Consider the following 288,358-nt stretch of genomic DNA (forward strand, 5'->3'; position numbering starts at 1 on the left):
ATGTTAGCCAGTGTTATCACTTTTTCTATTCCTGGGAATATTTTGTCAATGATTAAAATTATTTGTTCCATATATGACTGGATTAGTTCCATATAAAACCATCTGTATGGAAAATTATATTTGCAGGATGATTTTTAACTACTGAGGTAATTCTATCCTTGATTTGCAACTATTTTTTTCACCTTGGCACACTTTTGATAAATTATATTTTTATGGATTTGTCATTTCATCTAAGTTTTCAAATGTGTTGATTTAAATTTCTCAGTACAACTCTGATTATTCTTTTTATAATTTTTATTATTTCTAGTTATATCTTTTTGACTTTTTTCTTTTTAAATCAATCTTGGTATTTATAAGTCAGTTAAACTCAATCTTAGGTTTGGTTGATCATCTCTAGTGTATGTTTATTTCATTTGTTCCATATTACTTTCATTTAGTTCATTTATGCTTTACTTTTTTTTCATTTCAATACTTACGTTGTTATTTTCAGCCTTGCTTTTTTCTATAAGCATTTAATGCTATGTGGCAGACAGAATAATGGCTCCTCAAAGATGTCCACATTCTACTTCTTAGGACCTATGAACATGTTATGCTACATGGCAAGAAAGAGTTAAGATTGCATCTGGAATTAAAGCTGTTAATCATCTCATCTTCAGAGAGTTTATCCTAGATTATCTGATAGCATCCAGTCTAATCACATGAGCTCTTACAAATGGAGGAGAAGCAGAAGAGTGGGTCAGAGAGATGTGGCGTGAGAAGTCTCACTGGCATCTTAATTTTAGCTTAGTGAGACCACACGATATTTCTAACCTACAGAACTGTAAGATCATAAATTTCTGTTGGTTTAAACCACTAAGATTGTGCTAATTCATAATAGTAGCAATAGAAAATTAATACAGCCTATAAATTCCTCTCTAATGTATAATATAGCTAAGTCATTACTGACATTTATTTTGTAAAATTTAGTGTTTTTTTGTTACTGTCTAGTTACATAATTTAAAATTTTTATTTATGGTTTCTTGTTTATATATACATTATTTAGAAGTTTTTGCATTCTAAATGTATCAGGTTTATTCTACATAGCTTTTAGATTGAGTTCCTACATTTTGATCAGATTTTTATTGTAAATGATATAATCTTTCATGGCTTAGTATATGAGCATTTTTTAAATGCCCTGTGTGCGTTTCTTTGAAAATACTATATACTTAACTTTTTGAGTGCAGTACTCTATTGCTACCTATTTGATGAATTTTATTAACTGGGCTTTAAGTCTTCTGTATCCTAATTTTTTAGGAGGGCATCTAGATATATAAGTTAATGAGAGGTTGTTAAAGACTCCACTATAACATATATTTATTTCTATTTAAAGTTCTATTGGTCAGATAGATAGATAGATAGATAGATAGATAGATAGATAGATAGATAGATAGATAGATAAAGGTTATAGTCTTTCTTGGATTCAAATTTTAGTTATTATACTTTCTTGGTGAACTGAAATTAAATGAAATCATATTATCTCCAGAATGTTTTTCACCTACAGTCTATCTTTATATATCAACAAAGCTTTCTTTTTTTGTTGGAGTCTCACTGTGTTGCCTAGGCTGGAGTGCAGTGGCACTATCTCAGCTCACTGTAGCCTCTGCCTCCCCAGTTCAAGTGATTCTCCTGCCTTACCCTCCCAAGTAGCTGGGACCACAGATGTGTACCACGGCACCTGGCTAATTTTTGTATTTTTAGTAGGACAGGGTTTTACCATTTCGGCCAGGTTGGTCTCAAACTCCTGGCCTCAAGTGATCCACCCACCTCAGCCTCCCAAAGTGTTGAATTACAGGTGTGAGCCACTGCACCCAGACTTCAAAGCTTTCTTTTAAGTATGATTTGCCCAGTGTACATTTCCTATTCTCTCATGTTCAAACTTTCTTTATCCTAATGTTTTAGGTGGGTTTCTTATGAACGTTGAACACCTGAATTTTGTATTTTTATTCAATTTGGCCATTTTTTCTTTAACTGCTAGATTCAGTCTATTTATATTTATTTCAATTCCTGATATATTTTCACTTTTGTACTCTTATTTTTGTGTTCTCAAGGTTCCTCCCAGCTTAGTAAAGTAGGATTTTCTATTAGACTCCCTACCCCTGTCTCCTACATCACTCAATGCCCACAAACTGACTCAAGTCCACTAGATTTTGCAAATGTTTTCTATGAAAACAGGCCTTGTTGCGCAGATCACCTCTCTTTGTTCCCTCTTTTACTCAGTTATTCAGCCTTTGGCTATTTTTACTTGCTTGCCAGCACCGACCTATTTAAAAATGTGTCTACCCTACATTTTGTTGTGTCCATGGGGAGGGCGGGTCTGGGTTTCTGTCCTGCCTTACTGCCAGAAAAAGAGATTTTTTTAGCAATGTAAACTTACAGATTGTCAACGAAGATAATAAAATCCTATCATTATTATAGTTAAGTAATCCTTCTACCTGACCCTTAAAAAATTGGGTACGACACCCTCAACAGGTCCAGCATTGTAAACATCATCACTCTAGTATAAATGAAGCTATGTTGTCTCTCTGAAGGGATTTATTCTAAGAACTATAGAAGGCTAAAATCTGTGAACGTCTCAAAATTGCAATCTTTCTCACTTAACACAAAACAATATTTTCCATAAAAACACATGGCATGTCATCAGTGATCAATAAATTGTTATTGAATAAATAGTTAATGAATAAGTACATTATGCCTTTACTGATATTGTAAGATGACTACTTTCTTTCAAGTCATTTTCCTATGTATTTCTCTAATTCCTTTTTAAATGTGGCCTTAGTCTTTTTTGTGGATATTATTTAACAAAAAATTATTTTTCTCCCTAAAGATTACTCTCCCTGAAAATTTATTGTAGTGGTGTATATAAGTGTGGTTTCTTTTAATAGAAAATAAATAATGAGTTCAATGTTAGTGGCCTTATTGTATAGTATTTCAAAAATGATAGGTAAGCATGCTAAATAATACAGGATGTTAGTTACACTGCATCTTAGAGCAGTGTAAAAAAATTTCACTGAGCAAGAGCTTAATTCTCAAATATTAACATTTTCCAACATTGTAACAGCATTTGTTTGTTTTATCCCCGACAGTTCCTTTTGTCAAAGAACTGTTACCCAGTTTTGTCACCCAGCATTCCCTTTAAATGTATGGCACATTTCCTCCATAATGATTAGTCTGGAAATTTATAAGACTACAGAAACAAGGTAACTTTAACTACTTCAAGTAGTATTATCACAGATGACGTCTTGCGATGTCATTACCATATGTTGCACTATTTCACAAGTTCTAAACTAAGCCATTTAGGATAATATTGACAGTATATTCTATACTTAGTATAATCTGCCCTCAAACATTCTCCAGCTATGAGACTTCTGGAGCAACATATTCTTGCTAAAAAAAGCAATGCCCTTGTATCAGGTTGGTAAAGGCATTCTGACAGTCTGTAACAGGCAGAATTCCTTTCTTGCACACTATTCCCAATAGTCTCATTTTACTTTGTACAAAATGTAATAAGGAAAGATATCCTTTGCACAGAACACTTGGTGATATTTCCCGTGTTTAAAAATTACCTTCAGTACTTGAATTACATAAAAACTAAGAAGACTCACGACTTGCTATATCTGTTCATTGCTGCATTTTTGGTATATATTATATTGATTTTCCTACTTTAAGATTAGGAAATTGTTAAGAATACTTCACTTTTCAAAGATAATTGTGACATCGTATGCACTATCAAATGCAGAAGTGCCCTCATGGAAGGTTTTATTTGTATGCAAACATTTTCGTTGTCCCCAATTGGTCATATGCCTTTGCTGTCACTATTGCATATGCGTGTTTATTAATATAAACGTGGTTACATGATGGAATGTGTACATTCATTTAAATCTTGATTTCCAGGAGTTAGCTCCTAGAATGTACCCCCAGATTCCCATAAAGTAGATACTGCCATTGTTCTTTTTGTTTTTTAAATGAGAAAAAATAAAAAGAGAAGTAAAAAAAAAAATCCCAATTTATGCAGATAAAATGAAAGAAACTTGATTCAAAACCAGCTTTCTTGGATTCCAGAGCCAGGGCTGGTTTTATCATACAACCATATCAGTACAACCATATTATAACTATAATACGACCATTTACTGTCTATCTAGCATTAATTTAAGGTTTTAAAAAGAGCTTTATGCAAATGATCAAATTCATTAATAGTACCGACCCTTTAATCCTTTCATCATCCCTAAATGGAAGAGAGTTGTTATCCCAATTTTACAATTTAAGATATTGGCCATAAAAGAAGGTCTAAATCTCATAGGTGGGAAACTGGAAAGTGAACACAGTTCTGGCCAGACCTTTAGCCACTATACTCCCTCTGCAGTAACCTCTCTCACTACCAACCCCTTTTAATATACGGTGGCAGAACAGAAATGAGAGAGGTCAGCCCCTTAGCTTCTTAACCCTCAGTTTCTTGTCTTCTTTGTCTGTGAACTGAGGGCAGACTAGAAATCTCTAAACACCAGTCTAACACAATACTTTATGCTTCCAGGTTTAGATCACTCCAATAAAAATTAAATATTTTATGAGTCTGTTCTCAATTGCTATTGCATTATAGAAAATAGTTTTACTTTTCATTTTTCCTTGTTTCAGCTATGATGATTATTTCAGATCACATCCACCATCAAATTTGAAGTTTTTCATCATATTAAAACATTCTATCTAAATTAAATAATATGTTTGGATTACAAAAGGCTAGACAGAAATTGAAGCAAGCACACACTTTACTATTATAAGTATTGCACATGCCCTTTAAAATAGATAAAACTGTTCATTTATGGTTTGTTTCAATTTCCAGATTGAATTCATGTCTATAATAACGTTTCATTTATATTGTTTAATTGTTTAAAAGATGAATTGAGTCTTTAGTGGCTTTCTAATCCCGACAAAAGGAATTTGGGATTAACACCTATGAGAACCTATACTGTACCTCTCAATGTTGTATGTTAGAAATAACCAGATAAAAATTTATCTTGCTTTAAGCCGTCAAATCTGTGGCAATTTGTTATGGGATCTCCTGGGAAACTAGTATAGCCTAAGTTATATTTTCTTTCCTACACATCTGTAGTTGTATTTCCCCAAAATACAAACAAATAAAAAAAGAAATCTAAGAAAGTAAAATATCTCTGCCCCAAATGCAGCGTGGCACATTGATTCTGCAGCAAAAAGAGGAACATTACTGGGGGAGAAAAAAACTAGAAAAATCTAAAAGCAGCCTGTACTTAACAGTAGCGTACCAGTGTTAATTTTTTTTGTTTAACAAATGCAGCATAGTTGTGTAAGATGCTTAGCATTAGGCAAATCTGAGCGAAGAACGTACAGGAAACGTCTGTTCTATCTTTGAAACTTCTAAACTATCTAAAATTATTCCAAAATTTCAAAAAATAGATTCAAAAATAACTTTGCCACACTTAGAACTAGGATGGAAACTTACCTATTTCTTTTCTTTTTTTTTTTTTTTTTTCTTTTTTTGAGACTGAGTCTCGCTCAGTTGCCCAGGCTGGAGTGCAGTGGCGCAATCTTGACTCACTGCAATTTCCTCCTCCCGGGTTCAAGTGATTCTCCCGTCTCAGCCTCCCAAGTAGCTGGGACTACAGGCATGCAACACCATGCCCAGCTAATTTTTGTATTTTTAGCAGAGACAGGGTTTCACCATATTGGCCATGCTGGTCGTGAACTCCTGATCTCGTGATCTGCCCACCTCGTCCTCCCAAAGTGTTGGGATTACAGGCGTGAGCCACCATTCCCACCCAGAAACTTACCTATTTCAAAGTCAATCAGACAAAAGTTGTTTTTATTATTCCTACCAATCAGTCCTTCTAAGTCTGAAAAAATATTAAGGTGGTTTATGACTTAGAAGACGCAGGCATTTCAAAATATACAATCGTGAACCATGAAATCAGCATAACCACAGTGTGGAAATACCACCAGCCTCCCCACATTGGCCCATAAAGCGGTAGCTGGCATGAACTCCACACCCAGCTACACTATTTTTATTAGGGAAGCCAAATGACCTATTTTGATATAGCAACCAGTTTATTTTTAAAAAACATACTCTCAGGATTAAAGTTAGGAAAATAATGACATCATTAATAACCTCACATCTTTAAGAATACCTAATAATTATTGATAAATTTATATATACCTTAATTTACATAGAGTGCCACATCTAATTCTTTCAAACAACTTATCACCATTTTATCCCTTAGAAACCAATACTCAGAGAGATCTAGTAAGTGCCCAAGTTTATACAGTACTTAGTATGTGACAGAGCCTGGCCATGACCTCAAAACTTTCTCATCTCTCATCCATCAAAACCTACTAACTTTACATCATAGAATAAAAGTGGAAAAGAGATGATCCAATACTCTGGCCACATCTACCGGCAGAACTTACTTCTATGGTTTGCATGGCATTTTCATTCTTCATTTTAGCGATGGTGATTTGAACTTTGCTAATATGCAAATATTGGTTAACTCCCATATAAAAAAGTCAAATGTACATTAATTTTAGCAAAAGCAAGTGATCCAAGTGTGCTCTCCTCCTTTGCCCCTGTCCATCCATTGTATGCCCTTGTCTACTCTATATCTTAGGAGCTTGATCTCAGGCAACTGCGTTGCCTGGCTTCTGATTAGTTTTAGCCATCAAAAGGCACAAACAGAAGATGAAGTTTGGGTTCTACTTCCTCTCTGTTCCTTCTCTGACAGGCTGCTGTACCTGGTCTGAATAATTTGGATAGTATGTTTGATCACTGATTCCATACAGCAAGCTCTCTTATGATCACAGCGTTTACTAGGTTTTGGTAATAGCTTCTTCCTCCCCCAATATCTTATGCGAATAGTTACTTTATTAAATTCTTTTGAGTACCTTTTATTTATTGTGATATATGCTTCTTGATAAGACTCTGATATATTTATTTAATATCAGGTTTATGCATAATAATTCTTGATGTTTTTCCTGGGTGTTAAAGCTCTCTACATTTTACAATTGTATTCATCTTTAAAAAGAAAGATAAGCCTTTCTTCAAGTTTTTCTCATCCAATCCTTCTCCTTTACCCTCTGCCAGAACACACACACACACACAAACCCACATGCTCACACCCACACTCACAGTCAAGGAATTTATTTAAATCAAATTATCTTCAAAAAGACAGAATAAATATTGTGAATGCAGTTAAGTCCCAAATTTAGATAAGTTCTTCTTTTAATAATTCAATCTGCTACTACTGTACAATAACATAGGAAATGACCATGAAATTTTTTTGTATTGCATAGATGTACACTAGTTATATCATAGGAGAGTACAGAAAGGTGATGTTAAACCCAAAGAGATATTTGGTGTATTATATATATTTTTTTTTTGAGATGGAGTCTCGCTCTATTGCCAGGCTGGAGTGCAGTGGTGTGATCTCGGCTCACTGCAACCTCCAACTCCTGGGTTCAAGTGATTCTCCTGTCTCAGCCTCCCGAGTAGCTGGGACTACAGACACGCGCCACCACGCTCAGCTAATTTTTGTATTTTTAGTAGACACAGGGTTTCACCATGTTGGCCAGGATGGTCTCGATCTCCTGACTTCATGATCCGCCTGCTTTGGCCTCCCAAAGTGCTGGGATTACAGGTGTGAGCCACTGCACCCAGCCAATGTATGATTTTTATGAAAGAGAAAAAATTACAAATTTGCTGATTTTTCTGTGACCTCAGGTGGGAAAGTTGTGATACCCAGCAGATAAACTGGTTATAATAAACACATTCATTCTGTTCCTTCAACATAATATAAGCATTTTGACAATTAATTTTTTAAAGACTATTGGTTTCCACTTCTCCTAAGAATAGACCAAATCTACCATAATAATTCACCATTATAAAACAACTATAAAATATTCCCATAATGCCAAAACCAGCAATCTAAAGGCATTCTTTTGAGGAGCAGCATTGTACAAAGTGAATTCCATTTTTGTAGCTTTTAACCTATGGTCAGTTGCTGTGGGTGAAACATGTCAGTTGGTAAGTGTACCAAAGGAAAAACTGAACTTAGAGAAATCATGATCGTAGAAGAAAGTGGAGTGATCAAAGAAAAGAAAGAGACAGAAATTCCCAAATTCTGTACATCCACATCCCTGACTAGGGACAGAACCACTCATGTAAGAAACAGATTCAAATAAGCTCAACCAATGACCAAAAAACTGAACTTAGACTGGAGCTGCTTGCCCCCAAAAATAGAGTTTTCAGTTCAAATATAAATAAGAGAATTGCTAGGCAAATAAAAGAATAACAATAATTTTCAATACATAATGATCTATATTCTCCACAACTTAATTTTCTCACTATCTAGGATATCATACAAAATTACCAAACTTGAAATAATCAAAGAAATAAACCACATTCTAGAATAAAGAAAATTGTCTGCACCTCAAAATGAATGATATTGGAACTAGGAGACAAGGATCTTAAACTGGTTAAGATAACTCTTCCCTATTAAAAAAAGTAAATGTGTATTTGGCAAATATACAAAATCTTGGCAGACAAATAATGATATGAAAGTAAAGAAATAGAGGTGGAGCCAAGATGGCTGAATAGGAACAGCTCCAGTCTACAGCTCCCAGCATGACCGACGCAGAAGACAGGTGATTTCTGCATTTCCAACTGAGGTACCAGGTTCATCTCACTGGGCAGTGTTGGACAGTGTGTGCAGGACAGTGGGTGCAGCACATCGAGCATGAGCTGAAGCAGGGCAAGGCATCGCCTCACCCAGGAAGTACAAGGGGTCAGGGAATTCCCTTTCCTAGTCAAAGAAAGGAGTGACAAATGGCAACTGGAAAATTGGGTCACTCTCACCCTAATACTGTGCTTTTCCAATGGTCTTAGCAAACGGCACACCAAGGGATTATATCCCGCTCCTGGCTCAGAGGGTCCTACGCCCACAGAGCCTCACTCATTGCTAGCACAGCAGTCTGAGATCAAACTGCAAGGTGGCAGTGAGGCTGGGGGAGGGTTGCCCGCCATTGCCGAGGCTTGAGTAGGTAAACAAAGCAGCCGGGAAGTTCAAACAGGGTTCCTTGAGCCCACCGCAGCTCAAGGAGGCCTGCCTGCCTCTGTAGACTCCAACTCTGGGGACAGGGCATAGCCAAATAAAAGGCAGCAGAAACCTCTGCAGACTTAAATGTCCCTGTCTGACAGCTTTGAAGAGAGGAGTGATTCTCCCAGCACACAGCTTGAGATCTGAGAACGCACAGACTGCCTCCTCAAGTGGGTCCCTGACCCCTGAGTAGCCAAACTGGGAGGCACCCCCCAGTAGGGGCAGATGGACACCTCACATGGCCGGGTACTCCTCTGAGACAAAACATCCAGAGGAACAATTAGGCAGCAACATTTGCTGTTCACCAATATCTGCTGTTCTGCAGCCTCTGCTGCTTTTACCCAGGCAAACAGGGTCTGGAGTGGACCTCCAGCAAACTCCAACAGACCTGCAGCTGAGGGTCCTGACTGTTAGAAGGAAAACTAACAAACAGAAAGGACATCCACACCAAAACCCCATGTGTACATCACCATCATCAAAGACCAAAGGTAGATAAAACCACAAAGATGGGGAAAAAACAGAGCAGAAAAACTGGAAACTCTAAAAATCAGAGTGCCTCTCCTCCTCCAAAGGAATGCAGCTCCTCACCAGCATTGGAACAAAGCTGGATGGAGAATGACTTTGACAAGTTGAGAGAAGAAGTCTTCAGACGATCAAACTGCTCTGAGCTAAAGAAGGAAGTTTGAACCCATGGCAAAGAAGTTAAAAACCTTGAAAAAAAAATTAGACAAATAGATAACTAGAATAAGCAATGCAGAGAAGTCCTTAAAGGACCTGATGGAGCTGAAAACCACGACACGAGAACTACGTGACAAATGCATAAGCCTCAGTAGCCGATTCCATCGGCTGGAAGAAAGGGTATCAGTGATGGAAGATCAAATGAATGAAATGAAGCGAGAAGAGAAGTTTAGAGAAAAAAGAATAAAAAGAAATGAACAAAGCCTCCAAGAAATATGGGATTATGTGAAAAGACCAAATCTACATCTGATTGGTGCACCTGAAAGTGACAGGGAGAATGGAAGCAAGTTAGAAAACACTCTGCAGGACAGCTTCCCCAATCTAGCAAGGCAGGCCAACATCCAAATTCAGGAAATACAGAGAATGCCACAAAGATACTCCTTGAGAAGAGCAACTCCAAGACACATAATTGTCAGATTCACCAAAGTTGAAATGAAGGAAAAAATGTTAAGGTCAGCCAGAGAGAAAGGTCGGGTTACCCACAAATGGAAGCCCATCAGACTAACAGCTGATCTCTTGGCAGAAACTCTACAAGCCAGAAGAGAGTGGGGGCCAATATTCAACATTCTTAAGAAAAGAATTTTCAACCCAGAATTTCATATCCAGCCAAACTAAGTTTCATAAGTGAAGGAGAAATAAAATCCTTTACAGACAAGCAAATGCTGAGTGATTTTGTCACCACCAGGCCTGCCCTAAAAGAGCTCCTGAAGGAAGCACTAAACATGGAAAGGAACAACTGGTACCAGCCACTGCAAAAACATGCCAAATTGTAAAGACCATCAAGGCTAGGAAGAAACTGCATCAACTAACGAGGAAAATAACCAGCTAACATCATAATGACAGGATCAAATTCACACATAAAATATTAACCTTAAATGTAAATGGGCTAAATGCTCCAATTAAAAGGCACAGACTGGCAAACTGGATAAAGAGTCAAGACCCATCAGTGTGCTGTATTCAGGAAACCCATCTCACGTGCAGAGACACACATAGGCTCAAAGTAAAGGGATGGAGGAAGAGCTACCAAGCAAATGGAAAACAAAAAAAGGCAGGGGTTGTAATCCTAGTCTTGGATAAAACAGACTTTAAACTGACAAAGATCAAAAGAGACAAAGAAGTCCATTACATAATGGTAAAGGGATCAATTCAACAAGAAGAGCTAACTATCCTAAATGTATATGCACCCAATACAGGAGCACCCACATTCATAAAGCAAGTCCTTAGAGACCTACAAAGAGACTTACACTCCCACACAATAATAATGGGAGACTTTAACTTCCCATTGTCAACATTAGACAGATCAACGACACAGAAAGTTAACAAGGATATCCAGGAATTAAACTCAGCTCTGCACCAAGCAGACCTAATAGACATCTACAGAACTCTCCACCCCAAATCAACAGAATAAACATTCTTCTCGGCACCACACTACACCTATTCCAAAATTGACCACATAGTTGGAAGTAAAGCTCTCCTCAGCAAATGTAAAAGAACAGAAATTATAACAAACTGTCTCTCAGACCACAGTGCAATCAAACTAGAATTCAGGATTAAGAAACTCACTCAAAACTGCTCAACTACATGGAAATTGAACAACCTGCTCCTGAATGACTACTGGGTACATAACGAAATGAATGCAGAAATAAACATGTTCTTTGAAACCAACGAGAACAAAGACACAATATACCAGAATCTCTGGGACACATTCAAAGCAGTGTGTAGAGGGAAATTTATAGCACTAAATGCCCACAAAAGAAAGCAGGAAAGATCTAAAATGGACACCCTAACATCACAATTAAAAGAACTAGAGAAGCAAGAGCAAACACATTCAAAAGCTAGCAGAAGGCAAGAAATAACTAAGATCAGAGCAGAACTGAAGGAAATAGAGACACAAAAAACCCTTCAAAAAATTAATGAATCCAGGAGCTGGTTTTTGGAAAAGATCAACAAAATTGATAGACTGCTAGCAAGACTAATAAAGAAGAACAAAGAGAAGAATCAAATAGATGCAATAAAAAATGATAAAAGGGATATCACCACCGATCCCACAGAAATACAAACTACCATCAGAGAATACTATAAACACCTCTATGCAAATAAACTAGAAAATCTAGAAGAAATGGATACATTCCTCGACACATACACTCTCCCAAGACTAAATCAGGAAGAACTTGAATCTCTGAATAAACCAATAACAGGCTCTGAAATTGAGGCAATAATTAATAGCTTACCAACCAAAAAAAGTCCAGGACCAGATGGATTCACAGCCGAATTCTACCAGAGGCACAAGGAGGAGCTGGTACCATTCCTTCTGAAACTATTCCAATCAATAGAAAAAGAGGGAATCTGCCCTAACTCATTTTATGAGGCCAGCATCATCCTGATACCAAAGCCTGGCAGAGACACAACAGAAAAAGAGAATTTTAGACCAATATCCCTGATGAACATCGATGCAAAAATCCTCAATAAAATACTGGCAAACCACATCCAGCAACACATCAAAAAGCTTATCCACCATGATCAAGTGGGCTTCATCCCTGGGTATATACCCAAACAATTATAAATCATGCTGCTATAAACACACATGCACACGTATGTTTATTGCGGCACTATTCACAATAGCAAAGACTTGGAACCAACCCAAATGTCCAACAATGATAGACTGGATTAAGAAAATGTGGCACATATACATCATGGAATACTATGCAGCCATAAAAAAGGATGAGTTCATGTCCTTTGTAGGAACATGGATGAAGCTGGAAACCATCATTCTCAGCAAACTATCGCAAGGACAAATAACCAAACACTGCATGTTCTCACTCATAGGTGGGAATTGAACAATGAGAACACATGGACACAGGAAGGGGAACATCACACACCGGGGCCTGTTGTGGGATGGGGGGAGGGGTGAGGGATAGCATTAGGAGATATACCTAATGTTAAATGATGAGTTAATGGGTGCAGCACACCAACGTGGCACATGTATACATATGTAACAAGCCTGCACGTTGTGCACATGTAACCTAAAACTTAAAGTATAATAATAAAAAAAGAAGAAATAAATGAAAATCTAGAAAGGAAAATACAACATCTGAAATTTAAAATTTCTTGTAAGAACTGCACATCTTAATATAGGCGACAGAGGAAAGAGTAAGTTAATTTGAATATAGGTGGAAAAAATTATTTAATATGAAAACAAAGAGAAAAAAGATAGTGAAACATGAACAGAATCTCAGAGCCTATTAGATAATATCAAATAGTTCAACAAATGTGTAATTGGTACCCTAGAAAATGAAGAAAAAGAGAATGGCTGGGGGAGAATATTTAATAAAATAATACCCCCCAATCCTAAATTTGCTAAAATACAAATTTTGAATACCCATTCTCATAAAACAGCAAATGAACAAACATATAAATAAATCATACTGAGCCATATCATAGTAAAACTGTTGAACGTAAAAGATCAAGATCAGAGCTTAAAACAGCAAGAAACACATACATGCACACACACACACACACACACATTTACATGCACAAATTACATACTGTCAAGAAAAGTTTCAATTAAAGGCTAAATTATCATCAGCAAAGGCCAAAACTGAGTGGAATCTCTTTAATGTTTTGGAAAAACTTTATTTAAAAAAAAAATCAGTGTTTTATGTTGCTGTTTGACTTTGCAACATCTTGAAAGTCCTAAAAGTAGTTTTTAAAACCATCAGTGCTGCATGCTGCTGCTGCTTGACTTTTAAAATAAAAACACACTGCCTGCATTTCACCTCTATTCAGGTACACAGTACAGTGGGACACTTGAGGAGAAGACCGAAATACTGTTGCATAAGAAATCTGGTCAATATTCTTTATGCATACCTTGTTAGATGACAAGGCTTAATATTTGTAGACAAGGTTAGCTAATTGTAGAGCTTTTCCATTACCTTCTGCTCACTCTTGCTTTCTCTCAGCCTCAGGAAAGTCTAATGGCAGATATTCACATTTTGATGTGAATGAATATAAGATATTATATAGCTGGTGTCAAAGTTATTGCCTTTAAACCTGTATTTCTGTGTGGAATACCTTATTTTATCCATTATAATGGAAATTTTAGGCATCACTGTCAAAGAGAGGAAGTTTGAGAATAGAAAATGGTCTTTCCTTGAGCCACTGAAATCACTGACAGCAATTACATTTTACACATATATGAAAACTACTGTATTCAATAACATTAAAAGAATGAAGCATTATAGAAACAGTAGAATGTGTTTTAAAGAGCACCTATAACTACTGGTATTGTCTATCATTAGTCCAGTGAATTAAAAGTTTGGTGCCTCATACACAGTTACATATGCATATATACACAAACTTGTGTCTTGGAAGTGTGAGCAGTTGAATATATCTTGCAAATCAAATCAAACCAATGCATATTCTAGAGGAAATGAATCTCAGGTATGTGCTGCCAGTATTTATTAAGTAGTTGCATAATGGCCTTTAACCTCTGGCAAACACAACAGGGAACCTGCTCAGAGCTGCCATGCACTGGGACTCATTCCTGACCCCCAACGATTCCCAGGGGAATGGATGTTTTGAACTGGCAGGGAGAGCAACCCATTCTCACAATGGACCTCTGGAATCCTGGCAGGAGGAGATCCCTCAACCACCACAGGTACTAAGTTGCAAGGGAGAGCTGCTTAAGGGAATGGTAGGGGCATCCTACCCCTCCTCTATCAGGAGCTAGCTGATATGAAGCCCAGAGGGTTTGGTGCAGAAGTGTCTGTAACAGGACATGGCCAGGGATGACTATCCTCTATGTTTTACTTGCTTCCAAAGAAGACTTTAACCCTAGGGGAACTGTCAGACCTGAACTCTGCAGGACAGTCTTGGCCATCCTATGGGGCCAATCTGATCTGAGATCCCCTTGGTCTGCTGGTCTCTCCCAGGACCCCAGCCAAACAGCAATTACTTGCAGGCAGCCTCAAGTGCCCTGGGGCCAGCATCATAGCTCCTGTGCCGGCAGACCGTGCCTGATCAGTGAAGAGCTCCAGGAAGGTGGCCCTCACGGCTATGCACCAGTTCACCATTCTCTCCCTACACTGCAGCAACCCCTGGGCCCACAGAAATTCCCCACATTATTTTCTCAGTGTGTGTGTTTGAAGGCGGGTTTTGACTTCCTTGCCCCGCAAGTGAATATGTGTGCAGGCATCCTGCCCTGCCACTGCTGCAGCAGGAGTGCAGTCTGCCCTCCCTCCCCTACCAACCACATTGCAGTCTGAGCCTTGACAGGCACAGAGCCAGCCAGCCCTTCCCCCACCAGTGCCCCATCCTTGCACCAACACTGCTGCAGGAGTGTTGATCCTCAGCAGAGAGGCACAGAGAACAGCAGACCCTCCCCTCCTCTGAGCAACCACCCCTGCCTAGGCACACAGAGAGGGCACACAGACCTGTGCCCACCAGCACCCCATCCCCATGCAAATACCACCACTAGCACCACCACATGCAATGACCATCATTCTCCCACTCCCAGCCAAGATGCTGAATGTCGTGAATGCCCACATGGAGGCAAGCACCCTGGCACCCAGTAGCAACCTGCCACAGCCAATGAGCATGTCCCCACTAGGCGGTCACTGACACGGCTGCTGGCACATGTAAACAAGGATGTATCCCATTGTCACCGTACTACAAAACGTTTTGGCTGACACCACCCAACAGAGTGTGGTGAGAAGCTGTCTGGGAGCACCTAAGGCTGCTTACAGAGCAGGTTATTCCTAACTTTGAGGAGACAGAGAACAAATTCGGGGCCCAATACAGGTACCCAAGAGTTAGAGCACACAGTCCAGGAGTTGGGAGCTGAGCACTGGCCCTGTAAAATCTTCAGAAATGAAGCCAGTTTGGATGAATCAACCTCATGCCACAATCAAACCCTCAAGGTCATTAGGTAGGATAAAAGAAAAAAATTATCCAAAGACCAGCAACTTCAAAGACTGAAGGAACATCACCCAAAAACATAAGGAAGAATGAGGGCAAGAACCCTAACAACCCAAAAGCCAGACTGCCTTCTTTCCTCCAAATGACCACAACACTTCTCCGCCAAGAATTCTGAACCAAGCTGAGACAGGTGAAATGACAGAAATAGATTTCAGAATATGGATAGGAACAAAGATCATTGTGATGAGGAGTATGTTGAAACCAAATTTCAGGAAGCTAAGAATCATAATAAAGCAATGCAGGAGCTTACAGACAAAATAGCATAGAAAAGAATGTAACTGACCTGACAGAGCTGAAAAACACACTACAAGAATTTCATAATGCAATCACAAGAATTAATAGCAGAATAGACCCAGTGGAGGAAAGACTCTCAGAGCTTGAAGACTGGTTTTCTGAAATAAGACATTCAGACAAGAATAGAGAAAAAAGAATAACAAGGAATAAGCAAAACCTTCAAGAAATATGGAATTAAGCTGGGCGTGGTAGCTCACAGCTGAAATCCCAACATTTTGGGAGGCCAAGGCAGGCAGATTATGAGGCCAAGAGATCGAGACCATCCTGGCCAACATGGTGAAACCCTGTCTCTACTAAAAATACAAAAAAAAATTAGCTGGGCACAGTGGCACATGCCTGTAGTCCCAGCTACTTGGGAGGCTAAGGCAGGAGAATCACTTGAACCTGGGAGGCAGAGGTTGCAGTGAGCCGAGATCATGCCACTGCACTCCAGCCTAGTGACACAGCAAGACTCAGTCTCAAAAAACAAAAAAAAAAAAGAGAAAAGAAATATGGGATTATGTAAAGAAACCAAATCTACAGTTCATTGTTGTTCCTGAAAGACATGGGGAGAATGTAAGCAAATTGGAAAATATATTTCAGGATGGCACCCACGAGAACTTTCCCAACCTAGCTAGAGAGACTAACTTTCAAATTCAGGAAATTCAGAGAAGCCCAGTAGAATACTTCATGAAAAGATTATCCCCAAGATAAATAAGCATCAGATTTTCCAAGGTTGAAATGAAAGAAAAAAATGTTAAAGGCAGCTAGAGAGAAAGGTGAGTTCACCTACAAATGGAAGTCCATCAGACTAATAGCAGACCTCTCAGCAGAAACCCTACAAGCCAGAAGAGATTGGAGGCCAATATTCAACATTCTTAAAGAAAACAGATTCTATATCCAGTGAAATCAAGCTTCATAAGCAAAGGAAAACAAGATCATTTTCAGACAAGCAAATACTGAGGAAATTTGCTACCACCAAACCTGTCTTACAAGAGCTCCTGAAGGAAGCACTAAATATGGAAAACAAAAACCACTACCAGCCACTACAAACACAGTACACAGGCCACTGACACTATAAAGCAACCACATAAACAAACCTGTATAATAACCAGCTAACTCATGATGAAAGTACTAGATCCACACATATCAATACTAACCTTGAATGTAAATAGGCTAAATGTCCCAATTGAAAGACACAGAGTGACAAGACCCACGGGTATGCTGTCTTCAAGAAATCCATCTCACCTGCAATGACACACAGAAGTTCAAAATAAAGACATGGAGAAAAATATATCAAGCAAATGGAAAACAGAAGAAAGCAGGGGTTGCAATCCTAATTTCAGACAAAACAGACTGTAAATCAACAAAGATAACAAAAGACACAAAAGGACATTACATAATGGTAAAGAGTTCAATTCAACAAGAAGATCTAACAATCCTAAATATACACACACCCAATACAGAAGGAACTAGATTCATGAAGCAAGTTCCTAGAGACCTTCAAAGAGATTTAGACTTCCACACAATAATAGTGGGAAACTTAACACTTCACTGCCAGTATTAGACAGATTATCAAGGGAGAAAGATAACAAAGATAGTTAAGATTTGAACTCAGCACTGGATCAAATAGACTTTGTATTAGTTTGTTCTCATGCTGCTATAAAGAACTGCTCAAGACTGGGTAATTAATAAAGGAAAGAGGTTTAATTAACTTACAGTTCTGCATGGCTGGAGAGGACTCAAAAAACTTACAATGAGGCTAGGTGTGGTGGCTCATGCCTGTAATCCCAGCACTTTGGGAGCCCAAAGTGGGTGGATCACCTGGAGATCAGGAGTTTAAAACCAGCCTGGCCAACTTGGTGAAACCCCGTCTCTACTAAAAATACCAAAATTAGCCAGGCCTGGTGGCACACGCTTGCAATCCCAGCTACTTGGGAGGCTAAGACAGGAGGATCACTTGAACCTGGGAGGCAGAGATTGCAGTGAGCAGAGATTATGCCACTGCACTCCAGCATGGGTGACAGAGTGAGACTCCATCTCGAAAAAAAAAAAAGAAAAAGAAAAAAGAAACTGACAATCATTGCAGAAGGGGAAGCAAACATATCCTTCCTCACATGACAGCAGATGGACAAGTGCTGAGTAAAGAGGAAAAAGACCCTTAAAAGACCATCAGATCTCATGAGAGCTCACTCACTATCACAAGAACAGCAGCTTTAGGGTTACCACCCCCATGATTTATTTACCTCCCACTGGGTCCCTGCCACAATACATGGAGATTATGGGAACTATAATTCAATAAAAGATTTGGGTGGGGATAGAGCCAAACCATATTGTTTCACCCCTGGCCCCTCCCAAATCTCATAGCCTCACATTTCAAAACACAGTCATGCCCTTCCAACAGTCCCCCAAAGTCTTAACTCATTCCAGCATTAACCCAAAAGTCCAAGTCCAAAGTCTCATCTGAGACCTGGCAAGTCTCTTCTACCTATGAACCTGTAAAATCTGAGACATGGGAAGTCTCTTCTACCTATGAACCCGTAAAATCAGAAACAAGTTAATTACTTCTGAGATACAATAGGGGTACAGGCGTTGGGTAAATACGCTTACTCTAAATGGGAAAAAATGGCCAAAACTAAGGGACTAGAGGACCTAAAAAGTCCAAAATCCAGCAGGGCAGTCAAACCATAAAGCTCCAAAATGATCTCTGTTGACTTCATGTCTCACATCCAGGTAATGCTGATGCAAAAGGTGGGCTCCCATAGCCTTGGGAAGCTCTGCTCCTCTGACTTTGCAAGGTACAGCTCCTCTCCTGGCTCCCTCACAGGATGCCATTGAGTGTCTTATGGCTTTTCCAGGTGCACGATGCAAGCTGTCAGTGGATCTGCCATTCTGAGGTCTGGAGAATGGTTTGTCCTCTTCTCACAGCTCCATTAGGCAGTGCCCCAGTGAAAACTCTGTGTGGGAGATTGCACCCCACATTTCCCTTCTGCACTGCCCTAGCAGTGGTTCTCCATGAGGGCTTTGCCCCTGCAGCAAACTTCTGCCTTGACATCCAGGTGTTTCCATACATCCTCTGAAATGTAGGCCAACGTTCCCAAACCTCAATTCTTGATTTCTGTGCACCCAGAGGCCCCACACCATGTGAAAGCTGCCAAGGCTTGGAGCTTGCACCCTCTGAAGCTACAGCTCAAGATGGACCTTGGCCCCTTTGAGTCACAGCTGGGACACAGGATATCAAGTTCAGAGACTGCACAAAGCAGCAAAGCCCTGGGCCAGGCCCACGAAACCATTTTTTCCTCCTAGGCCTCTGGACCTGTGATTGGAGGGGCTGCTGGAAGACCTCTGACATGCTCTGGAGACATTTTCCCCATTGACTTGGTGCTTAACATTTGACTCCTAGTTTCTTATGCAAATTTCTGCAGCTGGTTTGAAAATGGGTTTTTCTTTTCTGTCACATCACTAGGCTGCAAATTTTCTGAACGTTTATGCTCTGCTTTCCTTTTAAACATAAGTTCCAATTCCATACCCTATCTTTGTAAATACATAAAACTGAATGCTTTTAAAAGCACCCAAGTCATCTCTTGAACACTTGGTTGTTTAGAAATTTCTTCTGCTGGATACCCTAAATCATCTTTCTCAAATTCAAAGTTCCACAGATCTCTGGGCCAGTTGCAAAATGCCTGCAGTCTCTTTGCTAAACCATAGTAAGAATCGCTGGGTGTGGTGGCTCATGCCTGTAATCCCAGCACTTTGGGAGGCCAAGGTGGGCAGATCACAAGGTCAGGAGATCGAGACCATCCTAGCTAACATGGTGAAACTCTGTCTCTGCTAAAAATACAAAAATTAGCCGGGCATAGTGGCAGGTGCCTGTAGTCCCAGCTACTTGGGAGGCTGAGGCAGGAGAATGGCGTGAACCTGGGAAGCAGAGCTTGCAGTGAGCCGAGATCATGCCACTGCACTCCAGCCTGGGTGACAGAGCGAGACTCCGTCTCAAAAAAGAAAAAAGTAAGAATCACCTTTACTCCAGTTCCCAACAAGTTTCTCATCTCCAGAGCTGAATTTAAGGAGTTTAAGACACAAAAAATCATTCAAAAGATTAACAAATCCAGGAGTTGTTATTTTGAAAAAAACTAAACTAAAAATAGATACACTACTAGCTAGACTAAGAAAGAAAAAAAAGAGAGAAGAGAAGTGACAAAGGAGATATTACCATTGACCCCACAGAAATACAAATAACCTTCAGAGAATATTATGAACAACTCTATGTACGTAAACTAGAAAATCTAGAAGAAATGGATAAATTACTGGATGCATACACTCTCCCAAGGCTGAGTCAGGAAGAAATTGATTCCCTGAACAGACCAGTAATGAGCTCTGAAATTGAATCAATAATAAATAATCTACAAACCAAAAAGAAGCTTAGGACTAGATAGATTCACAGCTGAATTTTGCAGATATATAAAGAAAAGCTGGTACCATTCCTACTAAAACTATTCCTAAAAATTGAGGAGGAGGGACTCCTTCCTAACTCATCCTATGAGGTCAGCATCCCCCTGATATCAAAACCTGGCAAACACACGACAAAGAAAGAAAACTTTGAGCCAATATCCTTGATGAACATCAATGCAAATTCCTCAACAAAATACTGGCAGACTGAAACCAGCAGCACATCACAAGCTTATCCACCACAATCAAGTAGGCTTTATCCCTGGGATACAAGGTTGGTTCCAAATACGCAAACCAATAAATGTGATTTGTCACATAAACAGAAGTAAAGACAAAAAAATTACACGATTAAATCAATAGATACAGAAAAGGCTTTCAGTAAAATTTAACATTCCTTCATGTTAAAAACTCTCAATAAACTAGGTATTGAAAAAATCGTACTTATAAATGATAAGCGCCATCTATGAAAAACCCACAGCCAATATCATACTGAATGAGCAAAACCTGGAAGCATTCTTCTTTGAAACTTGCACAAGACAAGGATGCCCTCTCTCATCACTCCTATTCAACATAGTATTAGAAGTCCTAGCCAGAGCAATTAGGCAAGGGAAAGAAATAAAGGGCACCCAAATAGGAAGAGAGAAAGTAAAACACTCCCTTTTTGCAGATGACATGATCCTACATCAACAAAACCCCATATTCTCAGCTCCAAAGCTCCTTAAACTGATAAACAGCTTCACCAAAGTCTCAGGATACAAAAATAATATACAACAGTTACTAGCATGCCTATACACCAATAATAGTCAAACCATGAGCCAAATTACAAATACAATCACATTCACAGTTGTCACAAAAAGTATAAAACACCTAGGAGTACAGCTAACTAGGGAGGTGAAAGATCTCTAAAAGGAGATCTACAAACTCCTGCTCAAAGAAATCAGAAATGACACAAACAAATGAAAAACCATTCCATGCTCGTGGATAGAAAGAATCTATATCATTAAAATGGCCATACTGCCCAAAGAAACTTATAGATTCAATGCTATTCCTCTTAAACTACCAATGATATTCTTCACAGAACTAGAAAAATTTAAAATTCATATGGAACCAAAAAAGAGCCCAACTAGCCAAGGCAATCCTAAGTAAAAGGAACAAAGCTGGAGGCATCATACTACCCAACTTCGAACTATAATACAAGGCTACAGTAACCAAAACAGCATGGTACTAGTACAAAAATAGACACATAGACCAATGGAACAGAATAGAAAACCCAGAAATAAGTCCACACAACTACAACTATGTGATCTTCAAAAAAGTTGACAAACTCAAGCAATGGGGAAAGATGCCCTATTCAATAAATGGTGCTGGGATAACTGGCTAGCCACATGTATAAGATGGAAACTGGACCCTTTCATTACACCATATGCAAAAATCAACTCAAGATGGATTAAAAGACTTAATTGTAAAACCCAAAACTGTAAAAACTTTGGAAGATAACCTAGGTATCACCATTATGGGCATAGGACCAGGCAAAGATTTCATGACAAAGATGCCAAAAGCAACTACAACAAAAGCAAAAATTCACAAGTGGGATCTAATTAAACTAAAGAGCTTGTGCACAGCAAAAGAACCTATCACGAGACTAAACAGATGACCTACAGAATGGGAGAAAATTTTTGCAAACCATGCATCTGACAAAGGTCTATTACACAGTTTCTATAAGGAACTTAAACAAATTTACAAGAAAAAACAACCCCATTAATAAATGGGGAAACAACAAGAATAGTCACTTTTTGAAAGAAGACATAAATGTAGCCAACAAGCATATGAAAAAAAAGCTCAACATCACTGATCATTAGTGAAATGCAAATCAAAATCACAATGAGATACCACCTCACGCCAGTCAGAGTAGGTATTATTAAAAAGTCAAAAAATAACAGATGCTGGTGAGGTTGTGGACAAAAGGGAACACTTATATACACTATTTGTGGGAGTATAAATTAGTTCAACCATTGTGGAAAACAAGGTGGCAATTCTTCAAAGACCTACAAACAGAACTACCATTCAACCCAGCAGTCCAATTACTGGGTATATACCCGACGGAATATAAATTATTCTATCATAAATACACATGCACATGTATGTTCATTGCAGCACTATTCATAATAGCAAACATGGAATCAACTTAAGTGCCCATCAGTGGTAGACTGGATAAAGAAAATGTGATACATACACACCATGAAATACTATGCAGCCATTAAAAAGAATAAGATCATGTCCTTTACAGGAACATGGATAGAGCTGGAGGACATTATCCTTAGCAAACTAACACAGGAACAGAAAACCAAATACTGCATGTTCTCACTTATAAGTGAGAGTCAAATGATGATAACACATGGACACATAGAGGGGAACAACACACGCTGGGGCCATCAGAGGACAGAGGGTGAGAGGAGGGAGAGGATCAGGAAAAATATCTATTGCATACTAGGCTTAATACCTGGGTGATAAAATAATCTGTACAACAACCCCCATGATATGGGTTTACAAATCTGCACATGTATCCCTTGAACTTAAAGTAAAAGTTATAAAAAGGAATAAATCTAAAAATATATTATTTTATAAAGTAGTGAGCATATTCTCTGTATTTTTCTCTCTCTAAAGTATTTAATGTTAAACCATAATTAAATTTTTGTGGTTGTTAAGAAGTTTCCATTTAACCTAATTCCCTTTCTTGGAATTTTTCACTGGATTAAATTGACAGAACCTTTCGAATATCCCCTTCAATATCCTTGAAGTTCAAATGATCTGATGTTATAACTAACTTCCATGAAATTAATATTTAAGGAGAAATCTCTAGGCATGTTGCTGAGTTTAAGACAATGAAGATGTGTCATCTTAATTGGAATTCATTTTCATTTAATATTTCATCACAAATACAAGTTCTCAAAGCTACTTAAATGTAAATCGCCATTGTTATTCTCAATTTCCACAGAAGTCCTTCATATTGGCCTTTTCTGTTCCTGTCTACTAAATGCTGTACAATTCAACCTTGACAAGTTTTAAACACATCAAAACATTTGTATTTCCCCAATAGCATAAGTTATTTTTTTTCTTTTCTTTTCCTTTTTTTTTTTTTTTTTTTTAGAAGAAGTCTTGCTCCATTGCCCAGGCTGGAGTGCAGTGGCACGATCTTAGCTCACTGCAACCTCTGCGTCCCAGATTCAAGCAATTTTCCTGTCTCAGCCTCCCAAGTAGCTGGGACTACAGGCGCCTGCCACCACGCCCAGCTAATTTTTTTGTATTTTTAGTAGAGACAGGGTTTCACCTTGTTGGTCAGGCTGGTCTCGAACTCCTGACCTCAGGTGATCCACCTGCCTCGGCCTCCCAAAGTGCTGGGATTACAGGCGTGAACCACCATGCCTGGCCAAGTTATTTTTTAAATAGATATTTCTCCTCAAAATTCAACACATTTCAGAATTATTTCTGATCACCTATAATGTTCCAAACATGTGCTAGATACTAGGTATACTGAAATAAATAAAAACTAATGCTGGCCATCAAGAAGCTGATTGTAATGTGAAGTAAGGAATTTAATATATAATCACAACCAAATCCACACATGTGGAGTAAATCATACAAAGAAGGAGGGGGAAAAATGTCAGGCAAGGGAATTAGCGATGTGTAGGCCCAAAAGCAAGGCAAACCTGATGCCCTCCAAGCAGTAAGTAGCTCAAAGTAACTGGACAAGAGTTTAAGGAAGGGAGTGGTCAGTCTGACATGACTAACAGAATGTGAACTTTATCTTGAACTTTATCTTGAAAATAATGTAGAGATATTGAAGGAGATTAAACAAAGGAAAGCTATGAGCACCTTCACATAAAAGATGACTCTGAAAATAGTATTGAGACTACATTAGAGAAGAACATTGCATAAAAGGACAGTATAGGAAGAAAGCTAGTCTAGTTAGCACACTCAATCAGAATGAGATTGGTTATAGAATACTGTTCAAGTTTTGGGTGTATATATATCTTGGGTATATTTTATAGCTCTTTCATCACTATCATATAAAAAAATCTAGTCCAGTCTCTTTCAACCCTTCTCACTACTTTAAATTCCTCAGACTTTGGCATGCATAGTGATAAGGAATATTCATGGACATACACACATACACACATAATTGAATTTGTGTGTATGTGTATGTATGTATATATGTCGAAGAATATTTTAGTAAATGTTTAGCAACTAGATATCCAGAAAAGAAAGAAAAGGCCTGATTTTCATTTGCCACCATGGACAGTTTCAAACTACCAATATGTCATTAAAAATATGACAATATGAAAAATATGACCAATAGCATGTGCACACACATTCACCCACAATTTTCACCTTCTGAGGGTATCATTTGCAGCACTAAGTTCTTAATTTTGAGAAGTCCAATTATTCATTCTTTTGTTACTTGTGCTTTTGGTGTCCTATTTTAAAAAGTATTGCCTAATCCAAGGTTATAGAGATTTACACTTAGGTTTTTGTCTAAGATTTTTAATTTCAGTTCCTACATTCGGGTCTTTGATTCATTTTGAGTTAATTTTTGTAGATGATGTGAGGTAGACGGGGGTCTCAATTTCCAAAACAATTGAGGATAAAATAACACATTCAGGGAAAAGTAAGAGAAGTAAAAGGTAGACCAATCTTTCTCACTACTTTAAATTCCTCAGGCCAAAGAGCTATGAAATACACCTAAGATGCATTACAGTATACCTTTCAAAAAAGGTAAAATCATTAGTTTATTCAAATATAAAATGTGACAGTTTTTATACAGCATATTAATTAATGAAGGAATCAGTAAAATGTTGTAACCAGTTTAAAGAACGGTTTAGAAGCTAGGGTAGTTACAGAATAATAAGAAGTTAAGTTCGATACAAAAGTGATCAATATACAACAGGACCATATATCTTCAAGATTATGTGTTTCATTAGAGATTAATTATTTATATTGCTTCTGTACAAAGCAAGAAGTTTCACTATGTTTGGGAACTTTAATCAATTGTAAATACTGAAATGAATGAAGTTACATCTCTAGATAATCCCTGAGTGGCCTTTGCCTCTGTACAACATTGAAGGGATATGTATAAGTGTTTTGACTAAAGTTACAACACATTGACTAACAAAGTAGAGGCTAGACAATGGGGCTTTTGCCTTCTACTGCCATACATATTACTCTCATTCAGTTATCTGTCTTAAAAGGGAACAGTAAACTTTAGAAGCAAATACATCTATTGTGAGTTTGTTTCATCTCCACAGTAGTTCCTTTCTTATTGTTAATTATTGGTGTTTCAATAAACAAACATAAAACATTCTATGCCGTTACATTTTCATACCAACTGTGACAAGTGGAAGTATTTATTCCTCAAGGTTTCATAACCAAACAATTGCATGTGCTCTCATCTCTCTTTGGATCTGATGTTTTATTTCTGGGTTAATGGGGAGCATACTAAATTGTCCTCCACTTAGAACACTTAGTAATATGTGGCAAATCTCAGATTTTTGTTTCTGCCATGAAGGGTATTCTACATGTCAATAGTCACCAGTGAATTCACTGTTAAAAGAACTTAAAGGATTTGCTTTGATCTTGGAAGCCTGTCATTAAAACTCCTGCCAATTGGCAAAAACTTGAAAGGTTTGCTTTTCAGCAAGGAGTCATAGGAAAGTTTAATCAATTAGACTTGGCTTGATTTTTTCCCTCAGAGTGTTTTCTTCTTTGAAAGACTCCCCAGAAGGATAAATTAATATGTCAAAGAAAAATCCAGATCTGAAGTTAAAATGGACAAAGGTATCATTATACATTATCATGTATAAAAGAGACATAAGCTTCTATGTCACAGCTTTGCATCTCAATGCTCAGGCACCATGCCTGACTTCCCCAAGAAGAGGAATGTTTTTGGCATATAAACAAGCTTAACTGCTAAAACCATCTTAATCCACTTCCTTTCTCTTTGCCTATTCTCCTTGCATGTGGTGTGCAAACCAAACACGAGTCTTTTTTCCATTAACTTTAATATCCATTGGGAAGAATATCACCCCATTATGGAACACCTATTTTATTGCCAATAGTTCTCATGACTCTTAACCCTGGCAGGATTGAAGACTTGTGGGAAATTTCCAGCCTTGGTTTAGGGTCCTTTATGTTTTCACAGCCTTTCTTCCTTGGAAAGGTAGGCTAACCTTTTCATATTATTTTCTGTTTTGGAAACTAGAAACCTTTCTCAATTGTATAAAATAAACAGAAAAATCAGTGAGTATGAATACGGAATCATTTATTCATTTTTATTTTAATTTCTCCTTGATTATTAAAGATATATTTTAATATACTCTTTTTTATTTAATTTTTTAATTGGCTGACAAAATTATATGTGTTTTTCACATACAATTTAATGTTTTGAAGTATATATACATTGTAAAATAGTTCAATCTAGCTAATTAACAATTGCATTACTTAACACAGTTATCATTTTTGAGGTAAGAACACTTAACATCCATTCTCTGGGTTTTTCAAGAATACAATATACTGTCATTAACTATAGTCACCATGCTCTACAATAGATCTCTTGAACTTATTTCTCCTATCTAGTTGTATTTATGTTTCCTTTTACCATCATCTCCCAACCCCTCTTCCACCTAACCATGTAGCCCCTGGAAACCATCAGTCTGCTATCTACTTCTACAAGATTAACTTTTTTAAATTCCACATATGAGTGAAATCATGTGATATTTGTCTTACTGTGCCTGGATTATTTCACCTGATATAATGTTATCCAGGTTCATCCATGTTATCACAAATGATAGTATTTCCTTCTTTTTCTCACTAAATAGCATTTCATTGTGTGTGTGTGTGTGTGTGTGTGTGTGTGTACACACATTATATATGTCACATCTCTGTATTCATCCATCTGTTAAATATACTAATAAAGAAGAAAAATAAAGATTACGCTGAAATATAATATTATGATTTAGTATATATATGGTTATATTTCTTTGGGTTTACTCTAGCATGGTTATTAAACTCTCAAAGTTAAAGAGCATATTCAAAATGTAATGCCTTCCCTGAACATGCTTTATGTTCACATTATCTTATTTACTTTTACTTATCCACTACATTTAATCAGACGTGAAATCCTCTGGTTTCATCCTTTTAAGGTGTTCCAAATTTTTCTCTTAGGTTTTATTACACAGCCATACACTAAAAATTGTACTTGGATTGCCGCAGCTACATCCTAGTTTATCTCCCTTATTTTCATCTGTGACTTCATCTCCACCAGATGAATATAGTTAACATACTGGAAGAAAGTGATTCTTTTCTGTTAATGCCACTCCAGAATGTTTTAAGATTTGACGTTATCTTGTCAGGCCTCTGAGCCCAAGCCTGCACATATACATCCAGATGGCCAGAGGCAACCGAAAACTACAAAAGAAGTAAAACAGCCAGCTCCTGTCTTAAATGATTGACCAACCTTACGACATTCCATTATGACTTGTTCCTGCCCTGCCCCAACTGATAGATTGATCGACCTCGTGACATTCTTCTTCTGGACAATGAGTCTTATGATCTCCCCACCATGCACCTTGTGACCTCCTCTTCTGCTGACAATAGATAACCACCTTTCACTGTAACTTTCCACTGCTTACCCCAGTCCTGTAAAACTGCCCCACCCCTATCTCCCTTTGCTGACTCTCTTTTCAGACTAAGCCCACTTTTACCCAAGTGAAATAAACAGCCTTGCTGCTCACACAAAGTCTATTGGTGGACTCTCTTCACATGGACACGCTTGACATTTGGTGCCTTGACTCAGATCAGGGGACCTCCCTTGGGAGATCAATCCCCTGTCCTGCTGCTGTTTGCTCTGTCAGAATATCCACCTATGACCTTGGGTCCTCAGACCAGCCCAAGAAACACCTCACCAATTTTAAATCGGGTAAGAGGCCTCTTTTTACTCTCTTCTCCAACCTCTTTCACTATCCCTCAACCTCTTTGCCCTTTCAATTTCAGCACCACCCTTCAATCTCTCCCTTCCCTTAATTTCATTTCCTTTGCTTTTTCTGGTAGAGACAGAGGAGACGCGTTTTATCCGTAAACCCAAAACTCCAGCGCCGGTCACGGACTTGGGAAGACATTCTTCCCTTGGTGTTTGATCACCGCGGGGATGCCTGCCTGATTATTCACCCACATTTCAGAGGTGTTCCGTCACCGCAGGGATGCCTGCCTTGATCCTCCACCTTGGTGGCAAGTACCACCTCCTCTGGGTAGCAAGTACCACACCCCCACCCCCACCCCCGCCACCATGTCTCTACCCCTCTTTTCTCTAAACTTACCTTTTTACTATGGGCAGCTTCTGCCCTCCATTACTCCTTCTTCCCCCTTAGCCTGTGTTCTTAAAAACTTGAAACCTCCTCAACTCTCACCTGATCTAAAACCTAAGTGTCTTATTTTCTTCTGCAACACCACTCGGCCCCAGTACAAACTTGATAATGGCTCTAAATGGCCAGAGAATGGCACTTTTGATTTCTCCATCCTACAAGACCTAAATAATTTTTGTCATAAGATGGGCAAATAGTCTGTGGTGCCTTACGTCTAGGCATTTTTTACACTTCGCTCCCTCCCTAGGCTCTGCTCCCAAAGTGACTCATCCCAAATCTTCCTTCTTTCCCTCCTGTCTGTCCCTTCAGTCCCAACCCCTTAGAGTGCTGCTAACTCTTCTGAATCCCACTTTTCTGCAGACCCCTCTGACCTCTCTCTCCCACCCCAGGCCACGCCTCGGCAGGCTGAATCAAGTCCCAATTCTTCCTCAGCCTCTGCTCTCCCACCCTATAACCCTTCTGTCACCTTCCCTCCCCACACCTGGTCCAGCTTACAATTTCGTTCTGCAGCAAATACTCCCCCACCTGCCCAAAAATTTCCTCTCCGAGAGGTGGCTGGAGCTGAGCGCATCGTCAGAGTGCATGTACCATTTTCTCTATCAGACCTTTCCCAAATTAATCAGTGCTTAGGCCCCTTCTCATCAGACCCCACTAAATATATACAGGAATTCCAGTATTTAACCCAGTCCTACAATTTAACCTCGAGTGATCTAAATGTCATCCTAACTTCTACCCTTTCCCCAGATAAGCGGAATAGAGTTTATACCCTAGCCCAATCTCACACTGACACATGCTGGCATCATGAGCCAGACTTTCAAGAAGGTATCAGGGCAGTTCCTCGAAAAGATCCCAGATGGGAACACCAGACAGGTTCGCCAGGTATAGCTAAGCGAGATTATATGATTTCCTGCCTAGTTGAAGGGCTTAAAAAGGCAGCTTACAAAACTGTTAATTATGACAGACTTAAAGAAACTACCCAAGGTAAAGATGAAAACCCAGCCCAGTTCATGGCTCATTTGGCAGCAACCCTGAGACGCTTTACAGCCCCAGACCTGAAAGGGCAGAAGGCCGTCTCATTCTCAATATGCATTTTATCATCCAGTCAGCTCTTGACATTAGAAAAAAGCTTCGGACATTGGAATCTGGCCCTCAAACCCCACAACAGGAATTAATCAACCTCGCCTTCAAGGCGTACAATAATAGAGAGAAGGCAGCCAAGCGGCAATGCATTTCTGAGTTACAATTACTTGCCTCTGCTGTGAGACAAAACCCAGCTGCACCTCCAGCACACAAGAACTTCAAAACGCCTAAACCGCAGTGGTCAGGCATTCCTACAGGACCTCCTCCCTCAGGATCTTGCTTCAAGTGTCAGAAATATGGCCACTGGACCAAGGAATGCCCACAGCCTGGGATTCCTCCCAAGCCATGTCCCATCTGTGCAGGGACCCACTGGAAATCAGACTGCCCAGCTCGCCTGGCAGCCACTCCTATAGCCCCTAAAACTCTGGCCCAAGGCTCTCTGAATGACTCCTTCCCAGATCTGCTCGGCTTAGCGGCTCAAGGCTGATGCTGCCCAATCGCTTTAGAAGCCCCCTGGACCATCATGGATGCCGAGCTTCCAGTAACTCTCACAGTGGAGGGTAAGTCCATCACCTGTTTAATCCATATGGGAGCTACCCACTCCACATTACCTTCTTTTCAAGGGCCTGTTTCCCTTGCCCCCATAACTGTTATGGGTATTGATAGCCAGGCTGCTAGACCCCTTAAAACTCCCCAACTTTGGTGCCAATTTGAACAACATTCTTTTATGCACTCCTTTTTAGTTATCCCCACCTGCCCAGTTACCTTACTAGGCTGAGACATTTTAACCAAATTATCTGCTTCCCTGACTATTCCTGGACTACAGCCACATCTCATTGCCGCCATTCTTCCTAACCCAAAGCCTCCTTCACGTCTTCCTCTTGTATCCCCCCACCTTAACCACAGGTATGGGACACCTCTACTCCCTCCCTGGCAACTAATCACATGCCCATTACTATTTCATTAAACCTAATCACCCTTACCCCGCTCAATGCCCGTATCCCATCCCACAAAAGGATTTAAGGGGATTAAAGCCTGTTATCACTCGCCTGCTACAGCATGGGCTTCTAAAGCCTACAAACTCTCCTTACAATTCCCCCATGTTTACTTGTCCAAAAACTGGACAAGTCTTACAGGTTGGTCCAGGATCTGCACCTTATCAATCTAATTGTTTTGCCTATCCACCCTGTGGTGCCCAAGCCCGTACACTCTTTTGTCCTCAATATCTCCCTCCACAACTCACTATTCCATTCTTGATCTTAAAGATGCTTTTTTCACTATTCCCCTGCACCCCTTGTCCATGCCTCTCTTTGCTTTTACCTGGACTGACCCTGACACTCATCAGTCCCAGCAACTTACCTGGGCTGTACTGCCGCAAGGCTTCCAGGACAGCCCTCATTACTTCAGCCAAGCTCTTTCTCATGATTTGCTTTCTTTCCACCCTCTGCTTCCCACCTTATTCAATATATTGATGACCTTCTAAGACTCCTTTGAGTCTTCTCAACAAGATACCCTCCTGCTCCTTCGACATTTATTCTCCAAAGTATATCGGGTATCCCCCTCCAAAGCTCAAATTTCTTCCCCATTTGTTACCTACCTCGGCATAATTCTTCATGAAAACACACGTGCTCTCCCTGCCGATCGTGTCCAGCTGATCTCTCAAACCCCAACCCCTTCTACAAAACAACAACTCCTTTCCTTCCTGGGCATGGTTGGATACTTTTGCCTTTGGATACCTGGTTTTGCTGTCCTAACAAAACCATTATATAAACTCACAAAGGGAAACCTAGCTGACTTCATAGATCCTAAATCCTTTCCCCACTCCTCTTTCTGTTCCTCGAAGACAGCTCTAGAGACTGCACCCACACTAGCTCTCCCTAACTCATCCCAACCCTTTTTCATTACACATAGCTGAAGTGCAGGGCTGTGCAGTCGAAATTCTTACAGGAGAGCTGGGGCCACACCCAGTAGCCTTTCTGTCCAAACAACTTGACCTTACTGTTCTGGGCTAGCCCTTATGTCTCTGTGCAGCAGCTGTCACCACTTTAATACTTTTAGAGGCCCTCAAAATCACAAGCTATGCTCCACTTACTCTCTACAGTTCCCGTAACTTTCAAAATCTACTTTCCTCCTCACACTTGACACATATACTTTCTGCCTCCTGGCTCCTTCAGCTGTACTCACTCTTTGTCGAGTCTCCCACAGTTACCACTGTTCCTGGCCCAGACTTCAATCTGGCCTCCCACATTATTCCTGATACCACACCTGACCCCCATGACTGTATCTCTCTGATCCCCCTGACATTCACTCCATTTCCCCATATTTCCTTCTTTGCTGTTCCCCACCCTGATCACACTTGTTTTATTGATGGCAGTTCCACCAGGCCCAATCGCCAATCACTAGCAAAGGCAGGCTACGCTATAGTGTCTTCCACATCTATCATTGAAGCTATGGCACTGCCTCCCACTTCCGCTACCTCTCAACAAGCTGAACTCATTGCCTTAACTCGAGCCCTCACTCTTGCAAATGGACTACACGTCAATATTTATACTGACTCTAAATATGCCTTCCATATCCTGCATCACCATACTGTTGTATTGGCAGAAAGAGGTTTCCTCACTGCACAGGGGTCCTCCATCATTAATGCCTCTTTAATAAAAATGCTTCTTAAAGCTGCTTTACTTCCTAAAAGAGCTGGAGCCATTCACTGTAAAGGACATCAAAGGGCCTCAGACCCCATTGCTCAAGGCAACAATTATGCTGATAAGACAGCTAAAGAAGCAGCCAGTATTCCTACTTCTGTCCCTCATGGATAGTTTTTCCCCTTCTCATCGGTCACTCCCACCTACTCTCCCACTGAAACTTCCACCTATCAGTCTCTTCCCACGCAAGGCAAATGGTTCTTAGACCAAGGAAGATATCTCCTTCCAGCCTCACAGGCCCATTCTATTCTGTCGTCATTTCATAACCTCTTCCATAAAGGTTACAAGCCTCTAGCCCACCTCTTAGAACCTCAAATTTCCTTTCCATCATGGAAATCTATCCTCAAGGAAATCACTTCTCAGTGTTCCATCTGCTATTCTACTACTACTCATGGATTTCTCAGGCCCCTTCCCTTCCCTACACATCAAGCTCAAGGATTTGCTCCTGCCCAGGACTGGCAAATTGACTTTACCCACATGCCCCAAGTCAAAAAACTAAAATACCTCTTGTTCTGGGTAGACACTTTCACTGGATGGGTAGAGGCCTTTCCCCCAGGGTCTGAGAAGGCCACCGCAGTCATCTCCTCCCTTCTGTCAGATATAATTCCTCAGTTTGGCCTTCCTACCTCTATATGGTCCAATAACGGACCGGCCTTGATTAGTCAAGTCACTCAGGCAGTCTCCCGTGTCCTGGGCATTCAATGAAAGCTTCATGCTCATTATCGCCCTCAATCCTCAGGAAAGGTAGAAAGAAGTAATGGTCTTTTAAAGACACAACTCACCAAACTCAGCCTCCAATTTAAAAAGGACTGAACAGTACTTTTACCACTGGCCCTTCTCAGAATTCGGACCTGTCCTCAGGATGCTACAGGGTACAGCCCATTTAAGCTCCTGTGTGGATGCTCCTTTTTATTAGGCCCCAGTCTTATTCCAGACACCACCTCTCTAGGTTATTATCTTCCAGTCCTCCAGCAAGCTAGAAAGGAAATTTGCCAAGCTGCTAATCTTTTGCCTACCCCGTGTTCCCAGCCATATGAAGACCTCTAGCAGTTCTTGTTAAGAATCTGACCCATCAGACTCTACAACCTCGGTGGACTGGACCCCACTCAGTCATCTATAGTACCCCAACGGCTGTTCCTCTGCAGGACCAACCCCCAATTGGGTTCACCATTCCAGAGCATAGCTGTGCCCGTCAGCCAGCCAGCCTGATTTCTCTTCCTTCTGGAAGTCACAAGTACTCTCTCCTACTTCCCTTAAACTCACTCACATTTCTGAAGAACAGTAATAACCCTTATGAGCCTAATACATCCCTTCATCCTATTAGGTCTATTCATCCTTACCCTACTTTTTGCAACAGGACTTTATGCTGTCACCCCCACTACTTGGACTGCGCCCTGAAAACTTGTCTTCCCTACTATCTTCTGTATAATCATACTCCTATTCACCATTCTCAACTACTCATAAATGCCCTGCTCTTGTTTACACTGACGGTTTACGCTGTTTCTCCAAACCATCGTAGCGGATATCTCCTGGTGCTATCCCCAAACTGCCTTGCTTGCCTCTCTCTTGGAGTAGATACATGATCTTTGCTGGCAGGGCACCCTCTAATACTTTCACCCGGATGAAGTCCTATTCTTTACTTTTATACTCACTCTTATTCTCAATCCCATTCCTAGGCCACCCTCTACCTCTCCCCAGCTATCTCCACCACACTATCAATCTCACTTACTCTCTCCTAGCCATTTCTAATTCCTCCTTAGCAAACAATTGCTGGCTTTGCATTTCCCTTTCTTCCTGTGCTTACACAGCTGTCCCCACCTTAGATACAAACTGGGCAACATCTCCTGTTTCCCTACATCTCTGAACAACTTCCTGCCCCCTTCATGACATCAATCAGACAAAAAAGAGTTATTCCTCTAATCCCTCTACTTATAGGGTTAGGACTTTCTGCTTCCACTATTGCCCTTGGAGCAGGAATAGGGGTTTCAACTTCAGTCACAACCTTCCGTAGCCTTTCTAATGACTTTTCCACTAGCATTACAGATATATCACAAACTTTATCAGTCCTTCAGGCCCAGGTCGACTCCTTAGCCATAGTTGTCCTCCAAAATCGCTGAGGCGTCGACTTACTAACTGCTGAAAAAGGAGCACTCCGTATATTTTTAAATGAAGAGTGTTGTTTTTACATAAATCAATCTGGCCTGGTACATGACAACATAAAAAAACTCAAGGATAGAGCCCAAAAACTCACCAACCAAGCAAATAATTATGCTGAACCCCCTTGGGCACTCTCTAATTGGATGTCCTTGGTCCCCCCAATTCTTAGTCCTTTAATACCTGTTTTTCTCCTTCTCTTATTCAGACCTTGTGTCTTCTATTTAGTTGCTCAGTTAATGCAAAACAGCTTCCAGGCCATCACCAATCGTTCTATATGAAAAATGCTCCTTCTAACAACCCCACAATATCACCCTTTACCCCAAAATCTTTCTTCAGTTTAGTCTCTCCCAGTCTAGGTTCCCATGCCGCCCCTAATCCTGCGCAAAGCAGCTATGAGAAACATCACCCATTATCTCTCCATACCACCCCCCAAAATTTTTGCCACCCCAAGACTTCGCCACTATTTTGTTTTATTTTTCTTATTGGTATAAGAAGACAGGAATGTCAGGCCTCTGAGCCCAAGCCTGCATATATACATCCAGATGGTCTGAGGCAACCAAAAAGTACAAAAGAAGTGAAACAGCCAGCTCCTGTCTTAACTGATTGACCAACCTTACGACATTCTATTATGACTTCTTCCTGCCCTACCCCAACTGATCGATCGATTGACCTCGTGATATTCTTCCTCTGGACAATGAGTCTTATGATCTCCCCACCATGCACTTTGTGACCTCCTCTTCTGCTGACAATAGTAACCATCTTTAACTGTAAGTTTCCACTGCTTACCCCAGTCCTATAAAACTGCCCCACCCCTACCTCCCTTTGCTGACTCTCTTTTCAGACTCAGCCCACTTGCACCCAAGTGACATTAACTTGTTGCTCACACAAAGCCTGTTGGTGGACTCTTTTCACACAGACACACTTGACATATCTGACCCTATGTAGTTCAATGTTTTCTGCTATCTAATTCTGCTCTACTTAGATTCCTCATGAACGGGTATCCTTGCCCTCCCTATTTTGTCTTGGTCAAGCTCTTTGCTGAAGATGTTAAGTGTTCCTGTCTACTATGTAAGTTATTATTAGCCCTGAAATTCCAGGGACTTCATGAACCTCTCTTTAAACACATCTTCGAACATTTCACTGAACTCTAATTTTAGTTACAGTAAATAAGTTGCCATCATTTCCATCATATTTTAAAATATTTGTTGTTTCATTTATAGTTGTTGAGCCCTAACTACTAAGATTTTTGAAGGTTTAAATGCAAGAACCTTTTTTGGAAACTTCACTCTTAGTGATCAGATTTATCCTTCCATCTTAAACAACTGAAAACACTGAAAAATATTAAAAACAACAAGTATCCCCCATTGGACAATAAACAACACAGGATTGCGATCTCTAAGAAAAGAAAAACAAATAAGGTTTGTCCTAAGATTGCCCCACCTTACAGCCTAGAGAAAATTTGTAAGCTGCAACAGCAACATGGAGTGGAGAAAGTCATATAGAGCCTGGTAGTCTTTCTGAGTAAAGGGAACAGAGTGAAGAATCTGGGGAGGCAAGGCAGCTAGAATCAATAAGCTGGAGTATCAGACAGAAATGAGCTGCATAGGAAAGTTTGGAGATCTTCAGAGAGTTAACTTTGAGTCTTCAGCTGAACACTGCCCATATTTGTTAAAAAACTACTCAAGGCCAGAGAAAAAACCACCACATAGGAACAGACAGAACAAAACCAGGAAAAGTAATTCAAACTGTGTTATAGGTCCAAATGTAAGGGTTAAAACAATAAAATTATAAAACTACTAAAAGAAAAATTTAGTAGAGGATCTAAGTGATATTGGGTTAAGTAAAAATTTCTTCAATAAAATAGAAATTACAAACTATAAGAAAAAAGATCAAGTTGTACTTCAAATTTATAAACTTTACACTTCAAAACACACTACTACAAAATAAAAAGGCAAGACACAATCTGAAAGTAGAGTTGGAAAACATATATTTGATGAAACAATTCTATCCAAAATACATAAAGAATTCTTCAACTCAAGAATAAGAAGAAAAACAAGCAACTTTATTTAAAATGGCAAAAAGATTTGAAGACACTCTACTAAAGGAGATATGAATGGGAAATTAGCACATGAAGAAGTTCTCACAAATTTGTGATTAAGGAGATGCTAATTAAAACCACAACGAAATACTATTACACACGAACTAAAATGACTAAAATTGAGAAGACCGACCATACCAACTCCAACTCTAATACAATGCAGTAGGAATATAACATGCAAAAACAACTTTGGAAAATCATCTGGCAGTTTCTTAAAGCTAGAAATATAACTAAATATGCCCCAGCCATTTCACTTCTAGGTATTTGCCAAACAGAAAAAAACCAAAAACCTATTTCTTCCCCTATGAAAAAATCCTGAATGTTCACAGCAGCTAAATTTATAAATTTCAAAAAATTAAAACAACTCAAAAGTTCAACTAGTGAATAAACAAATACATCCATATAATGGAATACTACTAACAATAAAAAATAAATGACTGATACATGTTACAGTGCATGCAATATATGCTATGTAACATACGTTACAATGCATACAATATATTAAACTGACACCAAAGTCTATCTACTGTATGAGAGTATTTATATGTCATACTAGAAAAGCCAAAACTGCAAGAAATGAAATCAAATCAGTAGTTTTCAGGGACTGGGGTTGGGAAAAGGGTTAACAGCGAAGGGGAATGAAGAAATTTCCTGAAGTAACAGAAATACTATTTTTCTCGATTGTGATAGAAATTACATGACTACAACTTTGTCAAGACTCATCAAATTGTATACTTTAAAAGGGTGAGTTTTACTGAATTTAAGGTGTTTTTCAATAAAACTAATTTCTAAAAGACTGTTTTAGCTTACATATCTCCTACAGCAGGTTCTAAACAAAAATGCTTACGTCATATACTTTTGGGAACAAAATCCTAAGGAGTATATGTGAGTTACAGAAAGAGTAAAACAGGGAAGAAAAAGAAAATCTACTGACAAGATGAATTATTATTTTACTTTAAAATATAACTCTATACTCCTTTCTGTTTTTAAAAAAAAATCTTTGACTTATGATATCATAAGATGTACCTTTTATAAGTATACAAATAAATAACTCTTAGTAATTTTACAATTGTAAAACTATTAACACAATCCAGTTTTAGGACATTTCCATCTTCCCTAAAATACCTTCATGCATGTGTTCTGACGCCAATTTGTGATTGCAGTCCTAGCCCCAGGCAACCCCGACCTGTTTTATACATCTATGGAATTGCCTTTTTAGGAAATTTCATATAAATGGAATCAAAATGTCCTGTATAACTACAATACAGTATCAAAACCAGGAAATGTACAGTACAACCCACAGATACATTTAAATTTCACCGGTTTTGCATGCACTCATTCGTGTGTATCTGTGTGTGTATGTAGTTACTTTATCTTCATTTTTGAAGGAGAAATTTATAGACTATAACATTCTTGCCTGACAGTTTTATTTCTTTCTTTCAGCATATTTAACACATCATTTGACTACCTCTGGATTCCATTTTTTTATGAAAAGCAACCTATTAATAACGCTGTTGTTACCCTAAACATAATGATTCCTTTTTCTCTTGCTGACTTCAAGATTTTTCTTTTTCTTTGAATTTCAACCATTTGTTCAAAAACTTCTGAAGAATCTTGTGAACTGTGTCTCAAGATTACCTACTGGGGAATGGAAGACAGAAGTATTTGTCCTTTAACCTTTGGCTGTCATTGATCCAAGGTGATTCCATTGGACATTTCTTTCCCAATACTTTTGGGTGCACATGCATAAGGGCTGGCATGTTCAAAAGAGCAGGAAGTGAGAAGTATGTTTTAAAATCCCAAAGAAGGTATTGATGCACCTGTATCAAGCCAATCAAAACTTTATAACTTGTCACCACAACAATGGCTGGAGTAAGAGGTAAAATCTGAAAGACTTGAAAAGCTGCACAAGAGTCTTCTGATATAAAGACATAATGAAAACTTAAACAGAATAATATACCATATTCATGGATAGGAATATCACAAATATGTTATTTTTTTCCAAATGAATTCATAGATTTGAATAAAATACCATAACACTTCTATAGTATGCTTTGCTGAATTGACAAGCTGACTTTTTTTATTTATAAGAAGGAAAAAATATCACCACAAAGAAAAGGAATTCTCCTAAAGAAAAACAACAAACTGGAGAGACTATAGGCATAAAGAATAAGTAAAAGTCTTTGGGGAATTCATATATGGATAAATTCAATACTTGAACAAAATTAATGGCCCAAAAAGTAGACTCATACATGTAGAGGTTATAATATAATTTGTTTACAACATAATTGGCATTTCAGGCCCATTAATATAACATAACGTCTACGTTAGTGTATAATAAACACAGTACAGTCACCTGTACATAAATGGTGTGGGGACAATAGATTTTCCATATGAAAGCAATGAAATGAGATCTTATACCCTAAATAATTAAATTATAATTGGATTAGAGACTCAAATATTAAAGGAAAAATTAAAAATCATGTCATTATAAGAAAATATATGGTTGACAGTGACAAAAGAAAGAATTATGTAAACTGAATTTAAAAACAACAGCAACGACATAGACCATCAAGAAAAATATACGTATGTATGCAATTACATTAAAATTAAGGAGTTCTGTTTATTAAAAGGCTTCATAAAAAAGTGGAAAGTCAAGCCACAGACCTGAAGGGAAACCTTAGAAAACAGATGAATTACCAAAAGACTACTATACAGAATTCGTAACTCCCATGGATCAATAAGAAAAAGGCAAACAAACCAATAGAAACATTGTCAAAAAACATGAAGGAAACAAAAATGGTCCATTATATTGACTTAAAAATCTACTAACAAATTTTGATTCAGAGTTTGAAAAACACTAGTCTAGACCAGATAACTCACAGATTTGAAGAATTAGTGTCAACAGAAACATGCTGTTTCTTTATACTGTATATTGTTTATTTGCAATGCCAGAATATAGATAGCATTTCCAAAATATTTTTTTAGTTTCAAAAATCACAAAATTGATAGATGTATTTAAGAAATTCAAACAATAAAAATATATGTAATAAAATGTTCACCCCTTGCTTTATTCTTTTTTGCCTTCACCCCCTCCCCAGAAGTAACTTTGGTATATTTATTGAGGTGTGTTTCTTAAATACTTTTCTACTCACTTACAAACACATATGTAGTGTGTTTTAAAAAATAATTATAATATCATGATTGCTATTCTGCAACCTTCTTTACTCACTTACTGACACATTACCAACCTCTTTTAACAGTAGTATATTTACTGATGTCATCAAACCTGAGGTGTTTTGATGGTATTGCATTCATATTTTACTGGAAAGGGTCAGCACAAGATTTACCCAATTGCATCATTTTTTAAAGTGAGTCTTTATCTTATTTGTATTTGCATATTCAAATCTTTATGCAAATCTATTAGATATCTGTCTCAGCAATAATTTGAGGCATATGTTCCAGCGAATTCTGCAATACCCTAGAAAGCAGGTTTTCCAAAGCTGGAAAATTTTCAGACGGTATTGTTAGAGAAAGACAGCATTTTCTAGAGGTGTATTTGATTATTTGATTTTCTTTTTCTTAAACAACAACTATTCAAATTAAATTCACAGATACATAATTTGTCATGCAGATGATAAAAACTATATTGCCTAGAGCTTGGATATGTGAATCAGGAGCTAAACCAATATGTGAAAACACATTAGAGAGGCTATTTGATGGACTTCTGAACTGCGAAATTCAACAACTGTGCTGAACTATTAGCTTGAAACATGCACTTATTCAATTTTGCCTTGAAATGAATAAAGAGCCATCTCCTTATATATGTACAATAAGAGACTGAAGCTACTTGTACTTATTTCTAAAACTTAATTTCACTTGAGAAGGAAAATAAAGAATGAATCAACTCTTTCAACAAGAACACATCTGCTTTTGTGGTACTTACTAAATGTATAACCTACCTTTTCTATAAATTTGAATATTTCACTTTTTGCAACTTCCTGAAAAATAGCAATCTGATCTATCTATGCTGACTTTAATGTTGCCTCTTGACACTTGATACTTTGTCAAAATTCAGCTAATATGTATAATAAAAATACTTTTAGACCTGGATAGCGATAAAGGGTTACAAAACTGCCTAGCATAAGAGTTGAAACCACCTCTCCCATCCTTTCATTTGGCAGATGTGGATGATGACAGCTGAGTGCAGATATGCCTCAAATTCTTCTCAAGGCAGCACTTCAGGAGGCCCCAACTGATCCATCAGAGTTAGCCTGTGAGATAAGATTTACTGGCCATCCCCGAAGCTGCTAAAACTCTGCTATCAAGTGACCTGTGACCTTGGGAAAATATATTTTTTGTACTTTTATTTTTCTTCAAAGAGCAATGTAGCTAATTATAGCTACCTCCCATGATTGATGTGAAGAACACATGAAATAAATTGCAAGAAACAGCCCAATTTGTTATACCATAGTTGGAAAAGGCTTGTGGAATGAATCCATTGAAACATGCCTAAATGGTACTTGAATTTAAAAACAAAAAACTTTTAAATTTTAACTTAAAACTTGATAATATTATAATTTTAGGATTTCTCTTTTTCTTTTAATTGTGGCAAAATATGCATATAAAATTTACTGTCTTAACCATCTTTAAGTACACAGTTCAGTGACATTAACTATATTTACATTGCTAAGTAACCAATCTCTAGGAATTTTTCATCTTGAAAAACTAAAACTCTATATTCATTAAACAAACCTGTATTAACCCCTCTTTTCAGCCCCTGGAAACTAGCATTCTACTTTCTATTTCTGTGAATTAGATTACTTTAGACACTTATGTAACTGGAGTCATACAGTATGTGTCTTTTCATGACTGACTTATTTCACTTAGCATAATGTCTTCGGGTTTTATCCATGTTGTAGTAGGTGACGGGATTTCCTTCCCTTTTAAGGCTGAATAACATTCCACTGAATGTACATACCATATTTTCTTTATCTTTATTCCACTGAATATACATCCCACATTTTCTTTATCTTTATTCCACTGATTAATATTCTACTGAATGTACATACCACATTTTCTTCATCTTTATTCATTAGTCAGTGAATATTTGTGCTGCTTCTACCTCTTCACTATTGTGAATAATGCTGCTATTAACATGGCTGTACAAATATCTCTTTGAGACCCTGCTTTCAAGTATTTTGGATGTATACCTGGAAGTGGAATTGCTAAATCATTTGGTAATTCTACTTTTAATTTTTTAAGGAAACACCACACTTTTTTTATCTCTAGTAGCTGCACTATTTTACATTCCTACCAGTAGTACATAAAGATACCAATGTTTCCACATCCTCACCAACACGTGTTATATTCTGAGATTTTTCTCATTTTTTTTGTTTTGTTTTGTTTGATAATAACCATCCTGTTAAGTACAAAGTCATATCTAATTATGGGCTTGATTTGCATTTCCACAAAGATTAGTGATGTTGAGCATCTTTCATACGTATTCAGGCCACTCATATATCCTCTTTGAAGAAACGTCTATATTAAGTTCTTGTCCCATTTTTTATTTGGGTTGTTTTATTGTTGTTGAGTTGTTGAAGTTCTTTATACATGATATTTTGGTTTTTAACCCTTTATCAGATATATAATTGCAAATATTGTCTCCCACCCCATAGGTTGCCTTTTCACAGTGTTAATTGTGATCTTGGATGAACAGAAAGTTTTAATTTTGATGTGGTTAAATTTACCTAGTTTTACTTCTGCTGCCTGTGCTTCCAAAAAATCATTGCCCAGACCAATGTCATGGAGATTTTCCCATATGTTTTCTTCTAGTAGTTTTAAAGTTTCATGTCTCATAGTTAACTCTCAAATGGATTTTGAGTTGATTTGCATATATAGTATGAGATAAGGTTCTAATCTCATTCTTCTGCATGTGGATATCCAGTTTTCCCAACACCATTTGTTGGACAAACTACACTTTCCCCCTTGAATGATCTTGGCACCCTTGTCAAAAATAAGTTGACTGTATACGCAAGGGCTTATTCCTGATATCTATTATATTCTACTGGTCTAGATGTCTATCTTTATGCCAGTATCACACTGTTTTGATTATTGTAGCTTTGTTATAAGTTTTGAAATAAGGAAATATGAGACCTGCAAATGTGTTCCTTTTCTTTAAGACTGCTTTGGCTATTCAGGGTCTCTTGCAAACTTACATAAATTTTTGAGTGAATATTTTCTGGAATTTTTATTTGAATTATAAATTTCCAAAACAAAAATCAAAACAAAAGCAAAAGGTTTTTTTGGTTTTTTGGTCTCAATTAAGGAATTAGTTGGGGTGGCTTGTAATTCTCAAAGTAAAAAGATATACATTTTAATTACTGTATAAACATTTTTTAAAATCCAAATGTTAAATACAATTAAACTATTAGGAAGATTTGTTCTCTTTCCCAGGTTTCTGATTTTTTTCCTTTTCCTGTACCTCAAGCTCTATATTATGACACAAAAATATGTAATGCTAACTGCATCCTTTCTGCTTCATTAAAAAAGAAAAGAGAGAAATGTAAATGTTCTAAAGTACTGTCAATTCAGATGTATCAATTAGGTTTGGAAATGTGAAAGGAGTTAAATCTTAAAATAGAGGAAAAAATAAAAATAAGGAAACCCCTTTAATAATAAAAATCTAAAAGCTAAATTTTCTCAGTGAAAGATTTACTTAAAGTAAAATATGTATGTGTTACTAAGATGAACTCTGATTTATTACTGAATGCTGTATATGATTTCCCTTTGCATTTTACCATTGTATATATATTAGCATTGTTTTCTATGCATTATTTATGTATCACCTGTGTGATTACTTAAAATATTAAAGAGGAAGGACATGAGAGATCCTGGCAATGTAACATTATGCTTCAGTATCATCTTAACAGAGCGGAAAGGATTATGCAAATATTCATTTCCCAAGAAGGGCTCTTATTTCATTTGTAAAATAAGTTTCTCAGTCAAAAGAAATGTGGGGAGGGGCAAAGAAATGGCTAAGACTTAACTGTATGTATTTCACCTGCCAGTCAAATCTAATTCTTTTATTCTTACACAGACACATAAATGAAGAGCCTTTGCTTAGTGCTGCCACTGTTAAGAGTGCTTGCGCCTTAACAGAAACCAAAGGCAAGAATTACAGGAAGGATCATATTTCAGCACTAGAATTTAGAAGAGACAAAATAAAATAATCTTATCTTTGGAAATATAAGGTTCCTTACAGCCTGAACCATACATAAAACATGAATCCCCTCTACCTCACTTTATCTAAGGAATAAGAAGGAATACATGATAAAACAAGCTCTGTTTCCTTTTAGCATGGAAACTTTAGAAAACATAATAAAGTACAAATTGGTGCTAAGATTTTTGACACTTTTATAAACATTCAATCTGCCAAGGATACCAACTACTGTGATTTACATGACCCCAAGACATTAGCCCAAAAATGCACAGTACATAGGAGTTGGGGAAGGAGACTGAATGACCTCAAAGAAATAGTCACTGGCTGACATCCCAAGAATCAAAAAGCCAAGCAGTGAGGATCAGAGGGTGTCCCAAATTAGTCTGGTTTTTAAGAGGAATCATCAATCAGAGCTATTAATAAGATACAGCCCTATTAAGCCATCCCATGAATAGGACCAGGAACAATGATACCATCGTCATTTTTCAGATAATCTGAGTTGATCATGTTAAACTATTCTAGTCCCTGACCCTCAACAGTAAAGGCCTGCTCCACCTGATTCTTCCTCCACATTCAAACTCTATTCCAAGAATAGGTGAAAATAGCTCTTTCTAGGCCAAGCATTACATCAGGCTCAATGGAATGTGGGGGGCTAGGGTAGAAGGTAAAGTCTTTGTGTGTGAGTGGAGGGAAAGAAATGTAGAGGTAGAAGAAGTTCTGCTTATTAAAAGACATCATTAAAAAAGTGAAAATTTGAGGAGGGGGGAGGGAGAAAGAAAAGAGGAAGAAGAAGGGAGAAAGTGTGGGGAAAGAAAGAAAAAAAGAGAGAGAGAGGAATGGGGTCCATGGAGGAGACAGAGAATGATAGAGAGATACTTGAGAAAGGTTAGAAAGTTAGAGAAATCTTTTATTTTATTTTTTAAATTGACATGTAATAATTGTACATATTTTTGAGGGTATATCATGATGTTTCAACACCTACAATGGGTAGTGATTAGATCAGGATAGTTAGCATATCTATCATCTCAAACATTTATTTGCATTAGAAACATTCCACAACCTCTTTATAGTCATTCAAAATTATACGATATATTAACTACCATCATTTTACAGTTTTATAGAAAACTAGCACTTATTCCTCCTGTAGGTAATTTTGTATATTTTAATAAATCTCTTTCTACTATCCCCTTTCCTCTACCCTCTTCACCCTCTACTATCCCCTCACCTACTTTTTACTTTTATGAGATAAGCTTTTTTTTAGCTTCCACATATGAGTAAAAACATGGTCTTTAACTTTCTTTTTCTAGCTTATTTCACTTAATGTAATGTCCTCCAGTTTCATTCATGTTGCTGTGAATAACAGGATTACATTTTTTATGGCTAAATAGTACTCCATTGTGTATGTATGCCACATTTCCTTTATATATTTGAGATTGGGTAATTTATAAATAAAAGAGGTTTAATTGACTCACAGTTTCACATGCCTGGAGAGGCCTCTGGAAACCTATAATTATAGTGGAAGGTGAAAGAAAGCAAGCACCTTCTTCACAAGGTGGCAGGAGAGAAAGAAAGAGCAAGGAAATGCCACACTTAAAACCATCAGCTCTCATGAGGACTCCCTCACTATCACAAGAACAGCATGGAGGAAACCACCCCCATGATCAAATCACCTCCCACCAGGTCCCTCCCTTAACACGTGAGGATTAAAATTTGAGATGAGATTTGGGTGGGGACACAGAGCCAAACCATACCAAACCCCTAGGTTAATTCCATATGTTGGCTATTGTGAATAATGATGCAATAATTACAAGGCGGTGCTGATATTTCTTCAATGTACGGATTTCCTTTCCTTTGGATAAATACTCAGTGTTGGATCATATGGTTGTTCTATTTGTAGTTTTTTGGAGGATCCTCCATGCTGTCTTCATCCTTTTAGTGTTGCTGAAAAGGAATAACTCAGGCTGGGTAATTGATGAATAAAAGAGGTTTATTTGGCTCATGGTTCTGCAGGCCATACAAGAAGCATGGCACCAACATCCACACCTGATGAAGACCTCAGGAGTCTTCCAATCATGGCAGAAGGGAAGGGGAGCCAGGCATGTGCAGATATCACATGACGAGACAGAAATCGAGAGAGAGAGAAGGGAAGTGCCAAACATTTTAACAACCAGTTCTCGTGTGAAATAATAGAATGTTAACTCTATAATAATAGAATGTTAACTCATTTAACCTCCAACCCCCATAAATCCCTATTTATGAGGGATCCACCCCATGATCCAAACACCTTCCACTAGACCCCCACCTCCAACATTGAGATCAAATTTCAACATGAGGTTTGAGGAAACAAACATCCAAACTACAGCACATAAAATCCCCCAAGTGGCTGTACTAGTTTATATTCTGATCAACAGTGTATAAGATTTTTTTCTTCTACATTTTCACTAACATCTGTTTTTATTTGTTTGTTTCTTTGTTTTGTTTTTGTTTTTGTTTTTGTCTTTTTGGTAATAGCCATCCTAACTGGGGTGAGATAATATCTCATTGTGGTTTTGGTCTTCATTTCCCTGATGATTAGTTATGTTGAACTTTTTTTTATATTTCATGACCATTTTTATGTTTTCTTTTCAGAAATGCTGTTCAGGTCATTTGCTCATTTTTTAATCTTTTTTTTTTTTTTTTTTGCTGTTGAGATGTTTGAGTTCCTTGCATATTCTGGATATTAATCTCCTGTCAGATAAATAGTTTGCAAGAGAGAGCAAGAAGATATTTTCCCCAATTCTGTCAGTTACCTTTCCATCCTGTTGTTTCCTTTGTTGTGCAGAAACTTTTTAGTTTAATATAATTTCATTTGTTTATTTTGACTTTTTTGCTGTGATTTTGAGGTCTTGTTTATAAAATCTTTTCCCAATGTCCTAAAGTGTTTCCTCTATGTTTTCTTCTAGTAGTTTTATAGTTTTAGGTCTTACATTTAGGTCTTTATTTTGAGTTGATTTTTGTATAGGTTGAAAGACGAGGGTCTAGTTTTATTCTTCTGCTATGGATATCCAGTTTTCCCAGCACCATGTATTTAAGGTGGCGTCCTTTCCCCCAATGAATCTTCTTGATGTCTTTGTCAAAAGTAAGTTGGCAGTAGATAGATGGATTAATTTCTGCATTCTCTATTCTGTTCTATTTGGTCTATGTGTCTGTTTTTATGCCAGAACCATGCTGTTTTGTATACTATGGCCTTGCAGTGTATTTTGAAGTCTGGTAGTGATGCCTCCAGCTTTGTTCTTTTTGCTCAGGAAGTCAAAAATTGTCTCTGTTGCAGATGACATAAGCTTATATACAGAAAACATGAAGACTCTATCACAAAACTCTTAGATAAAGAAATTCCATAATGTTAAGGATACTAAATCAACATACAAAAATCAGTAGCATGTATATACACTGACAGTGAACTAGCTGAAAAAGGAATCAAGAAAGCAATCCCATTTACAATAGCTACAACAAATAAATGAATAAAATATACATCAAGGAGATGAAAGACCTATACAAGGAAAGCTACAAAACACTTACGAAAGAAATTGAAGTGGATATAAACAAATCTAATGACATCACATGCTCGTGAATTGTAAGAATTAAAATTGTTAAAATGATCATACTACCTAAAGAAATGTATAAAGTCAATGCAATCACTATCAAAATATCAATGACATTCTTCTTAGACATAGAAAAAAATCCTAAATTTCAAATGGAGCCATAGAAGACCTTAAATAGTCATAGCAATCAGGATGTGGGAGAAATCTTTAAAAGTCGGCTTTCAAGAAGTCTTTTACCCTTAGCTGAGCGCTGGCCAGAAAAAAAAAAAAAAGTTTTATTTTCTTTCATATTTGTTTACAGCTTTGTACTTTTTACAACACTTTAAGAAAAAGATTGGGGGTGGGTAGATTCAGGGTGCAAAAAATTGACAGTATGTGTTTGGCTCTCTCCAACTGAATAATGGAATCTTAGACCCCATCTGTTTTTCTCCTGCATTTTTCAGCAGATATTTCAGAACTGTCAGCCATTCTTTTGTATCTTGGAGTATAGTACAGTGGTATCAACAAACCATCCCACCCAGTCACTCAGGCTGCCCAGAGTCTCTGTTGATGGTGCCACATGGCAGGTGCTTAGCTGAATATTGAAACTGGGCAGGCCTGTCCTTGTAGTCCAAGTCTGAAAATGATATCTTTCTTTTTCCTCACCTGATTTCCTATTAAGATCTAATAGCTAGCAAGACTCCTAGTCTCTCTGGGAGATAGACTCAGTCACATTACTGAAGTCCGCTGGAAATGTGACACTAATGACAAGCAGGAACTTTATAGCTCCCATTTTCCTTTGCTGACATTACAAATGTAAATACAGAAAATGCTTCCCAGGGTCTCAAGCCTGGCTGTTAAACACAGTTTGGTTGATGCCTCTCTCCAATTTCTAGCATTCTACCACACTTACGGGGGGTGTTCAAGCATTCTCCACCCTTGCACTGTCACACAGAGCCCTAGAGGCTTATGTAGGCCACTCTTGGGAGTCTTACTCTCTCTTGGAAACTGGTCTTCTCCCTTTATCTTCCAATCTTTCAGTGTTCTCTGAATCCCACTTGCAGCCTCAACTTCATTTCTCTTAAACTGGTGTTGCTATTGTTGTTTGGGTTTAAGGACATCCTTTTGCTAGGTCCATGCCATTTGATTCCCTTAAGAAATTTGTGGAAGAGCTGAATTACTAGTATTATTGCCCTCTTATAGAGTTGAAAACTGAAACATCAAAAGACCAAGTAATCTATGTAAGGCACATTAAATGGCTTACAAAATGAGATAGCAAATGAATGGATGAATAAATAATAGAATAACTGTCTAAAGTGGTAGGGAGACACAACCAGATCTCCGATTTCCTAGCACCTAGCCCACTCACTTCCCACTGATGTACAGAATTAAAATATCCTCTTACAGCACCTGTGGATTCCAATAACATCTCAAAGGACTGTGCAAGTGAAGGAAAAAAAGAATCTGTACAGCACTGTCAAGATAATAAAATGTTTTGCTATTATATATCCTATACCCTTTTACTATTACGGCACTTCCTGGGCACATTAGATCCATTTTAAAACAAGAAACTGAGGCCTAGAGAGGTTAAGTAGTCTGCCTAAGTGAACACAGATGACTGTGATAGAGCTGAGATTTGAACACAGATCTTCTGATTCTAGGTCCAGTATTTTTTCAGTAATTAAAATAAAAATGTGGGTGTTCTCAACTCACTCATCTTCAAGACAAAACACATATTTTGTGGCTAATAAATAATTTAAATGCTTCAAATGACTTTGAATCTCTTGGAAAATCAGACATACACACTTTTACCACAGTAGTCATATTGATTCCCCTGTAGGTCTTCTCTGTGCCCATCCTACAGACATTGTTGCTGGATCAGCCAGCATGAAGAATTTAGCATGAAAATGTAAAATCTAATAGCTAGCAAGACTCCTAGTCTCCCTGGGAGATAAACTCAGTCACATTACTGAAGTCTGCTGGAAATGTGACACTAATGACAAGCAGGAACTTTATAGCTCCCATTTTCCTTTGCTGACATTACAAATGTAAAACCTCTCATTTCCCCAGAAGTTCATCTACTTGATCTATGCTGCTGAGCCTACATATTTTGTATCTCTTTGACAGCAGGAAAGATTCTGGCGAGACCAGTGGGCCTGTTCACCTTGCACAGGAATAACTTATTCCAGGACATAGAAGCCACCCTAATCTCCCCACCCCTTTTCCATCCAACACCCCATTCAGCATGCACTCACTTGCAAAGTCCAAAGACACTGTCAGCTGTAAGTGAGTCACTTATTATATCATCAAGAATGTAAGAGGATAAACAAGCATCCTCTGAAACAAAAAAAGAAATTGGGCTGGAATATATTTAATGCATATGCTTAAAATTGGGAAAAACATGAGGTATTAGAAATAAAAAATACCATGGAAAGAAACTGCCACAACTCATAAAACTTAACTAACTGAGAACTTAATTGTCCATGAGAACTAACTCAGCCTGTATGCCCACCACTATTATAAATATTACTGGGGAAATAGCTACACTGAGTGAGAGGTGGGACAAAGGAGGGTGCTCTCTCGTTTGTCTCTTCTTTCCTGCCCCCTGCTGGCCCAGACGGAGTCTATTTAAGTTTGGGGAAAAAAAAAAAAAAAAAGCTACTTGTTTGCTGTAGTCTTCCCCAAATAGGGATGGGACAATATATATCCCGCTTTATCCTGTACACTTAATAAAGTACCAGGCACATGGTAGGAGCTCAATAATTACAACTGAATTAATGATATTTTCAGTTAGTCTCCCCTCTATGTTTTCATAACAGTTTGTATCAGAGCAGGCCATTCATATATCTCTGCTCTGGGTTTTGTTCTTTCTAATTCAATGGATTGATAACTCTTAGAGCCATGTGAGGAATTCGTGTCTACTCATCTTGGTAACCCAGCATTTATCACGGCATTCTTAAAAAAAAAAATCTACACCTATTTCTTAAATGGAACGGAAATAAATGACCTCTAAAGTAATTCAATTCTAACATTCTATTATATAAAGAAAACAAGTTCTTACAAAACACAATGCTTGAAAAGTACATAATCTAGTTGAGAAGCAAGAGGAATACTGATTAGACGATTAGAGATGTTATGCAATTGCAACAACTGAATTGTAATTAGGCACTTGGTAATTTCAAAATTTTGTACCCTGCCATATTTAAACAAAGTCAATGGGAAACGAGATTCAGGAAGCTAACTATTTTAAATAAATTGAACACAGTATGTGTCCTAGAAAGGGATATTTGATACGCAGTCTTTATGTCCCATTCACCTCACTCCCCAATCTTTCGTCTGATTAAAAATCCAAGTACACTTTTATTTTAAATTAGCTCTGAAGTTAACAGGAATTTTTCTATTACTGCAGGGGTCAGCTGGCAAGCAGCCATCAAAATTAAGAAGAGAGAACTGCAACTTATAGCTAATAGCAGCTAGTTGCATTGCCCTTGAAAATGGACCCTGAGGATCAGCAAAATTAAAGGGAGTGGAAGGTTTCAAGCCGTCAGCAATTTATACACTTCTCTATCCAGCTTGTTGGGTTACTGTATTTCTACCTGTCATTAAAAATACGCTATTAAGCCACATCCCTCAAAGTGACAAACCTTCCCAAACAACCTGGGGTATCAGAACAATGGAAGAGAAGCGATGCACTTAATTGAAAGAGGTTTACTGTAGCCAATAATCCCAAGGATTGATGTGATGCCTGTTCTCAGCAGACAGTTCCCAGAAGGTACTGGCGTTGGCATTTAACCCCAAATTTACAGGCAGGCTCTTCATCTGGATCTCAACATTTCCTCATGTACAATTGAGACTCATGTGACATCTGTGGAATATGTAACTTGCCAAGAACAGGGAGAGGGACAGCTTCATGAGCATGCGACAGGTGCAGTTGCACAGTGTACCACGTTTGGTTTAAAGTTCTACTGTCACCGTCTTAAAGATCTGAATACATTTTGAACAAGAGGCACCACATTTTTATTTTGTACTGGGCCCCCAAAATTATGTAGCTGATCCTGGACAGGGAAAAGAGCCAACCATCTTGACTTTTTTTTGGAAGACTATTCAAGCTCCTTAGTATCTGGTCAGTAAGGGTTAAAGGTCCTAACAGCAAATAATTCAAACCTGAGACATTGTGCTGGTCTCAGAAAGGAAACTAACCTCAGCAAACTTCTGGATGAGCTGCAGGGGACTTTCACAAACTCTCCTCTTGTACTCTGCTCCTGTACTCTCCCCCTGGGAAAACTGCATTTATTAGGATGGCTAATACTGTAACCTTGGGATGGTTGCTTTTGGTCACTAGGGTTTGTTAGTTCACTATTGCATTCAGAACACTTAAAGGCAAAGTTGTGATATTGATAGGGTGTGTTTGGATCCCCACTTCTCTTCCTATGCCCTGCCATCCCACTACTCCACCAAATCCCTATTCTTCCTTCTATTCCTTTTACTCTAATTGTCCACTGTTCTCAACTTCTTTAGCCATCCAAGTCAAAGTGTGCTTTCAGTAAAGGGTCTGATTATTTCAAACAGAATCAGTTAATTAGTTAATACATGCAAAGTACATATAATAGTGCCTGAAATACAGTCACCATTTCGTAAGTGTTAGCTGTTGTTTTTATTGTCATTACTATATTATGTTAGTCTTATAAGGAATACACATTGTTTCTAGAAGTGTAGTGAGTATAAGGTAGCAGAAAAAGTGATGGAAATCAGGCAGTACTTGTTTAGATCATGTATCAGTAAATTCACACCTAAGCCTCGGTTTTTTCAACTGTACAAAAGAGGATAGTAACCACCTTGTGGAATTTCCATGAAGTTTAAATGAAGACTATGAACAAGGTGGGTAGCACACTTTGACTCATGGGAGGTGCTCAACTAAAGTACATTTCTATGAAGAATTGCTACCATCTACAAGCATTAGCACTTTTACAAGGGTCAGAATTATAAACTTCAAGGTTATGAGTAGAAATATATCCCAATGATGAAGAAACCATTAAAACATTTTTCCGTCACTGAAGTGGCCACATTTTCTGGGGTATGTACCCTGGGGTTCGTTGTCACGTGCCAGGAAAATTTAGGACACAGACACACACGAGGAGTTTAGAAGCGGAGGTTTAATAGGTAGAAGAGAAGAGAAAGAGAAACAATTCTCTCCGTAAACAAAGGGGTCTCCGATGGGAAAAGACCAGCTCCTGGTGAATGCTCCAAATTTTATAGTCCAGTTTGAGGCGGAGGCGTCTGATTTACATAGGGCTCATAGATTGGTTCCATCAGGTATGACGTTTAGATAGCCTTCAGGGAAGGCTGGTCACCCCACCCTAATCTTATTATGCAAATGGACTTTCCAGTTGATTGGACCATCTTCTCCATCCCTTATAGTAAACGTGGCTAGCGGAGAAGGAAAGATGGAGCTGCCATCTTGAAAATATCCAGTCCTTAGTTCCTGCCACATTTACTTGTGCAAGCTCCCAGCTTGCTTGTCTGTCTGCAGCTCCACTTTACAGGCTGTTCTTTGTTAGAAAATGATTTGGGGCTACTTTTCGTTAAAAAGAAAAGTCTTACCAAGGACTCCCATACCCTTACTATCTGCCTAAGTAATTTCTTCTTAACTCTTGTATCATCGACACTCAAACCTGGACTTCTCCTGACTTGTACTCATCCTTTAGATCCCAGTTTGGCAGGCACTTCCCCCAGGAAGTCTTCAGTGCTAGGAGTCCATGGAACCCTGTTGTACTCCTGCCATAGAAGAGCACAGCATTGTGGGTGATTTTTCACTTGCCTAACACCCTTTTTGATAATTAGCTCTTGGAGTTAGAAAATGTTCCTGCCTCTGTAGTACATATAGTCACAGCAATGTTTCCTATCCCACATGTTCTTCAAGAATGTTTCCATCTCCTCATCCAGAAGTCAAGTCTTTGTCTTCCTTTCTTAATGGGTGAGCTTTTTTGACTGCTCCAACTAATAGAATACAATGGAACTTACTTCTATGTGGATGAGAGGAAGGGGAAAGAGGATGGAGGGAGAAAAGGAAAGGGGAAGGAAGAGAGGAAGGAAGGGAGGAAGGAAGGGAGGAAGGGAGGGAGGGTAAATGTTTTTGGAGACCTAGAAACTTCACCATTTACTGACCATAATGTCAGCACTGTTGGTTTCAAATGGATTGAGGCAATACATACGGCCTTCAGGTAGTTTCTATATTTTGACTATTGTGAATAATGCTGCAATGAACATGGGAGTACAAATATCTCTTCAATATAGTGGTTTCATGTCTTTTCAATGTAAACCCAGAAGGAGCATTGCTGGATTATATGGTAGTTCTATTTTTTGTGTCTGGGAACTCTATATTGTTTTCCATAATGGTTGCCCAAATTTACATTCCTACCAACAGTGTGCAAGGGTACCCTTTTCTCCACACCTTCGCCAACTCTTGCTATCTCTTGTCTTTTTTGATAACAGCTATCCTAACACGGGTGGTTTTAATTTGCATTTCTCTGATGATTAGTGATCCTGAGCACCTTTTCATATACCTGTTAGCCATTTGTACATCTTCTTTGTTTTTTCTTAGCCTACACATCATGTGTGTTCAAGATACCACCCCTATAGTAGGAATGAGGATCTGCAGCAAAATGAGCAGAGAGTTTAGGGAAAGAGCAAAGGCAGTTTATAGAGTGAGGTGACCTTTAGATCTCAGTCTCAGACAACCTAGAGGTGTTACAAAGCAAACAGAAGCAAATATGAGCCTCCAAATACTTTTCATTCCCTCTTACTCTCTCAATCTTTTTGGTGCTACTATCAGAGACAACAGGCCTGTTGAGGAAATGTTAACTGTTAAGCAGGCATGAATTTCTGTGAAGGGCTGATTCATTTTGTCATGGGATCTTTTATCCATGAATATGTTTATGGTTCCTGCCTGCTTCCATTAAAATACTTACATGCTGTCCTCTTTATAGGCAAAGAGGAGGAACCTGCTATAATTTTAATTGTTGTTTTTGTTTTTCTCAGAGTTCTGATTTTTTTGTTTGTTTGTTTTGGAAAATGTGTTGTGGTATTTAATACTCACGTAGCTAATATTTTTAGGTATCTGAGAAATTTAAGGAGAAAATTAATGGATTGAGTAAACTGTCTCCTGGGCTGTGAGTTTCTGGAAGTCCCAGGAAGGCCTGGAACATTCATTCAGCTTTATATTTCTGTGAGCTTTCTACTTTCTAGATACTTCATAAATGCTTATTGAATTATTGGGAAAAAAGACATTTAGAATGATATCAACAGCTAGTATCTTGGACAAAAGATATTTTGGAAACTTTATTCATATGGAGTAAGGAGATACCTATTTCTCTAAAACTGTACAACATAATGAAAGACTATGTTTTCCATAGTCTGAGATTTCCAGAGCAATTCCAAGACTGAGATTTCCAGAGCAATCTCAGCTTCTTGACTGTGTAGGCTTATGCTCTATAGGTGATCAATCAAGGGTGTCAGTGGAATTAACACAAATTTAAATATATAAATCCATCTTTTTTTTTTTTGCATACCCGAACCTTATCATTGCAATAGCAACAGCAGTAAATCAGAACTTATTAATTACTATTATTTGCAGTTCTTTAGTCTGTTTTTAACAATGTATTTTATTTTGTATTTTCATACTAAAAATTAAAATATGAGAAAAGTATTCAGAGGATAATTTCACTTGCTTTTTTCTAGTTTTAAGAAAACTATATATGTGACTATAAACATACAAATTTTAAGTATAAATAAATATGTATGATTATATATGTAATATATGTATATAATCTTTGGGTAGAAGAGGATAGAAAATATCATTTATCATGTCAGTGTTTATCATGTTAAACACTGACAAACATATGCTTCTAAACCTACCAGTTCTAGAACATACTGTTTCTTCCCTTGAAGTCACTCCAGGCTCTTGGCTAGACGTATATTCACAAGATATTTTTAGACTTACCCTTGCTTCAAAATGAGGTGTAATTTCAGACTGGCTTTCAGGGTAAGCATGCTGAATATCAAAACATGCCTTTTTGCTTATCTACTAAACAAGTGAGCATTTTTTCTACCCTGGTTGAAGTTCACTTTCATAGCCTGCTTAACACGGCTATTTACATGAACATTTTGGTGGCCTTTATTTTTTCTTAAGAAATTTTATTTCATAAGGGTCTAATACAGCATATTTAGAAAACATGAAATTAACAATCACTAAAACACTGTGCACTGAGATATAGACAGTTCCACCAGAATACAGGCTGTTAAGCCAGAGAAAAATAAGTTTGCCCAAGACAGCAATTAAGTAGAAATGAATTTAAACAACTCTAGTTTTTGTTGTTGCTGTTTTTTGAGTTTTTTAGCAGGGGGAGGGAACATTATGAATCAATTAACTGTGGAAAGACTACTTGGAGACCTGACACAGGAGACATATTTCTGAGGTACTCCTGGAAGATTATTCCATCACACAGCCCTGAAATTTCCTAGAACATTCTTCAGATGCCTCACAGAGTGGCCTTAAAGTTGATGCTTACGGCAGCTTAACTGTCCCCTCATGACCGAATCTCAGATACTTCTTGGGTAAAGCAAAAATTTTAATGATAATTTATAGATTTTGGTTAAAGAAACTGGATGAGTGGTTCTTTCCCGGATTTATTAGCATTATCACATGCTTGAGCTAATAAAATAATTCTGGGAAACAGCTTCTACCCTGACCCTTTCCCCACCCTGACCCTTTCCCAGTACTATAGAACAACAACTCTGGATTCTTTCCAGTAGTGAAACATCACAGTGTGGTGGATCAGGAACAAGGACCTATCTCCAAGAGAACTGCATGGCCCCTGGTTTGCATCTTCGATGGCAGTAATTGCTTTACTACTTTATGAAAATCTTCCTCTCCTCACATCCTTAGGTGATATAGAGTATTGGAAAAAACAAAACAAAGGTCAAGTTGTGTAATGTTTTAACACAAATGTAATTTTGTTTTATTAAATGTAAGTTAGCTGATAATTGAACTAAGAATATTGTTCTCACAGATAAAACAAGATAAATAACAGGGATATTCATAATTGAAAAACTCACATAATATAGTCAAGAAATGTATAAAATACTGACCCCAAACAATATTTCCAACTTTAACTCAATAACTAACGATAAATTATCTGATATTTTGTCAGCAAAATTAATATTGCTGAGATTACACTTTAAAATTCTATGTTCTCTGTTATACTTTTCTTAATAAAAGAAACAATGAACACACAGATATACATCTATTACTATATTCATGTGGCCAGTTTCTTGAGCTGTCTAAACTATGCAGTGTAAACATGAAATCCTTTTTTAATTTTTAATTTTTGTGGGTACATAGTAGGTGTATGTATTTATGGGGTATATGAAATGTTTTGATACAGGCATGTAATGCATAATAATCATGTCATGGAAAAGGTCCTAGGTCTCTATGATCAGTGGTTAGCAAATCAATCCAGGTTTTGTGCCCTTCCCTTTAGGGTAGCAAGTTCGCCCAAGTCCCAGGTGGGTCTGAAGATCCTATCTGAAAGCCAGGGACTGGAGTCAAAAGCCTTATAAATTTACCGGTATTCTATTCTGCTGCAACTAAGCTGGCACTCAAACCAAAATACAAAGTCCTTTCAGCCCTCTATAGTTGTTTTCATCAACTATAATCTCTTTTGGTCAAGTACCCAAATCTTTAGTCAATTTTTCAAATTGGTTTGTTTCGTTTTTATTATTGAATTTTGAAAGTTCTGTATTGTTCTGAATGTAAGTTCTCTATCAGATATGTAATTTTTAAACATTTTTTTCCAAATCTGTGGCTTGCCTTTTCGTTCTGTTAAAAGTATATTTCAAGGAGCAGATGTTCTTAACTCTGATGAAACCCAGTTTATCAAATTTTTCTTTTTTGGTTTATGCATTTGGTGGTGTATCTAAGGAATTTTTTTTCTAACTGAACATATTTCCTGTGCTTTTCTGTTTGCCATTTTATGTTTGTAATTTAGGTTTATGGTTCATTTTGAGTTAATTTTTATATATAGTATGACATGTAGATTGAAATGCTTTTGGAGGGATTTTGTTACTGTTTTTGTTGTGTTATTTGGTTAGGTTTGGATTTTTCTGCAGACAGTACACAATTATTTCACAATTTCTTGAAAATGTCATCCTTTTTCCATTGAATTACGTTGGAATCTCTGTAGAAAGATTAGACCATGTATGGCCGAGTCTATTTCTGAATTCTCAGTTCTTTGCTGTTGACCTATTTTTCTGTCTTGACACTAATATCACGCCATCTTGATTGGTGTAGTTTATAATAAGTCTCCGAGTCAGGTAGTGCAAGTCCTCCAATTTTGCTCTTTTTTCAAAGTTATTTGGGTGATTCTAAGTATTTGCATTTCCATTTGCATTTTAGAATGAGATTGCTAAGTTTTGCTGGAATTTTTATTGGGATTACATTCAATCTACTGATGAATTTGAGGGAAATCAACACATTAACAATATTAATTCTTTCAACCCATGGACAAGTCATATGTCTCCCTTATTTAGTCTTTAATTTTTCTCATTTGAAATAAGCATTTCATCATTTTCATGCAGTTGTAGCTTTTAATTTTATTTCTGATCATTTTTTGCTATTGGATAGAAATACAATTGAATTTTGTATATTAATCTCATATCTTGCAACTTTGCTAAATTCACTAGTTCTAGTAGCTTTTGAATATATTCTATAGTATTTTCTATGTAGACTATTATGTCATCTGCAAATAAAGACACTTTTATTTCTTATTAATATGAAAAAGAGATAGGATATACTATTATACATGTTAGATTAGACATAGGGATTTTCCCTCCGAAATCCCATTAAAATGAGAATTAAGAAGTAAAATATGCATGACCCACAAGAACAAGGAAGCCACTAGAAGTGACAGTCAATAAAAAAATCAGCCAACTAAGAGAAGATGGGAATGTGATGTGATGTAAGGCCTTACATTAATATTATATGCTGTCTTGGCATCTGGTAAAATCAAGAGGACCTCAAATGGCCTAACTGCAAGTCCCTGTTTCCACGCTGCTTCCTCAGGTAAGGTCCTGTAGTCAAACTATTCTCTTTATCATGGCAACCAGGCAGAATGCCTGCTTATCTCTGAGTAGTGGGGCTTCAGTTTGCTACCAGCCCTCAGAGAATTATTCAAATAAGACAAAAGTGAACCATTGGTCACTGCACTCTCTTGTTATGAGAAAGTCTAACTCCCAATCCATTGCCTGTTCACTCTATTCCCAAGTGCAACCCCTGTGTGGTCCAGTGTGACTCAGTGTCAACAACCCTGGGCTACGCATATACAACAAGTAAACTGCTATAGAGCTCATCTGTCTGGTATTGGATGGCATGTATTCAGCCATCTCCACAATCTTAGGATAGGAAACTCTTTCTCACCAATGGGGTGAAGAGAAGGTGTCTCAAACAAGGAAGCAGATGGAGGCATTATCAAGACCTATGTCCAAGTATGAGCTACAACAGGCTCATACTGGAGGTGCTGATCACTGCAGACACTGAGGAAAGGTGTGGAACTGAAAAGAGAGGGATTTATTGAATGTTTACATAAAGAGAATTTAGAATACTAAGTCTCCTCCACATCCAAATGATTATCCATCCTCTACCCTTGCAGTAAATTGGAGGATCATTCTCAGGATATGGAGAACCTGAGTTCCAGACATAGGCACATCAGGCACAATAAAGAGGAAGGAAGACATAGACCTGCCTTAGGGAGAAAGGGAAACTGCCGAAAACTGTACCTCCCACCACTGACTCCAAGAATTTTCACAGTCAAGCGTATGCTGCCCCTAGGAGGAGACTGGAGGATTTTCCTTGAAAAAACTGAAAGGCTGGTTAATTTTATGTGACCATTTTGTCTAGGCCACAATACCAGATATTTGATTAAATATTATTCCAGATATTTTCGTAAAAGTTTTCTTTAGATTAGATTAACACTTAAGTCAGTAGACCTCGAGTAAAGCAGACTTCTCTCCATAATATGCATGGGCATCATCTAATCAGCTAATGGCCTAAATAAAAAATTACTGACCTCTTTTAATGAAAAGAGAATTCTACCAGCAGACAGCCTTTAGATTCAAACTGCAGTATCACCTCTTCCCTGGGTCTCTAGCCTACTGGTTTACCCTGCAGATTTTGAACTTGCCAGATGTCACAATTACGTGAACCCATTTCCTAAATCTCAATCTCAATCTCTCTCTCTCTCTCTCTCTGCCTCAAACACACAGACACACATGCACACACACAGCCTAGTGGTTCGATTTCTATGGAGAATCCTGAATAATACAATTACAAAAGCTACCATTTGGACATCACCCCAAAAAATGGCCAGGTGGGCAAAATGACAAGGTCCCTACTTCATCACTGCATAGCAATAATTCTCAGTTGCAGCGATGCGGTCCTATAGAAAACATTTGGCAATATCTGGAGACATTCTTGGTTGTCATAACTGGGAGGGGTGCTACTGGCATCTAGTGGATAGAGGCCAGGAATGCTGTGAAACTTCCAATAATGCAGAGTATAGACAACAAACTATTATTCAGCCCAAGATGTTAATATTGCTGAAAATATTGACTGTCAATATTAATACAATTTCTCAATCTTGAGAAACTAAGATTGAGATACCCTGATCTATAGTGAAACCCACTATTTAGCAAATTAGTGCTTCTCTCTTGATTATGAATAAACCACCAAGGGCATTAGACACTTAAGAAGTTTTCAACATTGAAGATATTTAAACCAACAAAAATAGCACAAAAACCAAAATAAAATTTCAACACAGATGCTGTTAATATGCTAAGGGAGAATAACGTTAAGACATTGTGTTTAATAAGAATATGTTCTATTGAAAAGAGGATATTAGAACATTTCAGAAAATGACAAAGAATTTTTAAAACTGCACATAAAAGATTGGAAAGATGGAGGACTGAGGTAAGGAGTTAAGGCAGATTATTTATAAAGCTGTAAAGACATCTCAACAGAAAACCTAAACAATAGAAGTCTGTAAAAATGATTTCAAATTCAGAAAAAAACATTCTGTTCAATTGAGAATTAAATCCAGGCAACCATCAACTGGTTTAAGATTAGGATAAAAGTATTTTCAGATCAGTAAAGTTCTATGTGTCCTTTCTCAGAAAGCTACTGAAGGATGTGCTTCATCAGCTCAGGAGACAGAGGCAAAAAAAAAACAAAAAAAACATGTAGGATCAATGTGCAGAGGCTAGCAGGCAAGCAGACCAGATTGACGTGGGAAGATGGGGTGCTCCAGAAGGAATGTTTTCACAAAAAATTGAACTAATTGATTATTTACATGGCCATTTAAAAAATAATATTCTGTTGGAGAGACTGGGAAGAATTACTGATAAGCAAATAAAGGAAGATGAAATCAAGTATAAAAAGACAGTATTAAATCCAGGAAAAACAGAAAATTATTTAAGATACAAAGATTAGGCCGGGCGCGGTGGCTCACGCCTGTAATCCCAGCACTTTGGGAGGCCGAGGCAGGTGAATCGCAAGGTCAGCAGATAGAGACCATCCTGACTAACATGGTGAAACCCCGTCTCTACTAAAAATACAAAAAATTAGCCTGGCGTGATGGCTGGCGCTTGTAGTCCCAGCTACTCGGGAGGCTGAGGCAGGAGAATGGCATGAACCCTGGAGGCGGAGCTTGCAGTGAGCCGAGATCGTGCCACTGCACTCCAGCCTGGGCAACAGAGCGAGATTCCATCTCAAAAAAAAAAAAAAACAACCACAATAAAAAGATATAAATATTAGCATAGTACATTACTTGGCTCAGGACTGAATAAAACTGCTATTATCCTTTGTTATGTAATAAATCACTAAAACCTAATATGAACAAATACTATAAGTAAAAATATTGAAAACAATGGAATAAATGAGTGTATTGTGGTGGGATAAAATAATAGAACCAAATGCTCCAAATTAGGAACTAAATAATAGATCTCTATCTTTTCTCTCTCTCTCCCTCTCTCTTTCCCTTTCACCTGCCATGTGTTGATGCAGCAAGAATGCCCTCCTAAGATGCCAGAACCTTGATATTGAACTTTCCAGCCTCCAGAACTGGGTGACAATACATTCCTATTCATTATAAATTACCCAGTCTTGGATACTCTGCTATAGCAGCACGAAACAGACTAAAGGAGTATACACAATAAAAGTCTCACAAAACTTCAAATAACACAAAGAGGCAAGACAACTGAGTCAACCCAAAACATGTAAGTACCCTGAATATAAAAGAACAGAACCGTTAGAAGTCAATATCATATTCTCATTGCAGAGAGCAACTTTATTTTCACAAAATAAATCTAGCACATTATCTAGTATGTTTTTGTTTTTGTTTTGAGACGGAGTCTCGCTGTTTTGACAGGCTGGAGTGCAGTGGCGCGATCTCAGCTCACTGCGACCTCCGCCTCCAGGGTCCAAGTGATTCTCCTGCCTCAGCCTCCCAAGTAGCTGGGACTACAGATGTGCGCCACCATGCCCAGTTGCTTTTTTTGTATTTTTAGTAGACAGGGGGTTTCACCATGTTGGCCAGGATGGTCTCGATCTCCTGACCTCATGATGCGCTGCCTCCCGCAGTACTGGGATTACAGGCGTGAGCCACTGCGCCAGGCCTAGCTAGTGTTTCTAAACTAGATGTTATTGGTTTGTAATGCTGTTAATACTTAATTTATAAGTATTAATTAATTTGGTTTTAAGTGGCATAAAAACCATAAACATAAGAAACATACCTAGTTTTATCTTTGTGCTTTTATAATGTTATAAAAAATTTAAATTAACATTGGAATTTCATAAGTTTTTTCTTAAAATCTGTATATTATTTCAGTTAGAGAATTACTGTCCTATAATTATTGCCTTAACAAAGGGCAATTCCTTCCCACTGAATACAACATATTATTTCTACTCCTGTTATTTTACAATTGTAATCACTGCTTTTTATATTTAAAGATAGCAGGGTAAAAGAAGCATGGTTAAAGACAGATCTGGATGTGATTTTTGTAATTATGCCACTGTACACAAAGTGCTAGCCTGCACCTAGCACTTTGCTATAATTATGGACATAATTATATCTTCCTCAAATATTTGTGAAGATTAAAACATCAAGCTCAAAGCAGGAGCTGGACAAATAGGTTGTGGTTCACAAAAGATAGAGCCATTAACCTTATATATAGTTACACATGAAAAGTATACTATGAAATCTATTTTGAAGATGAAAAGTTGATAATCCTTTGGTTGACATGAAAATGGGGTGTTCACAAATACGTGTACATCTCTTTTCTTCATTTCAGTGTCAATCGATGGCAGTTGGAACTAGCTACTAGTAATTTTCCTCATCAATAGTTCTTGGATCTATTAAATTATACCTTTTCTCATTTGCTTTGTCATTTTAAAATCAATATAAACATATTCCAACTGTTTTATTAAATTGGAAAATTACTGAAATTGAGTCTCCAAAGTTGACCCAGAAACCAGCTGTTCTAAAATAGTATTTTCTGTTTTAGGTAGATCCCACAAAAATGCCATGAATGACATAGCACAGAAAAGCCAAGGGGAGAAGAGCTAAGAGAAAGTCTGAGATATTCTTCCTAGGAAGCAGAAAGTATAAGTTTAACATGGACATTCTCTAGAAAATGTTGAACAAGAGGGGGCTTCCCCACTGTATCCGTAAATATCCTAGCCCTCAGAATCATCACTACCACCCTCAAAATAATTATGCAGTATTCCTGTATATTTTTACAATTTAATTGTTACAATTGTGCAAAGTATTTTCACATACATAAACTGTCCCTCAGTTTACAGAAAATAGCACTATTAGCCTAGTGTAGCTCCAGGATTCAAGCCCATTCTTTCACTTCACAGCAACCTAGTGTCTCCTCCACAGTGAGAGAGTAGGAAGTCTTGCACCTACAAGGCTAACGAAATCAAATTTGCACATGAACTCAAAGGCACGTTAAAATGAGTTCAGTAAAAAACAAAAAGGTATTCATATCTCCTATTAAATAAGTTCCTAAGGAATAAGCATTTCTTACACTTTTAAAAAGAAAAGACTAAAAATCACATTTTATACTGATTGGGATGACCTGTTTTAATGAGCAGTGGACATGTTCAAATTTATAAAACATCTTGATCAGATATACAAAGTAAAAAAATCAGAATAGATCTGAGAAGAAAGGACCGGATGTTCTCGCTAAAGCTTAAAAAGAAATAAGACCATGTGCCTCAAAGGAATAGAAATATGAGGTCATGGGAAAGTCCTGAAATGTTTCAGCCTGCCATGGGAGCATGCTTGCTTATTGACAAGGGAAGAACAATAGATTTGTTAGGAGAGATTAAGAAAGAGACAAAACATCAATAAACAAGAGTTTTAAAATTTTTACCACCCACAAAAAGACTATCTAAATGATTCAAATGCATTTTTGATGTCAAATCCTGCAAATACAATTTCTTTCTGCTCTGGAATAAACCAATACATAAAATGATGCTAAATACATTTAAAGTATGCTCCCATGAATAAGACTTGGGTCTATATTCAAATGCTGACTCAGCGATTGTCACATGACTCAATTATTACAAAGTGAAGCAAAAATTGCTTATTCCTGGTTAATCAGCTGGGAACCCCATTCCTTATAAAAGAAGGTTATAACTTCTTCACACGAAATACAACAGGAGAAAATTTTATCTTAATCAGACAAGCTAATTGGTATTATAGACTGTGTGCCACTTATCAATTTATTGCTTCTTATTTCTGAATTCACCCTTCACTATATGCTCTGTACCAAATCAAGGATTCCTTTAAAACTTTTCACTTTAATGAGCACAATGTTAAGATTTCTCAGTAGAGGGCGCTGGAGAGACATTGCAGGAGGAAGAGATTAGCTGTATGGGTGTGCAGACATCCAGTGGAATGTGCCCCAGCCACCAGCTTAGAACATGATTCCATTGAGACCTCGTTGCATCCTAGACGTATCAATAACCTTTCTTCAGTCCTCTAGACATGGAAACCAGAACCCTCCACACATGTAGGTGTTGCTCTGATGGCCTCCTGCCACACCAACACCTGGACTCTCTGAGTGGATTTCCAACATCTGCTTCTGACCTGGAGCATCAAACACCAAGCACTGTTTCAAAACCCCACTCTCATGCCAGGCTGCATGTGCTACAGGCCTTCTACCATGGCTGGCACCAGACTCTCACTGCAAAACCATGCCACCACGTGCTAACCTACCTAACCTACCCTGCTTGCCCAGGAACTCTAGACCTGCTCAGGCCTGGCCTAACCAGTAAACACCTCTGCTATCCATTGGGCTAAACTATACCTTCCCCAACAAGGTCTGAAACACGCCCCTTCTGAGTTTGTCCTCCCTTAGGCACTCTTCCTCAGCCCTAGGCTACTATATAGTTTCCTTATATAGTTTCTCTTTTATCACAGTTAATAATTCTTTACATTAACTTCCCTTATATAACCTGCTGTCTGGTTTCTGTCTCCCAATTGGACCCAGACTACTACAGCTTGGAAATAGAGAAAATAAATCAAATCTAAAATCAAGAAATATGCTTTAATTTATTAAGTACTATATGCCAGACCATAGACAATTTAAGTATTTTATATCATTTAATCTTCAAAATAATTCAGCAGGATTAAATATTTGAGGCTCAGAAAGATTAAATAATGTGTCCATGTTTGTTCAGCTTAGTTGGAGGCATAAACAGATTTCAAACCATTGTCCATCTGAATACAAATAATTTTAACTTATGAAATTAAATATGCATATTGATAAAGTTATATATTTTTATTTATACATTTATCTTTCTATGAATATATCTATCTAAATAATGTCTTTTCTGCATGGAGTAAATTGTATTGAGAGAAGATATATTTGGGGAGTATAATTAGTGAAGCTTGGTGGTTGACTAGGTGGAGTCATGAGATATTGACAGGTATGGAAAGTAGAATTGATTATAAACATTCCTTGAAAGTTGAATGACGTTGAGCTCTCATTAGAATCACGGCAGGATTTATCACCAAAGGTGTGACAGAAAATAAAAGCAAGACTTAGAGGAAATTCATTGGAATAATGAGTGTGAAGCATGGATGTGTAGTGGGAAAATCAGAACTAGAGGATGTTCTGAGCATTTGCTGCAGAATCCTGGTAGAATGTGCTGAGAGTCCTGCATATAAAGGCAGCAGTGGGGATGCAGGGAATCCATAGGATGGATTCATTTCCAAAGGTACATCATTTCTATGATGGATTTGGCATCAGAATTGGTAAGATGGTTGAACAAGAGACAAATCTGAAGACTGGGAACATGTTATAGGAGAATCTCTGGAAATCCTTCACAAAGGAATGAGCCCTCTTAAAGCATCATAAAACAATCTTTTTCTTCTCATGGGAAACAAGTAACCAACAGTAAGATAAAGCCTTATCAACTATTCATAAGCCAAATATACCAAGATAAGATAAAATTGCTATTTGGTACCAATATGTGTTCACTATTTTTATATATATATATATAAAACAATAAAAAGGGCTGGAAAGGTTTTCTTCTCCTTAGCAGAGATGCAAATGAGTAGTCTCTACAAAGACCTGCCTGGAAGGCTGCAGCAACCCTATGGTTATAAACCGCATTGCCTAGACGTGGAAGTCAGCTCTAGAACCCAGAACTGTTCAGATAACTGAAGAATTCTGGGTCTGTAGCAGTTCTGTGTTACTTGGTATTGTACTTCATAGAGAAATGAGAGAGTGCAAAACCCTGTGATATGCTTCTTTCTTTAGTCTTATGCAGTATTTGTTTGATTGCCATCACAAATAATCAGAGTACTACCTTTCTCAGAGAGAAGAGACAATCTCAAATTTGGTCATTCCTAAAAAACGAAAACCTGGTGCCTTAGAAAATAACAGAAGAGAGGAAATGGCTTTCTTAACAGGCATGGTCAATTTGGGACATACTGAGCATACTGTAACTTTAGGAAAAATAAAAAATAAGCAGAGTGAAAAATAGAACCTAAGCTCAGGAGAGAAACTGAGAGACCATCTATAGGGAAATAACTGTATGACACAGAAGGCTACAGTTAAAAGGAAACATGTAGTTGTTCCAGTTTAATTCCCTTATTTTTTAGAGAGTAAGCTGAACCACTGAGAGGTAGGTGTTACCTCTGTTACTTTGGTACTTTTCCAAAGTGTATTAGGGTTCTCCAGCAAAACAGAGCCAACAGAAGATGTGGGGTGTGTGTGTGTGTGTGTGTGTGTGTGTGTGTGTGTGTATCCTATTGTTATATATACATACCAACATATAGACCAATAGGATATATATATTAGAAACAGATTTATTATAAGGAATTCGTTTGCTTCATTATGACAAATCCCAAGATATGCAATCAGAAAGCTGGAGACCAAAGAGAGTCAATAATGTAACATAATAAGGAAATAAAAGAAAGGAGTACATCTCTATAAATAAATATGTGCATATATATGCATATATATACTGATATATTCCTAGCAAAATAAAGAGTAAATACTCATGGGAATTAAAATCCTCATTTCTGTAAATGATCATGTGGTTGTAACTGGTATTTATAACTCCCTTCTTCCATCACCCATTCTGTATTCCTTTTGTCTTCAGCAAGCACCTCAGTTGGTCATGCTTCTTTATATCGTGGAGTGATCCAAACTTTCATTTCTGAAGGATTTTGGTCATTCATAGTCATTACTGGATTGCATTGTTGTAGTTTCCCATTGACCTTAATCACAGGACATGGTAAAACTAAGAGACATCTTAAGGTGTCTTCTGTATTCCAGACCTACTCTTTCTTACCAGTGTTGTGGAGCAGTAGTCAAATTTCCCCTTGGTATTCAGATCAATCAACCTACCCAGCACAGTAACTCTTCTTTTCCTGTTGATTCAGAGGCATGAGGAGCCCAGATTGGCCAGATGGTAGTCTTAACTTCCAATTCGAACAGTAAACTATCTTACATGCCATTCTATCCTTTTTGGTTTTGTTTTCATTTTTAACTTTAAGAAATATCCTGGAGATGTTTTCTTACTGGTACACATAAAGCTGCTTAGCTTTTCATTTTGTGCTGTTGCAACAATTTATTTAACTGATCTCTTGCTACAAAAATTATTCTTATACATAAATTACTTTATGCATATGCTGGCATATCTATACTGTTTATTATATACATTAAGGTTCTAATGTAGAAGTGGACTTGAAGGATTCAAAAAGTGCATTTCTATTTATGAGAGACAACGTACAATTGCTCTCAGTACTGAGTTTACCGATTTACCTTCCCAGAAACAATGAGAAGTGTTTGTTTTCCCAGACCATTGCCAACATAGTTTGTAATCAAGCATTCTGGTCTTTGCTACCCCAATAATTTTTAAATGTGATCACATGATAATTTTGATTATATTTATCTTATTAAGAGAAAACTGGCATCATTTTAAATATTTGACATTATTTATATTTTCTTTGCTATAAATTATCTGAACATACCATTTGCCCATTTTTTCTTAAATATTTATAGTAGTTCTCTATTAAGGAAATTAACACTTTGGTGTACAAATTTTTTTATATAATCAAATTCTACTATCTCTTTAACTCAGTATTTTTAGACATCCAAGTGATATTGTGAGAATTAGATTTTGATTGCATTCTTTTCTTCAGAGAATGAACCAAAATGGATTATTGGGCACAGGAGGAATTGATAGGAGTCAGGAATGAATCAAGTGACCATGTTTCCAGTAAACCAAGGTAGCACAGAGAGTAAGCCCATCCCTCTCCTGTCATCAGAACGATTTGTCTAGGAAGAAAATTCTATATTACTCACTTTCTACTAAATGACTAAATGGAGAATTCCTAAGGTAAGAAATTAGAAGATTCAAGTCTCAGATAAACAGCTAAGAAGATAGGCTTTGTTGTCAGGGTGTTTGAGAAACCTGGAAAACATTGCCTTAACCAAGTAATTATGGTTAAGATCACCAGCAATGAATCTTGTTGCTATCATGTACCTCCTGATACAATAAGATGAGAATGGCACTAAACCTCTGTAGTGTTGTTCTGTGAAACGCATCACACCTGCCTAATGATGAGAAAAACATCAGACAAATCACAGTTGAGACAACTGAGAGAAAATCTGAAAAACATCTCACCACTTCTCTTCAAAGGCATCAAGGTCATGAAAAGCAGGAAAGACTGAGAAACCGTCACAAATCAGAGGCGTTTAAGAAGATATGTCAATTAAGTGTAGTATCCTGGCTTGTAGCCTGAAAAATAAAGAGGACATAAGTGAAAACACTGGTGAAATCAGAACAAAATCTGCAGTTCACTTTTTACAACTTGTATATCCTTCTAGATATTTTCAACTGATTCATAATAGTTTATAGCATGCTTTTTGTTAATATTATATGAACATATTTCTATGTCATTATCATCTCCATAATTTTAATACTTGAGTAGATTTGCATTTTCTGTATATGCATTATATATATAAGAATTAATTTAGACAATCATTACTATGAGAAATGTTGTATTTTTCAGTAATATAAATAATACTGTAATGAAGTATTATCACACGTTTTAGTCCAAGAATGAAATATGATAGCAAAATATTATTGCATATTGTAAACATTTCTTTGGGATACATTTCTTTAAGGAGGATTTTTGAGCCTAAGATTAGGCACATTTCTAAAGCTTTGGTCAAATTGCCATTCAGAACATTTTGAAGGTGTCCATTTTCCTTCCCCCACAAAAAATAGGTAGCATTTTGATTTATGTCTTTATGAAAGCAGTATTTCCAAAATATTTTTCTGTGATTATTGAGATAATAAATACTTTTTCGTGATGCCCATGACTTCTCTAAAACTTCGTTTTTATTGTCTATATTTAAGGTGTACCGTATGGTGTTTTGATATACATATACATGGTAAAACTACTACTACAGTCAAACAAATTAACATCTCTATCATCTCACATTGTGTGTGTGTGTATGTGTTGTGTGTCTGTGTGTGGTTACAGCACCAAAAATCTACTCTCTTAGCAACGTTCTAGCATACAATATTATTAATTATAGTCCTCGTGATGTAAATTACATGTGTAGACTTTTTCTTATTCAGCATTTATTCTGTCTTCTGAATATTTTCCATCCACCTACTTTCAAAGTTATTGTAACTTTAGTGTCAATATATATAAAAGGTACCTCAAGGAAATCCCTGCTGTCTCTAAAAATAACAGGAGGCACCTTCTTAAGTTTCCTTAAATAGTGATGTAAGATATTCCACAGAAAACCGACAAAATGCATCTAACTTAGCAAAGAATACAGATCTGCAATCCAACCTCATTTATCATTGAGCACTTGGAAGCACAGGGCAATTATTTTTAAAGCTATATCAAAACTCTTCGTGAGAAAAGCAACCATTGTTTTAGAGGTGGAATTGTAAACGTTCTGTGCAAAAGATATATTTAGGCAGAGAGGTGACTTCTGGCCGGCATATTTCCTTTATCAAATAGCTTCTCATGGTGAAGTAGGTATGAGTTGCTTATTAAGCAAATATAGCAATACTTCAAGCCATGAATTTTAGCTAAAACCTTTTTGTTGAAGTCTAGCAGACTGGCTCTGAACTTAATACCGTGTATCTTGCCAAGTCCAAGAATACTGCAGAGCAAACCAAGCTCCCTTTAGTTTCTGCCTTGGAGTCACTTCTGCTTTTATTAGTTGTAAAAGGTCAAGTGTTACATGGTTAGACATGTAGATAACCTGGCCCAAATTATGTACAAATACTTTATTTGAGGCTTTAATTCCGTACTTTTTAAATGCTGATCAACTGTAAACCATATCTCATTTTTTCGTACTGTTCTGCTTTAAACTTTCTGTTAGTAATAATTTTTATCGAGCAATATTTGACAAAGATTGTATAAATTTAAGGGGTACAGTTTGATGAGTTGTCAGAGACATACCCTGCAAAATAATCATTTCATACTAATTAACATATCTGTAACCTCAGACAGTACTTTCCTTCTTTTTCTGTGTGTGTGTGGCGTAGACACTTAAGATCTACTCTATTAGTAAATTTCAAGTATACGATAAAGTCTTGTTAATTATAGTCACATGGTTGTACATTACATCTCCAGAACTTATTCATCATGCATAACTGAAACTCTGAGCCCCTTGACCAACATCTCCCTATTTTCCCTTCCCCATTCCCTGGCAAGCACCATTCTATTCTCTGCTTCCATGACTTTGACATTTTTAGATTCCACATATAAATGATAACAGCAGTATTTGTCTTTCTGCATCTGGCTTATTTCACTTAGCATATTGTCCTGGAAGCATAATATCTTCCAGGTTTAATTATACAGTCACAAATGGAAGGTTTCAGATTTGGTTTGGCTGTGCCCCACACAAATCTCATCTTGAATTGTAGTTTCCGAAATCCCCAAGTGTCAAGGGAGGGACCAAGTGAAAGGTAATTTAATCATGGGGATGGTTACCCTCATGCTGTTTTCATGGTAGTGAGTTTTCACAGAATCTGATAGTCTTGTAATGGATGCTCCCCCTTTTGCTGGGTACTTCTCCTTCCTGCTGCCATGTGAAGAAGATGTTTGCTTCCCCTTCCACCTGACTGTAAGTTTCCGGAGGCCTCCCCAGTCATGCTGAACTGTGAGTCAATTAAACCTCTTTATTTTATAATTTACCCAGTCTCAGGTATGTCTTTATTAGCAGCTTGAGAACGGACTAGTACAATTTTCTTCCTTTTTAATGACTGCATTGTGTGTGTGTGTGTGTGTGTGTGTGTATATATATATATATATAAAATATATCATATATATGATATTCTGTTGTATATATTATATATGATATTCCATTGTATATACATCATATATATTATTCCATTATATATATATTATATATATATATATAACATTTCCTTTATCTATTCATCATCAATAAATGTTTAGGTTGTTTCTATATCTTGGCTATTAGAAATCATTTTGTATGAACATGGAAGTGCAGATATCTCTTCAACATACTGATTTCATTTCCTTTGGATATATGATCATAAGTGGAATTCCTAGATCACAGGATAGTTATATTCATAATCATTTGAGGAAGCTTCATACTATTTTCCAAAATGGCAATACCAAGTTACATTCCCACCAAGATTGCACAAGAGTTTCCTCTTCTCCACATCCTCAACAACATTTGTATCTTCAGTCTTTCTAATAATAGCTATTTTAATAGGTATTAGGTGATAGCCCATTGTGGTTTTGATTTACATTTCTCTGATGATTAGGGATTATGAGCACCTTTTCATATACTTGTTGACTATTTGTATATCAACTTTTGAGAAACGTTTAATCAGGTCCTTTGCCAATTTTTTAAACAGGTTTTTTGCTATTGACTTGTATGAGCTTCTTATGTATTTTGCGGATTAACCCCCTATCAGGTATGGTCTGCAAATATTTCGTTGCCTTTTCACTGTGTGGATTGTCCCTGTTGAAATGCATAAGCTTTTCAGCTTGATGTAATCCCATTTCTCTATTTTTGCTTCCGTTTTCTGTGCTTTTGGTGTTATATCCAAAAATCCACTGCCCAGACAAATGTCAAGAAGCTCTTCCCATGTGTTTTCTTCTAGTATTTTTATAGTTTCAGGTATTACTTTTAAGTTTTTAAATCCATTTTTAGTTGATTTTTATATATGGTATAATCCAAGGGTCAAATTTCATTCTTCTGCATGTGGACATCCAGTTTTCCCAACACCATTAAAAAGATTATCCTTCTCCCATTTTGTGTTCATGGCACCTTTACAGATCAGTTGACTATAGATGAGTGGGTTTATTTCTGGGTTCTCTATTCTGTTCCATTGGTCTGTGTCTCTTTTTTTTATGCCAGTACCACACTGCTTTGATTGCTATCATTTTGTAGTATATTTTGAAGACAGATAATTTGATTCTTGCACTTCATTGTTCTTTCTGAAGATTGCTTTGGCTACTGGGATTCTTCTGTGGTTCTACATGAATTTCCAGATTTTTTTTTCTACTGCCATAGCAAATGCCACTGGGGTTTTCATAAGGATTGCAATCAATATGTAGATCACTTTGGCCATTCTTGCAGGAGTAAGGTGGTATCACATTGTGGTTTTGATTTGCATTTCTCTGATCATTGGTGATGTTGAGCATTTTTTTCTTGTTTGTTGGCCATTTGTATATCTTCCTTTGAGAATTTTCTCTTCATGTCTTTAGCCCACTTTTTGATGGGATTTTTTTCTTGCTAATTAGAGTTCTTTGTAGATTCTGGATATCAGTCCTTTGTCAGATGTATAGATTGTGAAGATTTTTCTCCCACTCTGTGGGTTGTTTACTCTGCAGACTGTTCCTTTTGCTGTGCAGAAGCTCTTTAGTTTAATTAAGTCCCACCTATTTATCTTTGCTTTTGTTGCATTTGCCTTGGAGTTCTTGGTCATGAAATCTTTGTGTAAGCCAATTTCTAGAAGGGTTTTTCTGATATTATCTTCTAGAATTTTTATAGTTTCAGGTTTTAGATTTAAGTCCTTTATCCATCATGAGTTGATTTTTGTATAAGATAAGAGATGAGGATCCAGTTTCATTCTCCTACATGTGGCTTGCCAGTTATCCCAGCACCATTTGTTGAATATGGTGTCCTTTCCCCACTTTATGTTTTTGTTTGCTTTGTCTAAGATCAGTTGGAATTACATATTTGGGTTTATATCTGGGTTCTCTATTCTGTTCCATTGGTCTAGGTACCTGTTTTTATACCAGTACCATGCTGTTTTGGCCATAATCAAAAAATAATAAATGTTGGTGTAGATGTGGTGAAAAGGGAACATTTCTAGACTGCTAGTGGGAATGTAAACTAGTACAACAACTATGGAAAACAGTGTGGAGATTCCTTAAAGATTAAAAGCAGATCTACTATTTGATCCAGCAATCCCATTACCGGGTATCTACTCAGAGGAAAAGAAGTAACTATATGAAAAAGATACTTTCACACACATGATTACAGCGGCACAATTTGCAAATTCAAAAGTATGGAACAAGCCCAAATGCCCATCAATCAATGAGTGGATAAAAAAAATGTGGTACATATATATGGTGGAATACTACTCAGCCATAAAAAGGAATGAATGAATGGCATTTGCAGCAACCTGGATGGAATTGGAGACTATTATTCTAAGTGAACTAACTCAGGAATGGAAAACCAAACACTGTATGTTCTCACTTATAAGTGGGAGCTAAGCTAGGAGAATGAAAAGGCATAAGAATGATACAATGCATTTTGGGAACTTGTGGAAAGGGTGGGAGGGGGCTGAAGGATAAAAAGCTACAAACTGGGTTTAGTGTATACTGCTCAGATGATGGGTGCACCAAAATCTCACAAATCACTAATAAAGAACTTACTCATGTAACCAAATACCACTTGTTCCCTCAAAACCTATGGGAATTTAAAAATAAAAGCTTATTTCCTGGACACAATCAGGACCATAATACCCAACTTGCTGAATCATGATAAGGATTAACAATTTTATTAACAATAAAAATATGCAAAGAAAGGTATAAAATCCTAAATCCATATGAGGGATAGGCTGTGGTTACGTGCTCTGAGAGACAAACAAGGCCCACAAGCGCTGCTTTTTTTTGTTTGTTTTTTTTAAGACATAATCTCATTCTGTTGCCCAGGCTGGAGCTGGAATCAGTGGCCTGATGTCGGCTCACTGCAACCTCCGTCTCCCATGTTCAAGCGATCCTCCTCCCTTAGCCTCCTGAATAGCTGGGACTACAGGCACGTACCACCATGCTCAGCTATTTTTTTGTCTTTTCAGTAGAGACAGGGTTTCGCTATGTTGGCCAGGCTGGTCTCAAACTCCTGAATTCAAGTGATCCACCCACCTTGGCCTCCCAAAGTGCTAGAATTATAGGCCTGAGCCACCGCGTCCAGACTGGCTTCCTTATTTTCATCCTGGGCCCACAGTGGATTTTTTTTCTAGTCCAGCCTTTCACCAAGGATGTAGGCCTTCGGTGATCTCAGGAATGTAGGGCAGTCTCATTCCAGAATCCTACCCTGTAAGGGCCAGGTTTTTGTCCACAAGTGACTGTCAAAACCAAAGCTCCTTGCTAAAGGGTCTAGCAACCTCTCTCCATTCCTCAAGGGAAGCCCAAACCATACACTTTAGAGGATGGCTGTAATAGCTATTCATCATTTCTAAATGTTTTGCAGTGAAAAGATCAGTTTTTCTAGTCCACTGTATGGCTAGAAACAGAAACCATAGAGACACACATTGCTTTTGTCAATAAGTTGGATTCTCCTCTCTCCACTTTTTTGGTACAACTTTATTGATGTAAATTTGAATGCACATATTTGAAGTTTGAATTTGAATTTGATCAGTTTTGACACATATACACACCTATGTAATTATCACAATCAATACAGCAAACATTTCCATGATTCTTAATAGTTTCCTTGAGACCCTTTGTAATCTATGTCTTTTTTTACTCCACCCTCTAGGTAAACACTGGTCTGCTTTCTGTCACTATAGATTATTTTTGTCTTTTCTAGAATTCTATATAAATTGGAATAAACAGTGTGTACTCTTTTTTGCCTGAATTCTCATTCAGCATAATATTTAGATCCATTCATGTTGTTTCCCGTATCAGTGGTTCATTCCTTTTAATTGCCGAGTTATGTTCTTTTCCATGGATATACAACAATTTATTTATCCTTTACTTGTTGTTGGATGTCTGGGTTATTTCCAGTTTGGGACTATTACAAATAAAGGTGTGATAAACATTCATGCCAAAAAAAAAAAACACGTAGACCACTTTTGGGTAGTATGAACATTTTAATGCTATTAATTCTTCAACTATATAAACATACAATGTTTCCATTTACCTGTGTCTTCTTTAATTTCATCAATATTTTATAATTTTCATCATCAACTATTATAATATTTTGATAAATTTCATCATCAAAATTTTATAATTTTTGTAAGTGTACAAGTGTTTCACTTCTTTGGTTAAGTTTATTCCTGAAAATTTTATTCTTTTTGTTGCTATTGTGAATGGCATTGTTTTCTTAACTTCCTTTTTGGATAGTTTGTTTTGTATGAATGGAAGCATGATTGATTTTTATAAGTTGGCTTCTAAAAAAGATAAATAAAATCAACAAACCCTTACTTAGACTAACTAAGAAAAGATAGAGAAGACTCAAAAATCAGAAATAAAACAGGAGGCTTTAAAATAAATGCTTCAGAAATAAAAAGGATCACAAAGGAAAATTCTGAACAATTATATGGCCACAAGCTGAATAATCTACAAGGAATGAATAAGTTATTAGAAACATATACACTACAAATACCAAATCAAGAAGAAATAGAAAGCCTGAACAGACTAATAAGAAATATGAAGACTGGATCAGTAATCAAAAATGTCCCAGCAAAGAAAAGCCCAGGACCTGACAGCTGTATGAGTGAATTCTAACAATTATTCAAAGAAGAGTTTATACCAATCCTTCTTAACTTCTTCCAAAAACTGAAGAGAGAACACTTCCAAACTCATTTTATGAGGCCAGCATCATCCTGACACCAAAACCAGGCAGACACTTCAAAAAAGAAAGCTACAGGCCAATTTCCCTAATATATACACATGCAAACATTTTTACTAAAATACTAGCAAACTGAGTTCAACAGGACTTTAAAAGGATCAAACACCATGACCAAGTGGGATTTATCCCAGGGATGGAAGCAGGTCTCGACATACACAAATCAATCAATACGATACACCATGTTAACAAAACGAAAGAAAAAACTACCTGATCATCTTAACAGATGCAGAAAATGTTATTAGGAATAATCTTCATCCACAACTATCCTGTAAAAAGCAATCTTATACTGACATAATGCCATTTAAAAATTTGGCTTATTATTTTCCTGGATTTGAATGACAGTGAAACGCTTTATAAAAACACAATAAAAATGATATTGAAATAGGCTTGTTCTGCTCGTCCCACAGAAAGTCAATCACTAAGACAGTGAGTTTTACAGTAGAGAAAATATTTGTTCACAGGGCAACCCAATAAGGAGACAGGAGAAAAGTTATCAAATCTGTCTTTCCGAAGATAAGTCTTAGGGAATTTATGGGGTAAAGAACTGGAGTGGTCTAAGGCATGGGGAAAGGTGACTGGCAGTGAGGAAGAATGAAGTAGTCGGTGATCTGAGCAAGCATAGTCATGGTTCACGGGTCCACATAGGGCTCATGTACAGAAAACAGCAGCATTAGCACAACCTGAGGAGGAGTTTTTGATTCTCTGACATCAAAAAAATCACCTCTTGGGCATTTTCCCAAGCCCAGTTGAAGGGTCACTGGTCTGAAATGGTTCAAGCTGGACAAGAGCTGCCCCAACGTTCCTGAAAAACAACTTGAGCCATTGTAACTGACTTGATGTATACACCAGAGGTGACATCTGTAAGGAAGCTAGAGAAGGCTAAGTCAACAAGAAACAAGCAACTAAAAGCATTAGCCCTCAGTTTCAAAAACAGACCATTTTATACATGTAATAATAAAGGCTGATTTAATCATAGTTTGTATTTATTTTGAGATGATGTATGACCATCTTATTGCATATAGGTAGAATGTTAATGAACTTAATTCCTAAGAAAATGCTGCAGCTGCTGCTTAGAATAGAATCTAGGAGGACTGTTGGGTTCAGTATCCAGTGACACTTATATTAAAGCCAGCATGTGTTGCTACCAGAGCCAGTAAGAAGTGGTACCTAGGGGAGAGAATGAGGTCTTCCATAATTTCTATCAGTTCTTTCAATGCCAAGCAATTCTAAATCTGTATAAAATCTAAGTTATTGATACACCTGAAGGGTAGCTCTCTAAACACTCTTAACCAGATTGTCACTCTGAAGCTCCTCCTGTTTAAAAATTGTAAGGTTTCCCCTACTCTCAACCAGAGGCAATCCAGTGGGTATCCCTAAAGGACTCTCCAAGAAGCCAAGCAATCTGACAGCTGCTCTATATACAGTATCTTTAAACACAGAGTAAATTCACATATTCTCACCACTCACTAGATCAGGATTCTAATAAACAGAACCACAGTTCTCCAGGAAGTCCCTAAAATTAATGAAGATCCATCAGTTTATCAAGCTCCAAGGAATCAAGCCTAGTGACAACTAGAATTATTAAAAGGCATCAACTGATAAACATGTCCTTAACTGAACTAGAGATTTCTCAGAAGATCTTCAAAATTTTCTCGGCTTCCTTAGTATACAAAGTAAGGTCAGAAGACTTCATCTGGTGTCATGACTCCAACACTAGCTGAGTCATCTGAAGACAATGACCATCTTTTCTACACTTCAATTTCTCATCTGGAAAAAAAAAATTAAGAGCTGGGCTTGATCATTTCTAAGTTCTTTTTTGCTCTAAAATTCTATGAATCTACAAATATATAAATCACTTTCATTTTATATCAGTTTTTCCTTCTGAAGAGAAAAACAGAAGGAACCAAGCCTTCCTAACTTCAGGGGATTGAGCTGTTATTAGTTTAGAATGTAGCTGTTCTTTGCTAGGACAATTGCAGTCTAAACAGTGGTTTCTTCATCAAAGAGAACAGAGCTTACGCACAGGAGGACTAATAAATGAAGGAGGTTAGCTCTCCATGAAGAATGGGAAAGTTTGCTTCTGAAGGTTACCCACTTTCTAGTGAACCTGTGAGTTAAAATGCAATTTTTTGCTGCTTCATGTAGAATGTCAGGGTGATCACTGAGTAGAATGTTCAGAATGTGACAAAGCAGGAAGTCTGGGTCAAAATTTCGGGCTACCGTAGGTCAAGACTTTTGGGCAATGGTAGATTGAAGTAATTCAATAGGCATTCTCTTTTGTTATTGCAAAGATATATTTATAAAATGACTTTTTTGATGAAGTCATGTAAGGTTATTTTACCACTGATATTTCACAACTGAGTCTTAAAAGATTCATTGTCTCCACAGTGGATTTTCTTCATTCAACTCTCAAAGTTTCTTTTTTAATTAAAGTTATTTTATCAAATAATAAAAATGTACATATCTTTGCAATGCAGTTGTTCATTGGAAGCGTTAAACCTTGAGAACAATGACAAGTAAATAAGCCAATTTGGTGAGCCTCTCAATCACTAAGTTAAACAGAGAACATTAATGCTTACATATGGTTGTGGCTGCTCCTTCGGTATTTAGTTCAACTATATGAAATTGCTGATATTCATTTATCTTTGAACTATAAATTTTTATCTTTTATCATGATACTTCTTTCCCATCATGAAAAAATATTATAAAAGTCAACTTTGAAAATTCTGAACAGCAAATATACCCAGCTATGCTGGCATATGATTGAGTAGACAAATTTGCAGAATCATTATACATTTCATTATAATTTTTAATCACCTTTATTTGACCATCAGAATCACACTGAGGAGCTCAAATGGCAAGCAGCTTAAGACAAGAAGGTCCCACAGAAGCAAGCAGTGGCTGCTGATGTGTTCAGCATTGTAATACCCTTTATAAAATGTTGTCTTTCCTGTAGTTTTACATACCATAGGTGCAGCTGAAACTGTTCATTTCCAAATATCTTTTTAACTGATGACCTTCTTGCTGAAAATGCAGGTCTTATTGGACAATTCTTTGCAAACTATTTACATCATCAAGCAGGTTGAAAATTAATATGCTTTGCATTGGTAAGTAAAATAGCAATCAATAAACATGACCACATTCTTACTAAAAGCTTTAAAACTGGTTTAACCCAAATCTTTCAACCAGTTAGCTTTTCAAGTATGAAAAACACATTTTACTATGGTGATTTATTATTTTAATCTATAGGAGTTCCTTCTGTCTCTTAGCTGCCTATTTTCTAACAAAACTGATTTTCCCAGATGTATCATTTAGTACTTCACTAAATTATTTTCTATTATGAGAGCTTTACTTCTTCATTAATTCTGATAATAACCTTAAACAACAAATATTTTCTATTTGCTTTTTTTACTATGCTTTATTTTGTTTTATAGTTTTATTGTCTTTAGCCAGTCACTTTGGTTTTTTGTTGCTCTTTCTATAAAATATACTTCAAAGTGTGCATACTTAGAATTTAAATATCACTAAGAGAATCATAATAACACCCAGACTTTATGAATAGTTTTCTATATACCAGAACTATGTTAATGGCATAAATATGCTATTGCACTTAAGTGCTTAATTTGTGCTTAATATTTTATCATACAAATAATAACAAAGTTTAAACTCAGTTGACTAGAAAATCAAATAAAATGCACATTATCATAAAATTCTAACTAGAAATATACCCTATACTGATTAAAGTCATTTAAGTTATTGATAGATGGATAGATAGATAGATAGAGAGTTTTCATTGGAATTGCACTAAATCTGTATATTGGTTTGGAAGAAACAACACTTTTATAATATGAAGCCACTTCAAGAAAGCCCACTGAGTGTATTTTTAAAATCATATAAAATTTTGTAACTTTTTTCATAAATATTTCTTTTAAAGTTTTATCTGTATATTGTTATATTTATTGCTATTTGTAAATTGAATGCTTCTACCATAATTTTTATTATAATTAATAAAATTTTATAGTTTTTTTTACCCCCTGAGTACTGTATTAAGGGCCTTAGAGTAATTATCTATTTTGCTTTTAAAAACTAAGTATTGGCCAGGTGCGGTGGCCCACACTTGTAATCCCAGCACTTTGGGAGGCCAAGGCAGGCGGATTACCTGAGGTCAGGATTTCCAGACCAGCCTGGACAACATGGTGAAACACTGTCTCTACAAACAAAATACAAAAACTAGCCGGGCATGATGGCACACGCCTGTTATCCCAGCTACTCGGGACACTGAGGCACAAGAATGGCTTGAGCCTGGGAGACAGAGGTTGTAGTGAGCCAAAATCATGCCACTGCACTCCAGCCTGGCTGACAGAGTGAGACTCTGTCTGAAAACAAACAAAAAAAAAAACCCAAGTGTTGTATATGTTATTAACCTCACTTTACAAGTAAGAAAAAAGTCTTGAAGAATTTGAATAGCTTTTGAAGATCATACAACTATTATGACACTCCGTTTCTAGTCATATTTTATTTTAGCTTAGCAATTTCACAAAAGACATATCCAAACAATACCCAGAACTGGATACATAGCCAATAATTGGATGAAACTTATCTTTGGGTAAAAATTATTTGGGGAGGTATCATTTTCTTTCAGATTGGTCAGTGTCCTTTAGCCACATGGACAAACCATTTAGACAAGGCAGGTATCTGATAACATACACACAGAAAAAAGTTTATGGCCTAAAGAAGCTGGACATCTTAAAACCTTATTTATATAATCAAAACTAGGATTTTTATTTTGAAATCATGGCATTATTTTCAAACAAAAACTCTGTAGTTCTTCAAACTTGGCGTAGTGGGGGAAGTGTTCATTGTTATCAGCTCGATTCCTGTTTTGATTCTTAATTTCTGCACATTCTGGAGATCAACAATGTTCTAAATTTTTGCTGTTTAGTAAGTACGTATGTTTTGGCAGAGTAGTATGAATCCATTATCCTGCAAATCACAGGAGATCTAATGATTTTAGTCTCCCAGAGCTTTATCTTTTCAAAGCCTTAAGTTAGAGAAAGCAGCTCTGTAAGTCATCCCCCTGTTTTATGGACTATATGAAATTAAAGTAGCTTCCCACTTTGGTTAAGTTTCTTCCAAATAACCCAGAAGCTGACCATGGCTGAAAAATAAATAAAATATAAAGGAAGAAGAAGGAAATTCACATTTGCAATCACTGTTACTATCACATTTTTTAAAAAGCCTCATTGCAGATTTTACAACCTTTTTTAGATAAATAATGCAGCAGGATAGGATAGAAAGCCACAACAGTCTTTCTATCCTAGCTTAAATAAACTCTTGAAATATTTTTATCCTTCTTTATTTGTTGGTTTCGTTTTGTATTGGTACCATACTATCCATTATAGTTAAATAATAGATTTTAAGTACCAGGAGTTTTCTGTATATAAATTGCTCAAGATGACCACATTAGTTCCATGTAATTTCCATTTCTGCCTTGTTGGTCTCTCTCAATAATGCATCACACACATAAAAGGGGCTGAGGAACAATCATTAGGTAAATAATCAGCCCACATCACTGGCAGGTTGCCCATGCCTTGAGCTGCAATATATATTCTGCAGGCCTGAAACCTGGAAGCCTATTCTTTCTTTCTATTACATATAATACAAAGGAGTTCATTTTCATCACTCAGAAGAATAATGCTTTTACTTGGAAGCTTTGTTCTGATTTATAGCATAAGCTACCCTTCTTCAGGATAAAATGACGGTTTTAAACGGCACGTCTGAAAATTCTTCTCTATGCAGGTCACTGAAGGTGGAAAAATATCATTCTGTTCACACCTAGACCATGAAAAAAACCAAAATTGTTTGGGATATAGTTTCTCTTAAACCTCTTTCTCACATATAAAAAGCATAAGGAGAAATTGCACTTCATGTAATTCCTATTGCTTATGCACTTAATAGGCCATGCACTTATATTAGTGTGGGGCAAAATATGTGAAATGTTAGACAAGGTAATCGAGGGGTAATATGTATGTGTGTGCGGTAAAGTAAAATATAGACACAAAACTACTCTGTATTGGCAGAGAAGTGGGTAGTAGAATGTAGAGATGAGTTAAAGGGCAAAAGGGATTATGATATCTCATGTCTACAGTAGGTTTGAGAGAAATTTAAAAAGTAATTTTGCTACAAAGAAATTAGAATGAGAAGCAATAAATGAGACAATAAAATGAGACAATAAAATAAAATAAATGAGACAATAAAATAAAATAAAAATAAATGAGACAATAAAAAAATGAGCAATAAAAAGACACTCTTTTTTTTCTCTTTCTTATTTGAGGCTTCCGTTGTCTTAAAACCTTGTTTTCCTGCTCTTACCAAAATGTGACTTAGTTGAGTCTTGTGGATATATGCTACATTTGTGGATGTATGCTACCCTTTTGTGCTATGTGTATGCTACAGATTTGTGGATGTATGCTACACTTGTGGATATATGCTACATTTGTGGATATATGCTACATTATGGATATATGCTACATTTGTATCACTAAAAAGAAGAGAGTTTTTGTCTGATTATCATTGTTTTAAAAAGGAAAAAGAATATCAAAACACAATTATTTTATTTTATTATTATACTTTAAGTTTTAGGGTACATGTGCACAATGTGCAGGTTAGTTACATATGTATACATGTGCCATACTGGTGCGCTGCACCCATTAACTCGTCATCTAGCATTAGGTATATCTCCTAATGCTATCCCTCCCCCCTCCCCCCACCCCACAACAGTCCCCAGAGTGTGATGTTCCCCTTCTTGTGTCCATGTGTTCTCATTGTTCAATTCCCACCTATGAGTGAGAATATGCGGTGTTGGTTTTTTGTTCTTGCGATAGTTTACTGAGAATGATGATTTCCAATTTCATCCATGTCCCTACAAAAGACATGAACTCATCATTTTTTAGGGCTGCATAGTATTCCATGGTGTATATGTGCCACATTTTCTTAATCCAGTCTATCATTGTTGGACATTTGGGTTGGTTCCAAGTCTTTGCTATTGTGAATAGTGCCGCAATAAACATACGTGTGCATGTGTCTTTATAGCAGCATGATTTATAGTCCTTTGGGTATATACCCAGTAATGGGATGGCTGGGTCAAATGGTATTTGGGAAAAAGGTAAAACTGAGACAGGGAAACGTTAAGGAATAAACAGAGTCCTTTTACAAGTGATCAGAAAAGGACTCTCCTTATTCCTTAACGTTTCCCTGTCTCAATTTTACCTTTTTCTTTCTTCTTTGGGGTTAATACACTTTTTTAAAAAATTGTGTCTTGAGCCACCCATTTGACCCAAAACACAATTTTTTAAAAAAGTGTATTAACCCCAGAGAAAGAGGAAAAAGGTAAAATTGAAACAGGGAAACGTTAAGGAATAAGCAGAGTCCCTTTCTGATCACTTGTAAGCTGCCCATTGACCTCTGTTACAGAGCTTTAAAGGGCTTCACTCTGCCCTGAAATTCTCAAAAACAAGAGCCAGGCTCTCATAGCCCACCTAAAGGCTTTTGACTGATTCATGAAAGATTTCTTCTGCTTAAGACTAAGAGGAAACTAAGTTAGTTTAATCATCAAGGTGCTTAACTATGTCATAGATTTATTTCATTATATCCTTGCTCTAAACTGTGTCCCTCATTTAGATAGAGTGATCTTTAATATTTTCCACCCGGCTGCTTTAGTAAAGACCTACACTTAGGTTGAAAAAATTTTAATTGGAGAAATGCAAAGGAGCAGTGTGAATAGTAAAAGAGGGCAAAATTTTATATTTAATTAGCATAGAAAGAAGATGTAGGCAGGTACAATATCTGTGGGAGGTGAATCTGAAGCCAGGGGTCAATAATTTGCATCAAACATTGGAGACAAGCACAAGGTGCAATCTTTAGCAAAGATAGAAGGGATTAAAATGACTAAAAGCAGAATTACACTGGCTATATGGATACAAGCTCCAAGTGAGAGGCACAGGTTTCAGAAACAGAAGACATCAATGAATCCACCAAGGGATTATTCGTTAAAGCTTCTAAGCAAAACCAGTTGTGACATTGGTGCTGAACCCAGGAACTTTCTAAGTTTTCTAGGTGGGTTGATCATTCTGAAGGTAATTATAAAATTACCTGCCTTTCTAAGCCTGAACCAGATCAGAAATCAAAATCAAGGTAGTATGCCATATTCATGCCTTTGCTTTGTGTTTCATCAGTTTTGAGTTCTAGCTTGCATAGATCCAGAAATGTTTTCTGAATGAAGCTCATGGATCAGGCTATCCAAGGAAAAGTTTCAGAATTTATAACTGCACTGAAGTGAGGTCCTTTAAGGCGGAACTCAGAACATCAGACACATGGCTCCTGGCCCAGAAAACAGTTTCAATCACTGAAAGATATCTATATACATATCATTTCTCCTTCAATTCCAGGCTTCATCAGATGTGCCTATTCCCTCTCTTACTTAAATAGTAGTCTAGTCCCACAATGTGGCATTAATAAAGCCTGGGCCTTAACCCACACTGCAGATTGTGAGCACTGCTCAGCCTGAGTAGTGAGCTTCCTACTTTCTTCATTTTCCAGTGGTCTCCATGCCAAAGGCTCCACTTGTGTCCAGATCAAAGTAGATGTGGAGCCATGCTCAAGGAAACTCTACTCTCAGCCTCCCTCCCCAGTTTTTACCCCTTAGCCCAGCGTCAGTGTCTGAATGATACAGTTAAAACCACAGAAGAGTTCAGAAATAGATGAATTGAAGTTCAGATACGAAACTAGACAAGCATCCAGAGAAAAATGAGAGAGGCATTGTGTATGCTCACATACACAAGAGTAGGTCTGTGTCCAGAGCATGAGAAAATCAGCATGACATGTAACCTTGAGAAGAAAATGAGGACCTATGTTTTTGCATCTCTTACAATGGGTTAGATCCGCATAATGTTTCCAATAGTGTTCAACCCTTGTTCCTACAATCAGTGTTGCTATTTTTTAGGCATTCCTCTTGATATAGATGAATAAGAGCTAGTAGACATGTTTTTTAATCTGGAAGTAAACAACTGTTCTGACTTATCTTTAAATCTGTCTGTGGATACCTAAGCATTGGAAACACATAGTCATATTGAGGTCTTGTTTCTCTAAATTAAGCACCATTTTTTTTAACTACTTGATATGTGTTAAATCCCTAGACCATCTTGATTAGCTTCTTCTTTTTAATCATAATTTGGAATCCTTTTTCACAGCTGTAACGACTTCAAGGTCTTCTAGTTGTCTGATCCCAGAAGTTGAAGATGGAAAGGCAGGGAGAAGAGGCAGGTGGCAAAGGCTCAGGCTTAACTTGCTCTACCCTGGTGTAAATCTGTCCTGCAGGTCTTGGAGAGTGTTTCAATGTAATTTGGTTCTGTTTGTTCTACTCCTCATCCTCTAAAATTCTCCTCTTCTAACATTTTGCTATTCTTTTTAAAAAGTTTTAATTATTTTTTAAAATTTTTTGTGGGTACATAGTGGGTGTATTTATAGGGTACATGAGATGTTTTAATACAGTCAAGCAGTGCGAAATAAGTACATGGTAGAGAATAGGGTATCTATCCCCTCAAGAATTTGTCCTTTGAGCTACAAACAATCCAATTAAATTCTTATTTTAAAATATACAATTAAGTTATTGTGACTATAGTCACCCTATTGGGCTATCAAATAGTAGGTCTTATTCATTCTATTTTTTTTAACCCCCCATCTCTACCTCTCCCCCAACCCTCACTATCAGGCAACCATCCTTCTACTCTCTATATCCATAATTTCAAATGATTTGATTTTTAGATCCCATGAATAAGTGAGAACATGTGATGTCTGTCCTTCTGTGCCTGGCTTATTTCACTTAACATAATGATTTCCAGTTCCATCCATGTTGTTGCAAATTGCTAAATCTCATTCTATTTATGGCTGAATAGTACTCCATTGTGTATGTATAACACATTTTCTTTATCCATTCATCTGTTGATGAACACTTAGGTTGCTTCCAAATCTTAGCCATTGTAGACAGTGCTGCAATAAACACGGGAGTGCAGATATTTCTTTGATATACCGATTTCCTTTCCTTTGACTATATACCCAGCAGTGAAATTGCTGGATCATATAGGAGTTGAATTTTTAGTTTTTTTAAGGAACCTCCAAACTGTTCTCCAGAGTGGTTGTACTAATTTACATTATTACCAACAGTGTATGAGGTTTCCCTTTTCTCCACATCCTTGCCAGAATTTGCTATTGCCTATCTTTTGGATATAAGCCATTTTAACTGGGATGAGATGATATCTCATTGTAGTTTTGATTTGCATTTCTCTGATGATCAATGATGTTGAGCACTTTTTCATAGGTCTGTTTGCCATTTGTATGTCTTTTTTTAAAAAAAAAAAAAGTCTATTTAAGTCTTTTGCCCATCTTTTGATCAAACAATTAGATTTTTTTTCTATAGAATTGTTTGAGCTCCTTATATATTCTGGTTATTAATCCCTTGTCAGATGGATAGTTTACAAATATTTTCTCCCATTAGGTGAGTTTTCTCTTCACTTTGTTGACTGTATCCTTTGCTATTCAAAAGTTTTTTTTATTTAATGTGATCTTATTTGTTCATTGTTGCTTTGGTTGCCAGTGCCTGTGGCATGTTTCTCAAGAAATCTTTGCCCATACCAATGTCTTAGAGAGTTTCCTTAATGTTTTCCCATAGTATTTTCATGGTTTGAGGTCTTAGATTTAAGTCTTCAATACATTTTGATTTTATTTTTGTATATGGCAAGAGATAGGGACCTAGTTTCATTCTTCTGTGTATGGATAGCCAGTTTTCCAAGCACCATTTATTATTGAAGAGACTGTCTTTTTCCCAGTGTATGTTCTTGGCATCTTTACTGTAAATGAGTTCAATGTAGGTGTGTGGATTTCTTTCTGAGTTGTCTATTCTGTTCCATTGGACTTTGTGTCTGTTTTTATGCCAGCACCATGCTGTTTTGGTTACTATAGCTCGGTCATATAATTTGAAGTCAAGTAATGTGATTTCCTGCTGTTTTGTTCTTTTTGCTTAGGATAGCTTTGGCTATTTGGGGTCTTTTGTGGTTCCATATAAATTTTAGGATTGTTTTTGCTACTTCTGTGGAGAATGTCATTGGTATTTTTATACTAATTGCATTGAATCTATAGACTGCTTTGGGTAGTATGGACATTTTAACAATATTGATTCTTCCAATCCGTAAACATGGAATATTTTTTCTTTTTTTTTTTTTTTTGGTGTCCTCTTCAATTTCCTTCATCAGTGTTTGTAGTTGTGATTACAGAGATCTTTCATTTCTTTGAATAAGCTAATTCATACGTATTTAATTTTATGAGTGGCTATTGTAAATGGGATTTTTTTTTCATGTTGTTCACTGTTGACATATAGAAATGCTACTGATTTTTGTATGTTGATTTTGTATACCTCAATTTTACTGACTCTGTTTAACAGTTCTAATAGTTTTCTTGTGGAATTTTTAGGTTTTTCAGAAAACAAGGATAATTTGACTTCATTTCCAACTTGGATGCCATTTATGTCTTTCTCCTGACTGATTGCTCTAGCTAGGACTTCCAGTGCTATGCCGAACAACTGTGGTGACAGTGAGCATCCTTGCCATATTCCAGCTCTTACAGGAAAGCTTTCAGTTTCTCCCCATTCAATATACTTGCTGTTGGTCCGTCATATGTGGCTTTTATCATGTTGGAGTATGTTCCTTCTATAGATAGTATTTTGAGGGTTTTTATCATGAAGGGATGTTGAATTTTATCAAATGCTTTTTCAGCACCAATTGAAATGACCATATCATCTTTATACTTCATTCTTTTGATGTGATGTTTACATGTATACATTGATTGATTTGCACATGTTGAATCATTCTTGCCTCCTGGGATAAATCTCACTTGGTAATGATGAATAATCTTTCTAACGTATTGTTGAATTGGGTTTGCTAGTATTTTGTGGAGGATTTTTGTATATATATCCATCAGACATATTAGCCTGTAGTTTTCTTTTGCTGATGTGTCTTTGCCTGGTTTTTGGTATCAGGGTAATACTGGCCTCATAGAATGAGTTTGGAAATATTCCTTCCTCCTCTATTTTCCAGAATAGTTTGAATAAGATTGGCATTAGTTCTTCTTTAAGTGTTTGGTAGAAATTAGTAGTGAAACCATTAAGTCCTAGAATTTTCTTTAGTGGGAGACATTTTATTATGACTTCAATCTCATTATTTGGTATTAGTCTTTTCAGGTTTTGGATTTATTTCTGGTTCAATCTTGGTAGGTTGTATATATCTAGGAATTTGTTCATTTCTCCTAGATTTTCCAATTTATTGGCATAAGGTTGCTCATGGCAGCCACTAATAGTCGTTTGATTTTCTGCAGTATCAGTTGTAATGTCTCCTTTTTCATTTCTGATTTTATTTATTTGGATCTTCTTTTTTCTTAGTTTGGCTAAAGTTTTGTCGATTTTGCTTCACTTTTCAGAAAACCAACTTTTTGTTTCATTGATCTTTTGTATTTTTTTATTTCAATTTTATTTGTTTCTGCTCTAATCTTTATTATTTCTTCTACTAATTTCGGGTTTGGTTTGTTCTTGCTCTTCTAATTCTTTAATATGCATAACTAGATTATTTACTGAAGTTTTTCCTCTTTTTAATGTAGATATTTATAGCTATAAACTTCCCTTCTCGTACTGCTTTTGTTATATCCCATAGGTTTTAGTATGTTGTGTTTTCATTATCATTTGTTTCAAGAAGTTTTTCAATTGTTTTCTAAATTTCGCCATTGACCCACTGGTCCGTCAGGAGCATATTGTCTGATTTCCATGTATTTGTATAGTTTCCAAAATTCTTCTTGTTACTAATTTTGTGGTCAGGGAAGATGGTTGATATTATTTCAATTTTTTGAATGTTTTAAGGCTTGTTTTGTGACCAAACATATGGTCTAGACTTGAGAATAATCCATGTGCTGAGGAGAAGAATGTACATTCTGTAGGCTTTGGATGAAATGTTTTGTAAATATTTATTATATCCATTTGGTCTATTGTGAAGATTAATTGTGATGTTTCTTTATTGTTTTCTGTCTGGAAGATCAGTCCAATGATAAAAGTGAGACGTTGAAGTCTTCAGGTAGTATTGTGTTGAGGCCTCTCTATTTAGCTCTAATAGCATTTCCTTGATATGACTGGGTACTCTCGTGTCCAATGCATATATATTTTAAATTGTTATATTCCCTTGCTGAATTGACACCTTTATTATTATATAGTGACCTTCTTTGTCTCGTTTTTGTCTTGAAATATATTTTATTAATATGTGATATAGTATAGCAACCCTTGCTCTTTTTTGGCATCCATTGGCATGGAATATAGTCTTCCATCTTTTTATTTTTGGTCTATGTGTGTCTTTATAGGTGAAGTGTGTTTCTTGTAGGCAAGAGATCAATGGGTTTTGTTTTTACATCCATTCAGTCAATGTCTTTTGATTGGAGAGTTTAGTCCATTTACAGTCAATGTTATTATTGATAAGTAATGACTTACTCCTGCCATTTTGTTATTTGTTTTCTGATTATTTTGTGGTTTTCTCTTCCTCCTTTCTTTTAATTCCTATCTTCCAGTAGTGAAAATTATTTTCTCTGGTGATATGATTTATTCTCTTGCTTTTTATTTTTTGTGTGTCCATTGTATGCTTTTTTGTTTGAGATTACCATAAGGCTTGCAAATACTATCTTATAATCCATTATTTTAACCTGATAACAACACTACTTGCATAAACAAACAAATGCAAGAGAAAAGAAAACTAATAAAAACTCACCTTGACTTTGTCCCACTGCTTTTTAACTTTTTATTGTTTTTACTTATATCTTATTGTGCTGACTATGTCTGGAAAAATTGTTGTAGTTATTATTTTTGATTGGTTCTTTCTTTAGTCTTTCTACTTAGAATAAGAGTTATTTACAAACCACAGTTACAGAGTTACAATATTCTGTATTTTTTCTGTGTTCTTACTATTACCAGTAAGTTTTCTACCTTCAGGTAATTATTTATTGCTCATTAATGTCTTTTTCTTTCTGAATGAAGTACTCCCTTTAGCATTTCTTGTAGGACAGGTCTGGTATTAACGAAATCCCTCAGCATTTTTTTTGTCTGGAGAAGTCTTTATTTCTCCTGCATGTTTGAAGGATATTTTCACCACATACACTATTCTAGGGTAAAAGGTTTTTTTCCTTCAGCACTTTAAATACGTTATGCCACTCTCTCCTGGCCTGTAAGGTTCCCACTGAAAACTCTGCTGCCAGATATATTGGAGCTCCATTGTATGTTATTTGCTTCTTTTCTCTTGATGCTTTTTGGATCCTTTCTTTATCACTGACTTTGGGAGTCTGATTATTAAATGCATTGAGGTATTCTTCTTTGGGTTAAATCTGCCTGGTATTCTATGACCTTTTCATACCTGAGTATTTATATCTTTCTCTAAGTTTAGGAAGTTCTCTATTATTATCCCTTTGAATAAACTTTCTCCCCTTATCTCTTTCTTCACCTCCCTTTTAAGACCAGTAAGTCTTAGATTTGCCCTGTTGAGGCTATTTTCTAGATCCTGTAGGCATGTTTTATTGTTTTTTAAATTCTTTTTTCTTTTGTCTCCTCTGTGCATTTTCAAGTAGTCTGTCTTTAAGCTCATTAATTCTTTCTTCTTGATCAATTCTGCTATTAAAGGACTCTGACGCTGTTTTCAGCATGCCAATTGCATTTTTCGGCTCCAGAGTTTCTGCTTATTTTTAATTATTTCAATCTCTTTGTTAAATTTATCTTCTCTGTGTTATATTGAATTTCTTTGAGTTTCCTCAACATAGCTATTTTGAATTCTCTGTCTGAAAGCTCATATATCTCTGTTTCTCCAGGATTGGTCCCTGGTGCCTTATTTAGTTCATTTGGTAAAGCCATGTTTTCCTGAATGGTGCTGATGCTAATAGATGTTATTCAGTGTCTGGGCATTGAAGAGTTAGGTATTTATTGTAGTCTTCATTGTCTGGGCTTACTTGAAGCCACCTTCTTGGGAAGACTTTCCAGATATTTTAAAGGACTTGGGTATTGTGGTTTAAGCTGTTTTTGCTGTAGGGGGCATCCCAAGCCCAGTATCACTGTGGTTCTTGCAGCCTCATAGAGGTACCACCTTGATTGTCTTAAACAAGATCTGAAATAATTTTCTGGATTACCAGGTGAAGACTCTTAGTCTCTTCCTTTACTTTCTCCCAAACATACAGAGTCTCTCTCTTTCTGTTCTGAGCCACCTAAAGCTGGGGATTGAGTGACACAAGCATGTTGTGGCCACCACCACTATGACTGTGCTGGGTCAGACTTGAAGCCAGCACAGCACTGGGTCTCTCCCAAGCCCTGCTATAATCACTCCCTGTCTACTGCCTATGTTCACTCAAGGCCCTGGGGCTATATAATCAGCAGGTGGCAAAGCCAGCCACGCCTGTGTTCTTCCCTTCATGGTAGCAAGGTCCCCAGGCCTCAGGTAGGTCTGGAGGTGCCTTCTGGGAGTCAAGGACTAGAGTCAAAAACCTTAGAAATCTTCATGATATTCTATTGTATTGCAGCTGGCATTCAAATCACAAGACTTTTCCCTCTCTTCCCTCTCTTTCCCTCTCTTTCCACTCTTCCCTCCTCTTTCCAAAGGCAGAGGAGCCTCACCCCATAATGACTACCACCCCTGGCCACAAGGAGTACTGTCAGACTGCCACCAATGTTCCCTTAAGGCTCAAGGTCTCTTAAGCCAGTGTGTGGTAAATGCTGCCTGGCCTGGGACTCACCCTTCAGGGCAGTGGTTTCTCCCTGGCCCAGTGAAGGTCCAGAAATGCCATCCAAAAGTCAAGTCCTGGAACCAGGGACTCTAAGAGCCTACTTGGTGCTCTACCCTACTGTGGTTGTGCTGGTATCTAAGGTGCAAAACAAAGTCCCCTTTACTTTTCCCTCCACTTTTCTCAAGCAGAAGGAGTTTTGTCCCATAGCCACCACAGCTGGTAATATGCTGAGTCTCCCTTGAAGCCAGCTAGTCTCATAGGCTCACCCAAGGTTCTTAATGTAGTATAAGGGTATCGCTGCTGGTTTTTCAAGACCCAAGGGCTCTTCAGTTAGCAGGTAATGAATGCTGGAAAGACTGGGTCCTTTTCTTCAAGGCAGCATGTTCCCTTCTGGCCTAGCATGTGTCTAGAAACATCATCTGGGAGCTAGGGCCTGGAATGGGGGCCTCATGACTCTGACCACTGCCCTATCCTGCTGTGGCTGAGCTGGTATCCAAGATGTAAGACAAAGTCTTCCCCACACTTTTTTCTCCTCTCCTCAAGCAGAAAGGTATCTCTCTTGAGCTCTCAGGAGCTCTGCAGCCTGAGATTAGGGGAGGAGCAATGCCAGCACTCCCTTAGCTGCCCCAGCTAGTGTCTCAGTATATTACATCACTCCCCCAACCATCCCTCCACCTCCAGCCCCTCCAGTCCACTGTCTCTGGGCCTAGTTAAGCCCTAGGACTTGCCTATGAGTTGCAGTCCTTATGGCCTACACTGCCTTTCAAGTTTACTTAGAAACTGAGAGCACTTTGGCCCTTGGTGGCAAGGTTTGTAGGCACTCAAGTTCACACTGCTGGGATGGATGATTCCCCTCTGGCTAGGGCTGATTTAAATGCCCCCTCCATGTGTGGGCATCAGCTGAGTCTGGTCAGGTTATTCTTTCTGCTGCAACAGAACAGTCCTGAGTTCCATGCCACACAATTGCTGTGTTATCCTTCCCCCAAAGCCCAGATACTCTCTCTGCACCATCCCACAGCTGTTGAGGGTGGCGGGGGGTGGCATCAGAGATTCAGGACTGTTTCTCCTATCTCCTCATTGCCTCTTTCGGCGATATGAAGCTGAAACCAGGTACCATGAGTGTTTATCTGATTTTTGGTTCTTACGCAGGTGTTTTTTCGGTGTTGATACTTGTTAACTTGGTGTCCTTGTGGGGACAACTGGTGAAGCTTTCTATTCTGCCATCTTGCTCCACCTCTTCCCCTATAAGCACATTTTGCTTTACTTCCTAGCCTCATTGATACACAAGATCTATGATGACACTAACCACACTATAGGAGATGCTGATTTTCTTGTGCTGGTTTTTAATTTAATTTAATTATAGCTTTACTGCAATAATTGCTGCTTGCCTTCTCCCAGAATACTATTGTTGATTCTGTGGAATTTATAGAGGACCTTGAGCCTCTCAGAAGAAATTCATTTTTATTACCTTAAAAATATTTAAGAAAATTCAACCAATATCTATAAAAGTTAAAAATATATAGAATCTTTTACAGAATTTGTACTTCTAGGGAATTATCCTTGAACTATTTTAGCACATGTGTAAAGTGGATATAATATGGAGACACTCACTGAAGCTTTAGTTTCAATAGCAAAGGAAAAAATGCAGCAATATAAATGTTGATCAACAGTGGACTGGCTAAATAATTATGGTTCAACGACAAAGTAGCAACTTATATAGCTGTTAAAGCAATAAAGCAGCATTGTATGTACTGATACGGAAAAAACAGCTAAGATATTTTAAGTGAAACAACTACATGAAATACGTCCTTATATTTTCGGAGGATGTCTATGGAAAAATATAATCCAAATTAATAATAGTAGCTACTCCTGGAGAGGAAGAATAGGTGGCTGGGCATAAGAATGGGAAGATTTCTTTCACACACTCTCATATGTACTGGATTTTGTACTATATGCGTACTTAAGCTTTTTAAAAATAGTTTATTTTAAAATCATTTTTTAAAAACTTAGCTCCCTATTAGTTTTACCTAAAAAAGTGACACAGTTGGAAAAGCTAAATGTTTGAAAAATATTTTAATAATTTTATTGCAAATAATATTTTAAGATACGGGAAGGAGATAGTATTTTGGTGCCAGACAAACCTGGATACTAATGTTGACCAAATTTCCTGCCAAATTAAATAACTTCTCTGCTCTTCAGTTGCTCCTCCTATTGAAAAACAGCAGATGTAAAAGCATAAACTTATTCATATGAAATAATGAATGCCAAGTACCTGGTACAGCAGCTGGATCCATAGAAATGCTGAACAAACTCAATTATTATCATCTTTAAAATTTTAGTTCTTTCTCCAGATTCAGAATCACTTAGTGCATCAGCCTTGATAAAGTATGTTGCTTAAGTTATGTTATATGCATAAATAGGATGGCAAAAATTCTACCAGCTAAAAAGCATCTACAGTCATGCACTGCATAATGACATTTTGGCCAAAGACAGACCACATATACAATGGCGATCCCATTAAATTATAAATGGAGCTGCCCTATATAGGTGTGTATCTTTTTTTATCTTTTACATACTATTTTTACTGTACCTTTTCTATGTTTAGATAGACAAATACTATTGCGTTAAAATTGCCTACAGTATTCAGTACTGTAACACGTGTACAGGTTTGCAGCCTAGGAGCAATAGTCCACACAATATAGCCTAGGTGTGTAGTAGGCTCTACCATCTAGGTTTGGACATGTAACCTCTATAATGTTCATACAAGGACAAAATCACCCAACAAGGTATTTCTCAGAAGGGACCCCTATCATTAAGTGACATAAGACTGTGTTGATAGGCTAATTAATTTCATTTAAAGCACTTACAAGGTTGCCCTACGAGACTGGCAAATAGGACCTGTCATCTACTAAATTTTTATACCACAGTAACAAAGAAAGCTGTTAACCAACTCATTGATTCAGGATGAAACTTAAATGTTCTATCTTTCAAATTTGTACCTATAACATGTATATCATTGTCTACTATTTTTAATAGTTTCAAAATGTAGTTTATACGATTGAATGAATGGTTGGTCTGGAGGAGTTCCGTTTTCCTCCTTTTTCTGAGAATGCTTAAAGTAAATTGGAGACTCAGGAGAGAAGCAGAGGGGTTTATCTGTGATCATTATTGAAAGGATGTGATTTATTTTTTCTTCTTGTTGATGATGATAGTTATGTCCAAATCTGGATTATGTCCAAAATCTAGGGTTTATCTGAGATGCATTTACCAATTCAACTGATAGCATGTAACACCTATTATGTCTAAAAAGTGTTCAGTTGCTATGGGCTTATGAATACAAAACCATCAAGGATTCTCAAGAAGCGTATAATTTGCCACGTAAGAAATATTATGATCATAAGTAAATATAATGCAGAAAGTGAAGTCTAAAATAGAAGCAAGAAAATAATCTACTCCAAGAGTTTTTAGCAGTATTATTCACAATAGCCAAAAGGTGGAAACAACCCAAATCTCTATCAATAAATAAATGAATAAAATGTGGTATGTACATACAATGGAATATTATTCAGCCTTTAAAAGGAATGAAATTCTGGTACATTCTATAATGTGAATGAAGCTTGAGAACATTACGTTAGGTGGAATGTCAGTCTCAAAGAATAAATATTGCATAATTCCACTTACATGAGGTATCTGGAGTAGTCAAATTCATAGAGACAAAGTAGAATGGTGGCTGCCAAGAACTGTGGGTATGGGGAAATGGAGAAACATTGTTTAATGTGTACAGAGTTTCAATAAGGGATGATTAAAACGTCCTGGATATGGACAGTGATGATGATTGCACAACAATGTGAATGTACTGAATGCCACTGAACTATAGGCTTTAAAATGGTTAAAATGGTAAATATTATGTTACGTATATTTTACCACAACAAATGACAGACAGAAATGATGAACAGTTTGATATAAATTTAAATGTTGCAATATTGAAGATGTTGCCTACGAAGATAAGGATTATCCAGAGACATCCTGAAAAATGCACAGAATATCTGTATGCTTCAGAACGGAATTTTAAATGTTAAATTTTAAATGATGAAAGTGGTATGGAAACAAAACTATGTATAATATTTTATTGCACATAAAGAAGAATATGGAAAGATAGTCATTTGTTAAAATAAATAAAATGTTTCAGACTTTCCTATATGATGTCATTCCATTGAGGCAATGCCATCTGGAATCCACCATGTGTATTACTTTTCTTTGCTTATTGATGTCCTAATAGCAGTAAGCCTTTGCCAAAGTTATTTTTCACAAGGGTTTATATTAGAAAGCTATGCTCTTCATGTCAAATAATATAATGCATCTAGTCACCTCCTTCAACTATATGTATATATTTAATTACTGATGCCTGATGCCTTTAAAATATAAATATAAATAGCTTAAATAGGACATTTCCTCCCCATTTGACTTGCTTATGGAACTGAGATTCTGGAAGGGAGCACTGCCTTTCAATAAGTTAGTCACAGAATATATTTAGCAGTTTGAAAGCTCATACACTTTCCGGTGAACTGAGTGAAAGTTGGTACATGGTGGACAACTGACTCCTCACTCCAGATGCCCTTGTTATTTGTATATGAGACAGTAAATCACACTGCTTTAAAAAGCTAGGAGTATTTATGTGTAAGAATAGCATAGAAGATTCTGCTTATATACTGACAGTCTTGTGTTGATTAAACTAAAGCCTACTATTATTTTGCCAGTATATCTTGTGCTAGAAAGTCCTTTTGGTAGAAAAAGAGCCTTTTAAAAACAATAACTGCTCCTAGCAGCATTTAGTACAATCTGTGAAAAACTATCAGTTTTTCTGATCCATTTATAACTGCCAGAGGTAGAATGATGTCAATTAAAATTGAATCCATTACAGTCAACATGCTGGTATAATTTATCAATGCAACAATTATTTAACTACACTTTTGTGATGTGGTATAGAGCTCTGACAACATAATCTTAGAGATGGTGGATCACTCCATGTCCAGCTAAGCATAAGCAAGAACTTGCTTCTTCCTTTAGAAGCCCCAAATTCATATGCTCAAGGACATTATTAAATAATCATTAGATGTGTGCAAATGAAAACATGCTTTCTTATTCTTTCTGCTACCAGTTTTCTTTCCCACTATTTCCCCTAGACTATTCAGACCACAATTTGCTTTTGGAATGTTACTACCCTAAAATGTATATTTGTATTCAAGGCCTTCCACCTAAAAAGAGAAAAACCAGGTCACATGTTTGTATAGCCCTGAGGAAACAACATTGGTAGTCATCAACACTTCCTTGAATTTGTCTCTTCATTCATTACATTCCTCCTCCCTGATTTATGATCATGCAGAATGAGTGAGGTTAAAATATTTAAGTACTCAAAAATTTACTTTCATACATTTCTGATAACTAAACTCAATTACAAAGTGTGTCCCCAAAAGAAGGATTAAAATAAGCTTTTCTTTCTATCAAGTAAGGTGATGTATGAGTCTATACATACTGCGCATTCATGATTAAAACAAATATCTTAATGTACTGAGGGTGGAAAAAGACATTGAAAGATTTTATATACATTTAAGTGTGTGAATCCTCTCTTAGAAATAGTCTTTAAAAATATTCACTGGCAGAAGGATAATTCATAGTTCAGGAAAATATTATATAATCAGTTATTAATTTCTTAACATTTCATATATATATATTACCTTGGTGACATATTCCACCGCATTCCTCTAATATCAAAAGAATATCATACCCAAAGGGCCATTCCTGTTTTTATTTATTCAATTATCCATATTTCTTTGTCATTTTTACATTTCACCCTTAAAAACTCCTTGAGATTTGCCTTATTCTTATTGTGTCATCAAATATCTTCAGATATTTCTCCAGAAAAACCTTCAGAGATTACCATATTATAGTTTATGGGTCTGACTAAAAGATATTCCAATTGTGTCAATAAAATTCTATCACAATTTTTTCTGCAGGAAATAGTCCCCTTAGTGACAGAATATCTGGACATCTAAGGAACATGATGAGGCTGGCAGAGATAGATAATGCAGGTAGGTTTGATTTATCTCAGGAAGTTATAAAACCTGTCTGCAATGAAGGAGGTTAAAGCTATAATGATTCTTCATAATGAACTCTGATAGTGAGGAGCAAGCAAGCAATGAGCCACTCTTCATGGCAGCTAATGGTTCAGGCAGCAATGAGGAAGAATTACTGCTCACCTGGCCCTGTGATTCCAGCATAAAAACACAACACAATGAAGAAGCACACCGTTACCCTGAATTTCAGAGGAAGCACTGAAAGTGTCTTTCAATGTAAATAAATTAATCATTGTTTTACATTCAGTAACTCGTCCTATTCTTCTGTTTTTATTTCCTGGTCCAGCTTCCTTATGTAGAAGTTATGTTGCCCAAACTTTTTTTCTTTTTCATATCCAACATATTTTTATAGTAATCAAATAGCGTCTGCACAAAAGAAATTGAGTTTATATCTATATATGAAAAACTAATAGGACTCAGTGATCCTGGATATTGACACGCTCACCCTCTGTCATCAATCTAGAACACTGCATAATAAATGTTATTGTCACATCTGTGCAATAAACGTTCATAACCAAAAGAATTGGCTGGATTTCCTACAGTGTGCTATCTGCAAAAATTATCTATCAAAAAAGTTGTAACAAACTTTGGCACTAATACTGCATATAACACTATGAAATTTATTACTGTTTTTACAGACACATACAGCAATGAAACAGAATAGAGAACCCAGGAATAAGGCTACACCCCTACAACCGTCTGATCTTCAACAAAGCTGACAAAAACAAGAAATGGGGAAAGAACTCTCTATTCAATAAATGGTGCTGGGATAACTGGCTAGCCATATGCACAAGATTGAAACTGCACCCCTTCCCTAAACCATAGACAAAAATCAGCTTCAGATGGAGTAAGACTAAAATTTAAAACCCAAATCTATAAAAATCCTAGAAAACTACCTAGGCAATACTATTCTGGACATAAGAATGGGCAAAGATTTCATAATGAATATGCCAAAAGCAATTGCAACAAAAGCAAAACTTGGCAAATAGGAACCAATTAAACTTAAGAGCCTTTGCACAGCAAAAGAAGCTATAAGCAGAGTAAACAGACGACCTACAGAATGGGAGACAAATTTTGCAAACTATGCATCTCACAAAGCCCTAATATCCAGCATCTATAAGGACCTTAAACAAACTTACAGAGGCCGGGGACGGTGGCTCATGCCTGTAATCCCAGCACTTTGGGAGGCTGAGGCGGGTGGATCACGAGGTCAGGAGTTCAAGACCAGCCAGGCCAAGATGGTGAAACCCCATCTCTACTAAAAATACAAAAAAATTAGCCAGGCATGATGGCAGACACCTGTAATCCCAGCTACTCAGGAGGCTGAGGCAGAGAATTGCTTGAACCCGGGAGGTGGAGGTTGCAGTGAGCCAACATCGCACCACTGCACTCCAGCCTGGGCGACAGAGTGAGACTCCGTCTAAAAAAAAAGACAGAAAAAAAAATTTACAGGAAAAAACAAACTTTATTAAAAAGTGGACAAAGGACATGTACAGACACTTTTCAAAAGAAGACATACCTGTGGCCAATAAGCATATGTAAAAAAGTTCAACATCACTGATCGTTAAAGAAATGCAAATTAAAATCTCAAAGAGATAATATCTCACATCCGTCAGACAGGCTATTATTAAAGAGTAAAAAAATAACAGGTGCTGGTGAGATTGTGGAGAAAAAGTAACATTTATATATTGTTGGTGGAAGTGTAAATTAGTTCAACCATTGTGGAAAGCAGGGTGGTGATTCCTCAAATACCTAAAAACAGAATTACCATTTAACCTAGCAATCCCATTACTAGATATATACCCAAAGGAATGTAAATTTTTCTGTCATAAAGACACATGCACATGTAGTTCATTGAAGGAGCAATAGTGCTCTTTATTGTAGCACTATTCACAATAACAAAGACATAAAATCAGCCTAAATGTTTATCAATGGTAGGCTGGATAAAGAAAATGAGGTACATATATACCATGGGATACTATGCAGCCATAAAAAAAGAATGAAATCATGTCCTTTGCAGGAACATGGTTGAAGCTAGAGGCCATTATCCTTAACAAACTAACACAAGAACAGAAAACCAAATACCACATGTTCTCATTTGTAAGTGGGATCTAAATGATGAGAACACATGGACACGGAAGTAATAGACTTTTCTATGAAAATGAAGAAAATAATAAACATATCCTTTTGTTTCTCAATTGTGTTTCCCTAGGAAGGTCATGTCGAATGAAACAGCATGGGTCTTCATTTGTTGATAACAGGAGTGCAAATTCTGGCCTCCAAAGACTGAGACATCAGTAATATGGAGTCTCCAAAAAGTTCATGGAAAATGTGTATTATGAAAAAACTATTCATGTATGTCAAAAATTTATGCACCAAAATAAATTCATACTAACTTATTATAACATGCCTGAACAGGATCTAGTTTGAGGCTAGAGGGATAAGACATCAGTATTAAAATATCCTCTATCAGAGTAACATTAATTCTGCAAAAACTGAAGCAAGAACAAGCACAAAATTTATGGTGAAGTATAGGTAAAAGAATGATGAAATGACTGATGTTTTATTAAAAGTTTATGCAGACAATGCTCCAAAGAAATCAGCATTTTACAAATGGACAACTCATTTCAAGATGGGAAAAAATAATGTTGAAGATGAAGCTCCCAGCAACAGATCATCTACATCAATTTGCAAGAAAAATAATTAATCTTATTTATGCTATAATTGAAGAGGGCCAACGATTAACAACACAAACAGTAGCCTATACCATAGACATCTCAACTGGTTCAGTTTACACAATTCTGAAAAATTAAAGTTAAGAAGACCTTTCACTCAATGAGTGACAAAACCATGGCACCCAAATCAGTACAGACAGGAGCAGAGCTTTCAGGGAAATTTTAAATAACTGGGATCAAGATCCTGAAGAATTTCTTTGAAGAATTGTAAAAGAAGATGAAACATGGCTTTACCAGTATGATCCTGGAGACAAAGCACAATCAAAGCAATGGCTACCAAGAGGTGGAAGTGGTCCAGGCAAAGCAAAAGCAGGCTGGTCAAGAGCAAATCTCATGGCAATAGTTTTGAAGGCATTTTGCTTGTTGACTTTCCACAGGGCCAAAGAACAATTACATCTGCTTGTTATGAGAGTATTCTGAGAAAGTTAACCACAGCGTTAGCAGAAAAAATGCCCAGGAAAGATTCACCAGAGAGTTATTCTCCACCACAATAATGTTCCTGCTCATTCTTTTTGTCAAACAAGAGTAATTTTTTGAGAGTTTGATGGGGAATCATTAGGCATCCACCTTACAATTCGAATTTGGTTTCTTCTGACTTCCTTTTGTTTTATAACCCTAAAAAAATCTTTAAAAGGCACTTGCTTTTCTTTAGCCAATAATGTAAAAAAGAATGCATTGATATGGCTAAACCCCAGGAACTGCCATTCTTTAGGAATGGATTAAATGGCTGGTAACATCACTTACAAAAGTGTCTTCAATTTGATGGAACTTATATTGAGAAATCAAGTTTATGTTTTTATTTTTATCTATTAATTTTATTTTTCGATGAACTTTTTGAAGTCCCCTGTATAACTAGTAGAATAAGCAAATACAGCAGAAGCCATGATAATAGATTTATTTTTCCCTTTATATGAAATTTAGATGTTTCAAAAAGAGGATAGGGACAGTATTTTCAGATAGGAAAAAATAATTGTAGATTCATCTGCTATCTTAAAGAGCTCTGCTCATTTTCATAGTGAAAGACATTTTTAATAGAGATTAAGATACAGCCCTAACTAAATTTCTGAATACTCTTTAAATCTGTAAGAGAGATTGCATGAGTCAGGATTTTTTATGCACCATTGTCTGCTTCAGTTATTCTTAACAGGCCACTCAAGGAAGATAAAGAGCCATGGGTTGTATATACTACGCATGCCTGAGACCATAAAGTAGTTCATCTCTTACAGGCTCATTGACTTTGCAAGTCAACTGGTAAATGAAAAAATTCTTAACTTTCCCAATCATAAAGTTGTGATTAGCTCAACTCTTCTGCTATAAATGTGCCAAAATGATGCCATTAATGGATTTCATGAATAAGAAGGTTGCGGCTTTATTTTTTCCCACATATTCTTCACCTTGAGTTCTCATATTGTAATTATATACAAAGAAGAACATTTTATACACTGACAATATGTAAAATAAAATGCATGAACTTATTGTTTATGTTTAATTAGAGGAAAAGATCTGTCAAATAACTCATATTGTAAAGACTACTGTAATTTTAACGACATTTTAAAATGAGGAAGAAGAAAGATCTGAATAAACAAACCAAAATGTTAAATCATTTAGAGTATCAGCCTTTTTTTTTTTTTTTTTTTTTTTTTTGAGACAGAGTCTTACTCTGTCATCGAGGCTGCAGTGCAATGGCATGATCTCGGCTCACTGCAACGTCTGTCTCCTGGGTTCAAACAATTCTCCTGCCTCAGCCTCCCAAGTAGCTGAGATTACAGGCGTGTGCCACCATGCCCAGCTAATTTTTGTATTTTTAGTAGAAACACGGTTTTGCCATGTTGGCCAGGCTGGTCTTGAACTCCTGACCTCTGGTGATCTGCCTACCTCAGCCTCCCAAATGGCTGGGATTACAGGCATGAGCCACCATGTCCGGCCCAGCCCAGACTCTTATTTTGTATCGTGAATCTGAGGGAGGTAGCTCAAGCTATTCTTCCAATTGGTGTTTGTGAGTCTAGATGACTCCTACTCCATCCCCACCAACCTCTGTGTTACAAAAGGAAAAGGATGTTCCTAGCAGAACTCCCTTGAACCCTAGATTAAGTCTAGTATTGTGCTAGTTCTGCTGCTACGGTTCTTAATGTTTTTACTCAATAATATCACAGAAAAGTCTCACAAAACAAATTCAGAAATCTCACTTTTTAAAGGATCATCAAAACCCTGTCATTTGCAACAACATGGATGGAACTGGAGGTTATTATGTTAAGTGAAACAAGCCAGGTGCAGAAAGACAAACACTGCTGATCTCACTGATATGTGAAAGCTAAAAAAGCCAAACTTAACAGAAGCAGAGAGTAGAACTGTAGTTACCAGGGCCTGAAGGTTATAAGGGGTTAAAGAAACATTGGTCTAAAGGTACAAAATTTCAGTTAAATAGGAGGAACAAGTTCAAGAGATCTAGTTCACATGGTGACTATAATAAATAACAATAAATTACATTATTGAAAATTCTAATAGAGTAAATTTAAGTGTTCTCACCACACGAAAAAAGATAAATATGTGAGGTAATGTATACGCTAATTAGTTCAGTTTAGCCATTCTACAATGTACGCATTTATCAAGACATTATGTTGTACATGACAAATACGTACAATTTTGATTTATCAGTTAGTTAATAAATTTAAAAGAAAAACGCTGTTCTAGCTATATTTTAAAAGGCATGCCCCAATCTTTCAGAACCTTAGCAAGCCCAACTATCTGTAAAATGGTCAACTAATTCCTCCCTCACTGACCTCACAGGGATATGGAGAGGGTCTAGTCACAGTGGGAACATACATAAAAACAATGTAAACTATAAACCATGGAAATAATGTGCAATAACTACATACTATTATGGAATTTGAATATGATGGCTTTAAACTGACCTTGTCCAACCCATGGCTCACGGGTTGGACTACTTGCAGCCCAGGATGGCTTTGAATGCTGCCTAACACAAATTCATAAACTTTCTTAAGACATCAGGAAATTTTTTAGTGATTTTTTTTTAGCTCAGCAGCTATCATTAATGTTAGCGTATTTTATGTGTGGCCAAGACAATTCTTCTTCCAGTGTGGCCCAGGGAAGCCAAAAAGTTGGACACCCCTACTTCAAACCATTTGAAATAATGATTTAAAGGAAACAGAAAAGCATTCATCTCCTATATAAATGTTCTATATAAAGAATCATATAATTCTCTCTTTAAAGTTATAATTATACTTCCCTTATTGTAAATGTGTTTCTGAGAAGTTGTTTATAAATCAAATTTTATTTTAAGCACATTAAGGGAACAAGCTATTTGAAGAAACTCCCCGTTGAACCTTTTGTGAAGTGAAGAATGCTTCTAAAATGCAAATAGATAATTTTTAACTACTCATTTTTTCAAGTTTGGGATTTGTATATGATGTTTTCTGGAAGTGAGCCACAGCTATATTGCCATCAGCAACATCTGGTAGTTTCTCTATGGAACTGCTCATGCCTTTCTTGGGTCACACTCACAACAGCACTACAACTGGCCTCATAGTAAGGATGAAACATTCAGGTCCTTCCAGTTGCCCATCAAGTGCTAAGAAACAAACACAAGTGTTACCACCCCTTAGACTCCATTCACGGCTGGATTCCCTCATTTCCCACAATAAACACTTAACTCAAACAGAGGATTCCTTATCAAAAAAAGAAAAAAAGTACCCTTAATGAAATTAATCACACATCCTTAATGCTCAGGACTGATTATTTCTTACACACCTAGAAATGTCACTGTCTCCCAAATAGTCCAAAAATCTTATATGAGGATGTTTTTATAAGATCACCTACATTTCTTGGCTTCACCTAGATTGACAATATATCTGGTGTTAAAAATAAAAAGTTTTCATAAAATTTAGTTTCTTGGAAACTCAGGAAAAGATTCGTTTCTTCATAATGAGTTTCGTCAAAAGTTTTTGTGATTCAAGATCAAGATTCAAGTCACTTCCCATTTAACTTAAATCTGTTTCAGAATTCAGTTTTGCTAAGGCTCACCTTCCCATTTGCTGATTGGCTGCCAGTGTGCACGTTAGCCACAAGAGAGGCTGAAAGGGTAATGGAGAGATTTGATTGAAGTGCTTCAACCACAGAATTTCTACAAGCATAGCTTTGCACTTATCAAATTGGAATTGCCCAAAAAGAATCTTCTGAAAATTGTTCAATATTGTCACTAAGAACACACAAGGCTAACCAAAGAATTCAATGATCTTTTTCATCATTAATCCAAATGTATTTTATAATTAATCTGGCAGAATAAATCTCAAAACACTGGTACGTAAGAAAAAGGAAGACCTCCTAAACAACAAATTAAGAAATCGAAAGCTGTGAGGACTTAGGCGAGGGCAATGTCATGATGAAGACTACAGTGATCAAAAGCATGAATTTTGGAGCCAGGTCGGGTTCCAGTGGCAACTCTGACACTCACTAGCTGTGTGACTTTGAACAATGTAATGTGTAGACTTCAGTTTCCTCATCTATAAATACGGTGACAACAGTACTTACCTATAGTAGGGTTGTTATACAAATAAATGTTAACATGTATAAAGTTCTTAGAACAGCACCTAAATAATACGTAACGTAGAATGTGGAATAGAATAAAAAATCTGGTTCTCTAAGGAATCTTAGAAATGAGAAGGCGAGACACAGAGACGTTGCAAGAACTAAACTATATGGCCCATCAATGATACACACATAATGGTTCTAACAACCTCTCTCTGTTTGTTACTGGCTTATTGGATACTCTGGGATACTCATTCAAATGATTACTGCCAAACTGAAATGATAATAACACTGAGGACATTTAACACCAAAGGATGTTTCATCTTTCCTATGAGGCCAGTGGTAGTGCTCTTGTGTGACCCAGGAAAGGCATGAGCAGTTCCACAGAGAAACTACCAGATGTTGCTCATGGCAGTAAAGCTGTGTCTCACTTCCAGAAAACATCAGATAGAAATCCCAATGTTATTAATACTAATAGCATTTGTATTAGAGGTGTGAGAAACGATGAACAGTAAAAACAACAACAACAAAAAAACACTCTTAACTGTTTTGCTGGTGGAAAAGCACCAGAGTTTAAGAGCATATTATCAGTTCCCAAAAGCACATTTCCATTTTTAATCACACGTTCTGAGGCTGCTGTCTAGAGAGAAATGTGGACTATAGCCAGAGGGCTCTTTGAAATGGAGGGTTTTTTTAATAACACAGAAAGTGAAATACTCTGAAAATCACATTTGGCTTCAGAAGTAAGTTCAGGCTAGCTTATTCAATAGTGTGCTAAACAGGAAGTAAAAGCTCAAGCACTTGATGGCTGCTCACATCCTGTGTGACCTTGAGAAATTACAGAATCTTTCTAGGTTTTTTTTTTTTTTCTTTTTGAGACAGAGTCTCACTCTGTCACCCAGGCTGGAGTGCAGTGGCGCGACCCTGGCTTACTGCAACCCCCAGGTTCAAGCAATTCTCCTGCCTCAGCCTCCCGAGTAGCTGGGATTACAGGCCTGTGCCACCACGCCTAATTTTTGTATTTTTAGTAGAGGCTGGGTTTCACCATGTTGGCCAGGCTGGTCTCGAACTCCCAACCTCAGGTGATCCCCCTGCCTTGGCCTCCCAAATTGCTGAGATTACAAGCATGACCCACCGCACCCAGGCTGAATCTTCCTAGACTTCATGTTCCCTATAGATGAGGAAGACTTCCGTTTTCCTATCACTAGATTTCCTATCATCTTTCCTATCACTAGAGAAGCAAATCTTATTGCTTCTCTAGTGATAATTATGTTAATGATGACTGATTCAAGGGTAAAGCCCTTCCCAATTATTAAAAAGTTTGCGAATGAAAGGCAGGCCACTAATAATGGACCCCTTAAAAGTTGGTAATACTAGATTCATATCCTTCAGCACATGAATTGTTCCACATGGATATAAACCAGGATGCAAACTTTGGTTTCATAACTCATTATTCGGGTATGAGTGATTTAGGAATCTGATAAGCCCCAGCTTAGCCAAGGACCAGAATGAAGTTTGGCCTGTTTTTCCACAGTGCCACATCAAGGGTAGGCTCAGATCCTTTTTCGAGATTCTATGAGATTCTGAAAGCATGGGAGATTTTATCCATCCCAACGAGGAAACCAGGCCTCAGGGAAAAGATGACATCACAGATCAAAGGTAAAGCTTGACCTAGGCTTGAGTGGTTACCTATATTTCTAACACTTTTTTTGACCACTAGAGATTGACTTAGGCATTTAATGATTTCAACAGACCCCAGGCAGAGAGACAGAAAGAAAATAAATGATTACTGTAATAGGAAACCAGTGACTCAAGGTATAGCACACCATATGCCATTAATTGAAGAAACATTCTTTTCTCAAATGGGTTCAAACAGCATTATTTTTTAAAAATTAAGTGTGTTTGGTGGTAATATGCTTTCCCATAGGCCAATCCATTAAAGAACATTTAGGCCTGCAGCTCCCATTGATGGAAATATTGAAGAGCAAAGTCAAGCTGAAGGACTTACAAGACCAGACAATGAAAGGAATCACTACCCATCTAGCTGAAGTCCATGTCACACTCCAAGGCTTCAGGACATTGTAAGAGACAGAGAAAGGAAAAGGATACAAGGAATGAGAGTCTTTTTGTTTGGGATAAGAGATATAGGAGAGATGTTTAGGAAGCGCAGGTAAAAAACTCAGATCGAGAGAGCAAAGTTACCACTAGGCAGAAAGGTCTACTTTACTTGTGAAAGTGCAGGCATTAGGCACTTTTCTATGGCTACTCAAGGAACAATGATAATTTAGATAGCACTTTAGCCTTTTTCCTCCTTTCTAAAAGTATCCTAACCCTCTAATAAACTCTAACTCCAACCATCTTTCATCAGTTTTTCATGTTAGTTTAGAGAAAATCGCATGGAAGAAAGGAAAGAGAACAACACACCACCCCATATTTTATCAGATCCAGTGGACTGAAAGTGTCAGCATTTTTTAAAGAACTTAGATTCATGTTTCTAGGTGACTGTCAGCAAAACCAGGAAGCACATTCTGACAGTGGCATAGAAACTCACAAAACCAGAAGAATGTTACAGAAAGGACAAATGCTACTGAGCCTGAACTATTTTCATAGGTTTGAGAGGTGAAATCCTGCAGAAAGAGAGAAAGAGAGAACTTCATTTGTCCTCTCTATAACATTCTTCTGGTTTGTGAGTTTCTATACCACTGTCAGAATGTGCTTCCTGGGTTTACAGTGAAAATCTGCTCAGCTGACTTCTCACCTCACTTTGGGTCAGCAGATGGCCTGGCACTTTTTATTTAGACAGTGTTCATGATAATGCAAGCAAAAATATGTAGAGACTTTAATAAAAGGGATCAGAAAGGAGAAACTCTGGGTCCAGTGGGAAGGAGTCTGAGGAGGGAATACTCTGGGTGAAATGCCTTGCCCCTCAAAGTGTGGTTCCTGGACCAGCAGCATCATCAGATCACAGGCCCCACCCTAGACCTACTAATCAGAATCTATGCAGTAACACGATCTCCACATGTTGCATATACAATTTAAGTTTGAGAAGAGTCAGTGTGGAGGACACCCCTGGGCAAGCAAATAAGACTCAGATGGGAATCAGGATCCCTGGGGATTTTCTGGGTGATTTGGAATCACCCAGAGGATGAGATACAGCAGGAGGCAGTCCATATCAGATCCGGCTGGCGATGGCATCATGAACCCAAGGAATGATGAATCAATGCCATAGGGGGAAGACAGGGGAAGTAATCTCTCCTCAGGGTCCAGTCCTCTGTAAGAACTGGCCAATGCCATTAATATTATCAGAATCCCAGGCATGAAGAGTAAAATTTAAAAAACGGCTCTAGTTCCTTCAAGGAACAGAAGTCCTTAGAAGGTAAACCAAGGCTGGGCGCGGTGGCTCACACCTGTAATCCCAGCACTTTGGGAAGCCGAGGCGGGAGGATCACGAGGTCAGGAGATCTAGACCATCCTGGCTAACAAGGAGAAACCCCGTCTCTACTAAAAATACAAAAAATTAGCTGGGCGTGGTGGCGGGCACCTGTAGTCCCAGCTACTCGGGAGGTTGAGGCAGGAGAATGGCGTGAACCTGGGAAGCGGAGCTTGCAGCAAGCTGAGATCGCGCCATTGCACTCTAGCCTGGGCAACAGAGCAAGACTCCATCTCAAAAAAAAAAATGGTAAACCAAGACAAAAGTGTGATTCTACAGACTGATTCAGCATTGGAAAGGTAGGCAAATGGCATGACTTGGAGATTACATGGGCAACCTCCCTGGCACACTGATGTCTCAATCTCCCACCAGAAAATCCCACTAGCCATAGGGGCTGGGGCTCTCAGTGTCTTCTGCCCTGTTTGGGTGGCTTTATGAACTAGACTGAGCAGTAGTTTTAGTTGTTTGGGACTGAGAAATGCAAGGAGCTAACATGACTTGTGCAAATTTGGTGAAAACCAGTTAAACTGAGTTGAGATAGATATATATATATATATATATATTTACATAAAATGTGTTTTATGAAAATACCGTGGGTTTAAATTTACAGATTTAGCTGAAGTGTTTATATCCTTAATCTTGAAAAACTTTGTTATGAAATACTGTACTTAAAATTGGGTTCCAGGCAAAATCAGCTCGCCTTCAATGCACTTGGAAGTTTACATCACCAAAATATCTCAAAGCCCCACCAGATTTTGGAACAAATGAAAATGCATTAGCATTAGCATGAAAACTCAAATGCCACTGCCTAAATGCCTCTATATACTGATGTGAACCTCAGCCTCTTCGAGAACATTTCTATGTATTCCAGGCATCTCACACAGCACTCAGAAAAATCAGTGCTCACCAGGTGCTGCCATTTGCCCACCAGGCCTCAGCTTGGCATCAAACATGCACCTTGGGCATCTGCCATGCCCCACTGGGCATCAAGGTCTCCTCAGTGTCTTGCACTGCTCCTTTAGGAGATAACCACCTTTTCCGGGATGCTGTTTCCTGGTGTGCATGAATTACAAAATCTATAGGATACCCAAGACAAGATGATCTTCCTTTAGTCCCGGTTTGACCAAAACTAGGATATATGTGAAGCAGAGCTAGAAAGAGGTACAGACTTAGACCCATGCAATCCTCATGGACTCAGGAAAGACTCCCCTATAATTTTACTGTTCTTACTTTAGACACACATGCATAACATTTCTCTCCTCATAGACTGTCTTTCCCAGTCCAATTATGTGGGTAAATATATATTTGGGGGATGGTGTGTTTATGTGCATGGGTAGGGTTGGTATGGTCCTTTGGCCCTATCAGATAAATTTCCACTGAGAACTAGGCAAGATCAGTCTGTTATGTTTGTATGAAAGGGAAAAATAGGACATTCATCACCTAGAAACAAAAATAGTGGTTCCCTCTTTCACACAGAGTATTTAATGGATATCTTACTCTAAAGAGACCAAACATATGTTAGAGCTCTGATCATGATGTCTCTACTTTTAGTTTGTATGAATGTGAAAAAAGACTTTTAAAAAGAATTTTAATACCATTAGTCTTTAAATGAGGACTCTCTTACTAATATTACAAACTAAGAGCTTTACTTTTTAAAATTTTACTTACATTGGCACCTAAAATGGCAGGTGACTAACCACACATGATCGTCCATCAAAGTGCCCAAGGGAAATAGTGCAAGGGAAATAGGGCAAGGGAAATATTTTTCTCATACAGAGGTTACTGCTACATTGTCAGCCAGCCAAGAAATTCTTATACTACTTGATTTAAGTGACTTAACACATTACAGCAGCCTTTTATGATGCATACATGTTAAACCCATTTATCTTTAGCCTATTTTTGATCTAAGATCTGTGTTGTTAACAATGGAAAGTAATAAATGTCAGGTAAAAAGAAAGATAAATAAATGAGGTACTTTGGAAATTCAATGGTAAAAAGAAACCCAGGACATCCCCCAATGACAAGTCAGTATTTTCCGACAAGGACAAATTAGAAGCATCATTTACTGAGAGGTTTTTTGTGGTTTTTGTTTTTTTCTTTTAACCTCCGTTGGGCTGGAGGCTAAGGAATGATTAAAGGATTTTAAAATTATGAGTTTGTTGTCATTTTTTTCTTCAGGCAACACTCTAGTGCTTTCCTTGTTTTTTTTTTTTTTTTTTTAAAAAGTCCCAAATTCTGCAACAGAGAATAATTCCCTTTGCAGAAAAAAACAGATTTGAGCTGGGCGTGATGGCTTATGCCTGTAATCCCAGCACTTTGGGAGGCCAAGACGGGCAGATCATGAGGGTCAGGAGTTCGAGACCAGCCTGGCCAACAGGATGAAACCCTGTCTCTACTAAAAATACAAAAATTAGCCAGGTGTGGTGGTGGGCACCTGTAATCCCAGCTACTCGGGACACTGAGGCAGGAGAATCACTTGAACCCAGGAGGTGGAGATTGTAGTGAGCCAACATCGCACCATTGCACTCCAGCCTGGGTGACAGAGTGAGACTCCATCTCAAGAAAAAAAAAAAAAAAAAAAAACAGGTTCGATATATAACACATATTGTAGAATACTTGGGGGTGTTGAAAGTTTCAAGGGGAGTAGTGGAAGTGGGATAGGGAAAGAGCAGTAGAATCCAGAGGGAAGGTTGAAAATAAATTCTCCAAGCATTTGAAATAAAACAAGCTAGTCCTGAATATTTAAAAGGCACAAGTATTTAAGTATTAAGACTGTATGCCAGCAGTCCCCAACCTTTTTGGCACCAGGGATCAATTTCGTGGAAGACAATTTTTCCACAGATGGGGGGTTGAGGGGGATGGTCTCAGGATGATTCAAGCTTATTACATCTATTGTGCACTTTATTTCTATTATTATTACATTGTAATATATAACGAAATAATTATAACTCACCATAGTATCAAATCATCGGGACCCCTGAGCTTGTTTTCCTGCAACTAGGCAGTCCCATCTGGGAGTGATGGAAGACAGTGACAAATCAGGCATTAGATTCTCATAAGGAGTGAGCAACCAAGATCACTCACATGTTCAGTTCACAATAGGGTTCGCGCTCCTAAGAGAATCTAATGCCTCTGTTGATCTGACAGAAGGTGGAGTTTTGGTGGTAATGTGAGCAATGGGGAGTGGCTGTAAATACAGATGAAGCTATGCTTTCTCACCTGCCGCTCACCTCCTGCTGTGTGGCCCAGTTCCTAACAGGCCATGAATAAATACTGGTATGGGTCCCTGGCTCAGGGGTTGGGGACCTCTGCTGTATGCTATAGAGTGCTGATATTAACATATCTACAGATACTGGATAGAGACTCTGAGAGTCATGGAAATATTGACTTGGCACAATAGTGCTACAAAAATAATAATTGTCCCAAGGATGAACAAAGGTGAAAATTCACTAGAGGGGTAGATCCTTTGCCCTCCAAGAGCCACAAGCTACTATCATGGAGAAGGAGGCCCACACCACAGAAAGCAAGGGGAAATCTCAGTGCTGGGGAGGAAATTTGGGGAATTTCCTACCGTCTCCATGATACACCTTTCAAGGCCAAGTTACTAGCTGCTCTTTTATTTCTGTTATTTTGATATGGAATAGAAGTGAAAATTTTGCCTTCAACTGTATTAAACTAATTAACTTATTTGTCAATATTTACATTATACAAATATTATGGGGCCCTCAATGGCAAAAGCATTAAATGTCTCAAAGTGCATTGCTTCTCCTTTTTCCTAGAGGTCTCTTAGATTCAGAATCACATTTTTAAATGTCAGACATAAGTATCAACATAATTATCATTGCCTATAAAGGAGTCAGGAAATGGGTCCAATATGAAATATACCTGATTTTTAAAAAGTAGAATGAACCACATTCTCAGCCTATGCCATATGGTTTAATTTTTTTTCTAGGACTCTCAGCTGAAAAGAGACTTGATATTTTTGAGTATCACATATAGTTTTCCTTACTTCATTGAGCTAAGATAGCTAGACCAGGGGGCAGAAATGAGTGCATCCATTCAAAAGCCCCCTACACCCAGCTATCTAATGCATAAACTTCCCATATTCCAAGTATTAAAAACACTGGAAAATTGGTTAGGCATTTAAAGAGAAAACACAATCTTTGTTCTTCCTCCTCCTTCTTTGCCAGGAAAAGACATTCCATAATCAACATTGTGAATCCATTACCATAAATAATAGAATTATCACCAATCTGTGAACAGATTCAGCAAATAAAAATGAGCAAGCTTGCTATTTACCCTTGTTGCAAATATGTCCCTCTAAATAAAGTAGACATTTCATAATCAAGTGCATCTTTCACTTCCCGTGGTGTACTGCATTTTGTTGATGCAGATGATAGCTCATTCAGAAAATCTTTGATTCTTACATAGCTTTTCAATTACAGAAACAAAGACTCCCATAGGCTATCTGGCCTGAACCAGTAATATTAGTTTGCAATGTGACTTACTGGGCTTTATATTATAGCAGAAAGTTAAATTAAATATAAACAGAAATCCTGTTCCTCTGACTGTCCTCCTCTTTGTTACCGAAGATGACCTACTCTGTTCTGCCTGATAAAATGTATTTTACATCTTTCCTTTAACTTCAGGAGTTATCTGTTCCCATCTTTCCACAAATTTACTTCACAGCACTGAGCTTTCTCCTTGCTTTCTGTGATGTAGACCTCCTTCTCCATGATACTAAAAAGCCTACTGTCCTCCATAAAATTTTCCTCAGCCATTTAACAATAATAGCCATCTTATAGCTATAGATGAAAATGTTTTGACTTCAGATCTCTTGTGTTTTCTGTTTTATTTATCTATTATCTATCATCTATCTACCTATCTTCATAAGTGGAAAGCCCTCTCTAAGATTCTGTATGTCTCTGAGGCCAGCATTCTCTACATAGTGACTTCTCAACAAATGATGTGTGCCATGTGGAAGCAGTGGAACTGCATAGAGGGAAAGCAGAAAACAATGTCATTCTTTCCTCCTGCTTCCCAGGTCTGTGGGACTAATTCTTCCTTACAGTGCAAACTGCAATAAGAAAAGAGGTCTGACTCTCCACATCCCCACCTATACTTGACTCCTCTCCCACCCCACCCCACCCCTACCTAGGCCGCACTCTTACTCCTCCAGAGAAGGGGAGGTGTGGGGGAGGGAAGGGAGGTAAAGGGCAGGAAATTGTATCTTCCTCTGGTACTGTGGTAATGTAGACATGGTCACCTACTAACTAGCTGCATGAATTGGGCAATTTACTTAACTTTTCTGAGATTTAATTTCTGCATGCTGTGAGAAGTGAGTTATTAATAAATGTAAGGTTATTTGCAATTTTGACACTCTAAGCTTCTGTATTTAACAATCCTCCTCCAACCTCTACCTGAAGTTCCCTTGGATGTCCCCCAGCATCTGACCCTCTTGAGGCACTCAAAAAGTAAGGAAAGCTATATGTGATACTGACCCTGCAGTCCTCATCTGACCCTCTTGAGGCACTCACCTCTGCCCTGTCTGCCACTGGCACCTAACATATTATCTATTTTTTTCTGTAGTACAACTAGGCAGCTACCTTGATATAGGTTCACCTTACATTTTCAGTCCCTCACAGGACCATATCAAGCTGTGCATGTCATCTCTTTTTGCTGGGCTTTGCTTAAGGGGAGGCAATTTCTCCATTTCATAACTCTCTAACAGCTTTTTCCAAAGACTTCTGATTTCTCTCTCCTAACATCTTTACCCTCATTCTTTGTATGCCCATGAGTGAGTATTGGGCTAAGGATCATATGACCTGTTTATGGTCTTCTTGTTTGCAAGTGACTAAGGGGATCTAGCTACTGAGCCTGGTGTACAGAATGTACACCTGCTATTGTTCGGTCTGGGCCTTTTAGTATTCTCACATCTTTGGTGTAGCAGCAGGTTTTGAGACTCTTCCCCCTGTGGCTATTTCCCTCTTATTTCAGATTCACATTTTTTTTTCTTTTTTTTTTGAGACTAAGTCTCACTCTTGTCCCCCAGGCTGGAGTGCAATGGTGCAATCTCAGCTCACTGCAACTTCTGCTTCCCAGGTTCAAGCGATTCTCCTGCCTCAGCCTCCTGAGTAGCTGGGACTACAGGCACGTGCCACCACACCAGCTAATTTTTGTATGTTTAGTAGAGAAGGGTTTTCACCATGTTAGCCAGGCTGGTCTCAAACTCCTGACCTCAGATGATCCGCCTGCCTCGGCCTCCCAAAGTGCTGGGATTACAGGCGCAAGCCACCACATGCAGCCCAGATTCACATCTTCTAAACTTTACCTTACTCATGAAAACATACCTGGGCAATAGAAAACTTTTAGATCCTAAGAATGAATACAAAGTTCAGCCTTCCTAGGCATATTCAGTTCTCTTTGCCTCCTGACTAAATTCATGCTATTCCCAATTACTCCTCACTTCCCATTCTGTACTAGATGTTTGCATTCTCTTTCTAATTTCACGTTAAATGTATGTCTTATCTAGGATGAGTTTCTGCCAGGTTTCCCAGTCCACATAAGAAGTAGTGGATCTTTTCCAGGCTGCAGTTTTTTTTTCCCTGGCCCAGGCCTAGGACCTAACCATAGTACTTGGAACATAGCGGTGTCCAGTAAATATCTCCTATTACGGTTTTTTAATCCCTGGCTTCCAGAAGACCAGCTTCCTTCTACCCCTTTTTAACTGCAATTTGCTTCATATTTATGGGAGACAATGCTGTCTGTATATGCAAGAATGAATCATACCTTCCATTAGAACGTTTATTCCTATATGTATATGAGGAAATAAATATATTAATAAATGTTTAAAACAGTATTAGGAAGCCAATAACTTAGGATACTCACAGATAGTGATGGGAGGGAAACATCTCTTAGCAATGATTACCATCAAGGGCCTCTGAGGAGGGACCAAAATCTGAAAGATGATAATAGCTAACATTTATATGAGTATTCAATACACTGTTCTGACTGCTTGACATGTAATTACCTATGTAAGCCTCATAACAACACTGCAAAAGAACTATCATTATACCCATTTTGCAGTTCTAGAAATGGAGACACAGGCAATGTCAATGTCTTAGTCCATAGACTGGGAGGCTTACAAACAACAGAAATTTACCTCTCAAAGTCCTGGAGCCTGGGAAGTCCAAGATCAAGGTACTGGAAGATTTGGTGTCTGGTGATGGCCCATTTCCTGGTTCATATATGGCACCTTCTTATCGTGCCCTCACATGGTGGTAGGGATGACCTAGCTCTCTGGGGTCTCTTTCATAAGGGCACTAATCCCATTTATGAGGGCTCTACACTCACGACCTAATCACCTCCAAAAAGCCCATCTCTCAATATCATTGCCATGGGAGTTACGTTTCAATATATGAACTTTGAGAGAACACAAATATTCAAACCGTAGCACTGAAGATATGAATCTTGAGCCTGAGGTCACAGATATGCTGATGGATAAAAGTGGGATTTGGAGGCAGACTGTCTCCAGATTTCATGTTCTCAACTATTATTTAATACTGCCTCTGACAGGAGGGGAGCCAGCAGCATAAAGCTTTTGGGAAGAGCTTTTCTTGAATTAAGCTCAAAGGCCTAAGACAAAAATAAACATGCCCTCACCATGACAGCAGACACAGCTCCTTTTAAACTTTTTTTTTACCTTTCCTTTTTTAAATAACCTTCCAGTTGTGCTTCAGATGTGACAAGCAACCCAACGCTTTTTCTGCCATTATCCTATAATTTCCTTTGCCTTGGAGCCAACCTAAATTTATTCCTTTCATTTTCTGAGTTTGACCCAAGCAAAGTTCTTCTATAATGAAACTCCAGGTCTCTGTCCGGTTTTAACCCAGATAAACCATCAACTCTTGTAACAGAATACAATCCTCCTTTTCTTTAAGACCTTTCCAAGAACTGATCTACCCAGGAAACAGTAACAACAAAGCTTCTGGATCCTATGCCAGGCCCCAAAGCCCCATGACAAAGAACCGTAGGTGTAAGGACGGCCCTATATATCTTTAGCCTCAGCCATATATGCCAAGATAACAGGACTGAGTCTGTCAATTTCTAACATATTCTAAAAGATCTTAAATCATCCCTCTGTAATGAAGGCTGCAGAATCCATAGAGGTGGGTTGCTTTGACTGATGTGGCAGTAGCTGCTACAATCATTGAAGAGTGAACAAATAAGAGGTGGGAGCAAGAAAGGAAGGCAATGATGGATTTAGGATTCTCTAATGACCATATCAAAGGAGACTGGAGGATGAATAGCCAGCTTACTCAGTATATCGAAGGCTGCTAGCCAGGGGTAGGTTTAATAGTTCAGGGTGTTCTATGATGAATTCTATGGCTTAGGAACATGAAGAGACCACACACCAAATTTTCGAGGTATTTTCCCTAGTATATTTTATCAGTTAGGGTTCCATTTCTGAAAAGAGAACTAACTCTAGCCACTCTAAGAATAAAGAGATTTAATAGAGAAAGCTAATTGTTCATCCGCTCCAAGGCTGACTCCCAGAACACCCCAGAACTGGCCCACCAGGGGAACAGCTACATCTACTATAGCCAGGAAATTTCAGAGGTACGAAGCCACTGTGCCAACTACTGGTTCTAGCATCACATCACCTGGGTCATAGTCTGGATGTCCAGAAGTTTCTGCCAGAACTGCTGACCCTAGTGCCATGCCACTCATGCTAGGATAATATTTGCAAAATGGATCTCTGCACATCGTTGCCTCTTTCTCCATTTAATTCAGTTTTGAATGTATAACTTCATCTGTGTGTCTGATTGGAGAGCCCAAATTATATCGAGAACCTGAGCCACAGTGATATCTGAGAAATGTTTTTAGCTTTCCAACATGTGCACTATGGAAGAGAATACCAAGAAGAGTTGGGATAGATGCTCTATGATCCAGGTTATTATATCTGCCACTGATACGTTCATTTGCTATTCAAGAAGGATGATGTTTTAAAACTGGTTCTCTTTTTTAGAAGCTTGATCATTAGATACAATAACCATTTGCCTCATGAACAAATTTGTCTAAGAAATAATGTCTACCCACATTAGATACAGGTATCTCTTATGTAGGGACATGTGTTCCTCAACACAATTGTGTCTAGGTGCATTTTTGTAGATTAAATACTATATTCTTCTTGATTTATAGCCTTTAAGAAGATGAGTTTTAAACTGATATTCAAGTTTTAGAGCCCCTTAATGATTTAAATTTAAATTTCTCCGGTCACCATCTTCAAGCAATTAGTAATTTGTTAGTAAACAGTTTAAAGGACTAGGTTAGGGGATGGGAGAAAAATACACAGAAAATAGTAAATAGCATATTATATTCACTCCTTTTGCTTTTTTGTACTTTAACCTAAGATATCCTGGAATTAACTCCACATCAGCGCATAAAATTCTTCTACATTTTTTCAAAGCTGTCCAACATGCCACTTTGTAGATAGTGTCTGTTACATAAAAATTTAATATTTTTATGAGCTAATCAGAAAATATTTCCTTTTAATTGATGAGTTTAGCCCAGTTACAGTTCATCATATAACTTTAATGTAGAGTTTCCACCCCATATTTGTTTGTATTATATTTAATTTGTTTCTGCTAATATGTTTATAGGTTTATTTTCTTTGCTTTCATGTATTTATTTTTATATTTAGAAAACTTTATATTTTTATTATAAAGGTGACCTTTATACCAGTATTTTTTGTAATGCTCGTAGGCCTTCTTCCTTATCCTTAACCTTCTGCTGTGGCTTTAATTCCTCCTATTTCCTATGTGGCAATTAATAAGCTTATTCTATTTTCTACTTTCTCTCTTGCTTGTCCTCATCTGTTTTTTCAGTTGTGTTACTTCTATTTTATCGTAACGGGTAATATTCAAACACTATTCCTCCCATTTTGCTGCAACCTTCGTTTTGGTCTTAAATCTACAATTAAATATATTCAACACTCAACATCATTCCTTTTACTGAGCTAGCTCCAGTCACGTCTTGGTTTAATGAGGCAGATCTTCTAATGGGTTACACAGGAAGGTCTGTAAATTCAGCATTCCTTGAGCTCTTCCTGCTTAAAATTATTTTTCTATAGTTTTGACACTTAAAGAATAACATCAATGTTTATAAAACCTTTAAATTATGTTTCCTTGAGTTTTATGACAATGCTCCTCCACTGTTGCCTTGCTTCATGCTGTTTTGCTGTCAAAAGTCTAAAGTTAGTCTAATTTCCTTTGTTCTATAAATAACTTGATCTTTTTGCTTATCTCAAGTCTGTTCATTAAGTTTAATAATTTTACTAAAATATGCCTCAGAGGTGACAATTTATAATCAATTTTCCAGGTACACAATAGATCCTTTCCATATGAGAGTGTAAATATATTTTTGAATTGCCATTTTTATTGAATATTATTTACATATTTTATTACTTTCTTTTTACTTGTGGACTACAAGACATGTATGTTAGATTTTTTTGCCTAGGTTCTACATCTAAAACCTACTGATACATTCAGTTTTTTAACTTGTTTTTTCTATTCTTGGCTATTTCTATTCCTTTCCTTTATGTTTTTAGTCCATTTACCTATTCTTTCTTGAGTATGTCATAATTTCATCTACATTTCTGAAATGAGCTTTAAAATTTTTCTCTTCTTTCTTCCCTGAGTTTGTTTGATCATTTTTCTCACATCTTCCTCTTTCTTGTTGTTGTTGTTGTTGTTCATTTCCATTCTGTTGTTGAATTTCTGATTCAAAATTCTCTGTCATATGTGAAAATGCTTGTTTTGTGATACTTAATGAATGCTGAGATGTATTTCAGTCGTCTTCTGCTTCTTGGTTGTTTTCCAGGTGATGAGAAAGGTGAAAAGTGTTTTTACCATGTGAAAAATTTTGATTTCCACTTTTTATTTCATTCTTGAATAAATTTGGTGTGGGTGTTGCCTGACATACTGTGTTCATTTTTAAATGTTTTGGATTTTTCCAAACCTTAAATAACAGGTGTTTTTCCATGGGAAGAAATTAAGGTGAAGGTTTTGGTGGATTAATGGTTTCTTAGCTCAAGATCACCCTCTTAGTTGGTAGAGCAAATTGCAGTGTCTTTAATAGATGTACCTTTTTGGGACATTTGGTATTTCTTATTATTCAGTACTAATTTTATTTAGGGCATTTATGATATGATTTTGCTCTGTGTCCCCACCCAAATCTCATCTTGAATTGTAATTCCCATGTGTTGAGAAAGGGATCTAGTGGGAGGTAAATAGATCATGGGGGCAGTTTCCCCCATGTTGTTCTCATGATAGTGAGGGATTTCTCACAAGATCTGATGCTTTCAAAGTGGCAGTTTCCCCTGTGCTTTCTCTCTCTTGCCACCTTGTGAAGATGGTTCCTGCTTTTCCTTCACCTTCCACCATGATTGTAAGTTTCCTGAGGACTCCCCAGCCATGTGGAACTGTAAGTCAACTAAGTCTCTTTGTTTATAAATTATCCAGTCTCAGGGAGTATTTTCATAGCAGTATGAAAACAGACTAATTCAGAAAATTGGTAGTGGGTGTGGGGCACTGCTATAAAGATAACCTTAAAATGTGGAAGTGACTTGGAACTGGGTAATGGGCATAGGTTGGAACAGTTTGGAGGGCTCACAATAAGACACTACGATGTGGGAAAGTTTGGAACTTCCTAGAGACTTGTTGAATGGTTTTGAGCAAAATGCTGATAGTGTTATGGACAATGAAGTCCAGGCTGACGTGGTTTCAGATGGAGATCAGGAACTTATTTGGAACTGGAGCAAAGGTCACTCTTGCTATGCTTTAGCAAAGAGTCTGGTGGCATTTTCTGCCTTAAGATCTGTGGAACTTTGAACTTGAGAGAGGTAATTTAGAGTATCTGGCAAAAAAAATTTATAAGCAGCTAAGCATTCAAGATATAACCTAGCTGATTCTGAAAGCATTCAGTCATATGTGTTCACAAAGAGATGGTTTGAAATTGGAACTTATGTTTAAAATGGAAACAGAGCATTAAGGTTTAGAAAATTTGCAGCCTGACAATGTGCTAGAAAAGAAAAACCCATTTTCTGGGGAGGAATTCAAGCTGGCTGAAAAAATTTGCATAAATAACAAGGAGGTGAATGTTAACAGCCAAGACAATGAGAAAAATGTCTCCAGGGCATTTCAGAGATATTCATGGCATTTCCTTCCATCACAGGCTGGGAGGCCTAGCAGAAAGAAATGGTTTTGTGGACTGGGCCCGGGGCACTACTGCTCTGTCCATACTTGGAACTTGATGCCCTGCATCCTAGCTGCTCTAGCTCCAGCTGTGGCTAAAAGGGGCCAAGGTACAGCTCAGGCCATTGCTTCACAGGATGTAAGCCCCAAGCCTTGGCAGCTTCCATGTGGTATCAGGCCTGTGAGTATACAAAAGATAAGAGTTGAGCTTTGGAGCCTCCACCTAGATTTCAGATGATGTATGGAAACTCCTGGACGTCCAGGCAAAAGTCTGCTACATGAGTGGAACCCTCATGGAGAACCTCTGCTGGAGCAGTATGGAAGAGAAATGTGGGGTTGGAGCCCCCACACACAGTCCCCACTGGGGCACTGCCTAGTGTAGCTATGAGAAGAGGGCCACCATCCTCCAGACCCCAAAATAGTAGATCCACCTACAGTTTGCACCATGTGCCTGGAAAAGCCACAGACATTCAACACCATCTGGTGAAAGCAGCTACAGGGGCTGTACCCTGCAGAGCCATGGGGTGGTGCTGGCCAAGGCTGAGGGAGCCCACCCCTTGCATCAGTATGCCCTGGATGTCAGACATGGAGTCAAAGGAGATTCTGGAGCTTTAAGATGTAAGGACTGCCAGGCTGAGTCGCGGATTTGCATGGAGCCTGTAGCCCTGTTGTTTTAGTCAATTTCTCCCATTTGGAATGGGAACATTAACCCAATGCCTGTACCCCCATTATATCTTGGACTGTTGAGGAAGGCATGATTAGTTTTGAAATGTGAAAAGAACATGAGATTTGGGAGCAGCCAGGGGCAGAATAATATGGTTTGACTTTGGCTCTGTGTCCCCACCCAAATCTCATCGCTAATGGTAATCCTCACATGTCAAGGGAGGGACCTGGTGGAAGATGATTGGATCATGGGGGTAGTTTTCCCCATGCTGTTCTCATTATAGTGAGTGAGTTCTCATGAGGTCTCATGAGGTCTGATGATTTAAAAGTGACAGTTTCCCTGTGCTTGCTCTATCTCCTGTCACCTTGTGAAGAAGGTTCCTGTTTTCCCTTCCCTTTCCACCATGATTGTAAGTTTACTGAGGCCTCCCCAGCCATGCAGAACTGTGAGTCAATTAAATCTCTTTTGTTTATAAATTACCCAGTCTCAGGTAGTTTCTTTATAGCAGTGTGAAAACAGACTTATTTTTTATATTTTGCTTGCTTCTTTATTTTCCTCCATCAGTTATCCTTCAGAGATAAACCTCTGTTCTTTTAAGTTACCTCCTGGGACCCCATAATTGATGCCTCCTGTAGTTATTCACTTCTGGTCCCATAAACTTTCAAGCCCCTTCCTTTTGATTCCCCAGTTTCTGGTAGTCTACTACACAAGGGCTCCAGTTGATTCTCAGTATTTCCACTCCACCCTCAGAGTAAGAACCTTTGTTCAGGGGATAATTTAATCTTTGTTCCAAGCCTTCTAGTACCTGGCTGCCCTCTACTGTTTTCTGCACAGTCTCTGACTCTTTATGGGATTGGGACCCAGAGATGACTCCTGGTTGTCAATATTTCCTCATGAGTTAATATAAAGTTGTAGTATTCTCTGTCTCCTAGTTATGCTAAATGGTGCATTTCTTCTTTTCTTTTTAATATTTTCAGAAGATATGGGAAGAAATTCAAATTTGGGTGGTCACCATAATCCTATAGGAACCTATAATTACTACTTAATATTTTTAAAGCTATTTAAATGGTATCAGTCTCTAACAACTATAAATTTCTAATAAAGATAGTCATTGTAGTTTTGTACATTAACTGCCATCTTTGCTAAACTCTTATTCTAATAATTTATATATAGATTTGGGAAGATTTTTGTATATAAAATTATGTCATCTGTGAATAATGAAAATTTATATATCTTCATTTCCAATCCTTATATCTTTTATTCTTATGGGCTAATGCCCTCAATAAAATGCTGCAGAGAAGGTTTGATTAATGGAATTTTTTTTATCATTCCTATTAACAATGAGAAAACTTTTAAAATGTCACTATTAAGTAGGATGTTTGTCCTTCATGTATTTGTCTAGTGTGTTGTTAAGTGTAGCAGGACGGCGTGCGATTTTTGGCGAAATATATGCTGATTTCCTTGAGTTAATCATTAAAGCTCACAGCAAAGGATGAAAGATTCCAAGAATCACCAGCTGTTGGGGCTATCCACCTCCTGCAGGGCTCACTGAGCAGAACTGTAATTCTTGAAATTGAGCAATCTCAAATCACACAGTATAAATGTAAAACAAATTTTACATTCACCGTAACCATCACCAACCATGTTGTATTGAGTTTCTTTATCCTCTGGGCCGTGAGTTTCATTATGACACATTAATCTGATTTTTTATCAGTCTTAACATGCACTAGTTAAAGCTTTCCATGTGTGTTTTTAAGAATTCATTGTACTCACTTAAAATATTAAATTATACAATTAGAGAAAATTGTTTAAATACACAATAGGTGAGAATGCTCTTGCATTAGCACTATTTCTAGTCTCTGGTCCCCAACCCTTTCATTTGGGTTATTTTTGATACTGATATATGTAAAGAAAAAAGAAATCAGACATTTTTCTATGTGTTTGCAAGCTTATTCCACCCTTGTTTTAAGTATCCCCCAAGTGCTTACATTCTGATGTATGACCATTTGCTCCCTGTTACAGCAGTCCCCAGCAAACTTACAACCCCAGTCTCATATACCCACCATGGCCCTCAACTCTGGAGCCTATGGCATAGATAAGCCTATTTCCCATACCTCTAGAAACTGGGAACTTGAGGAGCTGCACCACCATACCAAATCCCCTCAGTGCTCTTTGCCAATCCAGTATCAACAGAGCAGGTCAGCAAAGCCTAGCTGCTTGGCAGAAATCCTGCAGGAAACTGGACATCATTTTTCCCTCTAGCAGAGAAGTCTAAGGTTTATGAGTGATCCTCTTAGCCCCTTCCCTTACCTTGACAGAAAGCAACAAGTTGAGTGCCCCACTCTTCAGCCACAGGAAGGAGAATGCAGAAGATGGCCTCTCTTCATGAAGAATGCACTCCCTGCAAAAGGCATACCAGCTTACTACCAGCCTTTCTCTAACATCAACCAAGAGGGATGGGGCTAGGTTGCAAGGGTCACCTCTGATGAACAGGCACTTCTTAGTCATCACTGTGGAAAAGTGGCTGGCCCAGCATCTGTGAGTTCTCTAAACTTAGAACATGGAGTAAGTAAAGCCTTTGCTTCTCAAAAGCTATGGCCTTGAGTTCTCAATTTCTGAAAAAAAAAAAAAATGAAGCTCCTACTTGAACTTGTAAGTTCATGCATAACATCCTGCTTCACCATCATGGGGTAACATTGTAGCTTTAACTTATGGGCTTTGTCTCTATCCCAGGCTTACTTCAAACCATCAACACATGAAAAGGATAGCTGTCACTGAACTGTTTCCTTCAGATCCACTTGACTATCTGACCGAAATTAGTGGTTTAAAAGAAGCATGCATCAGATATCTGAAAAGGGTCAAATCAAACAACAGCAATAAGCAACTAGAGTTGTTACATTAGTGGTACACTTATGAATAATGTCATCATGTCTGGTTCTTTATATCCAAGATGAAGTAGCTAGCTGAAGCAACCACTCAGTTATTTCTGGGCCAAAATACATAATCCAAAGAAAAGTGATAGGCATTGGCTCATATATTTAAAGCAAACTATAATATTCACATTCATTAGATTGTGACTGCACTCCAATTCATTAGCAGTTTATTGATACAACCCAAGATAATGACAAAATTCATATGGAGATATATCCTCTGAGAACCAAAACCAAGTTTCTTTTTCTTCTTCCTTTTCCCCCCTTCCAGCCTTTCCTTCTTTGCTCTCTTTTATTTATTTACTTTATCTTTCCTTCCTTTCTTCCTTTCTTTCTCTCTTTCTAGTATCTCTAATACATGGCATAGCCAAGTCTATTGTAAGTGCTCAGGAAATATTTGTCAAGTTAAACAAAAAATTAAAATGTAATATTTTATTTATTAGAAATGAATATTGTACAATAAACTTTCTAGACTTAGAACTGTCCTCAACCTCCTGTTAACTGCCTGGGCATTTGCACTGAAATTTACAGTGGCATCTTTCAAAATCTGTGCTGCTTTGGTGCATGCTAACATGGCAAGCAATTTCTTTATTGGTTCTACCACACTAATCCCTCTTCAATTCAATAGGCATAATGGAGACAAAATAAGTCAACCCGACAAAATCTTTACATTTTTCCCTTTCCTTCATGTTTAATCTTTCTCTCTCAAGGCAAAAGAATTAGATCTTTGAAGTCTTCCCAACCCCAGAAATCCCCTAATTCTTCTCCTTTCCCAGACACACTTTTTATTTTACAATCATGTAACCCATATTACACTTCTGTCCAGCATTGGTTGTACTCTCCTCTCTCTATTCCCCATACACACATCATAAGTTACTTACTAATACTATTGTTGGCACTGCAGACCTCCGTCTAGATATTAATTTACTTTATGGTTTGAAGGGAATTTGGATTTTGAAGGGAGTAGTGCCAAAGGCATAATTAGGTCAAGAAGCATGAAACTGTAGAAAAAAGATTATCATGTGTTTTAATTCAATGTGAAGAATGACTCTCTGGGCACTTGAGGACTGATAAGAAACTGAGACCCAATCATGTGAGAATTAGAGAAGAAGTGACATCTAGTGACAGCAATAAATACATCTAGTACCAGGGGTAAGGAGAAGAAAGAGAAGGAACTGACTAGGATTGAAACCCAGAGACAAGGAAATTTCGTGAAGAAAAGAGGAAGTGACAAGGAAGATTCTTAGCAAACCAGAATAGTTTGAAACACGATTGAACAAGAATCTATGAAACACAAAAGAGAGAAACTGTAGAGAAATGAGTCTCAGACATTGAAGCACAACATCTCAGTATCCTAGCTGAGTCATCCTATGGGAGTTCCATCTGCTGGTGACAAACTCTGCTATCGCAGGCTCTCTGCCATTATTTGATAAGGCCCCAGCATCAATTCTCCACTTCCACCTACAGGCCTTGGGTTGCCATTCTGTCCTGGTTTGATCTTCCTTATGTTCTTAGAAAACAGCTTTGCTGTGATGACAGGCTGGGATAATAGGCATTTTGTAGCCATAGAGCTAATTGATCCCCTAACTATTTATCAAATGTATATACTTGGCTGAATGCCTCTCTGCCCATCTATAGGACTTAACTAAAAATCACCAAGTTTTATACACATTAAAGCACAATTTTTTAAATCTAAAAACTGGTGCTTAGAAAAGCAAAAAAAAAAAGTTACTTGGTATTGATGTTTTATGTGCAAACATTATTATTTTTAATGAAAATGAATGGTATAATTACAAACAACTATCACTTGTCATTATAACAAATGAGCTTTGTTTGATGGTTAGTTGTCATTATGTTTTCTTAGTTTTGTGAAAGAAAGATAAAGCAAAAAGGAAATGGCTAAAACTACATAAAATTAACCTTCAAAGTTATAAAATCACCCAGTCAAGATATCTGTAGTAAAATTAGTTCCATAACACTCAAGGTGCAAATCTAAATTCTGGCACTCAAATAGATGTGCATGACTGTCTTCCAAATAGTTGGGAAAAAACTCTATACATCCCTAAATGGCCAAGCTACTCATAACTCCCTACTTCCCTGTTCATTTCATCATCTTGACTGAAATTGAGGTTTGAGTTCCAATTCTGGTTTATCAACTCATTTTAGTTATGGACTCCAACTAAAAAGTGACTTATTATAAAATACCTATTTCTATTTCTAAAATTTTATGAAATTCACTCAAGGACATGTGTTTCTTTCTTAACATTGATGAGGTCCTTGTACTTATAATTTTTAAAGTGTCATGAATAAACAGAAAGCATTTCTGAGCACCTGTTTATAAATTAGAAGCAAAAGCATTTTTTCTTTTCAGAGAAGTTTCCTCTGGTAAGAAAAACCAGACAAGTACATTTGATAAACCAGTTATATTATTAAAAAATGAATTACCTGGTAAAGAGTGTATACATTTTAATGTCCACAAAAAAACAGCATTTAAGATTTGTAGTAATGTATGGAGCATTCATGTAGCTACAGAACTTAAATTAGACCTCAAAAGTTGTACAGAACTTGTTTGGGGTACATATTACTAGATATGTCTGATTGCATCATGTTTTATCACAAAGGAAAATAATAGGTTACCTACATGAGAGAAAGAAATAATGTAAAGACAACCTGTGTCATTACTGAACAAATCTAGGAGCCATGGCAATTGGGATAAGTTAGATTTGACAATTTTCTTCTCCCTGTTTAATCTTCAGTGACTTGATCTCTAAGGCTTTGTAAAACCATCGGTACAACTGTGCTCTCTACCAGTTGAGAGAGAGCTGTCAGAAAGAAAGATTATCTATAAAGCCCCTAAACAAAAACCATTAGCATGCCAGTATGATCTAATGCAGAACTATTCTGCCAGTCAAAAAGTTTCAGAATTCTCAACTGTTTTTAGAGCTCTACTTCCTGAAGAGGTATCTTTATTATTTCTGCAAATCTCATCCTTAAGTTTTCTGTACACCATGTTGTATAGTTTTTCCAAAGAAGACTGACTAGTTTGGTCCAATTCTGAATGAGAAAACCCCTACAACTTCAGCTAAGCAGAAATTTAAAGTGAATATGAGGATAATTCCATTGCAATTGTGAGGTAGTCAGTCACCCAGCCAAGTCTGGGTGGTGATGGGAATGAAGTCACCAGGATGCTTACTCTCTCCAAAGGAGATAATCAAGTTGTTAGAACGTAATAAATTTTGTTTAATATGCATTAGGACCTTATTAGCTCTTAATGCCATGCAAAAGATGTTATTATTCTGTACTTAATCCTGTTGTAAGTGCCTGTACCAGAGCTCCCAAACAAATCTTTATCCTATCATTCACAGAAGGAAGAGGGGGAAGAAGACCATAATCTGTCTTCATTACTAACCACTGTAAAGGTGGCCTAACTAAGAAGAAAGCCCTCAGGAGGCCGTTTCATAACCAGTCTAAACATTCCTAAGAATTTCAGATTAAGGCAATTTTTTGATAATCCCAGAGGCAAATTTGAACTACTCAGATAGGTGAAAAGGGAGAGAGATAAGGCATAAATAAATAAGGAGAGTTGAGGATGAAAGATTCTAATAAAAGAAATTTTCCTTGCCTGATTGAAAACATTCTCTAACCTCTGCAAAAATGCACGCCATCTTCCCTTCTATCCTACAGGAGTGGAGCTGCTCCTGATACCTGTACAGCAACTTCATCCCTACTCATCTTCTCAGAGTAGCATCTCATGAAATTCCTCCTCTCCCTCCCCTCTACTGGCAGCTTCCCTTCAACATACAAATAGGGGCAAGCATTTGTCCTCATTGATTTTCAATTAAAAGTACCTTCTCCTAATTTTACCTTTTTTATTACCCTACTAATACTAGCAAATATCCACAGAGCAATCCTAAAGACCTAAAATATTTTCATACTGACAACCAGTGTTTTCCTAATTTTTATTTTTTATGGTGACCTGCTAACCATGCAATAATAGAGTACAAGCATGAGTCATGAAAAAAATAACCTGTTGTTTATTCAGTGATCAAAATTCTAACTTGCTGATAAACAAGGTTGAGTTGTGGATAAATACTGAATTATGGTTTGTGAGTTTTGCCACAGTTCTCAGAAATTGGGAAAATAAATTCATTTTGGTGAAAATAAAAAATCGAGTTTGGGTGGAGACAATCCAGTGTGTTTTGGTTTAAGGCAAGGGTAATTGGGGACCTATGGAAAGCTAAATAGAATTTTTTAGTAGAAAGTTAGAAATGTAGGTCTGGAGTTGCCTAAGAAAGCTGAACTGGAGTTATAAATTGGGAGTCATCAGTCGGCAGGTGAAAATTAAAACTTCGGGGTGAAGATATTATCCATTCACCAATTTCAAATGATGTATCCAAGTCAGTTTTAATTTCTCCTGCTCCATTATGAGCTATAATTTGTTCAAGCGGGAAAACTAAATAAATTAAATATACTTCAATAATGAATACAGAAATAAAGCTAAAAGAAAGTCAAAGGAATAAATTTTCAAATAGATAAAATATCCTTGAAAGAATCAAACAACGGCTTGTTTGAGTGAAACTTCATTTTGTGTGGGTAAATGTGCTAGCTGGTGGAAGCAGTCAGTCTGCAGTAGTACACAGCATGGGGAGTGGTGTGGCAAATGTGTAAGATGTGCAATTCACTGTCATCATGCTAACTTTCATAGCCTATAGCTTACACAACATTTCTAGATAAAGAAAGCAAGAAAAATGAGTCTCAATAGCAAATATGGGTCACAGGTATCTAAAAAAAATTTAGATTAGAGAAATCATATCCTATACTAGTTTATTCTGGGTTTTTTGAGTATACAACACAACTGTAGACTATCTGATAGCACTTCTTATTCTAATCAGCCTCTTCTGAATGCATGTATTACTTGTTTAAATACAGATACATTTACTGGATATATACAGACTGACACAACTGATTTGAATATGTCAATCCCAGTAATATTTCCCGGATTTATCTCATCTATAAGAAACTGTTCCAGTAATTGAGACTAGAGCTAATTTCCTGACAGACAAGATCCCTGCCTCCATGGAGTTTCTATTCTACTGAATTAGTTATGTTCACGAGTCAATTGAGTTTCAACATTCTGTATCTCTGTAGCATTTACTCCAAGCTTCACCAGAATTGTTTAAAAGCACATTTTTAAAAATTTTAACTACATACTAATAGTGATCAAGTAGAGCAATCAAGAAAATTTTAAAAATACTTTGCTCTTTAAGAGCTCTGGAACAAAATGATAACCATTAATTTTATTTGGGGAGGGAGGGGATGTCTTTTGAAATTTTCTGGGGATAAGTAAGATTTAATGAAATAATATTTTCAATCTTGACAACTCTTCCTATTCCAAGAAAGGGTGTTCCAACACATTTCTCTTAGTTGTATCTCTTTAACAGAACCTTGAAAATTTTGTCACGTATAATTACATGACATATTCTTTTCCTTAGAAGAATCTACTCAAGCTGACCAAAAAAAAAAGCAACCCTTAGGAGAATTTATATTTGAAAACAAGTTGGATCTCCTAATGAAAACAAAACATTATTGTAATTTTTTTCCTTTTTTTATTCATTGCTCTACATTTTCCTCCCTAAAGAACATACTAAAACTCATATACTCGTGTCAATGGTATCTTATTTTATTCCAAAATCAAAGAAAAACATTTAGGACTTTTTAGTAACTTAAGTTATTTAATGTATCTTGGTTGCCTAACTTATTTGACACAGAATGAAGAGACATTGTCCTAGATCAGAAATTCTCAACCATGGCACTACTGGCACTTTGGACTAGATGATTCCTTTTTGTAAGGGGCTGTCCTATGCATTGTAGGATGTTTAGCCCTATTCCTAGCCTCTGTTCTCTTGTTGCCAATAGCACCCCCACTGTGTGACAAACAAAAATGTCTCCAGACATTGCCAAATGTCTTCTGGGAAAGGGAGCAAAACTGTCTCCAATTGAGAACCATTGTCCTAATCAAGAGTCTCACTTGAAAGTAGTGGTATAGTTTACAAAAACCTAGTAACAGAAGAACTTTGATTTTAGGGACATAGAAAAAGTCTTACCTCAATTTCAAAGCAGTTTGAGTGTCATCTTATTTACCATTATATTTTTTAAATTTATGTTGTATATTAATTATAGACTATAGCATTGCAGAAGCAGCCTGGGAACAGTATTTAATTATAATTTATGGTTACTAATGTTCTGTAAGGCATTAGGCTGTGAAAATGGTGCACAAACAGAATGTTGAACACACGCTTTTTTTTTAACGTTTCCAAGCAAAGAAAGAAATATTAGTTAGAATGAAGATCCAAATATGAATAGCATGATTGGAGAATTAACATTAGGCGTATTCATTTGCTAACTAGTTGATTAAATTTTAATGTGTTATATTGTGAGTAGAAAGCAATATTATGTGACTATTAATGAAAACCATTTATGTTCCTTCTTGCTTAAGAGCTTTTCTCTTGTTTAATGTAGGAAACACAACGTGTAACTATAGAAACCTGCCATTTCCATTATTGGAATTTTCTCATAAAAAGCAAAACTGATTAAACTTTTATTTTCTGGAAAGGTTCTTAAAACCCAGCAAAGAAACCAAATCTTGCCTTCATAACATTTGTTTTGCCAAGAATAGATGGGTAGTAATAGGAACAGGGGAAAGAGAATGAGGCAGGCATGTTACAGGAAAGGGGTCCCAATTCAGACCCTAAGAGAGGGTTCTTGGATCTTGCACAGGAAGGAATTCAGGGTGAGTCCACAGTGCAAAGCAAAAGGAAGTTTATTAGGAAAGTACAGTGGTGAAAGGACAGCTACTCCATAGACAAAGTAGGACATTCCCGAAAGTAAGAGGAGGAACACATCCACCCAAGTACGATACTCATATATGACTCATATATGGGGAGATGTGCTCTGCTACAAGGGTTTGTGATAAAGGATTTTTTTAATTACTATATTTTGCAAGAATCAACATCATGATCTTTAAAGCAAAATTAGGAATGCCTTTGTTCTCCAGATATTGGCATATATGGACACTCCCAACTCTGGGTCTGTTTAGTAAATATTACTAATTTGTTCCCCATAATCATAAACATCTAGAGGCGAGGAATGCCTAATTTTCTGAGAATGCAATCCAACAAGTCTCAGGCTCATTTTCTTAGCCCTCACACAAAATGGAGTCACTCTGGTTCGAACACCTCTAACTGGAGCTGGAAAATATGATCCATGGTCCCAAGATTACTCTCATCAGCATCCTCATCAATACCCAAAAATTCCTTAAAAATTCCAAGTTTATTTTTCAGATTCTATTTTCTTTCTTTACACATCTGACTCCCACAGTGTTGACTTATAGTCCATGATAACAATAATAATGACAAAATGCCCAGGAGTAAAAATAATTGATGTACTAAATATTATATATTAAAAACAATATATATTATATATTATATTATGCTTATAATATATAATGCTTATATATATATACATTTGTATACATATATATTGCTTTTAATCCATCAGAATAAAAATGATACTCCAAAGCAAGTGCAAAACACTTTGCAAATGGGCTAAACCCTATCCTGCTCAAAAAGTGCAAGTAAACATTTTAATAAAGTAAACTGGTGAGACTCCAAGACCAGAGGTTCTGTGTGAGCTCCCTACATATGGAAATATTATTTAATAATGCTCCAAAGTTAACTGTGACTGAGTTTATTTGACACCCAAACTGAGGAACTTGATAAGGCTTAACAGTAAGAGAAGAGGGGCGGCAGGGGGAGTGCAAATTAAAAACCATCAATTTGCTTGGTTGTTACATTTTCTAACAAACTGGACAAAAGTAGAGAACATGAACTGCTTGTCTCACAATATTCTGGACCTGACCTTTTTCTAAGGCCGGTTCTCATCTCTCGTTTTATTGCGTTAAGCATTCTGCCAAGAAATTCTTTCATTATCTAGTTCCCTGTGTGCATTAAACAATGTGGCATTTGTTTTAGAATTATTAAATAATCCATGTCCCTTTATTTCTCAAAAAATTACTACTTTGGGCTATTTTCCCTCTAATCTATAAGATGTGAAAACCCTAAAGTATTTCTTAATTTGCTTCTTTAATTGACAAATAACTTTTTTATATTTATCTTTTACAACATATTGTTTTGAAATATGTTCACATTGTGTATTGGCTAACTCGAGGTAATTAATATCTTATTTTTAAAGTAATAAAATGATGTGATCAGTGATTTGTTATTATTTAAACATCCAAAATATTTTTGTTAAAGCAGACACATTGCTTGGGGTGTTTTTCCCTTTGGGCTATTTTATTCTTTTGCTACTGCTTGTTTAGGGACTTGAACAGCTTAAAAGGTTTGGTGATGAAAACAGAGATCCCCTTCATATTTACCAGGAAACACTTAATGGAGGACACTGATGTCTTTGAAAGTGCTCTGTTTATGCTATATACTTCAGTACCGGAAAGTAAAACAACACCCTTGGGACACTAAGCCTTTCCCTTGTCCAGGTTAATGTGATCTCCAAATTTGACGTTGCAAATTAAAGCCAATCAAAGATGTTGAAATAGACCCTGAGAAACATCTTTTTGCTGCATCTAAATGGGAAGATTTGTCCCAAATTATTGCACTGGTGGCTCCCCAGCTATGCAAAACACAATTAATATTTCCTCTACTCAGAGAGAGAACTCAAATCACTAAATTATCTGTCTCTTATTTCGTTTGAAAGCTTATCAAGGTAGCAAAGTGAATGAATGTTTATCTGTGGAAGCCACCACAGTTTGTTTTCTTTCTAATATCTCAGAGAGATGCAGAATCATCTATATGCTCCTTGTCCCTCAAAGGAATACAAAAGAACGTACTTCATATTTCATTTGGGTTTCTCTAATATATCCAGAACACACATTCTCTAAATCCTACTTCAACAGAAATCTCCTTTAAAAAAAAATCCACTTTGTATCTTTCAAATATAAGGTTAAAATAGTTTTTTCCAAATGTTCAGTTAATGAAAAGCATTTTTTTTTGAGGAAGTGGCACAAAATACCCAATTATATTTTACATGACATCAGTATAGCGTAGACTCTCAGTGACTCATCTGACCCCAGAGAAAGGGGACTCTAGCATAAATGTGGGATGGAGAGATTGGATATTTTTTCAATATCATATTTAGAGCATGGTTTCCATCCCTTCTATCTGACCAGCCCATTTCCCTGGGGCCTGCCAGTGGGCTGCACGGTGGGTCAGTCACATGATAGGGATGACTTTATATTTGTCCTTCAGTATTGTTCAGAGGAACAGTAATTAAAGAATGATTGATCTAAGTTCTGAAGCAATCCTAGAGAGTGGAATTTTCAAACCCCGGAAATATATACTTAAATATTCTGAATTTAATCATACTGAGATTAATGTTGGCAGCAGATGAAATCAGTCCATATCGTTTTCCTTAGAGGGAATAAAACATTGGCATTGCTAGTCAAACTAATACATCTTTGGTCCTGAGTCACTGATTTACTTGAAGTCTGGAATATTTACATTGGATGAATGAACAATATAAATGAAAACGCAGCTGTACATATGGGCCAACAAACATCAATAATTTAATTATTTTCCTCCATAGCAGATAGAGAGAAATAACTTATGGGGCCAATGGGAACATTAAAATAAACTTGTCTCTCTTGGCTAGTAAATCTGAAGAAAATACTTTACCTCTGCCAGGGCAATATTCCTAGAAAAGCTTTCTTAAGCCCAAGTAAGTTTAACACTCCTTCAAATGTCATGGTCTAATCATGTGCAAAGACTCCTCTATAATTCCGTGATTCTCTAGCGAGGGACAGGGAAAAATACTTTCCTTTGGTTTGTAAAGAATGGAGGTTTAACACAAATTAAGGAATATTGATGGAAGATAATCTTCCAGTTCTTCCACTTTACTATTTATACACCACTGTACAAAGTTTGTAATATTACCTTTGTCCTTGGGAATAGCTAAATGACTTTCCAAAGTCCATAAATACCAGTTGGGGAAATTTGTATTCAGAGGAGTAAAAGAAAAAAATGGAAATGGATTTGACAAGCATAATAACATCTGCTAGGTTTGGAAAATATGATTTTCCTCAAGTCATTTTATGTAATTTACATCCAAGCTTAGAATAATGTTCCAATTTATTAGGCTGTGTTGTAGTTCCAGTTATATTTTATTTTTTAACAGTAGGATCAGTTTTACATATAATCTTACTAATCTGCACAGAACTTTTTATTTTAATAAAAATTAAATAATTTTACTTTGGCACTTTTTATAGAAAATAGCAAAAATTTTAATTGCAAAAGAGCAAAGAGCTATAAACTAGCACATGGTTAAAATATGACTGGGGAGCTCATGTGACTTTGAAGCTGAGCATTCATTAGTACTTGGGATTACCTCCCAAGAACACAGTACCTTACACCACCACCAAAAATATATACCACATACATGTATTTGATGGGAATGATTCGTGAATGGTCTACTCACAAGGCTTTCTGCTCTCCCAAACTGTGACCAGATGGATTATATGCAGATAATGGAATAAATTTAACTTGCAAGTTGTTTTGGGATCATGAAAAGGATATGGAAAAGAGGATAATACCACATTGCTGGTTTCCAGTTCTAGTTCATCCACCTACGAATCTGGACAAGTCCTGGTCTCTCTGACCCCTTTGGTTTTCTTATCTGTGACTTGTGAGTAGTAATACCTGAGAGGATTTTTGTAAGAATCAAGTGTACAAGTTATAATTAAGGTACAGTCTACCAAAACCAGAAAGATTAATTTTTCGCTACACAAACAGATATTTAGGGAGAAGAAGTAAGCATTCTTTCATAATCCAAAATATTAACAGATATACAGGTAACATTTTTCAATATAAGAAGCCTAATCCATTGTCTGCATTGATACCAATGTCAGAGCTTTCAACTTGTTAACTGTGAAGAACACTTGAAACTCAATAGTAAGAAAATAACCCAATTAAAAAATGAACAAAAGAAAAAATATAGGCAAAAGACTTGAACATTTTACCAAAGAAGGTATACAGATAGATGGCAAATAAGCACATGAAAAGATGTTCAACATCATCAGTCATTAGAGAAGCACAAATTAAAATCACAATGAGGTATTACTATACACCTATAAAAATGGTTAACCCTCTTTAGAATTCAAATACCAAGTACTGAGGCGAATGCAGATCAACTGGGACTCTCATACATTGCTGGTGAAATGCAAGGTAGAACAACTACTCTGGAAAAGAGTTTTGCAGTTTCTTAATAATGTTTTACTAAAAGTTATATATACACTTACCAGAAGTCCACCTCTGGGATTTACCCCAGAGAAATGAAAATTGATGTTCACACAAAAATCTATACATGAATGTTTATAGCAGTTCTATTCATAATTGCTAAAACTCAAAATATTCTATATGTGCTTTAGTGAGTAAATGAATAAACAGTGGTACATCCATTCATACCATGGAATACTACTCACCAATAACAAGAAAAGAACTATTGATACACAAAACAAAGGATTTATGCTGAGTGAAAGAAACTAGTCCCTAAAGGTTACATGCTGTAAAATTCCATGTGTATGACATTACCCAAAATAAAAAACTATAATGTTTGAGAACGAGTAAGTGGTTACCAGGCCTTAAGAGTGGATGACATTGTGTCTCTAAGGGGGAAGCACAAGGAAGTTTGTGGGGTGGTGGAACTGTTCTGTATCCTAATCGTGGTAGTGGTTACACAAATCTAGACATGTGTTAAGATCAATAGTGCTGTACACAAGAAAAACTGAATTTTACTCTATGAAAAATTTCAAAGTAAAATTTAAAAGGGACACTGTATATCAGTCTACTATTGAAGAATGTTTAGGATTCTTCACTTTGTACTGAATAAAATTCAAACTTCAAGGCAATTTTTCCTCCTCCACCTTCTACCACTTCTCTCATCTTCCCTCAGTACATAATGATCAACAGGCAGTTAATTAATACTTGTGTATTTAAGTCTCAGATTTTACATTTACATAATGATGAAATGTATCTAACATGAAATTTTAAACAGATGTCTTCTCTATACAATTCTAATTATTCAAATATTTGCAAACATCTGGATGGACAATTTTTTTCACTGTCTCTAGATATTTGGCACTTTTCCAACATTGAAGTTTTTGCATATTAATATTTCCAGTCCCTAAAGGAAAAGTAGTTTTTCATGTCAAATGAATTATTGCATTTATGTCTCAATGTCTACAAAGTTGGTCAATATCCTCAGTTCAATGTTTCTGAATCATTACCTATATTTGCATGCTCAGAACCAGGAAAGTCACACTGTTAGAATTCATATTGATAACTCTCTCTCTCTCTTTCTATACATATATGTATACATACACACACATATATACATATATACATATATATACACACACATATATACATATATACACACATATATACATATATACATATATACACATATATACACATATATACATATATACATATATACGCATATATATATACACTGTATATATATATGTGTGTGTGTATATATATACATACACATATATCACCCTATATTAAACTATTGAAAATCTGGTATAAGTTAACATTTGGGGGTATTCCTAGCCTCCTACCCTGTGCCTTTCTTTCCTGTGAACTATCACCTTCACCCATAAATTTAATTTCTAGCAGGTAGCCATCTGTATATCTTCCAACTGACTTTTCAAAGTTATGTTCAAGAGCGATAACTAAGAAGTAATGTGTTGATTGGACCCGAGTGATTACCAAAGAATCTTGACTAGAAAAACTGACAACTGAACAAAAAATTCAGTACTCTTTCAATTCCACATAACATGATCACAATAATCTTGCCAAAAGCAAAACTACATTTTAAAATAATGTGGATTGTCTTAGAAAGCAGTCAAGGGGAAATGTTCAAGGGTAATAGCAGGGTCCAGCAGGACAAATGGGATGTGGGCAGGTAGGGAGTTCTCCCTATGTCCCTGTGGAAATCACGCACCCATGTGTAATTTTATCCTTGAGAAGTTATTCAAGGGAACTGGACACATATCCTGACCCCAAAATATCCATTTTGCTAACTTCCCAAGGCCTAAAATACAACCACAAATTACTTGTCACTTTTAGTCTAGAGAAAATAATGAAGTAAAAAAGGCATGGGCCCTGACTCCAATGGGTCTGATAAGTTAGAAAACGAAAACTCTTCTGTTTGAAATAATTCATGAACAAATAAAGGTACAGTTCCACAGGAAAAGATCCACAAACAGGAGGAAATCAGAGATAATGGAAGAGTGGAAAGTATTCAAAAGCTTTTGATAAGAACCTAGGCTTGGTCTGTGCCTTGAGTAACTAACATACAGAGAGGAAACAGCAGTTCATTCTGGAAAAATGGATTGAACACAGGGTGCCAACAGGTATGGCACCACAACTTCATTAGCTTTGAGTATAGCCCATCATTACAATATATGTTTTTACTTACAAAATTTTTAACAAAATATTTTCAATATTTTTCTCTGATGCTATCCAAGAAAGGAGCAATGAGAAGGGAAGGCAGATTTTCTTCCTCTCAAATCTAATTTATGCATTTGACCTTTCTCCTTGAGAGTTGAAGCAGACTTCATAACCCAGGAAAAGAGGCAGGACATTGATGTTCTAAACAAATGACTAACTTATCCCTGTTTCCTTTACCTGAAATACCGGAATATAATGTTAAATACAAAAGTATATTACCAGCAAAGCTTAAACAAATGTTATGTGCATTTTAAAACCAAGAGTAAATGGTTCTTGTCTTAAATACAGTCTAAATACTGTCAAATTGTCTAGAAGACGTAGTTTTTCCTTACAGCCCTAGGATGCTGGGAAAATTGCTATACTATCTTACATATATATTCTTGAATTAACAGACAGAAACACAAACATACACACACAAAACACACAACTGAAATAAAACACAAGAAAGCTAGAACCCTTGATTTAAAAAAAGAAAAAAATGTATTTCCTGCCTGCTGTATGCAGTAGTAATTTTAAATATAGATACATGGTATCTAGAGCAAGGGAAACATTTATAGCAGAACTGAAACTGGGAGAATTTCCAGGAGACTAAGTGTGGGACTTTTTTGGTTTTTATTTTTTTTTTTTCTTTTCTCAGAAAGGACAGTGTATTTTAGAATTCCCAAGAAGAAAGGTCAAATGAGAAAATTACTTTCAAGAGGGGGGAAATCTGCTTTCCCTTCTAATCTTGTTTCTTTTTTGGACAGCATCAGAGAAAAAAATGTTGAAAATATTTTATTAAAAGTGTTGTAAGTAAAAACATATATTGTAATTATGGGCTACATTCAAAGCCAATTTGGGGTTAAAGTCTGGTAATCTCAAGGAAGTCATGGGCCTTTAAAGTAAAACAAAGTTTGTACTAGTCTAACTTGCCATCTAGCAAACTATTGAGACTTGCCATCAAAGAAGTCAAAAGTAAAAAAGTTACATATCCTTTTATCTTTACAGAAAGATTTTATTTGCTAAACAAGAAAACTGAGAAGAATAAACTTAAAGTTTCTAAAAGAAATTCAAGAATCCCAAAGAAATAAGCTTAAACTATTGTTATAGAATTGCTGAATATTAGATTAATATGTATGAAATATTTATATTTGTACTTATAATCCAAAATATTTATACCCCTGCAAAGTAATTGCAGATATGAAGTGAAGTGGCAGAGTATAATAGTTTCCTATTTCTGTGTAACAACCCCCCAAATTTAGTGGCTTATAACACTTATTTTCTAACCATTTTTGAGTCAGAAATCCTGGTACTACTTGACTGGAACCCAGTTTCAGATTATCTCACAGGCTGCAATCAAGGTACTGCAGTGGGCTGCAGTCATCTCAAGGCTTGACTGGGGAAGGATCCTTTTCATAGCTCACTTACATCACTGTTGGCAGGAATTACTTCCTCAAGGCTGTTGGCTAGAGGCTGCCCTCTGTCCCTTGCCATGTGGACCTTTCTAGAGGGCAGCTCACACATAGAAGCTTGTTTCATCAAAGCAAGCAAGTAAGAAGATACAAGGAGAGAGTCAAAACATGATGGAAGCTCCAGGCTTTTATAATCTAATCCCTCAAGCAACACCCATCACTTCTGCCATATGCTATTTATCAGATGTGAGTTACCGGGTCCAGTTAACACAAAGAGAGGGTATTACACACAAGGGCCTGAATGAGAGACTCAGGGCAGAGATCAATGGGAACTACCTTGAATGCTGTATGCAATACAAGGTTTGATAAAGTACTTAAAAATGGATAACCATAAGTTGGTTGCAGATATATATATATAAATATATATATATACACACACATAAAATGGAGGAATACTTTTCTTCTCGTAACCATTAATGTTTCTGCTTTTAACAGAGTCAATTTTAAATATAAATGACATGAAATGTCAAACTGAATTAATCTTATCAACCTAACATTTAAATAATGCTTCTTTGCTTGAAATGTTATCTCATACTGAAAGTATAGTCATCCCTCTCAGCATTCATTGTGTATTGGTTCTAGGACTCCTATAGATACCAAAATTCATGCTCAAGTCCCTTATCACTTGGCTAAGTATTTGCATGTAACCTATGCACATCCTCTGGAATACTTGAAATCATGTCTATATTATGTACAATACCAAATTCAATGTAAATGGTATGTTAATAGTTGTTATACTGTATTGATTAGGGGATATGGCAAGGAAAAAAGATCTGTACACATTCAGTACAGACACAGCCATCCATTTTTTTTCCAAATATTTTTGATCTATAGTGAGTTGAATCCATGGATGCAGAACCCACATATATGGAGGGCTGACTGTATAAGAGTTCTTACAAATGTTGCAGATTATTAGATCAATATTCACTTTTTTGAAAAGAAATAATGATATTTTGGCCTCATAATTATGAAAAAAATGATTTTTATGTTTATGTAGTAGGCTGTGTGTTTTGTTCAGTTTGTTGTTCACTCCTCATGCTTGCCATGCCTTGGGAGTGTAATATTATTCCCAACTCTACTACCTTGAGCTTGGCCTTATGATTTGCTTTGACTAGTGAAACGACAGCAGGCTGGCTCCAAGCACATGCCGTAAGGGGTATTGCAAAATTTTACTTCCCTTTAAGTATCTACCCTCCAGCCTGAAAACATGTTCTATGCTCCTTGAGACCTGTTCCCAGAATGAGAACACTTGGAGCAGACTGGAACTTCTCCTGAATCCTGGAACTAAATAAATCCAGCTTAGGCCAGACAACGTATGCCCAGCCACAAGCAATAGTCAGGCCGTATGCAAGAAGGAAATGCTCCTTGTTAGACACTGAGATTTGAGGTTCCTTATTTTACAGCAAAAGCTTACTAAAACGCTTGATTGATTTAAAAAAAGAAAGTAAGGCCACAACCTTTAGAAGCAGATCATCAACAATTTCTAAACCATCCATACTGGGATTAAGTCTTCCATTCTAACATTATCACTTACGGCACAAAGTGCTATCTGACCTTCAACAAGTTAGTCTCAACTTCTCTGAGTCACAGTTTCCTTAAAAGAATTCAATGAAATAGATCTGAAAGCATCTAACAGAGCCCTGGAATATAGTAGGTACCAACTGATGCTTGTTTTATTTTCTGATAATTAAGTCCAACACAACACATTGAAAATAAATGTAGAAATTTGAAAGGAGTTAAAGCAGAAAATATTACTATAAATAATTAAACTGATTTGGCCAGAAATTTCAGAAATCCAAAAATTTTAATTGTAATTAAATAGGTGTCTGACTCATTTGTAGAGGTGATAAAAACTTAAGATCAAGAAAATGAGCTCAATAAGAATTCTTCCTACAGAGATTAATGCTATTTCCAACCTAGTAAATTCTCATTTAATAAAAACTCTACACATTAAGAATTTGTGCTAATCTAATTTGGATAAGGGTAAAATTTACGTTTCTTTCTTTTTGTCTACTTTCATTTTAGGTTTCCGTGGTTCACGTGCAGGTTTGTTACATGGGAAAGTTGTGTGTCACTGGGATTTGATGTACAAATGATCCTGTCACCTAGGTAGGGAGGATAGTACCCTATAGGTAGCCTTCTAATTCACATCTTTCTTTTTAAACTGAATATTTAAAAGCATCCAAAAAGAGTGTAATCAAGCTTAGAGGGTTTGCTGAATCTACTAACATTATTTAGTTTTTTGTTAAAATATGCTATGGCAACAGACAACTAGTAGCTTAGAAAATCAAAAATGTATTTGCCACTGTTACTTATCAGATGTGAGTTGGCTGCAGCTCTTTCTGTGCATATATTTTATGTCCTTATCTGAGAATGCTGTTCTTGTGATAGAGAAGTAAAAAGCAATGGTGAAACCCCAGGATGCTTCCTAAAGTTTCCGCAGGAGCAAGGATTATATCACTCATACTTACACTGCATTGAGCAGAGCAAGTCATGCAATCAAAACCTGACACCAGTGAAGTGAGTGACCCCCAAAGACAAGCCCTGTATGGCTGGGCCTAGTATAGAGGGAAAGCAAGTAATTAGGAACAATAATGCAATCCACTAAACCAATTAAGAGAATCTGTATTTTAAAAGATTTAGCACACCAATTATCTATATGCAAATAGATGCTGCTAATCATGACAGCTTTTTATTAGTAACTAATAAAAAGGATCTCTACCTAAAACACTTTAATAATAAATTCAAGTAATTGAAAATGTTTGAAATAATAAAACCATAGTTAACTGAAATATAATTTCTACTTTTCATTAATTTGGACTGGTCAGATCATCAATTGGCCTGACTTTGTGATGCTTTATTACATAAAGTTCAAAAAATAGAATATCACTATTGACTTAAAATAAAATTAGCTTAAGTAATATCCCCAAATCAAAACATTTCTGGTAAAACTGAAACTAGAATAAGTGAATTTTTTGAAGTTAGGCAACTCCCTCTATTTTATCATGAGCAAGTACATGTGTGCATCAACCATTCTCTGTTCTGTCTTTTTTGTAATCACTGTGCTCTGGTGCTTTGGGGGGAAGGAACCGTGATGTGCTGGAGCAGTTTGTAACAGCTTGTGAGAGTTATTTTGTTAATTTTTCAGGAAATATACAAAGTGGTGATGAAGCATATTTTTTAAAAATTATATAAATTTTAATTAAATTATATTGAAAGCAAAGGCAATGAATCCTCAAAAGTCATCACTTCCTAATTATTTTATTATAAATGTATATTTTCACATTATACTCTAATCTGTGCTCCAGATTATTTACATCTGTTGTAGTTGTATACAGAAAAGTTATATAATGATGATTCAGGAGACAGAAACTATTTAGGCAGAGAGTAAGGGCAACATAGTCCTCAGTGGAACTTCCCTTTTAACAAAAATCAGCCCCCAAATTACTTCTTTTCTAACAAAGAGCAGCCTGAAAATTCAAGCTTCAAACAGATAAGCAAGCTGGAAGCTTGTATGGATTAATGCTGGGAGCTGTGCCAACAGAAAGGCACTATCTGGGGGCCAGGTAAGTTCAACATGGTGGCTCTATTTTCCCCTTTCTTTGTCACCATGTGTACAGTAAAGGAACAGGAAACATGGCACAAGCCAGGCAGAGAACCTATCTGCATAATAAAAGATTAGGATGGGGCAAGCCAGATTTATGTGCTCTATGCAAATGGCACACCTAGCCCTAACGAGTTTTTCCTGCCCTATGCAAATGACACACCTGGTCCAAGCAATCTTTCATGCCCTGGGTAAATCAGACACCACCTCTTCAAGCTCATCTATAAAGCCTGCTACATTTCACCATGGAACCAGCAACCCATTTCTCCAGGACTCCTCTCTGTGGTAGAGAGCTCTTCTCTTTCTTTTGCCTATTAAGCTTCCACTCTGGACCTCACTCTTTGTATGTCTGTGTCATATTTTCCATGGCCATAAAACAATGAATCTTGGTTATTTATCCCAGACAATGACCCCACTTCATTTTAGAGGCCTGTCCAGGATCCAAAGTAGATTCACTGGAAGGGTGAGTATAGGAGCAAACCCCAACCCTTTCCTGTCATTTTGAGGCCTCTATCCTCCATTTTAAAATCAAATCACACACTTGGCCCCCTTCAGCCATTTAAAAATGGTTAGTGTGGCTGCCAACCTTACAAGACTCAGGGGACAGGCTTGCCAGGGAGAAATTAGCAAACCCCTCAGTGCCCTAAGGATACTGGGAATGTTGGCTTTGTTTTGAACCAGTTTTCTTTCATGGAGAGCCTAGCCATCACATGGGGCTGGAAGAGGTGCAGGGGCAACTGAGGGTTCCTGGCCAGGGCCACACCATGGTGTTACCTGAAGGTTCCTGGACTAACCCCAGCCTCCAGCAGCCTGATGGGTGTCAGCAACAGGATCTCCAAGCTTCTTCTATCATAAATTTCCTCCTTTCCTATCAACTAATGCCATGTGTCCTATCCCCTTTCCATATGCAATGCTATGGGAATTTTTACAGTTCAGGAAAGTAATCTTGCTAGGCAAGATCAACAAACGCTGTAATAACCAGAAATATAGCTCAAAGGATTGCCATTTTTGTGATTTTCTAGGAACAGAGGACTTGCCCAACCCAAAAGTGAGGGTCTCTCTCTCTACCCTTGGTCTTGATAGCCCATGGTATTTCAAGACCTACCCCACCACCTAGTGGAATAGGAATCCTCTCCATGAGGCACATTGTCGGTTCCTTTGCCAGAACAATCTAGTTTCCCAATTCTCCTCCCTTTTTGTGCCCCTCTACAAGAGACCAGGCTTTATGCTTCTTCTGAGAATAAGAAAACTCAACAATGAGGAGGAAAATGTCCTCCCAAACCAAATTTTAATCTCAATACTGTCCCATCAGCAGGAAAACTGCCATTCAGTACCTATGTTCTTTAAGGCACCCCTTCTGCCTCCAATTAAAATAGTACTTAAACAGTAAGGCAATTTTATGTCCAGAAGTTAACCAGAGCCACTGCCTAAGAATAAATACTTTAGTCCAGGCCATAATAGCAGATTATACAGCTCAACCCAGTACAGTGCCTCCATTAAAGGGCCTTGCCCAAATGCAACTATTGCATAGTCTTTCCCGAGATCCATCTATCAGGGAGCTATGCAGATCACACAAGTCTAGGAAGTCAAAGGGAAATCACCAAGGGAGAACTGTTGTTGCATGGGTGAGTGCGACACATCCCAAATACTTAGCTCCTCTGGATCCATGATGGAGGTTCATGCCTGCGTCTATGGGCAGCACCTTTAACAGATGACAGGGCTCGGGGAACCAAGGAGGGAAAACAGTTGGGGGGACGTCCCCACTGTCTTCCCCTCCACACTAAGCCACTCCAAAGGAAAGGAAGGAGACTAAAGGGGAGGCTTTTTCTTGCTTCTCTTTCTAGGTGTAATAGACCATCTTCAGCCTGAAGCCTTCTGAAATGTATTCTGAAGCACTCAGACTCCTGTGAACCTGAAACTCTGCTTTTGGACAAGGGTATGGCCTTCTTACTAGACCTTTGCTAGTGTTTCACAATCAACTCAGCTCTTTAAGCAATCATAACAAGCAGGCCCATAGGGAAGGATTCCCCAAAACTAGAGAAGCAACTTCTGGGAAAACCATCTGAGGTAGCTATTGAGTGTCCAGGCCCTTCTTGACCCTTTTATCTGAGGCCTCCTCCAACCATATCATCAGCTTCTCTAGCTCCACCATCTCCAAAACTCTCCGCTCCCCAACATCACTCTTACCCCAACAGGAAATGCCCAATGGAAAGTGATGCCACTAGGGTTCAAGTTCCCTTCTCATTGTAGGACCTTAGGAAAATAAAGGGAAACTTACGCTGATTTTCTGATGACTCCAATATGATATAGAAGATTTCCAAAATTTAACTCAGGTGTTTGACCTCTCATGATGTGGTGTTACACTGCTCCTAAGCCAAAACCTACTCATAGCTGAAAACAGGCATTTCTTCAAGTAGCAGAGAAATTCAGAGATGAGCAGTATGTCCCCTATAGCATGCAAAAAAAAAAAAAAAAGAGAAAATAGGGAAAACGAAGAAATAGGGGAACCATCATTCCCAATAGGAAGGAGAGGCAGTACCTCTTGACCCTGATTGGAAACCCCAATGACTCCACAGAAGAATGGAAAGGGAAAAATGTTTTAATGTGCATATTGCAGGGCCTACAAAGTACTAGGTCCAAACCTCTTAACTATTTTAAACTGTCCAAGATAGACCAAAAGCCAAATGAGAATCCCATGGACTTAATGGAAAGGCTGAAAGAGACACTAATAAAACACACCTCCTTATCCCCTGATTCAGTCAAGGGACAGTTCATCCTAAAGAACAAGTTAATTACATACAGCTCCTGATATTAGAAGGAGACTGCAAAAGTAGGCCATAGGACCAGATAGGACCTTGGAAAATCTCCTGAGGGTGGCCACCTTTGTCTTTTATTATACAGACCAGGAGGAGGCCCAGGAAAAAGAGAGGAAACACGAGAGAAAGACAGAGGCTCCAGTAGGGCTTTGCAGGCTTGCAAACTACAGGATGGCCGAGGTAGATCCACTAGTTGCTACCAGTTTGGCAAGTCAGGTCACCTTAAGAAGGACTCTTGCACTCCAGGCAGCAAGAGGAAGCCATCTTGACCCTGTCCAGCCTGTGGCAGGGACCACTGGAGATCAGACTGCCCCTGGAGATGTAGGTCACTGGGTTCAGAAACAGTCTCATAGATGGTCCAATAGAACTGATGGGTCCTGGCTTGAGCAGCTCAATCTGCCATTACTGCAGGGAGCCCAGGGTGATTCTGGAAATTGAAGGAAGGAGGGTGGGCCTCTATCTGGACATTGGAGACAGCCTCTCTCGTCTCCCTAATCCAGGCCTACCCTCTTCCTGTAGCACAAGAGTAATGGGAATCTCGGGAAAGTTTCAACCCAATATTTTTCTCAACCCCTTAGTTGTAGTTGCAGGGGCCTATTATTTACATATGCCTTCTTAATCATGCCTGAAAATCTCACTCCTTTATTTGTTAGAGACATTTTAGCTCACATAGGAGCCAACATCCTTTTAGCCCCAGGACAAACTCTTTGTCTCCCCCTGGTGGAAGCTAATACTAATCCAGAAGTGTGGGAAACTCAAGGAAGAATAGGTCAATCTCTAAGCACTAGGCCAGTCTGGATCCATCTTAAGGATCCCACTTCTTTTCCTAATCAGAAACAATATCCCCTAAAGGCAAAGGCTGGGAAAGGGCTAGACGCCATTAGTAATAACCGGAATATGCAGGGCCTCCTCAAACCCTGTAACAGTCCCTGAAACACCCCAATATTAGGAGTGCAGAAACCAAAGGGGGAATACAGACTAGTTCAGGACCTCCACCTCAGTAATCAGGCCACAGTCCCAATTCATCTGGTGGTCCCTAATCCCTATACGTTGCTAATGTCTGAGGGAACTAAATGGTTCACAGTCCTAGATCTAGAGGATGCCTTTTTCTGCATAACATTATATCCTGACTCTCAATACCTGTTTGCCGTCAAAGATTCCTCCAGCCGAATTGCCCAGTTAACACTGAGAGTTCTGTCTCAGGGATTTTGAGACAGTCGTCACTTATTTGGACAGGCACTGTCAGAGGATCTCTCTGAGTTTTCTCATCCTCAGATCAGGGTCTTGCAGTATGTAGATGACATACTTCTCTGTGCCCCAATTGAGGAAGCTTCTCAGGAAGGCACTGAAGCTCTTCTTAATTTCTTAACTGACAGAGGATATAAGGTTTCAAAATCAAGGCCTAGCTTTGCCAAACCTCAGTGAAGTACCTAGGTTTGTTGCTGTCTGAAGGGACCAGAGCATTAGGGGAAAGATTAAGCCCATTTCCTCCTTCCACCTCCCTAACACCATCAAGATGGATACCTGGGTACAGTGAGATAGCTTGTCCCTTATATCACCTCATAAAAGAAACTCAAGTGGCTAAAACTCATTTCCTACCGTGGGAACCTGAAGTTCAAAAGGCCTTTAACCAGCTAAAACAAGCCTGATCTTTATGTATCAGAAAGGAAGGGAATGGATCTGGGAGTTTTAACTCAAGCTTCAGAACCAACTCAACAGCCACTGGCTACCTGAGTAAGGAACTTTATTTGGTGGCTAAAGGATGGCCATCATGCCTCTAACCAGTTGCCACAGTGGCCCTACTTGTACCAGAGGCCAACCAAATTAACCCTAGGAAATAGCTTAACGGTTTATACCCCCACATAATGTACCAGGATTACTGTCTTCAGGGGGAGCCTTTGTCTAATAGACAGGCTCTGCTCTTAGAAGGGTTTACAATTATACTGAAGGGTTTACAATTATATCAAAAACTTCTTGTTGCCTAAACCCAGCCACTTTCCTCCCCAAGGAAACTGGGGAACCTAAGTATGACTGTAAAACAAGTTGTGGCACAGATTTATGCAGCCAGGGAGGATGTCAGAGAAACTCCTCTAGAAAGTCCAGACTGGAACCTCTTCATTGGGTGGATGTTTCTTTTTTTTCTTTTTCTTTTTTTTTTTTTTTTGAGATGGAGTCTCACTTTGTTGCCCAGGCTGGAGTGCAGTGGCGTGATCTCGGCTCACTGCAAGGTCTGCCTCCCGGGTTCATGCCATTTTCCTGCCTCGGCCTCCCAAGTAGCTGGGACTACAGGCACTTTCCACCACAATGAGCTAATTTTTTGTATTTTTAGTAGAGATGGGGTTTCACCGTGTTAGCCAGGATGGTCTCGATCTCCTTACCTCGTGATCTGCCCACCTCGGCCTCTCAGTGCTGGGATTACAAGTCTGAGCCACCATGCCCGGCCATGAATGGATGTTTCTTTGTGGAACAAGGATCCCATAAAGCAGGATATGCAGTAGTCACTCTGAATGATGTTACTGAAAGTGTGCCCCTCCCTCCAGGCACAAGCACTCAACTAGCTGAACTGATAGCTCTTACAAGCTACAAGATTTCAAAATCTTGAATTAAGCAAGAGAAAGTTGGCTAACATTTACGCTGACTCAAAGTATGCTTTCTTAGTTCTTCACACTCATGCTGCCATTTGGAAGGAAAGACTTTTTTTTTTTTTTTACCACTAATGGATCCCCTATAAAATATCACCAGGAAATTAACAGGTTATTATCCTCAGTTTTCCTTCCATGAGAGGTAGCAGTGACACATTGTAAGGGACATCAGAAAGGAACAGGTGAAATAGATGAAGGTAACAGGCAGTCAAGTCAGTGGCAAGGAAGTCTCAGGGGCTCAACACACTCAAAGCCCCTCTATTCTGGGAAGGCTCCATAAGAGAAATTAAGCCCCATTACTCCTCTACAGAGACTGAATGGGCCATCTCTCAAGGGTACACTTTTCAGCCCTCCAGATGGCTACAGTTAGAGGATGGCAAGCTCCACTTTTACTTGCAAAAGGATAAAACTTATCAGTGTGCCCAGACATTGTTTTCAACAGAGAACTTATAAGCAGTCAAAGAGGTTGTTATTGCCTCTGAAGTCTGTCTTAAAAATAATCCCCTCAACAGGTGGCTCCTTCCTCTTCAAACCCAAAGGATGGGAAGCTATCCAGGGGAGGACTGGCAGATAAAACTCAGCCATATGCCAAAGATGAAGGGCATCCAATACATCCTGGTATGGGTAGATACTTTCACTAACTGGGTAGAAATAGAAGCATTTCCATGCCATACAGAAAAAGCTTCTGAGGTAATAAAAGTATTAATGAAATAGCTCCCCACTTTGGTCTACTTAATTACCTCCAAAGTGACAATGGCCTCTCATTTAAGGCAGCCATCACACAGGGAGTTTCAAAGGCACTAGGCATACAGTATCATCTCCATTGTGCTTGGAGACCTCAGTCCTCAGGAAAGCTAGAGAAAACAAATGATATTATCAAAAGGTACCTCAGAAAACTGTCCCAAGAAATTGAACTTCCTCGGGTCACACTTTCCTCCCATGGCTTTACTGCAAGTAAGAAATACCCCTACAAAATTAGGTCTGAGCCCTTTCAAGATTCTGTATGGATGGCCTTTCATTACAAATAATTTCCTATTAAACCAGGAAACCTCTGAATTGGTTAAGCGTGTAACCTCTCTGGCTCACTTTCCACAGGAACTAATACAACTACCAGAAGCCCAACCCCAAGGAATAGGACCACCATTATTTAACCCAGAAGATTTGGTATTTGTAAAAGTTCTCCCTTCTCTCTCCTTCCATAAGCCCAGGCTAGGAAAGGCCCTACACTGTTCTCCTTTCAACCCTCTCAGTGACAAAAGTTACAGGAATCAAGGAATCAACTCCTGGATACATCACACTCAAGTCAAAGCCTGGAAAGCTGAGGGAGCAAACCCTGATAGCCTAAAAAAAGTCCTGGCTATCAATGCAAAAAAAAAAATAGAGCTTAAGCTGAAAATCATAAAAGATAAGTAAATGAGTGAGGGCTACTCATCCTACTGAGTGCCACCCCCATGTTACCAGATACTGTCAATCATGTTTACTTTTCCTCTTGAGATTCACCATCAGATATTAGAACTTCTTTATTACACATACTTTCAGGGAGATTTTGATTATCCATGGGATTACATTTGTAACTTCATAAACTCCCAAAGGGAAATTCTGTATCTTGGCAAGTAAAATTTTACATGGAAATGATTTACTATGCCACACTTGAGGGAACTGTTAAACTCACTCTACTATTTGCTATATACTGTAGCACCCCCAGAATGGAATATCAGAAAAAGAATGTCAATTGCTATAGTATTTTGCTTAATTATTATCCTTATAGCAGAGATAATAGTTACAGACAAGAAGTAAACATGAAAGTTTTACTATCACTGAGTCTGCTATGATTTTTTATTGAGTTTGGTAATATGTCACACTCTAGCTTTGCAAGGAAGTTATAAGGAAAAGAAATTTTATATACTAAAGGATCTTCTTTGGTAAATTCTTGTCCTAAAGAAAATGACTGGTTGTTTAAAAAGAGGAATGTTTAGGACAAGTCAGAAAGTTTAAGCATGTTGTAGATGGTCTGTGTAAGTCATGAAAGGATTAATAATTACAGGAAATATTTAGCCAAAGTTAACACTAAAATTACTCTAGCCACCCAACCCAATGCCATTTATCCTATAAAGAATGTTATTTCTGTATTAACGCTTCTGGTAAAGTACAGCAACATCTGGTGGAGGCAAACCAGTATCTAACAGGTATCAAACAAATTCTACTGTCATGGTTGTGGCCTATAGTACCCCGACCAATAATGGTAATCTTAATACTCATATTTGAACCCTATATTCAAAACCTTCTTGTAAGATTCATCTCTTCTCACCTAGAAGTGATTAAATTCCAAGTGGTGCTGCAGATGGAACCACACGTGGACATGCCATTCTTCTGAGGACCCTTAGATCAACACCAGAAGGAACCCTAACTGCTGTTCCCTACACAATGCCCCCTTCAGCAGGAAGTAACCACAAAGAGTCATTGTCCAACACCCCCTAACAGCAGTTAGGGTTACCACTTCTGAGGGGGGACATATGATACAGGAGATAGAAAGGAATTATTTAGGTAGATAGTAAGGGCAACAGAGTCCTCAGTGGAATTTCCCTTTAAAAAAAAAACAGCCCCCAAATAATTTCCTTCCTAACAAAGAGCAGCCTGAAAAATCAAGTTTCAAACATAGATAAGCAAGCTGGAAGTTTGCACAGGTGAATGCTGGCAGCTATGCCAATAGAAAAGGGCTACCTGGGGTCAGGTATATTCAACATGGAGGCTCCATCTTCCCTTTTCTGTGTTACCACATGTACAGTAAAGAAAGCAAGTGACATGTCACCAGCCAGGCAGAGAATCCATCTGTATAATAAAAGATTAGGGTTGGGGCAGCCAGATTTTCATGCCCTATGCAAATGGCACACCTAGCCCTAACCTGTTTTTCATGCCCTATGAAAATTATACACCTGGTCCAACCAATCTTTCATGCACTGTGTAAATTAGACAACACTTCCTCAAGCTTATCTATAAAACCCGCAGCATTTCCCCACAGAACCAGCAACCCATTTCTCTAGGGCCCTTCTCTGCTGTAGAGCTCTTTTTTTGTGTGAGACAGAGTCTCACTCTGTCACCCTGGCTGGAGTGCAGTGATGTGATCTCAGCTCACTGCAAGCTCCACCTCCCCAGTTCACGCCATTCTCCTGCCTCAGCCTCCCGAGTAGCTGGGACTACAGGCACCCACCACTACGCCCAGCTAATTTTTTGTATTTTAAGTAGAGACAGGGTTTCACTGTGTTAGCCAGGATAGTCTTGATCTCCTGACATCGTGATCTGCCCACCTCACCCTCCCAAAGTGCTGGGATTACAGGCTTGAGCCACTGTGCCTGTCTGAGCTCATCTCTTTCTTTCACCTATTTAACTTCAGCTTTGAACCTTACTCTTTGTGTGTCCACATCCTACTTTTCCATGGCCATGAGACAACAAATCTCAGGTATTTACCCCAGACAATGATACCGCTTCAATGGTGTGCTACTGCACATCTCTTCCCCACTTCCCCATACAATGACATCATGTTGGTAGCCTAAACTTGGCCACAATTGGCAAATGCTACAAATTAAGGCTTGATTTACTGCCTTCTTGATTGAAAAGACTTTAAAATGTGATGGAGAATAAGCTAATAATGCACAGTACTTTAAATGCATGCTAGGTTGGTAGCATTTATAGGTTATTGCAATGTAATAACCATTCAATGCTTATTACATTGTGAATAAGACAAAAAAAGAGGTAATATCTTTTCAGTATTTGAAAACTATTATTGAATTCAGGAAAGCCACTCATGAAATTCTGACACATCTTTGTGTTCACTTTCTCTTAACTCAATAACATAAATAAAAATAAGAACCAAAATTTATCTTGGTTATATGCCCACTTTTGAATGACATTAGCAACATTTTTGCTGAATCAGATAGTAAGCAAACATTTATTCACAGTCTCATTTTGTCAAATCATAGATAAATTACAATCTTGAGTTGGCTATGGATAGAAGAGTTTGGCAAAAATTAGTTGAAAGCATTTTGTGAGAATCAATGACCTATAATTGAATTTACAATAAAGAGTATCGTATATTATTAGTTGTAAGTTGTGTGCTACACATCCTTTATGTCAATAATAGTTATAATAAACTTACTTTTTTTCAGATAGTCAGTTATTAAACATTTACCAACACACCACTGGAAAGGAAGAAGAAAATTAACCAGAAAAAGAGGGAATTTTTTTCAGTGCCATATCTGCTCTCCTTAATTTTCTAGATATACAGTGAAGCAATGATACCTGTGAATACTTGAGATCCTTCTTCTCTCAGCCCAAGCATTCTTCTATTCTGCTAAGTCAAACCCAGCAAACAAAATGATTTTATGGAAAGTCTGAAGCAGTAGAAACAGGGCCCTGACAGCATAGATACCCCTTTCCCCCCAAACAGGTAGGTTTATTATTTTTCCCCTAAAAAATTATAAAGAACATCACAGTACTGAGTGAGAAGTCATGTTATTTGTGCTCTGACTCTCATCCTAATTCCACACTTTAACCTGCCTTTGCTTTGTATAGATGTTATGTTATTCGTGGTTTCTTTTACATCAAACTACATATTCTCAATTCTGTAGCCATTTTTTCTTTCATCTAACTTATTCATTCTTGCCATCTTAGTCATTCCCCTTATATCACATTCCGGTGTGACAGTATTTTACTAGCAGAACTCTTAATGTAGACTGACCATCAGAAAAATGATTTCTGGGTTTGGAAACTACATGTCTGTAAAGGCAGTCTAGGACCACGTTGGCCACATTAGCAGTCACCGAACACTGCTGGCTCATTGCAAACTTGAAGTTAACTAAACTATTCCACACAACCTGTTCAGAAGCTGGGTCTCCTCCCTTTTATACTTTGAGAGCTAAGACAAAAATACTAAAATTGAAACGATGAAGTTTATTAAGAACATTAAAAGAGCAAATATAAAAACCAGATAATAGGACTCAAGAAGTATAACAAGAAACAAAGATCCATTCACACCTAAATAATGCCTGAGAAATCATGGCAGTGCAACTCAGTACATACCAATGATTATAGTAATGACCCTGCATTGTTAATATTTCAGAAAACAAGAAAATGCACCATACTTTTTAGAAAAGTGACCCAGCAAAATTATTTTAAGATTTATGTGTGGTAGGCTGATCATTTTCATGAAGGCAAAACATTCTCTTAAATGGTTTTAGAAGCCTCTGAACCTTTAACATGACAGATTCTCTTCAGTGTTTATTGAATAAATTAAAATAGTGTACATCCCACGTTCTGGGAAAATAGCATAAACAAAACCTCAGAAGTAGTGATTTCCCCACATTACACTTATGAGCAATCTTTCATTGAACTCCTTCTATAATCTTGTGATATGCAGATGTCATTTCCAATGAACAACACTAAAAAATAGTGTTATGCCTATTTTACAGATGAGGAAACCTAGACATTGAGAATTTATGCTAATTGCCAAGTTCACACAACATGTAATTGGCAGAGCTAGGATTCAAGTCCAGGCCTGTGTTATCTGAAAGCTTGAGTATTACCCCCAATTCCATAATTCTTCAACCATTATAAGTATGTATATCAATAACTATTAATTTTGGAATCAGTTTGATATAATTGCTTTTCAATTTTAAACGTTATGCATGCAGGTTTGAAATTTGCAGCATCAGCTAATATTCCTATCTTTACAAAAAACAGAAAGACAAAAATGTGTGTCTTAAAATCTATTTCCTATAACTAATAACTAGAATGATTACATCAGTTGAAAATAAAGGGTAATAAAGCCTGGTAATACGTGTACTGTTTATAAATTCATCTGGGGAAAACCTGAAAGCACACACACAGACACAGACACACACCAAATACTGAAGTGGTCCCTTTGTATGATACTGACTCCCCTAACCCTCCATTTAGCATCATTGTTAATTTGATTGTCCACTGTCCAAGCAGCCAAAACTAGAATGGACGAGAAAGTTGGTTTTTGCAGGCCCCAACTCCCATTTCAGCACCTTCAGCTATTTCTGGCACCCTTGGCTTCCCACTTATCTTCTACCTCTGAAGGCTTATGGTGCTTTCTGCACACTGTCTAATTTCCAATGAGTGATGAAGAAGTGAGGACTTGATTCTGTCTCCCAGGAATATTTGCATACTATGGAGTATGGAAACATAAAATCATTAGTGGCAATGCCATTTCCTTTAAGGCATCAATGTTGTAATGGTCAACCAAGTTACCAATGATCTGACCCCCAAAATAATATTACATGTGATTCCAATAAAGCTTTCTCCAAGGTATCATAAAGGTAGAAGCTTTTAGTAACGATAATAAAAGCAGCCCAGGAAAGCACTTAGAGAAATTCCGGTAATTCAATTCTCCTGAGGTAATTTATATTAATAACCATAAGTAAAATTCAAAAACAAAAGTATAGCTATTTATATAAAGCCTCTGAATTACACAAATATGTGTGCGTGTGTATGTGTGTGTAACAGTTTTAATAGCAAATAAGTTCTTAAACAACCTGTTTCAACCCAAACTCAATGTTGAATGGGATGTTTTCCTAAAGTCCTGAAACTGGCAATAGGGACAAAATCTGAGAACTAATAATACGTGGATTTATTAAATCCACATATTATTTAATATGCAATTTGCATATCCTTAAGAAAACATTACTGGGATCTCTGTGACAGGAAGCTAAAGGGATTTGAGCCCTTGGTGGCTTAACAACTGAATTATGAATCGGATGGAGGGACTAGTTCATTCACTCTCTTAAAGGACTATAACCTTTGTCTTTTCTATTTAAATAAGTTTATGTCTGAAGACCAATTTATTTATTTCAAAAATATTTAAAACTATGCAAAACATAATTATGCAACAACACCTACTATGTGCCTAGTACTGTGCTAGGCACTGTGGGTATATAAAAAATAAAGTCAAACGCACAAAAATAGTGAACAAAACAAAACAAGTATGCAATCTAGTGCTAAAAGTAACAGAAGAGAGTTTATTAAGGATCATGCATCCAAGCATGCTTCATAGAGAAAATTTAGACGTGCTATGAGAATTAATGTTATCTTTAAGCTAACACATACCTTGATAAATTATTTTTAAAACTAACCTTGGTATATTATATATTTCTGCTGATTGTATTTCACCTTATCCCAACATCCTTATCAATCATTTAAAATGCAAAGAATGGAGATCCAGCTTACCCAATGGGATGAGTATTTTATGAGGTCATTTCTACTGGAGAAAAATTATCTGGGACTCCAAATCATGGCATTTTAATTATTTTATTTACTAGCTAAGTTCAACCAAGAAAAGCATTTTATTACGCAATGCATTTCAACATTAGTAAGGCTCTAGGTTTGTATTCCAAAGGAGAAAACGTAACCAATGAAACAGGGGAGTAGTTACAGCTCTAGTCCTAAAGTTATTTTTATTGATTAAATATATCAGGACAGATTACTACTGACGAACAATTTGTAATATTAAGAAGTCTTTGAGTGGGCATGTCAGTTCAATATATTCTGACTTTTGTTGCAAGTTGATTATTGCTCATGATATAGTAAAGCTTCATGAATCGGCTATTTCTTTTATATTTATTATGGGTAAAAGGTCTTTTACTAAAATGTGCTTAGTCATAAATGATGCATATTATTTCATGTGTTTTTGAAATTTATACAAATGTTATTGTGCTAAGTATCCTTTTTCAACTTGACTTTGCACCCCACATCATGGTTTTGAGATACACACAATCTTCTGGGAAAGGAGAGATAAAAAGAAGGAAGAGGGATGGGGCTTTAGCTGTATTTGTAATATGTATTTAAGAAAGGAGGTGGAAAGACAGGAAGAGGGGAAGGGCAGCGGAGATACACAGAAAGAGAGATTTAAAGCAAATATGGGCAAGTAATAATTCTTCAAATTGAGTGGGGGATGTATACATATCAGTTATATATTTTAAAACATTCTATATGTTCAAAATATCTCAATCCAATATTAGCATATCCTTTAAACTAAGTAATGTCGCACGTCACAGAAAATGTTTTAAATGCATTCCCAAACCCATGTAAAGAAATAGTGTTCAAGTATGCCAGAATATTTAAGACAGGTCTCCTAAAGCTTTGTAATAGTTGATCTTTATTATCCATGTACTTATCAAGTTCAAGGTATTGAACTTGAAGACAATAAAACTCTACCCTTTAAAAAGTGCTTCTGGGCTGGGCGCAGTGGCTCACGCCTGTAATCCCAGCACTTTGGGAGGCCGAGAAGGGCGGATCACGAGGTCAGGAGATGGAGACCATCCTGGCTAACACAGTGAAACCCCGTCTCTACTAAAAATACAAAAAAGTAGCTGGGTGTGGTGGCGGGCACCTGTAGTCCCAGCTACTCGGGAGACAGAGGCAGGAGAATGGCGTGAATCCGGGAGGTGGAGCTTACAGTGAGCGGAGATCGCGCCACTGCACTCCAGCCTGAGCGACAGAGTGAGACTGTCTCCAAAAAAAAAAAAAAAAAAAAAGTGCTTCTGGAGATTTCCTCATTAACAGACTTAGCTGGACCACAGTGAGTTAGAATGTCCCAATCTTTTCCACATATTTAATTTGATGGTCACTGTGACAATAAAATCCAACAACATCCTAAGTGGAATGACAAGCTTTTCTAAAGTGGAATGTCCCAGGCTAAAGCTTTGGAATATTTTCTAGGACTTTTTACAAGGACAATGACCGATAATTGCTATTTATTTCTGTTATTGATGAACAGATTAGACATCTGGATATATATTAATGAACTGACAGGCAATAATTGGATTAGTCCCTTGGGGACCAAGTAAAGTATGGCTCCCCATGGCTCCAAACCATGAGAACAACAAAAGTAACACGGAAAAGAAGAGCTCACTTTTCCTACAGACCGAGACTCCATTGCTGCCAAAGCTTCTGGAGTCCACAGACCACCACTATTGCAAGCCATGGCCACACAACAGCCTTACTTCAGATTCAATGTACTGCGTTCTTTGTTCATAAGGATTAAAAATGCCTCAACCTAATTTGTTGGCAGGCTCTTGTTTTCAATTCATTACTGTCCTGTAAATATCCCTTTGCTGTCTCTCTAACAATTACAGGCTCCTCTGAACATCTTACGCCAATTTCTAGTTTGGCCTCAGGGTAGCAGTCAGGCGGAAGCATTTCCAGTGCTTTTCCTGCCGTGTAACTCCAAGGCAGCCACAGTCTGACCTAGAGGCATGCTCTATGCTTCTTTCTCCCTATCATCTTCACCATCTTCATGCACAAGTGTGTCAGAATTTCTATAGGGCTTGGAAAAATTCAAGAGAATAACAAGTTAAGGAGGAACTTAAATATTAAATATGACAAGTATTGTTTGCCATCTGGCAGGAGGTAAAAAGAAGGATCCCAGAAGTTAAAATTATCTCAAGCAATTCCTTTATGGAGGACATCTCTTGTCTTAGGTGAGCACTTTCCTATCGGGCCTTAGACTCCCTCAATCTTCTAACCTTCCCCAGGAGAATTCCCATTCTTTTTCTATATCCAGAGAGATTAATCTCTCCCCAGGATCCACCTATCCTTCTCCCTGAAGTACATTTCTGCAGTGGCAGGGCGTCCACCAGTGATACCTATCAACAAGCACCCAAAGAGTGTAAGTCCAGTATGCCTTTAGAATCATACACACACACACACACACACACACACACACACAGAAAGAGAGAGGAAGAGAGAAAACTGACAAGCATTAATTCTGAAAATCAATACTGTCTAAAGCCATAAAGAAGATAAAAAATTCCTATAACTACTTCATAATTTGTGGTATTCTTCTCCCACAAAATAGCCATTATTATGTTTCTTGTCTATCATCGCTCCAATTGTGCCTAAATAAGAGAGGTGCTCTTACCAATCCATATACCTTATTACAACTGATCTCTTAGCTACACAAAGTTGGAGGAGTTTTCAGAAATGCTTAGTGAAGGGCCTGACATTCTTCTAAGGAAAGTAAAAGTACTACATTTCTGGTAGAAAATGATTATGTATAAACTCTGGGTAAAGATACTATCTAGACACATATTTTTTTCTCTTAATGTCATCACCACAAGAAAAGATTATATCCAAAAGTTTAACTATAAGATCTGTATTACTCATTATATCTATAAGGTATTTAGCATTTTGATATAAGATTTGCAGACAACTGAGAAAAGAAAAAAATATCTCTTCCTGAGGCATCTTAAGATTGTTTTCCATTACTTTGTCAGAACTGGATGTTATCAGGCTTCTATTACTGTATTCCTCCTATGGAACACTAAGAGTAACGTGATGCGAAGATTAGGTATATGTCACGCACAAAAAAAACTGGACTTGAATGTTGTTGACTAGTGTGGATCAGAAGAGTGGAAATCAGGTAGGGCTGGCCAATATGGCCAAAAAAAAAAAAAAGCCCTCCCAGGTGTGTAAGTCATCACCTTTACAAAAGTTAAAAAGAAAACTGATCACCAGGCACAGGAAAATCAATGATGGATCAATGCCTATAAGAAGCCAGACCAGCCCTGACTATCTCTCCTCCACCTCAACCACCACTGTCTTCTATCTAAAGCCAGTGTCTGCATTTGCTCTCCATCTTTACCAAAAAGCATCACACCTGGGATTCTCCTCTCTCTCACACACCATCAAATTTACACTCTCCACTAGATTACTGGGTTATTCCCATTAAAAACTTAGCAAATATCATACTACATACTGTTATTTCTCATATCCCAAAATAGATTTGCTTGACTCCACTTCCCCTGTCCACTCTTGCCTCATTTGCAGCAAACTCCTCCAAAGAATCTCCTTCCTCTTCCAGTTCTCTCCTCCCACTCCACCTAAGTATTTCAGCATTTTAACTTTCAGCATTCCACCTAAGTATTTCAGTCACAGTCACCAATGACCTCCATGCTTATGCCAGTTATTAAGCTAGTGTCTCTTTTTTCCACATCCATCCCTGCCTTCTATACTCCGCTTCTGTGATGCTGGGGCTAGAACACTGAAAACCATATTTTCTGTTTACCAGCTATTCCCTGTCAGACGCTGCTAGTAGGAGCATCAGAGGAAAGCTGTAAGGCTGTACGGCTGTGGGAGGAAGAATAGACTTGCTCCTTCATATCCTGCCAGCAGTGCCAACAAAAGCTGTCTGCCCTGGCAGCAGACAGTTGGTTCCAGATTTTACGATTATTACACTCTCCAGACCAGCCTCATCATATCTCCTCAGAGGTGCCTGCAGCAGGAAGAAGTCAGCACTTCCTCCTGTGAGGCCCATGCCCCAGCTCTAAAAGGTTCTTCCTGCAAACTTCGAGGTTCTGACACCAAGATCTTCCCTTTGTCTCCCCACCCTATGGAGGGCAGATGCTTCCTGAAGTTACTGCCTCTGTGAAACTGAAGTTTTCCCTTTTTACTTTGTACATCCCCTGCAGCTCTTTAGCCCATTCCCTATGTTATTTCTGTCAAACAACTGATGCCCTTTCCTTTTTTAAGCGTTATTGAAGTATAACTGACAAAACTGTATATACTAAAGATCTACAATGTGATTATTAGATATACATAAATGCATTGTGAAATTGCTATTGAAACAGCAGGGGTTTGGTCTAGGTCCTGCTGCTCACCGCACAGAAAGCCAATGACTGAGACAAGGAGTATTGCCAAGAAAGATGACTTTAATCAGGTGCTGCAGCCAAGGAGATAGGAGATCAGTCTGAAATCTATCTCCCTGACCAATTAAAACTAGAGGTTTACATTACAGGCAAGAAATGTAACAATGTGTGAAAAAAAAAAACCAGGAACCAAGGAGAAGCAATCATGATAAATGAGGGGTTTGGCATCTCATTGCCTGGCTGTGGTAATCTGGTGAGCTTCAGTTCTTTGACACTTTTTTTGAGAGGCCTGAAGGTCTTTTCCTAAGGAAGGAATTCAGACAAAACAAATTTCTTTTTTTTATTTTTATTTTATTATTATTATACTTTAAGTTTTAGGGTACATGCGCACAATGTGCAGGTTAGTTACATATGTATACACCTGCCATGCTGGTGCGCTGCACCCATTAACTCGTCATTTAGCATTAGTCATATCTCCTAAAGCTATCCCTCCCCCCTCCCCCCACCCCACAATCGTCCCCAGAGTGTGATGTTCCCCTTCCTGTGTCCATGTGTTCTCACTGTTCAATTCCCACCTATGAGTGAGAATATGCGGTGTTTGGTTTTTTGTTCTTGCAACAGTTTACTGAGAATGATGATTTCCAATTTCATCCATGTCCCTACAAAGGACATAAACTCATCATTTTTTATGGCTGCATAGTATTCCACGGTATATATGTGTCACATTTTCTTAATCCAGTCTATCATTGTTGGACATTTGGGTTTAAGACCAGAAGGGTCAATTTCTATATTTATCCAAAAAAAACTATCTATGGGACTATTGGGTTGGTTTCAAATGATTACCACAATCAAGTTAATTAACACATCCATCACATCACATAGTTACCCTTTTTGTGTGTGTGTGTGTGTGTGTGTTGAAGACACTGAAGATCTACTTTCTTAGCAAATTTCAAGTATACAATACAATGTTATTAACTGTAATGGCCACACTATGCATTAGCTCCTCAGAGCTTATTCATCTTAGAATTGAAAGTTTATACCCTTTGACCAATATCTTCCTAGTTTCTCTACTCCCCAGCTCCTGGAAACCACCTTTCTAATCTCTGTTCCTATGAGTTTAACTTTTTTAGATTCCATGTATAAATTAGATCATGCAGTATTTGTATATCTGTGTCTGGCTTGTTTTACTTAGCATAATCTCCTCCAAGCTTATCCATGTTGTTGTAAATGTCACAATGTCTTTCTTTTTATGGCTGAATAATATTCTATTGCATGGATACCATATTTTCTTTATCCATTAATCTACTGACATACACTAAAAAGATCATTTCTATGTCTTGGCCATTATGAATAATGGCTGCAACGTATGTGCGGGTGCAGATATCTCTTCAGGATACTTATTTCCTTTCCTTTAGATATATACACAGAAATGGGATTGCTGTATCTTATGGTAGCTCTGTTTTTAATCTTTTAAGGAATCTCCACACTGTTTTTTATAATGGCTGTACCAATTCACATTACCACCAAGTGTACAAAGGCTCCCTTTTCTTCATACCCTTGCCGACACTTGTTATCTCTTATCTTTTTGATAGTAGCTGTTGTAAAACACATGAGGTTATATCATTGTGGTTTTGATTTGCATTTCCCTGATGATTAGTGATATTGATCTCCTATTAATAATACCTGCTGGCCATTTTCTCCTGCTTTTCAGACTTGACCTTGTTTGATATAATGCTACTAAATCCATGAGTCAGTTTTCTCTCATCATCTACTTTAGACCTTCAAATAGCATTAGACACAGTTAATCACTCTTCCTCAACTCTTCGTCAGTTGACTCCAGGACACTACAATCTCGGTTTCCCGCCTATCTTACCAATCACTGTTTCTCAGATCCCTGTGCTAATTCATCCTATTTTATCTGAGGCTACAGATCCTCAGTGCTCACTTCCTGGTCCTCCTCTCTCTAGCTCATTATCATGACCTCATATAGGTCCATGCCTTAAAAAGCCAACTATGACTCCCAAATTTATATCTTTAGTCAGATTCTCTCCAATTCCAAATGTATAAATCAAATTTCCACTTGACATCTATAATTTTATATATGCAAGACATACAAAACTGAACTCCTGATCTTCCTTTACCCCAAAATCTTTTCCATCCCCAACCATCCCCATCTGGAGTGATGGAGTGAAAACTCCATTAAACCAACTGCTCTAGCTATAAGCTTGTCATTTTCCTTAGCATTTCTCTCTGATTCCACATTCAGTCCTGTTGCCACTACCTTCAAAGTATACCCAGAATCTGACCACTTTGCACTGTTTTCCTGCCCTGATCTAGTCTGAACCACTATCATCTGTCACCTGAATTATTCCAATAGTCTCCTTGCTGTTCTCTCAGCTTCTGCCCTCAGCTAAGTAGCAAGAATAATCCCTTCAACCACAAACTAGATCATTTCACTCTTCTGCTTAAAACCCTCCAATAGCTACCCAGTTCACTCACAGTAAAGGCTGCAGTCTTTACAGGGGCTTATGATATGGCCCCACTTTCATCCCATACTTCTACCTCCTAATATTCCCCAGCCCACCCATTTCCGCACCCCAATCCAATGGTTCACTGGCTGTTTCTCAAACACTTCAGGTGTGCTCTCACCTAGGGCCTTTGTTCTAGCTGATGCTTCCCCTAGATGCTCTTCCCCAGGGTTGCCTAAGTCCCTACCCCCCCCTTTCAGACTTTATTCAAATCTTGCTTTTTCAGTGATCACCCAATTAATATTACAAACTGCCTACCCTCCACTCTACCTCTTAATCTTGGAACACTTTTAATTCCTTTTACCATGTTCTTTTTTTTTTTAATGTTATCACTGCCTACCCCCACTAAGTAAGCTCCAAAAAGACAGGAAATCCTGTATAATTTACTCACTAATGTACCTGAAGCACTAAAACAGTGCCTGGCTCAGAATAAGCACGGAAGGAAAAAAATGTTGAATAAAAGAAGGAATTGATAGCCATGAGGCTGATCAATCTAGTACCTTGGACTACCAAAGAAAAGAAAAATAGACTCTAAAAGGAGCTTCCCCCATATTTTTCTCACCTTTTCAGAAACATCTCTAATTGAGTGAAGAGAAGAAAATAGGGTACCTCCACAATTACATTATTCCAACTATTGAAACCAAATATAGCAATTAATCATCTCTCTTCAGTGCTTGTAGATTCATTGTGGAAATCTGATTTCCAGCTCATTTGATGAGCTTAGACATTTTAGCAAACCACCTTAGGTGGTGGCAGGACAGGTCAGAACAGGAGATAAAAATTTGGAGCCAGGCGCAGGGGCTCACGCCTGTAATCCCAGCACTTTGAGAGGTCAAGGCAGGCAGATCTCTTGAGAACAGGAGTTTGAGACTAGCCTGGCTAACATGGCAACACCCTGTCTCTACTAAAAATACAAAAATTAGCAAGGTGTGGTGGCACATGCCTGTAATCCCAGCTACTGAGGAGGCTGAAGCATGAGAATCTCTTGAACCTGGGAGATGAAGGTTGCAGTGAGCTGAGATCGCACTACTGCACTCCAACCTGGGCAACAGAGCGAGACACCACCTCAAAAAAAAAAGAAAAAGAAGAAAGAATACAGGAATTTGGTTTGGATGGATCAGGTGTAGCAAGAATGCTATGACAACCTTTTCATGGGGAAAACAGAATGTAGAGTTAGAAGTCTTATCAGTGACTTGGTACCATGAGAGATATGATGAGGGAAGAACAGGCTATATTTAGTTGCTAGAGTATTTGAAATTAGACATGATCTCAGGAAAGTCACATAATCTCCCAAGACCCCTGTTTCTACACCAGGAAAATTTAAAAATTAGACTAGAAAGTCTGTAAGGCTTCTAATAGCTCTGTAAGAACTAAGATTGGGCTCCATTAGGCCAGTGGAATAATGATAATACTGAACAAGTGAATTACCAATCCGTGCCACAGGTCGGTTCCTGGAATACAAATTGAGTGGATGTGAGCATGCGTGGGGTAATAACGGAGGTTTTGTGGATCAACATCTATGAAAGGGAAATGGCAGTACTAGAAAAAAGGAGAAGTTAAGCTGTGATGCAGGACTCGTGAAGGCTCAGCCATCCTCTTGGAGAACCGTGAAGATAGAATGACACTTCAATTGTGAATGGGAGTTCACTCATGATTTGGCTTTCTGTTTGTCTGTTATTGGTGTATAAGAATGCTTGTGATTTTTGTACATTGATTTTGTATCCTGAGACTTTGCTGAAGTTGCTTATCAGCTTAAGGAGATTTTGGGCTGAGATAATGGGGTTTTCTAGATATACAATCATGTCGTCTGCAAACAGGGACAATTTGACTTCCTCTTTTCCTAATTGAATACCCTTTATTTCCTTCTCCTGCCTCATTGCCCTGGCCAGAACTTCCAACACTGTGTTGAATAGGAGTGGTGAGAGAGGGCATCCCTGTCTTGTGCCAGTTTTCAAAGGGAATGCTTCCAGTTTTTGCCCATTCAGTATGATATTGGCTGTGGGTTTGTCATAGATAGCTCTTATTATTTTGAGATACGTCCCATCAATACCTAATTTATTGAGAGTTTTTAGCATGAAGCGTTGTTGAATTTTGTCAAAGGCCTTTTCTGCATCTATTGAGATAATCATGTGGTTTTTGTCTTTGGTTCTGTTTATATGCTGGATTACATTTATTGATTTGCATATATTGAACCAGCCTTGCATCCCAGGGATGAAGCCCACTTGATCATGGTGGATAAGCTTTTTGATGTGCTGCTGGATTCGGTTTGCCAGTATTTTATTGAGGATTTTTGCATCAATGTTCATCAAGGATATTGGTCTAAAATTCTCTTTTTTGGTTGTGTCTCTGCCCAGTTTTGGTATCAGGATGATGCTGGCCTCATAAAATGAGTTAGGGAGGATTCCCTCTTTTTCTATTGATTGGAATAGTTTCAGAAGGAATGGTACCAGTTCTTCCTTGTACCTCTGGTAGAATTCGACTGTGAATCCATCTGGTCCTGGACTCTTTTTGGTTGGTAAACTATTGATTATTGCCACAATTTCAGCTCCTGTTATTGGTCTATTCAGAGATTCAACTTCTTCCTGGTTTAGTCTTGGGAGAGTGTATGTGTCGAGGAATTTATCCATTTTTTCTAGATTTTCTAGTTTATTTGCGTAGAGTTGTTTATAGTATTCTCTGATGGTAGTTTGTATTTCTGTGGGATCAGTGGTGATATCCCCTTTACCATTTTTTATTGCATCTATTTGATTCTTCTCGGTTTTTTTCTTTATTAGTCTTGGTAGTGGTCTATCAATTTTGTTGCTCCTTTCAAAAAACCAGCTCCTGGATTCATTAATTTTTTGAAGGGTTTTTTGTGTCTCTATTTCCTTCAGTTCTGCTCTGATTTTAGTTATTTCTTGCCTTCTGCTAGCTTTTGAATGTGTTTGCTCTTGCTTTTCTAGTTCTTTTAATTGTGATGTTAGGGTGTCAATTTTGGATCTTTCCTGCTTTCTCTTGTGGGCATTTACTGCTATAAATTTCCCTCTACACACTGCTTTGAATGTGTCCCAGAGATTCTGGTATGTTGTGTCTTTGTTCTCGTTGGTTTCAAAAAACATCTTTATTTCTGCCTTCATTTCGTTATGTAACCAGTAGTCATTTACGAGCAGGTTGTTCAGTTTCCATGTAGTTGAGTGGTTTTGAGTGAGTTTCTTAATCCTGAGTTCTAGTTTGATTGCACTGTGGTCTGAGAGATAGTTCGTTATAATTTCTGTTCTTTTACATTTGCTGAGGAGTGCTTTACTTCCAACTATGTGGTCAATTTTGGAATAGGTGTTGTGTGGTGCTGAAAAAAATGTATATTTTGTTGATTTGGGGTGGAGAGTTCTGTAGATGTCTATTAGGTCTGCTTGGTGCAGAGCTGAGTTCAATTCCTGGGTATCCTTGTTAACTTTCTGTCTCGCTGATCTGTCTAATGTTGACAGTGGGGTGTTAAAGTCTCCCATTATTAATGTGTGGGAGTCTAAGTCTCTTTGTAGGTCACTTAGGGCTTGCTTTATGAATCTGAGTGCTCCTGTATTGGGTGCATATATATTTAGGTTAGTTAGCTCTTCTTGTTGAATTGATCCCTTTACCATTATGTAATGGTCTTCTTTGTCTCTTTTGATCTTTGTTGGTTTAAAGTCTGTTTTATCAGAGACTAGGATTAAAACCCCTGCCTTTTCTTGTTTTCCATTTGCTTGATAAAATACCTAGGAATCCAACTTACAAGGGATGTGAAGGACCTCTTCAAGGAGAACTACAAACCACTGCTCAAGGAAATAAAAGAGGATACAAACAAATGGAAGAACATTCCATGCTCATGGGTAGGAAGAATCAATATCGTGAAAATGGCCATACTGCCCAAGGTAATTTATAGATTCAATGCCATCCCTATTAAGCTACCAATGACTTTCTTCACAGAATTGGAAAAAACTACTTTAAAGTTCATATGGAACCAAAAAAGAGCCTGCATCACCAAGTCAATCCTAAGCCAAAAGAACAAAGCTGGAGGCATCACACTACCTGACTTCAAACTATACTACAAGGCTACAGTAACCAAAACAGCATGGTACTGGTACCAAAACAGAGATATAGATCAATGGAACAGAATAGAGTCCTCAGAAATAACGCCGCATATCTACAACTATCTGATCTTTGACAAACCTGAGAAAAACAAGCAATAGGGAAAGGATTCCCTATTTAATAAATGGTGCTGGGAAAAACTGGCTAGCCATATGTAGAAAGCTGAAACTGGATCCCTTCCTTACACCTTATACAAAAATCAATTCAAGATGGATTAAAGACTTAAACGTTAGACCTAAAACCATAAAAACCCTAGAAGAAAACCTAGGCATTACCATTCAGGACACAGGCATGGGCAAGGACTTCATGTCTAAAACACCAAAAGCAATGGCAACACAAGCCAAAATTGACAAATGGGGCCTAATTAAACTAAAGAGCTTCTGCACAGCAAAAGAAATTACCATCAGAGTGAACAGGCAACCTACAAAATGGGAGAAAATTTTCGCAACCTACTCATCTGACAAAGGGCTAATATCCAGAATCTACAATGAACTCAAACAAATTTACAAGAAAAAAACAAACAACCTCATCAAAAAGTGGGCAAAAGACATGAACAGACACTCCTCAAAAGAAGACATTTATGCAGCCAAAAAACACATGAAAAAATGCTCATCATCACTGGTCATCAGAGAAATGCAAATCAAAACCACAATGAGATACCATCTCACACCAGTTAGAATGGCAATCATTAAAAAGTCAGGAAACAACAGGTGCTGGAGAGGATGTGGAGAAATAGGAACACTTTTGCACTGTTGGTGGGACTGTAAACTAGTTCAACCATTGTGGAAGTCAGTGTGGCCATTCCTCAGGGATCTAGAACTAGAAATACCATTTGACCCGGCCATCCCATTACTGGGTATATACCCAAAGGACTATAAATCATGCTGCTATAAAGACACATGCACACGTATGTTTATTGCGGCACTATTCGCAATAGCAAAGACTTGGAACCAACCCAAATATCCAACAATGATAGACTGGATTAAGAAAATGTGGCACATATACACCATGGAATACTATGCATCCCTAAAAAATGATGAGTTCATGTCCTTTGTAGGGACATGGAGGAAGCTGGAAACCATCATTCTCAGCAAACTATCGCAAGAACAAAAAACCAAACACCGCATATTCTCACTCATAGGTGGGAATTGAACAATGAGAACACATGGACACAGGAAGGGGAACATCACTCTGGGGACTGTTGTGGGGTGGGGGAAGGGGCGAGGGATAGCATTGGGAGATACACCTAATGCTAGATGATGAGTTAGTGGGTGCAGCGCACCAGCATGGCACATGTATACATATGTAACTAACCTGCACGTTGTGCACATGTACCCTAAAACTTAAAGTATAATAATAAAAAAAAAGAATGACCCTTCAAAACTGTCTCGAATTGGAGCAAAAAAGCTGGGGATTTATATCCCCCTGACAGTCAGTCATCAGATGTGGTTCTCCTGGGAAGGAGGTGTGACCTTGGGTAAGGCAGGTCTCTTCCCCTGATGCAATCTTCATAGAAGGCTGATAGGTAAGGAGTGTCTGCCACAGCACTAACAGCAAGTGAAGGGGGTCAGAGTGGTGTCTCAGTAGTCACCATGGGCCGCTTGTGGACCTGCTAACCAGAGATCAAATTGGCCTCAAGTTCTGAAACAGTGTCCAACTTATCAGTCACGGTTAAATGACATCAGCTCTGATGATTACAGGCACAAAGGATAAGAAGCTAGACATGTTATTAAATTTTCAAAAAAAATCCATTTTCCAAGCTCTAAAATATATTAACATTAAAATAGGTATGGGATATATTGTTATATTATCTCTTAAGGTGATTACTTGAGGTAAGAAGTTGTCATAATGCATTGTGGTTTCTTCCACTCTGCATTAATCAAAGTCACCAGTGATCTCATTCTGAGCACTACTGCAGACGTTGTTGCCCAGCCACAACAATATCTACGAATGCAAATATAAACCTAAAGCCTTGATTACAGCTGAAATCATTTAAATGTAATCTACATCTATACACTCCATGGCAAAATCATTAGGGCATCACCCTAACTCATGTATGCTCACTCAGAAAATATTTTTTAACAATGTGGTATATGCCAAGCACTGCTGAAGGCCCAGGGGCTATAAACAAACATACATTTCATGGAGCTAAGTGGATTCCACTGTAGTCACACTAATAAGCCATGGTCATTTATACACAGCCAGAGCAGTGGAGACCTGGATACAGGGTGAACTCTATGCAGAGCTGAAACTGAGAAAATTTGTAATTTATCTTCCGGACTGTCATTATCCTGCCTACCTACCTCTGCACCAAAATACATTACATACATACCCAAGACTCTTATGTTCTTCAGACAGAAATTCCATGTACTGGATTCCAACTGTTTCCTCCACCTCCTTTCCATGACTCCTCCCTCATCAACATCCATAAGTTACCTCAGCTCATCACTTCCAGGAAAGACCCAATAAATTCATTGTCACCTAAGGCTTAAGAACTAACTGAAGCTTAATTTTGTTATCCCTCCTCAGAGACCATTGGTCCAACATGCAACATGAATGGGAGAATTTCAGGCACCAGTGACATGCTAATGCAAAAGAAATCTTCGTATCCCCAAATCTTACTAAATAGAGAATTCCTGCTCAGTCCAGGCAGAAAAATAATCCTGTCTGGTTCTCTGGCAAAAGCATTTTGATAAGATATGACTCGATAGCTTGACTAAAGATTAACATCTGGGGCTGGGCTCAGTGGCTCACGCCTGTAATCCCAGCACTTTGGGAGGCTGAGGCGGGTGGATCATGAGGTCAGGAGTTTGGACCAGCCTAGCAAATATGATGAAAACCCATCTCTACTGAAAATACAAAAATTAGCTGGGCGTGGTGGTGGGCACCTGTAATCTCAGCTACTCAGGAGGCTGAGGCAGGAGAATGGCTTGAACCTGAGAGGCAGAAGTTACAGTGAGCCGAGATCACTCCACAGCACTCCAGCCTGGGCCACAGAGTGAGACTCTGTCTCAAAAATAATAATAATAATAATAATATCTGGAAATTTGTAAAACTCTCAGAAGATTTATGTAGATTTGCTGTCTCTACTCTCTCAGATGTCCACCACTTTGCAATCCGGTGCTGTTTTCGGCTTTTACAATAATGGCTGCGTTGGAACTATTCTCATCAAAGTTACCCAATTCTTTATTGCTAAATCACTGGAGAATTTTCTGACTTCAGATTGACTTCTCTGTAACTCTTGACACTTTTGACCATTTTTTTCTTAAAACTCAGTGGCTTTCCTCATGTTTCTCCTACTTCTCTATTTCATCCTTCTCAGTATCCTTGTGGAATCTTCTTCTCTAGCCATCCCTTAAATGTCAGAGTTTTCTTCAGCTCTCATTTTACTCTAAAACCCTTCCTAGTATAAACTTAACCATTTCCTTTAACTATTATATACATATATATGCCAATAGTTCTCAAGTCTGTATTTCCCAGCCTAATCTCTTAGCTTCCTGCCCATATTTCCAACATCCTGCTGAACATTTCCACTATGATGTTCCACAGAGATCTCAAACTTAGCACACACAAAATTCTTCTCCTCTTCTATGTTCTTCCCAAGAAAATCAGCCACCTTCTTGAGATCTCAATTTCAAAAAATGGAATTTCTACCCACCAAATTGCCCAGGCCGAAAACATAAGAGTGTAATGATACTTTTCTTTCTGGTAGCCTCGTAATCTAATCAGGCACCAAACCCTACTGATTGTAGTTCCTTAGTATCTTTCCAAGCATCCGCTCATTTCTATGCTACTTCTTTTTCAATGCTACTTCTTTCACATCATTCATCTTTCTAGATTATTTTGTCAAATAGCAACATATTATCATGGTTTAGAGCACGGATTCTGGAGCCAGATTGAATGCAAATCCCAGCTCTGCCTCTCATTGACTTATGATCTTGGGCAACTACTTAATCTCTCTGTATCTTATCTATAAATCAAGATAATAAAAGGAAATAGCACCCCACCTCATAAGATTGCTGTGAGGATTAAATGGATTAACATATGTAAAGTGCTTGGGAGTATGCCTGGCTTATAGTGAGCACTCAGGAAGTGTGAACTGTTTATTAGCAGGAAGCAGCCACCTAGCTGGTTTCCCTTCCTCCAGCCTCACTCCTTCCCAATCTGTTCCCTAGCTGGCAGCAAAAGTGAACTTAAATAAAACTCAGTTCATGTCACTCCCTGGCTTTAAATATTCTGTGTCTCACTCACTCATACACCATTCCCAAGCTCTTCAAGACTGATGGTTCCCCTATGAGTTTCTACAACATCTTTTGCATACCTATATTATAGCACTTATCAGACTGAATTTTATTTGTCTGTTTACTTATTGATCTGTCCTGTAAGACTTTATAACACTCAAGGTTTTCTTTTTATTATTGGGTCTACTTATCTATATTGCCCAGCACACAACAGGTATTCAATAAAAGCTCAATGAATGAATACAGTCTATCACCTACTTTGATTCTCAACTAAGAAAAAGATGCAAAAACCTTGTACTCTTCCATGTGTAGTCAACCAACTGAAACCCAGAAACTATGGATAACAAAGCTTTTTGCATTAAAATCACCCACTAACTACATCAGCATTTTCTCCAGGTTTAGAGGATTTGTGTGGGGAATACTTACGAAAGTTCCGTTCTCTCATATATTATCTCAGGAATACATAATTAGAGCTAAAACTTGTCTGGATTTCTAATTAAAAATACTGATTTTTTCTTGTTGTTAAATTGATTTGGGATTTTTCTGTTAAATATGGAGCCAAAAGGGGCGAAATCTTGATGTGAACGTTGAAACTTAAATATCCCTTCATTTCTCCCAACAAAAGTAATAGTCAATACAGTAAAAAGAAGATGACTTACAAAACCAAGGTTATTCCCCAGTTCAAACATCTGGGCAGAAAATGCAATACATTTTTCCGTACTCAGGCAGCCCAAAATCATTTTGAATTGAGAGTAAGAAGGTATGACTTTAACTTTCTGGGCAAACTAACCAAATTTAAGGTAAAGGATATAAAAATTCAGTCCCCAACAAATTATCCAAAATATTAATACCTGTAAAGGGAAAGGGCAGGACATGCCTCTGAGATGCACCAGGACATCAAATATATATAGAGCCAGGAAAGAGTCCGCATGGTCAGAAAGTATATTTTGACCTTGAGTAGCAGATTATATATAGAGAGAGGGGGAGACGTGATTTCAGCTTTTGAAATGCTCTCCCATTAATGATAATAATAGCAATAATAATAATAGCTAACCTTAAATAGTGTTGACAATGTGCTAGGCAGGCCCTGTTCCAACCCTGACACATCAACTCATTTAATCTTAACAGGAAATCCATGCAATAGGGGTTTATACCAACTATTCCATTACAGTTGGGGGAACTCAGGCATGAAGAGTATAGTAACTTGCCCAAGGTTTCAGTTTGTGAGTGGCTGACACTGAACTCAGGCTCACTCTGTATGACACCATGCAAAATAGTCTCTCACTAAGCAATTTTGAGTCTCTTGACTAACATTCCCTTCAACAAATTGCAAGATCTCCTATTACATGGAGAGGTCGTGAATAGGATAACAGGGATATCATAATGGAGAAGATGAAAAAATAACAAGTAATAACACCAAAGAGTCAGGAGTGTTTTTGACATGAAAAGTTTGGGGAACTGGAGGAGCAGAGCAGGGCCTCGTCTGGTCCAGTAATATGGAAAGCCTTCTCATAGAAAGGAAGGTGATGGTGAACCCAGAAAGATGAGTAGGAATTTTTCTGTTATAAAGGGGGAAGATGAATTCATATGTGTGTGAGGAACTAGAAGAAATCTTATAAAGCAAGCTTGTCCAACCCATGGGCTGTGAGCTGCATGTGGCCTAGGATGGCTTTGAATGAGGCCCAACAAAATTCATAAACTTTCTTAAAACATTATGAGATTTATGCCCTGACTCATTTTTTTATTAGTTCATCAGCTATCGTTAGTGTTAGTGTATTTTATGTGTGGCTCATGACAATTCTTCTTCCAATATGGCCCGGGAAAGCCAAAAGATTGGACACACCTGTAAAAGCTGGAGCAGAGAGAACAAAGTAAATAACAGATGAGGCTGCTGACAGAATTGGCCATATTAAAGCTCTTGAGCATGGTGGGAAAGGCAATGAAAAGCCACTGGAGAGTTTTCTGCAAAGGAAATCTTCTAATTGCTGCAGTATGGTGATTGTATTGGAGAACAGCAAGAGACTAAATAGGAAGGAAACTATTTCAGTATTCTATGCATGAGTGCTAGTGTGCAATGGTGGGGATGGAGAGAACTAGATATATCTGAGAAACATTTAAGAGATAGGTTTCACAGGACTTAGCAATGTACTGGGTGTGGTGGATAAGAAAGACAAACCAAGGGTGACATTCAAGAGGCAGCATAAAGAGGGCAATGGAGTATCCAAGACAATGAGCCTTTGCCATCAGCATCTGATGGAAAATGACAAATGAAAATATAAAATGTGCTAATGTTTTGCAGCCAATACACAATCAAGTCAATGCAGAAGAGAACAGATTGGTAGAGCTATCAGAAAAATATTAACATTTGAGACGCAGAACATTAAAAGATTAAAAACAGAGAAACAACTGCTGAAATTGTGAGTATATGCACACAGGAAGTATCTAAACATTTCTCAGTATTCAGAGAGGGTAGCACAGAAAAGCAGGAATTCCAGTATTTAAATGCAGAATGTGAATAAAAGCCAGTACTAATGAGTCTTACAGAGGCATCTCTTTTAGCTTAACAATGTTTTTAAACATGGAAGAGGGAGTTAGAATAAATGAGCAAGGATCAGCAACTAATCAGAAAAGAATCAAGTCATCCACCCCTTTGCAATTCTGAAAATGAAGAATCAGGATCTATCAGTGGCATCATCAAAATGAGCATTATAAAGAATCTACCTTTTAAAGGAAATGAATTCAGGATAGAAGATTGTCAAGATTTTTTTCCTATAATTCACTATTGCCCTTAAGAACCTGATTTTCTGGGATTTTAAATAGAGGCTCTAAATGGCTTTTGTAGGAACTTTTACCTACTAAAATGTCAATTACTTAAAATTACTTTAAAGATGCCATTGAACTCAATGATGAATATCAAGTGTATATTCACATAAAAATGTCTTTAAAAATTTTTTTAAACCGAGTTTCTATCTCTCTATCACCCAGGCTGGAGTGAAGTGGCAAGATCACAGCTCATTGTAACCTTGACCTCCCAGGCTCCAGTAGTCCTCCCACCTCAGCCTCCCAAAGTGCTGGGATTACAGGTATGAGCCACTGTGGCCAGCCAAAAACGTCTTAAATATCCTCTAGAGGTAGGACAAAGGTAGAAAAGCAGAGACCTATTAAGAGACCAAAATATTATAAATATTTTAAATAGACAAAGTTGTGATTCTTATGATTCTCATATAAGGGAAGCTGTATTACCTATAGAGATAATTGTCTATTAATATTGTATTCATTAAATATTTAGTCACTCTTTCTCTATCTTTATTTTTCAAAGGCTTATGTTGCTGCCAATCAGAACTTCTGGTGACCATGAATAAACACACTGAGTTACCATAACTCCATACAAAAGCAAAGAAATTGCTTGGCATTTTTGTCAGCTTGTGCAAGTTTACAAATGTTCAGTTTCCATGAGGCTCTCTAACATATTGAAAGTAGATTAAAAATTTCTGTTACTGACTTCAAGGACCCCAACTGGGACATGCAGTAATAAACTTGGTACAAACATTATCCATTAACTATGTTACTGTGCAGTGGATATAAGCAGTGATGAACTTCCCTAGGAGACAATGGGGAAAGGAGCTCCCGTGTGGTTTTCCAAAAATGATGTGACATTCTGCAAATATTGAAGAGAAAAATCTGCATTACAGCACACTAGGGTATCACTAAATAATATATGAGCTAATAATTTTTAATTGGTAATTTGTATAGTTACCTGTCAGAAGAAAGTAGCACTTTCTTGAGCAATTAATACCATTGCTCCATTCTTCCAACTACCTAAATGAAAAAAAGTCTGGCATTTTAAAATGCTGTATTCTTGTGTAACGTTGTTTTCTTTAATGTCTCTATCATTATAGAGACAGTAGAGTCATGGGTTTTGAAAAGCTTGTTTGAAATTTGTCTAACAGGAAATGATCCTGATAATTCAGAACAATAGAAATAAATTTACCTGGAATACAAGGTTGCCTAGATTTGTCATCACAGCTGCCTCATTTTTCCCTTTGTAAATTAAATTGTTTCTTCACCTTGGATGACGGTATGGCACCATGGTGTGGTTCTAGAAGAACCAGAGCAATTGTTTCCAGTTCAAGTTCTGTTATCAGATAGCTGTATTACCTTAAACAAGACACTGAAGCTCACTTGGCTTTAGTCTTCTCATCCATTAAATGTAACATCAACTGATTGCTATATTCCTTTTAATTCGAAAGTACTAACTATGCTTACTCAGATAGACAAAAAGTTATTCAAATTGTAGCAATTAAGCATATTTAAAAGCAAATCTTGGCCAGGCGTGGTGGCTCATGCCTGTAATCCCAGCACTTTGGGAGGCCAAGGCAGGCAGATCACCAGAAGTCAGGAGTTCAAGACCAGCGTGGTCAACATGGTGAAACCCCATATCTACTAAAAATACAGAAATTAGCTGGGAGTGGTGGCACATGCCTGTAATCCCAGCTGCTTGGGAGGCTGAGGCAGGAGAATCGCTTGAACCCAGGAGGTGGAGGTTGCAGTGAGCCGAGGTTGTGCCACTGCACTACAGCCTGGGCAACAGAGTGAGACTCTGTCTCAAAGAAAAAAAAAACAAAAAAAAACAAAAAACAAATCTCATCCTGAATGTCACCTCAGGAACTCAGATATTTTAGTCTCCCATCATTCACCACTTTTTATCCAAGCCTGTATTTCTCCTACAAGAATTATATTCCATGTATATTCCATGAAGATGGGCTCACTGGGTGTTTTATAAATAAAAAGAGTAGTGACTAGTGTTCTGGGCCCAAAATTCAGGTAAACAATTGCATTTCCACTTGGAATACAAATACTTCATAACTTCAGAATTCATTACCTCTTGTACCTAGTACATGTTTACTCTGTCAGTTACAACCTTTTGAAAATTTAATTCAAAAATTTTCTGTTAGAACTGAAATTCATGGACTTTCCGTGTCTTTGGATTAATTTTACTCAAACTTTAGAAAGTCTTTTTACTCTTTTTAGATATCTCTACGAATGCAAAAACATAAATCTGTTTTATAGGCAATATTCTACAAGAGCTCAAAGTGTCAATAGGCTGAACCTAGGACTACATTACATATCACTTACATACCATTAATTTCAAATTCTTGAGTGGTCATCTGCTAGCACTGTCTCAAAAAAATGAATTTACTGTTGATAAAACTATAATTGAACTTAGAAAATAGAGCATTAAAAATATGACTCCTAAACAAAGGTCTTGATAATCTGAAAGTAAGATGACAGCAACTTAAAAGTCATAACCCTCTCTGGGGCTTCTCATGTTGTAATATAGTCTCTGACGTCCTTTCTCTCTCTTTCTCTCTCTGTCTCTCCTACTGATGAAGAGTAATGACCTTAGATGACTAAAGGAAACAGGGCACTGCCTCTTTTTCTGATGATCCAAAGTTAAATCTCTGTTATTTACTTCCCCAGCAGGCTCAACTGTCCCTCTTGGCCAGCCAAGCTTGGAGATCAGCACCTGTTTTCATAGGAATCAGTTCCTGTGATGAGAAAAAATTTGGATCCCTAGTGAGATGCTTCTTCCTGATGAAATACATGTCTTTTATTTAGCTTTTTCATTCTGATCCCAGATACCCAGACCTTGCCTGGGTTCCAATTGCTTGGATCTGAAACCTATTTTTATACCCCTGCTTCTTAAATACATAGAGTAACTATCTCTAGAATATAAGAATTAAACAAACAAACAAACAAAAATATGTATAGCCATGGGATAAATGTGATGCAAGTGCCTGGAATATCAATCTTTGTCTTGGTAGCAATATGAAATATTTTATTTAAATAAACATGGATGCATAAAGTATAGTATACTGAAAAATATAAATATGTTTGAAAAATTAAGCTTTAGACTTCAATGTATTTCATTGTTGTATCAAGCAAGTTTCTCTGCTGGTGTTTGTTGATTCACTTCTATCAGGAATACTTTAGTAGAAATCTTGGAGGAGAAAATGACAATATATTAGCGCCCCCTTCTACTATGTTTCAATAATTCTTTGGGGACACCACTGGCATTATGTCGTAATGATTTGATTGCATGCCAGCCCCCTTCACTTTGCTGGCTGAAGACAGAAAAAGTCAAAGTCCCTGACAGCAAATTCCCAAGTGACAAAATGAATTGCTGATATTTACAAAATAGATTCAATTTAAGCTAATGTAAGTGTCATTTTTACTAAACCAGCTCACTTTGACATCATGTAGAATTATGAAATGCAATTTATATACATTGCAAAAGACTGTACTGTCTTCTTTATAATGATCTGGTCCTATCAGACAATATATTAAAATTTCTTTAAGCCCACGAATTTGAGATCAGCCTGAGTAACATAGTGAGACCCTAACTCTGCAAAAAATTTTTAAAATTAGCCAGGTGTGGTGGTGCATGCCTGTGGTCCCACTTACTCAGGAGGCGGAGAATGACAAAGTGAGACACCATCTGAAAAATGAAAAGTTTTAAATAATGTGGTTTTAAATAATGCTGACATTACGGAAATTACGGATTCTTAAAAACAGAAAATTATTTTAGAAAAGCAAGCATAAATGTAAAATCAAAATTATTTAGGCAAGCACATGCCATTGATAATGATTAAGTTCACAAAAATCTTTGGTTTGTTTTCTAGTTCAAAAAATCACTCTGAAGGAAGATACTGAAATTCTTTACTGAGAGTCTATAAAAAATAAAATATTAGTTTACATTGTACCATTAGGAGAAAAAAATTTTCCATATCCAAATTGAAACAATTTTAAATATGTGAACCATAGCATGCAAATTGGAGCTGGGTAGTCCAATGATAGCCTCTTATTTAAGCAGGTATTTTGCCCTTCCAATTGACTCATTTTTGATATAAGTAATCAACGCCTCAGTTAAAGGAAGGATTGTCCCATAAGAGAATCTGACCTGCTGCTACTTCTTTCTACTTAGTGCAGAACTATAGGAAATGCAAGTTAGATATAAGAAAAAGCTTTTGGAGAGTAGCCATTATTGGGCACTAAAACATGTGACTAAATGGCAATTAAGCCCTCTCCAAGCCATAGTGTTTAAGTTCTTATCGAGTTACAGGAGAAGGGCTGGGATTTGTGGGGTTTCAAGTCCAACCAAGACCTATAATGTAATCATGTTTTGTTTTTATGTATTAGCATTTTCTTAAACTTACACATGTTCTCAGCGGACGCTGGCTAAATGTTCCCAAGCTGCTTCCATATTATCTCTCTCTATTATAACAATGACACTTTGGCACAGCGTATTTGCCAGTGGGTATTTGACGTCTACATAATCTGGGTCACATTCTGCTTTTTACTCTCCTGTATTCTGATTCTTTAAGGCCCAAACAACTATATTTAGTTTATGGTGAGATAACTAATGCTCATTTTCATGGCTACTCTTGGGGATTTCGGGAACTTCATCTGCTGTTTATCATCATTTTAGTGATGCCAGATTTATTTTGTGCAGGTGTCAAGGTAAAAGTTAACAAATAACCCAGAGTATTCTTACTTACTTGAAAAGCTGCAACTGGCACACTACTGACTCTGAATGTCACATTCAACATTTCACCTTTAGGGGATTCTCAGTTGGGATGATTTGGATTTATTTGAATAAGTTCAAATCATCCCAACTTAGAATCCCCTAAAGCTGAAAAGTAACATTAACAGAAATTCTTTTTACACCTACACTGAAAAGGTACAATCAATGTATCAAGCTCATCAGTTTGTCATCATGTATTTGGAACATCCTATCCCCCTAGAAAGAACACAGTGATGACCTTATCAATTTTTTCACTAGCCTAATTGGAGCACAGGAAGACAGAAGTAAAGTGAAGAAGGAAAGGTAATAATATCCTTATGGAACAAAACTGGTAGACAGAAAGTATGTGTTTTTTTTTTCACACACAGTTTCTCAACTGCTAACATTTTTCCCTTTCTTGTTGGACCTATTTAAAACAGAAATTCAGTGTTACTAAAGCAGAGAAAGTACAAGTCAATTTGGCACCTGGCGGAAAGTTTTCAAAGTAAAATGCCAAGGATATCAAGAACTAGTTTTTCAAAAATTGCATAAGATGCTAGCAGCAATTGGCATAAAGTATACTGCACTGGGAATACCTCTGTATAGTTTAAAGCTAAAAATGTACTCTTTACAAGTTTCCTTACATCTATACTGAGTCATTCAATGAGAAACTTATTAAACAGTCTAGAAGCAATATTTCGTAAAAGAAAAAGAGTGTGGGCCTATCTCTTCTTTCAAGGGCCCTCGATGTGGGAAGTAAGTTTATAATACCAGAAGTGTCCCACTGTATCTTTTCAGAAAGCTGACCTTGGTAACAGTTTGCATCACTAATTCCATAAAGTAAAGAAGCAGGCTGCTTTACTTCACAATGTATACTGTGAGTAAAATCACATAGTTAAGACAAAGTTAACAAAAATAATTACCAGGATTTTCATAACCTACAAACCTTGCCATTTGCAATAATCATGACTTCCAATCCAGTTGGTTTATCAAAAATGTCTTTTCCAATTTTTAGATCTTTCCTAGCTGGCAACTGGCGGTCTTTTTCTTCCATTATGTGGAAATTTCCAAACGGTGGTGGCCAGTTTTTTAACCAGTGCATAGCTGCCTCATTATTCTGTTCACTAATGCAAGAAGATTTGTTGACCAGATGTCTCTTCCTAGCTGCCAAAGGTGTACACTGGTCCTCAGGATGAGCCTAATAAAATTAAGTCTAGCAAGTGAGTCATCCATTAATACACTCCCAAGTCATGGTAGTGCACCCCAGAGTAAAATGCAAGAAGTTAAATGTTTTCACAGTGTTTGTAACATGGTAAACAAAGAATGATGGATTGGAGTGGTAAAGAAAGAGAAAAGAGTAACAGCAAACAGAACCAAAAATACTAAAACATATGTCAAAGTGACAAATCATAGAAATAAGTGCAAACATAGAAAATGCATAACATTGTCTTTGTTCTAGCCATAGAATTTCTGCCAGTGAATAAAGTGATTCTTTGAAGCATTCTGTGTGCATCATAGTAAGGCTCCTTCCACCCTTGAATATATGAGTTCAGGTATTGAGAGGGGCCTGAGCTTATGATGATCTCTTAAAATGGAAGTAAAAACAGACGTTTGCCTCATAAACAAGTGGGTTTTTTAACCATTAGATTTTCACCAACTGAAGCCCTTAAAATTAAAATTAATAGGATAGCTGCAGTTCAACCTAGCAAGCAGAAAAGAAGCAAGAAATGTAAAAGTAATAGAAAGAGGAGGAGGGGCAATCAAATATTATGTCTAGGCTAAGATTTGACCAAAGGGGAGAGCAAGACCAGCTCCAGAATCTGTGGAATCCAGTGTAAAATAAAAATTCAAAGCCCCTTATCCAATAACTAGTAAGACTCAAGATGGCAAGAGTAGAGCATTAAAGCAAGTGAGGAGCCCTTCTAAGTGCAGCACCTTATGCCACTGCACACAGGCGAAGCCCTAGAAGAGGGCATCCTCGGTGTACACATGGCATATGTACAGGCTCGGAATCCAAAAAGAGTGAATGGAAGGAAAGAAGAATACCCCTGACAGGGAAGAATCTCAACCCCGTAGCAGATGGCAAGGAGTAACAAGATTCCAGAGGACATGAGAAAGCACACAAGGAGGTTGGTATGGCCATAACTTCATAGTTGCTGAAACTAGATGATGAGACTCAGTGGATCAGAGAAAGACAGTTTGTAACTCACAGCACAGCAGATATTGGGACTGTCAGCATGGTAGCACCCATTCCTCTGCCCTCAAGGTCCCCGGTGTATTAGTTCATTTTATACTACTATAATAAAATGTCTGAGACTGAATAATTTTTTTAAAAAAATATTTCTCACAGTTCTGGAGGCTGGGAAGTCCAAGAACATGGCATCAATATTTCCTTGGCATCTAGTGAGGACCTCCTTGCTGCAACATAACATGGCAGATGATATCACAGGATAAGAGGACAAGAGCCTGCCAGCTCAGGCCTCTCTTTCTCTTGTTCTGAAGCTACCATTCTCATTATGGGGCCTCCACTCTGATCACCTTATGTAATCCTAATTACCTCCCAAAGGCCCCACTTCCAAATACCATCAACATATGAATTTGGGGATTAATTTTCTAACATGTGAATTTTGAAAGACAAATTGAAACCATAGCACCCAGAGTGATGGAAAGGGCCCAGATCTCAGCTGTACATGCAGTGGGTTGCACTGCAGTTGAGTAACTCAGAGGTAATGGCACAGCCAACTTTTATGGTAAGCAGTAAACAAGCCAGTCCCCCACCCCAGGTAGGGGGCAATCATATGACAGTCATGGCACGGATGTCACCCTCAACTAGCTACAGAAATGGCTAAGGATCAGAGCCATTTATCAGAGACTTAGGCCTTGTATGTAGCATATTCAGCAAAGATGTGCACTTGGGACCTTGGTGGACTGCCTCACCCAACACAAAGTAAGGGGACTGTTAAGTGCCCTTGAAAGAAGGTCTCTTGAGTGGAATGAATTGTGTCTCCAAAAAAGATGTGCAGAGGTCCTAACCTCTGGTATTTGTGAATATGACTTATTTGAAATCAGATCTTTGCAGATATCATCAAGTGGAGATCATACTGAATTAAGATAAGCCCTTACCCAATGACGAGTATCCTTATAAGAGGAGAGTTTAGACACAGACACAAACACATATTATATGACGATAAATACAGATATTAGAGTGATATAACTATAAATCAACAAACACTAAGGCTTGCTGGCAAATGCCAAAAGCTAGGAGAGGTAGTGAACACATTCTCGCTATATTAGCTTGAGCTGTCATGACAAAAATCATAGATAAGGTGGCTTAAACAACAAAAATTTATTTTCTCACAGTTCTAGAGGTGAGGAAGTCCAAGATGAAGGTGCCAGAAAATTCAGTTTCTGCTTAAGGGTCTTTTCCTGACTTGTAGAAAGCCACCTTCTCACAGTGTCATCACGTGGCCTTCCTTCTGCATGCATGCACACACACACGCACGCGGGCACAAACACATGCTCAGAGAGAAAGAGAAGGAAATCAATGTTTTTCTCTTAAAAGGCCACTTGTACTATTGGATGTGGTCCCCACCCTTGTTACCTCATTTAACTATAATTATCTCCTGAAGGCCCTATCTCCAAACACAGTCACATTGGCAATTAGGGTTTCAAGATATGAATTTTGGAAAGGGACAAAATTCAGCCCGTGGCATTCCCTTGGCACTTCTAGAAGAAACCAGTCCTGCCAACACTTTGATTTTAGACTTCTAGCCTTCCTTCAGAACTGTGAAATGATAAATGTTTACTGTTTTAAGCCACAGTTTCTGGTACTTTGTTACAGTAGCCGTAGGAATCAAATATGGAATTTGGTACTGGAAAGTGGAGTACTGCTGAAACAAATGTCTAAGAATGTGAAAGTGGTCTTGAAATTGGGTAATGGCTAGAAGCTGGAAAAGTTTTGAAGGACATGATAGAAAAAGCCTAGATTTTCTTGGACGAGTATGTTGCTACAAACTTGAATGCTAAAGGTGCTTTTGGCAAGAACTCAGATGGGTATGAGGGGCATGTTATTGGACACTGAAAGAAAGGAATCTCTGTTACAACGTGGCAGAGAGATTGCCTTCATTTTGATCTATTGTTGGGTGGGAAGTAGAAATTTTAAGTGCTAAAATTGGTTATTTCCCAAGGCAATTTCCAAGCAAAGTGTGGAAAGTGTGGCCTGATTTCTCCTTGCTGCTTATACTAACATGTAAGAGAAAAGAATAGGCTGGGTGCGGTGGCTCACAACTGTAATCCCAGCACGTTGGGAGGCTGAGGTGGGTGGATCATTTGAGGTCAAGAGTTTGAGACCAGCCTGGCTAACATGGTGAAACCCTGTCTCTACTAAAAATACAAAAATGAGCCAGGCATGTTGGCCCGCACCTGTAGTCCCAGCTACCCAGAAGGCTAAGGCAGGAGAAATGCTTGAACCCAGGAGGCAGAGGTTGCAGTGAGTTGAGGTTGCACCACTGCACTCCAGCCTGGGTGACAGAGCGAGACTCCATCTCCAAAAAAAAAAAAAAAAGGGAAAAAATGAGTAAAATGAGGAAGGAATTATTAAGCAAAAAAGAACCATACTTGAACATTTGAAAAATTCTCAGCTCATCCATATTGCAGAAAATGAGAAAGCATGCTCTGGATAAAACACCAAGGTTATGGCTGGATGCACTTTTGCTGGAGAGATGAGGCATGTGACTCATCTTAGATCCATTCAACCACCTCTGCAGAAATACTGCAGGCTTGGACTGCAGAGGACAGAGACAGTGCAAAATGAAGAAAGGCTGTGAGACTTCTGGGATTCTGCAGGTAAGAAACAGGCTAATAGAGATACCCAGCTATAAATATGTTATTTTTCAAGAAAAGGGGAGAATTGTACCCCAAGTGTGGCTTGAGGCTAGTGGGGCGGCTGCTGTCACCGCTGGCCCAGGTGACATAGGCCCAGAAGGGGCAGGGCTTTGGGGTGGGGCTATCATTAAGAGAAGAGAGGGCAGGGCTACCAAAGGAGCAGAGCATCAAGCCACACAGAATTGTTTCCAGAAAGGGCAGGGCTCTGGGATGGGACTATCATCAAGAGAAGAGAGGGCAGAGCTACCTAAGGAGCAGAGCATCAAGCCATACAGAATTGTTCTCATGCCTGGAAAACTAATGGAATTGGCCCTGTTAGGTTGCAATCTTTCTTTGGGCCAGTAACCCCTTCATTCCCTTTTATTTTTTCCCTTTTTGGATGAAAATGTCTATCCTATACCTATCATACCATTGTATTTTGGAAGCAAGTCACTTGTTTTCTAGGTTTTACAGGTCCACAAATGGAGAGGAATTTTGCCCCAGGATAGAATATACCCAGAGTCTCATCCATACCTTATTTACATAATTCAAAGGATGAGATTTGGGACTTTTTCAGCTGATTATTTTGGGATAAAATTTTAGACTTAGATTTAATGCTGGAATAGATTATGACGTTGGGGGATGCTGGAATGGGATGCCAGGTTGCAACTGAAGTGGACTTTGGAGTGATGACTTTGCAAGCCAAAGAACACCAAGTATTGCCAGCAACTGCCAAAGAATGGAACAGATTCTCCCTCAGTGCCTCCGGAAGGAATCAATCCTGCTAACAGCTTGATTTTGGTCTTCTAACCTCAACAGCTGTGATACAATAAATTTCTGTTGTTTCAAGGCTTCCAGTTTCTGGTACTTTGTTATGGCAGCCCTAGGAAATTAATATAATTTTCTTCAATATACTCAGAAGAAGATAATAATTATTTTCCTAGTATATTGAGATGGAGAATCTTATGTTAAACTTTCTGATTACAACATTCTTACAACCCTAACATGAGTGTTTATTAGAATTCAGTTTGCCTATTTCTTCTAGAACACCCTAACCTTAATTGGTGAGTGTCTTTGTACCCTATGGATTGAATGTTTCAAGAGAAATTTGGAGCTGTGGCCAAGATCTCTTCATATCCAAATAACGGAAGGATGAGAACAATTTAGCATCTTTCACTGGTTAGGAATACTCTTGAAGGCAAGAGAAGCTCATTAGATATGTCTCCTTCTTTGAAATAAAGGAGTTAAAAAGCACAAAGGATCAGAGCACTAGATTGTATTTAAAGTACACACTAAGTAGCCAGCCTGTTTATCCTACATTTTCTTTTTTGTAAACTGCCACCCACATTGACAGCCTCAAATAATAGAGTTAGACCCTGTTGCCATCTTTCTATCACATTTTATCAACCTGACCACATTGGATGGAGCTAAGGTTTGGACCTCTCACCTATGAAACAAATTCTCTCTCAGGATTCTAAACTAAGACATACTGAAACAGGCCCAATAATCCCATAGACAGTTGTTTTTGGATAAACATAGAAATTTACCCTTCTGCTGTTAAAGCTTGAAATTTGTATTTGCTTTATGGGTTCCTTCCTCAAGAAAGGACCTTCAGGCCTCTCAAAAAAGTATCAAAAAACTGAAACTCACCAGATGCCTCCTTGCCTCCCCCTAGTTCTTGTCTTCTTACACATTGTTACATTTCTTCATAAACCCCTAGTTTTAGTCAGTCAGGGAAATGGATTTGAGACTGAGCTCCCATCTCTTTGGCTGCAGCACCCGATTAAAGTCTTCTTCCTTGGCAATACACATCATCTCAGTGACTGGCTTTCTGTGTGGCAAGCAGCAGGACCTAGACCGAAACCTATATCAACTGGGAAACAGTTGGAAATAGCCTCAGGTCTAGATGTTCCCACAAACTTAAAAGCGGGAGCAATGTATACTGATGACCAATGAGATTACACCTATGGCAAAAGGAAGGAGACTTGTGAACATGGAGGAGTTGAATAGGCAAGTTCCTTGTTTTCTGCTGGCACTCCTGCCCCCATGTCTGATTGTTCTTAATGTTCGGTTGTAGTTTCTGCCTTTGTAAACTGCAACGCACACTGACAGTCTCAGATAATAGAGTCAGAACCTTTCTATGAAATACCTGTTTCTTTATAATAAACACACTTACACTATTCTGTGTAGAATTTCAATTTATTTTAATCGGATATCTCATTTCCTTGATCTATAGATATGTTTCCCTAATGCAATTCAAGAAAGTATGGAATGATGTTGTTGTTTTTTTGTTTGTTTTTGAGATAGAGTTTCAGTCTTGTTGCCCAGGCTGGAGCATAATGGTGTGGTCTTGGCTCACCACAACCTCTGCCTCCCAGGTTCAAGCGATTCTCCTACCTCAGCCTCCTGAGTAGCTGGGATGCACCACTATGCCCAGCTAATTTTGTATTTTTAGTAGAGGTGGGATTTCTCAGTGTTGGTCAGGCTGGTCTCAAACTCCTGACCTCAGGTGATCCACCCACCTCAGCCTCCCAAAGTGCTGGTATTATAGGCGTTAGCCACCGGAGCTGCCCAGAATGATGATGGTTTTAAGAAATGACTCCTCAAAAGGAGCACCACTATAAATGGCTTTCTAGTGGTCCCTCTACTCTTGGCCACTCTGAGGCCCTTAGACTCATCAGAAGTCTAAATTAAACACCAAGAATAAGGAAATGTTCTAGTGTTAGAACTTGAAAGATGAGATGAGACACAAAGTAGAAACCCAGGACTCAGAAATTCATAATTCTATTGTCTACTGGAGTAAGAACAATTTGAAATAAATTAAAAGTAAAGTAAAATTCATGATTTTCTGTTTTAACCAAGAATCCATTCATTTCCTTGCTTCTGGTCCCATAATATTTATAAGCATACAGTTCTCTTGGAAATTTGAGCCCTGGGTGGGATCAGTTCAGAGGGGCATAATATCTGTCTGCTTCATCACTCTTTCAGCAGAAACAATGTTTACTTTCTGCTTTTTTTCCTAGAAAGAGAAAAATAAACCCTTCATAAGAATTCTCTTTAGTTTTTTATGTAAGATGTTTGCTGAACACAGCATAAATTCTGTTTTCTTTCTTTCTTTTTTTTTTTTTTTGAGATGGAGTGTCACTTTGTCGCCCAGGCTGGAGTGCAGTGGCACGATCTCAGCTCACAATCTCCACCTCCCAGGTTGAAGCAATTCTCCTGCCTCAGCCTCCCCAGTCTCTGGGACTACAGGCACGTGCCACCTTGCTCTGGCTAATTGTTGCATTTTTAGTAGAGATGGGGTTTCACCATGTTGGCCAGGCTGGTGTCAAACTCCTGACCTCAGGCAATCCACCCGCCTTGGCCTCCCAAAACTCTGGGATTACAGGCATGAGCCACCACACCTGGCCTATTCTGTTTTTCAAGGAGAACCCCATCCAGAAATGTTAGGAAATAAATATGCATAAATGCTTTTCCACAATGAGAGCCACAGAACAAACCTGAAAATCAAATAGTTCTATGGATCTCTACATTTGAGTCTTTGCAGTGTAAAAGCTCTAAATAAAACAAATAACTTTTTCACATCAAATCTGTATTCATCAGCCACATGCAATTAATAGTATTATTTGACATTCTCCTGCTGTAGCTCCATCTTATGAGAAGGGCATTCATTTATCAGCTGCTTTATCAGAATAAGAGAGAGGAAAGAACCAAAGTAGAGAAATGTTTACTTACCCTCACATACCATGGCTTTTGACTCTCCGAATCAAAACCATCATCCAAATAACCATACTAAAGAGTCCACTTGAAGGAAAAAAAAAAAAAGAAACAAAAAGAAAGAGGCTTTGAGAATAAACAGTAAGTTTGTATTAAATATTTACTTTATAAAATTAGCATAAACATGAAATTGCAAAATACTATGATACTTTTGAGATAAAAGAAGATCAATTACAGATAGTAAAGATAGAATACCTGGCCTTTTACATTTTTTTCCTAATACATCAAATTAATGCATCTTTCAAATCAAATTATGTCTGTGAGTTCCACTGTTTAACTGTTGTTCTGAAAATATAAATCCTACTGGAATGAAATAAAAGTAGGTTGGAAAATTTCAATTTCTCAAATGGTGAAAAAGAAAATAGCAGTGGAATGTAAATGAAAATTAAGAACCCACAACTCTTAATGCAGGATAACATTTAAAATTTAACTAATCCCCAAATAGCTTTCAGAGTCATCTGACCTAAATATATTAGAACGACAGCACCTGATCTTACATTAAAATGCATTACCAAAATCCTGATATTTTGAAAAGAAAAAAAGAGATTGATATTTATCCCTTACAGTTCACACAAAGTTCATAATAATCATGGTGGTATGTGAAACATCCCTAAAGAATTAATTGTCCTTTATATTGTAGTTTGGATTTCAATGATCTTGACATGAGCATAAATCAGTCACGAGCAAATGTTATGTGCTATCAAATGCTCATTTCAGATTCTTCATCTATTTTAAGAAGTCAGTTTTTTAAAATCGCAATCTCATTTTTGTTAAATTAAACCCTCTGAAAAGGAATGGCAAGTCTCTATACATACCATTTTCTTTATGCTCTATGAAGGCTACAGAATAAAGTTAATTCTATTTCTACAGTCAGCAAATATCAAATGAGATTTTCTGTTGTTCTTTTCTTATAATGAATTTTAATCTTTCCTGCTTCTGTTAGAATCATGAAAGAATATGAATACCTCTTTTATGTCATTTCTGTAAAACCAAAAGTAAAGAGGCAGGCTAAGAAGGCTGAGAACCCAGGAGGTCTATGGCATTGGTGTTCCACTGTGGTCACAGCAGTTGTCTGCCTACTCCCTTCACTGCCACCCCTAAAGGCTAAGTGACAGCAACCTTGTGAATGAGGGTCTCTTTCATTTCCTTTACCCCTTTTCAGAATAAATCAAATTCTAGCAACTTATGCCCAGGATAGTTATTTTGGCTGAAATAGTCTACAGCTTACTGAGGACATGCTTTTTTTTTTTTTCTGAGACAGAGTCTCACTCCATCACCCAGGCTGGAGTGCAGTGGTGTGATCTCGGCTCATTGCAACATCTGCCTCCTGGGTTCAAGCAATTGTCTTGTCTCAGCCTCCCAAGTAGCTGGGGTTACACGTGCATGCCACCACACCCAACTAATTTTTGTGTTTTTAGTAGAGACGAGGTTTCACCTTATTGGTCAGGCTGGTCTCTAACTCCTGAACTCAAGTGATCCACCCACTTTGGCCTCCCAAAGTGCTGGGATTACAGGCGTGAGCCATCACACCTGGCTGACATGCTTTTTTTTTTTAATTAACGCAGTTCTGATTCATAAAATTGATTTAGAGCTCTTCTTTGAAAAGATGTTGTTGACACACAGTTGAAGATTTAAACATTTATCACCATAATCAAGTCCTAATTATTTTAAGAAACAACTGCAAGTCTTAACAGTAATAAAATTTTTATTTGGGGTTCCTAATTCAAGTTCATTTGCCCAGAATTTTCTGGAGGCCTGGTCTACACCACCGTGATATGGATACCGAAAGTAGTATCTAAACTACTTGGAAATTAGGCATAGCCATACACATGTAAAATCTTATTTTGCAGCATTGGTCAGTGTTCCTATACACTGAAAGAGAAAGTAAACTTGAAGTCTTCCTGTGTATATAATTGGAATGTTGCTTTTATTCCTAAATCATTAGTAACTGAGGAAACACAATGTATTACATATGTACAAATATAATCATGATCAGCTCAAACATCATTTCTGACTGTTTCACATTTCTATTTTATTTCCAAAACTCATGTATTTGAATATCTATTGTGTACCTGACTGTGGGCCAGGCACTTTCGGAGGCAAGAGATGCAATAGTAAACACGATAGATGGGTGCCCTACTATCACAGAGCTTACAGTCTGGAGTGGAGACACTGATAATAAGAAAGTAAAAGCAAAAATAATTTCATTTTAGAAAGTGATCAGTGCTGTGAACAAAATAAAACACAGGGACATACTGGAGAATGAAGGGGTAAGAGCAGGCTAGCGGGTAGATGAAGGCATCAAAAACAGCTCTCAAAGGAGATGGCATTGAACCGAGATTGAATAACGGGAAGTGGGCAATCATGGATTCAAAGTGTTCTAGGCAGCAAGAACAGGAAGATGGAATACATTTGGCACATTTAAGGAAGAGAAAGAAGCTTAGAGTGACTGGATATGGTGAGGGAGGGAGAGAATGGTAAGGAATGACATAAGAAACACAGCAAGGACAGAGTAGCTAGAGTCATGTAAGCCATTGTAAGGATTAGGATTTTATTCTAAGCATAAAGAGAAGCCACTGAAGAAATGTAATCAAGGGGATTACATGATCTGATTTTGTTTTTAAAATTCCATGTTGACTTCTGGAACCAGAGTGGTGATTCACACCAGGATGTCTGCTCTGGTGAGCTGAGTGCTAAAGGGAACTGGAAGTTCCCTGGACTGAGGTGACCTAGGACTACCTCTGCCAAGTAGACTGTGTGAGGGTCCCTCAGTCATTATGGGTGAGGTTGGCCGTAGCCTGCTTTCCAGGCTGGGGAGAGGTTTCACCTCCACTCTTCCTGTCACCTCCAGCCATGTCATTTCATGAAATAAAGTACCAACAATTGAAGGAAATCCACCAATTGGAAAGGCTGTAGCTGGACTGTAACAGAAGCTCAACTTTAACAGGCATCTATAAAATGCTGAAGAAACCCAGTGTGTACAGAGCAGAAGGATAATAAATCCTGGTTTGTAGCATTCAGCAACCAAACTAAGTAGCGAGTCTATTTATACTGAATGTAAATGTAAAACATAATGGAGTGTTGCCTAGCAAAGGGGAAAAATGCTTTGTCCCACACAGTATTTCTGACTGCTGCTTGGTTAGAACATAAAAATGATTGCTATTTCCTAATGAGTATTGTTTAAAAGGCACATTTTTATGGGCTTTAGTCCTGTAAATAATATTTGTAATGATCACGAATTCTCAACAAGCTGAGGCGGGAAAGGAAAACAAATCTCTAATGAAATAAGTCTATAGAGGCCAATGTTGAGAAGGGGAAAAGAAAAACAGTAATAATTATATGTAGCAGGCTCTTACCATAGCTGTATCATTTCACCCATATAAAAGCCTACCAGTGAAGGGCACTGTTATTTTAATAAAGATGAAGAAACTGAGGCCCAAAGACATTAGGAGCTTGCCCATTATCATGAAACAAGTCGGCATCAGAGCTGTCTCTATAGTCACAGCTAAACCTGAGTACAGACTCTGAGTTTTTTCCATTGCACCAAGCAAGGTCAAAGCCAACAATAAAGTAACTGGATATTACATTCAGAAGGAATGAAGCCAATGATCTCTGAGAAAGCTACGTACAAAATAACCTATGTGTCCTTCCCAGTGACCTTCCATTTCCAACACTGCTGACCCTTGCTGCTACCAAGGTCTCAAGACAGGACTGCTGTAAAGGAGGCAATTTGTGTATTTGTCCCTCAACCTTCTTATTGGACCTTTTCTCTACCCAGCAATGCCTTCATGTTTCCTTTATTCTCATGTTCTTTTTGATCCCCACGATTATCAGCCGCTGCTCCCAAATTCTTCAGTCACTTTAGAGTGAAAATGATTTATGTCAAGCAGACAAATCTAAAAGAGATATTCACGTTATGAGGATAAGATAGTTAAGTTGTTAAAATTAATCACTGTATTTTTTTTTTTTTTTTTTTTTAGAAATCAGTCAGTAGATAGGGGAGCTTTAAGAGAACGAGGGCTTGTCTTAGTCCTCAAGTCAATCTTCACAGAAGGTACTCTAGTGTGCCTGACATAGATTCGGGTCCAATAATGGCCACATCAAAGCCTACCCACCTTATCTCCTACTTTCTTCCCTCCAGACGGACATTCCAAACATGTTTTGTCCTTTTTCATTTCTGCAATTTGCCGACTGCCATGCACCCCACCTGAAACTCACTCCTTTTCTTTATCCAAACCCTACTCACCCTTACAACAGCTCTTGTTGAGGGCCAGCATTTTTTAAGTAATCATTTTTACTAGCATTAAATGTAAGTTCCATGTTGAAACTTTTAAAATTCAGAATCATTTAAAGAAGAAAGTTTTTAACTCAAGGTGCTTCTATTACAGAGATAACAATTTTTAATAAGCTTTACCTTTTCCTTAAGCAGGTAAAGACCTAATCATTCCAACTCTCTCTCAATCTCCCCCTTCCCCCACTCCTTTGAATTCCTTCAGTTTACCTACTGTAACATTCAGTTGCCCAGACACTTATTCAATTACTCCTTTAATAAATGTTTGTTCAGTCCACCTACTCTGCATCAGCATCATGCTAGATTCCACGATGGTAAACAAGACAGATATGATTTCTACCTGCGTGAAATTTACAATTTAGTGTCTCTAATTAAGACATAACATATATAACTTCCTAATGTAATAATCCGTGCATTACAGAAGTGAGTATTTTCTCCCAAGTGAACTGAACATCCCTGGGGTCAGAAAACACATAATGCAGTATAATCAAATACTTAGCCAGTTATTACAACGCCCTGAGGATACACAAAGGCATAAAAGCAGCCTTATGTCTTCATATCAAAAACTGGCTTTATACATATTCATCTAAGAGTTTCAATTATATAGAAAAGAGCCTTATCAATGAGACATTGTTGATTTATTAACATTCTGTTCTATTCTTTTCTATTCCATACTACTTCATTTTGATTTATAATGTATAATAACATAGTCAAATTTTTGTTTCAGGATTACAGTTTATCGTCTGTCCAAGCAGAAATTAAGTCCAGTTTTTATTAGCATAGTTTCTGATCAAAATAAAACTAAAAATTATTATCTGATCAGACACAATCAAAAGATGGGAAATTACAGTGAAATAAGTAGCATATGTTAACTCAAGAATATGTAACTATAATAACTGTGACTAACTGCATGGTATCTGGCACACGGTACATGCTAAAAAATATTTGCGACCAGGCGCAGTGGCTCACGCCTGTAATCTCAGCACTTTGGGAGGCCGAGGTGGGCGGATCGCCATGAGGTCAGGAGATCGAGACCATCCTGGCTAACATGGTGAAACCCTGTCTCTACTAAAAATACAAAAAAAAAAGTAGCCGGGTGTGGTGGCAGGCACCTGTAGTCCCAGCTACCCAGGAGGCTGAGGCAAGAGAATGGCGTGAACCCAGGAGGTGGAGCTTGCAGTGAGCTGAGACTGCGCCACTGCACTCCAGCCTGGGCAACAGAGTGAGAATCCATGTCCAAAAAAAAAAAAAAAATTGCTAGATGAGTAAGTGGTATCAAGAGATCTTGGATAAGAAAAGCAGGTGTGCAATGAAGAAGCACCAGACTGTATGTCAAGTGTCCTGGTTTCTACTTCTTCAGATAACTTCCTTTTCCTTCAGAGGCCTTGGTCTCTTCACATCCAAAGAAGGGCTTAGATTATCCAGTATTCAGTGCTTTTATAGAAGATGTAAAGCAGTTACCGCAAGTAATATTTATTGTGACATGTTTTGTTAGACTTTTCCTAACAACTGAACATAGATAAATACACATTCCATATATGACTTCCAATCAAAAGCTGTTCCTTGCAGTTTTGTTCATAAATTAACACTCAGTATATATAGAAATATACCATATCCTATAAGATTATGATATACAGCCAGGCACAGTGGCTCATGTCTGTTATCCCAGCACTTTGGGAGGCCAAGGCAGGAGGATCACTTGGCCCCAGAAGTTTGAGACCTGCCTGAGCAACATAGCAAGACCCTCTCTCTATAAAAAATGTTTTAAAAATAGCCAGATATGGTGGCCCATGCCTGTAATTCCAGTTACTTGGGAGGCCAAGTGGGAGGATCACCTGATTCCAGGAAGTCAAGGCTTCAATGAGCTGTCATTACGCCACTGCATTCCAGCCCAGGCAACAGAATGCGACTGTCTCAAAAAAAAAAGTTATGATGTACAAAGTTTAGCATCTGTTGGGCAAAACTTTGATTACCTATGATCTTTTCTGTTCATCTGAAGTTATCAAGTTATCAGCTCATTGCTCATTTCATAAACTAAAAAATAAATTCCATATTTCTATCAGAAAGAACATTCCTTATGTTTTTTAGGAGACTTTTCCTTTGATGACCTTTTAGTTTTTCTTTTTCTTTTTTTTTTTTTTTGAGATGGAGTCTTCCTCAGTGACCCAGGCTGAAGTGTAGTGGCTTGGTATCTGCTCACTGCAACCTCCACCTCCTGGGTTCAAGCAATTCTCCTGCCTCAGCCTCCTGAGTAGCTGGGATTAAAGGTGTGTGCCACCACACCCGGCTACTTTTTTTTTTTTTTTTTTTAAGTAGAGGTGGGGTTTCGTCATGTTGGTCAAGCTGGTCTCAAACTCCTGATCTCGTGATCCACCCGCCTTAGCCTCCCAAAGTGCTGGGATTACAGGCATAAGCCACCGCACCCAGCCTTATATTCTCTTTCTTATATCTCCCTGGTAATTGTCACTTTAAACCACCCACAATCCTTTATTAAGTACTAGGGAAATACCAAAACTAGACATATCTTTGCCTTTTCACATTTACAGATGAGCTAATGAGCACAGAGTAATAAGAGGACCTGCCTACAGAAAAAGCAGATATCAGGCCACAGAAATCTCAAACATACATTTATTTTTATACAACAAAATCTTCTTAGTTCTGATATCAGGGTTACTTCTACCCCAGATCACCCTCCAGCCTTGACTCATCAAACCGCCTCATGTACATTAAGTTTCAAGCATATTGAACTGTGGTTTCGTAAACATCTAATGCATGTTCTTACCCACGGTGACCTTTCTGCAAAAATTCCCTTTCAGCCTGGCCTCTCTTGTTTACATTGCTCCTGCTCATTCTTCAGAACTCAACTCAGGCATCACCTTCTCTGAGAAGTGATTCTTGGTACCACCCTTACCCAACGGTGCATTTGGATCTCCTCCCACAGCCCTTGTGCAAATCTCTATAGTTGTCTCTCTTTTATGTTTCTCTCATTGAACTATAAGCTCTTCGAAGGTAAAAACCATCTCTTATTCATCTTTCTTATCTCAATAAGAAAGCACCCAGTAGGTACACAGGAAATGCTCATTGTTGAGTGAATAAATGTGTCAATAGTGAATTTAAAAAAACAAAAAAAAAAACAACCTTTCTGTATCAGAGCTGTAAAAAAGGAACTTAAGAGAACAAACCAAAGACAGGGTCTCAGAATCTTTTTTCCCTCATAGCATATTCTCCAAATAGTAGATTTACTTCAGTGAATCCATTACACTGTAGGCTTCAGGAGAGCAGAAATCCAGCCCTGCCTTTGCAATTTCTTCTGATAGGCCCACATAGAATAAAGAGCTTAAAATTGGTTTTTTGTTGGAAATTACTTCCATTTAGGTCCCCTTATGGACATTTAAAATTGCTTATATTGTAGGCTTTGAACCATGTATGTAAGACTGCTTAGAAGTTAACCTAAGGTAGGAGGATAATTTATCTAAATGCTCCCTGCAAATTTGATGCAAGTGCCTCAAGACCACACTTGCAGAAACACATAGATCTTTAAAACAGATGGATCCTCGTGGAGCTTGCATTCCATCCTCTTCATTTCATTGATGAGGCCACTGAGACACAGAGCTTAGGTGAGTTGTCCAAAACTGTGCAGCCAGTTGGTTAGAGGGCTCAAGGAGAAGTAGCCAGGGGATTAGCAGATTTCCCCAATCTACTTGTAAACAGGCCCCTTAAGATATCTCAAGCCAGGAACCCTGAAAGCCTTTTAATTTCCCTGCTTGATGTTTATGCATTGGTTTCTTAAAAATCCTCGTTTTTCCTCCCAATATTTTCCAAATTAAACATTCAGAGAAAAAGAATAATAATAATAATTTAGATAAAGATTGGGTCTTAAGTATCAATGACATTAGATGATACTTGAAGTTGATGAGTTGTCTGGCAATATTAAGTAGTAATATGTGAGAAGGGTTCACAGAGAGACTCTAGGAGCATTTGAGGAGCATTAGTAGCACTTACCATTCTTAGAGGGACTGCAGAAAACAAAACAGGGGTCCAAAGTGTCTGAAGCTTCTTTTATTACGAGAGAGTGATATCAAGGCATTACTCTTTTAGTTATTGCCTCACTGACACTAAATAACAACCCATCGCAAAACTCAGTGGAATACAACAAGCTTTTGTTTCCATGCTCATGAGTCTGTAGGTTGACTGTAAATCAGCTGGTCCAGGCTGGGAGCAGCTGAGCAATTCTGTTTCAGACTACAGATTCAGCTGGGCTTGGCTCCTTAATGCAGGTTGAGTTCACATCTGCGATATGTGTGTGTACGTGTGTGTGTGTGTGTGTGTGTGTGTAAATTCTGGAAACTAAGCTAAAGAAGGAGCAGCTACCTGGAAGAAGCTCTTCTCATCACGATGGCAAAAACCAAGCTCTACCACACACCTTTGCTCACTTTATGTCTACAAATATCCCACTGCCCAGGTCAAGTCACATGGCCCAGGCAAAAACCAGTGAAAGGGGGAATATACTCTACCCACAGAAAGATATATAAGAGAGTGAATTTTTGCTGATCAGAAGGCTATGCTATCATAACTACAAACCCGGCTTAAAATTTGAATCCCTCTAACCAATATTTGGAAAGAAGTACATTATTTAATTAAACTTTACATTAACATATTTAAATATTATCACTTGCCTTCCTATTTCATGCAAAGATATAGGGAGATAAAGGCAGATAATGGCAAAGAGGACGCCAGGAACTCAACTGACCTATTTGGTTACTAATGATCAAATACATTGGTAAACCCAAAACAGTACTCAGCCAAGTTCAAACAGTCCACACAGGTCACCTAAAATTGCATCTGGGTGAAAGTTTTGGAGGAAATACTATTTATACATGTAACAAGGGGATAGAAACAGGGATATGAGGTTTTATTCTAATATGTTTTGGTTCTAACCAGCCAATGGTAGAAAAGTCTATTTATTGCCCTCTTCTCATTTTAGTCCAGTATCTCAACTCAGCCTAGCTCTCATCATTCCCCCAGGCCTACCTGCCTCCCATTTTAGACAATGTACGTCTTTGACTGTGAGATTATGTATGGGATTATCATATTTTATTATTAAAACTAATTTCTCATAAATATAGGACTAAAATATCAGCACTATCAATGACGTTCAGATTAGGAAGTATGGAGTCGCCATATTTATTTTAAAAGTATATAATTAAATATTTCTCTAGGGTAGTCCCGATGTATATTTGATGTCCCAGCATAATTTCTAAAGAATTTTTTTATTTTTAATTTTTGTGGGTACCTAGTAGGTGTATGGTCATTATGTTAAGTGAAATAAGACAGGCATAGAAAGACAAACATTGCATGTGATCACTTATTTGTGGGATGTAAAAATCAAAACAATTGAACACCCAGAGGTAGTATAAGGAGGATTACCAGTGGCTGGGAAGCTCACCATAATTATTTATAATGGCCCCTTTCACTCTCAAAATCATCCTGATTTGGCTAATAAATTATATGGTGAACCCAATTATAAAAGATCACATAATGATCTAGAGACCATCACATTAGCTGCTTAGCCCCACCTAATCTTTGGTGAAAATCAGTTAAATTATTTCAAATAGTTCTGAAATCACTGGTAGCTGTATAATCGGGCTAATTTTCATTTATATTTGTCCAACTCTAATGCCTTTTCTCTCAATATTCTATAAACATATTTCAACTGTGTTTTGTCAGAATCCACTATAATAATACGTTACGTTTATTACAGCTGGTTTTCTGGTCAATTTTCTGAAATTCCAGAGATGTAAGTATATGCTAAAGTGAGAAGCTATAATCTCTCTAGTGGTTCAGAGAAGCAATAATCTCTCAAGTGCCTTCATTTGGCAAGAGGACAAAGCCTTCAAATTATTATTATTTTTCATAAGACAATTCCTTTCATTGTTACCCATCCTAGGGCCAGAATTGTTTTAATCCACAGATTCTTGTTGGTTTAGAAATATTTAGACATTTTGTTTCCTGTATTATAGGTTCTATATGCAAAGTCTTCCTCAATGTTTTTGGACCAACATAGTTATTGATATTTGGGCCAATGCAATATAGAACAAAATCCACCACTATCCTTATACCCCAAGACTGATCTGATTTTTTGATGTCAAGGTCAGTTCATGAACAATCAGTTACTACATCTGTGCTACCAATCAGATCAAACCAATGATATGGCTAATAATTTTTAAACAATGGATTATTCAACAAAGAGAGTATAGACTCAATGCAGAAACTATAAAAATAGGTCAGAAATATCCACAATAAGATAAATACTATTTGCAAACCATCTTCTTTTGAGACAGCTAACTGCCCAGTGAAAACATTTTTTTATTTTCTTGTTGGCCTTTCAACAGTGGGGGTTGCTTCTATCCTCTTTCTGTTGAAACTTCCAGAATTCTTATTTCATTTCCAACCCATTCTTTATTAGTAACCACACTTTAATTTTAGATGCTAAATTCCATCTGGTGCTCTTAACCCTGGTTTGTCTGACTGCTTGATGTGCTTGCACATCAGAACACCATTCAGAACCCTGAAAAATCATCAGGTGTCATTGTATCATATGAGAAATGATGGCTAGGTCTAGGAAATGGATAACAAAGGATCTTGTCACTTAAACAAGTAAACAATCTGTCTGTTTGATCAAAGGAAAAAAATCAGTCTTACCAATTTTATTTCCATGATAGGAAAAATAAACTAATGCTTACCCTTGCAGCTGCTTCTGATGATTATAAAGCTAGAAAAAACAGCTCAATAATCAGGCTTCACGAGAATTCCTGTTTAAATACTACCTTATAATTAATAGACTAACCCTTCTAATTTTCATTTGAAAATTAATTCTCAATTTGGCTGGAGTGCACATGACAAGGTAACGCATATAGTAGATATCCAAATAGATATTAACTGACCGATAAGCAATGACTGATATGGTCATTTTCCTCCATTCCACAAAATACTAAGTACCTAACGTGGATTACAGAAGCCTGATAGATTACTCTCTTTCCTGACAATCACAGACAAAATAAAATATCCCAGAAAAAGGCTTTTGTATCTGTTGTTCTTAAACCTTTCTACAATATCATTTTTGAATAAGACTGTAGGCCATGCACACCAATTTGAGTCACAAGGCACTATGGAGTCCCATATTATACCAGGAAAGCACAAAACAGTATTCTGTGATGTCACAGAATAGAGAATGTTACATCAGCAAATATTTTAACAAAGTACAATATATATCTATAAAAAAGCATATATGTATAAGTACATAAGTATACAGGCATTTTATACTTGAATTTAACACTAAACATATAGCGAACATCCTCATTTTTCTTTAACTATTTATAAAACATATCAAAATTTTCCAAAATTTTTAGGTTATCTTGTGAAGATGAGCAGATTCACAGAAATGCTAGATAGATATTCAGTAAACTGAATATAACAGCTTTTGCTAAGTGATACTATAGCAACCTTTATTTTTACTCTAGAAATTATCCTCACACACAAAAAACACTCTGCTATTTCATGGATTCAGTGAAATTTTATAAAGAAGTCTAATGGGTATAGTGTTTCTTGTTGTGATGATGAAGATGTGCCAGAATTAAATCATAGTGTCAGTTGCACTATCTTGTGAATATACTAAAAAACTACCAATAACTTACTTCCAAAGGATGAATCTTATTGTATGTGAATTATAGTTCAATAATACAGAAGAAATAACTCTTCTATTTGATAAAAAATCTGTCCTATTTAATGTTATACATTAAAGCTATATAATTAACACAATATTCTGATTAACAATCACATATAATTTGAAAAACTTCCTTCAGGGTTAATAGCAAAGAAGATAATAATATGAAGTTTTATTTTATTTGTGAGGGTGGGCAAGAGAAATAGTGTTCATTTCTTTTTTTTTTTTTTTTTTTTTTTTTATTATACTCTAAGTTTTAGGGTACATGTGCACATTGTGCAGGTTAGTTACATATGTATACATGTGCCATGCTGGTGCGCTGCACCCACTAATGTGTCATCTAGCATTAGGTATATCTCCCAATGCTATCCCTCCCCCCTCCCCCGACCCCACCACTGTCCCCAGAGTGCGATATTCCCCTTCCTGTGTCCATGTGATCTCATTGTTCAATTCCCACCTATGAGTGAGAATATGCGGTGTTTGGTTTTTTGTTCTTGCGATAGTTTACTGAGAATGATGGTTTCCAATTTCATCCATGTCCCTACAAAGGATATGAACTCATCATTTTTTATGGCTGCATAGTATTCCATGGTGTATATGTGCCACATTTTCTTAATCCAGGCTATCATTGTTGGACATTTGGGTTGGTTCCAAGTCTTTGCTATTGTGAATAGTGCCGCAATAAACATACGTGTGCATGTGTCTTTATAGCAGCATGATTTATACTCATTTGGGTATATACCCAGTAATGGGATGGCTCGGTCAAATGGTATTTCTAGTTCTAGATCCCTGAGGAATCGCCACACTGACTTCCACAATGGTTGAACTAGTTTACAGTCCCACCAACAGTGTAGAAGTGTTCCTATTTCTCCGCATCCTCTCCAGCACCTGTTGTTTCCTGACTTTTTAATGATTGCCATTCTAACTGGTGTGAGATGATATCTCATAGTGGTTTTGATTTGCATTTCTCTGATGGCCAGTGATGATGAGCATTTCTTCATGTGTTTTTTGGCTGCATAAATGTCTTCTTTTGAGAAGTGTCTGTTCATGTCCTTCGCCCACTTTTTGATGGGGTTGTTTGTTTTTTTCTTGTAAATTTGTTTGAGTTCATTGTAGATTCTGGATATTAGCCCTTTGTCAGATGAGTAGGTTGCGAAAATTTTCTCCCATGTTGTAGGTTGCCTGTTCACTCTGATGGTAGTTTCTTTTGCTGTGCAGAAGCTCTTTAGTTTAATTAGATCCCATTTGTCAATTTTGTCTTTTGTTGCCATTGCTTTTGGTGTTTTGGACATGAAGTCCTTGCCCACGCCTATGTCCTGAATGGTAATGCCTAGGTTTTCTTCTAGGGTTTTTATGGTTTTAGGTTTAACGTTTAAATCTTTAATCCATCTTGAATTGATTTTTCTATAAGGTGTAAGGAAGGGATCCAGTTTCAGCTTTCTACATATGGCTAGCCAGTTTTCCCAGCACCATTTATTAAATAGGGAATCCTTTCCCTATTGCTTGTTTTTCTCAGGTTTGTCAAAGATCAGATAGTTGTAGATATGCAGCGTTATTGCTGAGGGCTCTGTTCTGTTCCATTGATCTATATCTCTGTTTTGGTACCAGTACCATGCTGTTTTGGTTACTGTAGCCTTGTAGTATAGTTTGAAGTCAGGTAGTGTGATGCCTCCAGCTTTGTTCTTTTGGCTTAGGATTGACTTGGCGATGCGGGCTCTTTTTTGGTTCCATATGAACTTTAAAGTAGTTTTTTCCAATTCTGTGAAGAAAGTCATTGGTAGCTTGATGGGGATGGCATTGAATCTGTAAATTACCTTGGGCAGTATGGCCATTTTCACGATATTGATTCTTCCTACCCATGAGCATGGAATGTTCTTCCATTTGTTTGTGTCCTCTTTTATTTCCTTGAGCAGTGGTTTGTAGTTCTCCTTGAAGAGGTCCTTCACATCCCTTGTAAGTTGGATTCCTAGGTATTTTATTCTCTTTGAAGCAATTGTGAATGGGAGTTCACCCATGATTTGGCTCTCTGTTTGTCTGTTGTTGGTGTATAAGAATGCTTGTGATTTTTGTACATTGATTTTGTATCCTGAGACTTTGCTGAAGTTGCTTATCAGCTTAAGGAGATTTTGGGCTGAGACGATGGGGTTTTCTAGATAAACAATCATGTCGTCTGCAAACAGGGACAATACAGGAGCACCCAGATTCATAAAGCAAGTCCTCAGTGACCTACAAAGAGACTTAGACTCCCACACATTAATAATGGGAGACTTTAACACCCCACTGTCAACATTAGACAGATCAACGAGACAGAAAGTCAACAAGGATACCCAGGAATTGAACTCAGCTCTGCACCAAGCAGACCTAATAGACATCTACAGAACTCTCCACCCCAAATCAACAGAATATACATTTTTTTCAGCACCACACCACACCTATTCCAAAATTGACCACATACTTGGAAGTAAAGCTCTCCTCAGCAAATGTAAAAGAACAGAAATTATAACAAACTATCTCTCAGACCACAGTGCAATCAAACTAGAACTCAGGATTAAGAATCTCACTCAAAGCCGCTCAACTACATGGAAACTGAACAACCTGCTCCTGAATGACTACTGGGTACATAACGAAATGAAGGCAGAAATAAAGATGTTCTTTGAAACCAATGAGAACAAAGACACCACATACCAGAATCTCTGGGACGCATTCAAAGCAGTGTGTAGAGGGAAATTTATAGCAGTAAATGCCCACAAGAGAAAGCAGGAAAGATCCAAAATTGACACCCTAACATCACAATTAAAAGAACTAGAAAAGCAAGAGCAAACACATTCAAAAGCTAGCAGAAGGCAAGAAATAACTAAAATCAGAGCAGAACTGAAGGAAATAGAGACACAAAAAACCCTTCAAAAAATCAATGAATCCAGGAGCTGGTTTTTTGAAAGGATCAACAAAATTGATAGACCGCTAGCAAGACTAATAAAGAAAAAAAGAGAGAAGAATCAAATAGACACAATAAAAAATGATAAAGGGGATATCACCACCGATCCCACAGAAATACAAACTACCATCAGAGAATACTACAAACACCTCTACGCAAATAAACTAGAAAATCTAGAAGAAATGGATACATTCCTCGACACATACACTCTCCCAAGACTAAACCAGGAAGAAGTTGAATCTCTGAATAGACCAATAACAGGCTCTGAAATTGTGGCAATAATCAATAGTTTACCAACCAAAAAGAGTCCAGGACCAGATGGATTCACAGCCGAATTGTACCAGAGGTACAAGGAGGAACTGATACCATTCCTTCTGAAACTATTCCAATCAATAGAAAAAGAGGGAATCCTCCCTAACTCATTTTATGAGGCCAGCATCATTCTGATACCAAAGCCGGGCAGAGACACAACCAAAAAAGAGAATTTTAGACCAATATCCTTGATGAACATTGATGCAAAAATCCTCAATAAAATACTGGCAAACCGAATCCAGCAGCACATCAAAAAGCTTATCCACCATGATCAAGTGGGCTTCATCCCTGGGATGCAAGGCTGGTTCAACATACGCAAATCAATAAATGTAATCCAGCATATAAACAGAGCCAAAGACAAAAACCACATGATTATCTCAATAGATGCAGAAAAAGCCTTTGACAAAATTCAACAACCCTTCATGCTAAAAACTCTCAATAAATTAGGTATTGATGGGACGTATTTCAAAATAATAAGAGCTATCTATGACAAACCCACAGCCAATATCATACTGAATGGGCAAAAACTGGAAGCATTCCCTTTGAAAACTGGCACAAGGCAGGGATGCCCTCTCTCACCGCTCCTATTCAACATAGTGTTGGAAGTTCTGGCCAGGGCAATCAGGCAGGAGAAGGAAATAAAGGGTATTCAATTAGGAAAAGAGGAAGTCAAATAGTGTTCATTTCTAATTCAGGGACTAACTTTCATAGAGGTTGTAATAATCTACAATCTCATCAACAATATAAGCATTCCCTTTTCTCTGCATCATTGCCAAAATCTGTTATTTTACTTGTTCACAATAGACATTCTACTGTATAAGATGATATCTCATTGTTGTTTTAATTTGTATATCTCTGATGATTAGTGACATTGATCAATTTTTCATATGCTTATGGGCCATTTGTACGTCTTCTTTTTAAAAATGTCTGTTCTTTTCCTTTGCCCACTTTTCAATGGAGTTGTTTTTCTCTTGCAAATTTGTTTAAGTTTCTTATGATGCTAGATATCAGGCCTTTGTTGGGTGCATAGTTTGCAAATATTTTCTCCCATTCTGTAGGTTGCCTGTTTATTCTGTTGATAGTTTCTTTGACTGTACAGAAGCTCTTAAATTTAATTAGATCCCATTTGTCAATTTGTGCTTTTGTTGCTATTGCTTTTGGTGTTTTTCTCATGAAATTTTTGGTCATTCTCTATGTTCAGGATGGCATTGCCTAAGTTGTCTTCTAGAGTTTTTATAGTTTTGGGTTTTACATTTAAGTCTTTAATCACTCTTGAGTTGATTTTTGTATACGGTGTAAGGAAGGGGTGCAGCTTCAATCTTCTGCTTATGGTTAGCCAGTTATTCCAGCACCATTTATTGAATAAGGAGTCTTTTCCCCATTGCTTGTTTTTGTCAGGTTTGTCAAAGATCAGGTGGTTGTACGTGTGTACCCTTATTTTTGGGCTCTCCATTCTGTTTCATTGCTCTATGTCCCAGTTTTTGTACCAGTACCATGCTGTTTTGGTTACTGTAACACTGTAGTATATAATTTGAAGTCAGGTAATGTGATGCTCCCAGCTTTGTTCTTTTTGCTTAGGATTGCCTTTGCTATTTGTGATCTTCTCTGGTTCTATATAAAGGATGTCATTGGTTGTTTGATAGGAATAGCATTGAATCTGTAAATTGCTTTGGGCACTATGGCCATTTTAATTATAATGATTCTTCCTATCCAGGAGCATGAGATGTTTTTCCATTTGTTTGTGTCATCTGATTTCTTTGAGCAGTGTTTTGTAATTCTTATTGTAGAGATCTTTCACCTCCCTGTTTATGTGTATTCCTAGGCATTTTATTCTTTTTGTGGCAATTGTGAATGGGATTGCCTTCCTGACTTGGCTCTCAGCTTGGCTGCTGTTGGTGTATAGGAATGCTAGTGATTTTTGTACACTGATTTTGTATCCTGAAACAATTCTAAAGTTGTTTATCAGCTGAAGGAGATTTTTGGCCAAGACTATAGAGTTTTCTAGATACAGAATCATGTTGTCTGCAAACAGGGATAGCCTGACTTCCTCTCTTCCTACTTGGATAACTTTTATTTTTTTCTTTTGCTTGATTTCTCTGATTAGGACTTGCAATACTATGTTGAATAGGACTGGTGAGAGAGAGCATCCTTGCCTTTTGCCAGTTTTCAAGCGGAGTGCTTTTAGCTTTTGCCCATTTAGTATGATGTTTACTGTGGGTTTGTCATAGATGGCTTTTATTATTTTGAGATATGTTTCTTCAATACCTAGTTTATTGAGAGTTTTTAACATGAATGGGCATCAAATTCCGTTGAAAGTTTTTTCTGCATCTATTGAGACAATCATGTGGATTTTGTATTTAGTTCTGTTTATGTGATGAATCACATTTATTGATGTGTGTATGTTGAACCAACCTTGCATCCTGGGGATGAAGCCTACTTGATTGCGATGAATTATCTTTTTGATGTGTTGCTGGATTCAGTTTGCAAGTCTTTTATTGAGGGTTTTTGTGTCAATGTTCATCAAGAATATTGTCCTGAAGTTTTCTTTTTTTGCTGTATCTCTGCCTGATTTTGGTGTCAGTATGAAGCTGGCGTCACATAATGAGTTGGGGAGAAGTTCCTCCTCCTCGATTTTTTGGAATAGTTTCAGTAGAAATAGTACATCTGGTAGAATTTGGCTATGAATCCACCAGGTCATAAGCATTTTTTGGTTGGCAGGCTATTTATTACTGATTCAATTTTGGAGCTCATTATTGGTCATTTCAGGGAATTAATTTCTTTCTGGGTCAGTCTTGGGAGGGTGTGTCCAGGAATTTACCCATCTCTTCTAGGTTCTCAGACCCTGAGAAAAATGCCCCAGTGAGGAGCAGATTAACAACTGCTGTGCCACAATCACAACACAGGGAAATACAGGTGGTTCTGCTTCCATGGCCAAATGATTGGGAGTGGGACCTGCTTACATTTGAGGGAATAATTGAGGAAAACTTCCCCAGCCTTGCTGGAAACCTAGACACCCAAATATAAGAAGCTCAAAGAACACCTGGGAAATTCATTGCAAAAAGATCATTGCCTAGCCACATAGTCATCAAGTTAGCTAAAGTCAAGACAAATGAAAGAATCTCAAGAGCTGTGAGGCAAAAGCATCTGGTAACCTACAAACGAAAACCTATCATAGTAACAGCAGATGTCTCAGCAGAAAATCTACAAGCTAGAAGAGATGGGGGTCCTAGTTTTAGCCTCCTTAAAACAATTATCAGCCAAGAATTATGTATCTAGTGAAACTAAGCTTCATAAATGAAGAAAAGATACAGTCTTTTCCAGACAAATGCTGAGAGAACTCACCCTACCAAGCCAGCTCTACAAGAACTGCTAAAAGGAGTTCTAAATCTTGAAACAAATTCTTGAAATACACTAAAATAGACACTCCTTAAAGCATAAATCTCACAGGACCTATATAACAATAACACAACGAAAAAAAGATACTCAGGCAACAAACAGCACGATGAATAGATTAGTACCTCACATCTCAATACTAACGTTGAGTGTAAATGGCCTAAACGCTCCTCTTAAAAGATACAGAACGGCAGAAGGGATAGGAATTCACCAACCAAGTTCATACTGTCTTCAGGAGACTCTCTTAACACATAAGGACACACATAAACTTAAGGTAAAAAGGTGGAAATAGATATTCCATGTAAATGGACATCAAAAGGGCAGGAGTAGCTATTTTTATATCAGACAAAACAAACTTTAAATTGGCAGCAGTTTAAAAAGACAAAGATATAATGATAAATGGACAAGTCCAACAGGTAAATATCACAATCCTAAATATATATGCCCCTAACACTGGAGCTCCTAAATATATAAAACAATTACTACTAGACCTAAGAAATGAGATAGAAAACAACAAAATAATAGTGGGGAACTTTAGTACTCCACTGACAGCCCTAGACAGGTCATCAAGAAAGAAAGTCAACAAAGAAACAATGGACTTAAACTATACCCTACAACAAATGAACTTAACAGATATTTATAGAACATTCTACCCAACAACTGCAGAATATACATTCTATTCATCAGCACATGGAACATTCTCCAAGATAGACCATATGATAGGCCACAAAACAAGTCTCAGTAAATTTAAGAAAACTGAAATTATATCAAGTACTCTCTCAGACCACAGTGGAATAAAAATGGAAATCAACTCCAAAAGGAATCCTCAAAACCATGCACATACCTGGAAATTAAATAAGCTACTCCTGAATGATCATTGGATCAACAATGAAATAAAAATAAAAATTTAAAAATTATTTGAACTGGATAACAGTGATACAACCTATCAAAATCTCTGGGATACAGCAATGCTAAGAGGAAAGTTCATAGCATTAAATGTCTATATCAAAAAGTTTGAAAGAGCACAAGCAGACAATCTAAGGTCACACCTCATGAAACTGGAGGAACAAGAACAATCCAAACACAAATCCAGCAGAAGAAAATAAATAGTGAAGATCAGTGCAGAACTACATGAAATTGAAACAAAAAAAGATAAATGAAACAGAAGCTGGTTCTCTGAAAATACAAATAAAATTGATAGATCATTGCAAGATTAGCCAAGAAAAAAGAGAGAATGAGCTCAATTAGAAATAATATGGAAGATATTACTACTAATACCACAGAAATACAAAAGATTATTCAAGCTACTATGAACACCTTTATGCACATAAACCAGAAAACCTGGAGGTAATGAATAAACTCCTGGAAATATGCAACCCTCCCAGATTAAACCAGGAAGATACAGAAACTCTGAATAGACCAATAACAAGCAGAGAGATTGAAATGGTAATTTCAAATTTGCCAACAAAAAAAGTCCAGGACCAGACGGATTCACAGCTGAATTCTATCAGACATTCAAAGAAGAATTGATACCAATCCTATTGACACTATTCCACACAATAGAGAAAGAAGGAATCATCCCTAAGTCATTCTATGAAGCCAGTATCACCCTAATACCAAAACCAAGGAAGGACATAACAAAAAAAAGAAAACTACAGACCAATATCCCTGATGAACATAAATGCAAATATCCTCAACAAAATACTAACTAAACAAATGCAATAGTATATTAAAAAGATAATCCACCATGATCAAGTAGGTTTCATACCAGGGATGCAGAGTTGGTTTAACATATCCAAGTCAATAAATTTGATACACCACATAAACAGAATTAAAAAAACAAAAATCACATGATCATCTCAATAGATGCAGAAAAAAGCATTTGACAAAATCCAGCATCCCGTTATAATTAAAACCCTCAGAAAAATTGGCATAGAAAGGACATACCTTAAAGTAACAAAAGCCATCTATGACAAACCCACAGCCAACATTACACTGAATGGGGAAAAGTTGAAAGAATTCCCCTCTGAGAACTGAAACAAGACAAGGATGCTCACTTTCACCACTTCTATTCAACACAATACTGGAAGACTCCTCCAGAAAACTCCTAGAACTGGTAAATGAATTCAGTAAAGTTTCAGGATACAAAATTAATGTACACAAATAAGTAGCTCTGCTATACGATAACAGCAACCAAGCTGACAATCAAATCAAGAACTCAACCTCTTTTACAATACCTGCAAAAAAAAATTAAATGCTTAGGAATATAACTAATCAAGGACCTGAAAGACTTCTACAAGGAAAACTATAAAACACTGCTGAAAAAAATCACAGACAACACAAACAAATGGAAACATCCCATGCTTATGGATGGGTAGAATCAATATTATGAAAATTATCATACTGCCAAAAGCATTTTACAAATTCAATGCAATTCCCATCAAAATACCACCATCATTTTTCACAGAACTAGAAAAAATAATCCTAAAATTCATATGGAACCAAAAAAGAGACCACATAGCCAAAGCAATACTAAGCAAAAGGAACAAATCTGGAGGCATCACATTACCTGACTTCAAACTATGCTATAAGGCCATAGTCACCAAAACACCATGATACTGGCATAAAAATGGGCACATACACCAATGGAACAGAATAGAGAAAGCAGAAATAAACCCAAATATTTACAGCCAACTGATCTTCAACAAAGCAAGCAAAAACATTAAGTGGGGAAATGACAACCTATTCAACAAATGGTGCTGGTATAATTGGCAAGCCACATGTAGAAGAATGAAACTGGATCCTCATCTCTCACCTTATACAAAAAGCAACTCAAAATGAATCAAAGACTTAAATCTAAGACCTGAAACTATACAAATTCTAGAAGATAACATGAGAAAAACCCTTCTAGACAGTGGCTTAGGCAGACTTCATGACCAAGAACCCAAAAGCAAATGCAATAAAAACAAAGATAAATAGATGTGACTTAATTAAACTAAAAAGCTTCTGCACAGCAAAACAAATAATCAGCAGAGTTAACAGACAAGCCATAAAGTGTGGGAAAATTTTCACAACTTATACATCTGACATAGGGCTAATATCCAGAAACTGCAAAGAACTCAAACAAATGTCACAGTCAAATTTCATCTTCATAGGAGATACTAATGAAATATCCAGTGTGCTACCCTCTTGCTACACAAATACCACAGTAATTTGGGCCTTCTCTGTATTTACTTGACATAAGGAGAATTCAATTTTGCTTCTATTTCCAGACATTTAATTAGGCTGAAGGTACTATTTTCTAAGTTAGCAAGCAGTTATAAAGGCTTATGATTTTACCTAGTGATTTATAATGCAGTAAACACAAATCTATTATTTAACAGGATCCACACGGTCCCCTGTAAATTGATCTTGTTAAACATTTATTAATATTTTAAATGAAAAGGTTTGTTAATAAAATTAAGTAGAACTTTCACAGGCTTGGTTGGTACAGATGGCTCAAGAATTAATCCAGGCTGGGCGTGGTGGCTCACGCCTGTAATCCCAGCACTTTGGGAGGCCGAGGAGGGCGGATCACGAGGTCAGGAGATTGAGACCATCCTGGCTAACATGGTGAAACCCCGTCTCTACTAAAAATACAAAAAATTAGCCGGGTGTGGTGGCGGGTGCCGGTAGTCCCAGCTACTCAGGAGGCTGAGGCAGGAGAATGGCATGAACCTGGGAGGCAGAGCTTGCAGTGAGCCGAGATCACACCACTGCACTCCAGCCTGGGTGACAGAGCGAGACTCCATGTCAAAAAAAAAAAAAAAAAAGACTACACATTAGGTACAGTGTACACTGCTTGGGTGATGGGTGCACCAAAAGTCTCAGAAATCACCACTAAATAACTTATTCATCTAACCAAACACCACCTGTTCCCCAAAAACCTATTGAAATAAAAAGCCTGGAGCCACCTTCCAAGGTTATGCTTTAGTTAGTCTAGTGAGAACCCTAATCATAGTCTTTGAAAACTCTCCAGGTGATTCTGTAATTAATCAAGATTGAGAACCACCATTCCTAAATCTCACTCCCTGTACAGCTCAAACTTTACCTCTTCTTTAAGTTTCTCTGTGTACTTTTGCTTGAGGTAATGTTCTTTTCTCCAAACTACCATAACCACCTGAACCTTTCCTATGGCCCCTTCTTGGTCTATCTGGCATTCCAGTTACTTATGAACATGGGATATATCTCATACTCAGCTATGGCTGTCTTTAGAGATGACATTTGTTTGCAAATATTAAGTCCTCAATACCTATTTGTCGTATGAATTAATGAATGCACATGCTTGCACACATTCCCTACACTTGATCTCATACCCCATCCCACACCCTTATGGATCCCCTGCTACCTTGTTTCCCTTCCCCACAAATTCACAATCAGTTCAGGGCCCCAATCATTTTATGCAACTATTAAGCTTAAAACACACAGAGAAGACAAGAGTTGGGTAAATTAAAAGGTCTGTTATGTTCCTAACAGACTGTTTGTAACCAGCAAAGTTAGAACTGTAAATATCCAACTTACCTTTAATTGACTAACACTGCCAGCTTCCTGGTGTTTAATCCATACCTATACATTTTGTCTTTGAATATAAAAAGAACTACTCACCATTGTATTGTCTTTCACTTTGCACGGTGTGCACTATTCTTAAATTCAATTTAATGCCTATGTCCTATTTTCTATTTTATGTAATGCTGTGATACCACATGACAGCTAAGTTCTAAGTATCTTCAGATATTGTAGATTTGTCATAATATGAGATAAATAGTTTTTGCCTCTCTTATAGATAATAAGTTGAGTGATTGCTTTAAGACCCTACGGGAATATATAAGACCATGTTTGGAAAGACTCAAGTAACTTAGTCTAGAGAAAGAACTATCAGATTATTGCAACATTTTAGGATGGGTGAAGAGTCAACTATTGTTTCTTTGGGGTAAATCAGATGAGGAGTAGGAAGAAAACAAGAACAAAAATAGGTTTTTTAACCGCCAGTTGTAACCATAATGCCCAGCTCAGAATGCAGAGTTCAAAAGTTAAAGAGTGCCTAGAGCAGTACCCATTACCACTGCCTTCCTTCCAATTCCATCTGCTTGTCCCTATGCTCTTGAGATATAATGACTTCAGGTTTGATGCGGCTTTCTCTTATTGTCTGCAATTGAATCTTTTCCCAGTGTCTTGAGATTCCTTGTGCTTTCACTTATGACAGTAACACCCTTCTGGACTCAGTTCTTCCAGACTGTTTCATCCCAAACATGCTCAAATTCTCATTCTGACTAGTGAGGGCACCATAGAAGGAAAATGAAATCAGATAATCTCAAGATTATCTGTCATCCTTTCCACACCCCTACCCTGAACTCACAGCCTTTGCTGAACTCAAGTCTATCTATACACTCTGGCTGCTTTTTCCATTCTTCCTCCCATCCGATGTCCCTCCCAAGCTGTTATGCTTTGTTTCCTTATAAACAAACACCCTCTCTCCAAATATGCACCCCTCCTTGCCTCACTCATGAAACACTTCCTCTATGTTAAACCCTGTCTGTACTTAAACACTGCTTTCTTCAGTCACCCTTAGGATACACTTTGCTCTTTGTCCCTTACTTTCTCATAACTTTGGGGCAGCACACAGGGTCATGATTTTTCTACTTCCTACAGCCACTTTCACATTATTAGTTTCTCAAACTCTTAGGAAATTCACTTAGAAAATAACATTTATAAACTTACATGTCATCCAGCCAGTCCACATCAAGCTCCTGCAGCTGATTACTCTGGCATGTTGATTCATATCTGATTGACAACCATCATCTCTAACACGATTTTCAGTGACTTCAAAAACAATGTGAAAGACACATCAATCCTTAACCTCACTGACTTCAGTGAGTCTCACTTCTTGTTTGCTCTAGCCATCTGCTCCCAGATCCTTGCCTGAATCTGCCATTCTCCCAGGATGGCTCTGAAATCTTAAACTCCAGTGCCTCACTCTTAACTCCAACTTCTTCCTCCAGCTTTCTCATCCATTAGTCCACATCTATTTTTAACCTTGTCAGAACCTCTTACCTGACTCCCATTTTCTCTCAATCTACCATCCCCTTCTATTCTTCTAGTTATGCTTTCTCCTTTTCTTTCCTAGATCTTTTTTTTTTTTTTTTTTTTTTTTTTCTGGAGATGGAGTCTCACTTTGTCTCCCAGGCTGGAGTGCTGGAGTGCGGTGGCACAATCACAGCTCACTGCAACCTCCGCCTCCCGGGTTCAAGCGATTCTCTTACCTCAGCCTCCCTGGTAGCTGGGATTACAGGCGTGCACCACCACACCCAGCTAATTTTTGTATTTTTAGTAGAGACAGTGGTTCGCCACGTTGGACAGGCTGGTCTCTCCAACTCCTGACCTCAGGTGATCCACCCGCCTCAGCCTCCACCCAAAGAGCTGGGATTATAGGCGTGAGCTACCATGCGCAGCCTCTTTCCTAGTTAGTTCATTCTCTCTCTCTCTCTTTCTCTGCTAACACATAACCACACATCCTTCTGCCAAAAGGAAATAGAAGCCATCAATGAAGTTCAGTCATTTCTTACTCACTAATTATAAACATGCATCTGCTCCTTTTCCCTTATCTCCCTTTCTCCCTTTACCTCTCTAAGGCTATTCTACTCACCAGTGCTGCCAATCTTAGCTCCTTGGCTTTCCATAAAGGTTGCCCTATCACTCACTCGTATATCATCTGCATTTTCAGTCAATGTCCTACTCAGCTCTTTGCATTTTAATGCACTCAGGTCTCTCTCTTTTTGAAAAAAATAATGAAAATTCTTTAACCCTACATTGTCCCGAGAATACCATCCTCTCTCCCTTTACTCTGATAATCTAGCTTTGGGAATTAGTACATCATCCTTGCTGACTCCTCTTCCTTGCTCCCATTCACTCAGTGGGCCACAACAATCTGGCCTCCTAAAAAGCACTCTGTTGAAACTGCCCTGAAAAAAAGTCACCAATGACTCTTTTGTTGCTGAATCCAATGGACAACTTTGTCCTTTTTTGACTTCTCTGCACCATTAACACTGTTCTACCCTATAGCCTGCTTTACCATAATTCTACCTTTTTACCTCTCTAATGACCCTTTCCTATCCATCTTTCTCTTCTCAGCCTTAATATGTTTTACGAAAAATTCTACCCTCAGTGCTCTCTTCTTCGCATTACTTAGACTGTCCCTTGAAGGGATCCTTTCCTTTTTTTCTTATTGATAAACTTCCCAAAATAAGTATTGAATCATTCTTGATCCAAAGCTCTTGATCTGTAATGCAACTAACCTTTGGGCATCTCTAACTGGTTATCAAATATGACATATCCAGGTATAAACTTGTCATTTCATCCCCAAACAAATTTCTTTTCCTGTATCCTCTTTCTCAGTGAACAGCAAACTCTACTGTCTACAGATAGCTTAAGGCAGGAACATGGGGGTCATCACACATGACTCCACCTCCTCACTCACAACCCTGTATCAGTCAACATACCCTGGCAATGAATTGTCCTTAGTATCCCAAGAAGCTGACTGCTTCTCTCATAATTCTTGCTGCCACTGTCATCACTTATCTCTTACAAGTGTTAATTTCCCTCCAAAATTATCTATCAAAAATATATCTAATCACATCTCTCCCTGTTAAAATCCCCCGCCCAGGCCATAGTTTTAAAACAAACTAAAATGGCACGCAAATATCTATGTGACCTGGCTTTTGCTTACCACTCACCTTGCAGCAATTATCTCAAGAATTAATTATTCCTTCAGGAAGTTTACCCTGACCCCTCAATCTAAGAGCCCCACTTGGGTTTCTAGAATATGCTGTGCTCCTAGGATCAGAGCATGGATTGCCATGTCCTGTATCATTAATGGTTTACTTGACCTTCTGCCATTTAAAAAGTGAGCTCCTTGAAGTCAGGGGCTGAATCCTCATTAAATTTTAAATACCCGACATTTGATATAATAGCTAACAAAGAGTAGGCAACTAAGAAATGTTTGGTAAATAGATGAGGTGAATCAATGCTTGGTAAACAAATAAAAATGAAATTACATATTTTCCTACATAAAGAAAGTGTTGGGAAACAAAAGGAAAATGTAACAGGAAAAGTAAAAGAAAGACTCCTAAAAAGAAAAGAATAGACATACTAATGGATGGGGAAAAGAACAACCTTCTCCTCCAGTCTACATGGGTTTACACTGCCACAGTGGCAACTCATATGAAGACTTTATAGTCATAACCCATTTTGCTCTTTGCTTCTGAACCCTGAATGGTTGATCAGAGCATGGAATTCTCTTTAAATTCTGACCTTGGTAGCAGAATGATCTGGAAGAAGCATGAAATCTTTCTTTCTCTTCTTCAACACTAAGAATTGTTTGCATTATGCTGAAAGACAAAGCCATTTTGCAGATGTAGTCTTCATAAATATGTGCCTGAGAGACTTGCTGAACACAGCAAAAATACACTTTTTTCACTGCTTTTCTCTAGAGAAGTAAGAAAGCACATTTTAAATGAAGGATTTTTAATAGGTGCAGAAATTTTTGGCTTGAAATCAAAGTATCAGAAAGTATGCAAGAAATTAAATCCAGTCCAAAAGCCAGAGATTAAAAGTTGTCAGGGCCACCTTTTTTGTGGGCATGTAAGTTATCAATTATGACATCTATAAACGTGGAGGCAAGAGACTTTGATTTCAAGTCCTTGATTGTCACTCAAATTTTCAGGGCCCCCATTTCTACATGGTAAAATGGGGATGTCCACCCAGTCTGACACACAGGATAATGAAATTCATATATTCAAGCATTTATTTTAGCAAATGCTTTTTGAATGTCATTTTTCTATTCATCAATGATACAGTTGTACACAAAGCAGACAAGTTTCAGCCCTGCTAGATCTTGCATTCTATTGAGAGAGACAAACAGAAATCAAACAAGTAGATGGAAGTATACCTTAAGGAGGTAGTAAGTACTCACAAGAAAAATAAACCAGGGTAAGGGGTTAGAGAATGGCAATACAGTTGTGCATTTGTTGAGGGGGATGAAGGCAGGGAGGTTCTCTCTCAGAAACTGATTTCTTAGAGGTGACCCGAGCAAGGTGAGGCACTTATATCAACATCTGGAAGAAGAACATTCCAGGCAGAGGAGCTGAAAAGGAAAGGCCCTGAGGTAGGCACATACTTAGTACATTCTAGGAGCAGTAAGGAATCCAGGGTTGTTAAAGCCAAACTACAGAAAGGACAGGAAAGAGGAGAAAATGAAGTTGGAAAGATAATTTTGGCCCAGATACCATGTATGAATGAAAATATTTTGTAAACCATTACTGGTTGTAAAACTGTAAGGCCGATCCACTCTAAAGGGCATGGGAGACTGAAACCAGTCATCATATATTTTAAACGGTTTGTATTTAAAGTCCCATCTCATGAGACTTTGAAATGGTGTCATTCATTGCATTGGCATGGCTTATTTCACCAGGTGATCTAATTTCACTCACATGTGAGCATACTCAAACACACATATACACAGGGAGTTTGTCTTTACCCTCTCTGTTTCATTATTTGAACACCCTTGGATTTCTTCCTTTTCTTATATAGCAATAATAAAGCCAGTAAGAGAAAATAGTATCATATTGACCCTCCAAAAGTTGTCTTTTATTGATTTTAAAGCAATAGTCAGGCCCTTGTAACTGAAGCTTGACCCTTGGTTCTACTATGAGACAGAAACATTGACAACTTAGAGAGAGTCATAACAAAGCCACAGACATAATCACAAGATTAAGATAGGAAACCATAAATGACAAATTATCTAAGGCAGTCATGGAGAATATAAAAGGAATCACAAAAAGAAAGAAGACACAAAAATTTCAATTTGTTAAATAACAGCCAGGGTTGAACTACTCAAGGAGTCAATTGATTGTATGACCAGGTCCCTAGAGAACATTTGGTTCCAAGGGATCCCAAAAATATTCAGCCCAAAGGGAGTTGTAAAAAAAGAGAGCTTCAGTATAAGGAAGTTCATAGCTACAATCTCAGGATTTCTTTTCCCTGACCCCCTCCTTTGTACTTCCATCTGCCCCTCTAGTTGGCTCTTTTGCCACCTCCAACCTGCCTCTTCTGCAGTTCTTTCATTATCTTTCTACATTCTCTCCTCTGAAAATATTTCTTCTGAAGCTTGTTCTCTCTCCCACACTTAATACCTACATGCTTTTTTGATAGACATCTCTACTGCACGTCTTTTTGTCCTAGTTTTTCAAACTCAATGTATCAATGAATAAGGTAATCTTCCTCCCTCTCCCCAAAATCTCTTTTCCTTTATGACTCCACAATTTCTGTTTGGGGCCTCACAATTCTTAGTTACTCAGACTCAAACCTCAAAGCCTTCTTTGTGGCCTTGCCTCTCATTTTCTCCCAAGTTCAGTCAATAAACTCTAGCAATCCCCCTTGAGTTCTCATTTGTTCTCTTTCCCTGCCTCCTCCCTGTCTCCCTACCTCTTGCCTAGATAGACATAGTGGCCTCTCAACATATCTTTCCCTCTAGTCCGTCTTCCTTTGCTGTATTTAACAAAATGCTATCAGGGGATTTTCCAAAGTAGACTCTGATCAGGTCATTGCCCTCCTCAAAGATTCTTCAAAGTCTCCGTGTAATTCAAAGGATAAAAGCCACACCTCTGCCCCTGACAGTCAAGGTTCTCCATGCTGGGAACCAACTCCATCTTCCTAGATTTTTTTTTTTTTTTTTTTTTTTTTTTTTTTTTTTTTTGTGAGACGGAGTCTCCCTCTGTCGCCCAGGCTGGAGTGAAGTGGTGCGATCTCCCCTCACTGCAAGCTCCGCCTCCCGGGTTCACGCCGTTCTCCTGCCTCAGCCTCCCGAGTAGCTGGGACTACAGGCGCCCGCCACCACGCCTGGCTAATTTTTTTTGTATTTTTAGTAGAGACGGGGTTTCACCGTGTTAGCCAGGATGGTCTCGATCTCCTGACCTCGTGATCCGCCTGCCTCAGACTCCCAAAGTGCTGGGATTACAGGCGTGAGCCACCACGCCAGACCTTTCTAGACTTTTTCATCTTCCACTCTTCCCCCTACCACACAGTCTGCTCCAGCCGGAGAAATGGCCCACTGCCCTTGAACAGTTCCCAGTACTTCCTCACTGCTCTTCACGTGTGCCACATCCTGCATTCAGATAACCACTACCATATCCACCTTTTAAGGTCCTTCTTCTGTTTTAAAGTCCATTTCAGAATACCGCCTCAGGGAGTGATTTGAAGTGGTATTCTAATCATGCATCCATCTGTTCATTCACCCAGCAAGTATTTAGTGAGTACCTACTATGCATTTTACCTCAGTTGTGACTAGTTGTGCGCCTCTCTTTTCTCTCATTTCCCATCTTCCTCACACCCTAGTAAATGAAATGTAAGCTCGCTGGAGACAAGTATTGTTGAGGCTTCTTATTTTTTTTAAACCTACCACAATGGCTGACAGCTAGGAGACTAAATACATACCAGCCAAATGAAGAAATGTTTACTTGCTGTACCCTAAATGAGAGGCACTATCTCAGTTCTTTTAGAAAGGAAAGAAATGGAGAGCAGCTGCCCCACATTCTCCCATTCCATCCATCCTTTTCTCTCTCAAAATCACATGTCCTGTAGAAGGACTGTGGTCTCCCTCACATTTATTCTCATTTCCCTCCATTGGGGTCTATTAGTTGGTCAAGGGGCACAGGTTTGTAGCATTCTTGCATCTAGTCTGCAGGTCATGTCTTAGAACCAAGGCAAGCCGAGGGGATGCAGGATATACTTTGGTTACCTAGTAGGCTTAGACATGACAAGGAAGGCAGAATGAAAACTGTTGACTTTTAGCTCATCACCATGGAGGCTTACCTACCACAAGGTCCATGAGAGTCTGGGGAAGCCATGGCTGGGGACCCAAGTCCTGGCTCTGACTATTTAACTTTTAACTCCTGACCTAAGATACTTGAAATCAATGAAGACAAGAGAAATAGCACTGAGATATAGAGATAATGTGAATGTAAAACAAAGAGATGTCCCCCCAAAAAGGAGAAAAGAGATGTTCATCAGGAATTGAGGATGTTTCATTACCTTTTTGAGCAAGCATCAAGCTGTTCCATCTGTGAGGCCAAAACTACCTCAATCATGTGTTCAAGGGTGCTAGAGCTACAAAAATATCAAAGAGAAAGTTTTAAAGGAAATTGGACAAAATTAGAAATCAATACCAGTACTAGTTTGCTGAGTGATCATGGAGTACTCTAATACCTTACTTAGCAGAATTCTACAAAAACTCAAAATGTGAATAATTCTTGGTCTCCAGATTTATGAACATTTGATCTTGAAGAATACACGAATATTTTCCCTCTACAGCTCATCATGTTAAAAATATGCTGTATTGACAGTTCCTGGTATAAAGGAAGGTTATTTCTGTTTTTGGTGTTGCTCCCTGACTTTAGGTAACAACTAAGAGTTACATCTAATGGCACATTCATTTAGAATTTCATGTGCATTTCACTGATGTCAGTAGATTGACATTAATTATACTGGAAAATAATATCTTATGTATCAGAAAAAAAATCAGTCATGTGGAACAGTGCACAGCCTCAAATTTTAGATATGAATTCTGAATCTTAATTCAGAAAGCCTGATACTCATATAACTCCAACTGTGTAAACTTTCTGACCTTCAGATGAAGCCTCACTAATGTTTTACACTTATTCGAGAAAGCACTGGAAAGAGAAACAGTGTAGACTTGCTTCCCCGAGGCCTTCATCATTCTCCAGAGTTTTATGGGAATATCTGTTTCAATTTCTGACCTACAGAGTCAAGTGCTATGGGTCATATTTTCTTTGTATTAGCGAAGATCTGGATTGATCATCTTTTTGTGTACAGTATGTATCCGCATGGTAGGGCATGTTTTTCCATTGTATAAAACTTCCTCCAACAAACACCTCTAGCAATATATATTTTTAATACCTAACCCAAACACAACTCACACAGATAATTTCTTGCATAGTCTAACAATCCATAAAGCTCAAAGTGTTCTAGAATTTTTCAGGACTATAGTCTGAAACTACAGTTCAACATGCACACATAAATGTACATACAGACACACACACACACATACACACAAACATATAAAACATTAACATTAAACACTCATTCAGCCACTCCACCAACGGATCCCGTGAGAAGCAAGAGAACCAGGATAGACACGATAGATCTGTGATTGTGAAGTGAGGAGCAAAGGAGATCAAGACAGAATATCGTAGAATGGAGGTGATTTGGGAGCCAAAGGGGCTATCCAGAGAAACTTCCAAGAAAAGGGGGATCAGGTTAAAAAAAAAAAACACATCCCAAAAGAAAGATCTTTGCCTGGGAAAAGCATGAGTGATTATGCAAGTTTTAAAGGGTGAATTAAAGGATCAGGCCTGAGTTTCCTGAAGCACCAATATATAAGGCAGAACCATGTTCTGCAAGAGCCTGGGCCTTGCCTGTTGGGAAGACAGGCACTCATACGGCCATAAAGCTAGTCAGACGCAGATGTTCATTAGCACAGCATAAGTGTCGACTATGGAGAAAGTGGTTAAAAAATTGTCATACTCCCAACAGACTGGGATGCTGTTATTGAACGAATAAAAACCTTCCTTATTACATAAGGGAAAGTATATATATTAATAATAAATGTACAAAAAAATCAAAATAGAAATCCAAATAGATAGAATATAGCTCTGCTAAAAACAAAACTATATATTAAAAAGAGGGCTGATAGATTGTGCCAAAATTTTAATTAAACTGTTGTGAAGGGTTGTGCTGAATGTTTTTCATTTGTTGTTTTATTGTTTCACTTTCTGCATATGTGCATTTTCCTAATTTTCAAACGCACATGAATTACTTTAGTAATGAAAAAAGTACAAATAAGCCTTGTTTATTTTCTGAGGTATGATACCCAGGATTACACTGTCATACAAGGAGCTCAGAAATGGGAATCAGAATACCTGAGTTTTAGTACAAATCTGTTGTTCTGCAACTGTGTGAATTTAGGCAAGTCACTGGACCTCTCTGACAATAATCATAATTTATTGAACGGTTGAATGTGTACTCTGTATCAGGCACTTCCCTAAATACTTTGCCCATGTTATCTCATCTACTACTCCCATTAATGAAATAGATAGGTCTTGCTCTACTACTGTGCAGATGAGAAACCTGAGTCTTAAAGAAATGAAATAATTGCCCAAGACTATACAGTTAGCAAGCAATTGAACTAGGAATAGAACTTAGGACTAGCTATATGCCTTCTCACCTTTTCATCTGTAAAATTAAGGATAAGGTGTGCTTCTTGAACTTTTCTACTCATAATATGAGTTCCCATGAAGCCAGGACTCTGTATTAGTTTTGTTCACTGATATATCCCAAGCACTTAGCCCAGTGCCTAGCACTGACTAGATACTCAGTAAATATTTGTTGAATTAAAGTACCTGCAGAAGAGACAGAACCCATGATTTCCAGAGTTCTGAAAGCAATTTTCAAAATTACCATCTGCAAGTGGAGATTTTTCAGAAGTCTCATATTTTAACATAGAACTTTATATGGTCTTTGTATTCTACTTTATAATATAATATGTGTTTTAACTTTGAAACTGTTTTTCAATAGTTTCCAACTATTCAACCTGTTAGTAACTTTAATCCGCTTTCCCTCCTTGAATACTCAAGCAAAATCGGTGTTCATGGAAGTTTTGACATATTTATCCTATGTCTCCTGGTACACCTGGCATACCTTGCATACTACCATGAGCACATGCACCCAGGCAAAGAAGCATGAATCTAAATGGTCTCTAATATTCTCACTGATTCTTAAAATGCTAATCTTTCAGGATGGAGCACAATCCACTAAATACAATTGAATAGTAAGACATAGAGTAGAACCTCGTTGTTCTGGACATATGATTTTACATCTTCAGTCTGAAATTGCTTTAGGGTTTCTGGCCCCTTAAATAAATTGGCTTGTTTTAAGCTTGCAATGAACTAAAAGCCCTAGATTTTTCTTTATACACTATTGTAAACCAAGTACTCCTCGTCTCAAAGCTGGCATATTTTTTTAACCTATATGCAAGAGCTTATATTTCTACCCTAATAAAACCAATCATTAATTTCAGTTAATCATTCCAGGCTGTTGAGAGCTTTACTGAACCCATCTGTGTCACCTACCACAGTAGCTATTTATCCCTGATGGAAAATTTACAGACTTGCCTTCCCTGTCTTCATCCATAGCGTTTATAAAAATAAACAGGACAGGACAGAGCTTTTGAGGATACTATTATAAACCTTCGTGTGGGCCACAGACACTCATAGCCAAGAGGGAAGACATGGCCCCACTAAAGTAACACATCAAAATCCATGCAAGGGTATGAGATATTTTCATATTTTTCAAAAGAAAATGAATTGGCTTTAAAGGACTAGACACACTTAATTTGAATGACAAGTAATCATTCATCAACATGCTAGATCCTGTTGAGCAATTACCTATAAATTTGCCTATCTGCAGCTTCATTCATTTAATCTACAAGATATAGAAAAAATGTTGATTACATGTGCTTCTAAAATCAAAGTTTCTGATAAACAACTCTAATAATGTGTTTTTCTTAAATGAGGCTATATTGACATTTTTTTGGTATGTGTGTACTCGTTGATTGCTTTCTTCCTAACATTTAAAAAATAGGCTTTTTTTCTGGAAATTAAAATTCACTTCGTGAATATAAAGGTTCTACAGTTTACATTTTCTCCATATCTGAAAATTAGGTTCACTTTTATTACTCTGTGGCAGGTGCAGTCAGAACCCCCACCCATATCACCTCAGCCTTCCCTGAAGGTCACTGCCTAGTCCCTGCACACGCTTCTGTCATATCTGCCAGAGGGCATTCTCTGACACAAGGGAGCCTGCTAGACACGTCAGCAGGCCAGGATTTTTCCCAGGGCATCCTAATGAGGAATTCAGTTTGGTCAATAGGCACCCCTGCTGACTCTCCCTCTGTGAGACAATTTTGAGACATATTCTATAGTCTCTCAGAAGGACCTTAGATGAAATGAGCCAAACTTCCAATAGGAATAATTCACTAATTGATGCAGCTTCATTTGCTTTCCTCCCTTCCAGGCTCATTTCTTCATTCCCACCTTGTGCTTTCTGGGATCACTTCCCAAAAACCTACTTGCACCCAAATTTTGATCTCTGAATCTGCTTTGGGAAGAATCAAAGCTGACCCAATCTACAATCTCCTGTACTGCTCCAATGTGTGATCTTTGTAAAACCACTAAAATTGTTTCCCAATCATATCAACTGTTGTTTCACTACCCATAGATGCAATCCACTTCCACTTGTGCTTACAGACTAGCCATTATTGACAATCTAGGTGTGGGTGCTTTCTTACCACTGCTCCATCTCTCTTGTGCCTTGATGTCCCTCAGTCATGTTTATTCTACCATTTACAGTATGAAAGCCATTCTTTTCATTGGAGAAAAGAAAACAAAACAGAAGCTAAGCATTACTGTCTTTTTTTCTCTCAAGACACTTCAAGGTCATATTCAAAGCCTTCAAAAGAAGAACTTGAGGTTAAAAAAAATGCTGTGCTAAGACTGGAAAATACCCACATAATTAGTTGAAAAGTTACATTAACCGTCTACACCATGATAGTTATCATCTATCTATAAGATATCAAGAGAGTAGGCAGAGGCGTTGAGAAGAATATGATGAGTCTGAGTAAAATAACTGGTCCTCCTGGGGAACCTGCCAGATTATCACATTATCTCAAAAATGACCACGTTGTGGTCAAGAACATCAGCTTTAGGAAATATAACACCAAAGGCTCCTTCTTTGAAGCTGCCACAATGTAGATCTATTCAAAATGTGCCTGGCAGTAAGCTTCATTAAGCCTTGGTAAGTAACAGAAACAGAGTTCTCACCACAGTGTTTGTGTGATAGCTCCAAAGGCAGATTTAAAGAGAAGTCAATGCTGAATTGTTTGCCTTTGCAAGAAGCCTTTTCAGCCTGAACACAAAAATGTTCACTATAAACTCATTGTACGTGATATTGTGCGCCCATTTATAACGACCTTTTTTAAAAAAATGTGCTGCTTAAATGACTCATTCTTTTTTACAGACTAGTATAACAATTACTTTTAGAAAACTCAACTATTAAAATACCTGAGTTTAAGAGAAGAAAATGTACTTCCTGTTATATTTTCTTTCATTAAAGTAAGCCAGCTGTACTGTTGCGTTTAAGTGTAATTGTTTAACAAATTTTTTTTTGAAAGAAAAACACTTCAGAAAACACAGTAAGAGGTCTTCAAGACCATGCTATGGAAAAAAAAATCTTGCTAATAATGTCCCATTTTCCTTCCTCCAACTGAGTAAGCCTGTGGTAATTATGACATGATAATCTACGGAGACAGAGACACGGTGGTTGCCCGATCCTTTACTAGCTTTGTGGCATTAAGAGAATCACTTAATCTTCCTGAGACCCAGTTTCCTCCTTTCCTAAATGGATTCTTTAAAGGTTAAAAGAGATGATATGTTTATAATGCCTGACATGTAGCTGGTCTTCAGAAGTAATTGATGGTAAGTAGAGTAAGAATTGCAATAGTGGCAGGTGCACCCAGAGACAACTCGGGATTCAGGCCACTGCTCTAGTGCTCTTGCAAGTTTTGTTCCCTGGTTCTCCCTCAGGTTTGGGAGATTTCTTATTAGCTTTCATTTCTTGGGTTCGTGTTGTGAGACATGATAGTGGTACCTCATAGTTCCCTCTTGCATTTGGAGGTTATAGATGGGGACTTTCATGGAATGGTCACGTTTAAAACCTATTTGCTCTCCAAAGCTTGTCCATGAGATGTTGTAGGCCTTTTCTCATCTTACTTGGCATGTACTTAACTGAAGATAGCAGCGGTGTTAAGTTGCTGGTTCAGTCATTTTGGGTTATGTTCTCTAGGTGATGCATTATGCATTTTTGCCTATCTTTAGTCCTCCATTCTCACCCTGGTAGTCTGCAAGCTCCATGATGACAGAAAGTGCTTCTGAGTTGTTCACCTCTGTACCTTAGCCTGGTAGCACTCAACAAAAATATGTTGAAGAAATAACTAAAGAAAGAATAAATGTAGTGGTTGTCACCTCCCACCTCAAAAGAAAGAAAAACCTTTCATTTCTAATTGTACCTTACACAACTGAAGTTTTCATACACACATAAGGACTCTGGGTCAAGGACAATACTAGCCTAATGCAGTTTGTGAGATTGCTGTCCTAATTACTCCAGCATACATACATGTAATTTATTATTCATGCAGATGTTTTGCTCCTTATAATATAGGACAAAAGAAAAAGAACACTGTCTATCCCAGAAAAGGCTACTCAGGGCATGAACTTGTCCACTAAATATTGTTTATGCTGACTTCAACTCTTGCTTTTTAAATTTTATTATTATTCAGAGTCTTATTAAAGTAGAATTTATTTTACATGTAAACTCTTGTGATGTGGTTATTTTCTAACAACATTAAATGCTGACAAATAAAAACCTGTCTTGTATGACATACACAATGTTTGAGAAACTGAGTAATGACAAAATATGTGACTATTCTAAAACAAGAACTTAATGGTTAGTAGACTGTTTTGCTTTCCAACCACATTACTGCATAGTAAAATGCATTGTCAAAAAGCATGTCTTTGAAAGGGCATTTCTTTTGTTGGTTTGCCTACTTTTACTGTAAGGCTAATTAGCCATGACAATTAACATAGATGTAGGTCCTAAAAGAAATAGGATTAACTGAAATGAAACCATCTCATCTCATCGTAATAAAGATGAAACATGAGACACAGCACAGGCAAAATGCTGTACTTCCTCAGGTTCACAGCCATCAAATATATCCTTTTGACACATGTCAGGGTGATAAACATTTTATGGGCTAGTAGATTTCTGTTTTTTATTTTGTAAGAAAGCTTGCACAATGGCATTTTAATGCAGAAAATCTAAATGTGTAAATTTTATACATTTCAAGGAAAACATTCAGGTGCTATAAAAGAATTCATAGACAAAAAAATCTCAGTACGCAAAATTCAAAATTTATAACAAGAAAATTAGCATGGAATCTTATTTCTGGACCACATGGATATTGCTGTACCACTCTGAAAGCAAACCAGAATTTCTCATTCATCGTCAAAAAACATAGATAGATCCTAAACATGTAACAGAAGCATTTCTACGCACTGGTTTCTATGGCCTAGTCTGTGTAGAAATCATCCACGAAATACATAAAGTACTACTTGAAAGAAGTGACAATTTGTCCTTCGGCACTTTGGATCTCTGCATTTCTTTAAAGGGCTTTCCTTTAGGGGGTTGTGTAATCGGTTTCTTCAGAATATGTATGTTTTGATTAATGAACACACTGGATTTTTGAAGGGAATAAACAGCAAAAGACAATGTTGCATTTGTTGCAAAAGTCATGATCGCACCCATGAGAATAAGTTTCTTCTTTTTAATCAAGAATTAGGATGAATTCACAATGACCTAAGGGCATCATGTCACATCTCATAGATTAGACTAGGCCCAAGAAAGATGTTAATGCTCAAGGCAGGACCATTTTATGAATTCTCAAACCATCTTGGTATTTCATGCTCATACAAATTTTTTTCCTTTCAGTTAAAGAAATCCATTTTTCCATGCTCTGTGGTATTTTTAGCTATATAAAAATGAGAAATTAATTTCTGCTGTTTGCCTCTAGAGCAAGATGAATGTTTTAAAAATTACATTTAACTTCCATGCATGCAAAACATTTTTTTCTGAAGAGAAAAGCATTGTTAATGATGCTATAACTACAATCTTCTCCTCACCTGAGAAGGTCATTTCAAGAAGGATCACTTGCTATTAAAAAAAAATGCTTAATGAAGGCAGAACAGTCTAAATTACCTCTTGAGCATACTACTCTAATGACTGATAAATCTAGGGAAATTTACTGAAAAAAAACTTCATTTCACGAGATTCCAATGATCAGTTTTACTGACTCATCAATGCCCTAATTATTCAATACACACACTCACTACTAACCCCCACTCCTACCCTATTTCTACTGGGAATAATCTCTATCATCAATCTGGTGAGTGGTTTCGTTATCTTAATGTATTTAAAAAGGAACATTTCCAGAAACCATTACATTTTAGATAAATTGCACTGGTTTCAAAAAGATAAGATAAAACTCTGAGAACATCAAAATTTAGGAAATGGGCATAAATACACACCACAAGTACACTGTTTTCAGTATCTACATTTTCAAAAAATTTTCATAAGACCCTGAAAGTCTGTGGGGTCCCATGTTTTATTTTACTGATTGGTTGAGATAGCCTGCGTCCATGAAGTGAAGAAAACTACGAAAATCATCAGCCTGCGTGCCAACAGACAGGGATTGCATTATTAACCACATTTATGACTGGCACCAATATTTAACCCCTTTGCTATTCAAGTGTCATCATGGTAAAATGAAACAGTTGAACTAAATTATTTCTAATGTCATTCTCTGTAGTACTTAAAACTAATAGCTATTAGAAGGATTCTTATCAAAAATTTCTTAATGTGACAACTAATTTTTCTATGAATATTTTTCAAGATAAAGCAAGAGGATAGTCACATATTTGCATATATATTAAAGAAAACTTCAGAAGTCTGAATTAATGAACAGTCCATGGGAGGAAGTATTGTGTATGTATGGAAAAAGGGAAGTGTGTATTCTCTTTATTTTTATCTTCTGAATGTAAGAATGTTTATAACATGAGCATATGAACGTGGCAATGAAAAAAGTTAAACTAACTTCTAGTTTTTAGCTCTGTGTGTAAGGAGCTTGGAGGTCACCACTCTTGTCTGGACAACAAATAAAAATGTGGAGTACAAAATCAACAACTCTTCTTGGATGCAAAAGAGAGATGAGGACACAGGGCAAACTGTTGTCCCCAAAATTAGAGAGACAAACAAGTGAATAACAGGGAGTTGTAGCTTACCAGAGTAGACTCACAAGCAGAAACCACTCTGGGAACCACAAAATATAGTTCTGTTTCCACGCTTTTCCTGGCTTTTGACTCTCTAATATTCAATTTACTGTGTACCACTGTGTTAATCATTTTGGCCCATAGCCAAACACTGCTTCCATTATGGGGGAAAGATTAATAATAAACATCCACAAGTGTAGTAGCCTACATTTAAAAGAAAAAATTGTTTCTATACATTTTATTTTCAATAACTTCATTTTATACAGGTAGCCATAAACTCTACTCAAGGCTGGTCCCAAGCCAGCAAGTTTTAGGAGGAACCTTACCTATGTTGTTGCAATGTTAACACACACGCACACACACACCTCATCATAACCACTACAACTGGGCCAAGTGCACAATTTGGAACATAAAATACCAAATTCTGTTACTTACAAGAAAGCTAAAAAACAGATTGGAGAGAAATTCATTTAAAAGAATAAACCACAATAAACAAACATCATCAAATGTTTTATTTGTTTGTTTTTGAGACGGAGTCTCGCTCTGTCGCCCAGGCTGGAGTGCAGTGGCAGGATCCAGCTCACTGCAAGCTCCGCCTCCCGGGTTCACGCCATTCTCCTGCCTCAGCCTCCCGAGTAGCTGAGACTACAGGCGCCCGCCACCGTGCCCGGCTAATTTTTTGTATTTTTAGTATTAACGGGGTTTCACTGTGTTAGCCAGGATGGTTTCGATCTCCTGACCTCGTGATCTGCCCGCCTCAGCCTCCCAAAGTGCTGGAATTACAGGCGTGAGCCACTGAACCCGGCCCCAGCTGTGAAATTTTAAGTTTACTACTTCTCTAAACCTCCATTATTTAATCAGCAAGATATACTAGTATGATCCCATCTTTCAGAGTATTGTATTGACTATAAGTAATATATGGGGAAGAGCTAGAACATAATAGTTTTTTAAATAAATGCTTTGCATGAAAATGTGTAGCTCTTAAACTGAGAAGCAGTTTCTGGACATATTTTAATTACATAATACTTAATGTCATTCAAATCTGTTATATAAGTGCTTTGGCTCAGTAGGTCTTATAAAATAGCTAAATGAAACATCATCATCTTTGCCCTTCTTTTTGATTTTCAATTATTTACCCTTTTCATTTTGGCTACCAGTGGCTAAGTTTTTATTAGCCTCTAAAATCATCTGAGGAAACAACAAGAGGATTTTTTTGTACATACTTCAAAATGTAATCGAGATTCTGATAATCTGCTCTGCTGAGAATCCCAAGACAACATAAGAAAAAAGGTGATGAATAAGGCATTGTTTCCCTGTTTGATCACATTTTCAACAAAACAGCAAATTTCAACATTGCTTAGCAGCTTAAAATTTTTAACAGTTTATATTTGTAATAGAAACAGGGAACTATTTCCAGAGACCTCTTTTTTCCTCGTTGAAACAAAGTCTGCATTTCTAGCCAGCTACATGGAAATCACATTTGGCCAGGCAGCAGTCAAGGAGGTATTAAATAATAAGCCTGGTTACAACAAAAGCTTTCAAGGGGTAGTCACTATCTGATTGCAATAGAATTGTTGATTTAGGAATTCGAACAGATTTTGATGACCCTGTAGTCTAGCCACTTTTTCCATGGAGAAATTTCTCCTGTAACGTACCCAAAGAGTCCCAATGAAGGAACCAATTAACTTCCTTCCAGGCAACCCATTCTATCTTGTTATGGCTTTGCAGCTCAGGTGAAGCTCAGGAAAACCAGTCACTAAAAATTTTATAACAATAGAGTGACTTCACAAAATCTAGATATGCAGCTACTTAAAGACACAAGTGTAAGAAGTGGATTTCTAGAACTGTACTGTGTCTCAGTTAAGGTGCCTATTGCTGAAGCCTATGTTAGCGGTGATTCTACCACAACTACATAGTGAATCCTCCGAAGATGCTCATTCTTAGCAGACAAGCATGCCAAGTGCTGAGAATGACTAGGATTTCCATTGGCTTTAGGGGCTCCAAGAGATGGTTCAGCCTGCTATTTGAGCCTGGATTTCAATGAAAAAGAGAGATTCCTGCTCTTCTTTCTTTTACTTTGTCTAGCTTAGCCAATACCTAATTACCCAGTTGGGACATGAAGTTTGTGGAGCCCAGTCCTACACCAAGAGGTATGTGAGAGGTGAAGCAAGGCAGACCTCTCCCTAGGTCTCCAATTCTGTAAAGGGAAGAACCATTTAGGTGTCGTCTTCATCCCCAACAAAGAAAAAACTGGAAAATGTACCATGACACAGATTTTCCTGCCTGTTGGCTTAAGAATTGGAAGATTGGTGACTTTGTTATTGTCTAGTGTGCATCCAACATACATATGAGGATGTATAGCCACGTTATTGGTTGGTTGAGCCTAAGGAGTTGATGAAAATGAAGAGTGGAATAATTCCTAGCACCAAACATATTTCTATTAAGTTGAGTAAACAATGTCTGCAGGAAGCTCTGCATAACTCTGTAAGTAGATTTTCTATTTTTTTCATTGCTATTATTATATGGATGGTTTCATATGAGTCATTTTCACACAGCTGGATTCCAGATTGTCAGGGGCGAAGAATCTGCCTTATAAATCTTTCTGACCAAAATATGATCTAGTTACAATATGTAGCATATAGTAGCTATCCAATAAGTTTATAATTTTTTAATTGAATGAAATCACATTTTTCTTTAAAATCTACCTTGAAATACACCTTGGTATTGCTCTTTTTTATTACTTCTCATCTATTCTTTTAACATTTTTCTTGTATGTTTCACCATAATAATTTGAATTTACTTTAGTGTTCTTTTGCATATCTGAAGGTTCTTGCCTATCAGATCTTGTCATCTTAAATTATCATAAGGAACATGGCTGGGCACAGTGGCTCATGCCTGTAATCCCAGCACTTTGGGAGGCCGAGGTGGGCAGATCACAAGGTCAGGAGATAGAGACCATCCTGGCTAACACTGTGAAACCCCGTCTCTATTAAAAATACAAAAAGTAGCCGGACATGGTGGCATGGGCCTATAGTCCCAGCTATTCAGGAGGCTGAGGCAGGAGAATCCCTTGAACCTGGGAGACGGAGGTTGCAGTGAGCCGAGATCACGCCACTGCACTCTAGCCTAGGTGACAGAGGGAGACTTTGTCTCAAAAAAAAAAAAAAAGAAAAGAAAAAAAACAACAACAGAGAACATACAGTTTAAAGACAGGGAATATATCTTCTTTTTCTTTTTATAACCCATTAGTTTAGGTAAGACCCTTCTCTTAAAAGATGATAAAGTTTGCAGAGTATAAAACTGATTGGCAAACCCCCTTCCCTCATTTCAACTCTACACTTCCAGTACTGCATCCCTGTTCTTACACAGTTCTACCTGCCATGGTTCACTGTTCTAATATGCGCTGAATTCCAGCTGGGCTAACCTGAAACTTTCCCCTTGGATTTTTGGTTTTACTACTAGAGAGAGTTTTTGTTCAATACAAAACCTGGGACATGTAAACATAAACGTTCCATGTGACCAAGTTTCCAGCCACAACAATGACGTGGTCTGAAAGAATTAAGCCAAAACACAAAAAGTCAGATAACGAAATGCTAACAAAGAGTATCTTGAGAGCATTCACATCCTTAGCTGCCATCTTCACACAGGTCCAGCTAAGTCCCTGACATTCCTGTGATTAGTTTATTTCATTCATTGAATGAATAGTCAGTGAGCACCTACTATATGCAAGGCACTTTGCTAAGCATTGGAGATTTAACGGTGATCAAGACAAATATGATCCTTACCCTCACAGGGTTTGTGAGCCATTAAATCTGCTTCCTCCCACCAATGTCACCACTTTTTTGCTGAAATTAGTTTGAATGGAACCCAAAAAAATTCTAACTTATGCTTCATTATGAGATAAACTTCTGTGGACTAACTTGTGAAATTAATCATCTTAATTTTTATGACAAAATCTACTTTCTAAACAACTAGGTTATCAAAAATTTTGGATCCTGATTTATGCCCAAATTGCTTAAAATTCTCCTAGAGAAAACTAGAACATCAATTTCTGACTTGCTCAAGGCCTAAGCAATCTCAAATTTTGCTTTTACTAATTCTCAAGAAAATCCTATGTTTATGTATAATGTGATACAACACATAGTTTTGCTTCAAGCAATTCTATTTTATTTCCCTACACAAACTATTCAGGAAGCTAATATAGAATTTAATTCTTTTTCCAACCTGGGCTCTTTTAAAACAAAACATAAAAGCTCTATGCCTGTAGGTGATATTAGATCACATCTCCAAGGCCCTCCTACATTGGAAGATGATAATAATAATGACGTCTGTTTTTACCATATAATAATGTTAGGCAAGGAAAACTGGTTCATCTTTTACAATGTAACCTTTCCAAAGTCAGATATGAGGAAGTAATTCCCTTGCTTACTATTTCATTAGAATCCCATTGCCTACAAGATAAAGTTTCAACCCTTTACAATGGCATAATGTCATTTTGCCTAGCCATTGCCTTCATTTTTAGCCTCTTCTCAATTATTCACCCATCTTCACTCATTCTTTACACATCGCTTGTCAACTTTACATTGGCCACACTGAGCCTATCAGTTTCCACAAACTCACAGTAGTAACTCACATACAAGCAAATTGACAACTGTTTTTTCTGCTTGCAATAACATCCCTCCATTCTTGAAGGTCTGGAGTACTGTAATTCAAATATCCCTCCTTCTGTGAAATCTTCCATAAGCCGTCTTACTGGTATACCAAGAAAAATTCATTCATCTTGTTTAACCATTATCAGACTTTGGTCATAATTATCATGGAACTTATTCCATTATATTAGATCTTGTCTACTGTATTAGGCTGGGCATCCTTGAGGGGAAGAACTGTGTTTTGTTTTGCTGAGGCATGGTCAGACTGCTTCTTTAAGCAGGACCCCAGTTCACTCCTTCTCATGGGGTGAGTTTTCCCAGCCAGGGCTTCTGGCCACCCCCACCCATATTCTGCAACAGAGTTTTAATTTCTTCCTGGGATGGAGTACCTGGAGGTAGGATGGGACAGGCTGCCACCTTGGCTGTTTGGGCATCTCAGCTGGTCCAGCCTGTGGGCCTTGGAGAGCCCAAACTGATTGGGAACTGAAGGGATCACAACACAGCAGAACTGCTCTACCAAAAAGCAGCCACACTTCTTCTTTAAGCGAGTCCCTGATCCCATTCCTCCTGACCGGATACGACCTCCTAAATAGGGTCTCTAGCCACCTCCTAGAGACACATTCGGAATGACAGGTCACTACTCCCCTGAGATGGAGCTTCCAAAGGAAGGGGCAGGTTGCCATCTTTGCTGTTTTGCAGTCTTCACTGGTGATACCTCCAGGTACTGGAAAAACTGAAGTGACTAAGGTCTAGAGTGGACCCCCGGCAAACCACAGCAGCCCTATGGAAAACTGGCCAGACTGTTAAAGAAAAATAAACTAACAGAAAACACAACAACAAAATCATGAAAACCCCATCCAAAGGTCAGCAACCTTAACGATCAAAGGTAGATAAGCCCACAAAGATGAGAAAGAATCAATGCAGAAATGCTGAAGACTCAAAAAGCCAAAGTGCCCCTTTTCCTCCAAATGCCTGCAACACCTCTCTAGCAAGGGCTCCGAACTGGGCTGAGACTGAGATGGCAGAAATGACCAAAATAAGCTTCAGAACGTGAATAAAAATGAACTTCACTGAGCTAAAGAAGCATGTTGTAACCTAATGCAAAGAAGCTAAGAATAAAAATAAAACAATACAGAAGCTAACAGCCAAAATAGCTATTATATAGAGGAACATAACCAACCTGACAGAGCAGAAAAACACACTACAAGAACTTCTCAATGCAATCACAAGGATTAATAGCAGAATAGACCAAGTAGAAGAAAGAACCTCAGAGCTTGAAGACTATCTTTCTGAAGTAAGACAGGCAGACAAGAATAGAGAAAAGAAGAATGAAAAGGAATGAACAAAACCTCTGAGAAATATGGGCTTATGTAAAGAGATCAAATCTATGACTGACTAGGGTACCTGAAAGAAATGGGGAGAATGAAACCAATTAGGAAAACATACTTCAGGACATCATCCAGAAGAACTTCCCCAACCTAGCAAGACAGGCCAACATTCAAATTCAGGAAATGCAGAGAACCCCAGTAAGATATTTCATGAGAAAAATCATCACCAAAACATAATCACCAGATGATTCTCCAAGGTCAACATGAAAGAAAAAATGTTAAGATCAGCCAGAAGGAAAGGTCAGGTCATGGACAAATGTAAGTCTATCAGACTAACAGTAGAAACTCTACAAGCCAGAAGAGATTGGGGGCCAATATTCAACATTCTTAAAGAAAAGAATTTCCAACCCAGAATTTCATAACCTGCCAAACTAAGCTTCATAAGTAAAAGAGAAATTCAGACATGCAAATGCTGAGGGAATTCGTAACCACCAAACCTGCCTTACAAGAGCTCCTGAAGAAGCTCTAAATATTGAAAGGAAAAGCTATTACCAGCCACTACAAAAACACACCAAAGAACAAAGCGACACTATGAAACAAACACATAAATAAGTCTGCAAAATAACCAGCTAACATCATGATGACAGGATCAAATCCACATATAACAATACTAACCTTAAATATAAATGGGCTAAATGTCCCAATTAAAAGTCACAGAATGGCAAGATGGATAAAGAACCAAGACATATAGGTATGCTGTCTTCAAGACACCCATCTCACGTGCAAAGACACACGTAAGCTCAAAATAAAGGGATAGAGGAAATTTACCAAGCAAATGGAAAACAGAAAAAATTATTGGTTGCAATCTTAGTTTCTGACAAAACAGACTTTAAAACCAAGAAAGATCAAAAAAGACAAAGACGGGCATTACATAATGGTAAAGGATTCAATTCAACAAGAAGAGATAACTATCCTAAATATATATGCACCCAATAGAGGAGCACCCAGATTCATAAAGCAAGTTCTTAGAGCCCTACAGAAAGACTTAGACTCCCACACGATAATAGTGGGAGACTTTCACACTCCACTGACAATATTAGACAGACCATTGAGACAGAAAATTAACAAAGATACTCAGGTCCAGAACTCAGCTCTGGATCAAGTGGATCTGACAGATATCTACAGAACTTTCCACCTCAAAACAACAAAATATACAGTTTTCTCATCGTCACATGGCACTTACTCTAAAATTGATCACATAATCAGAAGACACTCCTCAGCAAATGCAAAAGAACTGAAATCACAACAGTTTCTTGGACCACAGTACAATAAAATTAGAACTCAAGATAAGGAAACTAACTCAAAACCATACAACTACATGGAAATTGAACAATGTGTTCCTGAATGACTTTTGAGTAAATAATGAAATTAAGGCAGAAATCAAAAAGTTGTTTGAAACTAATGAGAACAAAGACACAATATACCGGAATCTCTGGGATGCTGCTAAAGCAGTGTTAAGAGGAAAATTAATAGCACTAACTGTTCAGATCAAAAAGCTAGAAAGATATCAAGTTAACAACCTAACATCACACTGAAGGAACTAGAGATCCAAGAGCAAACGAACCCCAAAGCTAGCAGAAGACAAGAAACATCAAGATCAGAGCTGAACTGAAGGAGATAAAGACAAGACAATCCCTTTAAAAAAATCCAGGAGCTGATTTTTTGAAAAAATTAATAAAATAGATAGACTGCTTGCTAGACAGTAAAGAAGAAAAAAGAGAAGATTCAAATAAACACAATCAGAAATGATAACACGGATATCACCACTGACCCCATAGAAATATAAACAACAATCTGAGAATACTGTAAACACCTCTATGCACATAAACTAGAAAATCTAGAAGAAATGGATGAATTCCTGGACACATACTCCTCCCAAGACTGAATCAGGAAGGAATTGATTCCCTGAATAGACCAATAATGAGTTCTGAAATTGAGGCAGTAATAAATAGCCTACAAACGAAAATAAGCCCAGGAACAGATGGATTCACAGCTGGATTCTACCAGAGGTACAAAAAAAGAGCTGGAATGATTCCTATTGAAACTATACCAAAAAATTGGGAAGAGGGACTCCTCCCTAATCATTCTATAAAACCAGCATCATCCTGATACCAAAACCTGGCAGAGACACAACAGAAAAAGAAAACTTCAGGCCAATATCCTTGATGAACATTGATGCAAATATCCTTAACGAATAGGAAGAGAGAAAGTCAAACTATTTTTATTTGTAGATGGCATAATCCTATGTCTGGAAAACCCCACCATCTCATCCCAAAAGCTTCTTAAGCTGATAAACAACTTCAGCAAAGTCTCAGATACCAAATCAATGTGCAAAAATCACTAGTATTCCTACACACCAACAACAGGCAAGCCAAGAGCCAAGTCACAAATGAACTTCCATTCACAATTGCTACAAAAAGAATAAAATGCCTAGGAATACAGCCAACAAGAGAAGTGAAGGACCTCTTCAAAGAGAGCTACAAACCACTGCTCAAAGAAATCAGAGAGGACACAAACAAATGGAAAAACATTCCATGCTCATGGATAGGAAGAATCAATATCATAAAAATGGCCATACTGCCCAAAGCAATTTATAGATTCAGTGCTATTCCCGTTATCTACCATTTACATTCTTCACAGAATTAGAAAAAACTATTTTAAAATTCATACGGAACCAAGGAAGAGTCCAAATAGCCAGGGCAATCCTAAGCAAAAAGAACAAAGATGGAGGCATCCCACTATCCAACTTCAAACTATACTACAGGGCTACAGTAATCAAAAAAGTATGGTACTGGTATGAGAACAAACATGTAAACCAATGGAACAGAACAGAGAACCCAGAAGTAAGAATACACACCTACAACCACCTGATCTTCGACAAACATGACAAAAACAGGCAATGGGGAAAGGGCTTCCAGTTCAATAAAGTGCTGGGAGAACTGGCCAGCCACATGCAGAAAATTGAAACTGGACCCTTTCTTTACACCATATACAAAAATCAACTCAAGACGGATTGAGTACACATTCAGTACTGCACATGTATCCCTGAACTTAAAAGTTAGAAAGAATAAATAAATAAAAAATAAAAGTTAAAAAAAGAACTATGCTTCATTAATCTTTGAATTACCATCGTCTAACCCAGTGTCATGAATATTGATACCCACTAAAGAGAAGGAAAAAAAACAAGGGAATTTTTGATGTGATTCCAGATAAGACACTAGCTGGCTGGCTTAAGCTATTCTGGATGAGAGTAGGAGGCAAACTAAAGTTTAACCAATTAAGATGCAGTGTAGATTTGAAGTGTGACAAACTATCACCACAGGCCCAGATAGAAATAGAGTCATCATTCTGTTTGACCTACAACCATAACCATGAGATCTGGAAGGAAGTGCCACGATTCTCAAAGATGTAGCATCTTATAAGAGTTGAAAATATATACTCTACATTCAGATAGTTCAAGTCAATCCTTGGGGCTTCAGAAGAGCCCCACGATCTTGCATAAGTTATTTAACACTCTGTGACTCTCTATGACTATTAATAATGGAAGTAATATGAGAATCTACCATACAATGTTTGGTGAAGACTAATGAAATAATATATGTACATTGTTTAACATATTGCTTGACACTTGGCAAGTGCTTAAATGTTAACTGTAATCATCATTATTATTATCATCAGCATTATCGTACTCCTCACATGAGACAGTCCCTCACTTTATAAATGAATAAATTAAGTTTTAGAGCAACTTTTCTCAGCACTAGTGCTAGAATATTGCTATCACTTAGAACATGCAATAAGTAATTTATTTCTAATGTCAACTATTAGATTAGTGGTATCTAATATTTACAAAATGTAAAATAATTTATTTTAGGCAAACAATATTTTCTTTTTAAACTTTAGATTCAGGGGGTACATATGCTTGTTTATTACATGGGCATATTGCATACTGCTGAGGCCTGGGCTTCTGAGTGTACCTGTTACCCAAATAGTGAGCTTTGTAACCAACAGGAAATTTTTCAACCCTCACCCCCACCTCCTTTTGGAGTCCCTAGTATCTATTTTTCCATCTTTATGTTCATGTGTCCCCATTGTTTAGTTCTCACTTATAGGTGAGAACATGTGGTATTTGGTTTTCTGTTTCTGAGTTAATTCAATTGGGATAATGGCCTCCAGCTCCATCCATGTTACTGCAAAGGGCATGGTTTCATTCCTTTTAATGACTACATAGTATTCCATGGTGTGTATGTACCACAGTCTTTATCCAGTCAACCAATGATGGACGCTTAACGTTGGTTTCATGTATTTGCTATTGTGAATAGTGCTCCAATGAACATACAAGTAGAGGTGCCTTTTTGATATAATGATTCTTTTTCTTTTAAGTAAATACCAAGTAGTGGGATTGCTAGGTCAAGTGGTAAACCAATGTTTAGTTCTTTGATAAATCTCCATACTGTTTTGCATAGAAGTTGAACTAATTTAAATTCCCATCAACAGTGTATAAGCATTCCCTTTTCTCTGTATCCATGCCAAACTCTGTTGTTTTTTGACTTTTTTATAATAGACATTCTGACTGGTATAAGATGATATCACATTATGGTTTTAATTTCCATTTCTCTGTTCATTAGTAATGTTGAGCATGTTTTCGCACTTATTTCTTCTTTTGAGAAATGTCTGCTCATGTCTTTGCCCAGCTTTTAACTGGAATGACAAACATTTTCAAATGGTTCAACTTAATACTAGTTTCCAGATAATTAACTTTAAAATACAAATTAAACTACATTTAGGATTAAACCTATGATAATATCATTCTTTCATTCTCGGATTTATTATGATAAAATAAAAATAAATTTAGGCTCTACCCTGGGGCCCAACAGTATGTGTAAAGCACCTCAGGTGATTTCAGTGTGGAAATATCTTATACTTCCTTATATTTAAGAGAGCCACTGCTTTCTGCTTTCTCACGTGGAAAAGAAGTGAAGACAGTCAAATGGCATCTGAGGTGCCACGACTGGTTTAGCTCAGTGATTTGCAATCGTCATGTGGGGAGGATGTCAACACACAAATTCCAGCCCCCAACCCAGACCATGTAAATCATATTGATAGTGAAGTATTAAGTTTGTCAACTAGCTCACTTCTAAGGCAAAAACATTTTTTCTTTTTGCCACTGTTGGCAAAATGAGGTACTATTAGGCTGACATTACTAAATAAATGTATTTCATGGTTTCTGTACATTTAAAACGTGTTTTTCCACATATCTTCAAATCTGTCAAAAGCAATTGGATGGACCATGTTTAAAATAGTTACAAAGGTAACCTTGCAACTACTTAGGATGAATAATTTTATCTTCTATGTACAAATAAGAGTTCATTATTAAGCGGGCTATATAAATTCATTACCTATTCCATAAGTGTCTGATAACAATTAGCTCTGTGGTGAGGCTGAAGAAATATATCCCTATCATATTTATAGGATTATTAATATGGCTATTGTCCTTTAAAAATCTAATTTGCCCACAATGCATTTCAAACATCTAGTTAAACAAAATTATTTTTTCTGAATCCTGGATAAAATTCTTATCTTTCACAATTACACAGCAGTTTCAAAACGTGGTGTTTATTCAGTTGTTTATTGCTTTAAACAGGAGTTCATTAAGAAAAATGTGTACATAAATGTATTTTTAAAGTTCTCTAGAGGTCAGACTGTAGCATAATCAATGCTTACACCTCTTGAGAGCTAACTAAGCCTTTATGAACTTATCAAATGGGTGCTGGTTTCAGATATTGACAACTGTGCAAACCATCATGAAGATTAGGATTTGCTAACAGGCAGTTTTTCATTTACTTGTCGTAAGACAACACTTTTCTCCATGCTTTTTATAGTAATAAAATGTCTCCTAATGTAAGGTCAGAGGAAGGAGAAGATTTGGGACTGGTGAGGAAGGCAGTAGATTCTGGACGATGGTATTTTTAGATGGCAGCAACTAATTTTCTCCATTGTTCTCATCCCACACTCTGATTCAGTCGGAATATTGCTATTAGACTTGTTATTGATCCAATTGGCATTCTATTTCAACTTTGGAATGAAGAAAATGGACATAAATTATTTGTCTTTTAACCTAAATGATACTTGGTAACTACTGGAGTGGGACACTTATTTTCAAGAATCTTTAAACTCCATGATTTTAGTCATTCAGCCAAAGTTTGTAGGTACTAGAAGATAATCTATGGCTATTTATGTACTTATTTATTTATTTTGCATGGAAAGAAATGAATACCAAAGTCGTTCTCCATATATTTCTGTTGGTCAAGTAAGCATATTCTATTTTATTCATATTAAAATGTGACTTGTTTCATACATTTCCTTGGCTTGAAAGTTAGGAATCAAAAAGCACAAGATCAGAAAACATTAGAGGTACAGGAATTGGAATTGAAATGATTGCTATCAGGCAGTCCAGAAATAAAGCAAATAATGTCTTGGATTTTAAAATCTAATTCAACTTTTACTCACTGCTTCATGATTAAAATGTTCCTTTGAAACTAAAATTTACTTCTCCATATTTGCAAGGTACTTAATGGTTAGGGTTTTATTTTCAGTCTGCCAAATTATACATGTTCATGGCACTGACAACCCTCTAAATAGTGACACTTTTATTAATGAAGTTCAATTTTCTCTTAAGAACTAAAAGTAGATGCAAGGATTAACCAGAAAGGAGACAAGAAGCACCAGAAGGAAGGAAGGAGAGGGTTCGAGGCAGTTCACCCAGCCAGGGACTAAGAGCCAGGAAAGCCTGGATGCAGAAAAACGTAAAGAGAGAAACCCCCAGGGCTCCAAAACAGGCTTTTATAATCTTGGCTATGGGAAAGACCCACTAGAGCCTCGGGCAAGACATATGGAGCTGCCTAAAGATTGGACAGAGATGTTGCTCCAGAAAGAGAACCCATGCAGATTCCCACAGGCATACAAGCCTGCAGTAGCCTTAGCCAGGCACCATTTGAGAGCCTAGACACTAGGGATCTACAGACACAGGTGCTGCTGTGTTACTCCAAGGAGGGAGAGGGGAGAGGAAGAGGGGAAACTGGGCATTCCCACATACCCCTGGGATGGTGCCAACTACCCTGCTGTGGGAACTAGAAAAACAAGAACAAACCAAACCCAATGTTAGCAGAAGAAAAGAAATAACAAAGATCACAGCAGAACTGAATGAAATTTAGACTGAAAAACAATACAAAGAATCAATGAAACAAAAAGTTGATTCTTCAAAAATATAAATATTGACAAACCACTAGCTAGACTAACCAAGAAGAGAGAAGAAAGAAACACAATCAGAAATAAAAAAGGAGATATTAAAACTGATGCCACAGAAATACAAAAGATCATCAGAGACAATTATGAACAACTGCACACTCACAAACTAGAAAACCTAGAGGAAATGGATAAATTCTTGGAAACATACAACCATCATTTTTAATTGCTTTCAGCAGGAGTTTTATTTAGGGTAACTGGTCCTCAATGCTTGCCAGCAACAGAAAAGCAAGTCATAAAAATCATTAAATATTTGTAAAACAGGATCTAAAGAAGTAAACTGGGAAAAGTAGATATTTTATAATAATAATTGTCTTTTTTACATAAAAAGATGATCCACAATTAGTAGAGCTTGTTTAGTTAGAAATATTTGTACATCTCTATCCTAATTGTATGCCATGTTTCCCAGGTGGCCACTGGCACATAATCCTGAGTTAGAAACAGAAAATTATTATCCAGGCCTTGAAAGAGAGCCCAGGTAATTGGCCCCATCTGAACACTGAAGCCATAGCCTTGGCTTTCTCAGCAGCATGTGTTGACCAACTAAGCCAATCAGCCAAATTGAGCACCACTGGCAGGTTATTTCCACTGAAGAAAAAGGGCTAATTTTTATCCCTAACTTCAACCAAAACAAAGTTACATGCACCAAAGATGCATACGCACAATGCTCACTGATAAATGTAGGTGAAAGGACTGAATTAGAAAAATTTATTTTCCTCATCAGCATAATAAATTACTCAGACAAGGCTCACTATTGAATGCCAAAACCACTGGGTGAAAGGTTTGGAAGTAACAAGATATTTACATGATATTCATATCATCCTACAGAGTACATATAAAATGCAAAGAGAAAATTCCACTTTAAAATTCAGTGATTTTTACATTTAAAACCTTAATCAGGTATGCAAACTTAGCATCACCAATAGTGGGACAACCTGATATCAGCTGTCTCAGTGTGATACACTAAGGAATATCAATATCATCTATGTGGTATCTTGCCAAAAATGTTGCTTGATTCTAATCATGAGAAAACAATTTAAAATTTTCAAATTGTAGGACATTCTACACAACAATGGGTCTGTGCTCTTCAAAAAAAAGAGTCATCATTGAAAACAAACAAGAAAAAACCACCAGAGTATTCTGTGTTAGAGAGACTGGAATGACATAACCAAATATAATTCAAGAACTTTGATCTTAGATTTTTAAAAATAGCAATAAAAGACACACATAGACATAGTACATTAAATCATGTTATTGAATTAACATTATATTTTAGGTGTAAGAATGACATTGTAGTTATGTAGGATAATATCTTTATTGTTAGAATTTGTAAGCAGAAATAGTTAAAGGTAAAGTGCCATGATGTTTGCAACTCAGAATAAAGATTGGGGAGGGCAGGATGGGAGAGAGGGAGGAAAAAAGAGAGGGAGGGAGGGAAGGAGGAAGGGAGAAGGAAAACGTGGTGAAAAAACAATTGAATGAAGGATATATTAATGTCCATTTTCTTTAGTCTTAAAATTTTTCAAAATAAAACATTTAAGGTTGGGGGTATAATGTAGATGACCTATTCTCATCTCTTGCCTCACTGAAACAAGAAATCGAATCCTGAAATTTAGTCTAAGAGATTTAGACTGGCCACCTTTCATAATAAAGGCTGATAAATATGAACAAATATCTCAATAAATTGTTGCATCTCCTTGTGGAGATACCTTAAAATTTAGTATGTGATTGTCCAGAATGACTCAACATCACAATCATTCAAGGTGAATTGCTGAAAGCTAACATCTGAATGTTTTCCTCTGCTGAGGAATTCCTGATCATTAATTCACTTCAAGGATACTTGTTATCTTATTATTGAGGATTCAAAAGAATAATGCAACAAAATAATATATTATTGATGATCTGTGAAACTGTATTCAAGCTTCAAAATATGGTTCAGCACACTGGTACAGTAGACTTCCAGGAGACACATTGTTAGTATTTAACACACTCAGAGTAATTTAAATAGAAGCCAACTGTAGTAACAATTAGTTAGGGAAATAAAATTTTCCCAAAGCCTAAAATCAATTTCTAGCCACTCTATATTGTTGAGCCATTTTACACTAAATACATTGTTAACTGAGAATGTGTGTTTTAGTATATACATTGTTCCCTCTTGGAAGAACTTGAGAATTTTAAGGTTGATAATGAGGTTAATTTTTATCCTGAATATAGGAAATATGTTAGAAGCTATCAAAGAAATACATATTTTAAAGGCAGGTGGTTGGTTACAACGGAAATTATGAAACAGAATGCATATTTAAATGAATGTCAATTTCTAATTTTGTAAATTATTTCTCATTTGTATTAAATACAAACATAAAATAAGTCATTTCTATAACTACCTCAAATAGCTGTTGTGATTAAAACAGCTAATGTTTTAAACAAACTATCTACCAAAGAGTACCATTAGGGTACACAGCTTGAAAATATGAAAATTTAAAAAGTAATCTTGCTGAAATATGGAATAATTTCACATAGTAAAGAAAATGCAATTGTTGTACTAAGTGATAATTTATCTGTGACACCTCTTAAATGGCCTATAGAAATGTATACTGATGGCTCAAAAAGAGCATTTTAAACGCCTAAGTCACCTAAAGAATTTTGATTTTGTTTTTAAAGATTTCCAGGGTTGAAAATTTGTCTTGTTAATTAACACTTTTATTATCAAGAGTTTTTTTCTGTTTACACAAGTTGTCTCTTGTTACATTTACTATCATTTTTATTGTTGCTGTTGTTTAAAATGAATAGGTCAAAGTATGTACTTATATAGCACGGTTAAACAAATCAAGTTATTGCCACTTGCTCTAAAAGGACTTGGGGTTCTGTTTTCTTGCTTCTCTATATCTCTCTTGCAATTGAATGACTGACTAGGAGAGTTGGAAGGGACTTTTAGACCATAGAGTTCAGTAGTTTTCAATATGGGCTCTAAGAAGTCTGCAAAGTTTTCTCAGACACACTCTCTCTCTCTCCCAATCAGCAACCCAGGAAGCTTCCCAAAAAAACTGACATTTCTAGTAAAAATTTGAGATACATATTTGCAGCTCATGCACTTAGCTATCCTTTTTTATTCAATTCTTAAATCTCTTCTATTTTTTTCTTTTTCTCTGTAGACTATCAATGCCAATGTTTCTTTTAAAAAAAAGCCATCAAATTTATAGACTATAAAATCTGACATACGGATATTCTGAAAATTCACAGTTTTCAAGTAAACTGCTGACCAGAAGGTCATTACATTGAAATTTATTTGTAATTTATGTCCCAGATGTTGTATTTTGGCTATTAAAAATGCCGTGAGTAAAAATAGCATGAATAAAGAGTGTTAAAAGAAGGAAATTACAGTTACGTTGCTTACAAAAAAAAGATTTCACAAGAGTAATAATTTATTTTGAAACCAAAAATCTAATCATTTTTATTTTAATTAATTTTGAGTAAATAACATAGTCCCAAAATTCAAAAATTAAAAAAAACACAAACACCTCCCTCCCAGCCTGGTCTCTGTCCATATAATACCCCATCCTTTCCACAACTTCAAACAGATAACTGCCATTATTGTGGCTGTGTATTTTTCCAAAGAATTTTTATACATTAAAAAAGCAAATAGAAACATGTACGTATCCCTGTCCATTTTGCACAAAAGGAAGTATTCTATACATGCTGTTCAGAAATTTGTTCTATTAACTTAATATACCTTGGAAACTTTATTGACCATCTTGTATGCCTAGCACCCTTACAGGCAGATATAAGAAAACCACACAAGTGTTATACTTCTAATTTTCATCACGATAGTCTCCTAGAAATTCACATAAACTAAATCATTGTTCGATGGACCATATCTCTTCAATTGAACAATACTGCAACTGGGAATTATACTCTTGACCAAAGACCAACATCAAATAAGTTATAGTTATGACCAAAATATACTAAGTAAAAGACAGGGAAAAGAACCTTTAAATTAGCATTAGTCAAAATAATTACTTCCCAAATGTCATACATTATATACATAAATGAAAATTTTCAAATGATTCTATAAGCTACAATGTGTATAAACAGCTATATGCTTTTACCATAAACTTTACCTATCTAAAACTATGATCACACAAAACACATTTGATGATATTTTTCTTGTCTTTTTAGAATTTGTAAGTTTTTCCCCACTTTGGCATGATTTTGAAGCCCAAAATCTCCTTTTTACAAAGTCACCTGCTTTTTTCTCTTGGCAAATGTACCTATAATATGCAGAATAATTCAAAATCATTTCATTATATCATTCTTTTCAACAATAATCATTGAGACATATGAATATTTGAAGTCGTTTCAATTAGGATAAGGGCTTACAGAAAACTTTGAAACGGATTTATTTGTTCTTATTTTTGTCATCACAGTCTAATAGTATCATTGAATGCTTTCAAGGAAGAGAGGAGCCACATTAAAGTCAAACAGGCAGAGGACGTGAAAGGGAAACAGCCAGGTTCATGATCACCTACTATGGCCAAGTGCAGAAGAAGGACAGCAAATAGGAAGGGAGCTGTGTGGTCTCCACTGGTGAAAGATGTCTTTCTCTCCATTTTTTCAAACTACATGAATCACTGTGTAGCAACTTAACCTAGGTGAAAACTGCCAAAGAAATGAATAAATATGAATGAGTCATAAAGAAAAGTCTCTGGCAAAATGGAATCAATGAAGTTGTACTCAACAGTAATTGCCTGTTTTAAATATGACTCTTGGCCACAAATTACTTGCAGTTCTGATTTATTTTTGTCATTATTGTGGAAAATAACCCCATATTGAGAGACCTGGTGACATTAATTTTCAGTCAAGAATAATCATTTATTTAATAATTTTGTGTGGCCTGAGGTGATTTTTAAGAGTACACAGATTCACCACAACTGGGGTCATGATAAAAATTTTCTTGTTTCATATGCTCTCATCTCCCACTCTGCTCCTCTTTCCCATAGATCTCAGATCTTGCTCCCCAAAAGGTTCAGCACCTTCACATTGCTTCTGGTCCTCTGTGGCTCCTTACCCAGGACCACCACCTTCCTGAAAATTAAGAGCCTCTGAAATGGCCAGCCCATTCCTCAACGTCCAATCATAACCCCTGTACTCCTGAGGAAGCTCATGAATTGAGGGCAATGAGTATTGATGGAAGACTTCCGAGCAGCAAAAGGTGCAGAATGTGGAGCAAGTGAATGAGCCCGAGAGAAGAATGACAATAGGATAACATTTGTATTATTTCTACAATTATAGGCTACCATTAATTATAGAACATACCAATGATTTGTTTGCAAGGTTGAGCTCCTAACACAAAATTTAAAGGGATATTGATGGCCATGATGGTGGCAATAAACTTGAATTTCTGGCACTTTATCTTTATTGGGATAGCAGCACAAATGCAGTCTCTTCACTGTGCCAGTTCTGTGGATTAGGGTTGGGGGGGTGTTGTGGCTAGATGGTTAGCCTAGAGCCTGATCCTCATCCCTGTCAGTGATCCTCTCTGAGACTGTTCTATACGTGTGAGGTTTTGGTAAACTAACCAAGATGAATTCATAGTTGTTCGTATTAGGTTGGTGCAAAAGTAATTGCAGTTTTTGCCATTAAAAGTAACTGCAAAAATAGCATTACTTTCGTACCAACCTAATAACTAAGACCTCTGACTGATAAACTCTACCTCACAGGGCTGTTGTAAGGCTCAAATAAGATGCTGTACATCATCAACTAATGTAGGTGGTATTATTATAAACTTTTAAGCTTGCATTCATAAGAAAGGATAATATTTTATGATATTAAGCACAGCTTACTCAATAATTCATTCCACTTTTACTAAATGGCCTCTTTGAACATCACTTCTTATAATTCATAGCCATTTGGGAATACTGAACAGTAGCTACACATATATTACATTACTGATTTTACCATGAATCCTAACCTAAAAAATACTTAAAACTCTTCAAGAAAGAAAATTTCTAATCAAAGTAATTTTGTGATGGATTTATTAACACTCAGCAATTCTTGCTTTGTTATCCATCTCTGAGTTCCTGAGATAAAAGACCATGAGGATCCTAACAGCAGGCACCATGTACCATTCATTATTGTACTTTTTACAATGAAATATAGAATGATGTCCAGCAACTCTAACTTCTTGGTAGCAATTTCAATATTCTAGTTTAATGTAGAACTGGCTTTTATGGAGTCAGAATAAAAAAGTCAAATTCAATGCAAACTCAGCTTATTTTTTTCATTTACATGAAACATTTTTAATTCTATTAGTTTTGTGTTTAAAAAAAATTGAAAACTATTAAATGACCCCTAGTCATTTAAATCACAGATAATTGAATGCTTTTCTTTTTTAGTGTTTGATAACGCCACAATTTTTATACTTTTAGATGCACCTACTGGTACAACAAAGAGTAACTTTTGCTGGAAATTTGAAATTGACAGTCATAGATAGTCATCTAAATGATTATTTCTAGACTCCAGTTTTGTTTCAATGTAATTGTACTGCATTAAGGCATAGCCAGTACAAATGAACAAAAGAGCTATCCTGCAGAATATGGCCCAATCTTCTTTATTATGATATTAAAAGGGATTTGGATTTAGATACTCACATGTCTGCATTTAGAGCCTCAGAATAAGTCTTTTAAAGTCACCATGCCCTCTTTATCACTACATGCCCCAAATTACCCTTTTCTACTCCTATCAAAATTTATTAGAGATTTTTAAAAATTAACTTCTATTTTATATTCTAGGTCTCTTGTGTGGGTAAAAAATGCACTAGCCATTTATTTGCAGAACAATAGCAGCGATATTTGATGAATGGAAGAGACCTAAAATCTACTTTAATATTTCTCAGCCTTATTTATCTAATGGAAAGTAGCTGAGTTCCATTGTCCTGAGGACTGCTCCACCTCTGAGATCTTACGATTCAATGTTCATATACAAAAGGTCCCTGTCCTGCACGTGTCAGGACATCAACTAAGCCTGCAGCACTATGGAAATCCTCCTCTTGGCATATCAGTCATTGGCATGCTTTGTTGTTGTTGTTGTCAGTTTTAAAAATGGTTCTGCAAGAACAGACCTGTTAACTGGGACAAGTAGAAGTGACAGCTGAGAGAGGCTTTATTATTTTTCTTCTCTGCCAAGGAAGAATCATAGCCAATGCCCATTGGAATGGTGTGAATATGGGGTTCTTTCTCATTTGCAATTCATGTTTTAAGTAGAGAACATAAAATTTCTGCACACATGAGTACTGAGTTTATGGTTGTCCACAGTTATCAAATATACCACAAGCTATGTGAAACTTTCAATAGACTATAGTTCAACTTCCTTCCTTTATTCAGCTCCTTAGACTCCCAGTTTCTAGGCCTTTGGTAGAGGCTGAACTGTTGTAATTATGTGTTACGCAGTTGTCCTGGCTTCCTAAGACATCAATAGTTTTCTATGCCTTCAAGTTAGAACACAGTTATTGGGTCTGAAAGCAGTTTTGCCTACAAGTGTTAAAATCTGTCCATTGGTTATCTCTTGTGTAGAGATTTTCTTAAGAAGTATTCATTTTGGATACTTTGACATTTAATAAAGAAAAGAATGTCCTGGGAAGTCTGCCATATCCTGAGTGTGATTGTAGTTACCTCAAATAACCTCTCTGAACAATGAGTACAGTGATTCCTGCCCTATCACTATGTACTGATTATTTGTCATAATTGTGCTAAATGTATTTTGTTTACTCTTTCTATATTTGGAGAAATCCCCAAGTAAACGGCATAGCTTTACTATTATATAAGTCAGGACTCCAGCTGCCAGCCACCTTCCTTGCACCTAGGATGCATCTGGCCTTCACCAGTCAAATGCCCATGGGGGCCTTTGCTTCGGTCATAAGCAATAGGAAGAAAGAGCTTGGTGCTTGGTTCTCTTTTTTTGGTAGGAGCGACAGTGGAAGCATCCAGTTGTTGGAGAAAAAAAAAAAAACGCTGCTCATTAAAAGTACATACAAATTACAAAATGTACACTGATTTCAGAAGTTCAAAATATGAGAAAATTTTGCATCTTAGAATAAAGGAAACACAGTAGTTTGCATTGTAGTGTGAATGCTTAATGATTGCAACTCTACCCTGGGACCGATTCTGATTTTAAAAGGGAGTCTGCCAGCTCCAATCAATCTGCATTTTTAGTAGAACAGATAAAGGAAAGATTATTGAGGAGGAAGTTCTCACCAGAACCTTTTGTCCGTCTCTCAACTGTATTAAAGTTATGTATTCCTTATTTGTCCAAAACCTTTGAGTTTATAATGAAAACACACTGGGTTAGTACTGTCACATTTGGAGGCCTGATCTGTATTAACTTACGTGATTTTATTCATTTTAGAAAAACCTGCTTTTAAGCTTTTATCTTTTCAGAGGGAAAAATCCTAATCTTTAATCTGTCCTTATACATAAAGTATTCCTGCCTTTGATGAATTTAGTCAGAAATATTCTGCATCCTGCTGGCTGCCTTATGGAAGTAAATACCAGAATCCTCATGTTATTTGAGATGTTAAAGATAGCAAGTGTTTACATATACCAGCAGCACACTAGGAAGTGTAATTTTACTTGGAAAAAAATTGCAAAAGGTAAAAGTTTGAAATAAAGTTAAGCTTTCTTCTTCCGCCTCATGATCAGATCTAATAATCCTTAAAGTAAAGCATTTAACTGAAATCTATGTAGGACAGCTCATTAGTTTTGGATCAGTTTCCATGACTAAATGAGGGCATCAAGCGAGAGAATCATAATACATTCCCACTCAATGGCTTGGTGGTTTCATGGTTCAGATCATCAAGAAGCATCTAGGTAGAATTTCATTCAAATGCTCTTCCATAAAATTCACACAGAAGGACCCTTGGAACAAGAATTACTATGTAAGCGATGATTTTTTACAGACGAGTCGGCTTTCCTCCTTCTCTTCCAACTTCATCAGCCTTGTAACTACCTCACAACCCTTAAATCAGCAAGCAGCAATGCTAGAAAATAAACCTGATTTCTCGGTAAGGATCACAAGGGCATCTTGTCTTCCTGATGTTCTGTCTAGGTAGGTGCAAATAACAATGGTCCACACAATAAAGACCTTGTTCTTTGGTTGCTACACGTACTGCACATGTATAATTTCCCCTTAATTAGTCTTCCACGTCTGTCATCCTAGATTTTTATTTCACTACAGGCACCCTACTCAGAAAAACAACAGTGGCAATGATTTATTGAAAATATTATGAAGAAATTTAAAAGTGAAGTGAAACAGCAGATGAGAAGGGCAAATGCTATTTCTCTATTCTACCAATAGGTAACCTGATTTAACTTATATTTTGGGGTTTTATTAAACATAAATTGTACTAGATGCCTGAGCAAAAACCCATAAAATAGCTTTAAATTCTGTAAGTGAAATTTATCTGAAATCTATGCAGGATTTCCCTGAGCCCTGAAATTTGAGGTAGCACAAACTAATACCTTGGTATTATGACCTTCTATATACGCATTGGCAACGCAGTAAATTCCAGATGCCTTGAAGTTAAGAAACTCTTTATTATCATTTATTTATTTTGGTAAAATAATAATAATCCCACCGTTCACAGAGTTCAGGATGGGGATTTGGGCTGGAGAAAGAACATAGAGTTTGTCCATTATCACTAACTTGTTACAACTGAATAACATTAAGACCTAAACCAAAGAAGCAAAGAATTGCCAAGCACCATTGATTTTCTTTTGTTTCTACAGGGTTTCTAATGCTCTTACATTTCATTTTTGTACTTTATGATCACTAAAAATGTTGGGCTAAGCCCTACTGGCAAACCACAATCTAGGCATTGTGCCACTCAAAGATTTAATGGAAAGACCATATCTTACTCACAGTAGAAAAAAAAAATCACCTTTTCCCACTATTTATTGTATGGAAATACTGTTACTAGTTTGCAAAAATTTTATAACAAGTCAATAACAAATTGCATTAGATGATATTCAGAACACTGATAGTGGAAGAATATATGCCAAGAAGTTAACAGTAATTATATATGAGTGGGTAAAATATATTTTTTATTTCCTTTATATTAGTAGGAATTTATAACTTTTCAACAAAGAAGTATATATTGCTTTTGTAAATATAATAAACAATGAAAGAAAGCCATGTTTAATTTTAAAAACATACAACCAGAACTTAGTCCACAACAGAGTTGCAGAGGTTCCTATTTTTTTATTCAATCCTACAGTCTTGCAGAATAATCACAATTTAGGAGAAGCTCTTCATAAATACAGAAAAATCAGCTAGAAGTTAATACACTGCCATGGAAAATGGCATGCATTTTGAGGTCAGACGGAATTATTTTGAAAGTGTATTTCTGCGTCTCTTTTTTTGCCTGTTTGAATATGATTTATTAAGCAGCTCATTTTTACTCACTACATTTTGAAAGTTTTATTTTAAATTGACAAATAATAATTCTATATATTTATGGGGTACAATGTGATGTTTCCATACATGTATACTGTGGAATTATCAAAACAGGCTAATTAGCATATCCATCACCTCAAATATTTATCATTTCTTTGTGGTGAGAACATTTAAAATCCTCCTTTTCAGCTGTTTTGAAATATACATCTTATTACTACCTGCAGTTACTGTGGTGTGCAATACAACCTCCTCCTGTCTAACTGAACTCAAGGAATATTCTTACCCCACCTACCCCACTCCTAGCCTCAGGTAACCACCATTCTACTGCTATGAGTTTGACTTTTCTAGATTCCACAAAGAAGTGAAAACATATGATACTTGTCTTTATGTGCCTGGCTTATTTCACTTCACATAATGCCCTCTAGTTTCATCCATGTTATTGCAAATGACAGAACTTCCCATTTTGTAAGGCTGAATAGTATTCCATTGAATGTATATGCCACATTTTTTAATCCATTCATCCATCGATGGGCATTTAAGCTGTGTCCATATCTTGACTATTGGGAATATCTGCCTCTTATTCTACATTTTTAGTCAAGTCTCCTAAGCACTCTCAACTTTGTTCTGCTCTGCTGTAACATGGGACTAACGACACCTACCTACAAAGTCCAAGGTTGCTATGAGGATTAAATTAGGAAAATAGCACAGTGACTGCAACATAATATTGATTTAATAAACATAATAATCTAATAGTAATAACAATGATAAACACAATGACATTATCTAAAATTTACCATTCACACTGCATGTCAGGGCCTATTCTAAGTGCATCTATGATTTACCTCATTCAATTGTAACAACCACCCTCTACTAAGTAGATCATGCTGTTTTCCCTCTTTGTAGTTGAGGTAACTGGGGTACAGAGATGCCCAAGTGCACAAAATCCCCAAATTCATAGTCACTATGCTGCACAGTGTCTCATAGAATTTTCATCTTGGGGTATTGGATAATACTGATTGTGTTTATTGATTTTGTTCATAAGAACCATTTTGGATAGTGTGTATAGTATTTTAGATGCTCAGTAGTACAGAAATCTGGCTCTGAATTTTATGTTAATTGAAATGTACTTCAAAGTCTATCAATGAGAAATAATAAAAAGGGAAGTTAATTGGAAAGTATGAAGCTGTGATTGATTCCCTAGGGCATATGTTGGCTTTTCTTCCTGGCACATTTGGGAGTGGGGTTTGCCCTAATTAGAAAAACAAGCATCTCGGAGCTATTCCATGGCTCCTCCACATGGCCTGGCAGAAGACCAGCATTGTTTTAGTCTTGGTCCTTTAAAAATGTTTTCCTTCTCTTCAGCATTCAAAAATGCTTTGATAGCTTTAAAAGTAGTTCTTCTTTTAAGAGACATCGTGGGAAAGATGGGTGAAAAGCTGCCAGAAAAATCTGTTCTTAAGGATAAATGACAATGGTCTGTTTTCTTTTATATTTATATATACATATATATATATACATAAATTTTATTATTATTATACTTTAAGTTATAGGGTACCTGTGCAAAACGTGCAGGTTTCTTATGTATGTATACATGTGCCATGTTGGTGTGCTGTACCCATTAACTCGTCATTTACATTAGGTAGATCTCCTAATGCTATCCCTCCCCACTCCTCCAACCCCCCAGCCCACAACAGGCCCTGGTGTGTGATGTTCCCCTTCCTGTGTCCAAGTGTTCTCATTGTTCAATTCCCACCTACGAATGAGAACATGCGGTGTTTGGTTTTCTGTCCTTGCAATAGTTTGCTGAGAATGATGGTTACCAGCTGCATCCATGTCCCTACAAAGGACGTGAACTCATCTTTTTTTATGGCTGCATAGTATTCCATGGTGTATATGTGCCACATTTTCTTAATCCAGTCTAGCATTGTTGGATATTTGGGCTGGTTCCAAGTCTTTGCTATTGTGAGTAGTGCCACAATAAACATACCTGTGCATGCGTCTTTATAGCAGCATGATTTATATTCCTTTGGGTATATACCCAGTAATGGGATGGCTGGGTCAAATGGTATTTCTTGTTCTAGATCCCTGAGGAATCACTACACTGTCTTCCACAATGGTTGAACTAGTTTACAGTCCCACCAATAGTGTAAAAGTGTTCCGATTTCTCCACATCCTCTCCAGCACCTGTTGTTTCCTGACTTTTTAGTGATGGCCATTCTAACTGGTGTGAGATGATATCTCATTGTGGTTTTGATTTGCATTTCTCTGATGGCCAGTGAGGATGAGCATTTTTTCAGGTGTCTGTTGGCTGCATAAATGTCTTCTTTTGAGAAGTTTCTGTTCATATCCTTTGCCCACTTTTTGATTGGGTTGTTTTTTTCTTGTAAATTTGTTTGAGTTCTTTGTAGATTCTGGATATTAGCCCTTTGTCAGATAAGTAGGTTGCAAAAATTTTCTCCCATTCTGTAGGTTGCCTGTTCACTCTGATGGTAGTTTCTTTTGCTGTGCAGAAGCTCTTTAGTTTAATTAGATCCCATTTATCAATTTTGGCTTTTGTTGCCATTGCTTTTGGTGTTTTAGACATGAAGTCCTTGCCCATGCCTATGTCTTGAATGGTAATGCCTAGGTTTTCTTCTAGGGTTTTTAAGGTTTTAGGTCTAACGTTTAAGTCTTTAATCCATCTTGAATTAATTTTTGTATACGGTGTAAGGAAGGGATCCAGTTTCAGCTTTCTACATATGGCTAGCCAGTTTTCCCAGCACCATTTATGAAATAGGGAATCCTTTCCCCATTTCTTGTTTTTGTCAGGTTTGTCAAAGTTCAGATAGTTGTAGATGTGTGGTATTATTTCTGAGGGCTCTGTTCTGTTCCATTGGTCTATATCTCTGTTTTGGTACCAGTACCATGCTGTAGCCTTGTAGTATAGTTTGAAGTCAGGTAGTGTGATGCCTCCAGCTTTGTTCTTTTGGCTTAGGATTGAATTCACGATGCGGGCTCTTTTTTGGTTCCATATGAACTTTAAAGTAGTTTATTCCAATTCTGTGAAGACAGTCATTGGTAGCTTAATGGAGATGGCACTGAATCTATAAATTACCTTGGGCAGTATGGCCATGTTCATGGTATTGATTCTTCCTATCCATGAGCATGGAATGTTCTTCCATTTGTTTGTATCCTCTTTTGTTTCGTTGAGCAGTGGTTTGTAGTTCTCCTTGAAGAGGTCCTTCACATCCCTTGTAAGTTGGATTCCTAGGTATTTTATTCTCTTTGAAGCAACTGTGAATGGGAATTCACTCATGATTTTGCTCTCTGTTTGTCTGTTATTGGTGTATAGGAATGCTTGTGATTTTTGCACATTGATTTTGTATCCTGAGACTTTGCTGAAGTTGCCTATCAGCTTAAGGAGATTTTGGGCTGAGATGATGGGGTTTTCTAGATATACAATTCATGTCATCTGCAAACAGGGACAATTTGACTTCCTCTTTTCCTAACTGAATACACTTTATTTCTTTCTCCTGCCTGATTGCCCTGGCCAGAACTTCCAACACTAAGTTGAATAGGAGTGGTGAGAGACGGCATCCCTGTCTTGTGCCAGTTTTCAAAGGGAATGCTTCCAGTTTTTGACAATGTTCTGTTTTCTTTAGGAATAAATAAGCTCTCACATAACATTCTAAATCATGGTATCTGAGCTTTATTAGGTAAATTCTGATGAGATATTAAAGAAAATAACCTTACCATATTAATGAACACTTAAATGAGTTGCATTTTAATGTGAATACAGTTAGCCAGTTTATTTTTCGTAGTCATGGGAGGACTACAGTCATCCTTTGTATCAAGTGGTAGCATTTATCTACTGCTTTTCTGTATAATGGAGAGCCTAACTTCAAGTTTTCTAGAAGTATACATAATTTATTTATAAGAGCCTCAAGACAGTTTGTATCCATCAGAGAGCACTATAATGATGATCATGTATGACAAAAGTTTCTTTTATAAAGTACAAAGTGTTAATGCTTTGTTTTAATTTACTCTTCTCTCCCAGAATCTAGATGGTGATTGAATTCATAAGCTTATTCTATCCTCTGGGCAAGTTTCATGCTGATTTATAAGGTGTGGAACTTTTAGTCAGTTCTGTTCTTAGGATATTATTAATCAAAATCTAGAAGGGGACTGCTCAGACTGAGGCTGGAACTCCTGGATTCAAGTTGTAGCTCAGCCAGTCTCAAGGTCATTAGCTTTGGATGAGTTTACATTTCTGGGCCTCAGTTTTCTCAACTGCAAAATAAGAAGCTTAAACAGATTTTTTTCCATGGATCATTTCCAGTTCTAGAGTTCTGTGATTATTAAGAGATATTTAGTTTTACATATTTTAAGTTCATAAAATAAGAGAATTGAAAAATCCTGACTCATCAAACACATGTAAACATTTAATTTTAACTTCCGAACACAATAACTAAGCATTATTAGCAATGATTATTTTGTTTTTTTCATGTATATTGCTCGTCCCAGAAAATGTTGATTGCTTATATAATTGCCTTAGGGCAACATATTATTCAGTGAGATATTTATCAAAAATTGTGTATATGGTATATAAATTGTAAAAGGAAACCACTTCCTAGCCTCTACTTTCACCCGTCTTTTATTTTTAATTACTCTTGTAGTCATTTACTCAATAAACATTTAATAAGTGTTTCTTGGGCATTCATGTGTCCAGTGATACAGCAGACATTTTACCATTTGCATTGCACATTTAATTCTCCCAGAAATCCTGAGAGGTAGAAAACAATATTAAAGAAGTTAGGTCTGGTTCAAAGATAAAGATCTGATAAGTAGTGGGGCTAGAATTTGAATTCATATTTGGCTCTGTGCCAAATATTTTTGTTTGTCCTCTTTTTGTTTGTCATCATTGCTTTCCACTCTGCCCCTTGTCTCAGGAGGTTGACCTGTATGGATTACATCAATGGGCCAAAAGCAGATCCCAGAAAGTGATGGCAGGGAAGGAACAAAGTGAGTAAAAATAAGATCCCTGTGTCCCTGCCTCACTCCCCTCAGGTTCACCTGGGGCAGGCTGTGTCCCTTAAGCATAGCTCAGTGCTGCACTCAAGTTGGCCCTCCGTAAGCAATTCTTTCCTTCCAGGTATGGTCATACCTCTTACGCTAGTAGACCTACTAGTGATAACAGCTCTGAGGCCCTGTGCTTCTCTTATGGTTTCCGACATTCTGCCCTTGCTTTCAGAAATAGTTCCTTTTTAATTCCTTCTCAGATTATCCTAATTTAAATGTTCCATCTCTTTCTTGCTGGGATAACTTACATTTAGATATGTTTAGATATACAAATACTTACCACTACGTTACAATGGCCTACAGCACTCAGTACAGTAACATATTGTACAGATTTGTAGCCCGGGAGCAGTAGGCCATACTGTAGAGGTGGATGTGTGGTAGTTTATATCATCTAGGTTTGTGTAAGTACACTCTGATGTCTGCATGATGATAAAATCGCCTAACAATGCATTTCTCAGAACATATCCCCATCATCAAGTGACATATGGACTATATTTAAGACAAAGATCTTTTCCACTAGTAACAACAAGAGCTCATATTTCAAAGACATTACCATTGTTCTCTTCCTATATTTCTCTTACCAATTAAAAACTTCAAATGAAATCAGTAAGGATCTAAGATTCAAGGATCATCAAAATTCTATAATTGCATTAATATGTTTTGCATCAGAATGATTATGATAAACAAATCTAACCCACAATAGGACTTAACAGCAACCCATCATCAGCTCCTGCCAGTAGAGGAAAATATCCTTGACATGTTATCCCTGCAACTGCCCACACTTCAAGGTACTACCTAGGACTAAGTTTGAAAAAACATACCATTAGACGGACTATGTGATCTCATAAAATAAGCACAGTAAGTTTTAATATTGTTATTTATGTTGCCTGGGGATTGACATTAACTCTAAACTTTTGTCCCAGAACCTCTTCCATACAAAAAAAAAAAAAGTAGTGATAGGAATTTCTATTGATTCCACCCAAATAGGCAGAATTCTAGGACTATGAGTGTTCTTACATCTTGGCTGAGGTAGATACCAGTACACCAATTTCCTTGTTTGAGTCAATTAAGCAGTGAGCCATAAGTGCTAGAATTTATTGGCCTGATAAAAGCAAGGAATACTTAATCTAAATATTGGTCCGGTAACTGAAAAGACATGCTTGCATATTGGAGAAAAAAAGTCTCTAGACTGTGCATTCCTAACTTGGGTTTTTTGTGTTTTTTTTTTTTTACTTGGAATTTCGAGTCTGAGTTCTTGGGAGTCTTTGGAACCAGTGAAATACATGAAAAGGCCAGCGTACATGTACCTTGTACTGGAGAGAGATCCCAAAACATTAATCAGAGACTCAAAGAGGCCTAAAAACAAAAGTTAGTAGGGGAAAATGGGCAACATGTCGGCTTCACTGGCTGGACCAAGGAATACAGATTCGTAGACAAGATTACTCAGATATTATTCTGATTCCACACACTCGTGAAGAAATTTTATGATTTTTGCTTTAATTTTCTGCATAGACTTTTGGGAAGATACATATCTTAGCAACAATTATTTTGTCAAAAATCAGGTTCATTGATTGGAAATAGACACTTTATGTCCTTTTTTCTCAAGGCTTGAATTCCCTTGAATAAGTTATTGATTGAATGTCCAGACCTGTAAGACTGAAAGACTGTACCTGTATAGCAACAACAAAAAAATTAATCTCTTAATGTCTTTGAGATCTTTCCTGACAAACCATAACCTCACAATCACAGGGCCTCTGACTACCACAGGTTTAACCTGGAGATTTTAATATGACAATACTAAATATTGAAAATCTCACATATTCTGGTACCTTTTTTCTTAATATGTTCATTACTTTTTTCTCACCAGGGAACCAGCAATGAGCAACTCAGTGAGTATAAATTCAACTTTTTGTTTGAAAAATAGAGGTCCTGAGGATATAATAAAGAGTAACATTTGTTTAGAGGGAACAAGGTAATAATTGCTCCTCTCTATCCAGATCAGTGGACTTCATTTTTTTATGCTATGTGGTAGGATGTAATAATATATTTGATCAGCTTTGTCCCCAAAGAGTTATTGATGTAATTCTTAAGAAGTTATATTTTTCCATTATCATGTTCACATAAAGGAGTTCTCTCTTCAAATGAAATATGCTGGAAAAAATCTATTATGATGCTGTAATGAATGTCCTTCACCACATGCAGGATAGAGGGTCAAGGCTACAACTTTGCTTCTCTTATATATACTAGAAAAAGATTTTGTATCTCTAATTCCCATTACAATGTGTTCAGGAGGGCTGCCTTTCAGCACTACTTTATCCAAAAGAGGTATTCCTTCTATAGTCCCCTCTATAGCCCTAAAGTTTTTTTTTCAAACTTCCTCCCCAAACTGTTACCCATGCCTTTCTATTGGCCAAAGCCGTAAGTCACTTACTGATCTTTAACATCCTTGAGCTGCTTCTATAATTTAACATTGGTCACTCCCCCTTCAAACACTCTAACTCCTTGGTCACTGTTTAACTACTGACACTAACTTTTCTTGGTCTCCTCATACCTCTCCACTGATTCTCACCCATCATGACAGAGTACTCTGCCTTGATCCTCTTAAAAGTGTATACTCTAAGGTTCTATCCTTGAGAATTTTCTCACTTAAAAATCTCATCTGCCACCTTTATGTGACAGCATCTAGATCAGTATATTCATGCCAGTATCTAGATCCAGTGCACCTAATACCCAACAGTCATCCCTATACGGGTATTTCAGACTTACTTACAAAAATGGAGCTAATTATCCTCCCTAACTTCCCGATAGCCAAACTAGTTTTTCCTTCTATAATATCTTCTTAGCTTAATACTATCATCATCTATCCAGGCATTCAAACCAGGGGTAACTAACTCTCCCTAAGACCTTTACACAAGTAATAACATTTGAGCTTGATCCTAATGAATAATAAAAATACACCAGTTTGAAAAGAGCATTCCAAGAAAGAAATTTGATTTTCAAAAACTCTTTGAGCTGAGAATTTTGTGTATGTGTTCTTTAATTTAAAGTTTGTTTCTAATAAATAAAGGACAAGGATGGGAAAAAATCATTGAATCTTGAAACAGCATGATATATTTAGACTGATAAGAAACTATGTTGGGCTGGATTATAAAGAGTACAGTAGACGGTGGGAGAAGATGAAATAGAAGTAAACTGAGGTCTGGGTGTAAAGGATTTTATGTGTCATGCTGAGGCTTTGTACTTTATAATATAAACAACGGGAGGTCTCTCATGATCCTCAGAAAACTCTCTCTTTTAGCAATGCCTGTGGCCTTCGTCTTGCCTCTATTGTTTCCAAAAATCTCGTCATGTCTTTCCTAAACCATTTTTGGAAAACATCTAACTCTTGAAAAGTCATGCAGTATTTGTTGCTCAAGGTTCAGAGGGGCTGTAAGACCACAGCACTACCCTTATAGTCATTCTTGATAAGAACACTGTAGTGAGTATTTGTAGTATTAGATAGCTAGCATCTATTTACCCATCTTTTGAAAACAGAAACTCAGTTTTCTCTTGAGGATCACTCCTCTCCCACTGAAGCCTGTGTGCTTCAAGTGGAGGTGAGTCTTTGTTCAATTCTTGCTCCCTTTCCTACACTAACTGGGCCATTTTCTCCTTCTGGTCACAGTAATTATTCAGGGATAGACACGACTCCATTGAGGAAAATAATTGTTGGCTCCAAATATTTTGTTTGAACTATTTAGGGAGATGTTACCTTTTCTATTGAACTTAAACTAGAGGGGTTGTAAGAGGGGAGCAACTAGCAACGAGTTTATCCCCACCAGAAGCCTGAGGATGAAGTTAGTATGAAGTAAAATAAAAGCAAGAGACATTCATAGCTCTGTGTTTGGTGCTGTGGCAAATACCATGCAGTAAATGCATGGCATCCACTTTAAATAAGTTCAAAATATATCTGAGGATATATAATAAAGACTATAGAAGTAATAATTAAAGAAAGAAAATTGGGAAGCTACCATCTCCTATCCACACTATAAGGAGTCTTCAAGGTAACACAACAGGAGTATTTTTTTCTCCCCTATTGAGACAAGCAGGGGAGCCTACTGAGCTGCCTGAACTTAAAAATGGGGGTTCTGAAGGAGTATAAATTAGGCATTTAGGCTTTCATTTGTCTCTCATTTCATTTCTTTTCTTTCTCCACGATCTGAAATTCTTGAATATTAGTGAGTCAAAATATTCCTACCAACTCTGCCCTGGCTTTATTCTGAATTGTCTTATAACCATGTTTTTCTGTAGAAAAGGAGACGTGATGGCATACTAATTTTAGAACAGTTTGACATGCAATGGAAAGTTAGTCTGAGAAACACTCACATGATCAGAATGCAATCCAGGGTTGATGATGGCAAAAATATGCTTAAGAAAACTGAAACTCAGGAGACAGGCTGACTGAGATTGAATAACTGAGAAAGAACTTAAGGGGATTTGAGCATATTAGAGTGAAAAAAAACACCAGCAAGTAAAACCGTCCAGGCATACAAAAAGAAACCACAGGAGATATTTTATTTATATTTTTATCATGCTGAGTGGAAAAAAATATGAAATAGAGGCTACAAAGAGAGTTGTTTTGAACGACACCTAAGGAGAGGACCTGAAACCAAGGTACCAAGCTGAAGATCAGAGGACCTTAACTGGCTCATCCTGTAAAAGCCCCAGCACTGTTTCTGTCTGGCTCGTGCTGAAGCTAGTAATGAGGCCATCTGTTTGTAATGCTCACTCTGTGTGTGGCTTACACCCAGAAATCTCCACGCCTTCCAGCAAAGTCATTTTTACACTGTACCTGACAGACAGAGCATGTGTTTGTGCTAAAAACACTGCAGGAAAGGGGTACTGGGAGGAATCAGAAAAGCCCTGACCTTGAAAGAAGTCATCCATGAGCCCTGAGCTAGAATTAAAAAGCCAGAGGCAGTGGAATGCTGAAGAACAGACTAGTAGCAATTTGTTAGACCCACATGACACCATAGTAGGAAAGAACACCTGTTTTGGGTTGCTTTGGAGGAAGACAAGCATGGTAGCCTTAATCTTTTTCAAATAACTTCATTCTCTTCAGGATATAGCTAAAAGAAATGGAGCCAACAATGACTTTGAAAATCTTACCAGGGGCCAGGCACGGTGGCTCACACCTGTAACCCCAGCACTTTGGGAGGCTAAGGTGGGCGGATCATGAGGTCAGGAGATAGAGACCAGCCCGACTAACATGGTGAAACCCCATCTTTACTAAAAATACAAAAATTAGCCAGGTGTGGTGGTGTGCACCTGTAATCCCAGCTACTCGGGAGGCTGAGGCAGGAGAATCGCTTGAACCCAGGAGGTGGAGATTACAGTGAGCCAAGGTCATGCCACTGCACTCCAGCCTGGGTGACAGAGCAAGACTCCATCTCAAAAAAAAAATAAATAAATAAGAAAAGGAAAGAAAATGAAAGTTTTAGTGGGGACACCATAACCAACCGATAAAGACCAGAACACTTATCATGATCCTTTACAACCTGATTTCAACTTACTTTCTCACCAACCCCATTTCATGCCATTTATTCGCGTATACACCCAAATTTTTATAATCCTCAAATGCGCCATTCACTTCAATTCCTCTGCACCATTAAAAATATAGTTTGTGCTGCTCATAATTTAGCTTTCGCCCTTTTCCAAATGGATCCAGAAAGGATGAAGTAATTTGCCCATGATCAGACACAATTTAAGAGTATGAAATGTTAATAGTACACTGGAAATGAAAGAAGAGTCAAAAGTAATGGTCATAACATTTGAATAGAGATGTTTATACAAGAGATCACACTCTGTGGCTCCCCACAATATGTCCTACATTTAGAGAACTGGACCTCAGTGTGATAACATCAGCCTAAATGCAGGGATATTTTAAGAAATATCCTAACAGAATTAGTCCTTCATCTCATTTAGTCTGAGGATTTTACAAAGGACACTACATGTTACATTATTCAAGGTTCTTCTGCTAAGGATCCTCGGCAGAAATTTCTTTCTGGTCTTCAACATTAGTTGTTCTTCAACTGGAAAGCTGATGGGCATGAGCAACTAGAATGGTTAGAAGCAAATTTGGGGCCCACCCATTCCAAGTATATAGGACTCCATGGTGGCAAACTTTTTGGTAAAGGGACAGATGGTAAATACTGTCTTTTAATCTTTGCAGCCTATACTAACTCTATCACTCCTACTGAACTCTGCTGTTGTAGTGTGAAAGCAGCCATAGATAGTGTCACAGGGCCAACCCCAAAATTAGGGCTCAGCCTGGGAGGCCAAGTGCATGGGTTCTTAGCTTCACGTGGGAAAGAATTCAAGAGCAAGCCAACAGAATAAAGCAAAAGCAAGTTTATTAAGGAGCAAAAGGAAGGCTACCCTGCAGGCAGAGCAGTTCCCTGGGCTGCTCGCTGGTTATATTTATGATTATTTGTTGATTATTTGCTGAATAAGGGATGTACTATATATGAATGTTCTGGGAAAAGGGCAGAAAGCTCCCAGAACTCGGTTTTCTCCCACATCCAGACCACACAGGTTAATTTTCTGGCATTACCATTCCAATTGTACACTGTCATGGCGCTGGTGGGAGTGTTTTTAGCAGGCTAACGCATTATATTTGCATATAATGAGCAGTGAAGGTAAACAGAGGTCACTTTCCTCACCATCTTGCTTCTAGCTGGTTTTGGCTAGTTTCTTTTGCTGTCTCCTGTCCTGTCATCGGGGTCATGTGACTTATTGTCTTGGAAACTAGTCCTGCTGAATTCCTATCTCAATAGTGCACAAAGGAATGAGCAGAACTGTGTTCCAATAAAACTTTATTGATAAAAATAGGCAGGATGCTGGATTTAATCCACAGGCTATAATTTGCTGACCCTGCTCTATGGCATATTTTTGTAACGAAGTCTCAGTCATGGTTCTCTGGTCATTCTTTTCACTTTTCTCCTTGTTCCTTCTTACTCCTGTATTTATGTTATATGACTGTGTTTTATATCATTGTGCTGACTTTCTAGTATTTTATGACACTAAGTAAGTAAGAAATATCTAAACAAATATTTTTTAATTAGCTGTCCAGGCCTTACTTTGTGGTTATGTGCAAATAAGAAAAGACATTTGCCAAAGTTAATAGGGCAACAAAACCTTTCATATAGGATAGATATTAAGATATCTAGAAATTAGAATGTAGGATTTTATTGTTAATTTTTCCTCTGGGTGTACACCTAAAGAAAAATGAAGAGAAGGCCCAAGTTGTTTAGGAGGTCAAACAAAGAGCGGTGATTAGGTAAGGAGGTAGGAAGACACTGGTTGCTGGTAGTAGACCATTTATTCTTCTGATTTCTTATTTGTAATATAGTGATATTTATAGCTTCCTGGCTTCTATTAATACATGTTTATATTTCATGAAAGCCATTTATAATAGTGCTACATGCCATATGTTTAATCCTACTGTGTAATTGTTCACTCATCTCTGACTTAAACACCTTATAAATTAATTCATTCTATACAGGTTATCGAATAAACACTAATATTATATGCCAAGTGCTGTTCCAGCCACCATGTATACAAACAGTAAAGAGACCATGTCTCTACCCTCATGGCATTCGTTTCTCAGTGAAGACAGACAATGAATGAATGAATGAATGAATATGGAGAAGCAAGGGGTGCAGAGGGAGAAAAGCAGAGGATAGAGAGTGATAGAGAGCTATTTTATGTTGGGGAGAGACATAAATGAAGCCTTGGAGCAGGCCATGCAGGTATTTGAGGGAAGAGAGTCACAAGGGAAAAAACACAAAATACAAAGTTTAAAGGCTCTGAGGGTGGGAACCTGTCTAGCCTTTTGAGCAATAACAAGGAAACCATTTTTAGCAATAACAAGAAGTAGAGTGAGTGAGCGGCAGTGTAGCAGGCAATGAGCAAAGAGGGAAAATAGAGGATGAGATCTCACTGGGGCTCAAAAAAACTCTCTTAGGCTGTGGACTTTATTCTGTAGGAAATGGAAACTTTTGACCAAAAGAGTAACATTATTGACTTACATTTTAAAGGAGCTCAGTGACTGCTACATAGAGAGTATATAATAGGGACAAAGATGAAAACAGAAAGACCAGTTAAGAGACTTGAATCTCCAGGCAAGAGGGCATGGTGACCTGGACCAGAGTGATAGAGAAAGAAGTAGTAAGAAGCAGTCACGTGTATTCGTCTGAAAGAGCTATTCTGATAGCGTTTCATGACTAGTTTGATGTGAAGATATGAGAAAAAAAAAGCAGTCAATAAAGACTCCAAGATTTTTTATGAGGGAAAATGGAAGAATGAATTTTCCATAATCAACATGGGGAATATTAGTAAGTAACAGGATTGGGAAGAAAAATCATGTATTTATTTTGAGCATGTTAAATTTGAGATGGCTAATCAGACATCCATGTAGATATGTTCATTACATAGTCATTTACTGGAGTCCAGAGATTCAGGAAAGAGGTCAGGATGAGGAATGTAAATGTGGGGTGGTCAAGATAACATAGTATTTAAAGCCATACGCTGGAGAAGGCAGCCAAGGGAGTGAGAGCAGTTAGAGAAATTGAGAAGTCTAAAGACTGAACTCTGCAGTACTCCAACTTTAAAAGATGTGGAAAAAATAGGAGGAATTTGGCAAGAGAGAATGAAATTGACGGTAGCCAGTGATGTAGGAAGAACATGAGGAAAGCGTAGACTCCGGGAAATTAAATGTAGAAAGAGTTTCAAAAATAAAGGAGACATCACCTGTGTCAAGTGCTGCTGATTGATAGGTAGAGGAAGGTAAGAACTGAAAGGTGGCCTTTGCTTTTGTCAACATAAAGGTCACTGATCTGTTTCATGAGAATGGTGAGGTTAAATGCCGATTTGAAGTGGATCCAAGAATAGGAAAAGATATGTTGGAGGTCATGGGCATGAAAATTTTTTGAGATTTTGCTCCTTAAAAGGGGAAGAGAGAAATAGACAGTAGCTGGAGAGGGACAAAAATCACAGAACTCAACATAAAGGCAGGTTATATAGGGTCCATATGAAAGTAGGTCACATGGGAAAAATTATTTACCATCTTATATGTCTAACCTCCTCCTGTTTTTTCACTCTTTCTTTCCTTCCATGATATGAATCCCATCCTCCTCCATACCTGCCTGGACATCTGAGGTCCTGAACAGCCTATCTATGCTCCACTACCTCAAAGCTCTCAGGAATAGAAAAATGAACTCATTTCTCTGGGCGGCTGATAAGAATCACAGATATTCTCCTCTTCTGTTATGGTATCATGTTATGTTTTGTTCTGAAAAGTGTATCAACAATAAGTGACACAAGAGGAATAATGTTGACTTTGGGTTTAACTTCATGTGTATTTATTTACTAAATATTACTGGCACCTATGATAGTGACTGTTCTAAGCGCTGTGGAAAGGAAGGAGAAAACAAGAAAGGATGAGACTAGAGTGACTACATTCAAAAGAGACTATTTTACTTTCCTTAATTTTACTCACAGATAACAGTTAATTTTAGAACTTTAGATATATCTAAATCATAATTGTTCACATAACTAAGTATCTTTAAACTTTAATAAACGTATGAATATGAAAAAAACAGAAGGCAATTCTCTGCAATTATTTTTGGGATCAGTGCAGGTATAATAATAAAACAGGTGCCCAAAAGTAGAGTTGAATATTTTTTCACTGCTGCTATTCTACCTGATTTTGTAGTAATATTTGAATTTGTATCATGGTATTTAAACTGATGATCCAGAGAAGAATCAAGTAGAATTTACACCTCTGTAATATCTATTATATAAAAATAGAAAGGTTCTCCTAAGGTCAGATTCACCCTAAAATGGAGGAAAATGCTGAAAGTACACTATACAGCACCAAAATAAAAACACTCTACTGTTTTTACTTTCATATGTCAAGCTTTCTATAATACCAAAAAAAAAAAAATTTAAACCTAACGCAGTCATTTGCAAAATGTTAATATGAACTTTTGTTACCTTTTCCTCTTGATTGTGGTGTCTTCTTTATTATGCGTGTGTATATAAAATCAAGAAACTTTAAATGCCTGATTTAAATTAGGTAAATGCAATCTCAAACAAGTCTCACTTCCCCAGTCAGAATTGGAGTGTTCTAATACACCTTAAAATGAAAGAAAAAATGGAAAATAAAAAAGTCTTGTTGAAGTAAAACTTTATCACAGTTACACAGAAAAGGCCTACCTCCAATAGAGGGAGTGTGTGCCTTGTCAATTTTAATTTTTTTAAAATTAAACGATTAACTTTTACAGAGAAAAAGCATTAGGTAAGCTCTGCCTAATTTTTTGGTCTGAAGTTATTCACTCCTTCAGGTTCTTACAGAGAAAGACAGAAAATAAGATGGGAAAACTAATGTGTAATATTTCCTAACAGATAAAGTTATCCTAAAGTAGAAAATTTAAGAACTACCTCATTCTCAATTGGCCAATATTTACTGAGTAATTAGGACCTCAGGCTTCCTAGGAGACCCCAGAGAGCATAAGGAAGAGCCCCTGCCTTCAGGGAGATTACATTCTGATCCAGATGACAAAACTTTCCTAGCCAGACTGCTACTTTCCAGTAAAACATAAATAACATTGTTATTTATATATATTATATATATTAATATATAATAGATAACATTGTGATGAAATTATATTTGTTACATCACTTTTCTGCCCTGCATCTTTCAGTAACTACCTACTTTCTATCACAAAAAAATGCATATGTCATTTCTTAACCTTCAAAGACCTGTCTAGTTCTTCCACTCTTAATTCACAATCCTGACTGATGTTAGTACCGTTCTCTTAATTAATCAAATCTTCTTGTGCTCTCTCTCATGCACACTCTCTCTCTCCCAATCTCTCTCTCTCTCACACACACATACACACACACACACAAAATGCTTGCCTGACTGGAAGGTACCAGGCAGCAGGGTGGGAACAGGTCTGAGTGAAGCCTAAACAACCACACCAACATAGCTGACAGAGAACCAGAACCAAACCCCAGGCAATGGCCGGCAACCAAGAAGGGGAAGATGTAAATAAGTAGGCTTTGAAGGGATAAAGCCTTTTAAACATTAATATGTTAACATTTAACAACCAAGCTCATGTTAGGGAAAAAACCATAAAGATTACCCAGTTTTTAAATGTGGAAACACTGCCATCCCTTTAGATTCCTATTTCTCATTGTCCTTGCCATTGCATGTGATGCTCAGAACTCACCACCTCCAGGAACCTCCCCAACTCCACTGAGTCTCCACTGAGTCTCTTGCACATAGATCAGTGTCAGCCACTTCAAGGGATACATGTGTGCCCCCATTACAACGAGACTGTAAGCAATCAAAGAACAATGCCACAATCCTACGTAAAACTTTCACATCTTCCTGATATAAAGGAACAGTTTGTGCTGAAAGAATGACTGTTGAAGGTATGAATTAAAGGCATTTTAGTCCCCTAACACCCATCTTATAATTGTTATGTATGTGAATTGCATGGAGATAGTTATTTTATTTACTTCTTTTGCTGTTCAGAGATGTGATCTTTTTCCATATATCATAACATCATCAGTTTTATAAAGTTAAATGTATTTCCTTGTTTCTGCAGCACCTAAATGTATTTCATAGGTTCTCTGGCCAGTAGTTTTAAATATTCGGTCATACAATTCATGTTTGCAAGTAACTGGTTTTTTAATATGTGTACAGTTTCATCTTGGTGTTAATTTTACAATGTGAGAAGATTTTGTTTTTGCTTTTTTTTTTTTTTCTATTTGAAACCCCATAATAAATGAGCTTTAATTTTATGTTTTTTCCTAATCTGGACAAGTTCACAAAACATCATTTTTCATTATATTGTCTTTATTATATGGTACTGTCCTCTATGGGTCCTGCTCATAAAATAATTTTGATTTGGGGTTTAAAGAAATTTAGGATTTTAAACCTAAAATACTAGTTCTTGCCTCCTATTTATAGATAGGAAATTCAAGATTTCAGCTATATAACTTCAATATAGGCACATGTCTGGTCACTAACTGGGTTGAATTATTACCTATACTTAATATTTTATACTTGTACAAATGATTTTAAATTTACATTTTTGCCACTTTTACAATTTGAATAAGAAAAAGTACCTGATTCCTAAATATGTATTGTTTTTATAAGTGAAGTAATGATGAACTATTTTAAATATACGAACAGTTAACCAATTAAGCATACTTGTTTTATTTAATTAATTTGCATATTTGTTCTGGGGATTTTTTTAAAGAATAAAGCAAGATCTCTGTCTTTAAGAAAGTTTAAAATCTCATTACATTCATAAGATATTTACATATTGTTTTATGCTTTGGTGTTATTTAGAGGTCCAAGGAATAAGAATTTGATGTAACCTTCCACTTCTCTGTAGTAATCTCCAAACATAAGTGAATCAAGAGAAGAAAACAAAAGTGTGACTGCTACTTCTGACAATAACTGCAAAAATATTTTAAAGTTTAATAGCAAGAAATTCTAGTGGAAAGTTTAAAAATGTTTATATTTATTTCAAAAAAGTTCACATGTAGTGAAACACACTGCAGTCTAATAATTTTTGAATCTTGAAGACAACATTCTCACTTCCTTTTTCTGACACCAATACTCTTTCCCTATTTGCCAATTGTGTTAACTTAGCATGACGATTCTGAGATATAAGCATTTCCAAAAATCATGACATATAATCATTATTTAATAACAAACGCTATAATTTAAGGTCTATATTTTAGAAAATGAAATCGATAGTGTATCAGTCCACACTCTTCCACCTACTTACCACCTTCCCATGACCTATTTTTGCATAACTCTCTGAGTTCATTGTGAAACAAGGCCATTATATGGTAGATAAATGTATATTCAAAGAAAATAATAAACTAAGTTAACTTGAGCTGTTAACTCATAATAAAAAGTACTTTATTTCTTTTTACATTTATCGTCTAAGGAAATGGACAGTTATTTTAATGATTTTTGTAGGTTGCAGAGAGAATTAATTTATTTCAAGGAATATCTTTACCTAAACAGTCTATATGGAAATTAACTCTGTGCAAATAATTGATCTTACTACCCCCTCTTAAAAAAGTTTATAATGAATGTTCATTGTAAATATAAAAATAAACCATTTCTCAATAATCTCTGCGTAGAATTTGTTTTTTTCATTTAGTAATCACTTTACAAACAAGGTATAAAAGAATGTGAAACTGTTTTCAAGGAAATGTGATCCCATTTTACTAGAATTGAAGGTTTGGTAATAACAAAAATAGTTACAATTAACATTTATGATATACTTACTATATGGCAGAGAGTTTGACTTCTGAGTTCAAACTCTTTAAAAAATATTATAAATTTACTCTATGCTGAGTTCTGGGTTAGATGCTACAGAGAATTACAGATATGAGTAACATCTAGTTTTGATTACCTAAAAAGTTACGGTCCATCATTGAAGAAATAATTTTACAGATCACTGGAACACAAAGCAAATGTATGTACAAGAGAGATGCAAACTAAATGCTAACAAAGTTACTGGAAGAGATATGTTTTGAGATTAAACTTAAAAAGCACAAGTAGCATCTCAACATAAGTTGAGGTAAGGGATATATTCTAGACAGAATAAAAGCAAGTTAAGACAAGTAAGTGGGAAATTTTAGATATGTTAAAATAATATTAAGTTATCTATTTTGAAGGGAACTTCCGTTAACATTAACTTTTATAAGATAACCTCAAAAAGTTCAGTTAGAAACATATTGTGAAAAGTCTTGTATATCAGACAAATTTGTGATTGATTTAGACCCAGAGGGTTACTAGAAAGGTCTATGAGTTCCGATCTAGAAAACATGGGGACAAGTGAGAAGCCAGAAGGCAGAGAAGAATGAAGGAGGCTATTTCTTACTTTAAGTGGTTGGGATGGAATGAAGATATAAACTAGAATAATGGCAGGAAGAAATAAGAGGATAGATATGGGAAACATTGTGATGTTGGAATATCCTATGACTTAGCATTCATTGATTGGATATTGGAAGGAAGGGTCAAATACAACTCATAGTTCTGAGTCACAATGACCTAGAAAATGACACTGCTATTAGTAACAGGGACATCAGAAGGGATACATTTAGGTGGAAAGCTGACAAGTTTCTAGTGACAAAATTGAATTTAAGTTCCAAAAATCATTCAAATAGAAGTTTCAGAAGGTAGATGCAAGTACAATTCTAGAAGTCAGGACTGAAAAAGCTCATTTGAGTTGTTTCCACAATGAAGAGATCGTTTAAATCATAGGAGTAGTTGGAATTAGGATGGCTTAGCAATAAGAGGGCCAATGAGATAACCGTTAGAAAATTCTCATTTTCAGGGCTCTAAGAAGAAAGAAAATGAAAGAAAGCCCACAGAGGTATTCAGACAGGTAAGAAAAGAACCATGAATACCATAGGAGCAAAAAGAGGAGAAAGATTCAAGGAAGAAATTATCAAAACTTAAATGCTTCGAGGAAAGGGATGACAATAAAGACAGAATAAACTGTAGATTATCCCTCAAGAATATTATCAACAATCTTTGACAGAAGGTTTTTACTAGAGAGACGTTCGAAAAATATTAAAAACCTGCCTCTTACTAACGGTATTAGATTGCATTATTTGTTCTCCATTTTTCATTTCTTCCTCGTTTTTGCAATTTTTCTCAGGAGAAGGAACATACGTCCAACTCCAGTGACTTTGGGCTTGGCCTTGTGACTTGTTTTGACCAACAAAGTATGAGCAGACTTGACTCAAGCCACCTTCCAGGGGAGGCATAAGCTGTGCTTGCATGCTTCGGCTCTACCTCTCATGTTCTGCCCACTCTCATGAGAACAGCATGACACAGATGAAAGATGCTCCTTCAGTCTGAAACCTGAAGAGAGAAGCTACATAGAGCTAAGCCCAGCTGAGCCCAGCCCAGCCAATACAGTGCATTGACCTGCAGCTATCTTACAATATGAGTCGGAAATAGACATTTGTTCTTGTAAGCTCTTGAGATAATATGGTTGTTTGTTACCACAGCAAAAGCTAATAAACCACCGTTAGAAAACAGATAAAGTGTTTTAAATTTTTAGAATATTTGGAAATGATGCTAAGTTTGTGAAGTTCCTTAAGGTATGCAAATGAAAAATAATTTACCTTAATCATTGTCATAAACCTGAATCAAAGTTTGAAATAAAAATCATGCCTACTAGCCCTTACTTAAGTGATTTATAGACAATGTAAATCTTTGTAAACTACCTCAAATAATGTGATAAACAAGATATAAAGCAGGCTTTCTTTTCATTTGTCTCTGTGGGTTCTTTAACAGCTATACAGCCATACTCCCTGTACTTGGATTTACCATGGAAAACATTTTCCCTCTCCGTTATTGTTGGCAAAAGCTGCATCTTTCTGGTCTGTTCAGTACTCGACAATTTGTACTGCCAATTATGCTATTACAATGTCTCTTAAGGTTTCCTCCACTGCTCCTTTATTCTTGGTACCTCCTTTGTGATTTCAGAGTCGTTTTATGGAATTGTAATGTGGCTCTTGACATATAATTGAAGCATGTTAAATTACCCTGGCTTAAATAAACAACTTACCATGTGAATATGTTTAGGCATCTTTTAATGTGGTATTTTTCCCTTGACTTGTCTAAAAAAAATCAATGGCATAAAATAAAACTTGGTACCTTAGCTTCTAAAGTGCACAATTTTCCCTTTCCTATTCCTATTCATGATATGATTAGAAAATAAAATTGTATGTTTTTGAAGAAAGTGTATAGCTTTCCAACATTACAGTTTCTGTCATTTGTCATTTATTATCAAAATGTTTCCCAAATCGTATGGATGCTTAGTTACCTATATAAGAATATTGATAAATCAGTTCTTTATGTACCGTATAAAATAATAAGAATGCAAAAGATAAAGTAAATAACCAACAGCTGTACACTATTTTTCTTTTAAATATTATGAGGGCAGTGCGGTCTGGTCAGAAGCACGGCGCTTATAGTAATCTGTTACATCCAAAAAAAAATGAGATTGAAGACATGCCCCTGAATGTGCTATTATTTTGAATGAAGAAGTCTCATCTGTTACCACTGTTGACTCAAGTAGGAGACAGCAGATGGCACAATGGGGGGAGCTGTTAAGTCCAGGAGGATACAAAGAGACTGGTATAGAAACATGAGTGAAAAGAAGATAGAGATAAAAAAAAAAAAAAAATGAAAACGCAACAGCTTCCAAGACAAGGCAGATTGGGGAGGGAAAGTTCTCAACGGGAAACACATAAGGAGATTTGCTTTGAGAAATATTTTTAATAAAAGGAAATTTGGATTCTTAGAACACAGTACCTGCCCAAAGGCTCTTTCCCCTGCTCTCATTACACATTAAAAAGCAGTACTACTTACATAATTATGTTCTCCAGAGGATATTTAATTACAGTTTCTGTGTTTGGTTTCTATATTTATTTGGTCATTAAATTAATATAATATGACATCACGATGTTTCTATTGGAGGACACTCAGAAAGTATAACGCACTCAGCCGTTGGATTTTCCTTTTTTCCCCCCTTAGAACGTTCCCTTTGGATACATATGGGAAAATATGGCATTTCAATTCCACTGTAATTTCTTCCTTCAGCGATGGAGGACCTGTAAGTTTGCCTTTCACTGTGAGCCTACTTGCCCTCACTGAGCCTTCACAGTTGCAGTCCTGAGCTCTGAAACCCAGCTGACTGAATGGGAGTGGTGCTCCTTGAGCATTTATCTCAACTCAAACTTCAGAATCACTCCTTAGATTCACTGTGGAAGCTGAAGGAGATGAGAAATTTCTTAGCTTAGAGGTTCATTTTCTCAAATATCTCCACATCATTAAAGCTAATGCTTTATTTCTCCCTTCTGTTTTTTTTCTGGAAATCTTGTAGTCCAGATATCACAAGAAACCAAAAATAAAACTGCTTAACAGAAATCATCAAAAGGGACAATGCAATGTATTTTCTAGCATTTTCTCCAATAAAATTTTAGAAAACGTTAACAATAAAACACCAAAAATCCTCATCTCCTGAAATTCCCCAAGGCTCCAACTCAGAATGTAGTAAGGTAAATAAAAGATCAGGGTAAAGATGTCAACCCATTTCAGGAGGTTAGATAAAATTTTATTCATTAATTTTAACACATCATCCTTAGTGAAAATGTATCCTAAAATGACAAAATGTACATTTTATCCCTCCTTAATGAGTTTAAATGTGTTTAAGCTCAAATATTAAGTATAAGCATATTTGAATGATCAAATATCATTGCATAAATCAAATTGAAACTGTTTAATTTATTTAACCCTGTTCCCATATGCCTGGAGAATTGTCACTGGTGGTGCTTGCGGCTGCAGCATTTACCCCAAGATAATGATGCCAGGAAATACCTCACTTTTATTATTATTTTTTTTTTGCATCACCCTAGTATACCAACTTTAACTTTGGAAACAAAAGACATCATTCTAATTACACCATTCTGGTTTTAGTGGTGGTATTTCCATTTACAAAATATAGCAATTCTCAATCACTGAAAACATCAACTCCTAGAAAAACAGCATTCCTGTGTGTGATGTTAACATCGTTCTCAAACAGTTGTTAGCTAAAGATTCATTTGATGAATCTGATTTTTCTGAAATAGACAATTCTGATGATTCAGACGATTCTGATCTTAGTTTTGTTTGGAAATAACTCCAAGAACAGTTTTTATATTTTATTTTCACAGTGAAAACCAGTCAGATTGGCTTCAGCCTCAAAGAGCATGTTTATGTAAAATTAAATGAGTGCTGGCAGCAAGCTGCACATTTTTTTTAAAAGGGAAAAGGGTTAAGTGACAGAATTAGGGCAACTTACATAACACAACTCCTCACATCCTTCTATGCTTTTATTCTGCTTTTCTTATGTCCTAAGATTCATAATTTCCTTTCTTGAAGACACAGCTTTAATGTTTATAAGACTTAACAGAAAAATATTGCTTCTGATTAGACATGTTACATTTTCAGGTCCCTAAGATGCTGATAAATAGTGGCTTATTTAACATTAATATTTTAATAAAATTTATAAGCAGAGGATATATTTCAGCTTAAAGTCAACAAGGTAGCATGTGTGTTAGGCATTGCCATTGCCACTTTACAAATGAGAAATTATAACTCAAGTTGTTTAAAAATAATTTCCCTTATGTTTAAATTATTAGGTGGAAATAACACCCAGGTTTGGCTCTTTTTGCCACATGGCCTTTCCCTCCTGATCTGATTCTGTCTAAAGATCCAAGTTTATCCCCTGGCCTTCTCTCACTCCCTGCCTCACCTCTGTTCTCCAAACACACATTACCATCAGGCCATACAAACTCTGTTTTGCACCACTGAGCCTGTTCCCTCATACAATCTTTGTCCTTCCCCCTTTCTCTTCCTCTCTTCCCCTGTCTGCTTCTGAAACTCCTCCCAGATTGTGAGTTCCATGAGGACAAGGACTAAGATTATTCACCTCTGCCCACAATACTTAACTATGGAACACATCATTGACCCTCACTAAAGTTTGTTAAGTTAGACCTTTGACTGTGAACAACAATCATTAGTGGCTACACTCCAGAGTCAACCTGGACAGCTAGTGAGACAGTCTTTTTTTTTTTTTTTTTTTTTTTTTTTGTGACAGAGTCTCACTCTCTCACCCAGGCTGGAGTGCAGTGATGCGACCTTAGCTCACCACAACCTCCACCTCCCGGGTACAAGCAATTCTCCTGCCTCAGCCTCCCGAGTAGCTGGGATTACAGGCACCTGCCACTATATCTGGCTAATTTTTGTATTTTTAGTAGAGACAGGGTTTCACCACGTTGGCCAGGCTGGTCTTGAACTCCTGACCTTAAGTGATCCACCCTCCTCAGCCTCCCAAAGTGCTGGGATTACAGGCGTGAGCCACCACACCTCGCCAAGTCAGTCCTATTTTGAAGCAAGTTCCACAAATAGTAGTTCCATATGACAGAGGATGAGAATTCCAGAAGGGGAAAATTTGACTTGTGCCCTATATCCTTAATGATTTCGTAGCATTTTTAAATGAACAGTTCTCCGATGACAGGTAAGAGAAAAATGTGTATCCTCTTAAGCTTTTCTATTCTTACAAAATAGGAATGGTGTCAGTAGATGACTAGCCTTGTTATCTAATGGCTCCCAGAAAAAATAATTACAGGTCACTTGTTCCAAACAAAGTCAATATTTCAACCAATCTATAATGTATGCTCTCACATGGCAAGCAATCTCAGTTGTTTATATGTTCATGTTTGTATTAGTTATCTATTACAGCCTATCAAATTACCCCCAAAATTTAGTGGCTTAAAACAGCAGTTTCTGAGGATCAGGAATCCAGAAGCAGCTGACTTGGGTAGACATGGGGTCTCACGAGGTTGTGGTTAAGCTATTGGCCAATGACGCAGTCATCTCAAGACTCAACTGGAACTGGAAGATTGACTTCCAAACTCATTCACAGATGGTTGGCTTGCCTCTGTTCCTCACCAGCTGTTGATCAGAGGCTTCAGTTCCTTGCCATGTGGGCCTCTCCACAGGGCTGCTGACATGTCAACTTCTTCCCCCCCAGAGAGAGAGAGAGAGAAAGCAGGAAAGTACATCCAAAATGGAAGCTACAGTCTTTTTATAACCCAGTCTTAAAAATGAAATCCTGACTGGGCGCAGTGGCTCATGCCTGTAATCCCAGCACTTTGGGAGGCTTGAAGCGGGTGGATCATCTGAGGTCAGGAGTTCAAGACCAGCTTGGCCAATATGGCGAAACCCCTCTCTACTAAAAATACAAAAATTAACTGGGCGTGCTGGTGGGCACCTGTAATTCCAGCTACTCAGGAGGCTGAGGCAGGAGAATTGCTTTCACCCGGGAGGCAGATGTTGCAGCAAGCCAAGATCACGCCACTGCACTCCATCTTGGATGACAGAGTGAGACTCCGTCTCAAAAAAAAAAAAAGAAAAAAAAAAGAAAGAAATCCCATTATTTCTGCCACATTCAATTTGTTAAAACTGTCCATAAATTCAACAAATACTCAGCGGGAGGGGATTAAACAAAGACATGAACACAAGGAAGCAGGGATTCTTGGGAGCCATCTTAAATACTACAATGGTGCAACAAGTTTATCCTGAAGGATTCTCTCGGAGGAATCAATGCTTAAAGCTGGATGTATTTTAGAGGTATAAAAATTTCTCATTGCCAAGGATACATCTATTTTATTTATTCTGGTTACATCTATTTTACATTTTTTGAGGCTAAAATTAGTTCAGTCATGTTTTATGTTATTGAAACTTGAGTTCCAAATCATTAGTTGATGCATGTTTCTGAGTAGGTCCCTTGTTTGCTTATTTAAATACTCACTACTGACTCTAGGGGCTTCAATTTTAGTAAAACTTTGTTTTATGCTATCTTGTAAATATTAAGAAACTTATTTTATAAATATTAAACTTAGTTTACTAATAGCTTGGTTAAATTATTAAACATATAGTTTTACTATTAACTGGCATATAGGCCAACTATACCCCAAGTATTGGCCAGGAAATACAATCTCAAATTATCTGTACACAACATTTTAGCTCAGTTTAGACAAACCAAATATTCAAATGGTTGGCTAAAGTATATGCAGTCCACTTGTTCCTCTAAATACTCAAAAATCAGCATTAAGTGTGATTCTTATACCTGTTGTCTAATAACCCAGGGTGATTACCTAAAACAAAAATTCTAGGAATCTACTTCCAAACTGCTGAGTCAAAATCTCTAGGGGGATGAGAAGCGGTAGAGATGGGAGAGATTCATGAATCTACACTTAAGTGAACAATCCAGAGGCTTTGCTACATTGGATCATATCAAAGAATGATCATATTTGTCACCTAGAGAACACATCCATTGAATTATTCTCTCATCGGTCTATTTTCCTACATTGATGAACATTAAGGGAAATTGATCTATGAAACTCAATGTTGTATATATTTAAGAATGTTGATAAGCATGTATTTTATCACATTGTGCCATCTCTTTTCCCTAAGGATCCATAGGAAAAATTTCTCACTGATCTTAGTAGATACAATTCCCAAATAAATTATCTGATTCTATATTACAGTCATCATGCGTCTTATCACCAATCACTTTTCCCTCTCTGATTGATCACTAGAAATGTCAAAGTCAAATCTATGGCTCCCCTCTGGCGAGTACATAGAACCTCATAGCTTAAACTTGATGTATTCATATGAATCCTGCCTTTGTCTTACTTAGTTGGCTTTTTCTTTAGCCTCATTTTCTCTAAAATAATTTTAATTTACTTAGTCTTTCTAGATTTTATCCTTCATCACAAGCTTACTTAAAGCCTTGCTGAAACAAAGTGAGGTATAAATGATTTAAAGAGCATTTGAATAGATAAACATTTTAAATAAATGAATGAATGAATGAAAAAAATGTATGTAATGTGGTGGTGAATATTAAGTGTCAACTTGATTTGATTGAAGCATGCAAACTATTGTTCCTGGGTGTGTCTGTGAGGCTGTCGCCAAAGGAGATTAACATTTGAGTCAGTGGAATGGGAGAGGCAGACCCACCCTCAATCTGAGTGGGCACAATTTAATCAGCTGCCAGCATGGCTAGAATAATGCAGGCAGAAGAAAGTGGAAGGACTAGACTTGGTGAGTCTTCCGGCCTTCATCTTTCTCCCTAGCTGGATCGTTCCTGACCTCGAACATCAGACTCCAAGCTCTTCAGTTTTGGACTTTTGGATTTACACCAGTGGTTTGCCAGGGGCTCTTGGGCGTTTGGCCACAGACTGAAGGCTGCACTGTTGGCTTCCGTACTTTTGAGGTTTTGGGACTCAGACTGATCCACCACTGGCTTTCTTGCTCCTCAAGTTGCAGATGGCCTATCTTGAAACTTTACCTTGTGATTGTGTGAGTCAATTCTCCTGAATAAAGTCCCTCTCATATATACATGTATTCTATTAGTTCTGGCCCTCTAGAGAACCTTAATACATATAGAATAATTTTTAAATTTTACCCTTTTTAGCTTTATTCTTTCTCTCTTCTTTTTTTTACTCAGTCTCCAAGCCCAACGTCTAAGTAACTTACTTATCTTGAGCCATTCTTGAAAAATGTTAACTTTGAAGCACATTCATCATTGAGTTTCTCCTGCTATATCATTTTTCTTCAAATTGTGCACCTCTTTTCATTATAAAAATGATTTTACCAAATTATAGAGGAAAAATTTTTCAGTCACTCTAGATCCTATCAGTTGCACACACCTATTATTTTTAATTTGGTATATTCCCTTCCAGTTGTATTTTGTCAATCTATAGCATTTTTCAATCTTATTTGGCAAAAAATTTCTGAGTGCTGACTATGTGCTAGTCACCATGTTACATACTGGATAAAAAGACAAAGTGATAGCTTCAGGCAGTTCTCAGTCTAGGAAATTATATCAACACATAAATAAATAATGCAATATAATGTGATAAGGCCTTACTAAGTAGGTGACCCTTCAGCTAGGACTTAAAGGTTGCAGAAGAATTGTGTTGGTAAATATTGGGAGGAAGGCATTTCACAAAGCCACGGTGTGATGGCTCGAGTGAGGCAGTCATGGGAGAAGAGCAGAAAAGTAGGCAGGGACAGGATTGTGGAGAATATTACATACCATGAAAAGGAATCTGGACATTCATCCTAGATACAACGCAAAACTGGAAAGAGTTCTAAATGGGAGAGCAACGTGATCAGATTTGCATTTCAAAAATTATTTCTGTAGCATTAGGAAGGAAATTATGAAGACAGGCAGACACTTAAGGCAGATAAGCCATTTAGGATGTAATGGCAATGGTGTAGGCAAGAGACAGAGGCCTGAACCGGGCCATGATAGTAAAGGTAAAGAGCAGGGGGACAAAACTGAGGAATGCTTAGAGAAAATCAACTTGACTCCGTGAGTGCACAATAGGAGGGGGCCGCATGGGAGGGTAGAAGAGAGGAGAACTAAATCTAGAGTGACTTCAAAGTTTCTGGTTTAGGATGCTGAAATGACAAGGCTGCCATTAACTGAGATAGAAAACACATGTTTAAAGGGGTGGGAAGAGGATGGGGAGGAAAGGTAGAGACTAGAGAGGATGTAAGAATTCTGCTTGGCACATCATCATGTTTGACAATTTGGTGGGGCTCAGATGGACAGCCTGTATTCCCCTTGTACACAAACAGTTGGGAGAAATGTAGAGAAAGAGATTTCAGAGCATTTCCTAGACACCTGGTAATAAAAACCATGTGAGTAGACCATTTTAGGATTGATTTAGTATGTATTGGGGTGTGAGGGAGGCAGAAAAACCTGATGGAAATAAAAGTGAATGTGGGACAACGAGGCAGAGAACTAGGACAGACTGAAACCAAGGTTTGGCTGTAGCTAGAGAGCTGCATGGAGCCAAGGAAAAAAAAACTTTTTAAATTCAAAATGAGAGAGATTTGAGTCTGTTTTTAGTCCACAAAATAGGCACTGATAGAGCAGGCAATGATGGGAGAAAAGAGAGAGGAACTGATGAATCCAGTAAGAACACAAGGGAAATAAAAGGGTAGGATCAAAAGACAAATGAAGAAATTGACCTAGACCCCCAACCTGGGGATAGGGGATATGCTTCTCCTAAGATGAGAGGGAAGACAGAGAAGATACGCAATGATAGAATAACATTATAGGTGTGGGGTAGAGATTTAAGAGTCTTCATGCTCATTTGCTTCTTGATGTTCAGGAAACGATGTCATCTGATGGTCTTGGCCAGGGCAGGGTAGGCAAGGCTCTGAGAAGAGTCAGGGAGTGTAAGTGGAGCTGCCAAAAGGAGCTAAAGAAAGCATTCCTCAATGGCAAGGGAAGGACTTCTCAGCACCATCCAGGGTCCACTACGAATTTACAATACCAGTGAATAGTACTGATTTATTATTTCCTTCTAGTGGCATTTGGCCAGTTGAGTAAAGAAATCAAGAATTGGTATTTAAGGATTGACTGAGACTTAGTGGCTATTTTTAATTTTTGGTAGAAAAGGGAGTAATACAAAACAACCCTTAATGACAAAGGCTGATTTGCAGAATGACCCAAAAGTTAGGCAGTGCTAAATGTGAGGTCTCCCTCTTTACATCAAGGAGGAATAGAGTGAAATGCACTTCCTCTGCAAGCAGGCAAATTCCAAAGAAGATCCAGAAGGACCATCTAAGCATACTTAGATCTTCTTCTAAAATTTAACAATCAGATAGGTCATTCCTCCTCTCCTGAAAGGGGCAAGTGCAGGAACAGGAGCCAGGGATTTTCTTCTACTGGAGGTCTGGCCATAGTGGGGAGGATTTGGGAGAGTGTCTCTGCTGCCTTAAGAGAAGCAGGAAAAGAACAGAGGTAACAGAAATTTGTTTGCTAGTAAGAGAGTGATTGTCCAGGCTACGAAAGTAAGGGAGTGTGGTCCAAAGAGTCTGACGGATGTAAAGAAAAGAATTGGTAAGGGTGATGACAGCTAAGAACAGATTTAATGGCCATGAAGTAGATTTGGTGAAAAAAAGAGAGCTTGACAGACAGATTGTTATCAGAGAGTAAAGGAGCTTAAAACTTCAGAAAGTAAGAGTTCCAGTGTGGTCACTGAAATAGGAGGATTAAGTGAATTAGGCAGCACATCATACTGTAGTTCAAGGCATCTGAGAGGCCAGGCTGCCTGTGTGGACACTCAGGTAACTACTGAGGTTTGCAAGATGAAGTGCGGGAAGAAAGATCATGAGTCAAATGCCACAGTTCCCAAATAATGTGAAGCAATAAGCTTTTTAAATGTGTTCCTTAGAGTAAGGTGCTGATGAGATACCTCAGACACCACAAATGAGCAAAGGGGAAGAGTGAGCAGGCCAGGCTCCAGATACACTCCACCTTTTCAATCAAAACAGCTTTGCTTGTAGCTGTTATAATTGGTGTCCCATTTCTGATTTGGATTTTTTAATACTTTAAAAGAGTATACTAGGCACATGCAAAAGTCTAAAAATAGAAATGGTATTTTGGTATAGCTAGTAGCTAGGGGACTTTCTTTGGACCAAAAGCTCTAGACATCTGATATAGTTTGGATGTTTATCCCCTCTAAGTCTCATGATAAAATGTGATTCTCAGTGTTGGAGATGGGGCCTAGTTGGGGGTGATTGGATCATGGCAGAAGATCTCTCCTAAATGATTTAGCAACATCCCCTTGTTGATAAGTGAGTTCTTGCCCATTTAGTTCACATGAGATACCCCTTCTTTCTTGCTCCCACTCTCACTGTATGACATGCTGGCTCCCCTTCACCTTCTTACATGACTGTAAGCTTCCTGAGGCCTCACCAGAAGCTGAGCGGATGGTGCCATGCCTGTACAGCCTGTAGAACCATGAGCCAAATTAAACCTCTTTTTTTATAATTGTCTAGTCTCAGGTATTTCTTTATAGCAACACAAAAACAGACTAATACACCTCTCAAATAAATTGTAGATTCCTTGAAGGTCAGAACCTTGTCTTAAAACTCTAAATCTTGTGCCTCCTATCAAGATGCTCTACACAAAATAGGTAACCAGAAAAATATGACAAATTTGACCCCTGGACCATTTGTTATTCATTTATTATCCCAAATGTTTCTACTAACAGACAGAAGTGGGGAAAAGTCTCATACTAAGAAGCAACATTTCTTCTAAGGTGTGAGTACAGCCTGGAGCCCTCAAAAACAGAGCAAGTCTCATTTATCATCCATGTGTCTGGCACCTGAGCATGGCAGAAAGGAAGTGTGAGCTGGGAATAGCAGTTGGCAGGTCAGAGCTCAGCGCCTTCAATACAGGCTTAGGTATTAGATCCCTTGAATGTGGACAGAGAGAAATTACATCAGAGTGGCTAAGGAATTTCTCATAGTCTCTTGGGATGGGTTCCAAAGAATTCGCATTTTTAAAACACTCCAGGTGATTCTATGTGGCCCATTTAAAAAGCACTGTTGTCTCAGGTGTATGTGAAGACAAGCCACAGACTAGGAGAAGACATTTGTGAAAGACATATTTGATAGAAGAAGGAAATATTCAGAATATACCAAAATTACCCAAATGAAATGAAGATATACAGATTATACAGAAGCCTAAGAAAAGATGCTCAACATCATATATAATTAAGAAATTACAAATTAAAACAACAATGAAATGCCACTGCATACCTAGTAGGATGGCCAAAAGCCAAATCACTGACAATACTACATGCTGGTGAGGACATGGAGCAACAGGAACTCTTGTTCATGGCTGGTGAGAATACAAAATGGTACAGCCACTTTGGAAGATAGTTTGGCAGTTTTTTATAAAACACACTCTTACCATCATAAATGCAGCAGTTATTCTCTTTGGTATTTACCCAAAAGAATCAAACACTTATGTCCACACAGAAATCTGCACATGGATGTGTACAGCAGCTTTATTCATAACTGACAAAACTTGGCAACAAGCAAGAAGTCTTTCAGTAGATGAATGGATAAACTGTGGTACATCAAGATAATGGAATATGATTTAGTGCTAAAAAAATTGTTGAGCGCTGGAATATTACTCAGCAATGGAATATTATTCAGTGCTTGAGCTATCAAGTCATGACAAGATATGGAGGAACTTTAAATGCATACTACTAAGTGAAAAATGCCAATCTGAGAAAGCTACTATGTGATTTCAACTATATGATACTCTGGAAAAGGCAAAACTTTGTAGACAGTAAGAAGATCAGTGATTGCCAGGGTATGGAGGGAAAGAGACTGAATAGATAGAGCACTACTTAAATTAACTGAAGTTTAAATAGAGGCTTTTTAGGGCATTGAAACTATTCTATACGATATTATAATAGTGGATATATGTCAAAACCCACAAAATGTACAGCACCAAGAGTGAACCCTAATGTAAACTGTCAACTTTGGGTGAAAATGATCTGTCAATGTAGGTTTATCAATTGTAACAAAGATACCACTCTGAGGCAGGATATTGATAGTGGGGAGGCTGTGTGTGTTGTGTGGATGCAGCTGGGGATACATGAAAACTCTGTGCTTTCTGTTCTACTTTTCTGTAAACCTAAAACTTCTTTTAAAAATAAATTCTTTTTTAAAAAAAGAAGCTTTGTTCTCCACCTCATTACTCAAAGTGTGCAATGGCATTGTAAACCTAATCTGGAGCTTATTGGTACAGATTCATCAGCCCCACCTATTGAACCAGATTCTCTGGAATATGTGTTTGAACAAGCGTTACACCCTCCAGGTGATTCTAAGCTAAAAAAAATTGAGAAGTGCTATCCTAGAACAGTACTTTACAAACCCTAATATGCAAGAATGACTGTTACCTTGTTAAAATGAAGATTCTTCTGATTAGTACATCTTGGATGAGGCCAGGTGATGCCCAGAGGCTGCTGGTCCAAATATTATCCTCTGAGTAGCAAGGCTACAGCAAAGCAATGGAGTAAAGCCTTCTCTTCCTGCTCCATTCCCCTTTTGCCTTCCCTCTACCCTCAAGCACAGACACCCTACAATATGCCTCAAAAGTGGAGTACCATGTACCATGGGAGGAGGAAATGAAGCTGTCCACCCTGGATGCCGGCAATAAGAGGGTCCGCTGTCTAAAATAAATTTTAAAACAATCAGAAAACTGATTAAAATGGATTTCTACTTTTTATCACCACGTGTCATCAATTCTAAACAACATCGGGGTAAAATATTCCTTCCCACCAGGAGTTTATGTCTCACCTACACTACTCAATCCTGCTCCTTGTTATATGTGCTTTCTAAATGGGGATACAGATCTGGAGAAATGGAGCCACACAAACTCAGAAAGCTTGACATCTCCTAATCTCAGTGAAGCCAGGTTTCTCCTTCTACCAGAATAGGTCTCTTAAACATTTACTTTGTCCACTTTCTCAATAACTTGCAAAAAATGTGTATTAAGAAAATTGTTAATGCTGTGCATTTGTCTTATATGAATAAAAAAATCTCAGTTCTAACTAGAGATAATTCTCAACCTACCTCCAAAACCAGCAATTATTTAAACTGTAGGGGACTAGAGGAGAAGCACGAAGACGCAAAAGCAGAGAACAAAATGAAACTTCCCAGAAAGGCTTTCGTTGAAGCATATCTGTACCACCCTTAAAGGGTCAAATGATAAACATCCCTTCCAAAAAAAGACTGTCCAGCATTTCTCAAAGTGTGACTCTTTACACCTGCATCACATGCGGATTCCTGAGTCCCATCCTCCTGAATCTGAATAAGTAAGCATGAGCCCACAGAAATCTAAATTACTAACAAGCATCTCAGAAAAGTCACATGCCCAAAATATTTGTAAAACACCGATTTTGATTAAAGCTGAGCTCCTGGAAATCCCATGTTACAACATAATATCTCTCTTTTCAACCACCTGGAATAACAAAGTTTGAGTCTTGGATGATGGAATAAAAAAGAAGTCCCAGCTGTCCTGCCAGGAACTCAACATACCAGTGTCCTTCCCAGGAAGTCCCAGCTGACGGAGAAGGGTTCAGATCATTCTGGGAGAAGCTTTTACTGAATTGCACCCAGGTGAGATACAATCAACTGTGGTGAGAAACCACACACACACACAGTAAGAAATCACACACACACACACACACACACATACACACACACATCCTAAGAATCTGTTCTCCATCTCCTATAATGAAGTCTTTAAAAATGTTTGAAGATATTCTCCCCTAGTAGAGCTCTCAGAAGACATTTCTTTCTTGTATTGTAAATAGTGGTCCATCTTCTGAACAATTGGGTGGTTTTATCTTTGGAGTAATTGAATTGCTTAACCGGATTTCCTTCTATACATTGATCAGTAAAACGTTTAAGGTCCAATCTGTGGCTTATCCTCATCAAAAGCCTAGGATTTAAGGGTGTGCTTCTTTTGTGAGCTAGTTTCAGTCCTGACTCATTTTATGATCCTGCTCTTTTCTTTTTCTTGACTTTTTCACCTACTTCCAATTTGTGCTTTCTGTCATTTATGTGTTCTTGAAAACCACTTCATAATACTTTCTGGAACAAAGCATATTCTAGTGGATAGATGGATAGAAAGATCAATCTTTAAGAACTTCATTTTCCTTGCCTATAAAATGAAAGATTCAGACTAGGTGATCACTAATGTATCTTCTAGGTCTAAAGCCTAAAATTCCATCATAAGTTCTGGTTCAGCAATGAAATCTCCTCTTAAACATATCATATTTCTGATGTGTTATTGGAACATTTTTCTAACCAAGATCTTAGCCATAAAAGTGAAGAAATATATATTTCAAAAAGCATTTTATATACATATAATGTAATTGCTTTTCATTCCATCTCATTTTAGGATGGTGTTCTATGACTTTACGAAATCAATAGAAAAACAAAAAAAATTACAGTGTCAGTAAAAGAAAAAAATCACCTGCATTTTCATCAACTTTATCTATCCTTCAGTCTTCCATCCAGTTTTGTTTTGTTTAGTTTTTTAATGTTGTTTCTCTATCTTTTCCTCTTGCCAATAGATAGGGACATGAGATTTTGATTTGGAGGCAATGGTTACAAATCTTTCATTTTCAAAATTTAATAATATCAAACATTGTAAATGTATTTAATTCCACTGAATTGTACACTTAAAATGGTAAAAATAAATAATTGTGTTTTGTATATTTCACAATTTTTAAAAGGAAAAAACTTAATGACACCCATCACAAAAATGTACTACCTTTAAACTTGACCCTGGACATTAGTACTTTCATACTAACTATTCGTATTTATCCTTGAGTATATTCAGAAAACTGTAAAATGGTAGAGTTGATTTATAGATTCCAATGTCCTTTCAATACTATTACTATTTAAAGAAACATAAACAGTAGTTCACTGAACACAGCTATCACAGAATTACCAGGGAGCTATTGTTGTCTCCTGAAGAATTTAAAGTTTCCTTTCTTTATAACCCTTAACTACTTTGGAAAAGTTTTAGAATGTTTGTTTCCTAGGGTATACTTTCACCCAAAAATATTTCTGTGATACTTCCAATAGAGCATCATTCCTGCATCAATATCATAGTAGGTGTTTTTCAGCCCTTCTGTCCAAACATAAGATCCAATCACTTTCCCTAATAACAGGTCTCCTTTGTTTTCCCTTTAAAAAAACAAAATTGTATGTATGTGGAGATACAGATGTAGGTAGAGATAGAGATAGCATAGACATAGACACAGAGATAACTGTTACTGCCAAACTGAAACGCTGATTTGGTAGGGACAAGAAACATTGAAAAGAAAACTTGAAGAGGGGAGAGGAAGTAGGAGAGAATTTAACCTCAATTTTATCAAGACCTGTGTTTTTGTCAAGTGTTTGAAATAGATTGTCTTGTTGAATTCTCACCCTCCAACCCCCAAGAAAACCCTCAGGTTTGAGACAAATCAGGGCGGGGCCAAGATGGCCAACTAGAAGCAGCAGCGATCCGAGGCCCCCATCAAAAAGATCCAAAGCAGCGTGCGAATCCTGCACGGGCAACCGAGGTATCCAGGCTCTGTCATTAGGGCTGGCTAGGTGGCTGGCATGACCCATAGAGAGTAAGGAAGAGCAGTGTGGTGTGGAGGCCCACCTGAGAGCCACATGGTGAGGAGGAGCCCCCACCCCCAGCCAACAGAGGCGGTGAGTGAGCGTGCTACCTAGCTTGGGAAACCATGCTTTTTCCACAGAACTAGGCAACCCACAGATCAGAAGATCCCACTCAGGAGCCCGTGGCACCAGGGCCTTGGGTTCGAACCACGGAGCCATGCAGATTCTCAACAGCCACTTGGCTAGAATCAGCCTAAGCCAGCTGAGTTCCCGGGGGAGGGACACCCATCACCACTGCTGCGGCCGCCTGCTGTCTAAGCCATCAGAGCTCCTTTGGGGAGGGGCGGCAGCTAACACTATAGCTGCAGGGCCTCCCTGCAGGATCTCCAACTCCAGCCAAGGGCTCAGGGACAGAACTCTGATCTCCCTGAGCCTGAGCCCATAGTGGGAGGGATGGCCATTGTCTCTGCAGACCAGCAGACTGTCTTTCCTCCTGCTAGCTCTGAGGAATCCAGGCAGCCCAGATGAGTGGGTTTCCCCCAGTGCAGCACACCCCCTCCAGCAAGGGACGGCCAAAGTGCCTTGTTAAATGGGTCCAGCTTCCCATGCCACCCAACTGGGTAAGACCCCCAAACAAGTGTTCTCACTGGCATCAGTTGGGTGCCCCTTGAGGCCAGAGATCCCAGAGGAAGGAGCAGGCACCCATCTTTGCTGTTCTCCATCCTCCTCAAGTGACATCTCCAGGTGCAGGAAAAAACAAGATGAATAGGGCCTGAAGTGAACCCCCATCAAACTGCAGCAGCCCTACAGAACTGATTATTGAAAGAAAAACAAATAGAAAGCAACAACATCATCAACAAAAAAAGTCCCCAAAAAAACTTCACCCAAGGGTCAGCAGCCTTAAAGATCGAAACCAGACAAACTCATGAAGATGAGAAAGAATCTATGAAAAAATGCTGAAAACCCAAAAGGCCAGAGTGTCTCTTCTTCTCCAAATGATCACAACACCTCTCTAGCAAGGGTGCAGAACCGGACAGAGGGTGAGATGGATGAATTGACAGAATTAGGCTTCAGAAGATGGGTAATAACAAACTTTGCTGAGGTAAAGGATCATGTTCTAACACAATTCAAAGAAGTTAAGAACCTTGATAAAAGGTTTAGAGGAGCTGCTGACTAGAATAACCAGTTTAGAGAGGAACATAAATGACCTGATGGAGCTGAAAAACACAACACGAGAAC

The 288,358-nt window shown here is 37.4% G+C and overlaps 1 long non-coding RNA gene across 1 annotated transcript, besides 4 other annotated features; it reads right to left on the minus strand.

The window, feature by feature from the left end:
- Nucleotides 1–62,684: 62,684 nt before the first annotated feature.
- LOC105374506 (uncharacterized) lies at nucleotides 62,685–228,160 on the minus strand. The gene is made up of 4 exons (XR_939997.3): nucleotides 218,701–228,160; nucleotides 187,882–187,950; nucleotides 124,465–124,555; nucleotides 62,685–69,197 (listed from the first exon to the last, which is right to left on the minus strand). It is a non-coding gene; the product is annotated as an uncharacterized LOC105374506 (long non-coding RNA).
- Nucleotides 106,315–106,374: an enhancer, noted in NCBI's record as "active region_15620". NCBI's record gives its function as "activates an Ori minimal core promoter by ATAC-STARR-seq in GM12878 lymphoblastoid cells {active_cell/tissue: GM12878}" and the evidence as "EXISTENCE:reporter gene assay evidence [ECO:0000049][PMID:35858748]".
- Nucleotides 106,635–106,744: an enhancer, noted in NCBI's record as "active region_15621". NCBI's record gives its function as "activates an Ori minimal core promoter by ATAC-STARR-seq in GM12878 lymphoblastoid cells {active_cell/tissue: GM12878}" and the evidence as "EXISTENCE:reporter gene assay evidence [ECO:0000049][PMID:35858748]".
- Nucleotides 108,577–108,696: an enhancer, noted in NCBI's record as "active region_15622". NCBI's record gives its function as "activates an Ori minimal core promoter by ATAC-STARR-seq in GM12878 lymphoblastoid cells {active_cell/tissue: GM12878}" and the evidence as "EXISTENCE:reporter gene assay evidence [ECO:0000049][PMID:35858748]".
- Nucleotides 108,757–108,836: an enhancer, noted in NCBI's record as "active region_15623". NCBI's record gives its function as "activates an Ori minimal core promoter by ATAC-STARR-seq in GM12878 lymphoblastoid cells {active_cell/tissue: GM12878}" and the evidence as "EXISTENCE:reporter gene assay evidence [ECO:0000049][PMID:35858748]".
- Nucleotides 228,161–288,358: the final 60,198 nt, after the last annotated feature.

This window comes from Homo sapiens, chromosome 2 (assembly GCF_000001405.40).
Source record: "Homo sapiens chromosome 2, GRCh38.p14 Primary Assembly".
In the NCBI taxonomy this organism is placed as follows: Eukaryota; Metazoa; Chordata; class Mammalia; order Primates; family Hominidae; genus Homo; species Homo sapiens.